Here is a 288,358-nt window from a genome sequence, read left to right as displayed (position 1 = left end):
TCAATCAAAAACGCCTGTTTTTTTGGTGAAAGAGATAACCACCCCCCCTTACGACATGCTTCAGAAATGAAAAAAATGGTCCATTTTCAAATGTTGCGTCTTTGAACGACAATTCACATTTGTACGTGGAAAATCACGTTTAAAGATAAAATGAGATGTTTAAAGTGATTTTCATGCTTCCAGGGGCCTTAAACACGAGATTTGAGGAATGGGTAAAAGTGAATGAAAATGGCCAATTTACTCACTCTGCGGCCTTAAAAAGTGTTTCTCCTTCATGGGAAGTGAATAAAATACCATTTGGAGGCATTTATAGTTCAATCAAAAACGCCTGTTTTTTGGTGAAAGAGATAACCACCCCCCCTTACGACATGCTTCAGAAACGAAAAAAATGGTCCATTTTCAAATGTTGCGTCTTTGAACGACAATTCACATTTGTACGTGGATAATCACTTTTAGAGATAAAATTAGATGTTTAAAGTGATTTTCAAGCTTCCAGGGGCCCTAAACACAAGATTTGAGAAATGGGTAAAAGTGAATGAAAATGGCCAATTAACTCACTCTGAGGCCTTAAAAAGTGTTTCTCCTCCACGGGAAGTGAATAAAATAACATTTGGAGGCCTTTATTGTTCAATCAAAAACACCAGTTTTTTGGTGAAAGAGATAACCACCCCCCCTTACGACATGCTTCAGAAACGAAAAAAATGGATTATTTTCGAATGTTGCGTCTTTGAACTACAATTCACATTTGTACATGGATAATCACTTTTAGAGATAAAATTAGATGTTTAAAGTGATTTTCAAGCTTCCAGGGGCCGTAAACACAAGATTTGAGGAATGGGTAAAAGTGAATGAAAATGGCCAATTAACTCACTCTGAGGCCTTAAAAAGTGTTTCTCCTCCACGGGAAGTGAATAAAATAACATTTGGAGGCCTTTATTGTTCAATCAAAAACACCAGTTTTTTGGTGAAAGAGATAACCACCCCCCCTTACGACATGCTTCAGAAACGAAAAAAATGGATTATTTTCGAATGTTGCGTCTTTGAACTACAATTCAGATTTGTACGTGGATAATCACTTTTAGAGATAAAATTAGATGTTTAAAGTGATTTTCAAGCTTCCAGGGGCCATAAACACAAGATTTGAGGAATGGGTAAATGTGAATGAAAATGGCCAATTTATGCACTCTGAGGCCTTAAAAAGTTTTTCTCCACCCCAGCAAGTGAATTAAATAACATTTGTAGGCCTTTATTGTTCAATCAAAAACGCCCGAGTTTTTGATGAAAGAGATAACCACCCCCCCTTACGACATGCTTCAGAAACTAAAAAAATGGTCCGTTTTCAAATGTTGCCTCTTTGAACTACAATTCACATTTGTACGTGGAAAATCACTTTTAAAGATAAAATGAGATGTTTAAAGTGATTTTCATGCTTCCAGGGGCCTTAAACACAAGATTTGAGGAATGGGTAAAAGTGACGGAAAATGGCCAATTTACTCATACTGAGGCCTTAAAAAGTGTTTCTCCTCCACGGGAAGTGAATTAAGTAATATTTGTAGGCCTTTATTGTTCAAGCGAAAACGCCCGATTTTTGACGAAAGAGATAACCACCCCCCCTTACGACATGCTTCAGAAACTAAAAAAATGGTCCGTTTTCAAATGTTGCCTCTTTGAACTACAATTCACATTTGTACGTGGAAAATCACTTTTAAAGATAAAATGAGATGTTTAAAGTGATTTTCATGCTTCCAGGGGCCTTAAACACGAGATTTGAGGAATGGGTAAAAGTGAATGAAAATGACCAATTTACTCACTCTGCGGCCTTAAAAAGTGTTTCTCCTCCACAGGAAGTGAATAAAATACCATTTGGAGGCATTTATAGTTCAATCAAAAACGCCTGTTTTTTAGTGAAAGAGATAACCACCCCCCCTTACGACATGCTTCAGAAATGAAAAAAATGTCCATTTTCAAATGTTGCGTCTTTGAACGACAATTCACATTTGTACGTGGAAAATCACGTTTAAAGATAAAATGAGATGTTTAAAGTGATTTTCATGCTTCCAGGGGCCTTAAACACGAGATTTGAGGAATGGGTAAATGTGAATGAAAATGGCCAATTTATGCACTCTGAGGCCTTAAAAAGTTTTTCTCCACCCCAGCAAGTGAATTAAATAACATTTGTAGGCCTTTATTGTTCAATCAAAAACGCCCAAGTTTTTGATGAAAGAGATAACCACCCCCCCTTACGACATGCTTCAGAAACTAAAAAAATGGTCCGTTTTCAAAAGTTGCCTCTTTGAACTACAATTCACATTTGTACGTGGAAAATCACTTTTAAAGATAAAATGAGATGTTTAAAGTGATTTTCATGCTTCCAGGGGCCTTCAACACAAGATTTGAGGAATGGGTAAAAGTGAATGAAAATGGCCAATTTACTCATTCTGAGGCCTTAAAAAGTGTTTCTCCTCCACGGGAAGTGAATTAAGTAATATTTGTAGGCCTTTATTGTTCAAGCGAAAACGCCCGATTTTTGACGAAAGAGATAACCACCCCCCCTTACGACATGCTTCAGAAACTAAAAAAATGGTCCATTTTCAAATGTTGCGTCTTTGAACTACAATTCACATTTTTACGTGGAAAATCACTTTTAAAGATAAAATGAGATGTTTAAAGTGATTTTCATGCTTCCAGGGGCCTTAAACACGAGATTTGAGGAATGGGTAAAAGTGAATGAAAATGGCCAATTTACTCACTCTGCGGCCTTAAAAAGTGTTTCTCCTCCACGGGAAGTGAATAAAATACCATTTGGAGGCATTTATAGTTCAATCAAAAACGCCTGTTTTTTTGGTGAAAGAGATAACCACCCCCCCTTACGACATGCTTCAGAAATGAAAAAAATGGTCCATTTTCAAATGTTGCGTCTTTGAACGACAATTCACATTTGTACGTGGAAAATCGCTTTTAAAGATAAAATGAGATGTTTAAAGTGATTTTCATGCTTCCAGGGGCCTTAAACACGAGATTTGAGGAATGGGTAAAAGTGAATGAAAATGGCCAATTTACTCACTCTGCGGCCTTAAAAAGTGTTTCTCCTTCATGGGAAGTGAATAAAATACCATTTGGAGGCATTTATAGTTCAATCAAAAACGCCTGTTTTTTGGTGAAAGAGATAACCACCCCCCCTTACGACATGCTTCAGAAACGAAAAAAATGGTCCATTTTCAAATGTTGCGTCTTTGAACGACAATTCACATTTGTACGTGGATAATCACTTTTAGAGATAAAATTAGATGTTTAAAGTGATTTTCAAGCTTCCAGGGGCCCTAAACACAAGATTTGAGAAATGGGTAAAAGTGAATGAAAATGGCCAATTAACTCACTCTGAGGCCTTAAAAAGTGTTTCTCCTCCACGGGAAGTGAATAAAATAACATTTGGAGGCCTTTATTGTTCAATCAAAAACACCAGTTTTTTGGTGAAAGAGATAACCACCCCCCCTTACGACATGCTTCAGAAACGAAAAAAATGGTTTATTTTCGAATGTTGCGTCTTTGAACTACAATTCACATTTGTACGTGGATAATCACTTTTAGAGATAAAATTAGATGTTTAAAGTGATTTTCAAGCTTCCAGGGGCCGTAAACACAAGATTTGAGGAATGGGTAAATGTGAATGAAAATGGCCAATTTATGCACTCTGAGGCCTTAAAAAGTTTTTCTCCACCCCAGCAAGTGAATTAAATAACATTTGTAGGCCTTTATTGTTCAATCAAAAACGCCCAAGTTTTTGATGAAAGAGATAACCACCCCCCCTTACGACATGCTTCAGAAACTAAAAAAATGGTCCGTTTTCAAAAGTTGCCTCTTTGAACTACAATTCACATTTGTACGTGGAAAATCACTTTTAAAGATAAAATGAGATGTTTAAAGTGATTTTCATGCTTCCAGGGGCCTTCAACACAAGATTTGAGGAATGGGTAAAAGTGAATGAAAATGGCCAATTTACTCATTCTGAGGCCTTAAAAAGTGTTTCTCCTCCACGGGAAGTGAATTAAGTAATATTTGTAGGCCTTTATTGTTCAAGCGAAAACGCCCGATTTTTGACGAAAGAGATAACCACCCCCCCTTACGACATGCTTCAGAAACTAAAAAAATGGTCCATTTTCAAATGTTGCGTCTTTGAACTACAATTCACATTTGTACGTGGAAAATCACTTTTAGAAATAAAATGAGATGTTTAAAGTGATTTTCATGCTTCCAGGGGCCTTAAACACGAGATTTGAGGAATGGGTAAAAGTGAATGAAAATGGCCAATTTACTCACTCTGCGGCCTTAAAAAGTGTTTCTCCTCCACGGGAAGTGAATAAAATACCATTTGGAGGCATTTATAGTTCAATCAAAAACGCCTGTTTTTTTGGTGAAAGAGATAACCACCCCCCCTTACGACATGCTTCAGAAATGAAAAAAATGGTCCATTTTCAAATGTTGCGTCTTTGAACGACAATTCACATTTGTACGTGGAAAATCACGTTTAAAGATAAAATGAGATGTTTAAAGTGATTTTCATGCTTCCAGGGGCCTTAAACACGAGATTTGAGGAATGGGTAAAAGTGAATGAAAATGGCCAATTTACTCACTCTGCGGCCTTAAAAAGTGTTTCTCCTTCATGGGAAGTGAATAAAATACCATTTGGAGGCATTTATAGTTCAATCAAAAACGCCTGTTTTTTGGTGAAAGAGATAACCACCCCCCCTTACGACATGCTTCAGAAACGAAAAAAATGGTCCATTTTCAAATGTTGCGTCTTTGAACGACAATTCACATTTGTACGTGGATAATCACTTTTAGAGATAAAATTAGATGTTTAAAGTGATTTTCAAGCTTCCAGGGGCCCTAAACACAAGATTTGAGAAATGGGTAAAAGTGAATGAAAATGGCCAATTAACTCACTCTGAGGCCTTAAAAAGTGTTTCTCCTCCACGGGAAGTGAATAAAATAACATTTGGAGGCCTTTATTGTTCAATCAAAAACACCAGTTTTTTGGTGAAAGAGATAACCACCCCCCCTTACGACATGCTTCAGAAACGAAAAAAATGGATTATTTTCGAATGTTGCGTCTTTGAACTACAATTCACATTTGTACATGGATAATCACTTTTAGAGATAAAATTAGATGTTTAAAGTGATTTTCAAGCTTCCAGGGGCCGTAAACACAAGATTTGAGGAATGGGTAAAAGTGAATGAAAATGGCCAATTAACTCACTCTGAGGCCTTAAAAAGTGTTTCTCCTCCACGGGAAGTGAATAAAATAACATTTGGAGGCCTTTATTGTTCAATCAAAAACACCAGTTTTTTGGTGAAAGAGATAACCACCCCCCCTTACGACATGCTTCAGAAACGAAAAAAATGGATTATTTTCGAATGTTGCGTCTTTGAACTACAATTCAGATTTGTACGTGGATAATCACTTTTAGAGATAAAATTAGATGTTTAAAGTGATTTTCAAGCTTCCAGGGGCCATAAACACAAGATTTGAGGAATGGGTAAATGTGAATGAAAATGGCCAATTTATGCACTCTGAGGCCTTAAAAAGTTTTTCTCCACCCCAGCAAGTGAATTAAATAACATTTGTAGGCCTTTATTGTTCAATCAAAAACGCCCGAGTTTTTGATGAAAGAGATAACCACCCCCCCTTACGACATGCTTCAGAAACTAAAAAAATGGTCCGTTTTCAAATGTTGCCTCTTTGAACTACAATTCACATTTGTACGTGGAAAATCACTTTTAAAGATAAAATGAGATGTTTAAAGTGATTTTCATGCTTCCAGGGGCCTTAAACACAAGATTTGAGGAATGGGTAAAAGTGACGGAAAATGGCCAATTTACTCATACTGAGGCCTTAAAAAGTGTTTCTCCTCCACGGGAAGTGAATTAAGTAATATTTGTAGGCCTTTATTGTTCAAGCGAAAACGCCCGATTTTTGACGAAAGAGATAACCACCCCCCCTTACGACATGCTTCAGAAACTAAAAAAATGGTCCGTTTTCAAATGTTGCCTCTTTGAACTACAATTCACATTTGTACGTGGAAAATCACTTTTAAAGATAAAATGAGATGTTTAAAGTGATTTTCATGCTTCCAGGGGCCTTAAACACGAGATTTGAGGAATGGGTAAAAGTGAATGAAAATGGCCAATTTACTCACTCTGCGGCCTTAAAAAGTGTTTCTCCTCCATGGGAAGTGAATAAAATACCATTTGGAGGCATTTATAGTTCAATCAAAAACGCCTGTTTTTTGGTGAAAGAGATAACCCACCCCCTTACGACATGCTTCAGAAACGAAAAAAATGGTCCATTTTCAAATGTTGCGTCTTTGAACGACAATTCACATTTGTACGTGGATAATCACTTTTAGAGATAAAATTAGATGTTTAAAGTGATTTTCAAGCTTCCAGGGGCCCTAAATACAAGATTTTAGAAATGGGTAAAAGTGAATGAAAATGGCCAATTTACTCACTCTGAGGCCTTAAAAAGTGTTTCTCCTCCACGGGAAGTGAATAAAATAACATTTGGAGGCCTTTATTGTTCAATCAAAAACACCAGTTTTTTGGTGAAAGAGATAACCATCCCCCCTTACGACATGCTTCAGAAACGAAAAAAATGGTTCATTTTCAAATGTTGCGTCTTTGAACTACAATTCACATTTGTACATGGATAATCAGTTTTAGAGATAAAATTAGATGTTTAAAGTGATTTTCAAGCTTCCAGGGGCCGTAAACACAAGATTTGAGGAATGGGTAAATGTGAATGAAAATGGCCAATTTATGCACTCTGAGGCCTTAAAAAGTTTTTCTCCACCCCAGCAAGTGAATTAAATAACATTTGTAGGCCTTTATTGTTCAATCAAAAACGTCCGAGTTTTTGATGAAAGAGATAACTACCCCCCCTTACGACATGCTTCAGAAACTAAAAAAATGGTCCGTTTTCAAATGTTGCCTCTTTGAACTACAATTCACATTTGTACGTGGAAAATCACTTTTAAAGATAAAATGAGATGTTTAAAGTGATTTTCATGCTTCCAGGGGCCTTAAACACAAGATTTGAGGAATGGGTAAAAGTGAATGAAAATGGCCAATTTACTCATTCTGAGGCCTTAAAAAGTGTATCTCCTCTACGGGAAGTGAATTAAGTAATATTTGTAGGCCTTTATTGTTCAAGCGAAAACTCCTGATTTTTTGGTGAAAGAGATAACCACCCCCCCTTACGACATGCTTCAGAAATGAAAAAAATGGTCCATTTTCAAATGTTGCGTCTTTGAACGACAATTCACATTTGTACGTGGAAAATCGCGTTTAAAGATAAAATGAGATGTTTAAAGTGATTTTCATGCTTCCAGGGGCCTTCAACACAAGATTTGAGGAATGGGTAAAAGTGAATGAAAATGGCCAATTTACTCATTCTGAGGCCTTAAAAAGTGTTTCTCCTCCACGGGAAGTGAATTAAGTAATATTTGTAGGCCTTTATTGTTCAAGCGAAAACGCCCGATTTTTGACGAAAGAGATAACCACCCCCCCTTACGACATGCTTCAGAAACTAAAAAAATGGTCCATTTTCAAATGTTGCGTCTTTGAACTACAATTCACATTTTTACGTGGAAAATCACTTTTAAAGATAAAATGAGATGTTTAAAGTGATTTTCATGCTTCCAGGGGCCTTAAACACGAGATTTGAGGAATGGGTAAAAGTGAATGAAAATGGCCAATTTACTCACTCTGCGGCCTTAAAAAGTGTTTCTCCTCCACGGGAAGTGAATAAAATACCATTTGGAGGCATTTATAGTTCAATCAAAAACGCCTGTTTTTTTGGTGAAAGAGATAACCACCCCCCCTTACGACATGCTTCAGAAATGAAAAAAATGGTCCATTTTCAAATGTTGCGTCTTTGAACGACAATTCACATTTGTACGTGGAAAATCACGTTTAAAGATAAAATGAGATGTTTAAAGTGATTTTCATGCTTCCAGGGGCCTTAAACACGAGATTTGAGGAATGGGTAAAAGTGAATGAAAATGGCCAATTTACTCACTCTGCGGCCTTAAAAAGTGTTTCTCCTTCATGGGAAGTGAATAAAATACCATTTGGAGGCATTTATAGTTCAATCAAAAACGCCTGTTTTTTGGTGAAAGAGATAACCACCCCCCCTTACGACATGCTTCAGAAACGAAAAAAATGGTCCATTTTCAAATGTTGCGTCTTTGAACGACAATTCACATTTGTACGTGGATAATCACTTTTAGAGATAAAATTAGATGTTTAAAGTGATTTTCAAGCTTCCAGGGGCCCTAAACACAAGATTTGAGAAATGGGTAAAAGTGAATGAAAATGGCCAATTAACTCACTCTGAGGCCTTAAAAAGTGTTTCTCCACCCCAGCAAGTGAATTAAATAACATTTGTAGGCCTTTATTGTTCAATCAAAAACGTCCGAGTTTTTGATGAAAGAGATAACTACCCCCCTTACGACATGCTTCAGAAACTAAAAAAATGGTCCGTTTTCAAATGTTGCCTCTTTGAACTACAATTCACATTTGTACGTGGAAAATCACTTTTAAAGATAAAATGAGATGTTTAAAGTGATTTTCATGCTTCCAGGGGCCTTAAACACAAGATTTGAGGAATGGGTAAAAGTGAATGAAAATGGCCAATTTACTCATTCTGAGGCCTTAAAAAGTGTATCTCCTCCACGGGAAGTGAATTAAGTAATATTTGTAGGCCTTTATTGTTCAAGCGAAAACTCCTGATTTTTGGCGAAAGAGATAACCACCCCCCCTTACGACATGCTTCAGAAACTAAAAAAATGGTCCGTTTTCAAATGTTGCCTCTTTGAACTACAATTTACAATTGTACGTGGAAAATCACTTTTAAAGATAAAATGAGATGTTTAAAGTGATTTTCATGCTTCCAGGGGCCTTAAACACGAGATTTGAGGAATGGGTAAAAGTGAATGAAAATGGCCAATTTACTCACTCTGCGGCCTTAAAAAGTGTTTCTCCTCCATGGGAAGTGAATAAAATACCATTTGGAGGCATTTATAGTTCAATCAAAAACGCCTGTTTTTTGGTGAAAGAGATAACCACCCCCCCTTACGACATGCTTCAGAAACGAAAAAAATGGTCCATTTTCAAATGTTGCGTCTTTGAACGACAATTCACATTTGTACGTGGATAATCACTTTTAGAGATAAAATTAGATGTTTAAAGTGATTTTCAAGCTTCCAGGGGCCGTAAACACAAGATTTGAGGAATGGGTAAATGTGAATGAAAATGGCCAATTTATGCACTCTGAGGCCTTAAAAAGTTTTTCTCCACCCCAGCAAGTGAATTAAATAACATTTGTAGGCCTTTATTGTTCAATCAAAAACGCCCGAGTTTTTGATGAAAGAGATAACCACCCCCCCTTACGACATGCTTCAGAAATGAAAAAAATGGTCCGTTTTCAAATGTTGCGTCTTTGAACGTCAATTCACATTTGTACGTGGAAAATCACGTTTAAAGATAAAATGAGATGTTTAAAGTGATTTTCATGCTTCCAGGGGCCTTAAACACAAGATTTGAGGAATGGGTAAAAGTGAATGAAAATGGCCAATTTAATCACTCTGCGGCCTTAAAAAGTGTTTCTCCTCCATGGGAAGTGAATAAAATACCATTTGGAGGCATTTATAGTTCAATCAAAAACGCCTGTTTTTTGATGAAAGAGATAACCACCCACCCTTACGACATGCTTCAGAAACGAAAAAAATGGTCCATTTTCAAATGTTGCGTCTTTGAACGACAATTCACATTTGTACGTGGATAATCACTTTTAGAGATAAAATTAGATGTTTAAAGTGATTTTCAAGCTTCCAGGGGCCCTAAATACAAGATTTGAGGAATGGGTAAATGTGAATGAAAATGGCCAATTTATGCACTCTGAGGCCTTAAAAAGTTTTTCTCCACCCCAGCAAGTGAATTAAATAACATTTGTAGGCCTTTATTGTTCAATCAAAAACGTCCGAGTTTTTGATGAAAGAGATAACCACCCCCCCTTACGACATGCTTCAGAAACTAAAAAAATGGTCCGTTTTCAAATGTTGCCTCTTTGAACTACAATTCACAATTGTACGTGGAAAATCACTTTTAAAGATAAAATGAGATGTTTAAAGTGATTTTCATGCTTCCAGGGGCCTTAAACACGAGATTTGAGGAATGGGTAAAAATGAATGAAAATGGCCAATTTACTCACTCTGCGGCCTTAAAAAGTGTTTCTCCTCCACAGGAAGTGAATAAAATACCATTTGGAGGCATTTATAGTTCAATCAAAAACGCCTGTTTTTTAGTGAAAGAGATAACCACCCCCCCTTACGACATGCTTCAGAAATGAAAAAAATGTCCATTTTCAAATGTTGCGTCTTTGAACGACAATTCACATTTGTACGTGGAAAATCACGTTTAAAGATAAAATGAGATGTTTAGAGTGATTTTCATGCTTCCAGGGGCCTTAAACACGAGATTTGAGGAATGGGTAAAAGTGAATGAAAATGGCCAATTTACTCACTCTGCGGCCTTAAAAAGTGTTTCTCCTCCACGGGAAGTGAATTAAATAACATTTGTAGGCCTTTATTGTTAAAGCAAAAACGCCCGATTTTTGACGAAAGAGATAACCACCCCCCCTTACGACATGCTTCAGAACCGAAAAAAATGGTCCATTTTCAAATGTTGCGTCTTTGAACGACAATTCACATTTGTACGTGGATAATCACTTTTAGAGATAAAATTAGATGTTTAAAGTGATTTTCAAGCTTCCAGGGGCCGTAAACACAAGATTTGAGGAATGGGTAAATGTGAATGAAAATGGCCAATTTATGCACTCTGAGGCCTTAAAAAGTTTTTCTCCACCCCAGCAAGTGAATTAAATAACATTTGTAGGCCTTTATTGTTCAATCAAAAACGCCCAAGTTTTTGATGAAAGAGATAACCACCCCCCATTACGACATGCTTCAGAAACTAAAAAAATGGTCCGTTTTCAAAAGTTGCCTCTTTGAACTACAATTCACATTTGTACGTGGAAAATCACTTTTAAAGATAAAATGAGATGTTTAAAGTGATTTTCCTGCTTCCAGGGGCCTTAAACACAAGATTTGAGGAATGGGTAAAAGTGAATGAAAATGGCCAATTTACTCATTCTGAGGCCTTAAAAAGTGTTTCTCCTCCACGGGAAGTGAATTAAGTAATATTTGTAGGCCTTTATTGTTCAATCAAAAACGTCCGAGTTTTTGATGAAAGAGATAACCACCCCCCCTTACGACATGCTTCAGAAACTAAAAAAATGGTCCGTTTTCAAATGTTGCCTCTTTGAACTACAATTCACATTTGTACGTGGAAAATCACTTTTAAAGATAAAATGAGATGTTTAAAGTGATTTTCATGCTTCCAGGGGCCTTAAACACGAGATTTGAGGAATGGGTAAAAGTGAATGAAAATGGCCAATTTACTCACTCTGCGGCCTTAAAAAGTGTTTCTCCTCCACGGGAAGTGAATTAAATAACATTTGTAGGCCTTTATTGTTCAATCAAAAACGCCCAAGTTTTTGATGAAAGAGATAACCACCCCCCTTACGACATGCTTCAGAAACTAAAAAAATGGTCCGTTTTCAAATGTTGCCTCTTTGAACTACAATTCACATTTGTACGTGGAAAATCACTTTTAAAGATAAAATGAGATGTTTAAAGTGATTTTCATGCTTCCAGGGGCCTTAAACACGAGATTTGAGGAATGGGTAAAAGTGAATGAAAATGGCCAATTTACTCACTCTGCTGCCTTAAAAAGTGTTTCTCCTCCACAGGAAGTGAATTAAATAACATTTGTAGGCCTTTATTGTTCAATCAAAAACGCCCAAGTTTTTGATGAAAGAGATAACCACCCCCCCTTACGACATGCTTCAGAAACTAAAAAAATGGTCCGTTTTCAAATGTTGCGTCTTTGAACGACAATTCACATTTGTACGTGGATAATCACTTTTAGAGATAAAATTAGATGTTTAAAGTGATTTTCAAGCTTCCAGGGGCCCTAAACACAAGATTTGAGAAATGGGTAAAAGTGAATGAAAATGGCCAATTTACTCACTCTGAGGCCTTAAAAAGTGTTTCTCCTCCACGGGAAGTGAATAAAATAACATTTGGAGGCCTTTATTGTTCAATCAAAAACACCAGTTTTTTGGTGAAAGAGATAACCATCCCCCCTTACGACATGCTTCAGAAACGAAAAAAATGGTTCATTTTCAAATGTTGCGTCTTTGAACTACAATTCACATTTGTACATGGATAATCAGTTTTAGAGATAAAATTAGATGTTTAAAGTGATTTTCAAGCTTCCAGGGGCCGTAAACACAAGATTTGAGGAATGGGTAAATGTGAATGAAAATGGCCAATTTATGCACTCTGAGGCCTTAAAAAGTTTTTCTCCACCCCAGCAAGTGAATTAAATAACATTTGTAGGCCTTTATTGTTCAATCAAAAACGTCCGAGTTTTTGATGAAAGAGATAACTACCCCCCCTTACGACATGCTTCAGAAACTAAAAAAATGGTCCGTTTTCAAATGTTGCCTCTTTGAACTACAATTCACATTTGTACGTGGAAAATCACTTTTAAAGATAAAATGAGATGTTTAAAGTGATTTTCATGCTTCCAGGGGCCTTAAACACAAGATTTGAGGAATGGGTAAAAGTGAATGAAAATGGCCAATTTACTCATTCTGAGGCCTTAAAAAGTGTATCTCCTCTACGGGAAGTGAATTAAGTAATATTTGTAGGCCTTTATTGTTCAAGCGAAAACTCCTGATTTTTTGGTGAAAGAGATAACCACCCCCCCTTACGACATGCTTCAGAAATGAAAAAAATGGTCCATTTTCAAATGTTGCGTCTTTGAACGACAATTCACATTTGTACGTGGAAAATCGCGTTTAAAGATAAAATGAGATGTTTAAAGTGATTTTCATGCTTCCAGGGGCCTTCAACACAAGATTTGAGGAATGGGTAAAAGTGAATGAAAATGGCCAATTTACTCATTCTGAGGCCTTAAAAAGTGTTTCTCCTCCACGGGAAGTGAATTAAGTAATATTTGTAGGCCTTTATTGTTCAAGCGAAAACGCCCGATTTTTGACGAAAGAGATAACCACCCCCCCTTACGACATGCTTCAGAAACTAAAAAAATGGTCCATTTTCAAATGTTGCGTCTTTGAACTACAATTCACATTTTTACGTGGAAAATCACTTTTAAAGATAAAATGAGATGTTTAAAGTGATTTTCATGCTTCCAGGGGCCTTAAACACGAGATTTGAGGAATGGGTAAAAGTGAATGAAAATGGCCAATTTACTCACTCTGCGGCCTTAAAAAGTGTTTCTCCTCCACGGGAAGTGAATAAAATACCATTTGGAGGCATTTATAGTTCAATCAAAAACGCCTGTTTTTTTGGTGAAAGAGATAACCACCCCCCCTTACGACATGCTTCAGAAATGAAAAAAATGGTCCATTTTCAAATGTTGCGTCTTTGAACGACAATTCACATTTGTACGTGGAAAATCACGTTTAAAGATAAAATGAGATGTTTAAAGTGATTTTCATGCTTCCAGGGGCCTTAAACACGAGATTTGAGGAATGGGTAAAAGTGAATGAAAATGGCCAATTTACTCACTCTGCGGCCTTAAAAAGTGTTTCTCCTTCATGGGAAGTGAATAAAATACCATTTGGAGGCATTTATAGTTCAATCAAAAACGCCTGTTTTTTGGTGAAAGAGATAACCACCCCCCCTTACGACATGCTTCAGAAACGAAAAAAATGGTCCATTTTCAAATGTTGCGTCTTTGAACGACAATTCACATTTGTACGTGGATAATCACTTTTAGAGATAAAATTAGATGTTTAAAGTGATTTTCAAGCTTCCAGGGGCCCTAAACACAAGATTTGAGAAATGGGTAAAAGTGAATGAAAATGGCCAATTAACTCACTCTGAGGCCTTAAAAAGTGTTTCTCCACCCCAGCAAGTGAATTAAATAACATTTGTAGGCCTTTATTGTTCAATCAAAAACGTCCGAGTTTTTGATGAAAGAGATAACTACCCCCCTTACGACATGCTTCAGAAACTAAAAAAATGGTCCGTTTTCAAATGTTGCCTCTTTGAACTACAATTCACATTTGTACGTGGAAAATCACTTTTAAAGATAAAATGAGATGTTTAAAGTGATTTTCATGCTTCCAGGGGCCTTAAACACAAGATTTGAGGAATGGGTAAAAGTGAATGAAAATGGCCAATTTACTCATTCTGAGGCCTTAAAAAGTGTATCTCCTCCACGGGAAGTGAATTAAGTAATATTTGTAGGCCTTTATTGTTCAAGCGAAAACTCCTGATTTTTGGCGAAAGAGATAACCACCCCCCCTTACGACATGCTTCAGAAACTAAAAAAATGGTCCGTTTTCAAATGTTGCCTCTTTGAACTACAATTTACAATTGTACGTGGAAAATCACTTTTAAAGATAAAATGAGATGTTTAAAGTGATTTTCATGCTTCCAGGGGCCTTAAACACGAGATTTGAGGAATGGGTAAAAGTGAATGAAAATGGCCAATTTACTCACTCTGCGGCCTTAAAAAGTGTTTCTCCTCCATGGGAAGTGAATAAAATACCATTTGGAGGCATTTATAGTTCAATCAAAAACGCCTGTTTTTTGGTGAAAGAGATAACCACCCCCCCTTACGACATGCTTCAGAAACGAAAAAAATGGTCCATTTTCAAATGTTGCGTCTTTGAACGACAATTCACATTTGTACGTGGATAATCACTTTTAGAGATAAAATTAGATGTTTAAAGTGATTTTCAAGCTTCCAGGGGCCGTAAACACAAGATTTGAGGAATGGGTAAATGTGAATGAAAATGGCCAATTTATGCACTCTGAGGCCTTAAAAAGTTTTTCTCCACCCCAGCAAGTGAATTAAATAACATTTGTAGGCCTTTATTGTTCAATCAAAAACGCCCGAGTTTTTGATGAAAGAGATAACCACCCCCCCTTACGACATGCTTCAGAAATGAAAAAAATGGTCCGTTTTCAAATGTTGCGTCTTTGAACGTCAATTCACATTTGTACGTGGAAAATCACGTTTAAAGATAAAATGAGATGTTTAAAGTGATTTTCATGCTTCCAGGGGCCTTAAACACAAGATTTGAGGAATGGGTAAAAGTGAATGAAAATGGCCAATTTAATCACTCTGCGGCCTTAAAAAGTGTTTCTCCTCCATGGGAAGTGAATAAAATACCATTTGGAGGCATTTATAGTTCAATCAAAAACGCCTGTTTTTTGATGAAAGAGATAACCACCCACCCTTACGACATGCTTCAGAAACGAAAAAAATGGTCCATTTTCAAATGTTGCGTCTTTGAACGACAATTCACATTTGTACGTGGATAATCACTTTTAGAGATAAAATTAGATGTTTAAAGTGATTTTCAAGCTTCCAGGGGCCCTAAATACAAGATTTGAGGAATGGGTAAATGTGAATGAAAATGGCCAATTTATGCACTCTGAGGCCTTAAAAAGTTTTTCTCCACCCCAGCAAGTGAATTAAATAACATTTGTAGGCCTTTATTGTTCAATCAAAAACGTCCGAGTTTTTGATGAAAGAGATAACCACCCCCCCTTACGACATGCTTCAGAAACTAAAAAAATGGTCCGTTTTCAAATGTTGCCTCTTTGAACTACAATTCACAATTGTACGTGGAAAATCACTTTTAAAGATAAAATGAGATGTTTAAAGTGATTTTCATGCTTCCAGGGGCCTTAAACACGAGATTTGAGGAATGGGTAAAAATGAATGAAAATGGCCAATTTACTCACTCTGCGGCCTTAAAAAGTGTTTCTCCTCCACAGGAAGTGAATAAAATACCATTTGGAGGCATTTATAGTTCAATCAAAAACGCCTGTTTTTTAGTGAAAGAGATAACCACCCCCCCTTACGACATGCTTCAGAAATGAAAAAAATGTCCATTTTCAAATGTTGCGTCTTTGAACGACAATTCACATTTGTACGTGGAAAATCACGTTTAAAGATAAAATGAGATGTTTAGAGTGATTTTCATGCTTCCAGGGGCCTTAAACACGAGATTTGAGGAATGGGTAAAAGTGAATGAAAATGGCCAATTTACTCACTCTGCGGCCTTAAAAAGTGTTTCTCCTCCACGGGAAGTGAATTAAATAACATTTGTAGGCCTTTATTGTTAAAGCAAAAACGCCCGATTTTTGACGAAAGAGATAACCACCCCCCCTTACGACATGCTTCAGAACCGAAAAAAATGGTCCATTTTCAAATGTTGCGTCTTTGAACGACAATTCACATTTGTACGTGGATAATCACTTTTAGAGATAAAATTAGATGTTTAAAGTGATTTTCAAGCTTCCAGGGGCCGTAAACACAAGATTTGAGGAATGGGTAAATGTGAATGAAAATGGCCAATTTATGCACTCTGAGGCCTTAAAAAGTTTTTCTCCACCCCAGCAAGTGAATTAAATAACATTTGTAGGCCTTTATTGTTCAATCAAAAACGCCCAAGTTTTTGATGAAAGAGATAACCACCCCCCATTACGACATGCTTCAGAAACTAAAAAAATGGTCCGTTTTCAAAAGTTGCCTCTTTGAACTACAATTCACATTTGTACGTGGAAAATCACTTTTAAAGATAAAATGAGATGTTTAAAGTGATTTTCATGCTTCCAGGGGCCTTAAACACAAGATTTGAGGAATGGGTAAAAGTGAATGAAAATGGCCAATTTACTCATTCTGAGGCCTTAAAAAGTGTTTCTCCTCCACGGGAAGTGAATTAAGTAATATTTGTAGGCCTTTATTGTTCAATCAAAAACGTCCGAGTTTTTGATGAAAGAGATAACCACCCCCCCTTACGACATGCTTCAGAAACTAAAAAAATGGTCCGTTTTCAAATGTTGCCTCTTTGAACTACAATTCACATTTGTACGTGGAAAATCACTTTTAAAGATAAAATGAGATGTTTAAAGTGATTTTCATGCTTCCAGGGGCCTTAAACACGAGATTTGAGGAATGGGTAAAAGTGAATGAAAATGGCCAATTTACTCACTCTGCGGCCTTAAAAAGTGTTTCTCCTCCACGGGAAGTGAATTAAATAACATTTGTAGGCCTTTATTGTTCAATCAAAAACGCCCAAGTTTTTGATGAAAGAGATAACCACCCCCCTTACGACATGCTTCAGAAACTAAAAAAATGGTCCGTTTTCAAATGTTGCCTCTTTGAACTACAATTCACATTTGTACGTGGAAAATCACTTTTAAAGATAAAATGAGATGTTTAAAGTGATTTTCATGCTTCCAGGGGCCTTAAACACGAGATTTGAGGAATGGGTAAAAGTGAATGAAAATGGCCAATTTACTCACTCTGCTGCCTTAAAAAGTGTTTCTCCTCCACAGGAAGTGAATTAAATAACATTTGTAGGCCTTTATTGTTCAATCAAAAACGCCCAAGTTTTTGATGAAAGAGATAACCACCCCCCCTTACGACATGCTTCAGAAACTAAAAAAATGGTCCGTTTTCAAATGTTGCGTCTTTGAACGACAATTCACATTTGTACGTGGATAATCACTTTTAGAGATAAAATTAGATGTTTAAAGTGATTTTCAAGCTTCCAGGGGCCCTAAACACAAGATTTGAGAAATGGGTAAAAGTGAATGAAAATGGCCAATTTACTCACTCTGAGGCCTTAAAAAGTGTTTCTCCTCCACGGGAAGTGAATAAAATAACATTTGGAGGCCTTTATTGTTCAATCAAAAACGTCCGAGTTTTTGATGAAAGAGATAACCACCCCCCCTTACGACATGCTTCAGAAACTAAAAAAATGGTCCGTTTTCAAATGTTGCCTCTTTGAACTACAATTCACATTTGTACGTGGAAAATCACTTTTAAAGATAAAATGAGATGTTTAAAGTGATTTTCATGCTTCCAGGGGCCTTAAACACAAGATTTGAGGAATGGGTAAAAGTGAATGAAAATGGCCAATTTACTCATTCTGAGGCCTTAAAAAGTGTTTCTCCTCCACGGGAAGTGAATTAAGTAATATTTGTAGGCCTTTATTGTTCAAGCGAAAACGCCCGATTTTTGACGAAAGAGATAACCACCCCCGCTTACGACATGCTTCAGAAACTAAAAAAATGGTCCGTTTTCAAATGTTGCGTCTTTGAACTACAATTCACATTTGTACGTGGAAAATCACTTTTAAAGATAAAATGAGATGTTTAAAGTGATTTTCATGCTTCCAGGGGCCTTAAACACGAGATTTGAGGAATGGGTAAAAGTGAATGAAAATGGCCAATTTACTCACTCTGCGGCCTTAAAAAGTGTTTCTACTCCACGGGAAGTGAATAAAATACCATTTGGAGGCATTTATAGTTCAATCAAAAACGCCTGTTTTTTTGGTGAAAGAGATAACCACCCCCCCCTTACGACATGCTTCAGAAATGAAAAAAATGGTCCATTTTCAAATGTTGCGTCTTTGAACGACAATTCACATTTGTACGTGGAAAATCACGTTTAAAGATAAAATGAGATGTTTAAAGTGATTTTCATGCTTCCAGGGGCCTTAAACACGAGATTTGAGGAATGGGTAAAAGTGAATGAAAATGGCCAATTTACTCACTCTGCGGCCTTAAAAAGTGTTTCTCCTCCATGGGAAGTGAATAAAATACCATTTGGAGGCATTTATAGTTCAATCAAAAACGCCTGTTTTTTGGTGAAAGAGATAACCACCCCTCCTTACGACATGCTTCAGAAACGAAAAAAATGGTCCATTTTCAAATGTTGCGTCTTTGAACGACAATTCACATTTGTACGTGGATAATCACTTTTAGAGATAAAATTAGATGTTTAAAGTGATTTTCAAGCTTCCAGGCGCCCTAAACACAAGATTTGAGAAATGGGTAAAAGTGAATGAAAATGGCCAATTAACTCACTCTGAGGCCTTAAAAAGTGTTTCTCCTCCACGGGAAGTGAATAAAATAACATTTGGAGGCCTTTATTGTTCAATCAAAAACACCAGTTTTTTGGTGAAAGAGATAACCACCCCCCCTTACGACATGCTTCAGAAACGAAAAAAATGGTTAATTTTCAAATGTTGCGTCTTTGAACTACAATTCACATTTGTACGTGGATAATCACTTTTAGAGATAAAATTAGATGTTTAAAGTGATTTTCAAGCTTCCAGGGGCCGTAAACACAAGATTTGAGGAATGGGTAAATGTGAATGAAAATGGCCAATTTATGCACTCTGAGGCCTTAAAAAGTTTTTCTCCACCCCAGCAAGTGAATTAAATAACATTTGTAGGCCTTTATTGTTCAATCAAAAACGTCTGTTTTTTAGTGAAAGAGATAACCACCGCCCCTTACGACATGCTTCAGAAATGAAAAAAATGTCCATTTTCAAATGTTGCGTCTTTGAACGACAATTCACATTTGTACGTGGAAAATCACGTTTAAAGATAAAATGAGATGTTTAAAGTGATTTTCATGCTTCCAGGGGCCTTAAACACGAGATTTGAGGAATGGGTAAAAGTGAATGAAAATGGCCAATTTACTCACTCTGCGGCCTTAAAAAGTGTTTCTCCTCCACGGGAAGTGAATTAAATAACATTTGTAGGCCTTTATTGTTCAATCAAAAACACCCAAGTTTTTGATGAAAGAGATAACCACCCCCCCTTACGACATGCTTCAGAAACTAAAAAAATGGTCCGTTTTCAAATGTTGCGTCTTTGAACGACAATTCACATTTGTACGTGGATAATCACTTTTAGAGACAAAATTAGATGTTTAAAGTGATTTTCAAGCTTCCAGGGGCCCTAAACACAAGATTTGAGAAATGGGTAAAAGTGAATGAAAATGGCCAATTTACTCACTCTGAGGCCTTAAAAAGTGTTTCTCCTCCACGGGAAGTGAATAAAATAACATTTGGAGGCCTTTATTGTTCAATCAAAAACACCAGTTTTTTGGTGAAAGAGATAACCACCCCCCCCTTACGACATGCTTCAGAAACGAAAAAAATGGTTCATTTTCAAATGTTGCGTCTTTGAACTACAATTCACATTTGTACGTGGATAATCACTTTTAGAGATAAAATTAGATGTTTAAAGTGATTTTCAAGCTTCCAGGGGCCGTAAACACAAGATTTGAGGAATGGGTAAATGTGAATGAAAATGGCCAATTTATGCACTCTGAGGCCTTAAAAAGTTTTTCTCCACCCCAGCAAGTGAATTAAATAACATTTGTAGGCCTTTATTGTTCAATCAAAAACGTCCGAGTTTTTGATGAAAGAGATAACCACCCCCCCTTACGACATGCTTCAGAAACTAAAAAAATGGTCCGTTTTCAAATGTTGCCTCTTTGAACTACAATTCACATTTGTACGTGGAAAATCACTTTTAAAGATAAAATGAGATGTTTAAAGTGATTTTCATGCTTCCAGGGGCCTTAAACACAAGATTTGAGGAATGGGTAAAAGTGAATGAAAATGGCCAATTTACTCATTCTGAGGCCTTAAAAAGTGTTTCTCTTCCACGGGAAGTGAATTAAGTAATATTTGTAGGCCTTTATTGTTCAAGCGAAAACTCCTGATTTTTGGCGAAAGAGATAACCACCCCCCCTTACGACATGCTTCAGAAACTAAAAAAATGGTCCGTTTTCAAATGTTGCCTCTTTGAACTACAATTCACAATTGTACGTGGAAAATCACTTTTAAAGATAAAATGAGATGTTTAAAGTGATTTTCATGCTTCCAGGGGCCTTAAACACGAGATTTGAGGAATGGGTAAAAGTGAATGAAAATGGCCAATTTACTCACTCTGCGGCCTTAAAAAGTGTTTCTCCTCCACAGGAAGTGAATAAAATACCATTTGGAGGCATTTATAGTTCAATCAAAAACGCCTGTTTTTTAGTGAAAGAGATAACCACCCCTCCTTACGACATGCTTCAGAAATGAAAAAAATGTCCATTTTCAAATGTTGCGTCTTTGAACGACAATTCACATTTGTACGTGGATAATCACTTTTAAAGATAAAATGAGATGTTTAAAGTGATTTTCATGCTTCCAGGGGCCTTAAACACGAGATTTGAGGAATGGGTAAAAGTGAATGAAAATGGCCAATTTACTCACTCTGCGGCCTTAAAAAGTGTTTCTCCTCCACGGGAAGTGAATAAAATACCATTTGGAGGCATTTATAGTTCAATCAAAAACGCCTGTTTTTTTGGTGAAAGAGATAACCACCCCCCCTTACGACATGCTTCAGAAATGAAAAAAATGGTCCATTTTCAAATGTTGCGTCTTTGAACGACAATTCACATTTGTACGTGGAAAATCGCGTTTAAAGATAAAATGAGATGTTTAAAGTGATTTTCATGCTTCCAGGGGCCTTAAACACGAGATTTGAGGAATGGGTAAAAGTGAATGAAAATGGCCAATTTACTCACTCTGCGGCCTTAAAAAGTGTTTCTCCTTCATGGGAAGTGAATAAAATACCATTAGGAGGCATTTATAGTTCAATCAAAAACGCCTGTTTTTTGGTGAAAGAGATAACCACCCCCCCTTACGACATGCTTCAGAAACGAAAAAAATGGTCCATTTTCAAATGTTGCGTCTTTGAACGACAATTCACATTTGTACGTGGATAATCACTTTTAGAGATAAAATTAGATGTTTAAAGTGATTTTCAAGCTTCCAGGGGCCCTAAACACAAGATTTGAGAAATGGGTAAAAGTGAATGAAAATGGCCAATTAACTCACTCTGAGGCCTTAAAAAGTGTTTCTCCTCCACGGGAAGTGAATAAAATAACATTTGGAGGCCTTTATTGTTCAATCAAAAACACCAGTTTTTTGGTGAAAGAGATAACCACCCCCCCTTACGACATGCTTCAGAAACGAAAAAAATGGTTTATTTTCGAATGTTGCGTCTTTGAACTACAATTCACATTTGTACGTGGATAATCACTTTTAGAGATAAAATTAGATGTTTAAAGTGATTTTCAAGCTTCCAGGGGCTGTAAACACAAGATTTGAGGAATGGGTAAATGTGAATGAAAATGGCCAATTTATGCACTCTGAGGCCTTAAAAAGTTTTTCTCCACCCCAGCAAGTGAATTAAATAACATTTGTAGGCCTTTATTGTTCAATCAAAAACGTCCGAGTTTTTGATGAAAGAGATAACTACCCCCCTTACGACATGCTTCAGCAACTAAAAAAATGGTCCGTTTTCAAATGTTGCCTCTTTGAACTACAATTCACATTTGTACGTGGAAAATCAATTTTAAAGATAAAATGAGATGTTTAAAGTGATTTTCATGCTTCCAGGGGCCTTAAACACAAGATTTGAGGAATGGGTAAAAGTGAATGAAAATGGCCAATTTACTCATTCTGAGGCCTTAAAAAGTGTATCTCCTCCACGGGAAGTGAATTAAGTAATATTTGTAGGCCTTTATTGTTCAAGCGAAAACTCCTGATTTTTGGCGAAAGAGATAACCACCCCCCCTTACGACATGCTTCAGAAACTAAAAAAATGGTCCGTTTTCAAATGTTGCCTCTTTGAACTACAATTTACAATTGTACGTGGAAAATCACTTTTAAAGATAAAATGAGATGTTTAAAGTGATTTTCATGCTTCCAGGGGCCTTAAACACGAGATTTGAGGAATGGGTAAAAGTGAATGAAAATGGCCAATTTACTCACTCTGCGGCCTTAAAAAGTGTTTCTCCTCCATGGGAAGTGAATAAAATACCATTTGGAGGCATTTATAGTTCAATCAAAAACGCCTGTTTTTTGGTGAAAGAGATAACCACCCCCCCTTACGACATGCTTCAGAAACGAAAAAAATGGTCCATTTTCAAATGTTGCGTCTTTGAACGACAATTCACATTTGTACGTGGATAATCACTTTTAGAGATAAAATTAGATGTTTAAAGTGATTTTCAAGCTTCCAGGGGCCGTAAACACAAGATTTGAGGAATGGGTAAATGTGAATGAAAATGGCCAATTTATGCACTCTGAGGCCTTAAAAAGTTTTTCTCCACCCCAGCAAGTGAATTAAATAACATTTGTAGGCCTTTATTGTTCAATCAAAAACGCCCGAGTTTTTGATGAAAGAGATAACCACCCCCCCTTACGACATGCTTCAGAAATGAAAAAAATGGTCCGTTTTCAAATGTTGCGTCTTTGAACGACAATTCACATTTGTACGTGGAAAATCACGTTTAAAGATAAAATGAGATGTTTAAAGTGATTTTCATGCTTCCAGGGGCCTTAAACACAAGATTTGAGGAATGGGTAAAAGTGAATGAAAATGGCCAATTTAATCACTCTGCGGCCTTAAAAAGTGTTTCTCCTCCATGGGAAGTGAATAAAATACCATTTGGAGGCATTTATAGTTCAATCAAAAACGCCTGTTTTTTGATGAAAGAGATAACCACCCACCCTTACGACATGCTTCAGAAACGAAAAAAATGGTCCATTTTCAAATGTTGCGTCTTTGAACGACAATTCACATTTGTACGTGGATAATCACTTTTAGAGATAAAATTAGATGTTTAAAGTGATTTTCAAGCTTCCAGGGGCCCTAAATACAAGATTTGAGGAATGGGTAAATGTGAATGAAAATGGCCAATTTATGCACTCTGAGGCCTTAAAAAGTTTTTCTCCACCCCAGCAAGTGAATTAAATAACATTTGTAGGCCTTTATTGTTCAATCAAAAACGTCCGAGTTTTTGATGAAAGAGATAACCACCCCCCCTTACGACATGCTTCAGAAACTAAAAAAATGGTCCGTTTTCAAATGTTGCCTCTTTGAACTACAATTCACAATTGTACGTGGAAAATCACTTTTAAAGATAAAATGAGATGTTTAAAGTGATTTTCATGCTTCCAGGGGCCTTAAACACGAGATTTGAGGAATGGGTAAAAATGAATGAAAATGGCCAATTTACTCACTCTGCGGCCTTAAAAAGTGTTTCTCCTCCACAGGAAGTGAATAAAATACCATTTGGAGGCATTTATAGTTCAATCAAAAACGCCTGTTTTTTAGTGAAAGAGATAACCACCCCCCCTTACGACATGCTTCAGAAATGAAAAAAATGTCCATTTTCAAATGTTGCGTCTTTGAACGACAATTCACATTTGTACGTGGAAAATCACGTTTAAAGATAAAATGAGATGTTTAGAGTGATTTTCATGCTTCCAGGGGCCTTAAACACGAGATTTGAGGAATGGGTAAAAGTGAATGAAAATGGCCAATTTACTCACTCTGCGGCCTTAAAAAGTGTTTCTCCTCCACGGGAAGTGAATTAAATAACATTTGTAGGCCTTTATTGTTAAAGCAAAAACGCCCGATTTTTGACGAAAGAGATAACCACCCCCCCTTACGACATGCTTCAGAACCGAAAAAAATGGTCCATTTTCAAATGTTGCGTCTTTGAACGACAATTCACATTTGTACGTGGATAATCACTTTTAGAGATAAAATTAGATGTTTAAAGTGATTTTCAAGCTTCCAGGGGCCGTAAACACAAGATTTGAGGAATGGGTAAATGTGAATGAAAATGGCCAATTTATGCACTCTGAGGCCTTAAAAAGTTTTTCTCCACCCCAGCAAGTGAATTAAATAACATTTGTAGGCCTTTATTGTTCAATCAAAAACGCCCAAGTTTTTGATGAAAGAGATAACCACCCCCCATTACGACATGCTTCAGAAACTAAGAAAATGGTCCGTTTTCAAAAGTTGCCTCTTTGAACTACAATTCACATTTGTACGTGGAAAATCACTTTTAAAGATAAAATGAGATGTTTAAAGTGATTTTCATGCTTCCAGGGGCCTTAAACACAAGATTTGAGGAATGGGTAAAAGTGAATGAAAATGGCCAATTTACTCATTCTGAGGCCTTAAAAAGTGTTTCTCCTCCACGGGAAGTGAATTAAGTAATATTTGTAGGCCTTTATTGTTCAATCAAAAACGTCCTAGTTTTTGATGAAAGAGATAACCACCCCCCCTTACGACATGCTTCAGAAACTAAAAAAATGGTCCGTTTTCAAATGTTGCCTCTTTGAACTACAATTCACATTTGTACGTGGAAAATCACTTTTAAAGATAAAATGAGATGTTTAAAGTGATTTTCATGCTTCCAGGGGCCTTAAACACGAGATTTGAGGAATGGGTAAAAGTGAATGAAAATGGCCAATTTACTCACTCTGCGGCCTTAAAAAGTGTTTCTCCTCCACGGGAAGTGAATTAAATAACATTTGTAGGCCTTTATTGTTCAATCAAAAACGCCCAAGTTTTTGATGAAAGAGATAACCACCCCCCATTACGACATGCTTCAGAAACTAAAAAAATGGTCCGTTTTCAAAAGTTGCCTCTTTGAACTACAATTCACATTTGTACGTGGAAAATCACTTTTAAAGATAAAATGAGATGTTTAAAGTGATTTTCATGCTTCCAGGGGCCTTAAACACAAGATTTGAGGAATGGGTAAAAGTGAATGAAAATGGCCAATTTACTCATTCTGAGGCCTTAAAAAGTGTTTCTCCTCCACGGGAAGTGAATTAAGTAATATTTGTAGGCCTTTATTGTTCAATCAAAAACGTCCGAGTTTTTGATGAAAGAGATAACCACCCCCCCTTACGACATGCTTCAGAAACTAAAAAAATGGTCCGTTTTCAAATGTTGCCTCTTTGAACTACAATTCACATTTGTACGTGGAAAATCACTTTTAAAGATAAAATGAGATGTTTAAAGTGATTTTCATGCTTCCAGGGGCCTTAAACACGAGATTTGAGGAATGGGTAAAAGTGAATGAAAATGGCCAATTTACTCACTCTGCGGCCTTAAAAAGTGTTTCTCCTCCATGGGAAGTGAATAAAATACCATTTGGAGGCATTTATAGTTCAATCAAAAACGCCTGTTTTTTGGTGAAAGAGATAACCACCCCTCCTTACGACATGCTTCAGAAACGAAAAAAATGGTCCATTTTCAAATGTTGCGTCTTTGAACGACAATTCACATTTGTACGTGGATAATCACTTTTAGAGATAAAATTAGATGTTTAAAGTGATTTTCAAGCTTCCAGGCGCCCTAAACACAAGATTTGAGAAATGGGTAAAAGTGAATGAAAATGGCCAATTAACTCACTCTGAGGCCTTAAAAAGTGTTTCTCCTCCACGGGAAGTGAATAAAATAACATTTGGAGGCCTTTATTGTTCAATCAAAAACACCAGTTTTTTGGTGAAAGAGATAACCACCCCCCCTTACGACATGCTTCAGAAACGAAAAAAATGGTTAATTTTCAAATGTTGCGTCTTTGAACTACAATTCACATTTGTACGTGGATAATCACTTTTAGAGATAAAATTAGATGTTTAAAGTGATTTTCAAGCTTCCAGGGGCCGTAAACACAAGATTTGAGGAATGGGTAAATGTGAATGAAAATGGCCAATTTATGCACTCTGAGGCCTTAAAAAGTTTTTCTCCACCCCAGCAAGTGAATTAAATAACATTTGTAGGCCTTTATTGTTCAATCAAAAACGTCTGTTTTTTAGTGAAAGAGATAACCACCCCCCCTTACGACATGCTTCAGAAATGAAAAAATGTCCATTTTCAAATGTTGCGTCTTTGAACGACAATTCACATTTGTACGTGGAAAATCACGTTTAAAGATAAAATGAGATGTTTAAAGTGATTTTCATGCTTCCAGGGGCCTTAAACACGAGATTTGAGGAATGGGTAAAAGTGAATGAAAATGGCCAATTTACTCACTCTGCGGGATTAAAAAGTGTTTCTCCTCCACGGGAAGTGAATTAAATAACATTTGTAGGCCTTTATTGTTCAATCAAAAACACCCAAGTTTTTGATGAAAGAGATAACCACCCCCCCTTACGACATGCTTCAGAAACTAAAAAAATGGTCCGTTTTCAAATGTTGCGTCTTTGAACGACAATTCACATTTGTACGTGGATAATCACTTTTAGAGATAAAATTAGATGTTTAAAGTGATTTTCAAGCTTCCAGGGGCCCTAAACACAAGATTTGAGAAATGGGTAAAAGTGAATGAAAATGGCCAATTTACTCACTCTGAGGCCTTAAAAAGTGTTTCTCCTCCACGGGAAGTGAATAAAATAACATTTGGAGGCCTTTATTGTTCAATCAAAAACACCAGTTTTTTGGTGAAAGAGATAACCACCCCCCCCTTACGACATGCTTCAGAAACGAAAAAAATGGTTCATTTTCAAATGTTGCGTCTTTGAACTACAATTCACATTTGTACGTGGATAATCACTTTTAGAGATAAAATTAGATGTTTAAAGTGATTTTCAAGCTTCCAGGGGCCGTAAACACAAGATTTGAGGAATGGGTAAATGTGAATGAAAATGGCCAATTTATGCACTCTGAGGCCTTAAAAAGTTTTTCTCCACCCCAGCAAGTGAATTAAATAACATTTGTAGGCCTTTATTGTTCAATCAAAAACGTCTGTTTTTTAGTGAAAGAGATAACCACCGCCCCTTACGACATGCTTCAGAAATGAAAAAAATGTCCATTTTCAAATGTTGCGTCTTTGAACGACAATTCACATTTGTACGTGGAAAATCACGTTTAAAGATAAAATGAGATGTTTAAAGTGATTTTCATGCTTCCAGGGGCCTTAAACACGAGATTTGAGGAATGGGTAAAAGTGAATGAAAATGGCCAATTTACTCACTCTGCGGCCTTAAAAAGTGTTTCTCCTCCACGGGAAGTGAATTAAATAACATTTGTAGGCCTTTATTGTTCAATCAAAAACACCCAAGTTTTTGATGAAAGAGATAACCACCCCCCCTTACGACATGCTTCAGAAACTAAAAAAATGGTCCGTTTTCAAATGTTGCGTCTTTGAACGACAATTCACATTTGTACGTGGATAATCACTTTTAGAGATAAAATTAGATGTTTAAAGTGATTTTCAAGCTTCCAGGGGCCCTAAACACAAGATTTGAGAAATGGGTAAAAGTGAATGAAAATGGCCAATTTACTCACTCTGAGGCCTTAAAAAGTGTTTCTCCTCCACGGGAAGTGAATAAAATAACATTTGGAGGCCTTTATTGTTCAATCAAAAACACCAGTTTTTTGGTGAAAGAGATAACCACCCCCCCCTTACGACATGCTTCAGAAACGAAAAAAATGGTTCATTTTCAAATGTTGCGTCTTTGAACTACAATTCACATTTGTACGTGGATAATCACTTTTAGAGATAAAATTAGATGTTTAAAGTGATTTTCAAGCTTCCAGGGGCCGTAAACACAAGATTTGAGGAATGGGTAAATGTGAATGAAAATGGCCAATTTATGCACTCTGAGGCCTTAAAAAGTTTTTCTCCACCCCAGCAAGTGAATTAAATAACATTTGTAGGCCTTTATTGTTCAATCAAAAACGTCCGAGTTTTTGATGAAAGAGATAACCACCCCCCCTTACGACATGCTTCAGAAACTAAAAAAATGGTCCGTTTTCAAATGTTGCCTCTTTGAACTACAATTCACATTTGTACGTGGAAAATCACTTTTAAAGATAAAATGAGATGTTTAAAGTGATTTTCATGCTTCCAGGGGCCTTAAACACAAGATTTGAGGAATGGGTAAAAGTGAATGAAAATGGCCAATTTACTCATTCTGAGGCCTTAAAAAGTGTTTCTCTTCCACGGGAAGTGAATTAAGTAATATTTGTAGGCCTTTATTGTTCAAGCGAAAACTCCTGATTTTTGGCGAAAGAGATAACCACCCCCCTTACGACATGCTTCAGAAACTAAAAAAATGGTCCGTTTTCAAATGTTGCCTCTTTGAACTACAATTCACAATTGTACGTGGAAAATCACTTTTAAAGATAAAATGAGATGTTTAAAGTGATTTTCATGCTTCCAGGGGCCTTAAACACGAGATTTGAGGAATGGGTAAAAGTGAATGAAAATGGCCAATTTACTCACTCTGCGGCCTTAAAAAGTGTTTCTCCTCCACAGGAAGTGAATAAAATACCATTTGGAGGCATTTATAGTTCAATCAAAAACGCCTGTTTTTTAGTGAAAGAGATAACCACCCCTCCTTACGACATGCTTCAGAAATGAAAAAAATGTCCATTTTCAAATGTTGCGTCTTTGAACGACAATTCACATTTGTACGTGGATAATCACTTTTAAAGATAAAATGAGATGTTTAAAGTGATTTTCATGCTTCCAGGGGCCTTAAACACGAGATTTGAGGAATGGGTAAAAGTGAATGAAAATGGCCAATTTACTCACTCTGCGGCCTTAAAAAGTGTTTCTCCTCCACGGGAAGTGAATAAAATACCATTTGGAGGCATTGATAGTTCAATCAAAAACGCCTGTTTTTTGGTGAAAGAGATAACCACCCCCCCTTACGACACGCTTCAGAAACGAAAAAAATAGTCCATTTTCAAATGTTGCGTCTTTGAACGACAATTCACATTTGTACGTGGATAATCACTTTTAGAGATAAAATTAGATGTTTAAAGTGATTTTCAAGCTTCCAGGGGCCCTCAACACAAGATTTGAGAAATGGGTAAAAGTGAATGAAAATGGCCAATTTACTCACTCTGAGGCCTTAAAATGTGTTTCTCCTCCAAGGGAAGTGAATAAAATAACATTTGGAGGCCTTTATTGTTCAATCAAAAACGCCAGTTTTTTGGTGAAAGAGTTAACCACCCCCCCTTACGACATGCTTCAGAAATGAAAAAAATGGTTCATTTTCAAATGTTGCGTCTTTGAACTACAATTCAGATTTGTACGTGGATAATCACTTTTAGAGATAAAATTAGATGTTTAAAGTGATTTTCAAGCTTCCAGGGGCCGCAAACACAAGATTTGAGGAATGGGTAAATGTGAATGAAAATGGCCAATTTATGCACTCTGAGGCCTTAAAAAGTTTTTCTCCACCCCAGCAAGTGAATTAAATAACATTTGTAGGCCTTTATTGTTCAATCAAAAACGCCCGAGTTTTTGATGAAAGAGATAACCACCCCCCCTTACGACATGCTTCAGAAACTAAAAAAATGGTCCATTTTCAAAAGTTGCCTCTTTGAACTACAATTCACATTTGTACGTGGAAAATCACTTTTAAAGATAAAATGAGATGTTTAAAGTGATTTTCATGCTTCCAGGGGCCTTAAACACAAGATTTGAGGAATGGGTAAAAGTGACGGAAAATGGCCAATTTACTCACTCTGCGGCCTTAAAAAGTGTTTCTCCTCCACAGGAAGTGAATAAAATACCATTTGGAGGCATTTATAGTTCAATCAAAAACGCCTGTTTTTTAGTGAAAGAGATAACCACCCCTCCTTACGACATGCTTCAGAAATGAAAAAAATGTCCATTTTCAAATGTTGCGTCTTTGAACGACAATTCACATTTGTACGTGGAAAAGCACGTTTAAAGATAAAATGAGATGTTTAAAGTGATTTTCATGCTTCCAGGGGCCTTAAACACGAGATTTGAGGAATGGGAAAAGTGAATGAAAATGGCCAATTTACTCACTCTGCGGCCTTAAAAAGTGTTTCTCCTCCACGGGAAGTGAATTAAATAATATTTGTAGGCCTTTATTGTTAAAGCAAAAACGCCCGATTTTTGACGAAAGAGATAACCACCCCCCCCTTACGACATGCTTCAGAAACTAAAAAAATGGTCCGTTTTCAAATGTTGCCTCTTTGAACTACATTTCACATTTGTACGTGGAAAATCACTTTTAAAGATAAAATGAGATGTTTAAAGTGATTTTCATGCTTCCAGGGGCCTTAAACACGAGATTTGAGGAATGGGTAAAAGTGAATGAAAATGGCCAATTTACTCACTCTGCGGCCTTAAAAAGTGTTTCTCCTCCACGGGAAGTGAATAAAATACCATTTGGAGGCATTTATAGTTCAATCAAAAACGCCTGTTTTTTGGTGAAAGAGATAACCACCCCCCCTTACGACACGCTTCAGAAACGAAAAAAATAGTCCATTTTCAAATGTTGCGTCTTTGAACGACAATTCACATTTGTACGTGGATAATCACTTTTAGAGATAAAATTAGATGTTTAAAGTGATTTTCAAGCTTCCAGGGGCCCTAAACACAAGATTTGAGAAATGGGTAAAAGTGAATGAAAATGGCCAATTTACTCACTCTGAGGCCTTAAAATGTGTTTCTCCTCCAAGGGAAGTGAATAAAATAACATTTGGAGGCCTTTATTGTTCAATCAAAAACGCCAGTTTTTTGGTGAAAGAGTTAACCACCCCCCCTTACGACATGCTTCAGAAATGAAAAAAATGGTTCATTTTCAAATGTTGCGTCTTTAAACTACAATTCAGATTTGTACGTGGATAATCACTTTTAGAGATAAAATTAGATGTTTAAAGTGATTTTCAAGCTTCCAGGGGCCGTAAACACAAGATTTGAGGAATGGGTAAATGTGAATGAAAATGGCCAATTTATGCACTCTGAGGCCTTAAAAAGTTTTTCTCCACCCCAGCAAGTGAATTAAATAACATTTGTAGGCCTTTATTGTTCAATCAAAAACGCCCGAGTTTTTGATGAAAGAGATAACCACCCCCCCTTACGACATGCTTCAGAAACTAAAAAAATGGTCCATTTTCAAAAGTTGCCTCTTTGAACTACAATTCACATTTGTACGTGGAAAATCACTTTTAAAGATAAAATGAGATGTTTAAAGTGATTTTCATGCTTCCAGGGGCCTTAAACACAAGATTTGAGGAATGGGTAAAAGTGACGGAAAATGGCCAATTTACTCACTCTGCGGCCTTAAAAAGTGTTTCTCCTCCACAGGAAGTGAATAAAATACCATTTGGAGGCATTCATAGTTCAATCAAAAACGCCTGTTTTTTAGTGAAAGAGATAACCACCCCCCCTTACGACATGCTTCAGAAATGAAAAAAATGTCCATTTTCAAATGTTGCGTCTTTGAACGACAATTCACATTTGTACGTGGAAAATCACGTTTAAAGATAAAATGAGATGTTTAGAGTGATTTTCATGCTTCCAGGGGCCTTAAACACGAGATTTGAGGAATGGGTAAAAGTGAATGAAAATGGCCAATTTACTCACTCTGCGGCCTTAAAAAGTGTTTCTCCTCCACGGGAAGTGAATTAAATAACATTTGTAGGCCTTTATTGTTAAAGCAAAAACGCCCGATTTTTGACGAAAGAGATAACCACCCCCCCTTACGACATGCTTCAGAACCGAAAAAAATGGTCCATTTTCAAATGTTGCGTCTTTGAACGACAATTCACATTTGTACGTGGATAATCACTTTTAGAGATAAAATTAGATGTTTAAAGTGATTTTCAAGCTTCCAGGGGCCGTAAACACAAGATTTGAGGAATGGGTAAATGTGAATGAAAATGGCCAATTTATGCACTCTGAGGCCTTAAAAAGTTTTTCTCCACCCCAGCAAGTGAATTAAATAACATTTTTAGGCCTTTATTGTTCAATCAAAAACGCCCAAGTTTTTGATGAAAGAGATAACCACCCCCCATTACGACATGCTTCAGAAACTAAAAAAATGGTCCGTTTTCAAAAGTTGCCTCTTTGAACTACAATTCACATTTGTACATGGAAAATCACTTTTAAAGATAAAATGAGATGTTTAAAGTGATTTTCATGCTTCCAGGGGCCTTAAACACAAGATTTGAGGAATGGGTAAAAGTGAATGAAAATGGCCAATTTACTCATTCTGAGGCCTTAAAAAGTGTTTCTCCTCCACGGGAAGTGAATTAAGTAATATTTGTAGGCCTTTATTGTTCAATCAAAAACGTCCGAGTTTTTGATGAAAGAGATAACCACCCCCCCTTACGACATGCTTCAGAAACTAAAAAAATGGTCCGTTTTCAAATGTTGCCTCTTTGAACTACAATTCACATTTGTACGTGGAAAATCACTTTTAAAGATAAAATGAGATGTTTAAAGTGATTTTCATGCTTCCAGGGGCCTTAAACACGAGATTTGAGGAATGGGTAAAAGTGAATGAAAATGGCCAATTTACTCACTCTGCGGCCTTAAAAAGTGTTTCTCCTCCACGGGAAGTGAATTAAATAACATTTGTAGGCCTTTATTGTTCAATCAAAAACGCCCAAGTTTTTGATGAAAGAGATAACCACCCCCCCTTACGACATGCTTCAGAAACTAAAAAAATGGTCCGTTTTCAAATGTTGCCTCTTTGAACTACAATTCACATTTACACGTGGAAAATCACTTTTAAAGATAAAATGAGATGTTTAAAGTGATTTTCATGCTTCCAGGGGCCTTAAACACGAGATTTGAGGAATGGGTAAAAGTGAATGAAAATGGCCAATTTACTCACTCTGCGGCCTTAAAAAGTGTTTCTCCTCCACAGGAAGTGAATTAAATAACATTTGTAGGCCTTTATTGTTCAATCAAAAACGCCCAAGTTTTTGATGAAAGAGATAACCACCCCCCCTTACGACATGCTTCAGAAACTAAAAAAATGGTCCGTTTTCAAATGTTGCGTCTTTGAACGACAATTCACATTTGTACGTGGATAATCACTTTTAGAGATAAAATTAGATGTTTAAAGTGATTTTCAAGCTTCCAGGGGCCCTAAACACAAGATTTGAGAAATGGGTAAAAGTGAATGAAAATGGCCAATTTACTCACTCTGAGGCCTTAAAAAGTGTTTCTCCTCCACGGGAAGTGAATAAAATAACATTTGGAGGCCTTTATTGTTCAATCAAAAACGTCCGAGTTTTTGATGAAAGAGATAACCACCCCCCCTTACGACATGCTTCAGAAACTAAAAAAATGGTCCGTTTTCAAATGTTGCCTCTTTGAACTACAATTCACATTTGTACGTGGAAAATCACTTTTAAAGATAAAATGAGATGTTTAAAGTGATTTTCATGCTTCCAGGGGCCTTAAACACAAGATTTGAGGAATGGGTAAAAGTGAATGAAAATGGCCAATTTACTCATTCTGAGGCCTTAAAAAGTGTTTCTCCTCCACGGGAAGTGAATTAAGTAATATTTGTAGGCCTTTATTGTTCAAGCGAAAACGCCCGATTTTTGACGAAAGAGATAACCACCCCCGCTTACGACATGCTTCAGAAACTAAAAAAATGGTCCGTTTTCAAATGTTGCGTCTTTGAACTACAATTCACATTTGTACGTGGAAAATCACTTTTAAAGATAAAATGAGATGTTTAAAGTGATTTTCATGCTTCCAGGGGCCTTAAACACGAGATTTGAGGAATGGGTAAAAGTGAATGAAAATGGCCAATTTACTCACTCTGCGGCCTTAAAAAGTGTTTCTACTCCACGGGAAGTGAATAAAATACCATTTGGAGGCATTTATAGTTCAATCAAAAACGCCTGTTTTTTTGGTGAAAGAGATAACCACCCCCCCCTTACGACATGCTTCAGAAATGAAAAAAATGGTCCATTTTCAAATGTTGCGTCTTTGAACGACAATTCACATTTGTACGTGGAAAATCACGTTTAAAGATAAAATGAGATGTTTAAAGTGATTTTCATGCTTCCAGGGGCCTTAAACACGAGATTTGAGGAATGGGTAAAAGTGAATGAAAATGGCCAATTTACTCACTCTGCGGCCTTAAAAAGTGTTTCTCCTCCATGGGAAGTGAATAAAATACCATTTGGAGGCATTTATAGTTCAATCAAAAACGCCTGTTTTTTGGTGAAAGAGATAACCACCCCTCCTTACGACATGCTTCAGAAACGAAAAAAATGGTCCATTTTCAAATGTTGCGTCTTTGAACGACAATTCACATTTGTACGTGGATAATCACTTTTAGAGATAAAATTAGATGTTTAAAGTGATTTTCAAGCTTCCAGGCGCCCTAAACACAAGATTTGAGAAATGGGTAAAAGTGAATGAAAATGGCCAATTAACTCACTCTGAGGCCTTAAAAAGTGTTTCTCCTCCACGGGAAGTGAATAAAATAACATTTGGAGGCCTTTATTGTTCAATCAAAAACACCAGTTTTTTGGTGAAAGAGATAACCACCCCCCCTTACGACATGCTTCAGAAACGAAAAAAATGGTTAATTTTCAAATGTTGCGTCTTTGAACTACAATTCACATTTGTACGTGGATAATCACTTTTAGAGATAAAATTAGATGTTTAAAGTGATTTTCAAGCTTCCAGGGGCCGTAAACACAAGATTTGAGGAATGGGTAAATGTGAATGAAAATGGCCAATTTATGCACTCTGAGGCCTTAAAAAGTTTTTCTCCACCCCAGCAAGTGAATTAAATAACATTTGTAGGCCTTTATTGTTCAATCAAAAACGTCTGTTTTTTAGTGAAAGAGATAACCACCCCCCCTTACGACATGCTTCAGAAATGAAAAAAATGTCCATTTTCAAATGTTGCGTCTTTGAACGACAATTCACATTTGTACGTGGAAAATCACGTTTAAAGATAAAATGAGATGTTTAAAGTGATTTTCATGCTTCCAGGGGCCTTAAACACGAGATTTGAGGAATGGGTAAAAGTGAATGAAAATGGCCAATTTACTCACTCTGCGGGATTAAAAAGTGTTTCTCCTCCACGGGAAGTGAATTAAATAACATTTGTAGGCCTTTATTGTTCAATCAAAAACACCCAAGTTTTTGATGAAAGAGATAACCACCCCCCCTTACGACATGCTTCAGAAACTAAAAAAATGGTCCGTTTTCAAATGTTGCGTCTTTGAACGACAATTCACATTTGTACGTGGATAATCACTTTTAGAGATAAAATTAGATGTTTAAAGTGATTTTCAAGCTTCCAGGGGCCCTAAACACAAGATTTGAGAAATGGGTAAAAGTGAATGAAAATGGCCAATTTACTCACTCTGAGGCCTTAAAAAGTGTTTCTCCTCCACGGGAAGTGAATAAAATAACATTTGGAGGCCTTTATTGTTCAATCAAAAACACCAGTTTTTTGGTGAAAGAGATAACCACCCCCCCTTACGACATGCTTCAGAAACGAAAAAAATGGTTCATTTTCAAATGTTGCGTCTTTGAACTACAATTCACATTTGTACGTGGATAATCACTTTTAGAGATAAAATTAGATGTTTAAAGTGATTTTCAAGCTTCCAGGGGCCGTAAACACAAGATTTGAGGAATGGGTAAATGTGAATGAAAATGGCCAATTTATGCACTCTGAGGCCTTAAAAAGTTTTTCTCCACCCCAGCAAGTGAATTAAATAACATTTGTAGGCCTTTATTGTTCAATCAAAAACGTCCGAGTTTTTGATGAAAGAGATAACCACCCCCCCTTACGACATGCTTCAGAAACTAAAAAAATGGTCCGTTTTCAAATGTTGCCTCTCTGAACTACAATTCACATTTGTACGTGGAAAATCACTTTTAAAGATAAAATGAGATGTTTAAAGTGATTTTCATGCTTCCAGGGGCCTTAAACACAAGATTTGAGGAATGGGTAAAAGTGAATGAAAATGGCCAATTTACTCATTCTGAGGCCTTAAAAAGTGTTTCTCTTCCACGGGAAGTGAATTAAGTAATATTTGTAGGCCTTTATTGTTCAAGCGAAAACTCCTGATTTTTGGCGAAAGAGATAACCACCCCCCCTTACGACATGCTTCAGAAACTAAAAAAATGGTCCGTTTTCAAATGTTGCCTCTTTGAACTACAATTCACAATTGTACGTGGAAAATCACTTTTAAAGATAAAATGAGATGTTTAAAGTGATTTTCATGCTTCCAGGGGCCTTAAACACGAGATTTGAGGAATGGGTAAAAGTGAATGAAAATGGCCAATTTACTCACTCTGCGGCCTTAAAAAGTGTTTCTCCTCCACAGGAAGTGAATAAAATACCATTTGGAGGCATTTATAGTTCAATCAAAAACGCCTGTTTTTTAGTGAAAGAGATAACCACCCCTCCTTACGACATGCTTCAGAAATGAAAAAAATGTCCATTTTCAAATGTTGCGTCTTTGAACGACAATTCACATTTGTACGTGGAAAAGCACGTTTAAAGATAAAATGAGATGTTTAAAGTGATTTTCATGCTTCCAGGGGCCTTAAACACGAGATTTGAGGAATGGGAAAAGTGAATGAAAATGGCCAATTTACTCACTCTGCGGCCTTAAAAAGTGTTTCTCCTCCACGGGAAGTGAATTAAATAATATTTGTAGGCCTTTATTGTTAAAGCAAAAACGCCCGATTTTTGACGAAAGAGATAACCACCCCCCCCCTTACGACATGCTTCAGAAACTAAAAAAATGGTCCGTTTTCAAATGTTGCCTCTTTGAACTACATTTCACATTTGTACGTGGAAAATCACTTTTAAAGATAAAATGAGATGTTTAAAGTGATTTTCATGCTTCCAGGGGCCTTAAACACGAGATTTGAGGAATGGGTAAAAGTGAATGAAAATGGCCAATTTACTCACTCTGCGGCCTTAAAAAGTGTTTCTCCTCCACGGGAAGTGAATAAAATACCATTTGGAGGCATTTATAGTTCAATCAAAAACGCCTGTTTTTTGGTGAAAGAGATAACCACCCCCCCTTACGACACGCTTCAGAAACGAAAAAAATAGTCCATTTTCAAATGTTGCGTCTTTGAACAACAATTCACATTTGTACGTGGATAATCACTTTTAGAGATAAAATTAGATGTTTAAAGTGATTTTCAAGCTTCCAGGGGCCCTAAACACAAGATTTGAGAAATGGGTAAAAGTGAATGAAAATGGCCAATTTACTCACTCTGAGGCCTTAAAATGTGTTTCTCCTCCAAGGGAAGTGAATAAAATAACATTTGGAGGCCTTTATTGTTCAATCAAAAACGCCAGTTTTTTGGTGAAAGAGTTAACCACCCCCCCTTACGACATGCTTCAGAAATGAAAAAAATGGTTCATTTTCAAATGTTGCGTCTTTGAACTACAATTCAGATTTGTAGGTGGATAATCACTTTTAGAGATAAAATTAGATGTTTAAAGTGATTTTCAAGCTTCCAGGGGCCGTAAACACAAGATTTGAGGAATGGGTAAATGTGAATGAAAATGGCCAATTTATGCACTCTGAGGCCTTAAAAAGTTTTTCTCCACCCCAGCAAGTGAATTAAATAACATTTGTAGGCCTTTATTGTTCAATCAAAAACGCCTGTTTTTTGGTGAAAGAGATAACCACCCCCCCTTACGACATGCTTCAGAAACGAAAAAAATGGTCCATTTTCAAATGTTGCGTCTTTGAACGACAATTCACATTTGTACGTGGATAATCACTTTTAGAGATAAAATTAGATGTTTAAAGTGATTTTCAAGCTTCCAGGGGCCCTAAATACAAGATTTTAGAAATGGGTAAAAGTGAATGAAAATGGCCAATTTACTCACTCTGAGGCCTTAAAAAGTTTTTCTCCACCCCAGCAAGTGAATTAAATAACATGTGGAGGCCTTTATTGTTCAATCAAAAACGTCCGAGTTTTTGATGAAAGAGATAACCACCCCCCCTTACGACATGCTTCAGAAACTAAAAAAATGGTCCGTTTTCAAATGTTGCCTCTTTGAACTACAATTCACAATTGTACGTGGAAAATCACTTTTAAAGATAAAATGAGATGTTTAAAGTGATTTTCATGTTTCCAGGGGCCTTAAACACGAGATTTGAGGAATGGGTAAAAGTGAATGAAAATGGCCAATTTACTCACTCTGCGGCCTTAAAAAGTGTTTCTCCTCCACAGGAAGTGAATAAAATACCATTTGGAGGCATTTATAGTTCAATCAAAAACGCCTGTTTTTCAGTGAAAGAGATAACCACCCCCCCTTACGACATGCTTCAGAAATGAAAAAAATGTCCATTTTCAAATGTTGCGTCTTTGAACGACAATTCACATTTGTACGTGGAAAATCACGTTTAAAGATAAAATGAGATGTTTAAAGTGATTTTCATGCTTCCAGGGGCCTTAAACACGAGATTTGAGGAATGGGTAAATGTGAATGAAAATGGCCAATTTATGCACTCTGAGGCCTTAAAAAGTTTTTCTCCACCCCAGCAAGTGAATTAAATAACATTTGTAGGCCTTTATTGTTCAATCAAAAACGCCCAAGTTTTTGATGAAAGAGATAACCACCCCCCCTTACGACATGCTTCAGAAACTAAAAAAATGGTCCGTTTTCAAAAGTTGCCTCTTTGAACTACAATTCACATTTGTACGTGGAAAATCACTTTTAAAGATAAAATGAGATGTTTAAAGTGATTTTCATGCTTCCAGGGGCCTTAAACACGAGATTTGAGGAATGGGTAAAAGTGAATGAAAATGGCCAATTTACTCACTCTGCGGCCTTAAAAAGTGTTTCTCCTCCACGGGAAGTGAATAAAATACCATTTGGAGGCATTTATAGTTCAATCAAAAACGCCTGTTTTTTTGGTGAAAGAGATAACCACCCCCCCTTACGACATGCTTCAGAAATGAAAAAAATGGTCCATTTTCAAATGTTGCGTCTTTGAACGACAATTCACATTTGTACGTGGAAAATCACGTTTAAAGATAAAATGAGATGTTTAAAGTGATTTTCATGCTTCCAGGGGCCTTAAACACGAGATTTGAGGAATGGGTAAAAGTGAATGAAAATGGCCAATTTACTCACTCTGCGGCCTTAAAAAGTGTTTCTCCTTCATGGGAAGTGAATAAAATACCATTTGGAGGCATTTATAGTTCAATCAAAAACGCCTGTTTTTTGGTGAAAGAGATAACCACCCCCCCTTACGACATGCTTCAGAAACGAAAAAAATGGTCCATTTTCAAATGTTGCGTCTTTGAACGACAATTCACATTTGTACGTGGATAATCACTTTTAGAGATAAAATTAGATGTTTAAAGTGATTTTCAAGCTTCCAGGGGCCGTAAACACAAGATTTGAGGAATGGGTAAATGTGAATGAAAATGGCCAATTTATGCACTCTGAGGCCTTAAAAAGTTTTTCTCCACCCCAGCAAGTGAATTAAATAACATTTGTAGGCCTTTATTGTTAAATCAAAAACGTCCGAGTTTTTGATGAAAGAGATAACTACCCCCCCTTACGACATGCTTCAGAAACTAAAAAAATGGTCCGTTTTCAAATGTTGCCTCTTTGAACTACAATTCACATTTGTACGTGGAAAATCACTTTTAAAGATAAAATGAGATGTTTAAAGTGATTTTCATGCTTCCAGGGGCCTTAAACACGAGATTTGAGGAATGGGTAAAAGTGAATGAAAATGGCCAATTTACTCACTCTGCGGCCTTAAAAAGTGTTTCTCCTCCACGGGAAGTGAATAAAATACCATTTGGAGGCATTTATAGTTCAATCAAAAACGCCTGTTTTTTTGGTGAAAGAGATAACCACCCCCCCTTACGACATGCTTCAGAAACGAAAAAAATGGTCCATTTTCAAATGTTGCGTCTTTGAACGACAATTCACATTTGTACGTGGATAATCACTTTTAGAGATAAAATTAGATGTTTAAAGTGATTTTCAAGCTTCCAGGGGCCCTAAACACAAGATTTGAGAAATGGGTAAATGTGAATGAAAATGGCCAATTTACTCATTCTGAGGCCTTAAAAAGTGTTTCTCCTCCACGGGAAGTGAATTAAGTAATATTTATAGGCCTTTATTGTTCAAGCGAAAACACTAGTTTTTTGGTGAAAGAGATAACCACCCCCCTTACGACATGCTTCAGAAACGAAAAAAATGGTTAATTTTCAAATGTTGCGTCTTTGAACTACAATTCACATTTGTACGTGGATAATCACTTTTAGAGATAAAATTAGATGTTTAAAGTGATTTTCAAGCTTCCAGGGGCCGTAAACACAAGATTTGAGGAATGGGTAAATGTGAATGAAAATGGCCAATTTATGCACTCTGAGGCCTTAAAAAGTTTTTCTCCACCCCAGCAAGTGAATTAAATAACATTTGTAGGCCTTTATTGTTCAATCAAAAACGTCCGAGTTTTTGATGAAAGAGATAACTACCCCCCCTTACGACATGCTTCAGAAACTAAAAAAATGGTCCGTTTTCAAATGTTGCCTCTTTGAACTACAATTCACATTTGTACGTGGAAAATCACTTTTAAAGATAAAATGAGATGTTTAACGTGATTTTCATGCTTCCAGGGGCCTTAAACACAAGATTTGAGGAATGGGTAAAAGTGAATGAAAATGGCCAATTTACTCATTCTGAGGCCTTAAAAAGTGTTTCTCCTCCACGGGAAGTGAATGAAGTAATATTTGTAGGCCTTTATTGTTCAAGCGAAAACGCACGATTTTTGACGAAAGAGATAACCACCCCCCCTTACGACATGCTTCAGAAACTAAAAAAATGGTCCGTTTTCAAATGTTGCGTCTTTGAACTACAATTCACATTTGTACGTGGAAAATCACTTTTAAAGATAAAATGAGATGTTTAAAGTGATTTTCATGCTTCCAGGGGCCTTAAACACGAGATTTGAGGAATGGGTAAAAGTGAATGAAAATGGCCAATTTACTCACTCTGCGGCCTTAAAAAGTGTTTCTCCTTCATGGGAAGTGAATAAAATACCATTTGGAGGCATTTATAGTTCAATCAAAAACGCCTGTTTTTTGGTGAAAGAGATAACCACCCCCCCTTACGACATGCTTCAGAAACGAAAAAAATGGTCCATTTTCAAATGTTGCGTCTTTGAACGACAATTCACATTTGTACGTGGATAATCACTTTTAGAGATAAAATTAGATGTTTAAAGTGATTTTCAAGCTTCCAGGGGCCGTAAACACAAGATTTGAGGAATGGGTAAATGTGAATGAAAATGGCCAATTTATGCACTCTGAGGCCTTAAAAAGTGTTTCTCCTCCACGGGAAGTGAATTAAGTAATATTTGTAGGCCTTTATTGTTCAAGCGAAAACTCCTGATTTTTGGCGAAAGAGATAACCACCCCCCCTTACGACATGCTTCAGAAACTAAAAAAATGGTCCGTTTTCAAATGTTGCCTCTTTGAACTACAATTCACAATTGTACGTGGAAAATCACTTTTAAAGATAAAATGAGATGTTTAAAGTGATTTTTATGCTTCCAGGGGCCTTAAACACGAGATTTGAGGAATGGGTAAAAGTGAATGAAAATGGCCAATTTACTCACTCTGCGGCCTTAAAAAGTGTTTCTCCTCCATGGGAAGTGAATAAAATACCATTTGGAGGCATTTATAGTTCAATCAAAAACGCCTGTTTTTTGGTGAAAGAGATAACCACCCCCCTTACGACATGCTTCAATAACGAAAAAAATGGTCCATTTTCAAATGTTGCGTCTTTGAACGACAATTCACATTTGTACGTGGATAATCACTTTTAGAGATAAAATTAGGTGTTTAAAGTGATTTTCAAGCTTCCAGGGGCCCTAAACACAAGATTTGAGAAATGGGTAAAAGTGAATGAAAATGGCCAATTAACTCACTCTGAGGCCTTAAAAAGTGTTTCTCCTCCACGGGAAGTGAATAAAATAACATTTGGAGGCCTTTATTGTTCAATCAAAAACACCAGTTTTTTGGTGAAAGAGATAACCACCCCCCCTTACGACATGCTTCAGAAACGAAAAAAATGGTTCATTTTCGAATGTTGCGTCTTTGAACTACAATTCACATTTGTACGTGGATAATCACTTTTAGAGATAAAATTAGATGTTTAAAGTGATTTTCAAGCTTCCAGGGGCCGTAAACACAAGATTTGAGGAATGGGTAAATGTGAATGAAAATGGCCAATTTATGCACTCTGAGGCCTTAAAAAGTTTTTCTCCACCCCAGCAAGTGAATTAAATAACATTTCTAGGCCTTTATTGTTCAATCAAAAACGTCCGAGTTTTTGATGAAAGAGATAACTACCCCCCCTTACGACATGCTTCAGAAACTAAAAAAATGGTCCGTTTTCAAATGTTGCCTCTTTGAACTACAATTCACATTTGCTCGTGGATAATCACTTTTAGAGATAAAATTAGATGTTTAAAGTGATTTTCAAGCTTCCAGGGGCCGTAAACACAAGATTTGAGGAATGGGTAAATGTGAATGAAAATGGCCAATTTACTCATTCTGAGGCCTTAAAAAGTGTTTCTCCTCCACGGGAAGCGAATTAAGTAATATTTATAGGCCTTTATTGTTCAAGCGAAAACACCAGTTTTTTGGTGAAAGAGATAACCACCCCCCCTTACGACATGCTTCAGAAACGAAAAAAATGGTTGATTTTCAAATGTTGCGTCTTTGAACTACAATTCACATTTGTACGTGGATAATCACTTTTAGAGATAAAATTAGATGTTTAAAGTGATTTTCAAGCTTCCAGGGGCCGTAAACACAAGATTTGAGGAATGGGTAAATGTGAATGAAAATGGCCAATTTACTCACTCTGCGGCCTTAAAAAGTGTTTCTCCTCCACGGGAAGTGAATAAAATACCATTTGGAGGCATTTATAGTTCAATCAAAAACGCCTGTTTTTTGGTGAAAGAGATAACCACCCCCCCTTACGACATGCTTCAGAAACGAAAAAAATGGTCCATTTTCAAATGTTGCGTCTTTGAACGACAATTCACATTTGTACGTGGAAAATCACGTTTAAAGATAAAATGAGATGTTTAAAGTGATTTTCATGCTTCCAGGGGCCTTAAACACGAGATTTGAGGAATGGGTAAAAGTGAATGAAAATGGCCAATTTACTCACTCTGCGGCCTTAAAAAGTGTTTCTCCTCCATGGGAAGTGAATAAAATACCATTTGGAGGCCTTTATTGTTCAATCAAAAACACCAGTTTTTTGGTGAAAGAGATAACCACCCCCCCTTACGACATGCTTCAGAAACGAAAAAAATGGTTCATTTTCAAATGTTGCGTCTTTGAACGACAATTCACATTTGTACGTGGATAATCACTTTTAGAGATAAAATTAGATGTTTAAAGTGATTTTCAAGCTTCCAGGGGCCGTAAGCACAAGATTTGAGGAATGGGTAAATGTGAATGAAAATGGCCAATTTATGCACTCTGAGGCCTTAAAAAGTTTTTCTCCACCCCAGCAAGTGAATTAAATAACATTTGTAGGCCTTTATTGTTCAATCAAAAACGTCCGAGTTTTTGATGAAAGAGATAACCACCCCCCCTTACGACATGCTTCAGAAACGAAAAAAATTGTTCATTTTCAAATGTTGCGTCTTTGAACTACAATTCACATTTGTACGTGGATAATCACTTTTAAAGATAAAATGAGATGTTTAAAGTGATTTTCATGCTTCCAGGGGCCTTAAACACAAGATTTGAGGAATGGGTAAAAGTGAATGAAAATGGCCAATTTACTCATTCTGAGGCCTTAAAAAGTGTTTCTCCTCCACGGGAAGTGAATTAAGTAATATTTGTAGGCCTTTATTGTTCAAGCGACAACTCCTGATTTTTGGCGAAAGAGATAACCACCCCCCCTTACGACATGCTTCAGAAACTAAAAAAATGGTCCGTTTTCAAATGTTGCCTCTTTGAACTACAATTCACATTTGTACGTGGAAAATCACGTTTAAAGATAAAATGAGATGTTTAAAGTGATTTTCATGCTTCCAGGGGCCTTAAACACGAGATTTGAGGAATGGGTAAAAGTGAATGAAAATGGCCAATTTACTCACTCTGCGGCCTTAAAAAGTGTTTCTCCTCCATGGGAAGTGAATAAAATACCATTTGGAGGCATTTATAGTTCAATCAAAAACGCCTGTTTTTTGGTGAAAGAGATAACCACCCCCCCTTACGACATGCTTCAGAAACGAAAAAAACGGTCCATTTTCAAATGTTGCGTCTTTGAACGACAATTCACATTTGTACGTGGATAATCCCTTTTAGAGATAAAATTAGATGTTTAAAGTGATTTTCAAGCTTCCAGGGGCCCTAAACACAAGATTTGAGAAATGGGTAAAAGTGAATGAAAATGGCCAATTAACTCACTCTGAGGCCTTAAAAAGTGTTTCTCCTCCACGGGAAGTGAATAAAATAACATTTGGAGGCCTTTATTGTTCAATCAAAAACACCAGTTTTTTGGTGAAAGAGATAACCACCCCCCCTTACGACATGCTTCAGAAACGAAAAAAATGGTTCATTTTCAAATGTTGCGTCTTTGAACTACAATTCACATTTGTACGTGGATAATCACTTTTAGAGATAAAATTAGATGTTTAAAGTGATTTTCAAGCTTCCAGGGGCCGTAAACACAAGATTTGAGGAATGGGTAAATGTGAATGAAAATGGCCAATTTACTCATTCTGAGGCCTTAAAAAGTGTTTCTCCTCCACGGGAAGTGAATTAAGTAATATTTGTAGGCCTTTATTGTTCAAGCGAAAACACCAGTTTTTTGGTGAAAGAGATAACCACCCCCCCTTACGACATGCTTCAGAAACGAAAAAAATGGTTCATTTTCAAATGTTGCGTCTTTGAACTACAATTCACATTTGTATGTGGATAATCACTTTTAGAGATAAAATTAGATGTTTAAAGTGATTTTCAAGCTTCCAGGGGCCGTAAACACAAGATTTGAGGAAAGGGTAAATGTGAATGAAAATGGCCAATTTATGCACTCTGAGGCCTTAAAAAGTTTTTCTCCACCCCAGCAAGTGAATTAAATAACATTTCTAGGCCTTTATTGTTCAATCAAAAACGTCCGAGTTTTTGATGAAAGAGATAACTACCCCCCTTACGACATGCTTCAGAAACTAAAAAAATGGTCCGTTTTCAAATGTTGCCTCTTTGAACTACAATTCACATTTGCTCGTGGATAATCACTTTTAGAGATAAAATTAGATGTTTAAAGTGATTTTCAAGCTTCCAGGGGCCGTAAACACAAGATTTGAGGAATGGGTAAATGTGAATGAAAATGGCCAATTTACTCATTCTGAGGCCTTAAAAAGTGTTTCTCCTCCACGGGAAGTGAATTAAGTAATATTTATAGGCCTTTATTGTTCAAGCGAAAACACCAGTTTTTTGGTGAAAGAGATAACCACCCCCCCTTACGACATGCTTCAGAAACGAAAAAAATGGTTAATTTTCAAATGTTGCGTCTTTGAACTACAATTCACATTTGTACGTGGATAATCACTTTTAGAGATAAAATTAGATGTTTAAAGTGATTTTCAAGCTTCCAGGGGCCGTAAACACAAGATTTGAGGAATGGGTAAATGTGAATGAAAATGGCCAATTTATGCACTCTGAGGCCTTAAAAAGTTTGTCTCCACCCCAGCAAGTGAATTAAATAACATTTGTAGGCCTTTATTGTTCAATCAAAAACGCCCGAGTTTTTGATGAAAGAGATAACCACCCCCCCTTACGAAATGCTTCAGAAACTAAAAAAATGGTCCGTTTTCAAATGTTGCCTCTTTGAACTACAATTCACATTTGTACGTGGAAAATCACTTTTAAAGATAAAATGAGATGTTTAAAGTGATTTTCATGCTTCCAGGGGCCTTAAACACAAGATTTGAGGAATGGGTAAAAGTGAATGAAAATGGCCAATTTACGCATTCTGAGGCCTTAAAAAGTGTTTCTCCTCCACGGGAAGTGAATTAAGTAATATTTGTAGGCCTTTATTGTTCAGGCGAAAACGCCCGATTTTTGACGAAAGAGATAACCACCCCCCCTTACGACATGCTTCAGAAACTAAAAAAATGGTCCGTTTTCAAATGTTGCGTCTTTGAACTACAATTCACATTTGTACGTGGAAAATCACTTTTAAAGATAAAATGATATGTTTAAAGTGATTTTCATGCTTCCAGGGGCCTTAAACACGAGATTTGAGGAATGGGTAAAAGTGAATGAAAATGGCCAATTTACTCACTCTGCGGCCTTAAAAAGTGTTTCTCCTCCATGGGAAGTGAATAAAATACCATTTGGAGGCATTTATAGTTCAATCAAAAACGCCTGTTTTTTGGTGAAAGAGATAACCACCCCCCCTTACGACATGCTTCAGAAACGAAAAAAATGGTCCATTTTCAAATGTTGCGTCTTTGAACGACAATTCACATTTGTACGTGGATAATCACTTTTAGAGATAAAATTAGGTGTTTAAAGTGATTTTCAAGCTTCCAGGGGCCCTAAACACAAGATTTGAGAAATGGGTAAAAGTGAATGAAAATGGCCAATTAACTCACTCTGAGGCCTTAAAAAGTGTGTCTCCTCCACGGGAAGTGAATAAAATAACATTTGGAGGCCTTTATTGTTCAATCAAAAACACCAGTTTTTTGGTGAAAGAGATAACCACCCCCCCTTACGACATGCTTCAGAAACGAAAAAAATGGTTCATTTTCGAATGTTGCGTCTTTGAACGACAATTCACATTTGTACGTGGATAATCACTTTTAGAGATAAAATTAGATGTTTAAAGTGATTTTCAAGCTTCCAGGGGCCGTAAACACAAGATTTGAGGAATGGGTAAATGTGAATGAAAATGGCCAATTTATGCACTCTGAGGCCTTAAAAAGTTTTTCTCCACCCCAGCAAGTGAATTAAATAACATTTCTAGGCCTTTATTGTTCAATCAAAAACGTCCGAGTTTTTGATGAAAGAGATAACTACCCCCCCTTACGACATGCTTCAGAAACTAAAAAAATGGTCCGTTTTCAAATGTTGCCTCTTTGAACTACAATTCACATTTGCTCGTGGATAATCACTTTTAGAGATAAAATTAGATGTTTAAAGTGATTTTCAAGCTTCCAGGGGCCGTAAACACAAGATTTGAGGAATGGGTAAATGTGAATGAAAATGGCCAATTTACTCATTCTGAGGCCTTAAAAAGTGTTTCTCCTCCACGGGAAGCGAATTAAGTAATATTTATAGGCCTTTATTGTTCAAGCGAAAACACCAGTTTTTTGGTGAAAGAGATAACCACCCCCCCTTACGACATGCTTCAGAAACGAAAAAAATGGTTGATTTTCAAATGTTGCGTCTTTGAACTACAATTCACATTTGTACGTGGATAATCACTTTTAGAGATAAAATTAGATGTTTAAAGTGATTTTCAAGCTTCCAGGGGCCGTAAACACAAGATTTGAGGAATGGGTAAATGTGAATGAAAATGGCCAATTTACTCACTCTGCGGCCTTAAAAAGTGTTTCTCCTCCACGGGAAGTGAATAAAATACCATTTGGAGGCATTTATAGTTCAATCAAAAACGCCTGTTTTTTGGTGAAAGAGATAACCACCCCCCCTTACGACATGCTTCAGAAACGAAAAAAATGGTCCATTTTCAAATGTTGCGTCTTTGAACGACAATTCACATTTGTACGTGGAAAATCACGTTTAAAGATAAAATGAGATGTTTAAAGTGATTTTCATGCTTCCAGGGGCCTTAAACACGAGATTTGAGGAATGGGTAAAAGTGAATGAAAATGGCCAATTTACTCACTCTGCGGCCTTAAAAAGTGTTTCTCCTCCACGGGAAGTGAATAAAATACCATTTGGAGGCATTTATAGTTCAATCAAAAACGCCTGTTTTTTTGGTGAAAGAGATAACCACCCCCCCTTACGACATGCTTCAGAAATGAAAAAAATGGTCCATTTTCAAATGTTGCGTCTTTGAACGACAATTCACATTTGTACGTGGATAATCACTTTTAGAGATAAAATTAGATGTTTAAAGTGATTTTCAAGCTTCCAGGGGCCGTAAACACAAGATTTGAGGAATGGGTAAATGTGAATGAAAATGGCCAATTTATGCACTCTGAGGCCTTAAAAAGTTTTTCTCCACCCCAGCAAGTGAATTAAATAACATTTGTAGGCCTTTATTGTTCAATCAAAAACGTCCGAGTTTTTGATGAAAGAGATAACCACCCCCCCTTACGACATGCTTCAGAAAATAAAAAAATGGTCCGTTTTCAATTGTTGCCTCTTTGAACTACAATTCACATTTGTACGTGGAAAATCACTTTTAAAGATAAAATGAGATGTTTAAAGTGATTTTCATGCTTCCAGGGGCCTTAAACACAAGATTTGAGGAATGGGTAAAAGTGAATGAAAATGGCCAATTTACTCATTCTGAGGCCTTAAAAAGTGTTTCTCCTCCACGGGAAGTGAATTAAGTAATATTTGTAGGCCTTTATTGTTCAAGCGACAACTCCTGATTTTTGGCGAAAGAGATAACCACCCCCCCTTACGACATGCTTCAGAAACTAAAAAAATGGTCCGTTTTCAAATGTTGCCTCTTTGAACTACAATTCACATTTGTACGTGGAAAATCACGTTTAAAGATAAAATGAGATGTTTAAAGTGATTTTCATGCTTCCAGGGGCCTTAAACACGAGATTTGAGGAATGGGTAAAAGTGAATGAAAATGGCCAATTTACTCACTCTGCGGCCTTAAAAAGTGTTTCTCCTCCATGGGAAGTGAATAAAATACCATTTGGAGGCATTTATAGTTCAATCAAAAACGCCTGTTTTTTGGTGAAAGAGATAACCACCCCCCCTTACGACATGCTTCAGAAACGAAAAAAACGGTCCATTTTCAAATGTTGCGTCTTTGAACGACAATTCACATTTGTACGTGGATAATCCCTTTTAGAGATAAAATTAGATGTTTAAAGTGATTTTCAAGCTTCCAGGGGCCCTAAACACAAGATTTGAGAAATGGGTAAAAGTGAATGAAAATGGCCAATTAACTCACTCTGAGGCCTTAAAAAGTGTTTCTCCTCCACGGGAAGTGAATAAAATAACATTTGGAGGCCTTTATTGTTCAATCAAAAACACCAGTTTTTTGGTGAAAGAGATAACCACCCCCCCTTACGACATGCTTCAGAAACGAAAAAAATGGTTCATTTTCAAATGTTGCGTCTTTGAACTACAATTCACATTTGTACGTGGATAATCACTTTTAGAGATAAAATTAGATGTTTAAAGTGATTTTCAAGCTTCCAGGGGCCGTAAACACAAGATTTGAGGAATGGGTAAATGTGAATGAAAATGGCCAATTTACTCATTCTGAGGCCTTAAAAAGTGTTTCTCCTCCACGGGAAGTGAATTAAGTAATATTTGTAGGCCTTTATTGTTCAAGCGAAAACACCAGTTTTTTGGTGAAAGAGATAACCACCCCCCCTTACGACATGCTTCAGAAACGAAAAAAATGGTTCATTTTCAAATGTTGCGTCTTTGAACTACAATTCACATTTGTATGTGGATAATCACTTTTAGAGATAAAATTAGATGTTTAAAGTGATTTTCAAGCTTCCAGGGGCCGTAAACACAAGATTTGAGGAAAGGGTAAATGTGAATGAAAATGGCCAATTTATGCACTCTGAGGCCTTAAAAAGTTTTTCTCCACCCCAGCAAGTGAATTAAATAACATTTCTAGGCCTTTATTGTTCAATCAAAAACGTCCGAGTTTTTGATGAAAGAGATAACTACCCCCCTTACGACATGCTTCAGAAACTAAAAAAATGGTCCGTTTTCAAATGTTGCCTCTTTGAACTACAATTCACATTTGCTCGTGGATAATCACTTTTAGAGATAAAATTAGATGTTTAAAGTGATTTTCAAGCTTCCAGGGGCCGTAAACACAAGATTTGAGGAATGGGTAAATGTGAATGAAAATGGCCAATTTACTCATTCTGAGGCCTTAAAAAGTGTTTCTCCTCCACGGGAAGTGAATTAAGTAATATTTATAGGCCTTTATTGTTCAAGCGAAAACACCAGTTTTTTGGTGAAAGAGATAACCACCCCCCCTTACGACATGCTTCAGAAACGAAAAAAATGGTTAATTTTCAAATGTTGCGTCTTTGAACTACAATTCACATTTGTACGTGGATAATCACTTTTAGAGATAAAATTAGATGTTTAAAGTGATTTTCAAGCTTCCAGGGGCCGTAAACACAAGATTTGAGGAATGGGTAAATGTGAATGAAAATGGCCAATTTATGCACTCTGAGGCCTTAAAAAGTTTGTCTCCACCCCAGCAAGTGAATTAAATAACATTTGTAGGCCTTTATTGTTCAATCAAAAACGCCCGAGTTTTTGATGAAAGAGATAACCACCCCCCCTTACGAAATGCTTCAGAAACTAAAAAAATGGTCCGTTTTCAAATGTTGCCTCTTTGAACTACAATTCACATTTGTACGTGGAAAATCACTTTTAAAGATAAAATGAGATGTTTAAAGTGATTTTCATGCTTCCAGGGGCCTTAAACACAAGATTTGAGGAATGGGTAAAAGTGAATGAAAATGGCCAATTTACTCATTCTGAGGCCTTAAAAAGTGTTTCTCCTCCACGGGAAGTGAATGAAGTAATATTTGTAGGCCTTTATTGTTCAAGCGAAAACGCACGATTTTTGATGAAAGAGATAACCACCCCCCCTTACGACATGCTTCAGAAACTAAAAAAATGGTCCGTTTTCAAATGTTGCGTCTTTGAACTACAATTCACATTTGTACGTGGAAAATCACTTTTAAAGATAAAATGAGATGTTTAAAGTGATTTTCATGCTTCCAGGGGCCTTAAACACGAGATTTGAGGAATGGGTAAAAGTGAATGAAAATGGCCAATTTACTCACTCTGCGGCCTTAAAAAGTGTTTCTCCTCCACGGGAAGTGAATAAAATACCATTTGGAGGCATTTATAGTTCAATCAAAAACGCCTGTTTTTTTGGTGAAAGAGATAACCACCCCCCCTTACGACATGCTTCAGAAACGAAAAAAATGGTTCATTTTCAAATGTTGCGTCTTTGAACGACAATTCACATTTGTACGTGGATAATCACTTTTAGAGATAAAATTAGATGTTTAAAGTGATTTTCAAGCTTCCAGGGGCCGTAAACACAAGATTTGAGGAATGGGTAAATGTGAATGAAAATGGCCAATTTATGCACTCTGAGGCCTTAAAAAGTTTTTCTCCACCCCAGCAAGTGAATTAAATAACATTTGTAGGCCTTTATTGTTCAATCAAAAACGTCCGAGTTTTTGATGAAAGAGATAACTACCCCCCCTTACGACATGCTTCAGAAACTAAAAAAATGGTCCGTTTTCAAATGTTGCCTCTTTGAACTACAATTCACATTTGTACGTGGAAAATCACTTTTAAAGATAAAATGAGATGTTTAAAGTGATTTTCATGCTTCCAGGGGCCTTAAACACAAGATTTGAGGAATGGGTAAAAGTGAATGAAAATGGCCAATTTACTCATTCTGAGGCCTTAAAAAGTGTTTCTCCTCCACGGGAAGTGAATTAAGTAATATTTGTAGGCCTTTATTGTTCAAGCGAAAACTCCTGATTTTTGGCGAAAGAGATAACCACCCCCCCTTACGACATGCTTCAGAAACTAAAAAAATGGTCCGTTTTCAAATGTTGCCTCTTTGAACTATAATTCACAATTGTACGTGGAAAATCACTTTTAAAGATAAAATGAGATTTTTAAAGTGATTTTCATGCTTCCAGGGGCCTTAAACACGAGATTTGAGGAATGGGTAAAAGTGAATGAAAATGGCCAATTTACTCACTCTGCGGCCTTAAAAAGTGTTTCTCCTCCATGGGAAGTGAATAAAATACCATTTGGAGGCATTTATAGTTCAATCAAAAACGCCTGTTTTTTGGTGAAAGAGATAACCACCCCCCCTTACGACATGCTTCAGAAACGAAAAAAATGGTCCATTTTCAAATGTTGCGTCTTTGAACGACAATTCACATTTGTACGTGGATAATCACTTTTAGAGATAAAATTAGGTGTTTAAAGTGATTTTCAAGCTTCCAGGGGCCCTAAACACAAGATTTGAGAAATGGGTAAAAGTGAATGAAAATGGCCAATTAACTCACTCTGAGGCCTTAAAAAGTGTTTCTCCTCCACGGGAAGTGAATAAAATAACATTTGGAGGCCTTTATTGTTCAATCAAAAACACCAGTTTTTTGGTGAAAGAGATAACCACCCCCCCTTACGACATGCTTCAGAAACGAAAAAAATGGTTCATTTTCGAATGTTGCGTCTTTGAACTACAATTCACATTTGTACGTGGATAATCACTTTTAGAGATAAAATTAGATGTTTAAAGTGATTTTCAAGCTTCCAGGGGCCGTAAACACAAGATTTGAGGAATGGGTAAATGTGAATGAAAATGGCCAATTTATGCACTCTGAGGCCTTAAAAAGTTTTTCTCCACCCCAGCAAGTGAATTAAATAACATTTCTAGGCCTTTATTGTTCAATCAAAAACGTCCGAGTTTTTGATGAAAGAGATAACTACCCCCCCTTACGACATGCTTCAGAAACTAAAAAAATGGTCCGTTTTCAAATGTTGCCTCTTTGAACTACAATTCACATTTGCTCGTGGATAATCACTTTTAGAGATAAAATTAGATGTTTAAAGTGATTTTCAAGCTTCCAGGGGCCGTAAACACAAGATTTGAGGAATGGGTAAATGTGAATGAAAATGGCCAATTTACTCATTCTGAGGCCTTAAAAAGTGTTTCTCCTCCACGGGAAGCGAATTAAGTAATATTTATAGGCCTTTATTGTTCAAGCGAAAACACCAGTTTTTTGGTGAAAGAGATAACCACCCCCCCTTACGACATGCTTCAGAAACGAAAAAAATGGTTGATTTTCAAATGTTGCGTCTTTGAACTACAATTCACATTTGTACGTGGATAATCACTTTTAGAGATAAAATTAGATGTTTAAAGTGATTTTCAAGCTTCCAGGGGCCGTAAACACAAGATTTGAGGAATGGGTAAATGTGAATGAAAATGGCCAATTTACTCACTCTGCGGCCTTAAAAAGTGTTTCTCCTCCACGGGAAGTGAATAAAATACCATTTGGAGGCCTTTATTGTTCAATCAAAAACACCAGTTTTTTGGTGAAAGAGATAACCACCCCCCCTTACGACATGCTTCAGAAACGAAAAAAATGGTTCATTTTCAAATGTTGCGTCTTTGAACGACAATTCACATTTGTACGTGGATAATCACTTTTAGAGATAAAATTAGATGTTTAAAGTGATTTTCAAGCTTCCAGGGGCCGTAAACACAAGATTTGAGGAATGGGTAAATGTGAATGAAAATGGCCAATTTATGCACTCTGAGGCCTTAAAAAGTTTTTCTCCACCCCAGCAAGTGAATTAAATAACATTTGTAGGCCTTTATTGTTCAATCAAAAACGTCCGAGTTTTTGATGAAAGAGATAACCACCCCCCCTTACGACATGCTTCAGAAAATAAAAAAATGGTCCGTTTTCAAATGTTGCCTCTTTGAACTACAATTCACATTTGTACGTGGAAAATCACTTTTAAAGATAAAATGAGATGTTTAAAGTGATTTTCATGCTTCCAGGGGCCTTAAACACAAGATTTGAGGAATGGGTAAAAGTGAATGAAAATGGCCAATTTACTCATTCTGAGGCCTTAAAAAGTGTTTCTCCTCCACGGGAAGTGAATTAAGTAATATTTGTAGGCCTTTATTGTTCAAGCGAAAACTCCTGATTTTTGGCGAAAGAGATAACCACCCCCCCTTACGACATGCTTCAGAAACTAAAAAAATGGTCCGTTTTCAAATGTTGCCTCTTTGAACTACAATTCACATTTGTACGTGGAAAATCACGTTTAAAGATAAAATGAGATGTTTAAAGTGATTTTCATGCTTCCAGGGGCCTTAAACACGAGATTTGAGGAATGGGTAAAAGTGAATGAAAATGGCCAATTTACTCACTCTGCGGCCTTAAAAAGTGTTTCTCCTCCATGGGAAGTGAATAAAATACCATTTGGAGGCATTTATAGTTCAATCAAAAACGCCTGTTTTTTGGTGAAAGAGATAACCACCCCCCCTTACGACATGCTTCAGAAACGAAAAAAACGGTCCATTTTCAAATGTTGCGTCTTTGAACGACAATTCACATTTGTACGTGGATAATCCCTTTTAGAGATAAAATTAGATGTTTAAAGTGATTTTCAAGCTTCCAGGGGCCCTAAACACAAGATTTGAGAAATGGGTAAAAGTGAATGAAAATGGCCAATTAACTCACTCTGAGGCCTTAAAAAGTGTTTCTCCTCCACGGGAAGTGAATAAAATAACATTTGGAGGCCTTTATTGTTCAATCAAAAACACCAGTTTTTTGGTGAAAGAGATAACCACCCCCCCTTACGACATGCTTCAGAAACGAAAAAAATGGTTCATTTTCAAATGTTGCGTCTTTGAACTACAATTCACATTTGTACGTGGATAATCACTTTTAGAGATAAAATTAGATGTTTAAAGTGATTTTCAAGCTTCCAGGGGCCGTAAACACAAGATTTGAGGAATGGGTAAATGTGAATGAAAATGGCCAATTTACTCATTCTGAGGCCTTAAAAAGTGTTTCTCCTCCACGGGAAGTGAATTAAGTAATATTTGTAGGCCTTTATTGTTCAAGCGAAAACACCAGTTTTTTGGTGAAAGAGATAACCACCCCCCCTTACGACATGCTTCAGAAACGAAAAAAATGGTTCATTTTCAAATGTTGCGTCTTTGAACTACAATTCACATTTGTATGTGGATAATCACTTTTAGAGATAAAATTAGATGTTTAAAGTGATTTTCAAGCTTCCAGGGGCCGTAAACACAAGATTTGAGGAAAGGGTAAATGTGAATGAAAATGGCCAATTTATGCACTCTGAGGCCTTAAAAAGTTTTTCTCCACCCCAGCAAGTGAATTAAATAACATTTCTAGGCCTTTATTGTTCAATCAAAAACGTCCGAGTTTTTGATGAAAGAGATAACTACCCCCCTTACGACATGCTTCAGAAACTAAAAAAATGGTCCGTTTTCAAATGTTGCCTCTTTGAACTACAATTCACATTTGCTCGTGGATAATCACTTTTAGAGATAAAATTAGATGTTTAAAGTGATTTTCAAGCTTCCAGGGGCCGTAAACACAAGATTTGAGGAATGGGTAAATGTGAATGAAAATGGCCAATTTACTCATTCTGAGGCCTTAAAAAGTGTTTCTCCTCCACGGGAAGTGAATTAAGTAATATTTATAGGCCTTTATTGTTCAAGCGAAAACACCAGTTTTTTGGTGAAAGAGATAACCACCCCCCCTTACGACATGCTTCAGAAACGAAAAAAATGGTTAATTTTCAAATGTTGCGTCTTTGAACTACAATTCACATTTGTACGTGGATAATCACTTTTAGAGATAAAATTAGATGTTTAAAGTGATTTTCAAGCTTCCAGGGGCCGTAAACACAAGATTTGAGGAATGGGTAAATGTGAATGAAAATGGCCAATTTATGCACTCTGAGGCCTTAAAAAGTTTGTCTCCACCCCAGCAAGTGCATTAAATAACATTTGTAGGCCTTTATTGTTCAATCAAAAACGCCCGAGTTTTTGATGAAAGAGATAACCACCCCCCCTTACGAAATGCTTCAGAAACTAAAAAAATGGTCCGTTTTCAAATGTTGCCTCTTTGAACTACAATTCACATTTGTACGTGGAAAATCACTTTTAAAGATAAAATGAGATGTTTAAAGTGATTTTCATGCTTCCAGGGGCCTTAAACACAAGATTTGAGGAATGGGTAAAAGTGAATGAAAATGGCCAATTTACTCATTCTGAGGCCTTAAAAAGTGTTTCTCCTCCACGGGAAGTGAATGAAGTAATATTTGTAGGCCTTTATTGTTCAAGCGAAAACGCACGATTTTGGCGAAAGAGATAACCACCCCCCCTTACGACATGCTTCAGAAACTAAAAAAATGGTCCGTTTTCAAATGTTGCGTCTTTGAACTACAATTCACATTTGTACGTGGAAAATCACTTTTAAAGATAAAATGAGATGTTTAAAGTGATTTTCATGCTTCCAGGGGCCTTAAACACGAGATTTGAGGAATGGGTAAAAGTGAATGAAAATGGCCAATTTACTCACTCTGCGGCCTTAAAAAGTGTTTCTCCTCCACGGGAAGTGAATAAAATACCATTTGGAGGCATTTATAGTTCAATCAAAAACGCCTGTTTTTTTGGTGAAAGAGATAACCACCCCCCCCTTACGACATGCTTCAGAAACGAAAAAAATGGTTCATTTTCAAATGTTGCGTCTTTGAACGACAATTCACATTTGTACGTGGATAATCACTTTTAGAGATAAAATTAGATGTTTAAAGTGATTTTCAAGCTTCCAGGGGCCGTAAACACAAGATTTGAGGAATGGGTAAATGTGAATGAAAATGGCCAATTTATGCACTCTGAGGCCTTAAAAAGTTTTTCTCCACCCCAGCAAGTGAATTAAATAACATTTGTAGGCCTTTATTGTTCAATCAAAAACGTCCGAGTTTTTGATGAAAGAGATAACTACCCCCCCTTACGGCATGCTTCAGAAACTAAAAAAATGGTCCGTTTTCAAATGTTGCCTCTTTGAACTACAATTCACATTTGTACGTGGAAAATCACTTTTAAAGATAAAATGAGATGTTTAAAGTGATTTTCATGCTTCCAGGGGCCTTAAACACAAGATTTGAGGAATGGGTAAAAGTGAATGAAAATGGCCAATTTACTCATTCTGAGGCCTTAAAAAGTGTTTCTCCTCCACGGGAAGTGAATTAAGTAATATTTGTAGGCCTTTATTGTTCAAGCGAAAACTCCTGATTTTTGGCGAAAGAGATAACCACCCCCCTTTACGACATGCTTCAGAAACTAAAAAAATGGTCCGTTTTCAAATGTTGCCTCTTTGAACTACAATTCACAATTGTACGTGGAAAATCACTTTTAAAGATAAAATGAGATGTTTAAAGTGATTTTCATGCTTCCAGGGGCCTTAAACACGAGATTTGAGGAATGGGTAAAAGTGAATGAAAATGGCCAATTTACTCACTCTGCGGCCTTAAAAAGTGTTTCTCCTCCATGGGAAGTGAATAAAATACCATTTGGAGGCATTTATAGTTCAATCAAAAACGCCTGTTTTTTGGTGAAAGAGATAACCACCCCCCCTTACGACATGCTTCAGAAACGAAAAAAATGGTCCATTTTCAAATGTTGCGTCTTTGAACGACAATTCACATTTGTACGTGGATAATCACTTTTAGAGATAAAATTAGGTGTTTAAAGTGATTTTCAAGCTTCCAGGGGCCCTAAACACAAGATTTGAGAAATGGGTAAAAGTGAATGAAAATGGCCAATTAACTCACTCTGAGGCCTTAAAAAGTGTTTCTCCTCCACGGGAAGTGAATAAAATAACATTTGGAGGCCTTTATTGTTCAATCAAAAACACCAGTTTTTTGGTGAAAGAGATAACCACCCCCCCTTACGACATGCTTCAGAAACGAAAAAAATGGTTCATTTTCGAATGTTGCGTCTTTGAACTACAATTCACATTTGTACGTGGATAATCACTTTTAGAGATAAAATTAGATGTTTAAAGTGATTTTCAAGCTTCCAGGGGCCGTAAACACAAGATTTGAGGAATGGGTAAATGTGAATGAAAATGGCCAATTTATGCACTCTGAGGCCTTAAAAAGTTTTTCTCCACCCCAGCAAGTGAATTAAATAACATTTCTAGGCCTTTATTGTTCAATCAAAAACGTCCGAGTTTTTGATGAAAGAGATAACTACCCCCCCTTACGACATGCTTCAGAAACTAAAAAAATGGTCCGTTTTCAAATGTTGCCTCTTTGAACTACAATTCACATTTGCTCGTGGATAATCACTTTTAGAGATAAAATTAGATGTTTAAAGTGATTTTCAAGCTTCCAGGGGCCGTAAACACAAGATTTGAGGAATGGGTAAATGTGAATGAAAATGGCCAATTTACTCATTCTGAGGCCTTAAAAAGTGTTTCTCCTCCACGGGAAGCGAATTAAGTAATATTTATAGGCCTTTATTGTTCAAGCGAAAACACCAGTTTTTTGGTGAAAGAGATAACCACCCCCCCTTACGACATGCTTCAGAAACGAAAAAAATGGTTGATTTTCAAATGTTGCGTCTTTGAACTACAATTCACATTTGTACGTGGATAATCACTTTTAGAGATAAAATTAGATGTTTAAAGTGATTTTCAAGCTTCCAGGGGCCGTAAACACAAGATTTGAGGAATGGGTAAATGTGAATGAAAATGGCCAATTTACTCACTCTGCGGCCTTAAAAAGTGTTTCTCCTCCACGGGAAGTGAATAAAATACCATTTGGAGGCATTTATAGTTCAATCAAAAACGCCTGTTTTTTGGTGAAAGAGATAACCACCCCCCCTTCCGACATGCTTCAGAAACGAAAAAAATGGTCCATTTTCAAATGTTGCGTCTTTGAACGACAATTCACATTTGTACGTGGAAAATCACGTTTAAAGATAAAATGAGATGTTTAAAGTGATTTTCATGCTTCCAGGGGCCTTAAACACGAGATTTGAGGAATGGGTAAAAGTGAATGAAAATGGCCAATTTACTCACTCTGCGGCCTTAAAAAGTGTTTCTCCTCCATGGGAAGTGAATAAAATACCATTTGGAGGCCTTTATTGTTCAATCAAAAACACCAGTTTTTTGGTGAAAGAGATAACCACCCCCCCTTACGACATGCTTCAGAAACGAAAAAAATGGTTCATTTTCAAATGTTGCGTCTTTGAACGACAATTCACATTTGTACGTGGATAATCACTTTTAGAGATAAAATTAGATGTTTAAAGTGATTTTCAAGCTTCCAGGGGCCGTAAACACAAGATTTGAGGAATGGGTAAATGTGAATGAAAATGGCCAATTTATGCACTCTGAGGCCTTAAAAAGTTTTTCTCCACCCCAGCAAGTGAATTAAATAACATTTGTAGGCCTTTATTGTTCAATCAAAAACGTCCGAGTTTTTGATGAAAGAGATAACCACCCCCCCTTACGACATGCTTCAGAAACTAAAAAAATGGTCCGTTTTCAAATGTTGCCTCTTTGAACTACAATTCACATTTGTACGTGGAAAATCACTTTTAAAGATAAAATGATATGTTTAAAGTGATTTTCATGCTTCCAGGGGCCTTAAACACAAGATTTGAGGAATGGGTAAAAGTGAATGAAAATGGCCAATTTACTCATTCTGAGGCCTTAAAAAGTGTTTCTCCTCCACGGGAAGTGAATTAAGTAATATTTGTAGGCCTTTATTGTTCAAGCGACAACTCCTGATTTTTGGCGAAAGAGATAACCACCCCCCCTTACGACATGCTTCAGAAACTAAAAAAATGGTCCGTTTTCAAATGTTGCCTCTTTGAACTACAATTCACATTTGTACGTGGAAAATCACGTTTAAAGATAAAATGAGATGTTTAAAGTGATTTTCATGCTTCCAGGGGCCTTAAACACGAGATTTGAGGAATGGGTAAAAGTGAATGAAAATGGCCAATTTACTCACTCTGCGGCCTTAAAAAGTGTTTCTCCTCCATGGGAAGTGAATAAAATACCATTTGGAGGCATTTATAGTTCAATCAAAAACGCCTGTTTTTTGGTGAAAGAGATAACCACCCCCCCTTACGACATGCTTCAGAAACGAAAAAAACGGTCCATTTTCAAATGTTGCGTCTTTGAACGACAATTCACATTTGTACGTGGATAATCCCTTTTAGAGATAAAATTAGATGTTTAAAGTGATTTTCAAGCTTCCAGGGGCCCTAAACACAAGATTTGAGAAATGGGTAAAAGTGAATGAAAATGGCCAATTAACTCACTCTGAGGCCTTAAAAAGTGTTTCTCCTCCACGGGAAGTGAATAAAATAACATTTGGAGGCCTTTATTGTTCAATCAAAAACACCAGTTTTTTGGTGAAAGAGATAACCACCCCCCCTTACGACATGCTTCAGAAACGAAAAAAATGGTTCATTTTCAAATGTTGCGTCTTTGAACTACAATTCACATTTGTACGTGGATAATCACTTTTAGAGATAAAATTAGATGTTTAAAGTGATTTTCAAGCTTCCAGGGGCCGTAAACACAAGATTTGAGGAATGGGTAAATGTGAATGAAAATGGCCAATTTACTCATTCTGAGGCCTTAAAAAGTGTTTCTCCTCCACGGGAAGTGAATGAAGTAATATTTGTAGGCCTTTATTGTTCAAGCGAAAACACCAGTTTTTTGGTGAAAGAGATAACCACCCCCCCTTACGACATGCTTCAGAAACGAAAAAAATGGTTCATTTTCAAATGTTGCGTCTTTGAACTACAATTCACATTTGTATGTGGATAATCACTTTTAGAGATAAAATTAGATGTTTAAAGTGATTTTCAAGCTTCCAGGGGCCGTAAACACAAGATTTGAGGAAAGGGTAAATGTGAATGAAAATGGCCAATTTATGCACTCTGAGGCCTTAAAAAGTTTTTCTCCACCCCAGCAAGTGAATTAAATAACATTTCTAGGCCTTTATTGTTCAATCAAAAACGTCCGAGTTTTTGATGAAAGAGATAACTACCCCCTTACGACATGCTTCAGAAACTAAAAAAATGGTCCGTTTTCAAATGTTGCCTCTTTGAACTACAATTCACATTTGCTCGTGGATAATCACTTTTAGAGATAAAATTAGATGTTTAAAGTGATTTTCAAGCTTCCAGGGGCCGTAAACACAAGATTTGAGGAATGGGTAAATGTGAATGAAAATGGCCAATTTACTCATTCTGAGGCCTTAAAAAGTGTTTCTCCTCCACGGGAAGTGAATTAAGTAATATTTATAGGCCTTTATTGTTCAAGCGAAAACACCAGTTTTTTGGTGAAAGAGATAACCACCCCCCCTTACGACATGCTTCAGAAACGAAAAAAATGGTTAATTTTCAAATGTTGCGTCTTTGAACTACAATTCACATTTGTACGTGGATAATCACTTTTAGAGATAAAATTAGATGTTTAAAGTGATTTTCAAGCTTCCAGGGGCCGTAAACACAAGATTTGAGGAATGGGTAAATGTGAATGAAAATGGCCAATTTATGCACTCTGAGGCCTTAAAAAGTTTGTCTCCACCCCAGCAAGTGAATTAAATAACATTTGTAGGCCTTTATTGTTCAATCAAAAACGCCCGAGTTTTTGATGAAAGAGATAACCACCCCCCCTTACGAAATGCTTCAGAAACTAAAAAAATGGTCCGTTTTCAAATGTTGCCTCTTTGAACTACAATTCACATTTGTACGTGGAAAATCACTTTTAAAGATAAAATGAGATGTTTAAAGTGATGTTCATGCTTCCAGGGGCCTTAAACACAAGATTTGAGGAATGGGTAAAAGTGAATGAAAATGGCCAATTTACGCATTCTGAGGCCTTAAAAAGTGTTTCTCCTCCACGGGAAGTGAATTAAGTAATATTTGTAGGCCTTTATTGTTCAGGCGAAAACGCCCGATTTTTGACGAAAGAGATAACCACCCCCCCTTACGACATGCTTCAGAAACTAAAAAAATGGTCCGTTTTCAAATGTTGCGTCTTTGAACTACAATTCACATTTGTACGTGGAAAATCACTTTTAAAGATAAAATTAGATGTTTAAAGTGATTTTCATGCTTCCAGGGGCCTTAAACACGAGATTTGAGGAATGGGTAAAAGTGAATGAAAATGGCCAATTTACTCACTCTGCGGCCTTAAAAAGTGTTTCTCCTCCACGGGAAGTGAATAAAATACCATTTGGAGGCATTTATAGTTCAATCAAAAACGCCTGTTTTTTTGGTGAAAGAGATAACCACCCCCCCTTACGACATGCTTCAGAAATGAAAAAAATGGTCCATTTTCAAATGTTGCGTCTTTGAACGACAATTCACATTTGTACGTGGAAAATCACGTTTAAAGATAAAATGAGATGTTTAAAGTGATTTTCATGCTTCCAGGGGCCTTAAACACGAGATTTGAGGAATGGGTAAAAGTGAATGAAAATGGCCAATTTACTCACTCTGCGGCCTTAAAAAGTGTTTCTCCTCCATGGGAAGTGAATAAAATACCATTTGGAGGCCTTTATTGTTCAATCAAAAACACCAGTTTTTTGGTGAAAGAGATAACCACCCCCCCTTACGACATGCTTCAGAAACGAAAAAAATGGTTCATTTTCAAATGTTGCGTCTTTGAACGACAATTCACATTTGTACGTGGATAATCACTTTTAGAGATAAAATTAGATGTTTAAAGTGATTTTCAAGCTTCCAGGGGCCGTAAACACAAGATTTGAGGAATGGGTAAATGTGAATGAAAATGGCCAATTTATGCACTCTGAGGCCTTAAAAAGTTTTTCTCCACCCCAGCAAGTGAATTAAATAACATTTGTAGGCCTTTATTGTTCAATCAAAAACGTCCGAGTTTTTGATGAAAGAGATAACCACCCCCCCTTACTACATGCTTCAGAAACTAAAAAAATGGTCCGTTTTCAAATGTTGCCTCTTTGAACTACAATTCACATTTGTACGTGGAAAATCACTTTTAAAGATAAAATGAGATGTTTAAAGTGATTTTCATGCTTCCAGGGGCCTTAAACACAAGATTTGAGGAATGGGTAAAAGTGAATGAAAATGGCCAATTTACTCATTCTGAGGCCTTAAAAAGTGTTTCTCCTCCACGGGAAGTGAATTAAGTAATATTTGTAGGCCTTTATTGTTCAAGCGACAACTCCTGATTTTTGGCGAAAGAGATAACCACCCCCCCTTACGACATGCTTCAGAAACTAAAAAAATGGTCCGTTTTCAAATGTTGCCTCTTTGAACTACAATTCACATTTGTACGTGGAAAATCACGTTTAAAGATAAAATGAGATGTTTAAAGTGATTTTCATGCTTCCAGGGGCCTTAAACACGAGATTTGAGGAATGGGTAAAAGTGAATGAAAATGGCCAATTTACTCACTCTGCGGCCTTAAAAAGTGTTTCTCCTCCATGGGAAGTGAATAAAATACCATTTGGAGGTATTTATAGTTCAATCAAAAACGCCTGTTTTTTGGTGAAAGAGATAACCACCCCCCCTTACGACATGCTTCAGAAACGAAAAAAATGGTCCATTTTCAAATGTTGCGTCTTTGAACGACAATTCACATTTGTACGTGGATAATCACTTTTAGAGATAAAATTAGATGTTTAAAGTGATTTTCAAACTTCCAGGGGCCCTAAACACAAGATTTGAGAAATGGGTAAAAGTGAATGAAAATGGCCAATTAACTCACTCTGAGGCCTTAAAAAGTTTTTCTCCTCCACGGGAAGTGAATAAAATAACATTTGGAGGCCTTTATTGTTCAATCAAAAACGTCCGAGTTTTTGATGAAAGAGATAACTACCCCCCCTTACGACATGCTTCAGAAACTAAAAAAATGGTCCATTTTCAAATGTTGCCTCTTTGGACTACAATTCACATTTGTACGTGGAAAATAACTTTTAAAGATAAAATGAGATGTTTAAAGTGATTTTCATGCTTCCAGGGGCCTTAAACACGAGATTTGAGGAATGGATAAAAGTGAATGAAAATGGCCAATTTACTCACTCTGCGGCCTTAAAAAGTGTTTCTCCTCCACAGGAAGTGAATAAAATACCATTTGGAGGCATTTATAGTTCAATCAAAAATGCCTGTTTTTTAGTGAAAGAGATAACCACCCCCCCCTTACGACATGCTTCAGAAATGAAAAAAATGTCCATTTTCAAATGTTGCGTCTTTGAACGACAATTCACATTTGTACGTGGATAATCACTTTTAGAGATAAAATTAGATGTTTAAAGTGATTTTCAAACTTCCAGGGGCCCTAAACACAAGATTTGAGAAATGGGTAAAAGTGAATGAAAATGGCCAATTAACTCACTCTGAGGCCTTAAAAAGTGTTTCTCCTCCACGGGAAGTGAATAAAATAACATTTGGAGGCCTTTATTGTTCAATCAAAAACGTCCGAGTTTTTGATGAAAGAGATAACTACCCCCCCTTACGACATGCTTCAGAAACTAAAAAAATGGTCCGTTTTCAAATGTTGCCTCTTTGAACTACAATTCACATTTGTACGTGGAAAATCACTTTTAAAGATAAAATGAGATGTTTAAAGTGATTTTCATGCTTCCAGGGGCCGTAAACACAAGATTTGAGGAATGGGTAAATGTGAATGAAAATGGCCAATTTACTCATTCTGAGGCCTTAAAAAGTGTTTCTCCTCCACGGGAAGTGAATTAAGTAATATTTGTAGGCCTTTATTGTTCAAGCGACAACTCCTGATTTTTGGCGAAAGAGATAACCACCCCCCCTTACGACATGCTTCAGAAACTAAAAAAATGGTCCGTTTTCAAATGTTGCCTCTTTGAACTACAATTCACATTTGTACGTGGAAAATCACGTTTAAAGATAAAATGAGATGTTTAAAGTGATTTTCATGCTTCCAGGGGCCTTAAACACGAGATTTGAGGAATGGGTAAAAGTGAATGAAAATGGCCAATTTACTCACTCTGCGGCCTTAAAAAGTGTTTCTCCTCCATGGGAAGTGAATAAAATACCATTTGGAGGCATTTATAGTTCAATCAAAAACGCCTGTTTTTTGGTGAAAGAGATAACCACCCCCCCTTACGACATGCTTCAGAAACGAAAAAAACGGTCCATTTTCAAATGTTGCGTCTTTGAACGACAATTCACATTTGTACGTGGATAATCCCTTTTAGAGATAAAATTAGATGTTTAAAGTGATTTTCAAGCTTCCAGGGGCCCTAAACACAAGATTTGAGAAATGGGTAAAAGTGAATGAAAATGGCCAATTAACTCACTCTGAGGCCTTAAAAAGTGTTTCTCCTCCACGGGAAGTGAATAAAATAACATTTGGAGGCCTTTATTGTTCAATCAAAAACACCAGTTTTTTGGTGAAAGAGATAACCACCCCCCCTTACGACATGCTTCAGAAACGAAAAAAATGGTTCATTTTCAAATGTTGCGTCTTTGAACTACAATTCACATTTGTACGTGGATAATCACTTTTAGAGATAAAATTAGATGTTTAAAGTGATTTTCAAGCTTCCAGGGGCCGTAAACACAAGATTTGAGGAATGGGTAAATGTGAATGAAAATGGCCAATTTACTCATTCTGAGGCCTTAAAAAGTGTTTCTCCTCCACGGGAAGTGAATTAAGTAATATTTGTAGGCCTTTATTGTTCAAGCGAAAACACCAGTTTTTTGGTGAAAGAGATAACCACCCCCCCTTACGACATGCTTCAGAAACGAAAAAAATGGTTCATTTTCAAATGTTGCGTCTTTGAACTACAATTCACATTTGTATGTGGATAATCACTTTTAGAGATAAAATTAGATGTTTAAAGTGATTTTCAAGCTTCCAGGGGCCGTAAACACAAGATTTGAGGAAAGGGTAAATGTGAATGAAAATGGCCAATTTATGCACTCTGAGGCCTTAAAAAGTTTTTCTCCACCCCAGCAAGTGAATTAAATAACATTTCTAGGCCTTTATTGTTCAATCAAAAACGTCCGAGTTTTTGATGAAAGAGATAACTACCCCCCTTACGACATGCTTCAGAAACTAAAAAAATGGTCCGTTTTCAAATGTTGCCTCTTTGAACTACAATTCACATTTGCTCGTGGATAATCACTTTTAGAGATAAAATTAGATGTTTAAAGTGATTTTCAAGCTTCCAGGGGCCGTAAACACAAGATTTGAGGAATGGGTAAATGTGAATGAAAATGGCCAATTTACTCATTCTGAGGCCTTAAAAAGTGTTTCTCCTCCACGGGAAGTGAATTAAGTAATATTTATAGGCCTTTATTGTTCAAGCGAAAACACCAGTTTTTTGGTGAAAGAGATAACCACCCCCCCTTACGACATGCTTCAGAAACGAAAAAAATGGTTAATTTTCAAATGTTGCGTCTTTGAACTACAATTCACATTTGTACGTGGATAATCACTTTTAGAGATAAAATTAGATGTTTAAAGTGATTTTCAAGCTTCCAGGGGCCGTAAACACAAGATTTGAGGAATGGGTAAATGTGAATGAAAATGGCCAATTTATGCACTCTGAGGCCTTAAAAAGTTTGTCTCCACCCCAGCAAGTGAATTAAATAACATTTGTAGGCCTTTATTGTTCAATCAAAAACGCCCGAGTTTTTGATGAAAGAGATAACCACCCCCCCTTACGAAATGCTTCAGAAACTAAAAAAATGGTCCGTTTTCAAATGTTGCCTCTTTGAACTACAATTCACATTTGTACGTGGAAAATCACTTTTAAAGATAAAATGAGATGTTTAAAGTGATTTTCATGCTTCCAGGGGCCTTAAACACAAGATTTGAGGAATGGGTAAAAGTGAATGAAAATGGCCAATTTACTCATTCTGAGGCCTTAAAAAGTGTTTCTCCTCCACGGGAAGTGAATGAAGTAATATTTGTAGGCCTTTATTGTTCAAGCGAAAACGCACGATTTTTGATGAAAGAGATAACCACCCCCCCTTACGACATGCTTCAGAAACTAAAAAAATGGTCCGTTTTCAAATGTTGCGTCTTTGAACTACAATTCACATTTGTACGTGGAAAATCACTTTTAAAGATAAAATGAGATGTTTAAAGTGATTTTCATGCTTCCAGGGGCCTTAAACACGAGATTTGAGGAATGGGTAAAAGTGAATGAAAATGGCCAATTTACTCACTCTGCGGCCTTAAAAAGTGTTTCTCCTCCACGGGAAGTGAATAAAATACCATTTGGAGGCATTTATAGTTCAATCAAAAACGCCTGTTTTTTTGGTGAAAGAGATAACCACCCCCCCTTACGACATGCTTCAGAAACGAAAAAAATGGTTCATTTTCAAATGTTGCGTCTTTGAACGACAATTCACATTTGTACGTGGATAATCACTTTTAGAGATAAAATTAGATGTTTAAAGTGATTTTCAAGCTTCCAGGGGCCGTAAACACAAGATTTGAGGAATGGGTAAATGTGAATGAAAATGGCCAATTTATGCACTCTGAGGCCTTAAAAAGTTTTTCTCCACCCCAGCAAGTGAATTAAATAACATTTGTAGGCCTTTATTGTTCAATCAAAAACGTCCGAGTTTTTGATGAAAGAGATAACTACCCCCCCTTACGACATGCTTCAGAAACTAAAAAAATGGTCCGTTTTCAAATGTTGCCTCTTTGAACTACAATTCACATTTGTACGTGGAAAATCACTTTTAAAGATAAAATGAGATGTTTAAAGTGATTTTCATGCTTCCAGGGGCCTTAAACACAAGATTTGAGGAATGGGTAAAAGTGAATGAAAATGGCCAATTTACTCATTCTGAGGCCTTAAAAAGTGTTTCTCCTCCACGGGAAGTGAATTAAGTAATATTTGTAGGCCTTTATTGTTCAAGCGAAAACTCCTGATTTTTGGCGAAAGAGATAACCACCCCCCCTTACGACATGCTTCAGAAACTAAAAAAATGGTCCGTTTTCAAATGTTGCCTCTTTGAACTATAATTCACAATTGTACGTGGAAAATCACTTTTAAAGATAAAATGAGATTTTTAAAGTGATTTTCATGCTTCCAGGGGCCTTAAACACGAGATTTGAGGAATGGGTAAAAGTGAATGAAAATGGCCAATTTACTCACTCTGCGGCCTTAAAAAGTGTTTCTCCTCCATGGGAAGTGAATAAAATACCATTTGGAGGCATTTATAGTTCAATCAAAAACGCCTGTTTTTTGGTGAAAGAGATAACCACCCCCCCTTACGACATGCTTCAGAAACGAAAAAAATGGTCCATTTTCAAATGTTGCGTCTTTGAACGACAATTCACATTTGTACGTGGATAATCACTTTTAGAGATAAAATTAGGTGTTTAAAGTGATTTTCAAGCTTCCAGGGGCCCTAAACACAAGATTTGAGAAATGGGTAAAAGTGAATGAAAATGGCCAATTAACTCACTCTGAGGCCTTAAAAAGTGTTTCTCCTCCACGGGAAGTGAATAAAATAACATTTGGAGGCCTTTATTGTTCAATCAAAAACACCAGTTTTTTGGTGAAAGAGATAACCACCCCCCCTTACGACATGCTTCAGAAACGAAAAAAATGGTTCATTTTCGAATGTTGCGTCTTTGAACTACAATTCACATTTGTACGTGGATAATCACTTTTAGAGATAAAATTAGATGTTTAAAGTGATTTTCAAGCTTCCAGGGGCCGTAAACACAAGATTTGAGGAATGGGTAAATGTGAATGAAAATGGCCAATTTATGCACTCTGAGGCCTTAAAAAGTTTTTCTCCACCCCAGCAAGTGAATTAAATAACATTTCTAGGCCTTTATTGTTCAATCAAAAACGTCCGAGTTTTTGATGAAAGAGATAACTACCCCCCCTTACGACATGCTTCAGAAACTAAAAAAATGGTCCGTTTTCAAATGTTGCCTCTTTGAACTACAATTCACATTTGCTCGTGGATAATCACTTTTAGAGATAAAATTAGATGTTTAAAGTGATTTTCAAGCTTCCAGGGGCCGTAAACACAAGATTTGAGGAATGGGTAAATGTGAATGAAAATGGCCAATTTACTCATTCTGAGGCCTTAAAAAGTGTTTCTCCTCCACGGGAAGCGAATTAAGTAATATTTATAGGCCTTTATTGTTCAAGCGAAAACACCAGTTTTTTGGTGAAAGAGATAACCACCCCCCCTTACGACATGCTTCAGAAACGAAAAAAATGGTTGATTTTCAAATGTTGCGTCTTTGAACTACAATTCACATTTGTACGTGGATAATCACTTTTAGAGATAAAATTAGATGTTTAAAGTGATTTTCAAGCTTCCAGGGGCCGTAAACACAAGATTTGAGGAATGGGTAAATGTGAATGAAAATGGCCAATTTACTCACTCTGCGGCCTTAAAAAGTGTTTCTCCTCCACGGGAAGTGAATAAAATACCATTTGGAGGCCTTTATTGTTCAATCAAAAACACCAGTTTTTTGGTGAAAGAGATAACCACCCCCCCTTACGACATGCTTCAGAAACGAAAAAAATGGTTCATTTTCAAATGTTGCGTCTTTGAACGACAATTCACATTTGTACGTGGATAATCACTTTTAGAGATAAAATTAGATGTTTAAAGTGATTTTCAAGCTTCCAGGGGCCGTAAACACAAGATTTGAGGAATGGGTAAATGTGAATGAAAATGGCCAATTTATGCACTCTGAGGCCTTAAAAAGTTTTTCTCCACCCCAGCAAGTGAATTAAATAACATTTGTAGGCCTTTATTGTTCAATCAAAAACGTCCGAGTTTTTGATGAAAGAGATAACCACCCCCCCTTACGACATGCTTCAGAAAATAAAAAAATGGTCCGTTTTCAAATGTTGCCTCTTTGAACTACAATTCACATTTGTACGTGGAAAATCACTTTTAAAGATAAAATGAGATGTTTAAAGTGATTTTCATGCTTCCAGGGGCCTTAAACACAAGATTTGAGGAATGGGTAAAAGTGAATGAAAATGGCCAATTTACTCATTCTGAGGCCTTAAAAAGTGTTTCTCCTCCACGGGAAGTGAATTAAGTAATATTTGTAGGCCTTTATTGTTCAAGCGACAACTCCTGATTTTTGGCGAAAGAGATAACCACCCCCCCTTACGACATGCTTCAGAAACTAAAAAAATGGTCCGTTTTCAAATGTTGCCTCTTTGAACTACAATTCACATTTGTACGTGGAAAATCACGTTTAAAGATAAAATGAGATGTTTAAAGTGATTTTCATGCTTCCAGGGGCCTTAAACACGAGATTTGAGGAATGGGTAAAAGTGAATGAAAATGGCCAATTTACTCACTCTGCGGCCTTAAAAAGTGTTTCTCCTCCATGGGAAGTGAATAAAATACCATTTGGAGGCATTTATAGTTCAATCAAAAACGCCTGTTTTTTGGTGAAAGAGATAACCACCCCCCCTTACGACATGCTTCAGAAACGAAAAAAACGGTCCATTTTCAAATGTTGCGTCTTTGAACGACAATTCACATTTGTACGTGGATAATCCCTTTTAGAGATAAAATTAGATGTTTAAAGTGATTTTCAAGCTTCCAGGGGCCCTAAACACAAGATTTGAGAAATGGGTAAAAGTGAATGAAAATGGCCAATTAACTCACTCTGAGGCCTTAAAAAGTGTTTCTCCTCCACGGGAAGTGAATAAAATAACATTTGGAGGCCTTTATTGTTCAATCAAAAACACCAGTTTTTTGGTGAAAGAGATAACCACCCCCCCTTACGACATGCTTCAGAAACGAAAAAAATGGTTCATTTTCAAATGTTGCGTCTTTGAACTACAATTCACATTTGTACGTGGATAATCACTTTTAGAGATAAAATTAGATGTTTAAAGTGATTTTCAAGCTTCCAGGGGCCGTAAACACAAGATTTGAGGAATGGGTAAATGTGAATGAAAATGGCCAATTTACTCATTCTGAGGCCTTAAAAAGTGTTTCTCCTCCACGGGAAGTGAATTAAGTAATATTTGTAGGCCTTTATTGTTCAAGCGAAAACACCAGTTTTTTGGTGAAAGAGATAACCACCCCCCCTTACGACATGCTTCAGAAACGAAAAAAATGGTTCATTTTCAAATGTTGCGTCTTTGAACTACAATTCACATTTGTATGTGGATAATCACTTTTAGAGATAAAATTAGATGTTTAAAGTGATTTTCAAGCTTCCAGGGGCCGTAAACACAAGATTTGAGGAAAGGGTAAATGTGAATGAAAATGGCCAATTTATGCACTCTGAGGCCTTAAAAAGTTTTTCTCCACCCCAGCAAGTGAATTAAATAACATTTCTAGGCCTTTATTGTTCAATCAAAAACGTCCGAGTTTTTGATGAAAGAGATAACTACCCCCCTTACGACATGCTTCAGAAACTAAAAAAATGGTCCGTTTTCAAATGTTGCCTCTTTGAACTACAATTCACATTTGCTCGTGGATAATCACTTTTAGAGATAAAATTAGATGTTTAAAGTGATTTTCAAGCTTCCAGGGGCCGTAAACACAAGATTTGAGGAATGGGTAAATGTGAATGAAAATGGCCAATTTACTCATTCTGAGGCCTTAAAAAGTGTTTCTCCTCCACGGGAAGTGAATTAAGTAATATTTATAGGCCTTTATTGTTCAAGCGAAAACACCAGTTTTTTGGTGAAAGAGATAACCACCCCCCCTTACGACATGCTTCAGAAACGAAAAAAATGGTTAATTTTCAAATGTTGCGTCTTTGAACTACAATTCACATTTGTACGTGGATAATCACTTTTAGAGATAAAATTAGATGTTTAAAGTGATTTTCAAGCTTCCAGGGGCCGTAAACACAAGATTTGAGGAATGGGTAAATGTGAATGAAAATGGCCAATTTATGCACTCTGAGGCCTTAAAAAGTTTGTCTCCACCCCAGCAAGTGAATTAAATAACATTTGTAGGCCTTTATTGTTCAATCAAAAACGCCCGAGTTTTTGATGAAAGAGATAACCACCCCCCCTTACGAAATGCTTCAGAAACTAAAAAAATGGTCCGTTTTCAAATGTTGCCTCTTTGAACTACAATTCACATTTGTACGTGGAAAATCACTTTTAAAGATAAAATGAGATGTTTAAAGTGATTTTCATGCTTCCAGGGGCCTTAAACACAAGATTTGAGGAATGGGTAAAAGTGAATGAAAATGGCCAATTTACTCATTCTGAGGCCTTAAAAAGTGTTTCTCCTCCACGGGAAGTGAATGAAGTAATATTTGTAGGCCTTTATTGTTCAAGCGAAAACGCACGATTTTTGATGAAAGAGATAACCACCCCCCCTTACGACATGCTTCAGAAACTAAAAAAATGGTCCGTTTTCAAATGTTGCGTCTTTGAACTACAATTCACATTTGTACGTGGAAAATCACTTTTAAAGATAAAATGAGATGTTTAAAGTGATTTTCATGCTTCCAGGGGCCTTAAACACGAGATTTGAGGAATGGGTAAAAGTGAATGAAAATGGCCAATTTACTCACTCTGCGGCCTTAAAAAGTGTTTCTCCTCCACGGGAAGTGAATAAAATACCATTTGGAGGCATTTATAGTTCAATCAAAAACGCCTGTTTTTTTGGTGAAAGAGATAACCACCCCCCCTTACGACATGCTTCAGAAACGAAAAAAATGGTTCATTTTCAAATGTTGCGTCTTTGAACGACAATTCACATTTGTACGTGGATAATCACTTTTAGAGATAAAATTAGATGTTTAAAGTGATTTTCAAGCTTCCAGGGGCCGTAAACACAAGATTTGAGGAATGGGTAAATGTGAATGAAAATGGCCAATTTATGCACTCTGAGGCCTTAAAAAGTTTTTCTCCACCCCAGCAAGTGAATTAAATAACATTTGTAGGCCTTTATTGTTCAATCAAAAACGTCCGAGTTTTTGATGAAAGAGATAACTACCCCCCCTTACGACATGCTTCAGAAACTAAAAAAATGGTCCGTTTTCAAATGTTGCCTCTTTGAACTACAATTCACATTTGTACGTGGAAAATCACTTTTAAAGATAAAATGAGATGTTTAAAGTGATTTTCATGCTTCCAGGGGCCTTAAACACAAGATTTGAGGAATGGGTAAAAGTGAATGAAAATGGCCAATTTACTCATTCTGAGGCCTTAAAAAGTGTTTCTCCTCCACGGGAAGTGAATTAAGTAATATTTGTAGGCCTTTATTGTTCAAGCGAAAACTCCTGATTTTTGGCGAAAGAGATAACCACCCCCCCTTACGACATGCTTCAGAAACTAAAAAAATGGTCCGTTTTCAAATGTTGCCTCTTTGAACTATAATTCACAATTGTACGTGGAAAATCACTTTTAAAGATAAAATGAGATTTTTAAAGTGATTTTCATGCTTCCAGGGGCCTTAAACACGAGATTTGAGGAATGGGTAAAAGTGAATGAAAATGGCCAATTTACTCACTCTGCGGCCTTAAAAAGTGTTTCTCCTCCATGGGAAGTGAATAAAATACCATTTGGAGGCATTTATAGTTCAATCAAAAACGCCTGTTTTTTGGTGAAAGAGATAACCACCCCCCCTTACGACATGCTTCAGAAACGAAAAAAATGGTCCATTTTCAAATGTTGCGTCTTTGAACGACAATTCACATTTGTACGTGGATAATCACTTTTAGAGATAAAATTAGGTGTTTAAAGTGATTTTCAAGCTTCCAGGGGCCCTAAACACAAGATTTGAGAAATGGGTAAAAGTGAATGAAAATGGCCAATTAACTCACTCTGAGGCCTTAAAAAGTGTTTCTCCTCCACGGGAAGTGAATAAAATAACATTTGGAGGCCTTTATTGTTCAATCAAAAACACCAGTTTTTTGGTGAAAGAGATAACCACCCCCCCTTACGACATGCTTCAGAAACGAAAAAAATGGTTCATTTTCGAATGTTGCGTCTTTGAACTACAATTCACATTTGTACGTGGATAATCACTTTTAGAGATAAAATTAGATGTTTAAAGTGATTTTCAAGCTTCCAGGGGCCGTAAACACAAGATTTGAGGAATGGGTAAATGTGAATGAAAATGGCCAATTTATGCACTCTGAGGCCTTAAAAAGTTTTTCTCCACCCCAGCAAGTGAATTAAATAACATTTCTAGGCCTTTATTGTTCAATCAAAAACGTCCGAGTTTTTGATGAAAGAGATAACTACCCCCCCTTACGACATGCTTCAGAAACTAAAAAAATGGTCCGTTTTCAAATGTTGCCTCTTTGAACTACAATTCACATTTGCTCGTGGATAATCACTTTTAGAGATAAAATTAGATGTTTAAAGTGATTTTCAAGCTTCCAGGGGCCGTAAACACAAGATTTGAGGAATGGGTAAATGTGAATGAAAATGGCCAATTTACTCATTCTGAGGCCTTAAAAAGTGTTTCTCCTCCACGGGAAGCGAATTAAGTAATATTTATAGGCCTTTATTGTTCAAGCGAAAACACCAGTTTTTTGGTGAAAGAGATAACCACCCCCCCTTACGACATGCTTCAGAAACGAAAAAAATGGTTGATTTTCAAATGTTGCGTCTTTGAACTACAATTCACATTTGTACGTGGATAATCACTTTTAGAGATAAAATTAGATGTTTAAAGTGATTTTCAAGCTTCCAGGGGCCGTAAACACAAGATTTGAGGAATGGGTAAATGTGAATGAAAATGGCCAATTTACTCACTCTGCGGCCTTAAAAAGTGTTTCTCCTCCACGGGAAGTGAATAAAATACCATTTGGAGGCCTTTATTGTTCAATCAAAAACACCAGTTTTTTGGTGAAAGAGATAACCACCCCCCCTTACGACATGCTTCAGAAACGAAAAAAATGGTTCATTTTCAAATGTTGCGTCTTTGAACGACAATTCACATTTGTACGTGGATAATCACTTTTAGAGATAAAATTAGATGTTTAAAGTGATTTTCAAGCTTCCAGGGGCCGTAAACACAAGATTTGAGGAATGGGTAAATGTGAATGAAAATGGCCAATTTATGCACTCTGAGGCCTTAAAAAGTTTTTCTCCACCCCAGCAAGTGAATTAAATAACATTTGTAGGCCTTTATTGTTCAATCAAAAACGTCCGAGTTTTTGATGAAAGAGATAACCACCCCCCCTTACGACATGCTTCAGAAAATAAAAAAATGGTCCGTTTTCAAATGTTGCCTCTTTGAACTACAATTCACATTTGTACGTGGAAAATCACTTTTAAAGATAAAATGAGATGTTTAAAGTGATTTTCATGCTTCCAGGGGCCTTAAACACAAGATTTGAGGAATGGGTAAAAGTGAATGAAAATGGCCAATTTACTCATTCTGAGGCCTTAAAAAGTGTTTCTCCTCCACGGGAAGTGAATTAAGTAATATTTGTAGGCCTTTATTGTTCAAGCGACAACTCCTGATTTTTGGCGAAAGAGATAACCACCCCCCCTTACGACATGCTTCAGAAACTAAAAAAATGGTCCGTTTTCAAATGTTGCCTCTTTGAACTACAATTCACATTTGTACGTGGAAAATCACGTTTAAAGATAAAATGAGATGTTTAAAGTGATTTTCATGCTTCCAGGGGCCTTAAACACGAGATTTGAGGAATGGGTAAAAGTGAATGAAAATGGCCAATTTACTCACTCTGCGGCCTTAAAAAGTGTTTCTCCTCCATGGGAAGTGAATAAAATACCATTTGGAGGCATTTATAGTTCAATCAAAAACGCCTGTTTTTTGGTGAAAGAGATAACCACCCCCCCTTACGACATGCTTCAGAAACGAAAAAAACGGTCCATTTTCAAATGTTGCGTCTTTGAACGACAATTCACATTTGTACGTGGATAATCCCTTTTAGAGATAAAATTAGATGTTTAAAGTGATTTTCAAGCTTCCAGGGGCCCTAAACACAAGATTTGAGAAATGGGTAAAAGTGAATGAAAATGGCCAATTAACTCACTCTGAGGCCTTAAAAAGTGTTTCTCCTCCACGGGAAGTGAATAAAATAACATTTGGAGGCCTTTATTGTTCAATCAAAAACACCAGTTTTTTGGTGAAAGAGATAACCACCCCCCCTTACGACATGCTTCAGAAACGAAAAAAATGGTTCATTTTCAAATGTTGCGTCTTTGAACTACAATTCACATTTGTACGTGGATAATCACTTTTAGAGATAAAATTAGATGTTTAAAGTGATTTTCAAGCTTCCAGGGGCCGTAAACACAAGATTTGAGGAATGGGTAAATGTGAATGAAAATGGCCAATTTACTCATTCTGAGGCCTTAAAAAGTGTTTCTCCTCCACGGGAAGTGAATTAAGTAATATTTGTAGGCCTTTATTGTTCAAGCGAAAACACCAGTTTTTTGGTGAAAGAGATAACCACCCCCCCTTACGACATGCTTCAGAAACGAAAAAAATGGTTCATTTTCAAATGTTGCGTCTTTGAACTACAATTCACATTTGTATGTGGATAATCACTTTTAGAGATAAAATTAGATGTTTAAAGTGATTTTCAAGCTTCCAGGGGCCGTAAACACAAGATTTGAGGAAAGGGTAAATGTGAATGAAAATGGCCAATTTATGCACTCTGAGGCCTTAAAAAGTTTTTCTCCACCCCAGCAAGTGAATTAAATAACATTTCTAGGCCTTTATTGTTCAATCAAAAACGTCCGAGTTTTTGATGAAAGAGATAACTACCCCCCTTACGACATGCTTCAGAAACTAAAAAAATGGTCCGTTTTCAAATGTTGCCTCTTTGAACTACAATTCACATTTGCTCGTGGATAATCACTTTTAGAGATAAAATTAGATGTTTAAAGTGATTTTCAAGCTTCCAGGGGCCGTAAACACAAGATTTGAGGAATGGGTAAATGTGAATGAAAATGGCCAATTTACTCATTCTGAGGCCTTAAAAAGTGTTTCTCCTCCACGGGAAGTGAATTAAGTAATATTTATAGGCCTTTATTGTTCAAGCGAAAACACCAGTTTTTTGGTGAAAGAGATAACCACCCCCCCTTACGACATGCTTCAGAAACGAAAAAAATGGTTAATTTTCAAATGTTGCGTCTTTGAACTACAATTCACATTTGTACGTGGATAATCACTTTTAGAGATAAAATGAGATGTTTAAAGTGATTTTCAAGCTTCCAGGGGCCGTAAACACAAGATTTGAGGAATGGGTAAATGTGAATGAAAATGGCCAATTTATGCACTCTGAGGCCTTAAAAAGTTTGTCTCCACCCCAGCAAGTGAATTAAATAACATTTGTAGGCCTTTATTGTTCAATCAAAAACGCCCGAGTTTTTGATGAAAGAGATAACCACCCCCCCTTACGAAATGCTTCAGAAACTAAAAAAATGGTCCGTTTTCAAATGTTGCCTCTTTGAACTACAATTCACATTTGTACGTGGAAAATCACTTTTAAAGATAAAATGAGATGTTTAAAGTGATTTTCATGCTTCCAGGGGCCTTAAACACAAGATTTGAGGAATGGGTAAAAGTGAATGAAAATGGCCAATTTACTCACTCTGAGGCCTTAAAAAGTGTTTCTCCTCCACGGGAAGTGAATAAAATAACATTTGGAGGCCTTTATTGTTCAATCAAAAACACCAGTTTTTTGGTGAAAGAGATAACCACCCCCCCTTACGACATGCTTCAGAAACGAAAAAAATGGTTCATTTTCAAATGTTGCGTCTTTGAACTACAATTCACATTTGTACGTGGATAATCACTTTTAGAGATAAAATTAGATGTTTAAAGTGATTTTCAAGCTTCCAGGGGCCGTAAACACAAGATTTGAGGAATGGGTAAATGTGAATGAAAATGGCCAATTTACTCATTCTGAGGCCTTAAAAAGTGTTTCTCCTCCACGGGAAGTGAATTAAGTAATATTTGTAGGCCTTTATTGTTCAAGCGAAAACACCAGTTTTTTGGTGAAAGAGATAACCACCCCCCCTTACGACATGCTTCAGAAACGAAAAAAATGGTTCATTTTCAAATGTTGCGTCTTTGAACTACAATTCACATTTGTATGTGGATAATCACTTTTAGAGATAAAATTAGATGTTTAAAGTGATTTTCAAGCTTCCAGGGGCCGTAAACACAAGATTTGAGGAAAGGGTAAATGTGAATGAAAATGGCCAATTTATGCACTCTGAGGCCTTAAAAAGTTTTTCTCCACCCCAGCAAGTGAATTAAATAACATTTCTAGGCCTTTATTGTTCAATCAAAAACGTCCGAGTTTTTGATGAAAGAGATAACTACCCCCCTTACGACATGCTTCAGAAACTAAAAAAATGGTCCGTTTTCAAATGTTGCCTCTTTGAACTACAATTCACATTTGCTCGTGGATAATCACTTTTAGAGATAAAATTAGATGTTTAAAGTGATTTTCAAGCTTCCAGGGGCCGTAAACACAAGATTTGAGGAATGGGTAAATGTGAATGAAAATGGCCAATTTACTCATTCTGAGGCCTTAAAAAGTGTTTCTCCTCCACGGGAAGTGAATTAAGTAATATTTATAGGCCTTTATTGTTCAAGCGAAAACACCAGTTTTTTGGTGAAAGAGATAACCACCCCCCCTTACGACATGCTTCAGAAACGAAAAAAATGGTTAATTTTCAAATGTTGCGTCTTTGAACTACAATTCACATTTGTACGTGGATAATCACTTTTAGAGATAAAATTAGATGTTTAAAGTGATTTTCAAGCTTCCAGGGGCCGTAAACACAAGATTTGAGGAATGGGTAAATGTGAATGAAAATGGCCAATTTATGCACTCTGAGGCCTTAAAAAGTTTGTCTCCACCCCAGCAAGTGAATTAAATAACATTTGTAGGCCTTTATTGTTCAATCAAAAACGCCCGAGTTTTTGATGAAAGAGATAACCACCCCCCCTTACGAAATGCTTCAGAAACTAAAAAAATGGTCCGTTTTCAAATGTTGCCTCTTTGAACTACAATTCACATTTGTACGTGGAAAATCACTTTTAAAGATAAAATGAGATGTTTAAAGTGATTTTCATGCTTCCAGGGGCCTTAAACACAAGATTTGAGGAATGGGTAAAAGTGAATGAAAATGGCCAATTTACTCATTCTGAGGCCTTAAAAAGTGTTTCTCCTCCACGGGAAGTGAATGAAGTAATATTTGTAGGCCTTTATTGTTCAAGCGAAAACGCACGATTTTTGATGAAAGAGATAACCACCCCCCCTTACGACATGCTTCAGAAACTAAAAAAATGGTCCGTTTTCAAATGTTGCGTCTTTGAACTACAATTCACATTTGTACGTGGAAAATCACTTTTAAAGATAAAATGAGATGTTTAAAGTGATTTTCATGCTTCCAGGGGCCTTAAACACGAGATTTGAGGAATGGGTAAAAGTGAATGAAAATGGCCAATTTACTCACTCTGCGGCCTTAAAAAGTGTTTCTCCTCCACGGGAAGTGAATAAAATACCATTTGGAGGCATTTATAGTTCAATCAAAAACGCCTGTTTTTTTGGTGAAAGAGATAACCACCCCCCCCTTACGACATGCTTCAGAAACGAAAAAAATGGTTCATTTTCAAATGTTGCGTCTTTGAACGACAATTCACATTTGTACGTGGATAATCACTTTTAGAGATAAAATTAGATGTTTAAAGTGATTTTCAAGCTTCCAGGGGCCGTAAACACAAGATTTGAGGAATGGGTAAATGTGAATGAAAATGGCCAATTTATGCACTCTGAGGCCTTAAAAAGTTTTTCTCCACCCCAGCAAGTGAATTAAATAACATTTGTAGGCCTTTATTGTTCAATCAAAAACGGCCGAGTTTTTGATGAAAGAGATAACTACCCCCCCTTACGGCATGCTTCAGAAACTAAAAAAATGGTCCGTTTTCAAATGTTGCCTCTTTGAACTACAATTCACATTTGTACGTGGAAAATCACTTTTAAAGATAAAATGAGATGTTTAAAGTGATTTTCATGCTTCCAGGGGCCTTAAACACAAGATTTGAGGAATGGGTAAAAGTGAATGAAAATGGCCAATTTACTCATTCTGAGGCCTTAAAAAGTGTTTCTCCTCCACGGGAAGTGAATTAAGTAATATTTGTAGGCCTTTATTGTTCAAGCGAAAACTCCTGATTTTTGGCGAAAGAGATAACCACCCCCCCTTACGACATGCTTCAGAAACTAAAAAAATGGTCCGTTTTCAAATGTTGCCTCTTTGAACTACAATTCACAATTGTACGTGGAAAATCACTTTTAAAGATAAAATGAGATGTTTAAAGTGATTTTCATGCTTCCAGGGGCCTTAAACACGAGATTTGAGGAATGGGTAAAAGTGAATGAAAATGGCCAATTTACTCACTCTGCGGCCTTAAAAAGTGTTTCTCCTCCATGGGAAGTGAATAAAATACCATTTGGAGGCATTTATAGTTCAATCAAAAACGCCTGTTTTTTGGTGAAAGAGATAACCACCCCCCCTTACGACATGCTTCAGAAACGAAAAAAATGGTCCATTTTCAAATGTTGCGTCTTTGAACGACAATTCACATTTGTACGTGGATAATCACTTTTAGAGATAAAATTAGGTGTTTAAAGTGATTTTCAAGCTTCCAGGGGCCCTAAACACAAGATTTGAGAAATGGGTAAAAGTGAATGAAAATGGCCAATTAACTCACTCTGAGGCCTTAAAAAGTGTTTCTCCTCCACGGGAAGTGAATAAAATAACATTTGGAGGCCTTTATTGTTCAATCAAAAACACCAGTTTTTTGGTGAAAGAGATAACCACCCCCCCTTACGACATGCTTCAGAAACGAAAAAAATGGTTCATTTTCGAATGTTGCGTCTTTGAACTACAATTCACATTTGTACGTGGATAATCACTTTTAGAGATAAAATTAGATGTTTAAAGTGATTTTCAAGCTTCCAGGGGCCGTAAACACAAGATTTGAGGAATGGGTAAATGTGAATGAAAATGGCCAATTTATGCACTCTGAGGCCTTAAAAAGTTTTTCTCCACCCCAGCAAGTGAATTAAATAACATTTCTAGGCCTTTATTGTTCAATCAAAAACGTCCGAGGTTTTGATGAAAGAGATAACTACCCCCCCTTACGACATGCTTCAGAAACTAAAAAAATGGTCCGTTTTCAAATGTTGCCTCTTTGAACTACAATTCACATTTGCTCGTGGATAATCACTTTTAGAGATAAAATTAGATGTTTAAAGTGATTTTCAAGCTTCCAGGGGCCGTAAACACAAGATTTGAGGAATGGGTAAATGTGAATGAAAATGGCCAATTTACTCATTCTGAGGCCTTAAAAAGTGTTTCTCCTCCACGGGAAGCGAATTAAGTAATATTTATAGGCCTTTATTGTTCAAGCGAAAACACCAGTTTTTTGGTGAAAGAGATAACCACCCCCCCTTACGACATGCTTCAGAAACGAAAAAAATGGTTGATTTTCAAATGTTGCGTCTTTGAACTACAATTCACATTTGTACGTGGATAATCACTTTTAGAGATAAAATTAGATGTTTAAAGTGATTTTCAAGCTTCCAGGGGCCGTAAACACAAGATTTGAGGAATGGGTAAATGTGAATGAAAATGGCCAATTTACTCACTCTGCGGCCTTAAAAAGTGTTTCTCCTCCACGGGAAGTGAATAAAATACCATTTGGAGGCATTTATAGTTCAATCAAAAACGCCTGTTTTTTGGTGAAAGAGATAACCACCCCCCCTTCCGACATGCTTCAGAAACGAAAAAAATGGTCCATTTTCAAATGTTGCGTCTTTGAACGACAATTCACATTTGTACGTGGAAAATCACGTTTAAAGATAAAATGAGATGTTTAAAGTGATTTTCATGCTTCCAGGGGCCTTAAACACGAGATTTGAGGAATGGGTAAAAGTGAATGAAAATGGCCAATTTACTCACTCTGCGGCCTTAAAAAGTGTTTCTCCTCCATGGGAAGTGAATAAAATACCATTTGGAGGCCTTTATTGTTCAATCAAAAACACCAGTTTTTTGGTGAAAGAGATCACCACCCCCCCTTACGACATGCTTCAGAAACGAAAAAAATGGTTCATTTTCAAATGTTGCGTCTTTGAACGACAATTCACATTTGTACGTGGATAATCACTTTTAGAGATAAAATTAGATGTTTAAAGTGATTTTCAAGCTTCCAGGGGCCGTAAACACAAGATTTGAGGAATGGGTAAATGTGAATGAAAATGGCCAATTTATGCACTCTGAGGCCTTAAAAAGTTTTTCTCCACCCCAGCAAGTGAATTAAATAACATTTGTAGGCCTTTATTGTTCAATCAAAAACGTCCGAGTTTTTGATGAAAGAGATAACCACCCCCCCTTACGACATGCTTCAGAAACTAAAAAAATGGTCCGTTTTCAAATGTTGCCTCTTTGAACTACAATTCACATTTGTACGTGGAAAATCACTTTTAAAGATAAAATGAGATGTTTAAAGTGATTTTCATGCTTCCAGGGGCCTTAAACACAAGATTTGAGGAATGGGTAAAAGTGAATGAAAATGGCCAATTTACTCATTCTGAGGCCTTAAAAAGTGTTTCTCCTCCACGGGAAGTGAATTAAGTAATATTTGTAGGCCTTTATTGTTCAAGCGACAACTCCTGATTTTTGGCGAAAGAGATAACCACCCCCCCTTACGACATGCTTCAGAAACTAAAAAAATGGTCCGTTTTCAAATGTTGCCTCTTTGAACTACAATTCACATTTGTACGTGGAAAATCACGTTTAAAGATAAAATGAGATGTTTAAAGTGATTTTCATGCTTCCAGGGGCCTTAAACACGAGATTTGAGGAATGGGTAAAAGTGAATGAAAATGGCCAATTTACTCACTCTGCGGCCTTAAAAAGTGTTTCTCCTCCATGGGAAGTGAATAAAATACCATTTGGAGGCATTTATAGTTCAATCAAAAACGCCTGTTTTTTGGTGAAAGAGATAACCACCCCCCTTTACGACATGCTTCAGAAACGAAAAAAACGGTCCATTTTCAAATGTTGCGTCTTTGAACGACAATTCACATTTGTACGTGGATAATCCCTTTTAGAGATAAAATTAGATGTTTAAAGTGATTTTCAAGCTTCCAGGGGCCCTAAACACAAGATTTGAGAAATGGGTAAAAGTGAATGAAAATGGCCAATTAACTCACTCTGAGGCCTTAAAAAGTGTTTCTCCTCCACGGGAAGTGAATAAAATAACATTTGGAGGCCTTTATTGTTCAATCAAAAACACCAGTTTTTTGGTGAAAGAGATAACCACCCCCCCTTACGACATGCTTCAGAAACGAAAAAAATGGTTCATTTTCAAATGTTGCGTCTTTGAACTACAATTCACATTTGTACGTGGATAATCACTTTTAGAGATAAAATTAGATGTTTAAAGTGATTTTCAAGCTTCCAGGGGCCGTAAACACAAGATTTGAGGAATGGGTAAATGTGAATGAAAATGGCCAATTTACTCATTCTGAGGCCTTAAAAAGTGTTTCTCCTCCACGGGAAGTGAATTAAGTAATATTTGTAGGCCTTTATTGTTCAAGCGAAAACACCAGTTTTTTGGTGAAAGAGATAACCACCCCCCCTTACGACATGCTTCAGAAACGAAAAAAATGGTTCATTTTCAAATGTTGCGTCTTTGAACTACAATTCACATTTGTATGTGGATAATCACTTTTAGAGATAAAATTAGATGTTTAAAGTGATTTTCAAGCTTCCAGGGGCCGTAAACACAAGATTTGAGGAAAGGGTAAATGTGAATGAAAATGGCCAATTTATGCACTCTGAGGCCTTAAAAAGTTTTTCTCCACCCCAGCAAGTGAATTAAATAACATTTCTAGGCCTTTATTGTTCAATCAAAAACGTCCGAGTTTTTGATGAAAGAGATAACTACCCCCTTACGACATGCTTCAGAAACTAAAAAAATGGTCCGTTTTCAAATGTTGCCTCTTTGAACTACAATTCACATTTGCTCGTGGATAATCACTTTTAGAGATAAAATTAGATGTTTAAAGTGATTTTCAAGCTTCCAGGGGCCGTAAACACAAGATTTGAGGAATGGGTAAATGTGAATGAAAATGGCCAATTTACTCATTCTGAGGCCTTAAAAAGTGTTTCTCCTCCACGGGAAGTGAATTAAGTAATATTTATAGGCCTTTATTGTTCAAGCGAAAACACCAGTTTTTTGGTGAAAGAGATAACCACCCCCCCTTACGACATGCTTCAGAAACGAAAAAAATGGTTAATTTTCAAATGTTGCGTCTTTGAACTACAATTCACATTTGTACGTGGATAATCACTTTTAGAGATAAAATTAGATGTTTAAAGTGATTTTCAAGCTTCCAGGGGCCGTAAACACAAGATTTGAGGAATGGGTAAATGTGAATGAAAATGGCTAATTTATGCACTCTGAGGCCTTAAAAAGTTTGTCTCCACCCCAGCAAGTGAATTAAATAACATTTGTAGGCCTTTATTGTTCAATCAAAAACGCCCGAGTTTTTGATGAAAGAGATAACCACCCCCCCTTACGAAATGCTTCAGAAACTAAAAAAATGGTCCGTTTTCAAATGTTGCCTCTTTGAACTACAATTCACATTTGTACGTGGAAAATCACTTTTAAAGATAAAATGAGATGTTTAAAGTGATGTTCATGCTTCCAGGGGCCTTAAACACAAGATTTGAGGAATGGGTAAAAGTGAATGAAAATGGCCAATTTACGCATTCTGAGGCCTTAAAAAGTGTTTCTCCTCCACGGGAAGTGAATTAAGTAATATTTGTAGGCCTTTATTGTTCAGGCGAAAACGCCCGATTTTTGACGAAAGAGATAACCACCCCCCCTTACGACATGCTTCAGAAACTAAAAAAATGGTCCGTTTTCAAATGTTGCGTCTTTGAACTACAATTCACATTTGTACGTGGAAAATCACTTTTAAAGATAAAATTAGATGTTTAAAGTGATTTTCATGCTTCCAGGGGCCTTAAACACGAGATTTGAGGAATGGGTAAAAGTGAATGAAAATGGCCAATTTACTCACTCTGCGGCCTTAAAAAGTGTTTCTCCTCCACGGGAAGTGAATAAAATACCATTTGGAGGCATTTATAGTTCAATCAAAAACGCCTGTTTTTTTGGTGAAAGAGATAACCACCCCCCCTTACGACATGCTTCAGAAATGAAAAAAATGGTCCATTTTCAAATGTTGCGTCTTTGAACGACAATTCACATTTGTACGTGGAAAATCACGTTTAAAGATAAAATGAGATGTTTAAAGTGATTTTCATGCTTCCAGGGGCCTTAAACACGAGATTTGAGGAATGGGTAAAAGTGAATGAAAATGGCCAATTTACTCACTCTGCGGCCTTAAAAAGTGTTTCTCCTCCATGGGAAGTGAATAAAATACCATTTGGAGGCCTTTATTGTTCAATCAAAAACACCAGTTTTTTGGTGAAAGAGATAACCACCCCCCCTTACGACATGCTTCAGAAACGAAAAAAATGGTTCATTTTCAAATGTTGCGTCTTTGAACGACAATTCACATTTGTACGTGGATAATCACTTTTAGAGATAAAATTAGATGTTTAAAGTGATTTTCAAGCTTCCAGGGGCCGTAAACACAAGATTTGAGGAATGGGTAAATGTGAATGAAAATGGCCAATTTATGCACTCTGAGGCCTTAAAAAGTTTTTCTCCACCCCAGCAAGTGAATTAAATAACATTTGTAGGCCTTTATTGTTCAATCAAAAACGTCCGAGTTTTTGATGAAAGAGATAACCACCCCCCCTTACTACATGCTTCAGAAACTAAAAAAATGGTCCGTTTTCAAATGTTGCCTCTTTGAACTACAATTCACATTTGTACGTGGAAAATCACTTTTAAAGATAAAATGAGATGTTTAAAGTGATTTTCATGCTTCCAGGGGCCTTAAACACAAGATTTGAGGAATGGGTAAAAGTGAATGAAAATGGCCAATTTACTCATTCTGAGGCCTTAAAAAGTGTTTCTCCTCCACGGGAAGTGAATTAAGTAATATTTGTAGGCCTTTATTGTTCAAGCGACAACTCCTGATTTTTGGCGAAAGAGATAACCACCCCCCCTTACGACATGCTTCAGAAACTAAAAAAATGGTCCGTTTTCAAATGTTGCCTCTTTGAACTACAATTCACATTTGTACGTGGAAAATCACGTTTAAAGATAAAATGAGATGTTTAAAGTGATTTTCATGCTTCCAGGGGCCTTAAACACGAGATTTGAGGAATGGGTAAAAGTGAATGAAAATGGCCAATTTACTCACTCTGCGGCCTTAAAAAGTGTTTCTCCTCCATGGGAAGTGAATAAAATACCATTTGGAGGTATTTATAGTTCAATCAAAAACGCCTGTTTTTTGGTGAAAGAGATAACCACCCCCCCTTACGACATGCTTCAGAAACGAAAAAAATGGTCCATTTTCAAATGTTGCGTCTTTGAACGACAATTCACATTTGTACGTGGATAATCACTTTTAGAGATAAAATTAGATGTTTAAAGTGATTTTCAAACTTCCAGGGGCCCTAAACACAAGATTTGAGAAATGGGTAAAAGTGAATGAAAATGGCCAATTAACTCACTCTGAGGCCTTAAAAAGTGTTTCTCCTCCACGGGAAGTGAATAAAATAACATTTGGAGGCCTTTATTGTTCAATCAAAAACGTCCGAGTTTTTGATGAAAGAGATAACTACCCCCCCTTACGACATGCTTCAGAAACTAAAAAAATGGTCCGTTTTCAAATGTTGCCTCTTTGAACTACAATTCACATTTGTACGTGGAAAATCACTTTTAAAGATAAAATGAGATGTTTAAAGTGATTTTCATGCTTCCAGGGGCCGTAAACACAAGATTTGAGGAATGGGTAAATGTGAATGAAAATGGCCAATTTACTCATTCTGAGGCCTTAAAAAGTGTTTCTCCTCCACGGGAAGTGAATTAAGTAATATTTGTAGGCCTTTATTGTTCAAGCGAAAACGCCCGATTTTTGACGAAAGAGATAACCACCCCCCCTTACGACATGCTTCAGAAACTAAAAAAATGGTCCGTTTTCAAATGTTGCGTCTTTGAACTACAATTCACATTTGTACGTGGAAAATCACTTTTAAAGATAAAATGAGATGTTTAAAGTGATTTTCATGCTTCCAGGGGCATTAAACACAAGATTTGAGGAATGGGTAAAAGTGAATGAAAATGGCCAATTTACTCACTCTGCGGCCTTAAAAGTGTTTCTCCTCCACGGGAAGTGAATAAAATACCATTTGGAGGCATTTATAGTTCAATCAAAAACGCCTGTTTTTTTGGTGAAAGAGATAACCACCCCCCCCCTTACGACATGCTTCAGAAATGAAAAAAATGGTCCATTTTCAAATGTTGCCTCTTTGAACGACAATTCACATTTGTACGTGGAAAATCACGTTTAAAGATAAAATGAGATGTTTAAAGTGATTTTCATGCTTCCAGGGGCCTTAAACACGAGATTTGAGGAATGGGTAAAAGTGAATGAAAATGGCCAATTTACTCACTCTGCGGCCTTAAAAAGTGTTTCTCCTCCATGGGAAGTGAATAAAATACAATTTGGAGGCATTTATAGTTCAATCAAAAACGCCTGTTTTTTGGTGAAAGAGATAACCACCCCCCCTTACGACATGCTTCAGAAACGAAAAAAATGGTCCATTTTCAAATGTTGCGTCTTTGAACGACAATTCACATTTGTACGTGGATAATCACTTTTAGAGATAAAATGAGATGTTTAAAGTGATTTTCAAGCTTCCAGGGGCCCTAAACACAAGATTTGAGAAATGGGTAAAAGTGAATGAAAATGGCCAATTAACTCACTCTGAGGCCTTAAAAAGTGTTTCTCCTCCACGGGAAGTGAATAAAATAACATTTGGAGGCCTTTATTGTTCAATCAAAAACGTCCGAGTTTTTGATGAAAGAGATAACTACCCTCCCTTACGACATGCTTCAGAAACTAAAAAAATGGTCCGTTTTCAAATGTTGCCTCTTTGAACTACAATTCACATTTGTACGTGGAAAATCACTTTTAAAGATAAAATGAGATGTTTAAAGTGATTTTCAAGCTTCCAGGGGCCTTAAACACAAGATTTGAGAAATGGGTAAAAGTGAATGAAAATGGCCAATTAACTCACTCTGAGGCCTTAAAAAGTGTTTCTCCTCCACGGGAAGTGAATAAAATAACATTTGGAGGCCTTTATTGTTCAATAAAAAACACCAGTTTTTTGGTGAAAGAGATAACCACCCCCCCTTACGACATGCTTCAGAAACGAAAAAAATGGTTCATTTTCAAATGTTGCGTCTTTGAACTACAATTCACATTTGTACGTGGATAATCACTTTTAGAGATAAAATTAGATGTTTAAAGTGATTTTCAAGCTTCCAGGGGCCGTAAACACAAGATTTGAGGAATGGGTAAATGTGAATGAAAATGGCCAATTTACTCATTCTGAGGCCTTAAAAAGTGTTTCTCCTCCACGGGAAGTGAATTAAGTAATATTTGTAGGCCTTTATTGTTCAAGCGAAAACACCAGTTTTTTGGTGAAAGAGATAACCACCCCCCCTTACGACATGCTTCAGAAACGAAAAAAATGGTTCATTTTCAAATGTTGCGTCTTTGAACTACAATTCACATTTGTACGTGGATAATCACTTTTAGAGATAAAATTAGATGTTTAAAGTGATTTTCAAGCTTCCAGGGGCCGTAAACACAAGATTTGAGGAATGGGTAAATGTGAATGAAAATGGCCAATTTATGCACTCTGAGGCCTTAAAAAGTTTTTCTCCACCCCAGCAAGTGAATTAAATAACATTTCTAGGCCTTTATTGTTCAATCAAAAACGTCCGAGTTTTTGATGAAAGAGATAACTACCCCCCCTTACGACATGCTTCAGAAACTAAAAAAATGGTCCGTTTTCAAATGTTGCCTCTTTGAACTACAATTCACATTTGCTCGTGGATAATCACTTTTAGAGATAAAATTAGATGTTTAAAGTGATTTTCAAGCTTCCAGGGGCCGTAAACACAAGATTTGAGGAATGGGTAAATGTGAATGAAAATGGCCAATTTACTCATTCTGAGGCCTTAAAAAGTGTTTCTCCTCCACGGGAAGCGAATTAAGTAATATTTATAGGCCTTTATTGTTCAAGCGAAAACACCAGTTTTTTGGTGAAAGAGATAACCACCCCCCCTTACGACATGCTTCAGAAACGAAAAAAATGGTTGATTTTCAAATGTTGCGTCTTTGAACTACAATTCACATTTGTACGTGGATAATCACTTTTAGAGATAAAATTAGATGTTTAAAGTGATTTTCAAGCTTCCAGGGGCCGTAAACACAAGATTTGAGGAATGGGTAAATGTGAATGAAAATGGCCAATTTACTCACTCTGCGGCCTTAAAAAGTGTTTCTCCTCCACGGGAAGTGAATAAAATACCATTTGGAGGCATTTATAGTTCAATCAAAAACGCCTGTTTTTTGGTGAAAGAGATAACCACCCCCCCTTACGACATGCTTCAGAAACGAAAAAAATGGTCCATTTTCAAATGTTGCGTCTTTGAACGACAATTCACATTTGTACGTGGAAAATCACGTTTAAAGATAAAATGAGATGTTTAAAGTGATTTTCATGCTTCCAGGGGCCTTAAACACGAGATTTGAGGAATGGGTAAAAGTGAATGAAAATGGCCAATTTACTCACTCTGCGGCCTTAAAAAGTGTTTCTCCTCCATGGGAAGTGAATAAAATACCATTTGGAGGCCTTTATTGTTCAATCAAAAACACCAGTTTTTTGGTGAAAGAGATAACCACCCCCCCTTACGACATGCTTCAGAAACTAAAAAAATGGTTCATTTTCAAATGTTGCGTCTTTGAACGACAATTCACATTTGTACGTGGATAATCACTTTTAGAGATAAAATTAGATGTTTAAAGTGATTTTCAAGCTTCCAGGGGCCGTAAACACAAGATTTGAGGAATGGGTAAATGTGAATGAAAATGGCCAATTTATGCACTCTGAGGCCTTAAAAAGTTTTTCTCCACCCCAGCAAGTGAATTAAATAACATTTGTAGGCCTTTATTGTTCAATCAAAAACGTCCGAGTTTTTGATGAAAGAGATAACCACCCCCCCTTACGACATGCTTCAGAAACTAAAAAAATGGTCCGTTTTCAAATGTTGCCTCTTTGAACTACAATTCACATTTGTACGTGGAAAATCACTTTTAAAGATAAAATGAGATGTTTAAAGTGATTTTCATGCTTCCAGGGGCCTTAAACACAAGATTTGAGGAATGGGTAAAAGTGAATGAAAATGGCCAATTTACTCATTCTGAGGCCTTAAAAAGTGTTTCTCCTCCACGGGAAGTGAATTAAGTAATATTTGTAGGCCTTTATTGTTCAAGCGACAACTCCTGATTTTTGGCGAAAGAGATAACCACCCCCCCTTACGACATGCTTCAGAAACTAAAAAAATGGTCCGTTTTCAAATGTTGCCTCTTTGAACTACAATTCACATTTGTACGTGGAAAATCACGTTTAAAGATAAAATGAGATGTTTAAAGTGATTTTCATGCTTCCAGGGGCCTTAAACACGAGATTTGAGGAATGGGTAAAAGTGAATGAAAATGGCCAATTTACTCACTCTGCGGCCTTAAAAAGTGTTTCTCCTCCATGGGAAGTGAATAAAATACCATTTGGAGGCATTTATAGTTCAATCAAAAACGCCTGTTTTTTGGTGAAAGAGATAACCACCCCCCCTTACGACATGCTTCAGAAACGAAAAAAACGGTCCATTTTCAAATGTTGCGTCTTTGAACGACAATTCACATTTGTACGTGGATAATCCCTTTTAGAGATAAAATTAGATGTTTAAAGTGATTTTCAAGCTTCCAGGGGCCCTAAACACAAGATTTGAGAAATGGGTAAAAGTGAATGAAAATGGCCAATTAACTCACTCTGAGGCCTTAAAAAGTGTTTCTCCTCCACGGGAAGTGAATAAAATAACATTTGGAGGCCTTTATTGTTCAATCAAAAACACCAGTTTTTTGGTGAAAGAGATAACCACCCCCCCTTACGACATGCTTCAGAAACGAAAAAAATGGTTCATTTTCAAATGTTGCGTCTTTGAACTACAATTCACATTTGTACGTGGATAATCACTTTTAGAGATAAAATTAGATGTTTAAAGTGATTTTCAAGCTTCCAGGGGCCGTAAACACAAGATTTGAGGAATGGGTAAATGTGAATGAAAATGGCCAATTTACTCATTCTGAGGCCTTAAAAAGTGTTTCTCCTCCACGGGAAGTGAATTAAGTAATATTTGTAGGCCTTTATTGTTCAAGCGAAAACACCAGTTTTTTGGTGAAAGAGATAACCACCCCACCTTACGACATGCTTCAGAAACGAAAAAAATGGTTCATTTTCAAATGTTGCGTCTTTGAACTACAATTCACATTTGTATGTGGATAATCACTTTTAGAGATAAAATTAGATGTTTAAAGTGATTTTCAAGCTTCCAGGGGCCGTAAACACAAGATTTGAGGAATGGGTAAATGTGAATGAAAATGGCCAATTTACTCATTCTGAGGCCTTAAAAAGTGTTTCTCCTCCACGGGAAGTGAATTAAATAACATTTCTAGGCCTTTATTGTTCAATCAAAAACGTCCGAGTTTTTGATGAAAGAGATAACTACCCCCTTACGACATGCTTCAGAAACTAAAAAAATGGTCCGTTTTCAAATGTTGCCTCTTTGAACTACAATTCACATTTGCTCGTGGATAATCACTTTTAGAGATAAAATTAGATGTTTAAAGTGATTTTCAAGCTTCCAGGGGCCGTAAACACAAGATTTGAGGAATGGGTAAATGTGAATGAAAATGGCCAATTTACTCATTCTGAGGCCTTAAAAAGTGTTTCTCCTCCACGGGAAGTGAATTAAGTAATATTTATAGGCCTTTATTGTTCAAGCGAAAACACCAGTTTTTTGGTGAAAGAGATAACCACCCCCCCTTACGACATGCTTCAGAAACGAAAAAAATGGTTAATTTTCAAATGTTGCGTCTTTGAACTACAATTCACATTTGTACGTGGATAATCACTTTTAGAGATAAAATTAGATGTTTAAAGTGATTTTCAAGCATCCAGGGGCCGTAAACACAAGATTTGAGGAATGGGTAAATGTGAATGAAAATGGCCAATTTATGCACTCTGAGGCCTTAAAAAGTTTGTCTCCACCCCAGCAAGTGAATTAAATAACATTTGTAGGCCTTTATTGTTCAATCAAAAACGCCCGAGTTTTTGATGAAAGAGATAACCACCCCCCCTTACGAAATGCTTCAGAAACTAAAAAAATGGTCCGTTTTCAAATGTTGCCTCTTTGAACTACAATTCACATTTGTACGTGGAAAATCACTTTTAAAGATAAAATGAGATGTTTAAAGTGATGTTCATGCTTCCAGGGGCCTTAAACACAAGATTTGAGGAATGGGTAAAAGTGAATGAAAATGGCCAATCTACGCATTCTGAGGCCTTAAAAAGTGTTTCTCCTCCACGGGAAGTGAATTAAGTAATATTTGTAGGCCTTTATTGTTCAGGCGAAAACGCCCGATTTTTGACGAAAGAGATAACCACCCCCCCTTACGACATGCTTCAGAAACTAAAAAAATGGTCCGTTTTCAAATGTTGCGTCTTTGAACTACAATTCACATTTGTACGTGGAAAATCACTTTTAAAGATAAAATTAGATGTTTAAAGTGATTTTCATGCTTCCAGGGGCCTTAAACACGAGATTTGAGGAATGGGTAAAAGTGAATGAAAATGGCCAATTTACTCACTCTGCGGCCTTAAAAAGTGTTTCTCCTCCACGGGAAGTGAATAAAATACCATTTGGAGGCATTTATAGTTCAATCAAAAACGCCTGTTTTTTTGGTGAAAGAGATAACCACCCCCCCTTACGACATGCTTCAGAAATGAAAAAAATGGTCCATTTTCAAATGTTGCGTCTTTGAACGACAATTCACATTTGTACGTGGAAAATCACGTTTAAAGATAAAATGAGATGTTTAAAGTGATTTTCATGCTTCCAGGGGCCTTAAACACGAGATTTGAGGAATGGGTAAAAGTGAATGAAAATGGCCAATTTACTCACTCTGCGGCCTTAAAAAGTGTTTCTCCTCCATGGGAAGTGAATAAAATACCATTTGGAGGCCTTTATTGTTCAATCAAAAACACCAGTTTTTTGGTGAAAGAGATAACCACCCCCCCTTACGACATGCTTCAGAAACGAAAAAAATGGTTCATTTTCAAATGTTGCGTCTTTGAACGACAATTCACATTTGTACGTGGATAATCACTTTTAGAGATAAAATTAGATGTTTAAAGTGATTTTCAAGCTTCCAGGGGCCGTAAACACAAGATTTGAGGAATGGGTAAATGTGAATGAAAATGGCCAATTAACTCACTCTGAGGCCTTAAAAAGTGTTTCTCCTCCACGGGAAGTGAATAAAATAACATTTGGAGGCCTTTATTGTTCAATCAAAAACACCAGTTTTTTGGTGAAAGAGATAACCACCCCCCCTTACGACATGCTTCAGAAACTAAAAAAATGGTCTGTTTTCAAATGTTGCGTCTTTGAACTACAATTCACATTTGTACGTGGAAAATCACTTTTAAAGATAAAATGAGATGTTTAAAGTGATTTTCATGCTTCCAGGGGCATTAAACACAAGATTTGAGGAATGGGTAAAAGTGAATGAAAATGGCCAATTTACTCACTCTGCGGCCTTAAAAGTGTTTCTCCTCCACGGGAAGTGAATAAAATACCATTTGGAGGCATTTATAGTTCAATCAAAAACGCCTGTTTTTTTGGTGAAAGAGATAACCACCCCCCCCTTACGACATGCTTCAGAAATGAAAAAAATGGTCCATTTTCAAATGTTGCGTCTTTGAATGACAATTCACATTTGTACGTGGAAAATCACTTTTAAAGATAAAATGTGATGTTTAAAGTGATTTTCATGCTTCCAGGGGCCGTAAACACAAGATTTGAGGAATGGGTAAATGTGAATGAAAATGGCCAATTTACTCATTCTGAGGCCTTAAAAAGTGTTTCTCCTCCACGGGAAGTGAATTAAGTAATATTTATAGGCCTTTATTGTTCAAGCGAAAACACCAGTTTTTTGGTGAAAGAGATAACCACCCCCCCTTACGACATGCTTCAGAAACGAAAAAAATGGTTAATTTTCAAATGTTGCGTCTTTGAACTACAATTCACATTTGTACGTGGATAATCACTTTTAGAGATAAAATTAGATGTTTAAAGTGATTTTCAAGCATCCAGGGGCCGTAAACACAAGATTTGAGGAATGGGTAAATGTGAATGAAAATGGCCAATTTATGCACTCTGAGGCCTTAAAAAGTTTGTCTCCACCCCAGCAAGTGAATTAAATAACATTTGTAGGCCTTTATTGTTCAATCAAAAACGCCCGAGTTTTTGATGAAAGAGATAACCACCCCCCCTTACGAAATGCTTCAGAAACTAAAAAAATGGTCCGTTTTCAAATGTTGCCTCTTTGAACTACAATTCACATTTGTACGTGGAAAATCACTTTTAAAGATAAAATGAGATGTTTAAAGTGATGTTCATGCTTCCAGGGGCCTTAAACACAAGATTTGAGGAATGGGTAAAAGTGAATGAAAATGGCCAATCTACGCATTCTGAGGCCTTAAAAAGTGTTTCTCCTCCACGGGAAGTGAATTAAGTAATATTTGTAGGCCTTTATTGTTCAGGCGAAAACGCCCGATTTTTGACGAAAGAGATAACCACCCCCCCTTACGACATGCTTCAGAAACTAAAAAAATGGTCCGTTTTCAAATGTTGCGTCTTTGAACTACAATTCACATTTGTACGTGGAAAATCACTTTTAAAGATAAAATTAGATGTTTAAAGTGATTTTCATGCTTCCAGGGGCCTTAAACACGAGATTTGAGGAATGGGTAAAAGTGAATGAAAATGGCCAATTTACTCACTCTGCGGCCTTAAAAAGTGTTTCTCCTCCACGGGAAGTGAATAAAATACCATTTGGAGGCATTTATAGTTCAATCAAAAACGCCTGTTTTTTTGGTGAAAGAGATAACCACCCCCCCTTACGACATGCTTCAGAAATGAAAAAAATGGTCCATTTTCAAATGTTGCGTCTTTGAACGACAATTCACATTTGTACGTGGAAAATCACGTTTAAAGATAAAATGAGATGTTTAAAGTGATTTTCATGCTTCCAGGGGCCTTAAACACGAGATTTGAGGAATGGGTAAAAGTGAATGAAAATGGCCAATTTACTCACTCTGCGGCCTTAAAAAGTGTTTCTCCTCCATGGGAAGTGAATAAAATACCATTTGGAGGCCTTTATTGTTCAATCAAAAACACCAGTTTTTTGGTGAAAGAGATAACCACCCCCCCTTACGACATGCTTCAGAAACGAAAAAAATGGTTCATTTTCAAATGTTGCGTCTTTGAACGACAATTCACATTTGTACGTGGATAATCACTTTTAGAGATAAAATTAGATGTTTAAAGTGATTTTCAAGCTTCCAGGGGCCGTAAACACAAGATTTGAGGAATGGGTAAATGTGAATGAAAATGGCCAATTAACTCACTCTGAGGCCTTAAAAAGTGTTTCTCCTCCACGGGAAGTGAATAAAATAACATTTGGAGGCCTTTATTGTTCAATCAAAAACACCAGTTTTTTGGTGAAAGAGATAACCACCCCCCCTTACGACATGCTTCAGAAACTAAAAAAATGGTCTGTTTTCAAATGTTGCGTCTTTGAACTACAATTCACATTTGTACGTGGAAAATCACTTTTAAAGATAAAATGAGATGTTTAAAGTGATTTTCATGCTTCCAGGGGCATTAAACACAAGATTTGAGGAATGGGTAAAAGTGAATGAAAATGGCCAATTTACTCACTCTGCGGCCTTAAAAGTGTTTCTCCTCCACGGGAAGTGAATAAAATACCATTTGGAGGCATTTATAGTTCAATCAAAAACGCCTGTTTTTTTGGTGAAAGAGATAACCACCCCCCCCTTACGACATGCTTCAGAAATGAAAAAAATGGTCCATTTTCAAATGTTGCGTCTTTGAATGACAATTCACATTTGTACGTGGAAAATCACTTTTAAAGATAAAATGTGATGTTTAAAGTGATTTTCATGCTTCCAGGGGCCTTAAACACGAGATTTGAGGAATGGGTAAAAGTGAATGAAAATGGCCAATTTACTCACTCTGCGGCCTTAAAAAGTGTTTCTCCTCCATGGGAAGTGAATAAAATACCATTTGGAGGCATTTATAGTTCAATCAAAAACGCCTGTTTTTTGGTGAAAGAGATAACCACCCCCCATTACGACATGCTTCAGAAACGAAAAAAATGGTCCATTTTCAAATGTTGCGTCTTTGAACGACAATTCACATTTGTACGTGGATAATCACTTTTAGAGATAAAATGAGATGTTTAAAGTGATTTTCAAGCTTCCAGGGGCCCTAAACACAAGATTTGAGAAATGGGTAAAAGTGAATGAAAATGGCCAATTAACTCACTCTGAGGCCTTAAAAAGTGTTTCTCCTCCACGGGAAGTGAATAAAATAACATTTGGAGGCCTTTATTGTTCAATCAAAAACACCAGTTTTTTGGTGAAAGAGATAACCACCCCCCCTTACGACATGCTTCAGAAACTAAAAAAATGGTCCGTTTTCAAATGTTGCCTCTTTGAACTACAATTCACATTTGTACGTGGAAAATCACTTTTAAAGATAAAATGAGATGTTTAAAGTGATTTTCATGCTTCCAGGGGCCTTAAACACAAGATTTGAGGAATGGGTAAAAGTGAATGAAAATGGCCAATTTACTCATTCTGAGGCCTTAAAAAGTGTTTCTCCTCCACGGGAAGTGAATTAAGTAATATTTGTAGGCCTTTATTGTTCAAGCGAAAACTCCTGATTTTTGGCGAAAGAGATAACCACCCCCCCTTACGACATGCTTCAGAAACTAAAAAAATGGTCCGTTTTCAAATGTTGCCTCTTTGAACTACAATTCACATTTGTACGTGGAAAATCACTTTTAAAGATAAAATGAGATGTTTAAAGTGATTTTCATGCTTCCAGGGGCCTTAAACACGAGATTTGAGGAATGGGTAAAAGTGAAAGAAAATGGCCAATTTACTCACTCTGCGGCCTTAAAAAGTGTTTCTCCTCCACGGGAAGTGAATAAAATACCATTTGGAGGCATTTATAGTTCAATCAAAAACGCCTGTTTTTTGGTGAAAGAGATAACCACCCCCCCTTACGACATGCTTCAGAAACGAAAAAAATGGTCCATTTTCAAATGTTGCGTCTTTGAACGACAATTCACATTTGTACGTGGATAATCACTTTTAGAGATAAAATTAGATGTTTAAAGTGATTTTCAAGCTTCCAGGGTCCCTAAATACAAGATTTGAGAAATGGGTAAAAGTGAATGAAAATGGCCAATTTACTCACTCTGAGGCCTTAAAATGTGTTTCTCCTCCACAGGAAGTGATTAAAATAACATTTGGAGGCCTTTATTGTTCAATCAAAAACGCCAGTTTTTTGGTGAAAGAGTTAACCACCCCCCCTTACGACATGCTTCAGAAACGAAAAAAATGGTTCATTTTCAAATGTTGCGTCTTTGAACTACAATTCAGATTTGTACGTGGATAATCACTTTTAGAGATCAAATTAGATGTTTAAAGTGATTTTCAAGCTTCCAGGGGCCGTAAACACAAGATTTGAGGAATGGGTAAATGTGAATGAAAATGGCCAATTTATGCAATCTGAGGCCTTAAAAAGTTTTTCTCCACCCCAGCAAGTGAATTAAATAACATTTGTAGGCCTTTATTGTTCAATCAAAAACGCCCGAGTTTTTGATGAAAGAGATAACCACCCCCCCTTACGACATGCTTCAGAAACTAAAAAAATGGTCCGTTTTCAAAAGTTGCCTCTTTGAACTACAATTCACATTTGTATGTGGAAAATCACTTTTAAAGATAAAATGAGATGTTTAAAGTGATTTTCATGCTTCCAGGGGCCTTAAACACAAGATTTGAGGAATGGGTAAAAGTGAATGAAAATGGCCAATTTACTCATTCTGAGGCCTTAAAAAGTGTTTCTCCTCCACGGGAAGTGAATTAAGTAATATTTGTAGGCCTTTATTGTTCAAGCGAAAACGCCCGATTTTTGACGAAAGAGATAACCACCCCCCCTTACGACATGCTTCAGAAACTAAAAAAATGGTCCGTTTTCAAATGTTGCCTCTTTGAACTACAATTCACATTTGTACATGGAAAATCACTTTTAAAGATAAAATGATATGTTTAAAGTGATTTTCATGCTTCCAGGGGCCTTAAACACGAGATTTGAGGAATGGGTAAAAGTGAATGAAAATGGCCAATTTACTCACTCTGCGGCCTTAAAAAGTGTTTCTCCTCCACGGGAAGTGAATAAAATACCATTTGGAGGCCTTTATTGTTCAATCAAAAACACCAGTTTTTTGGTGAAAGAGATAACCACCCCCCCTTACGACATGCTTCAGAAACGAAAAAAATGGTTCATTTTCAAATGTTGCGTCTTTGAACGACAATTCACATTTGTACGTGGATAATCACTTTTAGAGATAAAATTAGATGTTTAAAGTGATTTTCAAGCTTCCAGGGGCCTTAAACACAAGATTTGAGGAATGGGTAAATGTGAATGAAAATGGCCAATTTATGCACTCTGAGGCCTTAAAAAGTTTTTCTCCACCCCAGCAAGTGAATTAAATAACATTTCTAGGCCTTTATTGTTCAATCAAAAACGTCCGAGTTTTTGATGAAAGAGATAACCACCCCCCCTTACTACATGCTTCAGAAACTAAAAAAATGGTCCGTTTTCAAATGTTGCCTCTTTGAACTACAATTCACATTTGCTCGTGGATAATCACTTTTAGAGATAAAATTAGATGTTTAAAGTGATTTTCAAGCTTCCAGGGGCCGTAAACACAAGATTTGAGGAATGGGTAAATGTGAATGAAAATGGCCAATTTACTCACTCTGCGGCCTTAAAAAGTGTTTCTCCTCCACGGGAAGTGAATAAAATACCATTTGGAGGCATTTATAGTTCAATCAAAAACGCCTGTTTTTTGGTGAAAGAGATAACCACCCCCCCTTACGACATGCTTCAGAAACGAAAAAAATGGTCCATTTTCAAATGTTGCGTCTTTGAACGACAATTCACATTTGTACGTGGAAAATCACGTTTAAAGATAAAATGAGATGTTTAAAGTGATTTTCATGCTTCCAGGGGCCTTAAACACGAGATTTGAGGAATGGGTAAAAGTGAATGAAAATGGCCAATTTACTCACTCTGCGGCCTTAAAAAGTGTTTCTCCTCCATGGGAAGTGAATAAAATACCATTTGGAGGCCTTTATTGTTCAATCAAAAACACCAGTTTTTTGGTGAAAGAGATAACCACCCCCCCTTACGACATGCTTCAGAAACGAAAAAAATGGTTCATTTTCAAATGTTGCGTCTTTGAACGACAATTCACATTTGTACGTGGATAATCACTTTTAGAGATAAAATTAGATGTTTAAAGTGATTTTCAAGCTTCCAGGGGCCGTAAACACAAGATTTGAGGAATGGGTAAATGTGAATGAAAATGGCCAATTTATGCACTCTGAGGCCTTAAAAAGTTTTTCTCCACCCCAGCAAGTGAATTAAATAACATTTGTAGGCCTTTATTGTTCAATCAAAAACGTCCGAGTTTTTGATGAAAGAGATAACCACCCCCCCTTACGACATGCTTCAGAAAATAAAAAAATGGTCCGTTTTCAAATGTTGCCTCTTTGAACTACAATTCACATTTGTACGTGGAAAATCACTTTTAAAGATAAAATGAGATGTTTAAAGTGATTTTCATGCTTCCAGGGGCCTTAAACACAAGATTTGAGGAATGGGTAAAAGTGAATGAAAATGGCCAATTTACTCATTCTGAGGCCTTAAAAAGTGTTTCTCCTCCACGGGAAGTGAATTAAGTAATATTTGTAGGCCTTTATTGTTCAAGCGACAACTCCTGATTTTTGGCGAAAGAGATAACCACCCCCCCTTACGACATGCTTCAGAAACTAAAAAAATGGTCCGTTTTCAAATGTTGCCTCTTTGAACTACAATTCACATTTGTACGTGGAAAATCACGTTTAAAGATAAAATGAGATGTTTAAAGTGATTTTCATGCTTCCAGGGGCCTTAAACACGAGATTTGAGGAATGGGTAAAAGTGAATGAAAATGGCCAATTTTCTCACTCTGCGGCCTTAAAAAGTGTTTCTCCTCCATAGGAAGTGAATAAAATACCATTTGGAGGCATTTATAGTTCAATCAAAAACGCCTGTTTTTTGGTGAAAGAGATAACCACCCCCCCTTACGACATGCTTCAGAAACGAAAAAAACGGTCCATTTTCAAATGTTGCGTCTTTGAAAGACAATTCACATTTGTACGTGGATAATCCCTTTTAGAGATAAAATGAGATGTTTAAAGTGATTTTCAAGCTTCCAGGGGCCCTAAACACAAGATTTGAGAAATGGGTAAAAGTGAATGAAAATGGCCAATTAACTCACTCTGAGGCCTTAAAAAGTGTTTCTCCTCCACGGGAAGTGAATAAAATAACATTTGGAGGCCTTTATTGTTCAATCAAAAACACCAGTTTTTTGGTGAAAGAGATAACCACCCCCCCTTACGACATGCTTCAGAAACGAAAAAAATGGTTCATTTTCAAATGTTGCGTCTTTGAACTACAATTCACATTTGTACGTGGATAATCACTTTTAGAGATAAAATTAGATGTTTAAAGTGATTTTCAAGCTTCCAGGGGCCGTAAACACAAGATTTGAGGAATGGGTAAATGTGAATGAAAATGGCCAATTTACTCATTCTGAGGCCTTAAAAAGTGTTTCTCCTCCACGGGAAGTGAATTAAGTAATATTTGTAGGCCTTTATTGTTCAAGCGAAAACACCAGTTTTTTGGTGAAAGAGATAACCACCCCCCCTTACGACATGCTTCAGAAACGAAAAAAATGGTTCATTTTCAAATGTTGCGTCTTTGAACTACAATTCACATTTGTATGTGGATAATCACTTTTAGAGATAAAATTAGATGTTTAAAGTGATTTTCAAGCTTCCAGGGGCCGTAAACACAAGATTTGAGGAAAGGGTAAATGTGAATGAAAATGGCCAATTTATGCACTCTGAGGCCTTAAAAAGTTTTTCTCCACCCCAGCAAGTGAATTAAATAACATTTCTAGGCCTTTATTGTTCAATCAAAAACATCCGAGTTTTTGATGAAAGAGATAACTACCCCCCTTACGACATGCTTCAGAAACTAAAAAAATGGTCCGTTTTCAAATGTTGCCTCTTTGAACTACAATTCACATTTGCTCGTGGATAATCACTTTTAGAGATAAAATTAGATGTTTAAAGTGATTTTCAAGCTTCCAGGGGCCGTAAACACAAGATTTGAGGAATGGGTAAATGTGAATGAAAATGGCCAATTTACTCATTCTGAGGCCTTAAAAAGTGTTTCTCCTCCACGGGAAGTGAATTAAGTAATATTTATAGGCCTTTATTGTTCAAGCGAAAACACCAGTTTTTTGGTGAAAGAGATAACCACCCCCCCTTACGACATGCTTCAGAAACGAAAAAAATGGTTAATTTTCAAATGTTGCGTCTTTGAACTACAATTCACATTTGTACGTGGATAATCACTTTTAGAGATAAAATTAGATGTTTAAAGTGATTTTCAAGCTTCCAGGGGCCGTAAACACAAGATTTGAGGAATGGGTAAATGTGAATGAAAATGGCCAATTTATGCACTCTGAGGCCTTAAAAAGTTTGTCTCCACCCCAGCAAGTGAATTAAATAACATTTGTAGGCCTTTATTGTTCAATCAAAAACGTCCGAGTTTTTGATGAAAGAGATAACCACCCCCCCTTACGACATGCTTCAGAAACTAAAAAAATGGTCCGTTTTCAAATGTTGCCTCTTTGAACTACAATTCACATTTGTACGTGGAAAATCACTTTTAAAGATAAAATGAGATGTTTAAAGTGATTTTCATGCTTCCAGGGGCCTTAAACACAAGATTTGAGGAATGGGTAAAAGTGAATGAAAATGGCCAATTTACTCATTCTGAGGCCTTAAAAAGTGTTTCTCCTCCACGGGAAGTGAATTAAGTAATATTTGTAGGCCTTTATTGTTCAAGCGACAACTCCTGATTTTTGGCGAAAGAGATAACCACCCCCCCTTACGACATGCTTCAGAAACTAAAAAAATGGTCCGTTTTCAAATGTTGCCTCTTTGAACTACAATTCACATTTGTACGTGGAAAATCACTTTTAAAGATAAAATGAGATGTTTAAAGTGATTTTCATGCTTCCAGGGGCCTTAAACACGAGATTTGAGGAATGGGTAAAAGTGAATGAAAATGGCCAATTTACTCACTCTGCGGCCTTAAAAAGTGTTTCTCCTCCACGGGAAGTGAATAAAATACCATTTGGAGGCATTTATAGTTCAATCAAAAACACCTGTTTTTTGGTGAAAGAGATAACCACCCCCCCTTACGACATGCTTCAGAAACGAAAAAAACGGTCCATTTTCAAATGTTGCGTCTTTGAACGACAATTCACATTTGTACGTGGATAATCCCTTTTAGAGATAAAATTAGATGTTTAAAGTGATTTTCAAGCTTCCAGGGGCCCTAAACACAAGATTTGAGAAATGGGTAAAAGTGAATGAAAATGGCCAATTAACTCACTCTGAGGCCTTAAAAGTGTTTCTCCTCCACGGGAAGTGAATAAAATAACATTTGGAGGCCTTTATTGTTCAATCAAAAACACCAGTTTTTTGGTGAAAGAGATAACCACCCCCCCTTACGACATGCTTCAGAAACGAAAAAAATGGTTCATTTTCAAATGTTGCGTCTTTGAACTACAATTCACATTTGTACGTGGATAATCACTTTTAGAGATAAAATTAGATGTTTAAAGTGATTTTCAAGCTTCCAGGGGCCGTAAACACAAGATTTGAGGAATGGGTAAATGTGAATGAAAATGGCCAATTTACTCATTCTGAGGCCTTAAAAAGTGTTTCTCCTCCACGGGAAGTGAATTAAGTAATATTTGTAGGCCTTTATTGTTCAAGCGAAAACACCAGTTTTTTGGTGAAAGAGATAACCACCCTTACGACATGCTTCAGAAACGAAAAAAATGGTTCATTTTCAAATGTTGCGTCTTTGAACTACAATTCACATTTGTATGTGGATAATCACTTTTAGAGATAAAATTAGATGTTTAAAGTGATTTTCAAGCTTCCAGGGGCCGTAAACACAAGATTTGAGGAAAGGGTAAATGTGAATGAACATGGCCAATTTATGCACTCTGAGGCCTTAAAAAGTTTTTCTCCACCCCAGCAAGTGAATTAAATAACATTTCTAGGCCTTTATTGTTCAATCAAAAACGTCCGAGTTTTTGATGAAAGAGATAACTACCCCCTTACGACATGCTTCAGAAACTAAAAAAATGGTCCGTTTTCAAATGTTGCCTCTTTGAACTACAATTCACATTTGCTCGTGGATAATCACTTTTAGAGATAAAATTAGATGTTTAAAGTGATTTTCAAGCTTCCAGGGGCCGTAAACACAAGATTTGAGGAATGGGTAAATGTGAATGAAAATGGCCAATTTACTCATTCTGAGGCCTTAAAAAGTTTGTCTCCACCCCAGCAAGTGAATTAAATAACATTTGTAGGCCTTTATTGTTCAATCAAAAACGCCCGAGTTTTTGATGAAAGAGATAACCACCCCCCCTTACGAAATGCTTCAGAAACTAAAAAAATGGTCCGTTTTCAAATGTTGCCTCTTTGAACTACAATTCACATTTGTACGTGGAAAATCACTTTTAAAGATAAAATGAGATGTTTAAAGTGATTTTCATGCTTCCAGGGGCCTTAAACACAAGATTTGAGGAATGGGTAAAAGTGAATGAAAATGGCCAATTTACGCATTCTGAGGCCTTAAAAAGTGTTTCTCCTCCACGGGAAGTGAATTAAGTAATATTTGTAGGCCTTTATTGTTCAGGCGAAAACGCCCGATTTTTGACGAAAGAGATAACCACCCCCCCTTACGACATGCTTCAGAAACTAAAAAAATGGTCCGTTTTCAAATGTTGCGTCTTTGAACTACAATTCACATTTGTACGTGGAAAATCACTTTTAAAGATAAAATGATATGTTTAAAGTGATTTTCATGCTTCCAGGGGCCTTAAACACGAGATTTGAGGAATGGGTAAAAGTGAATGAAAATGGCCAATTTACTCACTCTGCGGCCTTAAAAAGTGTTTCTCCTCCACGGGAAGTGAATAAAATACCATTTGGAGGCATTTATAGTTCAATCAAAAACGCCTGTTTTTTTGGTGAAAGAGATAACCACCCCCCCTTACGACATGCTTCAGAAATGAAAAAAATGGTCCATTTTCAAATGTTGCGTCTTTGAACGACAATTCACATTTGTACGTGGAAAATCACGTTTAAAGATAAAATGAGATGTTTAAAGTGATTTTCATGCTTCCAGGGGCCTTAAACACGAGATTTGAGGAATGGGTAAAAGTGAATGAAAATGGCCAATTTACTCACTCTGCGGCCTTAAAAAGTGTTTCTCCTCCATGGGAAGTGAATAAAATACCATTTGGAGGCCTTTATTGTTCAATCAAAAACACCAGTTTTTTGGTGAAAGAGATAACCACCCCCCCTTACGACATGCTTCAGAAACGAAAAAAATGGTTCATTTTCAAATGTTGCGTCTTTGAACGACAATTCACATTTGTACGTGGATAATCACTTTTAGAGATAAAATTAGATGTTTAAAGTGATTTTCAAGCTTCCAGGGGCCGTAAACACAAGATTTGAGGAATGGGTAAATGTGAATGAAAATGGCCAATTTATGCACTCTGAGGCCTTAAAAAGTTTTTCTCCACCCCAGCAAGTGAATTAAATAACATTTGTAGGCCTTTATTGTTCAATCAAAAACGTCCGAGTTTTTGATGAAAGAGATAACCACCCCCCCTTACTACATGCTTCAGAAACTAAAAAAATGGTCCGTTTTCAAATGTTGCCTCTTTGAACTACAATTCACATTTGTACGTGGAAAATCACTTTTAAAGATAAAATGAGATGTTTAAAGTGATTTTCATGCTTCCAGGGGCCTTAAACACAAGATTTGAGGAATGGGTAAAAGTGAATGAAAATGGCCAATTTACTCATTCTGAGGCCTTAAAAAGTGTTTCTCCTCCACGGGAAGTGAATTAAGTAATATTTGTAGGCCTTTATTGTTCAAGCGACAACTCCTGATTTTTGGCGAAAGAGATAACCACCCCCCCTTACGACATGCTTCAGAAACTAAAAAAATGGTCCGTTTTCAAATGTTGCCTCTTTGAACTACAATTCACATTTGTACGTGGAAAATCACGTTTAAAGATAAAATGAGATGTTTAAAGTGATTTTCATGCTTCCAGGGGCCTTAAACACGAGATTTGAGGAATGGGTAAAAGTGAATGAAAATGGCCAATTTACTCACTCTGCGGCCTTAAAAAGTGTTTCTCCTCCATGGGAAGTGAATAAAATACCATTTGGAGGTATTTATAGTTCAATCAAAAACGCCTGTTTTTTGGTGAAAGAGATAACCACCCCCCCTTACGACATGCTTCAGAAACGAAAAAAATGGTCCATTTTCAAATGTTGCGTCTTTGAACGACAATTCACATTTGTACGTGGATAATCACTTTTAGAGATAAAATTAGATGTTTAAAGTGATTTTCAAACTTCCAGGGGCCCTAAACACAAGATTTGAGAAATGGGTAAAAGTGAATGAAAATGGCCAATTAACTCACTCTGAGGCCTTAAAAAGTGTTTCTCCTCCACGGGAAGTGAATAAAATAACATTTGGAGGCCTTTATTGTTCAATCAAAAACGTCCGAGTTTTTGATGAAAGAGATAACTAATTCCCCTTACGACATGCTTCAGAAACTAAAAAAATGGTCCGGTTTCAAATGTTGCCTCTTTGAACTACAATTCACATTTGTACGTGGAAAATCACTTTTAAAGATAAAATGAGATGTTTAAAGTGATTTTCATGCTTCCAGGGGCCGTAAACACAAGATTTGAGGAATGGGTAAATGTGAATGAAAATGGCCAATTTACTCATTCTGAGGCCTTAAAAAGTGTTTCTCCTCCACGGGAAGTGAATTAAGTAATATTTGTAGGCCTTTATTGTTCAAGCGAAAACGCCCGATTTTTGACGAAAGAGATAACCACCCCCCCTTACGACATGCTTCAGAAACTAAAAAAATGGTCCGTTTTCAAATGTTGCGTCTTTGAACTACAATTCACATTTGTACGTGGAAAATCACTTTTAAAGATAAAATGAGATGTTTAAAGTGATTTTCATGCTTCCAGGGGCATTAAACACAAGATTTGAGGAATGGGTAAAAGTGAATGAAAATGGCCAATTTACTCACTCTGCGGCCTTAAAAGTGTTTCTCCTCCACGGGAAGTGAATAAAATACCATTTGGAGGCATTTATAGTTCAATCAAAAACGCCTGTTTTTTTGGTGAAAGAGATAACCACCCCCCCCCCCTTACGACATGCTTCAGAAATGAAAAAAATGGTCCATTTTCAAATGTTGCGTCTTTGAACGACAATTCACATTTGTACGTGGAAAATCACGTTTAAAGATAAAATGAGATGTTTAAAGTGATTTTCATGCTTCCAGGGGCCTTAAACACGAGATTTGAGGAATGGGTAAAAGTGAATGAAAATGGCCAATTTACTCACTCTGCGGCCTTAAAAAGTGTTTCTCCTCCATGGGAAGTGAATAAAATACAATTTGGAGGCATTTATAGTTCAATCAAAAACGCCTGTTTTTTGGTGAAAGAGATAACCACCCCCCCTTACGACATGCTTCAGAAACGAAAAAAATGGTCCATTTTCAAATGTTGCGTCTTTGAACGACAATTCACATTTGTACGTGGATAATCACTTTTAGAGATAAAATGAGATGTTTAAAGTGATTTTCAAGCTTCCAGGGGCCCTAAACACAAGATTTGAGAAATGGGTAAAAGTGAATGAAAATGGCCAATTAACTCACTCTGAGGCCTTAAAAAGTGTTTCTCCTCCACGGGAAGTGAATAAAATAACATTTGGAGGCCTTTATTGTTCAATCAAAAACGTCCGAGTTTTTGATGAAAGAGATAACTACCCCCCCTTACGACATGCTTCAGAAACTAAAAAAATGGTCCGTTTTCAAATGTTGCCTCTTTGAACTACAATTCACATTTGTACGTGGAAAATCACTTTTAAAGATAAAATGAGATGTTTAAAGTGATTTTCATGCTTCCAGGGGCCTTAAACACAAGATTTGAGGAATGGGTAAAAGTGAATGAAAATGGCCAATTTACTCATTCTGAGGCCTTAAAAAGTGTTTCTCCTCCACGGGAAGTGAATTAAGTAATATTTGTAGGCCTTTATTGTTCAAGCGAAAACTCCTGATTTTTGGCGAAAGAGATAACCACCCCCCCTTACGACATGCTTCAGAAACGAAAAAAATGGTCCATTTTCAAATGTTGCGTCTTTGAACGACAATTCACATTTGTACGTGGATAATCACTTTTAGAGATAAAATTAGATGTTTAAAGTGATTTTCAAGCTTCCAGGGGCCCTAAACACAAGATTTGAGAAATGGGTAAAAGTGAATGAAAATGGCCAATTAACTCACTCTGAGGCCTTAAAAAGTGTTTCTCCGCCACGGGAAGTGAATAAAATAACATTTGGAGGCCTTTATTGTTCAATAAAAAACACCAGTTTTTTGGTGAAAGAGATAACCACCCCCCCTTACGACATGCTTCAGAAACGAAAAAAATGGTTCATTTTCAAATGTTGCGTCTTTGAACTACAATTCACATTTGTACGTGGATAATCACTTTTAGAGATAAAATTAGATGTTTAAAGTGATTTTCAAGCTTCCAGGGGCCGTAAACACAAGATTTGAGGAATGGGTAAATGTGAATGAAAATGGCCAATTTACTCATTCTGAGGCCTTAAAAAGTGTTTCTCCTCCACGGGAAGTGAATTAAGTAATATTTGTAGGCCTTTATTGTTCAAGCGAAAACACCAGTTTTTTGGTGAAAGAGATAACCACCCCCCCTTACGACATGCTTCAGAAACGAAAAAAATGGTTCATTTTCAAATGTTGCGTCTTTGAACTACAATTCACATTTGTACGTGGATAATCACTTTTAGAGATAAAATTAGATGTTTAAAGTGATTTTCAAGCTTCCAGGGGCCGTAAACACAAGATTTGAGGAATGGGTAAATGTGAATGAAAATGGCCAATTTATGCACTCTGAGGCCTTAAAAAGTTTTTCTCCACCCCAACAAGTGAATTAAATAACATTTGTAGGCCTTTATTGTTCAATCAAAAACGTCCGAGTTTTTGATGAAAGAGATAACTACCCCCCCTTACGACATGCTTCAGAAACTAAAAAAATGGTCCGTTTTCAAATGTTGCCTCTTTGAACTACAATTCACATTTGTACGTGGAAAATCACTTTTAAAGATAAAATGAGATGTTTAAAGTGATTTTCATGCTTCCAGGGGCCGTAAACACAAGATTTGAGGAATGGGTAAATGTGAATGAAAATGGCCAATTTACTCATTCTGAGGCCTTCAAAAGTGTTTCTCCTCCACGGGAAGTGAATTAAGTAATATTTGTAGGCCTTTATTGTTCAAGCGAAAACGCCCGATTTTTGACGAAAGAGATAACCACCCCCCCTTACGACATGCTTCAGAAACTAAAAAAATGGTCCGTTTTCAAATGTTGCGTCTTTGAACTACAATTCACATTTGTACATGGAAAATCACTTTTAAAGATAAAATGATATGTTTAAAGTGATTTTCATGCTTCCAGGGGCCTTAAACACGAGATTTGAGGAATGGGTAAAAGTGAATGAAAATGGCCAATTTACTCACTCTGCGGCCTTAAAAAGTGTTTCTCCTCCACGGGAAGTGAATAAAATACCATTTGGAGGCCTTTATTGTTCAATCAAAAACACCAGTTTTTTGGTGAAAGAGATAACCACCCCCCCTTACGACATGCTTCAGAAACGAAAAAAATGGTCTGTTTTCAAATGTTGCGTCTTTGAACTACAATTCACATTTGTACGTGGAAAATCACTTTTAAAGATAAAATGAGATGTTTAAAGTGATTTTCATGCTTCCAGGGGCATTAAACACAAGATTTGAGGAATGGGTAAAAGTGAATGAAAATGGCCAATTTACTCACTCTGCGGCCTTAAAAGTGTTTCTCCTCCACGGGAAGTGAATAAAATACCATTTGGAGGCATTTATAGTTCAATCAAAAACGCCTGTTTTTTTGGTGAAAGAGATAACCACCCCCCATTACGACATGCTTCAGAAACGAAAAAAATGGTCCATTTTCAAATGTTGCGTCTTTGAACGACAATTCACATTTGTACGTGGATAATCACTTTTAGAGATAAAATGAGATGTTTAAAGTGATTTTCAAGCTTCCAGGGGCCCTAAACACAAGATTTGAGAAATGGGTAAAAGTGAATGAAAATGGCCAATTAACTCACTCTGAGGCCTTAAAAAGTGTTTCTCCTCCACGGGAAGTGAATAAAATAACATTTGGAGGCCTTTATTGTTCAATCAAAAACACCAGTTTTTTGGTGAAAGAGATAACCACCCCCCCTTACGACATGCTTCAGAAACTAAAAAAATGGTCCGTTTTCAAATGTTGCCTCTTTGAACTACAATTCACATTTGTACGTGGAAAATCACTTTTAAAGATAAAATGAGATGTTTAAAGTGATTTTCATGCTTCCAGGGGCCTTAAACACAAGATTTGAGGAATGGGTAAAAGTGAATGAAAATGGCCAATTTACGCATTCTGAGGCCTTAAAAAGTGTTTCTCCTCCACGGGAAGTGAATTAAGTAATATTTGTAGGCCTTTATTGTTCAAGCGAAAACTCCTGATTTTTGGCGAAAGAGATAACCACCCCCCCTTACGACATGCTTCAGAAACTAAAAAAATGGTCCGTTTTCAAATGTTGCCTCTTTGAACTACAATTCACATTTGTACGTGGAAAATCACTTTTAAAGATAAAATGAGATGTTTAAAGTGATTTTCATGCTTCCAGGGGCCTTAAACACGAGATTTGAGGAATGGGTAAAAGTGAAAGAAAATGGCCAATTTACTCACTCTGCGGCCTTAAAAAGTGTTTCTCCTCCACGGGAAGTGAATAAAATACCATTTGGAGGCATTTATAGTTCAATCAAAAACGCCTGTTTTTTGGTGAAAGAGATAACCACCCCCCCTTACGACATGCTTCAGAAACGAAAAAAATGGTCCATTTTCAAATGTTGCGTCTTTGAACGACAATTCACATTTGTACGTGGATAATCACTTTTAGAGATAAAATTAGATGTTTAAAGTGATTTTCAAGCTTCCAGGGTCCCTAAATACAAGATTTGAGAAATGGGTAAAAGTGAATGAAAATGGCCAATTTACTCACTCTGAGGCCTTAAAATGTGTTTCTCCTCCACAGGAAGTGAATAAAATAACATTTGGAGGCCTTTATTGTTCAATCAAAAACGCCAGTTTTTTGGTGAAAGAGTTAACCACCCCCCCTTACGACATGCTTCAGAAACGAAAAAAATGGTTCATTTTCAAATGTTGCGTCTTTGAACTACAATTCAGATTTGTACGTGGATAATCACTTTTAGAGATCAAATTAGATGTTTAAAGTGATTTTCAAGCTTCCAGGGGCCGTAAACACAAGATTTGAGGAATGGGTAAATGTGAATGAAAATGGCCAATTTATGCAATCTGAGGCCTTAAAAAGTTTTTCTCCACCCCAGCAAGTGAATTAAATAACATTTGTAGGCCTTTATTGTTCAATCAAAAACGCCCGAGTTTTTGATGAAAGAGATAACCACCCCCCCTTACGACATGCTTCAGAAACTAAAAAAATGGTCCGTTTTCAAAAGTTGCCTCTTTGAACTACAATTCACATTTGTATGTGGAAAATCACTTTTAAAGATAAAATGAGATGTTTAAAGTGATTTTCATGCTTCCAGGGGCCTTAAACACAAGATTTGAGGAATGGGTAAAAGTGAATGAAAATGGCCAATTTACTCATTCTGAGGCCTTAAAAAGTGTTTCTCCTCCACGGGAAGTGAATTAAGTAATATTTGTAGGCCTTTATTGTTCAAGCGAAAACGCCCGATTTTTGACGAAAGAGATAACCACCCCCCCTTACGACATGCTTCAGAAACTAAAAAAATGGTCCGTTTTCAAATGTTGCCTCTTTGAACTACAATTCACATTTGTACATGGAAAATCACTTTTAAAGATAAAATGATATGTTTAAAGTGATTTTCATGCTTCCAGGGGCCTTAAACACGAGATTTGAGGAATGGGTAAAAGTGAATGAAAATGGCCAATTTACTCACTCTGCGGCCTTAAAAAGTGTTTCTCCTCCACGGGAAGTGAATAAAATACCATTTGGAGGCCTTTATTGTTCAATCAAAAACACCAGTTTTTTGGTGAAAGAGATAACCACCCCCCCTTACGACATGCTTCAGAAACGAAAAAAATGGTTCATTTTCAAATGTTGCGTCTTTGAACGACAATTCACATTTGTACGTGGATAATCACTTTTAGAGATAAAATTAGATGTTTAAAGTGATTTTCAAGCTTCCAGGGGCCGTAAACACAAGATTTGAGGAATGGGTAAATGTGAATGAAAATGGCCAATTTATGCACTCTGAGGCCTTAAAAAGTTTTTCTCCACCCCAGCAAGTGAATTAAATAACATTTGTAGGCCTTTATTGTTCAATCAAAAACGTCCGAGTTTTTGATGAAAGAGATAACCACCCCCCCTTACTACATGCTTCAGAAACTAAAAAAATGGTCCGTTTTCAAATGTTGCCTCTTTGAACTACAATTCACATTTGTACGTGGAAAATCACTTTTAAAGATAAAATGAGATGTTTAAAGTGATTTTCATGCTTCCAGGGGCCTTAAACACAAGATTTGAGGAATGGGTAAAAGTGAATGAAAATGGCCAATTTACTCATTCTGAGGCCTTAAAAAGTGTTTCTCCTCCACGGGAAGTGAATTAAGTAATATTTGTAGGCCTTTATTGTTCAAGCGACAACTCCTGATTTTTGGCGAAAGAGATAACCACCCCCCCTTACGACATGCTTCAGAAACTAAAAAAATGGTCCGTTTTCAAATGTTGCCTCTTTGAACTACAATTCACATTTGTACGTGGAAAATCACGTTTAAAGATAAAATGAGATGTTTAAAGTGATTTTCATGCTTCCAGGGGCCTTAAACACGAGATTTGAGGAATGGGTAAAAGTGAATGAAAATGGCCAATTTACTCACTCTGCGGCCTTAAAAAGTGTTTCTCCTCCATGGGAAGTGAATAAAATACCATTTGGAGGCATTTATAGTTCAATCAAAAACGCCTGTTTTTTGGTGAAAGAGATAACCACCCCCCCCTTACGACATGCTTCACAAACGAAAAAAATGGTCCATTTTCAAATGTTGCGTCTTTGAACGACAATTCACATTTGTACGTGGATAATCACTTTTAGAGATAAAATTAGATGTTTAAAGTGATTTTCAAGCTTCCAGGGGCCCTAAACACAAGATTTGAGAAATGGGTAAAAGTGAATGAAAATGGCCAATTAACTCACTCTGAGGCCTTAAAAAGTGTTTCTCCTCCACGGGAAGTGAATAAAATAACATTTGTAGGCCTTTATTGTTCAATCAAAAACGTCCGAGTTTTTGATGAAAGAGATAACTACCCCCCCTTACGACATGCTTCAGAAACTAAAAAAATGGTCAGTTTTCAAATGTTGCCTCTTTGAACTACAATTCACATTTGTACGTGGAAAATCACTTTTAAAGATAAAATGAGATGTTTAAAGTGATTTTCATGCTTCCAGGGGCCGTAAACACAAGATTTGAGGAATGGGTAAATGTGAATGAAAATGGCCAATTTACTCATTCTGAGGCCTTAAAAAGTGTTTCTCCTCCACGGGAAGTGAATTAAGTAATATTTGTAGGCCTTTATTGTTCAAGCGAAAACGCCCGATTTTTGACGAAAGAGATAACCACCCCCCCTTACGACATGCTTCAGAAACTAAAAAAATGGTCCGTTTTCAAATGTTGCGTCTTTGAACTACAATTCACATTTGTACGTGGAAAATCACTTTTAAAGATAAAATGAGATGTTTAAAGTGATTTTCATGCTTCCAGGGGCATTAAACACAAGATTTGAGGAATGGGTAAAAGTGAATGAAAATGGCCAATTTACTCACTCTGCGGCCTTAAAAGTGTTTCTCCTCCACGGGAAGTGAATAAAATACCATTTGGAGGCATTTATAGTTCAATCAAAAACGCCTGTTTTTTTGGTGAAAGAGATAACCACCCCCCCCCTTACGACATGCTTCAGAAATGAAAAAAATGGTCCATTTTCAAATGTTGCGTCTTTGAACGACAATTCACATTTGTACGTGGAAAATCACGTTTAAAGATAAAATGAGATGTTTAAAGTGATTTTCATGCTTCCAGGGGCCTTAAACACGAGATTTGAGGAATGGGTAAAAGTGAATGAAAATGGCCAATTTACTCACTCTGCGGCCTTAAAAAGTGTTTCTCCTCCATGGGAAGTGAATAAAATACCATTTGGAGGCATTTATAGTTCAATCAAAAACGCCTGTTTTTTGGTAAAAGAGATAACCACCCCCCCTTACGACATGCTTCAGAAACGAAAAAAATGGTCCATTTTCAAATGTTGCGTCTTTGAACGACAATTCACATTTGTACGTGGATAATCACTTTTAGAGATAAAATGAGATGTTTAAAGTGATTTTCAAGCTTCCAGGGGCCCTAAACACAAGATTTGAGAAATGGGTAAAAGTGAATGAAAATGGCCAATTAACTCACTCTGAGGCCTTAAAAAGTGTTTCTCCTCCACGGGAAGTGAATAAAATAACATTTGGAGGCCTTTATTGTTCAATCAAAAACACCAGTTTTTTGTTGAAAGAGATAACCACCCCCCCCTTACGACATGCTTCAGAAACGAAAAAAATGGTTCATTTTCAAATGTTGCGTCTTTGAACTACAATTCACATTTGTACGTGGATAATCACTTTTAGAGATAAAATTAGATGTTTAAAGTGATTTTCAAGCTTCCAGGGGCCGTAAACACAAGATTTGAGGAATGGGTAAATGTGAATGAAAATGGCCAATTTATGCACTCTGAGGCCTTAAAAAGTTTTTCTCCACCCCAGCAAGTGAATTAAATAACATTTGTAGGCCTTTATTGTTCAATCAAAAACGTCCGAGTTTTTGATGAAAGAGATAACTACCCCCCCCTTACGACATGCTTCAGAAACTAAAAAAATGGTCCGTTTTCAAATGTTGCCTCTTTGAACTACAATTCACATTTGTACGTGGAAAATCACTTTTAAAGATAAAATGAGATGTTTAAAGTGATTTTCATGCTTCCAGGGGCCTTAAACACAAGATTTGAGGAATGGGTAAAAGTGAATGAAAATGGCCAATTTACTCATTCTGAGGCCTTAAAAAGTGTTTCTCCTCCACGGGAAGTGAATTAAGTAATATTTGTAGGCCTTTATTGTTCAAGCGAAAACACCAGTTTTTTGGTGAAAGAGATAACCACCCCCCCTTACGACATGCTTCAGAAACGAAAAAAATGGTTCATTTTCAAATGTTGCGTCTTTGAACTACAATTCACATTTGTACGTGGATAATCACTTTTAGAGATAAAATTAGATGTTTAAAGTGATTTTCAAGCTTCCAGGGGCCGTAAACACAAGATTTGAGGAATGGGTAAATGTGAATGAAAATGGCCAATTTATGCACTCTGAGGCCTTAAAAAGTTTTTCTCCACCCCAACAAGTGAATTAAATAACATTTGTAGGCCTTTATTGTTCAATCAAAAACGTCCGAGTTTTTGATGAAAGAGATAACTACCCCCCCTTACGACATGCTTCAGAAACTAAAAAAATGGTCCGTTTTCAAATGTTGCCTCTTTGAACTACAATTCACATTTGTACGTGGAAAATCACTTTTAAAGATAAAATGAGATGTTTAAAGTGATTTTCATGCTTCCAGGGGCCGTAAACACAAGATTTGAGGAATGGGTAAATGTGAATGAAAATGGCCAATTTACTCATTCTGAGGCCTTAAAAAGTGTTTCTCCTCCACGGGAAGTGAATTAAGTAATATTTGTAGGCCTTTATTGTTCAAGCGAAAACGCCCGATTTTTGACGAAAGAGATAACCACCCCCCCTTACGACATGCTTCAGAAACTAAAAAAATGGTCCGTTTTCAAATGTTGCGTCTTTGAACTACAATTCACATTTATACGTGGAAAATCACTTTTAAAGATAAAATGAGATGTTTAAAGTGATTTTCATGCTTCCAGGGGCATTAAACACAAGATTTGAGGAATGGGTAAAAGTGAATGAAAATGGCCAATTTACTCACTCTGCGGCCTTAAAAGTGTTTCTCCTCCACGGGAAGTGAATAAAATACCATTTGGAGGCATTTATAGTTCAATCAAAAACGCCTGTTTTTTTGGTGAAAGAGATAACCACCCCCCCCCCTTACGACATGCTTCAGAAACGAAAAAAATGGTCCATTTTCAAATGTTGTGTCTTTGAACGACAATTCACATTTGTACGTGGATAATCACTTTTAGAGATAAAATGAGATGTTTAAAGTGATTTTCAAGCTTCCAGGGGCCCTAAACACAAGATTTGAGAAATGGGTAAAAGTGAATGAAAATGGCCAATTAACTCACTCTGAGGCCTTAAAAAGTGTTTCTCCTCCACGGGAAGTGAATAAAATAACATTTGGAGGCCTTTATTGTTCAATCAAAAACACCAGTTTTTTGGTGAAAGAGATAACCACCCCCCCTTACGACATGCTTCAGAAACTAAAAAAATGGTCCGTTTTCAAATGTTGCCTCTTTGAACTACAATTCACATTTGTACGTGGAAAATTACTTTTAGAGATAAAATGAGATGTTTAAAGTGATTTTCATGCTTCCAGGGGCCTTAAACACAAGATTTGAGGAATGGGTAAAAGTGAATGAAAATGGCCAATTTACTCATTCTGAGGCCTTAAAAAGTGTTTCTCCTCCACGGGAAGTGAATTAAGTAATATTTGTAGGCCTTTATTGTTCAAGCGAAAACTCCTGATTTTTGGCGAAAGAGATAACCACCCCCCCTTACGACATGCTTCAGAAACTAAAAAAATGGTCCGTTTTCAAATGTTGCCTCTTTGAACTACAATTCACATTTGTACGTGGAAAATCACTTTTAAAGATAAAATGAGATGTTTAAAGTGATTTTCATGCTTCCAGGGGCCTTAAACACGAGATTTGAGGAATGGGTAAAAGTGAAAGAAAATGGCCAATTTACTCACTCTGCGGCCTTAAAAAGTGTTTCTCCTCCACGGGAAGTGAATAAAATACCATTTGGAGGCATTTATAGTTCAATCAAAAACGCCTGTTTTTTGGTGAAAGAGATAACCACCCCCCCTTACGACATGCTTCAGAAACTAAAAAAATGGTCCATTTTCAAATGTTGCGTCTTTGAACGACAATTCACATTTGTACGTGGATAATCACTTTTAGAGATAAAATTAGATGTTTAAAGTGATTTTCAAGCTTCCAGGGTCCCTAAATACAAGATTTGAGAAATGGGTAAAAGTGAATGAAAATAGCCAATTTACTCACTCTGAGGCCTTAAAAAGTGTTTCTCCTCCACGGGAAGTGAATAAAATACCATTTGGAGGCCTTTATTGTTCAATCAAAAACACCAGTTTTTTGGTGAAAGAGATAACCACCCCCCCTTACGACATGCTTCAGAAACGAAAAAAATGGTTCATTTTCAAATGTTGCGTCTTTGAACGACAATTCACATTTGTACGTGGATAATCACTTTTAGAGATAAAATTAGATGTTTAAAGTGATTTTCAAGCTTCCAGGGGCCGTAAACACAAGATTTGAGAAATGGGTAAAAGTGAATGAAAATGGCCAATTAACTCACTCTGAGGCCTTAAAAAGTGTTTCTCCTCCACGGGAAGTGAATAAAATAACATTTGTAGGCCTTTATTGTTAAAGCAAAAACGCCCGATTTTTGACGAAAGAGATAACCACCCCCCCTTACGACATGCTTCAGAAACTAAAAAAATGGTCCGTTTTCAAATGTTGCCTCTTTGAACTACAATTCACATTTGTACGTGGAAAATCACTTTTAAAGATAAAATGAGATGTTTAAAGTGATTTTCATGCTTCCAGGGGCCTTAAACACGAGAATTGAGGAATGGGTAAAAGTGAATGAAAATGGCCAATTTACTCACTCTGCGGCCTTAAAAGTGTTTCTCCTCCACGGGAAGTGAATAAAATAACATTTGGAGGCCTTTATTGTTCAATCAAAAACTCCAGTTTTTTGGTGAAAGAGTTAACCACCCCCCCTTACGACATGCTTCAGAAACGAAAAAAATGGTTCATTTTCAAATGTTGCGTCTTTGAACTACAATTCAGATTTGTACGTGGATAATCACTTTTAGAGATCAAATTAGATGTTTAAAGTGATTTTCAAGCTTCCAGGGGCCGTAAACACAAGATTTGAGGAATGGGTAAATGTGAATGAAAATGGCCAATTTATGCAATCTGAGGCCTTAAAAAGTTTTTCTCCACCCCAGCAAGTGAATTAAATAACATTTGTAGGCCTTTATTGTTCAATCAAAAACGTCCGAGTTTTTGATGAAAGAGATAACTACCCCCCCTTACGACATGCTTCAGAAACTAAAAAAATGGTCCGTTTTCAAATGTTGCCTCTTTGAACTACAATTCACATTTGTACGTGGAAAATCACTTTTAAAGATAAAATGAGATGTTTAAAGTGATTTTCATGCTTCCAGGGTCCGTAAACACAAGATTTGAGGAATGGGTAAATGTGAATGAAAATGGCCAATTTACTCATTCTGAGGCCTTAAAAAGTGTTTCTCCTCCACGGGAAGTGAATTAAGTAATATTTGTAGGCCTTTATTGTTCAAGCGAAAACGCCCGATTTTTGACGAAAGAGATAACCACCCCCCCTTACGACATGCTTCAGAAACTAAAAAAATGGTCCGTTTTCAAATGTTGCGTCTTTGAACTACAATTCACATTTGTACGTGGAAAATCACTTTTAAAGATAAAATGAGATGTTTAAAGTGATTTTCATGCTTCCAGGGGCATTAAACACAAGATTTGAGGAATGGGTAAAAGTGAATGAAAATGGCCAATTTACTCACTCTGCGGCCTTAAAAGTGTTTCTCCTCCACGGGAAGTGAATAAAATACCATTTGGAGGCATTTATAGTTCAATCAAAAATGCCTGTTTTTTTGGTGAAAGAGATAACCACCCCCCCCCTTACGACATGCTTCAGAAATGAAAAAAATGGTCCATTTTCAAATGTTGCGTCTTTGAACGACAATTCACATTTGTACGTGGAAAATCACGTTTAAAGATAAAATGAGATGTTTAAAGTGATTTTCAAGCTTCCAGGGTCCCTAAATACAAGATTTGAGAAATGGGTAAAAGTGAATGAAAATGGCCAATTTACTCACTCTGAGGCCTTAAAATGTGTTTCTCCTCCACGGGAAGTGAATAAAATAACATTTGGAGGCCTTTATTGTTCAATCAAAAACGCCAGTTTTTTGGTGAAAGAGTTAACCACCCCCCCTTACGACATGCTTCAGAAACGAAAAAAATGGTTCATTTTCAAATGTTGCGTCTTTGAACTACAATTCAGATTTGTACGTGGATAATCACTTTTAGAGATCAAATTAGATGTTTAAAGTGATTTTCAAGCTTCCAGGGGCCGTAAACACAAGATTTGAGGAATGGGTAAATGTGAATGAAAATGGCCAATTTATGCAATCTGAGGCCTTAAAAAGTTTTTCTCCACCCCAGCAAGTGAATTAAATAACATTTGTAGGCCTTTATTGTTCAATCAAAAACGCCAGAGTTTTTGATGAAAGAGATAACCACCCCCCCTTACGACATGCTTCAGAAACTAAAAAAATGGTCCGTTTTCAAAAGTTGCCTCTTTGAACTACAATTCACATTTGTATGTGGAAAATCACTTTTAAAGATAAAATGAGATGTTTAAAGTGATTTTCATGCTTCCAGGGGCCTTAAACACAAGATTTGAGGAATGGGTAAAAGTGAATGAAAATGGCCAATTTACTCATTCTGAGGCCTTAAAAAGTGTTTCTCCTCCACGGGAAGTGAATTAAGTAATATTTGTAGGCCTTTATTGTTCAAGCGAAAACGCCCGATTTTTGACGAAAGAGATAACCACCCCCCCTTACGACATGCTTCAGAAACTAAAAAAATGGTCCGTTTTCAAATGTTGCCTCTTTGAACTACAATTCACATTTGTACATGGAAAATCACTTTTAAAGATAAAATGATATGTTTAAAGTGATTTTCATGCTTCCAGGGGCCTTAAACACGAGATTTGAGGAATGGGTAAAAGTGAATGAAAATGGCCAATTTACTCACTCTGCGGCCTTAAAAAGTGTTTCTCCTCCACGGGAAGTGAATAAAATACCATTTGGAGGCCTTTATTGTTCAATCAAAAACACCAGTTTTTTGGTGAAAGAGATAACCACCCCCCCTTACGACATGCTTCAGAAACGAAAAAAATGGTTCATTTTCAAATGTTGCGTCTTTGAACGACAATTCACATTTGTACGTGGATAATCACTTTTAGAGATAAAATTAGATGTTTAAAGTGATTTTCAAGCTTCCAGGGGCCGTAAACACAAGATTTGAGGAATGGGTAAATGTGAATGAAAATGGCCAATTTATGCACTCTGAGGCCTTAAAAAGTTTTTCTCCACCCCAGCAAGTGAATTAAATAACATTTGTAGGCCTTTATTGTTCAATCAAAAACGTCCGAGTTTTTGATGAAAGAGATAACCACCCCCCCTTACTACATGCTTCAGAAACTAAAAAAATGGTCCGTTTTCAAATGTTGCCTCTTTGAACTACAATTCACATTTGTACGTGGAAAATCACTTTTAAAGATAAAATGAGATGTTTAAAGTGATTTTCATGCTTCCAGGGGCCTTAAACACAAGATTTGAGGAATGGGTAAAAGTGAATGAAAATGGCCAATTTACTCATTCTGAGGCCTTAAAAAGTGTTTCTCCTCCACGGGAAGTGAATTAAGTAATATTTGTAGGCCTTTATTGTTCAAGCGACAACTCCTGATTTTTGGCGAAAGAGATAACCACCCCCCCTTACGACATGCTTCAGAAACTAAAAAAATGGTCCGTTTTCAAATGTTGCCTCTTTGAACTACAATTCACATTTGTACGTGGAAAATCACGTTTAAAGATAAAATGAGATGTTTAAAGTGATTTTCATGCTTCCAGGGGCCTTAAACACGAGATTTGAGGAATGGGTAAAAGTGAATGAAAATGGCCAATTTACTCACTCTGCGGCCTTAAAAAGTGTTTCTCCTCCATGGGAAGTGAATAAAATACCATTTGAGGCATTTATAGTTCAATCAAAAATGCCTGTTTTTTGGTGAAAGAGATAACCACCCCCCCCTTACGACATGCTTCACAAACGAAAAAAATGGTCCATTTTCAAATGTTGCGTCTTTGAACGACAATTCACATTTGTACGTGGATAATCACTTTTAGAGATAAAATTAGATGTTTAAAGTGATTTTCAAGCTTCCAGGGGCCCTAAACACAAGATTTGAGAAATGGGTAAAAGTGAATGAAAATGGCCAATTAACTCACTCTGAGGCCTTAAAAAGTGTTTCTCCTCCACGGGAAGTGAATAAAATAACATTTGTAGGCCTTTATTGTTCAATCAAAAACGTCCGAGTTTTTGATGAAAGAGATAACTACCCCCCCTTACGACATGCTTCAGAAACTAAAAAAATGGTCCGTTTTCAAATGTTGCCTCTTTGAACTACAATTCACATTTGTACGTGGAAAATCACTTTTAAAGATAAAATGAGATGTTTAAAGTGATTTTCATGCTTCCAGGGGCCGTAAACACAAGATTTGAGGAATGGGTAAATGTGAATGAAAATGGCCAATTTACTCATTCTGAGGCCTTAAAAAGTGTTTCTCCTCCACGGGAAGTGAATTAAGTAATATTTGTAGGCCTTTATTGTTCAAGCGAAAACGCCCGATTTTTGACGAAAGAGATAACCACCCCACTCCCCCTTACGACATGCTTCAGAAACTAAAAAAATGGTCCGTTTTCAAATGTTGCGTCTTTGAACTACAATTCACATTTGTACGTGGAAAATCACTTTTAAAGATAAAATGAGATGTTTAAAGTGATTTTCATGCTTCCAGGGGCATTAAACACAAGATTTGAGGAATGGGTAAAAGTGAATGAAAATGGCCAATTTACTCACTCTGCGGCCTTAAAAGTGTTTCTCCTCCACGGGAAGTGAATAAAATACCATTTGGAGGCATTATAGTTCAATCAAAAACGCCTGTTTTTTTGGTGAAAGAGATAACCACCCCCCCCCTTACGACATGCTTCAGAAATGAAAAAAATGGTCCATTTTCAAATGTTGCGTCTTTGAACGACAATTCACATTTGTACGTGGAAAATCACGTTTAAAGATAAAATGAGATGTTTAAAGTGATTTTCATGCTTCCAGGGGCCTTAAACACGAGATTTGAGGAATGGGTAAAAGTGAATGAAAATGGCCAATTTACTCACTCTGCGGCCTTAAAAAGTGTTTCTCCTCCATGGGAAGTGAATAAAATACCATTTGGAGGCATTTATAGTTCAATCAAAAACGCCTGTTTTTTGGTGAAAGAGATAACCACCCCCCCTTACGACATGCTTCAGAAACGAAAAAAATGGTCCATTTTCAAATGTTGCGTCTTTGAACGACAATTCACATTTGTACGTGGATAATCACTTTTAGAGATAAAATGAGATGTTTAAAGTGATTTTCAAGCTTCCAGGGGCCCTAAACACAAGATTTGAGAAATGGGTAAAAGTGAATGAAAATGGCCAATTAACTCACTCTGAGGCCTTAAAAAGTGTTTCTCCTCCACGGGAAGTGAATAAAATAACATTTGGAGGCCTTTATTGTTCAATCAAAAACGTCCGAGTTTTTGATGAAAGAGATAACTACCCCCCCTTACGACATGCTTCAGAAACTAAAAAAATGGTCCGTTTTCAAATGTTGCCTCTTTGAACTACAATTCACATTTGTACGTGGAAAATCACTTTTAAAGATAAAATGAGATGTTTAAAGTGATTTTCATGCTTCCAGGGGCCTTAAACACAAGATTTGAGGAATGGGTAAAAGTGAATGAAAATGGCCAATTTACTCATTCTGAGGCCTTAAAAAGTGTTTCTCCTCCACGGGAAGTGAATTAAGTAATATTTGTAGGCCTTTATTGTTCAAGCGAAAACTCCTGATTTTTGGCGAAAGAGATAACCACCCCCCCTTACGACATGCTTCAGAAACGAAAAAAATGGTCCGTTTTCAAATGTTGCGTCTTTGAACGACAATTCACATTTGTACGTGGATAATCACTTTTAGAGATAAAATTAGATGTTTAAAGTGATTTTCAAGCTTCCAGGGGCCCTAAACACAAGATTTGAGAAATGGGTAAAAGTGAATGAAAATGGCCAATTAACTCACTCTGAGGCCTTAAAAAGTGTTTCTCCTCCACGGGAAGTGAATAAAATAACATTTGGAGGCCTTTATTGTTCAATAAAAAATACCAGTTTTTTGGTGAAAGAGATAACCACCCCCCCTTACGACATGCTTCAGAAACGAAAAAAATGGTTCATTTTCAAATGTTGCGTCTTTGAACTACAATTCACATTTGTACGTGGATAATCACTTTTAGAGATAAAATTAGATGTTTAAAGTGATTTTCAAGCTTCCAGGGGCCGTAAACACAAGATTTGAGGAATGGGTAAATGTGAATGAAAATGGCCAATTTACTCATTCTGAGGCCTTAAAAAGTGTTTCTCCTCCACGGGAAGTGAATTAAGTAATATTTGTAGGCCTTTATTGTTCAAGCGAAAACACCAGTTTTTTGGTGAAAGAGATAACCACCCCCCCTTACGACATGCTTCAGAAACGAAAAAAATGGTTCATTTTCAAATGTTGCGTCTTTGAACTACAATTCACATTTGTACGTGGATAATCACTTTTAGAGATAAAATTAGATGTTTAAAGTGATTTTCAAGCTTCCAGGGGCCGTAAACACAAGATTTGAGGAATGGGTAAATGTGAATGAAAATGGCCAATTTATGCACTCTGAGGCCTTAAAAAGTTTTTCTCCACCCCAACAAGTGAATTAAATAACATTTGTAGGCCTTTATTGTTCAATCAAAAACGTCCGAGTTTTTGATGAAAGAGATAACTACCCCCCCTTACGACATGCTTCAGAAACTAAAAAAATGGTCCGTTTTCAAATGTTGCCTCTTTGAACTACAATTCACATTTGTACTTGGAAAATCACTTTTAAAGATAAAATGAGATGTTTAAAGTGATTTTCATGCTTCCAGGGGCCGTAAACACAAGATTTGAGGAATGGGTAAATGTGAATGAAAATGGCCAATTTACTCATTCTGAGGCCTTAAAAAGTGTTTCTCCTCCACGGGAAGTGAATTAAGTAATATTTGTAGGCCTTTATTGTTCAAGCGAAAACGCCCGATTTTTGACGAAAGAGATAACCACCCCCCCTTACGACATGCTTCAGAAACTAAAAAAATGGTCCGTTTTCAAATGTTGCGTCTTTGAACTACAATTCACATTTGTACGTGGAAAATCACTTTTAAAGATAAAATGAGATGTTTAAAGTGATTTTCATGCTTCCAGGGGCATTAAACACAAGATTTGAGGAATGGGTAAAAGTGAATGAAAATGGCCAATTTACTCACTCTGCGGCCTTAAAAGTGTTTCTCCTCCACGGGAAGTGAATAAAATACCATTTGGAGGCATTTATAGTTCAATCAAAAACGCCTGTTTTTTTGGTGAAAGAGATAACCACCCCCCCCCTTACGACATGCTTCAGAAATGAAAAAAATGGTCCATTTTCAAATGTTGCGTCTTTGAACGACAATTCACATTTGTACGTGGAAAATCACGTTTAAAGATAAAATGAGATGTTTAAAGTGATTTTCATGCTTCCAGGGGCCTTAAACACGAGATTTGAGGAATGGGTAAAAGTGAATGAAAATGGCCAATTTACTCACTCTGCGGCCTTAAAAAGTGTTTCTCCTCCATGGGAAGTGAATAAAATACCATTTGGAGGCATTTATAGTTCAATCAAAAACGCCTGTTTTTTGGTGAAAGAGATAACCACCCCCCCTTACGACATGCTTCAGAAACGAAAAAAATGGTCCATTTTCAAATGTTGTGTCTTTGAACGACAATTCACATTTGTACGTGGATAATCACTTTTAGAGATAAAATGAGATGTTTAAAGTGATTTTCAAGCTTCCAGGGGCCCTAAACACAAGATTTGAGAAATGGGTAAAAGTGAATGAAAATGGCCAATTAACTCACTCTGAGGCCTTAAAAAGTGTTTCTCCTCCACGGGAAGTGAATAAAATAACATTTGGAGGCCTTTATTGTTCAATCAAAAACACCAGTTTTTTGGTGAAAGAGATAACCACCCCCCCTTACGACATGCTTCAGAAACTAAAAAAATGGTCCGTTTTCAAATGTTGCCTCTTTGAACTACAATTCACATTTGTACGTGGAAAATTACTTTTAGAGATAAAATGAGATGTTTAAAGTGATTTTCATGCTTCCAGGGGCCTTAAACACAAGATTTGAGGAATGGGTAAAAGTGAATGAAAATGGCCAATTTACTCATTCTGAGGCCTTAAAAAGTGTTTCTCCTCCACGGGAAGTGAATAAAATAACATTTGGAGGCCTTTATTGTTCAATCAAAAACACCAGTTTTTTGGTGAAAGAGATAACCACCCCCCCTTACGACATGCTTCAGAAACTAAAAAAATGGTCCTTTTTCAAATGTTGCCTCTTTGAACTACAATTCACATTTGTACGTGGAAAATCACTTTTAAAGATAAAATGAGATGTTTAAAGTGATTTTCATGCTTCCAGGGGCCTTAAACACGAGATTTGAGGAATGGGTAAAAGTGAAAGAAAATGGCCAATTTACTCACTCTGCGGCCTTAAAAAGTGTTTCTCCTCCACGGGAAGTGAATAAAATACCATTTGGAGACATTTATAGTTCAATCAAAAACGCCTGTTTTTTGGTGAAAGAGATAACCACCCCCCCTTACGACATGCTTCAGAAACGAAAAAAATGGTCCATTTTCAAATGTTGCGTCTTTGAACGACAATTCACATTTGTACGTGGATAATCACTTTTAGAGATAAAATTAGATGTTTAAAGTGATTTTCAAGCTTCCAGGGTCCCTAAATACAAGATTTGAGAAATGGGTAAAAGTGAATGAAAATGGCCAATTTACTCACTCTGAGGCCTTAAAATGTGTTTCTCCTCCACGGGAAGTGAATAAAATAACATTTGGAGGCCTTTATTGTTCAATCAAAAACGCCAGTTTTTTGGTGAAAGAGTTAACCACCCCCCCTTACGACATGCTTCAGAAACGAAAAAAATGGTTCATTTTCAAATGTTGCGTCTTTGAACTACAATTCAGATTTGTACGTGGATAATCACTTTTAGAGATCAAATTAGATGTTTAAAGTGATTTTCAACCTTCCAGGGGCCGTAAACACAAGATTTGAGGAATGGGTAAATGTGAATGAAAATGGCCAATTTATGCAATCTGAGGCCTTAAAAAGTTTTTCTCCACCCCAGCAAGTGAATTAAATAACATTTGTAGGCCTTTATTGTTCAATCAAAAACGCCCGAGTTTTTGATGAAAGAGATAACCACCCCCCCTTACGACATGCTTCAGAAACTAAAAAAATGGTCCGTTTTCAAAAGTTGCCTCTTTGAACTACAATTCACATTTGTATGTGGAAAATCACTTTTAAAGATAAAATGAGATGTTTAAAGTGATTTTCATGCTTCCAGGGGCCTTAAACACAAGATTTTAGGAATGGGTAAAAGTGAATGAAAATGGCCAATTTACTCATTCTGAGGCCTTAAAAAGTGTTTCTCCTCCACGGGAAGTGAATTAAGTAATATTTGTAGGCCTTTATTGTTCAAGCGAAAACGCCAGATTTTTGACGAAAGAGATAACCACCCCCCCTTACGACATGCTTCAGAAACTAAAAAAATGGTCCGTTTTCAAATGTTGCCTCTTTGAACTACAATTCACATTTGTACATGGAAAATCACTTTTAAAGATAAAATGATATGTTTAAAGTGATTTTCATGCTTCCAGGGGCCTTAAACACGAGATTTGAGGAATGGGTAAAAGTGAATGAAAATGGCCAATTTACTCACTCTGCGGCCTTAAAAAGTGTTTCTCCTCCACGGGAAGTGAATAAAATACCATTTGGAGGCCTTTATTGTTCAATCAAAAACACCAGTTTTTTGGTGAAAGAGATAACCACCCCCCCTTACGACATGCTTCAGAAACGAAAAAAATGGTTCATTTTCAAATGTTGCGTCTTTGAACGAAAATTCACATTTGTACGTGGATAATCACTTTTAGAGATAAAATTAGATGTTTAAAGTGATTTTCAAGCTTCCAGGGGCCGTAAACACAAGATTTGAGGAATGGGTAAATGTGAATGAAAATGGCCAATTTATGCACTCTGAGGCCTTAAAAAGTTTTTCTCCACCCCAGCAAGTGAATTAAATAACATTTGTAGGCCTTTATTGTTCAATCAAAAACGTCCGAGTTTTTGATGAAAGAGATAACCACCCCCCCTTACTACATGCTTCAGAAACTAAAAAAATGGTCCGTTTTCAAATGTTGCCTCTTTGAACTACAATTCACATTTGTACGTGGAAAATCACTTTTAAAGATAAAATGAGATGTTTAAAGTGATTTTCATGCTTCCAGGGGCCTTAAACACAAGATTTGAGGAATGGGTAAAAGTGAATGAAAATGGCCAATTTACTCATTCTGAGGCCTTAAAAAGTGTTTCTCCTCCACGGGAAGTGAATTAAGTAATATTTGTAGGCCTTTATTGTTCAAGCGACAACTCCTGATTTTTGGCGAAAGAGATAACCACCCCCCCTTACGACATGCTTCAGAAACTAAAAAAATGGTCCGTTTTCAAATGTTGCCTCTTTGAACTACAATTCACATTTGTACGTGGAAAATCACGTTTAAAGATAAAATGAGATGTTTAAAGTGATTTTCATGCTTCCAGGGGCCTTAAACACGAGATTTGAGGAATGGGTAAAAGTGAATGAAAATGGCCAATTTACTCACTCTGCGGCCTTAAAAAGTGTTTCTCCTCCATGGGAAGTGAATAAAATACCATTTGGAGGCATTTATAGTTCAATCAAAAACGCCTGTTTTTTGGTGAAAGAGATAACCACCCCCCCCTTACGACATGCTTCACAAACGAAAAAAATGGTCCATTTTTAAATGTTGCGTCTTTGAACGACAATTCACATTTGTACGTGGATAATCACTTTTAGAGATAAAATTAGATGTTTAAAGTGATTTTCAAGCTTCCAGGGGCCCTAAACACAAGATTTGAGAAATGGGTAAAAGTGAATGAAAATGGCCAATTAACTCACTCTGAGTCCTTAAAAAGTGTTTCTCCTCCACGGGAAGTGAATAAAATAACATTTGTAGGCCTTTATTGTTCAATCAAAAACGTCCGAGTTTTTGATGAAAGAGATAACTACCCCCCTTACGACATGCTTCAGAAACTAAAAAAATGGTCCGTTTTCAAATGTTGCCTCTTTGAACTACAATTCACATTTGTACGTGGAAAATCACTTTTAAAGATAAAATGAGATGTTTAAAGTGATTTTCATGCTTCCAGGGGCCGTAAACACAAGATTTGAGGAATGGGTAAATGTGAATGAAAATGGCCAATTTACTCATTCTGAGGCCTTAAAAAGTGTTTCTCCTCCACGGGAAGTGAATTAAGTAATATTTGTAGGCCTTTATTGTTCAAGCGAAAACACCAGTTTTTTGGTGAAAGAGATAACCACCCCCCCTTACGACATGCTTCAGAAACGAAAAAAATGGTTCATTTTCAAATGTTGCGTCTTTGAACTACAATTCACATTTGTACGTGGATAATCACTTTTAGAGATAAAATTAGATGTTTAAAGTGATTTTCAAGCTTCCAGGGGCCGTAAACACAAGATTTGAGGAATGGGTAAATGTGAATGAAAATGGCCAATTTATGCACTCTGAGGCCTTAAAAAGTTTTTCTCCACCCCAACAAGTGAATTAAATAACATTTGTAGGCCTTTATTGTTCAATCAAAAACGTCCGAGTTTTTGATGAAAGAGATAACTACCCCCCCTTACGACATGCTTCAGAAACTAAAAAAATGGTCCGTTTTCAAATGTTGCCTCTTTGAACTACAATTCACATTTGTACGTGGAAAATCACTTTTAAAGATAAAATGAGATGTTTAAAGTGATTTTCATGCTTCCAGGGGCCGTAAACACAAGATTTGAGGAATGGGTAAATGTGAATGAAAATGGCCAATTTACTCATTCTGAGGCCTTAAAAAGTGTTTCTCCTCCACGGGAAGTGAATTAAGTAATATTTGTAGGCCTTTATTGTTCAAGCGAAAACGCCCGATTTTTGACGAAAGAGATAACCACCCCCCCTTACGACATGCTTCAGAAACGAAAAAAATGGTTCATTTTCAAATGTTGCGTCTTTGAACTACAATTCACATTTGTACGTGGATAATCACTTTTAGAGATAAAATTAGATGTTTAAAGTGATTTTCAAGCTTCCAGGGGCCGTAAACACAAGATTTGAGGAATGGGTAAAAGTGAATGAAAATGGCCAATTTACTCACTCTGCGGCCTTAAAAGTGTTTCTCCTCCACGGGAAGTGAATAAAATACCATTTGGAGGCATTTATAGTTCAATCAAAAACGCCTGTTTTTTTGGTGAAAGAGATAACCACCCCCCCCCTTACGACATGCTTCAGAAATGAAAAAAATGGTCCATTTTCAAATGTTGCGTCTTTGAACGACAATTCACATTTGTACGTGGATAATCACTTTTAGAGATAAAATGAGATGTTTAAAGTGATTTTCAAGCTTCCAGGGGCCCTAAACACAAGATTTGAGAAATGGGTAAAAGTGAATGAAAATGGCCAATTAACTCACTCTGAGGCCTTAAAAAGTGTTTCTCCTCCACGGGAAGTGAATAAAATAACATTTGGAGGCCTTTATTGTTCAATCAAAAACACCAGTTTTTTGGTGAAAGAGATAACCACCCCCCCCTTACGACATGCTTCAGAAACTAAAAAAATGGTCCGTTTTCAAATGTTGCCTCTTTGAACTACAATTCACATTTGTACGTGGAAAATTACTTTTAAAGATAAAATGAGATGTTTAAAGTGATTTTCATGCTTCCAGGGGCCTTAAACACAAGATTTGAGGAATGGGTAAAAGTGAATGAAAATGGCCAATTTACTCATTCTGAGGCCTTAAAAAGTGTTTCTCCTCCACGGGAAGTGAATTAAGTAATATTTGTAGGCCTTTATTGTTCAAGCGAAAACTCCGTATTTTTGGCGAAAGAGATAACCACCCCCCCTTACGACATGCTTCAGAAACTAAAAAAATGGTCCGTTTTCAAATGTTGCCTCTTTGAACTACAATTCACATTTGTACGTGGAAAATCACTTTTAAAGATAAAATGAGATGTTTAAAGTGATTTTCATGCTTCCAGGGGCCTTAAACACGAGATTTGAGGAATGGGTAAAAGTGAAAGAAAATGGCCAATTTACTCACTCTGCGGCCTTAAAAAGTGTTTCTCCTCCACGGGAAGTGAATAAAATACCATTTGGAGGCATTTATAGTTCAATCAAAAACGCCTGTTTTTTGGTGAAAGAGATAACCACCCCCCCTTACGACATGCTTCAGAAACGAAAAAAATGGTCCATTTTCAAATGTTGCGTCTTTGAACGACAATTCACATTTGTACGTGGATAATCACTTTTAGAGATAAAATTAGATGTTTAAAGTGATTTTCAAGCTTCCAGGGTCCCTAAATACAAGATTTGAGAAATGGGTAAAAGTGAATGAAAATGGCCAATTTACTCACTCTGAGGCCTTAAAATGTGTTTCTCCTCCACGGGAAGTGAATAAAATAACATTTGGAGGCCTTTATTGTTCAATCAAAAACGCCAGTTTTTTGGTGAAAGAGTTAACCACCCCCCCTTACGACATGCTTCAGAAACGAAAAAAATGGTTCATTTTCAAATGTTGCGTCTTTGAACTACAATTCAGATTTGTACGTGGATAATCACTTTTAGAGATCAAATTAGATGTTTAAAGTGATTTTCAAGCTTCCAGGGGCCGTAAACACAAGATTTGAGGAATGGGTAAATGTGAATGAAAATGGCCAATTTATGCAATCTGAGGCCTTAAAAAGTTTTTCTCCACCCCAGCAAGTGAATTAAATAACATTTGTAGGCCTTTATTGTTCAATCAAAAACGCCCGAGTTTTTGATGAAAGAGATAACCACCCCCCCTTACGACATGCTTCAGAAACTAAAAAAATGGTCCGTTTTCAAAAGTTGCCTCTTTGAACTACAATTCACATTTGTATGTGGAAAATCACTTTTAAAGATAAAATGAGATGTTTAAAGTGATTTTCATGCTTCCAGGGGCCTTAAACACAAGATTTGAGGAATGGGTAAAAGTGAATGAAAATGGCCAATTTACTCATTCTGAGGCCTTAAAAAGTGTTTCTCCTCCACAGGAAGTGAATTAAGTAATATTTGTAGGCCTTTATTGTTCAAGCGAAAACTCCTGATTTTTGGCGAAAGAGATAACCACCCCCCCTTACGACATGCTTCAGAAACTAAAAAAATGGTCCGTTTTCAAATGTTGCCTCTTTGAACTACAATTCACATTTGTACGTGGAAAATCACTTTTAAAGATAAAATGAGATGTTTAAAGTGATTTTCATGCTTCCAGGGGCCTTAAACACGAGATTTGAGGAATGGGTAAAAGTGAAAGAAAATGGCCAATTTACTCACTCTGCGGCCTTAAAAAGTGTTTCTCCTCCACGGGAAGTGAATAAAATACCATTTGGAGGCATTTATAGTTCAATCAAAAACGCCTGTTTTTTGGTGAAAGAGATAACCACCCCCCCTTACGACATGCTTCAGAAACGATAAAAATGGTCCATTTTCAAATGTTGCGTCTTTGAACGACAATTCACATTTGTACGTGGATAATCACTTTTAGAGATAAAATTAGATGTTTAAAGTGATTTTCAAGCTTCCAGGGTCCCTAAATACAAGATTTGAGAAATGGGTAAAAGTGAATGAAAATGGCCAATTTACTCACTCTGAGGCCTTAAAATGTGTTTCTCCTCCACGGGAAGTGAATAAAATAACATTTGGAGGCCTTTATTGTTCAATCAAAAACGCCAGTTTTTTGGTGAAAGAGTTAACCACCCCCCCTTACGACATGCTTCAGAAACGAAAAAAATGGTTCATTTTCAAATGTTGCGTCTTTGAACTACAATTCAGATTTGTACGTGGATAATCACTTTTAGAGATCAAATTAGATGTTTAAAGTGATTTTCAAGCTTCCAGGGGCCGTAAACACAAGATTTGAGGAATGGGTAAATGTGAATGAAAATGGCCAATTTATGCAATCTGAGGCCTTAAAAAGTTTTTCTCCACCCCAGCAAGTGAATTAAATAACATTTGTAGGCCTTTATTGTTCAATCAAAAACGCCCGAGTTTTTGATGAAAGAGATAACCACCCCCCCTTACGACATGCTTCAGAAACTAAAAAAATGGTCCGTTTTCAAAAGTTGCCTCTTTGAACTACAATTCACATTTGTATGTGGAAAATCACTTTTAAAGATAAAATGAGATGTTTAAAGTGATTTTCATGCCTCCAGGGACCTTAAACACAAGATTTGAGGAATGGGTAAAAGTGAATGAAAATGGCCAATTTACTCATTCTGAGGCCTTAAAAAGTGTTTCTCCTCCACGGGAAGTGAATTAAGTAATATTTGTAGGCCTTTATTGTTCAAGCGAAAACGCCCGATTTTTGACGAAAGAGATAACCACCCCCCTTACGACATGCTTCAGAAACTAAAAAAATGGTCCGTTTTCAAATGTTGCCTCTTTGAACTACAATTCACATTTGTACGTGGAAAATCACTTTTAAAGATAAAATGAGATGTTTAAAGTGATTTTCATGCTTCCAGGGGCCTTAAACACGAGATTTGAGGAATGGGTAAAAGTGAATGAAAATGGCCAATTTACTCACTCTGCGGCCTTAAAAAGTGTTTCTCCTCCACGGGAAGTGAATAAAATACCATTTGGAGGCATTTATAGTTCAATCCAAAACGCCTGTTTTTTTGGTGAAAGAGATAACCACCCCCCCCTTACGACATGCTTCAGAAATGAAAAAAATGGTCCATTTTCAAATGTTGCGTCTTTGAACGACAATTCACATTTGTACGTGGAAAATCACGTTTAAAGATAAAATGAGATGTTTAAAGTGATTTTCATGCTTCCAGGGGCCTTAAACACGAGATTTGAGGAATGGGTAAAAGTGAATGAAAATGGCCAATTTACTCACTCTGCGGCCTTAAAAAGTGTTTCTCCTCCACGGGAAGTGAATAAAATACCATTTGGAGGCATTTATAGTTCAATCAAAAACGCCTGTTTTTTGGTGAAAGAGATAACCACCCCCCCTTACGACATGCTTCAGAAATGAAAAAAATGGTCCATTTTCAAATGTTGCGTCTTTGAACGACAATTCACATTTGTACGTGGATAATCACTTTTAGAGATAAAATTAGATGTTTAAAGTGATTTTCAAGCTTCCAGGGGCCCTAAACACAAGATTTGAGAAATGGGTAAAAGTGAATGAAAATGGCCAATTTACTCACTCTGAGGCCTTAAAAAGTGTTTCTCCTCCACGGAAAGTGAATAAAATAACATTTGGAGGCCTTTATTGTTCAATCAAAAACACCAGTTTTTTGGTGAAAGAGATAACCACCCCCCCTTACGACATGCTTCAGAAACTAAAAAAATGGTCCTTTTTCAAATGTTGCCTCTTTGAACTACAATTCACATTTGTACGTGGAAAATCACTTTTAAAGATAAAATGAGATGTTTAAAGTGATTTTCATGCTTCCAGGGGCCTTAAACACGAGATTTGAGAAATGGGTAAAAGTGAATGAAAATGGCCAATTTACTCACTCTGAGGCCTTAAAATGTGTTTCTCCTCCACGGGAAGTGAATAAAATAACATTTGGAGGCCTTTATTGTTCAATCAAAAACGCCAGTTTTTTGGTGAAAGAGTTAACCACCCCCCTTACGACATGCTTCAGAAACGAAAAAAATGGTTCATTTTCAAATGTTGCGTCTTTGAACTACAATTCAGATTTGTACGTGGATAATCACGTTTAGAGATCAAATTAGATGTTTAAAGTGATTTTCAAGCTTCCAGGGGCCGTAAACACAAGATTTGAGGAATGGGTAAATGTGAATGAAAATGGCCAATTTATGCAATCTGAGGCCTTAAAAAGTTTTTCTCCACCCCAGCAAGTGAATTAAATAACATTTGTAGGCCTTTATTGTTCAATCAAAAACGCCCGAGTTTTTGATGAAAGAGATAACCACCCCCCCTTACGACATGCTTCAGAAACTAAAAAAATGGTCCGTTTTCAAAAGTTGCCTCTTTGAACTACAATTCACATTTGTATGTGGAAAATCACTTTTAAAGATAAAATGAGATGTTTAAAGTGATTTTCATGCTTCCAGGGGCCTTAAACTCAAGATTTGAGGAATGGGTAAAAGTGAATGAAAATGGCCAATTTACTCATTCTGAGGCCTTAAAAAGTGTTTCTCCTCCACAGGAAGTGAATTAAGTAATATTTGTAGGCCTTTATTGTTCAAGCGAAAACTCCTGATTTTTGGCGAAAGAGATAACCACCCCCCCTTACGACATGCTTCAGAAACTAAAAAAATGGTCCGTTTTCAAATGTTGCCTCTTTGAACTACAATTCACATTTGTACGTGGAAAATCACTTTTAAAGATAAAATGAGATGTTTAAAGTGATTTTCATGCTTCCAGGGGCCTTAAACACGAGATTTGAGGAATGGGTAAAAGTGAAAGAAAATGGCCAATTTACTCACTCTGCGGCCTTAAAAAGTGTTTCTCCTCCACGGGAAGTGAATAAAATACCATTTGGAGGCATTTATAGTTCAATCAAAAACGCCTGTTTTTTGGTGAAAGAGATAACCACCCCCCCTTACGACATGCTTCAGAAACGAAAAAAATGGTCCATTTTCAAATGTTGCGTCTTTGAACGACAATTCACATTTGTACGTGGATAATCACTTTTAGAGATAAAATTAGATGTTTAAAGTGATTTTCAAGCTTCCAGGGTCCCTAAATACAAGATTTGAGAAATGGGTAAAAGTGAATGAAAATGGCCAATTTACTCACTCTGAGGCCTTAAAATGTGTTTCTCCTCCACGGGAAGTGAATAAAATAACATTTGGAGGCCTTTATTGTTCAATCAAAAACGCCAGTTTTTTGGTGAAAGAGTTAACCACCCCCCCTTACGACATGCTTCAGAAACGAAAAAAATGGTTCATTTTCAAATGTTGCGTCTTTGAACTACAATTCAGATTTGTACGTGGATAATCACTTTTAGAGATCAAATTAGATGTTTAAAGTGATTTTCAAGCTTCCAGGGGCCGTAAACACAAGATTTGAGGAATGGGTAAATGTGAATGAAAATGGCCAATTTATGCAATCTGAGGCCTTAAAAAGTTTTTCTCCACCCCAGCAAGTGAATTAAATAACATTTGTAGGCCTTTATTGTTCAATCAAAAACGCCCGAGTTTTTGATGAAAGAGATAACCACCCCCCCTTACGACATGCTTCAGAAACTAAAAAAATGGTCCGTTTTCAAAAGTTGCCTCTTTGAACTACAATTCACATTTGTATGTGGAAAATCACTTTTAAAGATAAAATGAGATGTTTAAAGTGATTTTCATGCTTCCAGGGGCCTTAAACACAAGATTTGAGGAATGGGTAAAAGTGAATGAAAATGGCCAATTTACTCATTCTGAGGCCTTAAAAAGTGTTTCTCCTCCACGGGAAGTGAATTAAGTAATATTTGTAGGCCTTTATTGTTCAAGCGAAAACGCCCGATTTTTGACGAAAGAGATAACCACCCCCCCTTACGACATGCTTCAGAAACTAAAAAAATGGTCCGTTTTCAAATGTTGCCTCTTTGAACTACAATTCACATTTGTACGTGGAAAATCACTTTTAAAGATAAAATGAGATGTTTAAAGTGATTTTCATGCTTCCAGGGGCCTTAAACACGAGATTTGAGGAATGGGTAAAAGTGAATGAAAATGGCCAATTTACTCACTCTGCGGCCTTAAAAAGTGTTTCTCCTCCACGGGAAGTGAATAAAATACCATTTGGAGGCATTTATAGTTCAATCAAAAACGCCTGTTTTTTTGGTGAAAGAGATAACCACCCCCCCCTTACGACATGCTTCAGAAATGAAAAAAATGGTCCATTTTCAAATGTTGCGTCTTTGAATGATAATTCACATTTGTACGTGGAAAATCACGTTTAAAGATAAAATGAGATGTTTAAAGTGATTTTCATGCTTCCAGGGGCCTTAAACACGAGATTTGAGGAATGGGTAAAAGTGAATGAAAATGGCCAATTTACTCACTCTGCGGCCTTAAAAAGTGTTTCTCCTCCACGGGAAGTGAATAAAATACCATTTGGAGGCATTTATAGTTCAATCAAAAACGCCTGTTTTTTGGTGAAAGAGATAACCACCCCCCCTTACGACATGCTTCAGAAACGAAAAAAATGGTCCATTTTCAAATGTTGCGTCTTTGAACGACAATTCACATTTGTACGTGGATAATCACTTTTAGAGATAAAATTAGATGTTTAAAGTGATTTTCAAGCTTCCAGGGGCCCTAAACACAAGATTTGAGAAATGGGTAAAAGTGAATGAAAATGGCCAATTTACTCACTCTGAGGCCTTAAAAAGTGTTTCTCCTCCACGGGAAGTGAATAAAATAACATTTGGAGGCCTTTATTGTTCAATCAAAAACACCAGTTTTTTGGTGAAAGAGATAACCACCCCCCCTTACGACATGCTTCAGAAACTAAAAAAATGGTCCGTTTTCAAATGCTGCCTCTTTGAACTACAATTCACATTTGTACGTGGAAAATCACTTTTAAAGATAAAATGAGATGTTTAAAGTGATTTTCATGCTTCCAGGGGCCTTAAACACAAGATTTGAGGAATGGGTAAAAGTGAATGAAAATGGCCAATTTACTCATTCTGAGGCCTTAAAAAGTGTTTCTCCTCCACGGGAAGTGAATTAAGTAATATTTGTAGGCCTTTATTGTTCAAGCGAAAACTCCTGATTTTTGGCGAAAGAGATAACCACCCCCCCTTACGACATGCTTCAGAAACTAAAAAAATGGTCCGTTTTCAAATGTTGCCTCTTTGAACTACAATTCACAATTGTACGTGGAAAATCACTTTTAAAGATAAAATGAGATGTTTAAAGTGATTTTCATGCTTCCAGGGGCCTTAAACACGAGATTTGAGGAATGGGTAAAAGTGAATGAAAATGGCCAATTTACTCACTCTGCGGCCTTAAAAAGTGTTTCTCCTCCACAGGAAGTGAATAAAATACCATTTGGAGGCATTTATAGTTCAATCAAAAACGCCTGGTTTTTAGTGAAAGAGATAACCACCCCCCCTTACGACATGCTTCAGAAATGAAAAAAATGTCCATTTTCAAATGTTGCGTCTTTGAACGACAATTCACATTTGTACATGGAAAATCACGTTTAAAGATAAAATGAGATGTTTAAAGTGATTTTCATGCTTCCAGGGGCCTTAAACACGAGATTTGAGGAATGGGTAAAAGTGAATGAAAATGGCCAATTTACTCACTCTGCGGCCTTAAAAAGTGTTTCTCCTCCACGGGAAGTGAATAAAATACCATTTGGAGGCATTTATAGTTCAATCAAAAACGCCTGTTTTTTGGTGAAAGAGATAACCACCCCCCCCTTACGACATGCTTCAGAAACGAAAAAAATGGCCCATTTTCAAATGTTGCGTCTTTGAAGGACAATTCACATTTGTACGTGGAAAATCACTTTTAAAGATAAAATGAGATGTTTAAAGTGATTTTCATGCTTCCAGGGGCCTTAAACACAAGATTTGAGGAATGGGTAAAAGTGAATGAAAATGGCCAATTTACTCATTCTGAGGCCTTAAAAAGTGTTTCTCCTCCACGGGAAGTGAATTAAGTAATATTTGTAGGCCTTTATTGTTGAAGCGAAAACTCCTGATTTTTGGCGAAAGAGATAACCACCCCCCCTTACGACATGCTTCAGAAACTAAAAAAATGGTCCGTTTTCAAATGTTGCCTCTTTGAACTACAATTCACAATTGTACGTGGAAAATCACTTTTAAAGATAAAATTAGATGTTTAAAGTGATTTTCATGCTTCCAGGGGCCTTAAACACGAGATTTGAGGAATGGGTAAAAGTGAATGAAAATGGCCAATTTACTCACTCTGCGGCCTTAAAAAGTGTTTCTCCTCCACAGGAAGTGAATAAAATACCATTTGGAGGCATTTATAGTTCAATCAAAAACGCCTGTTTTTTAGTGAAAGAGATAACCACCCCCCCTTACGACATGCTTCAGAAATGAAAAAAATGTCCATTTTCAAATGTTGCGTCTTTGAACGACAATTCACATTTGTACGTGGAAAATCACGTTTAAAGATAAAATGAGATGTTTAAAGTGATTTTCATGCTTCCAGGGGCCTTAAACACGAGATTTGAGGAATGGGTAAAAGTGAATGAAAATGGCCAATTTACTCACTCTGCGGCCTTAAAAAGTGTTTCTCCTCCACGGGAAGTGAATTAAATAACATTTGTAGGCCTTTATTGTTAAAGCAAAAACGCCCGATTTTTGACGAAAGAGATAACCACCCCCCCTTACGACATGCTTCAGAAACTAAAAAAATGGTCCGTTTTCAAATGTTGCCTCTTTGAACTACAATTCACATTTGTACGTGGAAAATCACTTTTAAAGATAAAATGAGATGTTTAAAGTGATTTTCATGCTTCCAGGGGCCTTAAACACGAGATTTGAGGAATGGGTAAAAGTGAATGAAAATGGCCAATTTACTCACTCTGCGGCCTTAAAAAGTGTTTCTCCTCCACGGGAAGTGAATAAAATACCATTTGGAGGCATTTATAGTTCAATCAAAAATGCCTGTTTTTTGGTGAAAGAGATTACGACATGCTTCAGAAACGAAAAAAATGGTCCATTTTCAAATGTTGCGTCTTTGAACGACAATTCACATTTGTACGTGGATAATCACTTTTATAGATAAAATTAGATGTTTAAAGTGATTTTCAAGCTTCCATGGGCCGTAAACACAAGATTTGAGGAATGGGTAAATGTGAATGAAAATGGCCAATTTATGCACTCTGAGGCCTTAAAAAGTTTTTCTCCACCCCAGCAAGTGAATTAAATCACATTTGTACGCCTTTATTGTTCAATCAAAAACGCCCGAGTTTTTGATGAAAGAGATAACCACCCCCCCTTACGACATGCTTCAGAAACTAAAAAAATGGTCCGTTTTCAAAAGTTGCCTCTTTGAACTACAATTCACATTTGTATGTGGAAAATCACTTTTAAAGATAAAATGAGATGTTTAAAGTGATTTTCATGCTTCCAGGGGCCTTAAACACAAGATTTGAGGAATGGGTAAAAGTGAATGAAAATGGCCAATTTACTCATTCTGAGGCCTTAAAAAGTGTTTCTCCTCCACGGGAAGTGAATTAAGTAATATTTGTAGGCCTTTATTGTTCAAGCGAAAACGCCCGATTTTTGACAAAAGAGATAACCACTCCCCCTTACGACATGCTTCAGAAACTAAAAAAATGGTCCGTTTTCAAATGTTGCCTCTTTGAACTACAATTCACATTTGTACGTGGAAAATCACTTTTAAAAATAAAATGAGATGTTTAAAGTGATTTTCATGCTTCCAGGGGCCTTAAACACGAGATTTGAGGAATGGGTAAAAGTGAATGAAAATGGCCAATTTACTCTCTCTGAGGCCTTAAAAAGTGTTTCTCCTCCACGGGAAGTGAATTAAGTAATATTTGTAGGCCTTTATTGTTCAAGCGAAAACGCCCGATTTTTGACGAAAGAGATAACCACCCCCCCTTACGACATGCTTCAGAAACTAAAAAAATGGTCCATTTTCAAATGTTGCGTCTTTGAACGACAATTCACATTTGTACGTGGATAATCACTTTTAGGGATAAAATTAGATGTTTAAAGTGATTTTCAAGCTTCCAGGGGCCCTAAACACAAGATTTGAGAAATGGGTAAAAGTGAATGAAAATGGCCAATTTACTCACTCTGAGGCCTTAAAAAGTGTTTCTCCTCCACGGGAAGTGAATAAAATGACATTTGGAGGCCTTTATTGTTCAATCAAAAACACCCGTTTTTTGGTGAAAGAGATAACCACCCCCCCTTACGACATGCTTCAGAAACTAAAAAAATGGTCCGTTTTCAAATGCTGCCTCTTTGAACTACAATTCACATTTGTACGTGGAAAATCACTTTTAAAGATAAAATGAGATGTTTAAAGTGATTTTCATGCTTCCAGGGGCCTTAAACACAAGATTTGAGGAATGGGTAAAAGTGAATGAAAATGGCCAATTTACTCATTCTGAGGCCTTAAAAAGTGTTTCTCCTCCACGGGAAGTGAATTAAGTAATATTTGTAGGCCTTTATTGTTCAAGCGAAAACTCCTGATTTTTGGCGAAAGAGATAACCACCCCCCCTTACGACATGCTTCAGAAACTAAAAAAATGGTCCGTTTTCAAATGTTGCCTCTTTGAACTACAATTCACAATTGTACGTGGAAAATCACTTTTAAAGATAAAATGAGATGTTTAAAGTGATTTTCATTCTTCCAGGGGCCTTAAACACGAGATTTGAGGAATGGGTAAAAGTGAATGAAAATGGCCAATTTACTCACTCTGCGGCCTTAAAAAGTGTTTCTCCTCCACCGGAAGTGAATAAAATACCATTTGGAGGCATTTATAGTTCAATCAAAAACGCCTGTTTTTTTGGTGAAAGAGATAACCACCCCCCCTTACGACATGCTTCAGAAATGAAAAAAATGGTCCATTTTCAAATGTTGCGTCTGAACGACAATTCATATTTGTACGTGGAAAATCACGTTTAAAGATAAAATGAGATGTTTAAAGTGATTTTCATGCTTCCAGGGGCCTTAAACACGAGATTTGAGGAATGGGTAAAAGTGAATGAAAATGGCCAATTTACTCACTCTGCGGCCTTAAAAAGTGTTTCTCCTCCACGGGAAGTGAATAAAATACCATTTGGAGGCATTTATAGTTCAATCAAAAACGCCTGTTTTTTGGTGAAAGAGATAACCACCCCCCCTTACGACATGCTTCAGAAACGAAAAAAATGGTCCATTTTCAAATGTTGCGTCTTTGAAGGACAATTCACATTTGTACGTGGATAATCACTTTTAGAGATAAAATTAGATGTTTAAAGTGATTTTCAAGCTTCCAGGGGCCCTAAACACAAGATTTGAGAAATGGGTAAAAGTGAATGAAAATGGCCAATTTACTCACTCTGAGGCCTTAAAAAGTGTTTCTCCTCCACGGGAAGTGAATAAAATAACATTTGTAGGCCTTTATTGTTCAATCAAAAACACCAGTTTTTTGGTGAAAGAGATAACCACCCCCCCTTACGACATGCTTCAGAAACTAAAAAAATGGTCCGTTTTCAAAAGTTGCCTCTTTGAACTACAATTCACATTTGTACGTGGAAAATCACTTTTAAAGATAAAATGAGATGTTTAAAGTGATTTTCATGCTTCCAGGGGCCTTAAACACAAGATTTGAGGAATGGGTAAAAGTGAATGAAAATGGCCAATTTACTCATTCTGAGGCCTTAAAAAGTGTTTCTCCTCCACGGGAAGTGAATTAAGTAATATTTGTAGGCCTTTATTGTTCAAGCGAAAACGCCCGATTTTTGACGTAAGAGATAACCACCCCCCCTTACGACATGCTTCAGAAACTAAAAAAATGGTCCGTTTTCAAATGTTGCCTCTTTGAACTACAATTCACATTTGTACGTGGAAAATCACTTTTAAAGATAAAATGAGATGTTTAAAGTGATTTTCATGCTTCCAGGGGCCTTAAACACGAGATTTGAGGAATGGGTAAAAGTGAATGAAAATGGCCAATTTACTCACTCTGCGGCCTTAAAAAGTGTTTCTCCTCCACGGGAAGTGAATAAAATACCATTTGGAGGCATTTATAGTTCAATCAAAAACGCCTGTTTTTTTGGTGAAAGAGATAACCACCCCCCCCTTACGACATGCTTCAGAAATGAAAAAAATGGTCCATTTTCAAATGTTGCGTCTTTGAACGACAATTAACATTTGTACGTGGAAAATCACGTTTAAAGATAAAATGAGATGTTTAAAGTGATTTTCATGCTTCCAGGGGCCTTAAACACGAGATTTGAGGAATGGGTAAAAGTGAATGAAAATGGCCAATTTACTCACTCTGCGGCCTTAAAAAGTGTTTCTCCTCCACGGGAAGTGAATAAAATACCATTTGGAGGCATTTATAGTTCAATCAAAAACGCCTGTTTTTTGGTGAAAGAGATAACCACCCCCCCTTACGACATGCTTCAGAAACGAAAAAAATGGTCCATTTTCAAATGTTGCGTCTTTGAACGACAATTCACATTTGTACGTGGATAATCACTTTTAGAGATAAAATTAGATGTTTAAAGTGATTTTCAAGCTTCCAGGGGCCCTAAACACAAGATTTGAGAAATGGGTAAAAGTGAATGAAAATGGCCAATTTACTCACTCTGAGGCCTTAAAAAGTGTTTCTCCTCCACGGGAAGTGAATTAAGTAATATTTGTAGGCCTTTATTGTTCAAGCGAAAACTCCTGATTTTTGGCGAAAGAGATAACCACCCCCCCTTACGACATGCTTCAGAAACTAAAAAAATGGTCCGTTTTCAAATGTTGCCTCTTTCAACTACAATTCACAATTGTACGTGGAAAATCACTTTTAAAGATAAAATTAGATGTTTAAAGTGATTTTCATGCTTCCAGGGGCCTTAAACACGAGATTTGAGGAATGGGTAAAAGTGAATGAAAATGGCCAATTTACTCACTCTGCGGCCTTAAAAAGTGTTTCTCCTCCACAGGAAGTGAATAAAATACCATTTGGAGGCATTTATAGTTCAATCAAAAACGCCAGTTTTTTAGTGAAAGAGATAACCACCCCCCCTTACGACATGCTTCAGAAATGAAAAAAATGTCCATTTTCAAATGTTGCGTCTTTGAACGACAATTCACATTTGTACTTGGAAAATCACGTTTAAAGATAAAATGAGATGTTTAAAGTGATTTTCATGCTTCCAGGGGCCTTAAACACGAGATTTGAGGAATGGGTAAAAGTGAATGAAAATGGCCAATTTACTCACTCTGCGGCCTTAAAAAGTGTTTCTCCTCCACGGGAAGTGAATAAAATACCATTTGGAGGCATTTATAGTTCAATCAAAAACGCCTGTTTTTTTGGTGAAAGAGATAACCACCCCCCCTTACGACATGCTTCAGAAATGAAAAAAATGTCCATTTTCAAATGTTGCGTCTTTGAACGACAATTCACATTTGTACGTGGAAAATCACGTTTAAAGATAAAATGAGATGTTTAAAGTGATTTTCATGCTTCCAGGGGCCTTAAACACGAGATTTGAGGAATGGGTAAAAGTGAATGAAAATGGCCAATTTACTCACTCTGCTGCCTTAAAAAGTGTTTCTCCTCCACGGGAAGTGAATAAAATACCATTTGGAGGCATTTATAGTTCAATCAAAAACGCCTGTTTTTTGGTGAAAGAGATAACCACCCCCCCTTACGACATGCTTCAGAAACGAAAAAAATGGTCCATTTTCAAATGTTGCGTCTTTGAAGGACAATTCACATTTGTACGTGGATAATCACTTTTTGAGATAAAATTAGATGTTTAAAGTGATTTTCAAGCTTCCAGGGGCCCTAAACACAAGATTTGAGAAATGGGTAAAAGTGAATGAAAATGGCCAATTTACTCACTCTGAGGCCTTAAAAAGTGTTTCTCCTCCACGGGAAGTGAATAAAATAACATTTGTAGGCCTTTATTGTTCAATCAAAAACACCAGTTTTTTGGTGAAAGAGATAACCACCCCCCCTTACGACATGCTTCAGAAACTAAAAAAATGGTCCGTTTTCAAAAGTTGCCTCTTTGAACTACAATTCACATTTGTACGTGGAAAATTACTTTTAAAGATAAAATGAGATGTTTAAAGTGATTTTCATGCTTCCAGGGGCCTTAAACACAAGATTTGAGGAATGGGTAAAAGTGAATGAAAATGGCCAATTTACTCATTCTGAGGCCTTAAAAAGTGTTTCTCCTCCACGGGAAGTGAATTAAGTAATATTTGTAGGCCTTTATTGTTCAAGCGAAAACGCCCGATTTTTGACGTAAGAGATAACCACCCCCCTTACGACATGCTTCAGAAACTAAAAAAATGGTCCGTTTTCAAATGTTGCCTCTTTGAACTACAATTCACATTTGTACGTGGAAAATCACTTTTAAAGATAAAATGAGATGTTTAAAGTGATTTTCATGCTTCCAGGGGCCTTAAACACGAGATTTGAGGAATGGGTAAAAGTGAATGAAAATGGCCAATTTACTCACTCTGCGGCCTTAAAAAGTGTTTCTCCTCCACGGGAAGTGAATAAAATACCATTTGGAGGCATTTATAGTTCAATCAAAAACGCCTGTTTTTTTGGTGAAAGAGATAACCACCCCCCCCTTACGACATGCTTCAGAAATGAAAAAAATGGTCCATTTTCAAATGTTGCGTCTTTGAACGACAATGCACATTTGTACGTGGAAAATCACGTTTAAAGATAAAATGAGATGTTTAAAGTGATTTTCATGCTTCCAGGGGCCTTAAACACGAGATTTGAGGAATGGGTAAAAGTGAATGAAAATGGCCAATTTACTCACTCTGCGGCCTTAAAAAGTGTTTCTCCTCCACGGGAAGTGAATAAAATACCATTTGGAGGCATTTATAGTTCAATCAAAAACGCCTGTTTTTTGGTGAAAGAGATAACCACCCCCCCTTACGACATGCTTCAGAAACGAAAAAAATGGTCCATTTTCAAATGTTGCGTCTTTGAACGACAATTCACATTTGTACGTGGATAATCACTTTTAGAGATAAAATTAGATGTTTAAAGTGATTTTCAAGCTTCCAGGGGCCCTAAACACAAGATTTGAGAAATGGGTAAAAGTGAATGAAAATGGCCAATTTACTCACTCTGAGGCCTTAAAAAGTGTTTCTCCTCCACGGGAAGTGAATAAAATAACATTTGGAGGCCTTTATTGTTCAATCAAAAACACCAGTTTTTTGGTGAAAGAGATAACCACCCCCCCTTACGACATGCTTCAGAAACTAAAAAAATGGTCCGTTTTCAAATGCTGCCTCTTTGAACTACAATTCACATTTGTACGTGGAAAATCACTTTTAAAGATAAAATGAGATGTTTAAAGTGATTTTCATGCTTCCAGGGGCCTTAAACACAAGATTTGAGGAATGGGTAAAAGTGAATGAAAATGGCCAATTTACTCATTCTGAGGCCTTAAAAAGTGTTTCTCCTCCACGGGAAGTGAATTAAGTAATATTTGTAGGCCTTTATTGTTCAAGCGAAAACTCCTGATTTTTGGCGAAAGAGATAACCACCCCCCCTTACGACATGCTTCAGAAACTAAAAAAATGGTCCGTTTTCAAATGTTGCCTCTTTCAACTACAATTCACAATTGTACGTGGAAAATCACTTTTAAAGATAAAATTAGATGTTTAAAGTGATTTTCATGCTTCCAGGGGCCTTAAACACGAGATTTGAGGAATGGGTAAAAGTGAATGAAAATGGCCAATTTACTCACTCTGCGGCCTTAAAAAGTGTTTCTCCTCCACAGGAAGTGAATAAAATACCATTTGGAGGCATTTATAGTTCAATCAAAAACACCAGTTTTTTAGTGAAAGAGATAACCACCCCCCCTTACGACATGCTTCAGAAACTAAAAAAATGTCCATTTTCAAATGTTGCGTCTTTGAACGACAATTCACATTTGTACTTGGAAAATCACGTTTAAAGATAAAATGAGATGTTTAAAGTGATTTTCATGCTTCCAGTGGCCTTAAACACGAGATTTGAGGAATGGGTAAAAGTGAATGAAAATGGCCAATTTACTCACTCTGCGGCCTTAAAAAGTGTTTCTCCTCCACGGGAAGTGAATAAAATACCATTTGGAGGCATTTATAGTTCAATCAAAAACGCCTGTTTTTTTGGTGAAAGAGATAACCACCCCCCCTTACGACATGCTTCAGAAATGAAAAAAATGTCCATTTTCAAATGTTGCGTCTTTGAACGACAATTCACATTTGTACGTGGAAAATCACGTTTAAAGATAAAATGAGATGTTTAAAGTGATTTTCATGCTTCCAGGGGCCTTAAACACGAGATTTGAGGAATGGGTAAAAGTGAATGAAAATGGCCAATTTACTCACTCTGCTGCCTTAAAAAGTGTTTCTCCTCCACGGGAAGTGAATTAAATAACATTTGTAGGCCTTTATTGTTAAAGCAAAAACGCCCGATTTTTGACGAAAGAGATAACCACCCCCCCTTACGACATGCTTCAGAAACTAAAAAAATGGTCCGTTTTCAAATGTTGCCTCTTTGAACTAAAATTCACATTTGTACGTGGAAAATCACTTTTAAAGATAAAATGAGATGTTTAAAGTGATTTTCATGCTTCCAGGGGCCTTAAACACGAGATTTGAGGAATGGGTAAAAGTGAATGAAAATGGCCAATTTACTCACTCTGCGGCCTTAAAAAGTGTTTCTCCTCCACGGGAAGTGAATAAAATACCATTTGGAGGCATTTATAGTTCAATCAAAAACGCCTGTTTTTTTGGTGAAAGAGATAACCACCCCCCCCTTACGACATGCTTCAGAAATGAAAAAAATGGTCCATTTTCAAATGTTGCGTCTTTGAACGACAATTCACATTTGTACGTGGAAAATCACGTTTAAAGATAAAATGAGATGTTTAAAGTGATTTTCATGCTTCCAGGGGCCTTAAACACGAGATTTGAGGAATGGGTAAAAGTGAATGAAAATGGCCAATTTACTCACTCTGCGGCCTTAAAAAGTGTTTCTCCTCCACGGAAAGTGAATAAAATACCATTTGGAGGCATTTATAGTTCAATCAAAAACGCCTGTTTTTTGGTGAAAGAGATAACCACCCCCCCTTACGACATGCTTCAGAAACGAAAAAAATGGTCCATTTTCAAATGTTGCGTCTTTGAACGACAATTCACATTTGTACGTGGATAATCACTTTTAGAGATCAAATTAGATGTTTAAAGTGATTTTCAAGCTTCCAGGGGCCGTAAACACAAGATTTGAGGAATGGGTAAATGTGAATGAAAATGGCCAATTTATGCACTCTGAGGCCTTAAAAAGTTTTTCTCCACCCCAGCAAGTGAATTAAATAACATTTGTAGGCCTTATTGTTCAATGAAAAACGCCCGAGTTTTTGATGAAAGAGATAACCACCCCCCCTTACGACATGCTTCAGAAACTAAAAAAATGGTCCGTTTTCAAAAGTTGCCTCTTTGAACTACAATTCACATTTGTACGTGGAAAATCACTTTTAAAGATAAAATGAGATGTTTAAAGTGATTTTCATGCTTCCAGGGGCCTTAAACACAAGATTTGAGGAATGGGTAAAAGTGAATGAAAATGGCCAATTTACTCATTCTGAGGCCTTAAAAAGTGTTTCTCCTCCACGGGAAGTGAATTAAGTAATATTTGTAGGCCTTTATTGTTCAAGCGAAAACGCCCGATTTTTGACGAAAGAGATAACCACCCCCCCTTACGACATGCTTCAGAAACTAAAAAAATGGTCCGTTTTCAAATGTTGCCTCTTTGAACTACAATTCACATTTGTACGTGGAAAATCACTTTTAAAAATAAAATGAGATGTTTAAAGTGATTTTCATGCTTCCAGGGGCCTTAAACACGAGATTTGAGGAATGGGTAAAAGTGAATGAAAATGGCCAATTTACTCTCTCTGAGGCCTTAAAAAGTGTTTCTCCTCCACGGGAAGTGAATTAAGTAATATTTGTAGGCCTTTATTGTTCAAGCGAAAACGCCCGATTTTTGACGAAAGAGATAACCACCCCCCCTTACGACATGCTTCAGAAACTAAAAAAATGGTCCATTTTCAAATGTTGCGTCTTTGAACGACAATTCACATTTGTACGTGGATAATCACTTTTAGGGATAAAATTAGATGTTTAAAGTGATTTTCAAGCTTCCAGGGGCCCTAAACACAAGATTTGAGAAATGGGTAAAAGTGAATGAAAATGGCCAATTTACTCACTCTGAGGCCTTAAAAAGTGTTTCTCCTCCACGGGAAGTGAATAAAATGACATTTGGAGGCCTTTATTGTTCAATCAAAAACACCAGTTTTTTGGTGAAAGAGATAACCACCCCCCCTTACGACATGCTTCAGAAACTAAAAAAATGGTCCGTTTTCAAATGCTGCCTCTTTGAACTACAATTCACATTTGTACGTGGAAAATCACTTTTAAAGATAAAATGAGATGTTTAAAGTGATTTTCATGCTTCCAGGGGCCTTAAACACAAGATTTGAGGAATGGGTAAAAGTGAATGAAAATGGCCAATTTACTCATTCTGAGGCCTTAAAAAGTGTTTCTCCTCCACGGGAAGTGAATTAAGTAATATTTGTAGGCCTTTATTGTTCAAGCGAAAACTCCTGATTTTTGGCGAAAGAGATAACCACCCCCCCTTACGACATGCTTCAGAAACTAAAAAAATGGTCCGTTTTCAAATGTTGCCTCTTTGAACTACAATTCACAATTGTACGTGGAAAATCACTTTTAAAGATAAAATGAGATGTTTAAAGTGATTTTCATTCTTCCAGGGGCCTTAAACACGAGATTTGAGGAATGGGTAAAAGTGAATGAAAATGGCCAATTTACTCACTCTGCGGCCTTAAAAAGTGTTTCTCCTCCACCGGAAGTGAATAAAATACCATTTGGAGGCATTTATAGTTCAATCAAAAACGCCTGTTTTTTTGGTGAAAGAGATAACCACCCCCCCTTACGACATGCTTCAGAAATGAAAAAAATGGTCCATTTTCAAATGTTGCGTCTGAACGACAATTCATATTTGTACGTGGAAAATCACGTTTAAAGATAAAATGAGATGTTTAAAGTGATTTTCATGCTTCCAGGGGCCTTAAACACGAGATTTGAGGAATGGGTAAAAGTGAATGAAAATGGCCAATTTACTCACTCTGCGGCCTTAAAAAGTGTTTCTCCTCCACGGGAAGTGAATAAAATACCATTTGGAGGCATTTATAGTTCAATCAAAAACGCCTGTTTTTTGGTGAAAGAGATAACCACCCCCCCTTACGACATGCTTCAGAAACGAAAAAAATGGTCCATTTTCAAATGTTGCGTCTTTGAAGGACAATTCACATTTGTACGTGGATAATCACTTTTAGAGATAAAATTAGATGTTTAAAGTGATTTTCAAGCTTCCAGGGGCCCTAAACACAAGATTTGAGAAATGGGTAAAAGTGAATGAAAATGGCCAATTTACTCACTCTGAGGCCTTAAAAAGTGTTTCTCCTCCACGGGAAGTGAATAAAATAACATTTGTAGGCCTTTATTGTTCAATCAAAAACACCAGTTTTTTGGTGAAAGAGATAACCACCCCCCCTTACGACATGCTTCAGAAACTAAAAAAATGGTCCGTTTTCAAAAGTTGCCTCTTTGAACTACAATTCACATTTGTACGTGGAAAATCACTTTTAAAGATAAAATGAGATGTTTAAAGTGATTTTCATGCTTCCAGGGGCCTTAAACACAAGATTTGAGGAATGGGTAAAAGTGAATGAAAATGGCCAATTTACTCATTCTGAGGCCTTAAAAAGTGTTTCTCCTCCACGGGAAGTGAATTAAGTAATATTTGTAGGCCTTTATTGTTCAAGCGAAAACGCCCGATTTTTGACGTAAGAGATAACCACCCCCCCTTACGACATGCTTCAGAAACTAAAAAAATGGTCCGTTTTCAAATGTTGCCTCTTTGAACTACAATTCACATTTGTACGTGGAAAATCACTTTTAAAGATAAAATGAGATGTTTAAAGTGATTTTCATGCTTCCAGGGGCCTTAAACACGAGATTTGAGGAATGGGTAAAAGTGAATGAAAATGGCCAATTTACTCACTCTGCGGCCTTAAAAAGTGTTTCTCCTCCACGGGAAGTGAATAAAATACCATTTGGAGGCATTTATAGTTCAATCAAAAACGCCTGTTTTTTTGGTGAAAGAGATAACCACCCCCCCCTTACGACATGCTTCAGAAATGAAAAAAATGGTCCATTTTCAAATGTTGCGTCTTTGAACGACAATTCACATTTGTACGTGGAAAATCACGTTTAAAGATAAAATGAGATGTTTAAAGTGATTTTCATGCTTCCAGGGGCCTTAAACACGAGATTTGAGGAATGGGTAAAAGTGAATGAAAATGGCCAATTTACTCACTCTGCGGCCTTAAAAAGTGTTTCTCCTCCACGGGAAGTGAATAAAATACCATTTGGAGGCATTTATAGTTCAATCAAAAACGCCTGTTTTTTTGGTGAAAGAGATAACCACCCCCCCTTACGACATGCTTCAGAAACGAAAAAAATGGTCCATTTTCAAATGTTGCGTCTTTGAACGACAATTCACATTTGTACATGGATAATCACTTTTAGAGATAAAATTAGATGTTTAAAGTGATTTTCAAGCTTCCAGGGGCCCTAAACACAAGATTTGAGAAATGGGTAAAAGTGAATGAAAATGGCCAATTTACTCACTCTGAGGCCTTAAAAAGTGTTTCTCCTCCACGGGAAGTGAATTAAGTAATATTTGTAGGCCTTTATTGTTCAAGCGAAAACTCCTGATTTTTGGCGAAAGAGATAACCCCCCCTTACGACATGCTTCAGAAACTAAAAAAATGGTCCGTTTTCAAATGTTGCCTCTTTCAACTACAATTCACAATTGTACGTGGAAAATAACTTTTAAAGATAAAATTAGATGTTTAAAGTGATTTTCATGCTTCCAGGGGCCTTAAACACGAGATTTGAGGAATGGGTAAAAGTGAATGAAAATGGCCAATTTACTCACTCTGCGGCCTTAAAAAGTGTTTCTCCTCCACAGGAAGTGAATAAAATACCATTTGGAGGCATTTATAGTTCAATCAAAAACGCCAGTTTTTTAGTGAAAGAGATAACCACCCCCCCTTACGACATGCTTCAGAAATGAAAAAAATGTCCATTTTCAAATGTTGCGTCTTTGAACGACAATTCACATTTGTACTTGGAAAATCACGTTTAAAGATAAAATAAGATGTTTAAAGTGATTTTCATGCTTCCAGGGGCCTTAAACACGAGATTTGAGGAATGGGTAAAAGTGAATGAAAATGGCCAATTTACTCACTCTGCGGCCTTAAAAAGTGTTTCTCCTCCACGGGAAGTGAATAAAATACCATTTGGAGGCATTTATAGTTCAATCAAAAACGCCTGTTTTTTTGGTGAAAGAGATAACCACCCCCCCCTTACGACATGCTTCAGAAATGAAAAAAATGTCCATTTTCAAATGTTGCGTCTTTGAACGACAATTCACATTTGTACGTGGAAAATCACGTTTAAAGATAAAATGAGATGTTTAAAGTGATTTTCATGCTTCCAGGGGCCTTAAACACGAGATTTGAGGAATGGGTAAAAGTGAATGAAAATGGCCAATTTACTCACTCTGCTGCCTTAAAAAGTGTTTCTCCTCCACGGGAAGTGAATAAAATACCATTTGGAGGCATTTATAGTTCAATCAAAAACGCCTGTTTTTTGGTGAAAGAGATAACCACCCCCCCTTACGACATGCTTCAGAAACGAAAAAAATGGTCCATTTTCAAATGTTGCGTCTTTGAAGGACAATTCACATTTGTACGTGGATAATCACTTTTTGAGATAAAATTAGATGTTTAAAGTGATTTTCAAGCTTCCAGGGGCCCTAAACACAAGATTTGAGAAATGGGTAAAAGTGAATGAAAATGGCCAATTTACTCACTCTGAGGCCTTAAAAAGTGTTTCTCCTCCACGGGAAGTGAATAAAATAACATTTGTAGGCCTTTATTGTTCAATCAAAAACACCAGTTTTTTGGTGAAAGAGATAACCACCCCCCCTTACGACATGCTTCAGAAACTAAAAAAATGGTCCGTTTTCAAAAGTTGCCTCTTTGAACTACAATTCACATTTGTACGTGGAAAATCACTTTTAAAGATAAAATGAGATGTTTAAAGTGATTTTCATGCTTCCAGGGGCCTTAAACACAAGATTTGAGGAATGGGTAAAAGTGAATGAAAATGGCCAATTTACTCATTCTGAGGCCTTAAAAAGTGTTTCTCCTCCACGGGAAGTGAATTAAGTAATATTTGTAGGCCTTTATTGTTCAAGCGAAAACGCCCGATTTTTGACGTAAGAGATAACCACCCCCCCTTACGACATGCTTCAGAAACTAAAAAAATGGTCCGTTTTCAAATGTTGCCTCTTTGAACTACAATTCACATTTGTACGTGGAAAATCACTTTTAAAGATAAAATGAGATGTTTAAAGTGATTTTCATGCTTCCAGGGGCCTTAAACACGAGATTTGAGGAATGGGTAAAAGTGAATGAAAATGGCCAATTTACTCACTCTGCGGCCTTAAAAAGTGTTTCTCCTCCACAGGAAGTGAATAAAATACCATTTGGAGGCATTTATAGTTCAATCAAAAACGCCAGTTTTTTAGTGAAAGAGATAACCACCCCCCCTTACGACATGCTTCAGAAATGAAAAAAATGTCCATTTTCAAATGTTGCGTCTTTGAACGACAATTCACATTTGTACTTGGAAAATCACGTTTAAAGATAAAATGAGATGTTTAAAGTGATTTTCATGCTTCCAGGGGCCTTAAACACGAGATTTGAGGAATGGGTAAAAGTGAATGAAAATGTCCAATTTACTCACTCTGCGGCCTTAAAAAGTGTTTCTCCTCCACGGGAAGTGAATTAAATAACATTTGTAGGCCTTTATTGTTAAAGCAAAAACGCCCGATTTTTGACGAAAGAGATAACCACCCCCCCTTACGACATGCTTCAGAAACTAAAAAAAGGTCCGTTTTCAAATGTTGCCTCTTTGAACTAAAATTCACATTTGTACGTGGAAAATCACTTTTAAAGATAAAATGAGATGTTTAAAGTGATTTTCATGCTTCCAGGGGCCTTAAACACGAGATTTGAGGAATGGGTAAAAGTGAATGAAAATGGCCAATTTACTCACTCTGCGGCCTTAAAAAGTGTTTCTCCTCCACGGGAAGTGAATAAAATACCATTTGGAGGCATTTATAGTTCAATCAAAAACGCCTGTTTTTTTGGTGAGAGATAACCACCCCCCCCTTACGACATGCTTCAGAAATGAAAAAAATGGTCCATTTTCAAATGTTGCGTCTTTGAACGACAATTCACATTTGTACGTGGAAAATCACGTTTAAAGATAAAATGAGATGTTTAAAGTGATTTTCATGCTTCCAGGGGCCTTAAACACGAGATTTGAGGAATGGGTAAAAGTGAATGAAAATGGCCAATTTACTCACTCTGCGGCCTTAAAAAGTGTTTCTCCTCCACGGAAAGTGAATAAAATACCATTTGGAGGCATTTATAGTTCAATCAAAAACGCCTGTTTTTTGGTGAAAGAGATAACCACCCCCCCTTACGACATGCTTCAGTAACGAAAAAAATGGTCCATTTTCAAATGTTGCGTCTTTGAACGACAATTCACATTTGTACGTGGATAATCACTTTTAGAGATCAAATTAGATGTTTAAAGTGATTTTCAAGCTTCCAGGGGCCGTAAACACAAGATTTGAGGAATGGGTAAATGTGAATGAAAATGGCCAATTTATGCACTCTGAGGCCTTAAAAAGTTTTTCTCCACCCCAGCAAGTGAATTAAATAACATTTGTAGGCCTTATTGTTCAATGAAAAACGCCCGAGTTTTTGATGAAAGAGATAACCACCCCCCCTTACGACATGCTTCAGAAACTAAAAAAATGGTCCGTTTTCAAAAGTTGCCTCTTTGAACTACAATTCACATTTGTACGTGGAAAATCACTTTTAAAGATAAAATGAGATGTTTAAAGTGATTTTCATGCTTCCAGGGGCCTTAAACACAAGATTTGAGGAATGGGTAAAAGTGAATGAAAATGGCCAATTTACTCATTCTGAGGCCTTAAAAAGTGTTTCTCCTCCACGGGAAGTGAATTAAGTAATATTTGTAGGCCTTTATTGTTCAAGCGAAAACGCCCGATTTTTGACGAAAGAGATAACCACCCCCCCTTACGACATGCTTCAGAAACTAAAAAAATGGTCCGTTTTCAAATGTTGCCTCTTTGAACTACAATTCACATTTGTACGTGGAAAATCACTTTTAAAAATAAAATGAGATGTTTAAAGTGATTTTCATGCTTCCAGGGGCCTTAAACACGAGATTTGAGGAATGGGTAAAAGTGAATGAAAATGGCCAATTTACTCTCTCTGAGGCCTTAAAAAGTGTTTCTCCTCCACGGGAAGTGAATTAAGTAATATTTGTAGGCCTTTATTGTTCAAGCGAAAACGCCCGATTTTTGACGAAAGAGATAACCACCCCCCCTTACGACATGCTTCAGAAACTAAAAAAATGGTCCATTTTCAAATGTTGCGTCTTTGAACGACAATTCACATTTGTACGTGGATAATCACTTTTAGGGATAAAATTAGATGTTTAAAGTGATTTTCAAGCTTCCAGGGGCCCTAAACACAAGATTTGAGAAATGGGTAAAAGTGAATGAAAATGGCCAATTTACTCACTCTGAGGCCTTAAAAAGTGTTTCTCCTCCACGGGAAGTGAATAAAATGACATTTGGAGGCCTTTATTGTTCAATCAAAAACACCAGTTTTTTGGTGAAAGAGATAACCACCCCCCCTTACGACATGCTTCAGAAACTAAAAAAATGGTCCGTTTTCAAATGCTGCCTCTTTGAACTACAATTCACATTTGTACGTGGAAAATCACTTTTAAAGATAAAATGAGATGTTTAAAGTGATTTTCATGCTTCCAGGGGCCTTAAACACAAGATTTGAGGAATGGGTAAAAGTGAATGAAAATGGCCAATTTACTCATTCTGAGGCCTTAAAAAGTGTTTCTCCTCCACGGGAAGTGAATTAAGTAATATTTGTAGGCCTTTATTGTTCAAGCGAAAACTCCTGATTTTTGGCGAAAGAGATAACCACCCCCCCTTACGACATGCTTCAGAAACTAAAAAAATGGTCCGTTTTCAAATGTTGCCTCTTTGAACTACAATTCACAATTGTACGTGGAAAATCACTTTTAAAGATAAAATGAGATGTTTAAAGTGATTTTCATTCTTCCAGGGGCCTTAAACACGAGATTTGAGGAATGGGTAAAAGTGAATGAAAATGGCCAATTTACTCACTCTGCGGCCTTAAAAAGTGTTTCTCCTCCACCGGAAGTGAATAAAATACCATTTGGAGGCATTTATAGTTCAATCAAAAACGCCTGTTTTTTTGGTGAAAGAGATAACCACCCCCCCTTACGACATGCTTCAGAAATGAAAAAAATGGTCCATTTTCAAATGTTGCGTCTGAACGACAATTCATATTTGTAAGTGGAAAATCACGTTTAAAGATAAAATGAGATGTTTAAAGTGATTTTCATGCTTCCAGGGGCCTTAAACACGAGATTTGAGGAATGGGTAAAAGTGAATGAAAATGGCCAATTTACTCACTCTGCGGCCTTAAAAAGTGTTTCTCCTCCACGGGAAGTGAATAAAATACCATTTGGAGGCATTTATAGTTCAATCAAAAACGCCTGTTTTTTGGTGAAAGAGATAACCACCCCCCCTTACGACATGCTTCAGAAACGAAAAAAATGGTCCATTTTCAAATGTTGCGTCTTTGAAGGACAATTCACATTTGTACGTGGATAATCACTTTTAGAGATAAAATTAGATGTTTAAAGTGATTTTCAAGCTTCCAGGGGCCCTAAACACAAGATTTGAGAAATGGGTAAAAGTGAATGAAAATGGCCAATTTACTCACTCTGAGGCCTTAAAAAGTGTTTCTCCTCCACGGGAAGTGAATAAAATAACATTTGTAGGCCTTTATTGTTCAATCAAAAACACCAGTTTTTTGGTGAAAGAGATAACCACCCCCCCTTACGACATGCTTCAGAAACTAAAAAAATGGTCCGTTTTCAAAAGTTGCCTCTTTGAACTACAATTCACATTTGTACGTGGAAAATCACTTTTAAAGATAAAATGAGATGTTTAAAGTGATTTTCATGCTTCCAGGGGCCTTAAACACAAGATTTGAGGAATGGGTAAAAGTGAATGAAAATGGCCAATTTACTCATTCTGAGGCCTTAAAAAGTGTTTCTCCTCCACGGGAAGTGAATTAAGTAATATTTGTAGGCCTTTATTGTTCAAGCGAAAACGCCCGATTTTTGACGTAAGAGATAACCACCCCCCCTTACGACATGCTTCAGAAACTAAAAAAATGGTCCGTTTTCAAATGTTGCCTCTTTGAACTACAATTCACATTTGTACGTGGAAAATCACTTTTAAAGATAAAATGAGATGTTTAAAGTGATTTTCATGCTTCCAGGGGCCTTAAACACGAGATTTGAGGAATGGGTAAAAGTGAATGAAAATGGCCAATTTACTCACTCTGCGGCCTTAAAAAGTGTTTCTCCTCCACGGGAAGTGAATAAAATACCATTTGGAGGCATTTATAGTTCAATCAAAAACGCCTGTTTTTTTGGTGAAAGAGATAACCACCCCCCCCTTACGACATGCTTCAGAAATGAAAAAAATGGTCCATTTTCAAATGTTGCGTCTTTGAACGACAATTCACATTTGTACGTGGAAAATCACGTTTAAAGATAAAATGAGATGTTTAAAGTGATTTTCATGCTTCCAGGGGCCTTAAACACGAGATTTGAGGAATGGGTAAAAGTGAATGAAAATGGCCAATTTACTCACTCTGCGGCCTTAAAAAGTGTTTCTCCTCCACGGGAAGTGAATTAAATAACATTTGTAGGCCTTTATTGTTAAAGCAAAAACGCCCGATTTTTGACGAAAGAGATAACCACCCCCCCTTACGACATGCTTCAGAAACTAAAAAAATGGTCCGTTTTCAAATGTTGCCTCTTTGAACTACAATTCACATTTGTACGTGGAAAATCACTTTTAAAGATAAAATGAGATGTTTAAAGTGATTTTCATGCTTCCAGGGGCCTTAAACACGAGATTTGAGGAATGGGTAAAAGTGAATGAAAATGGCCAATTTACTCACTCTGCGGCCTTAAAAAGTGTTTCTCCTCCACGGGAAGTGAATAAAATACCATTTGGAGGCATTTATAGTTCAATCAAAAACGCCTGTTTTTTTGGTGAAAGAGATAACCACCCCCCCCTTACGACATGCTTCAGAAATGAAAAAAATGGTCCATTTTCAAATGTTGCGTCTTTGAACGACAATTCACATTTGTACGTGGAAAATCACGTTTAAAGATAAAATGAGATGTTTAAAGTGATTTTCATGCTTCCAGGGGCCTTAAACACGAGATTTGAGGAATGGGTAAAAGTGAATGAAAATGGCCAATTTACTCACTCTGCGGCCTTAAAAAGTGTTTCTCCTCCACGGGAAGTGAATAAAATACCATTTGGAGGCATTTATAGTTCAATCAAAAACGCCTGTTTTTTGGTGAAAGAGATAACCACCCCCCCTTACGACATGCTTCAGAAATGAAAAAAATGGTCCATTTTCAAATGTTGCGTCTTTGAACGACAATTCACATTTGTACGTGGATAATCACTTTTAGAGATAAAATTAGATGTTTAAAGTGATTTTCAAGCTTCCAGGGGCCCTAAACACAAGATTTGAGAAATGGGTAAAAGTGAATGAAAATGGCCAATTTACTCACTCTGAGGCCTTAAAAAGTGTTTCTCCTCCACGGGAAGTGAATTAAGTAATATTTGTAGGCCTTTATTGTTCAAGCGAAAACTCCTGATTTTTGGCGAAAGAGATAACCCCCCCTTACGACATGCTTCAGAAACTAAAAAAATGGTCCGTTTTCAAATGTTGCCTCTTTCAACTACAATTCACAATTGTACGTGGAAAATCACTTTTAAAGATAAAATTAGATGTTTAAAGTGATTTTCATGCTTCCAGGGGCCTTAAACACGAGATTTGAGGAATGGGTAAAAGTGAATGAAAATGGCCAATTTACTCACTCTGCGGCCTTAAAAAGTGTTTCTCCTCCACAGGAAGTGAATAAAATACCATTTGGAGGCATTTATAGTTCAATCAAAAACGCCAGTTTTTTAGTGAAAGAGATAACCACCCCCCCTTACGACATGCTTCAGAAATGAAAAAAATGTCCATTTTCAAATGTTGCGTCTTTGAACGACAATTCACATTTGTACTTGGAAAATCACGTTTAAAGATAAAATGAGATGTTTAAAGTGATTTTCATGCTTCCAGGGGCCTTAAACACGAGATTTGAGGAATGGGTAAAAGTGAATGAAAATGGCCAATTTACTCACTCTGCGGCCTTAAAAAGTGTTTCTCCTCCACGGGAAGTGAATAAAATACCATTTGGAGGCATTTATAGTTCAATCAAAAACGCCTGTTTTTTTGGTGAAAGAGATAACCACCCCCCCCTTACGACATGCTTCAGAAATGAAAAAAATGTCCATTTTCAAATGTTGCGTCTTTGAACGACAATTCACATTTGTACGTGGAAAATCACGTTTAAAGATAAAATGAGATGTTTAAAGTGATTTTCATGCTTCCAGGGGCCTTAAACACGAGATTTGAGGAATGGGTAAAAGTGAATGAAAATGGCCAATTTACTCACTCTGCTGCCTTAAAAAGTGTTTCTCCTCCACGGGAAGTGAATAAAATACCATTTGGAGGCATTTATAGTTCAATCAAAAACGCCTGTTTTTTGGTGAAAGAGATAACCACCCCCCATTACGACATGCTTCAGAAACGAAAAAAATGGTCCATTTTCAAATGTTGCGTCTTTGAAGGACAATTCACATTTGTACGTGGATAATCACTTTTTGAGATAAAATTAGATGTTTAAAGTGATTTTCAAGCTTCCAGGGGCCCTAAACACAAGATTTGAGAAATGGGTAAAAGTGAATGAAAATGGCCAATATACTCACTCTGAGGCCTTAAAAAGTGTTTCTCCTCCACGGGAAGTGAATAAAATAACATTTGTAGGCCTTTATTGTTCAATCAAAAACACCAGTTTTTTGGTGAAAGAGATAACCACCCCCCCTTACGACATGCTTCAGAAACTAAAAAAATGGTCCGTTTTCAAAAGTTGCCTCTTTGAACTACAATTCACATTTGTACGTGGAAAATCACTTTTAAAGATAAAATGAGATGTTTAAAGTGATTTTCATGCTTCCAGGGGCCTTAAACACAAGATTTGAGGAATGGGTAAAAGTGAATGAAAATGGCCAATTTACTCATTCTGAGGCCTTAAAAAGTGTTTCTCCTCCACGGGAAGTGAATTAAGTAATATTTGTAGGCCTTTATTGTTCAAGCGAAAACGCCCGATTTTTGACGTAAGAGATAACCACCCCCCCTTACGACATGCTTCAGAAACTAAAAAAATGGTCCGTTTTCAAATGTTGCCTCTTTGAACTACAATTCACATTTGTACGTGGAAAATCACTTTTAAAGATAAAATGAGATGTTTAAAGTGATTTTCATGCTTCCAGGGGCCTTAAACACGAGATTTGAGGAATGGGTAAAAGTGAATGAAAATGGCCAATTTACTCACTCTGCGGCCTTAAAAAGTGTTTCTCCTCCACGGGAAGTGAATAAAATACCATTTGGAGGCATTTATAGTTCAATCAAAAACGCCTGTTTTTTTGGTGAAAGAGATAACCACCCCCCCCTTACGACATGCTTCAGAAATGAAAAAAATGGTCCATTTTCAAATGTTGCGTCTTTGAACGACAATGCACATTTGTACGTGGAAAATCACGTTTAAAGATAAAATGAGATGTTTAAAGTGATTTTCATGCTTCCAGGGGCCTTAAACACGAGATTTGAGGAATGGGTAAAAGTGAATGAAAATGGCCAATTTACTCACTCTGCGGCCTTAAAAAGTGTTTCTCCTCCACGGGAAGTGAATAAAATACCATTTGGAGGCATTTATAGTTCAATCAAAAACGCCTGTTTTTTGGTGAAAGAGATAACCACCCCCCCTTACGACATGCTTCAGAAACGAAAAAAATGGTCCATTTTCAAATGTTGCGTCTTTGAACGACAATTCACATTTGTACGTGGATAATCACTTTTAGAGATAAAATTAGATGTTTAAAGTGATTTTCAAGCTTCCAGGGGCCCTAAACACAAGATTTGAGAAATGGGTAAAAGTGAATGAAAATGGCCAATTTACTCACTCTGAGGCCTTAAAAAGTGTTTCTCCTCCACGGGAAGTGAATTAAGTAATATTTGTAGGCCTTTATTGTTCAAGCGAAAACTCCTGATTTTTGGCGAAAGAGATAACCCCCCCTTACGACATGCTTCAGAAACTAAAAAAATGGTCCGTTTTCAAATGTTGCCTCTTTCAACTACAATTCACATTTGTACGTGGAAAATCACTTTTAAAGATAAAATTAGATGTTTAAAGTGATTTTCATGCTTCCAGGGGCCTTAAACACGAGATTTGAGGAATGGGTAAAAGTGAATGAAAATGGCCAATTTACTCACTCTGCGGCCTTAAAATGTGTTTCTCCTCCACAGGAAGTGAATAAAATACCATTTGGAGGCATTTATAGTTCAATCAAAAACGCCAGTTTTTTAGTGAAAGAGATAACCACCCCCCCTTACGACATGCTTCAGAAATGAAAAAAATGTCCATTTTCAAATGTTGCGTCTTTGAACGACAATTCACATTTGTACTTGGAAAATCACGTTTAAAGATAAAATAAGATGTTTAAAGTGATTTTCATGCTTCCAGGGGCCTTAAACACGAGATTTGAGGAATGGGTAAAAGTGAATGAAAATGGCCAATTTACTCACTCTGCGGCCTTAAAAAGTGTTTCTCCTCCACGGGAAGTGAATAAAATACCATTTGGAGGCATTTATAGTTCAATCAAAAAAGCCTGTTTTTTTGGTGAAAGAGATAACCACCCCCCCCTTACGACATGCTTCAGAAATGAAAAAAATGTCCATTTTCAAATGTTGCGTCTTTGAACGACAATTCACATTTGTACGTGTAAAATCACGTTTAAAGATAAAATGAGATGTTTAAAGTGATTTTCATGCTTCCAGGGGCCTTAAACACGAGATTTGAGGAATGGGTAAAAGTGAATGAAAATGGCCAATTTACTCACTCTGCGGCCTTAAAAAGTGTTTCTCCTCCACGGGAAGTGAATAAAATACCATTTGGAGGCATTTATAGTTCAATCAAAAACGCCTGTTTTTTGGTGAAAGAGATAACCACCCCCCCTTACGACATGCTTCAGAAACGAAAAAAATGGTCCATTTTCAAATGTTGCGTCTTTGAAGGACAATTCACATTTGTACGTGGATAATCACTTTTAGAGATAAAATTAGATGTTTAAAGTGATTTTCAAGCTTCCAGGGGCCCTAAACACAAGATTTGAGAAATGGGTAAAAGTGAATGAAAATGGCCAATTTACTCACTCTGAGGCCTTAAAAAGTGTTTCTCCTCCACGGGAAGTGAATAAAATAACATTTGTAGGCCTTTATTGTTCAATCAAAAACACCAGTTTTTTGGTGAAAGAGATAACCACCCCCCCTTACGACATGCTTCAGAAACTAAAAAAATGGTCCGTTTTCAAAAGTTGCCTCTTTGAACTACAATTCACATTTGTACGTGGAAAATCACTTTTAAAGATAAAATGAGATGTTTAAAGTGATTTTCATGCTTCCAGGGGCCTTAAACACAAGATTTGAGGAATGGGTAAAAGTGAATGAAAATGGCCAATTTACTCATTCTGAGGCCTTAAAAAGTGTTTCTCCTCCACGGGAAGTGAATTAAGTAATATTTGTAGGCCTTTATTGTTCAAGCGAAAACGCCCGATTTTTGACGTAAGAGATAACCACCCCCCCTTACGACATGCTTCAGAAACTAAAAAAATGGTCCGTTTTCAAATGTTGCCTCTTTGAACTACAATTCACATTTGTACGTGGAAAATCACTTTTAAAGATAAAATGAGATGTTTAAAGTGATTTTCATGCTTCCAGGGGCCTTAAACACGAGATTTGAGGAATGGGTAAAAGTGAATGAAAATGGCCAATTTACTCACTCTGCGGCCTTAAAAAGTGTTTCTCCTCCACGGGAAGTGAATAAAATACCATTTGGAGGCATTTATAGTTCAATCAAAAACGCCTGTTTTTTTGGTGAAAGAGATAACCACCCCCCCCTTACGACATGCTTCAGAAATGAAAAAAATGGTCCATTTTCAAATGTTGCGTCTTTGAACGACAATTCACATTTGTACGTGGAAAATCACGTTTAAAGATAAAATGAGATGTTTAAAGTGATTTTCATGCTTCCAGGGGCCTTAAACACGAGATTTGAGGAATGGGTAAAAGTGAATGAAAATGGCCAATTTACTCACTCTGCGGCCTTAAAAAGTGTTTCTCCTCCACGGGAAGTGAATAAAATACCATTTGGAGGCATTTATAGTTCAATCAAAAACGCCTGTTTTTTGGTGAAAGAGATAACCACCCCCCCTTACGACATGCTTCAGAAATGAAAAAAATGGTCCATTTTCAAATGTTGCGTCTTTGAACGACAATTCACATTTGTACGTGGATAATCACTTTTAGAGATAAAATTAGATGTTTAAAGTGATTTTCAAGCTTCCAGGGGCCCTAAACACAAGATTTGAGAAATGGGTAAAAGTGAATGAAAATGGCCAATTTACTCACTCTGAGGCCTTAAAAAGTGTTTCTCCTCCACGGGAAGTGAATTAAGTAATATTTGTAGGCCTTTATTGTTCAAGCGAAAACTCCTGATTTTTGGCGAAAGAGATAACCCCCCCTTACGACATGCTTCAGAAACTAAAAAAATGGTCCGTTTTCAAATGTTGCCTCTTTCAACTACAATTCACAATTGTACGTGGAAAATCACTTTTAAAGATAAAATTAGATGTTTAAAGTGATTTTCATGCTTCCAGGGGCCTTAAACACGAGATTTGAGGAATGGGTAAAAGTGAATGAAAATGGCCAATTTACTCACTCTGCGGCCTTAAAAAGTGTTTCTCCTCCACAGGAAGTGAATAAAATACCATTTGGAGGCATTTATAGTTCAATCAAAAACGCCAGTTTTTTAGTGAAAGAGATAACCACCCCCCCTTACGACATGCTTCAGAAATGAAAAAAATGTCCATTTTCAAATGTTGCGTCTTTGAACGACAATTCACATTTGTACTTGGAAAATCACGTTTAAAGATAAAATGAGATGTTTAAAGTGATTTTCATGCTTCCAGGGGCCTTAAACACGAGATTTGAGGAATGGGTAAAAGTGAATGAAAATGGCCAATTTACTCACTCTGCGGCCTTAAAAAGTGTTTCTCCTCCACGGGAAGTGAATAAAATACCATTTGGAGGCATTTATAGTTCAATCAAAAACGCCTGTTTTTTTGGTGAAAGAGATAACCACCCCCCCCTTACGACATGCTTCAGAAATGAAAAAAATGTCCATTTTCAAATGTTGCGTCTTTGAACGACAATTCACATTTGTACGTGGAAAATCACGTTTAAAGATAAAATGAGATGTTTAAAGTGATTTTCATGCTTCCAGGGGCCTTAAACACGAGATTTGAGGAATGGGTAAAAGTGAATGAAAATGGCCAATTTACTCACTCTGCTGCCTTAAAAAGTGTTTCTCCTCCACGGGAAGTGAATAAAATACCATTTGGAGGCATTTATAGTTCAATCAAAAACGCCTGTTTTTTGGTGAAAGAGATAACCACCCCCCCTTACGACATGCTTCAGAAACGAAAAAAATGGTCCATTTTCAAATGTTGCGTCTTTGAAGGACAATTCACATTTGTACGTGGATAATCACTTTTTGAGATAAAATTAGATGTTTAAAGTGATTTTCAAGCTTCCAGGGGCCCTAAACACAAGATTTGAGAAATGGGTAAAAGTGAATGAAAATGGCCAATTTACTCACTCTGAGGCCTTAAAAAGTGTTTCTCCTCCACGGGAAGTGAATAAAATAACATTTGTAGGCCTTTATTGTTCAATCAAAAACACCAGTTTTTTGGTGAAAGAGATAACCACCCCCCCTTACGACATGCTTCAGAAACTAAAAAAATGGTCCGTTTTCAAAAGTTGCCTCTTTGAACTACAATTCACATTTGTACGTGGAAAATCACTTTTAAAGATAAAATGAGATGTTTAAAGTGATTTTCATGCTTCCAGGGGCCTTAAACACAAGATTTGAGGAATGGGTAAAAGTGAATGAAAATGGCCAATTTACTCATTCTGAGGCCTTAAAAAGTGTTTCTCCTCCACGGGAAGTGAATTAAGTAATATTTGTAGGCCTTTATTGTTCAAGCGAAAACGCCCGATTTTTGACGTAAGAGATAACCACCCCCCCTTACGACATGCTTCAGAAACTAAAAAAATGGTCCGTTTTCAAATGTTGCCTCTTTGAACTACAATTCACATTTGTACGTGGAAAATCACTTTTAAAGATAAAATGAGATGTTTAAAGTGATTTTCATGCTTCCAGGGGCCTTAAACACGAGATTTGAGGAATGGGTAAAAGTGAATGAAAATGGCCAATTTACTCACTCTGCGGCCTTAAAAAGTGTTTCTCCTCCACGGGAAGTGAATAAAATACCATTTGGAGGCATTTATAGTTCAATCAAAAACGCCTGTTTTTTTGGTGAAAGAGATAACCACCCCCCCCTTACGACATGCTTCAGAAATGAAAAAAATGGTCCATTTTCAAATGTTGCGTCTTTGAACGACAATGCACATTTGTACGTGGAAAATCACGTTTAAAGATAAAATGAGATGTTTAAAGTGATTTTCATGCTTCCAGGGGCCTTAAACACGAGATTTGAGGAATGGGTAAAAGTGAATGAAAATGGCCAATTTACTCACTCTGCGGCCTTAAAAAGTGTTTCTCCTCCACGGGAAGTGAATAAAATACCATTTGGAGGCATTTATAGTTCAATCAAAAACGCCTGTTTTTTGGTGAAAGAGATAACCACCCCCCCTTACGACATGCTTCAGAAACGAAAAAAATGGTCCATTTTCAAATGTTGCGTCTTTGAACGACAATTCACATTTGTACGTGGATAATCACTTTTAGAGATAAAATTAGATGTTTAAAGTGATTTTCAAGCTTCCAGGGGCCCTAAACACAAGATTTGAGAAATGGGTAAAAGTGAATGAAAATGGCCAATTTACTCACTCTGAGGCCTTAAAAAGTGTTTCTCCTCCACGGGAAGTGAATTAAGTAATATTTGTAGGCCTTTATTGTTCAAGCGAAAACTCCTGATTTTTGGCGAAAGAGATAACCCCCCCTTACGACATGCTTCAGAAACTAAAAAAATGGTCCGTTTTCAAATGTTGCCTCTTTCAACTACAATTCACAATTGTACGTGGAAAATCACTTTTAAAGATAAAATTAGATGTTTAAAGTGATTTTCATGCTTCCAGGGGCCTTAAACACGAGATTTGAGGAATGGGTAAAAGTGAATGAAAATGGCCAATTTACTCACTCTGCGGCCTTAAAATGTGTTTCTCCTCCACAGGAAGTGAATAAAATACCATTTGGAGGCATTTATAGTTCAATCAAAAATGCCAGTTTTTTAGTGAAAGAGATAACCACCCCCCCTTACGACATGTTTCAGAAATGAAAAAAATGTCCATTTTCAAATGTTGCGTCTTTGAACGACAATTCACATTTGTACTTGGAAAATCACGTTTAAAGATAAAATAAGATGTTTAAAGTGATTTTCATGCTTCCAGGGGCCTTAAACACGAGATTTGAGGAATGGGTAAAAGTGAATGAAAATGGCCAATTTACTCACTCTGCGGCCTTAAAAAGTGTTTCTCCTCCACGGGAAGTGAATAAAATACCATTTGGAGGCATTTATAGTTCAATCAAAAACGCCTGTTTTTTTGGTGAAAGAGATAACCACCCCCCCCTTACGACATGCTTCAGAAATGAAAAAAATGTCCATTTTCAAATGTTGCGTCTTTGAACGACAATTCACATTTGTACGTGGAAAATCACGTTTAAAGATAAAATGAGATGTTTAAAGTGATTTTCATGCTTCCAGGGGCCTTAAACACGAGATTTGAGGAATGGGTAAAAGTGAATGAAAATGGCCAATTTACTCACTCTGCTGCCTTAAAAAGTGTTTCTCCTCCACGGGAAGTGAATAAAATACCATTTGGAGGCATTTATAGTTCAATCAAAAACGCCTGTTTTTTGGTGAAAGAGATAACCACCCCCCCTTACGACATGCTTCAGAAACGAAAAAAATGGTCCATTTTCAAATGTTGCGTCTTTGAAGGACAATTCACATTTGTACGTGGATAATCACTTTTTGAGATAAAATTAGATGTTTAAAGTGATTTTCAAGCTTCCAGGGGCCCTAAACACAAGATTTGAGAAATGGGTAAAAGTGAATGAAAATGGCCAATTTACTCACTCTGAGGCCTTAAAAAGTGTTTCTCCTCCACGGGAAGTGAATAAAATAACATTTGTAGGCCTTTATTGTTCAATCAAAAACACCAGTTTTTTGGTGAAAGAGATAACCACCCCCCCTTACGACATGCTTCAGAAACTAAAAAAATGGTCCGTTTTCAAAAGTTGCCTCTTTGAACTACAATTCACATTTGTACGTGGAAAATCACTTTTAAAGATAAAATGAGATGTTTAAAGTGATTTTCATGCTTCCAGGGGCCTTAAACACAAGATTTGAGGAATGGGTAAAAGTGAATGAAAATGGCCAATTTACTCATTCTGAGGCCTTAAAAAGTGTTTCTCCTCCACGGGAAGTGAATTAAGTAATATTTGTAGGCCTTTATTGTTCAAGCGAAAACGCCCGATTTTTGACGTAAGAGATAACCACCCCCCCTTACGACATGCTTCAGAAACTAAAAAAATGGTCCGTTTTCAAATGTTGCCTCTTTGAACTACAATTCACATTTGTACGTGGAAAATCACTTTTAAAGATAAAATGAGATGTTTAAAGTGATTTTCATGCTTCCAGGGGCCTTAAACACGAGATTTGAGGAATGGGTAAAAGTGAATGAAAATGGCCAATTTACTCACTCTGCGGCCTTAAAAAGTGTTTCTCCTCCACGGGAAGTGAATAAAATACCATTTGGAGGCATTTATAGTTCAATCAAAAACGCCTGTTTTTTTGGTGAAAGAGATAACCACCCCCCCCTTACGACATGCTTCAGAAATGAAAAAAATGGTCCATTTTCAAATGTTGCGTCTTTGAACGACAATGCACATTTGTACGTGGAAAATCACGTTTAAAGATAAAATGAGATGTTTAAAGTGATTTTCATGCTTCCAGGGGCCTTAAACACGAGATTTGAGGAATGGGTAAAAGTGAATGAAAATGGCCAATTTACTCACTCTGCGGCCTTAAAAAGTGTTTCTCCTCCACGGGAAGTGAATAAAATACCATTTGGAGGCATTTATAGTTCAATCAAAAACGCCTGTTTTTTGGTGAAAGAGATAACCACCCCCCCTTACGACATGCTTCAGAAACGAAAAAAATGGTCCATTTTCAAATGTTGCGTCTTTGAAGGACAATTCACATTTGTACGTGGATAATCACTTTTAGAGATAAAATTAGATGTTTAAAGTGATTTTCAAGCTTCCAGGGGCCCTAAACACAAGATTTGAGAAATGGGTAAAAGTGAATGAAAATGGCCAATTTACTCACTCTGAGGCCTTAAAAAGTGTTTCTCCTCCACGGGAAGTGAATAAAATAACATTTGTAGGCCTTTATTGTTCAATCAAAAACACCAGTTTTTTGGTGAAAGAGATAACCACCCCCCCTTACGACATGCTTCAGAAACTAAAAAAATGGTCCGTTTTCAAAAGTTGCCTCTTTGAACTACAATTCACATTTGTACGTGGAAAATCACTTTTAAAGATAAAATGAGATGTTTAAAGTGATTTTCATGCTTCCAGGGGCCTTAAACACAAGATTTGAGGAATGGGTAAAAGTGAATGAAAATGGCCAATTTACTCATTCTGAGGCCTTAAAAAGTGTTTCTCCTCCACGGGAAGTGAATTAAGTAATATTTGTAGGCCTTTATTGTTCAAGCGAAAACGCCCGATTTTTGACGTAAGAGATAACCACCCCCCCTTACGACATGCTTCAGAAACTAAAAAAATGGTCCGTTTTCAAATGTTGCCTCTTTGAACTACAATTCACATTTGTACGTGGAAAATCACTTTTAAAGATAAAATGAGATGTTTAAAGTGATTTTCATGCTTCCAGGGGCCTTAAACACGAGATTTGAGGAATGGGTAAAAGTGAATGAAAATGGCCAATTTACTCACTCTGCGGCCTTAAAAAGTGTTTCTCCTCCACGGGAAGTGAATAAAATACCATTTGGAGGCATTTATAGTTCAATCAAAAACGCCTGTTTTTTTGGTGAAAGAGATAACCACCCCCCCCTTACGACATGCTTCAGAAATGAAAAAAATGGTCCATTTTCAAATGTTGCGTCTTTGAACGACAATTCACATTTGTACGTGGAAAATCACGTTTAAAGATAAAATGAGATGTTTAAAGTGATTTTCATGCTTCCAGGGGCCTTAAACACGAGATTTGAGGAATGGGTAAAAGTGAATGAAAATGGCCAATTTACTCACTCTGCGGCCTTAAAAAGTGTTTCTCCTCCACGGGAAGTGAATAAAATACCATTTGGAGGCATTTATAGTTCAATCAAAAACGCCTGTTTTTTGGTGAAAGAGATAACCACCCCCCCTTACGACATGCTTCAGAAATGAAAAAAATGGTCCATTTTCAAATGTTGCGTCTTTGAACGACAATTCACATTTGTACGTGGATAATCACTTTTAGAGATAAAATTAGATGTTTAAAGTGATTTTCAAGCTTCCAGGGGCCCTAAACACAAGATTTGAGAAATGGGTAAAAGTGAATGAAAATGGCCAATTTACTCACTCTGAGGCCTTAAAAAGTGTTTCTCCTCCACGGGAAGTGAATTAAGTAATATTTGTAGGCCTTTATTGTTCAAGCGAAAACTCCTGATTTTTGGCGAAAGAGATAACCCCCCCTTACGACATGCTTCAGAAACTAAAAAAATGGTCCGTTTTCAAATGTTGCCTCTTTCAACTACAATTCACAATTGTACGTGGAAAATCACTTTTAAAGATAAAATTAGATGTTTAAAGTGATTTTCATGCTTCCAGGGGCCTTAAACACGAGATTTGAGGAATGGGTAAAAGTGAATGAAAATGGCCAATTTACTCACTCTGCGGCCTTAAAAAGTGTTTCTCCTCCACAGGAAGTGAATAAAATACCATTTGGAGGCATTTATAGTTCAATCAAAAACGCCAGTTTTTTAGTGAAAGAGATAACCACCCCCCCTTACGACATGCTTCAGAAATGAAAAAAATGTCCATTTTCAAATGTTGCGTCTTTGAACGACAATTCACATTTGTACTTGGAAAATCACGTTTAAAGATAAAATGAGATGTTTAAAGTGATTTTCATGCTTCCAGGGGCCTTAAACACGAGATTTGAGGAATGGGTAAAAGTGAATGAAAATGGCCAATTTACTCACTCTGCGGCCTTAAAAAGTGTTTCTCCTCCACGGGAAGTGAATAAAATACCATTTGGAGGCATTTATAGTTCAATCAAAAACGCCTGTTTTTTTGGTGAAAGAGATAACCACCCCCCCCTTACGACATGCTTCAGAAATGAAAAAAATGTCCATTTTCAAATGTTGCGTCTTTGAACGACAATTCACATTTGTACGTGGAAAATCACGTTTAAAGATAAAATGAGATGTTTAAAGTGATTTTCATGCTTCCAGGGGCCTTAAACACGAGATTTGAGGAATGGGTAAAAGTGAATGAAAATGGCCAATTTACTCACTCTGCTGCCTTAAAAAGTGTTTCTCCTCCACGGGAAGTGAATAAAATACCATTTGGAGGCATTTATAGTTCAATCAAAAACGCCTGTTTTTTGGTGAAAGAGATAACCACCCCCCCTTACGACATGCTTCAGAAACGAAAAAAATGGTCCATTTTCAAATGTTGCGTCTTTGAAGGACAATTCACATTTGTACGTGGATAATCACTTTTTGAGATAAAATTAGATGTTTAAAGTGATTTTCAAGCTTCCAGGGGCCCTAAACACAAGATTTGAGAAATGGGTAAAAGTGAATGAAAATGGCCAATTTACTCACTCTGAGGCCTTAAAAAGTGTTTCTCCTCCACGGGAAGTGAATAAAATAACATTTGTAGGCCTTTATTGTTCAATCAAAAACACCAGTTTTTTGGTGAAAGAGATAACCACCCCCCCTTACGACATGCTTCAGAAACTAAAAAAATGGTCCGTTTTCAAAAGTTGCCTCTTTGAACTACAATTCACATTTGTACGTGGAAAATCACTTTTAAAGATAAAATGAGATGTTTAAAGTGATTTTCATGCTTCCAGGGGCCTTAAACACAAGATTTGAGGAATGGGTAAAAGTGAATGAAAATGGCCAATTTACTCATTCTGAGGCCTTAAAAAGTGTTTCTCCTCCACGGGAAGTGAATTAAGTAATATTTGTAGGCCTTTATTGTTCAAGCGAAAACGCCCGATTTTTGACGTAAGAGATAACCACCCCCCCTTACGACATGCTTCAGAAACTAAAAAAATGGTCCGTTTTCAAATGTTGCCTCTTTGAACTACAATTCACATTTGTACGTGGAAAATCACTTTTAAAGATAAAATGAGATGTTTAAAGTGATTTTCATGCTTCCAGGGGCCTTAAACACGAGATTTGAGGAATGGGTAAAAGTGAATGAAAATGGCCAATTTACTCACTCTGCGGCCTTAAAAAGTGTTTCTCCTCCACGGGAAGTGAATAAAATACCATTTGGAGGCATTTATAGTTCAATCAAAAACGCCTGTTTTTTTGGTGAAAGAGATAACCACCCCCCCCTTACGACATGCTTCAGAAATGAAAAAAATGGTCCATTTTCAAATGTTGCGTCTTTGAACGACAATGCACATTTGTACGTGGAAAATCACGTTTAAAGATAAAATGAGATGTTTAAAGTGATTTTCATGCTTCCAGGGGCCTTAAACACGAGATTTGAGGAATGGGTAAAAGTGAATGAAAATGGCCAATTTACTCACTCTGCGGCCTTAAAAAGTGTTTCTCCTCCACGGGAAGTGAATAAAATACCATTTGGAGGCATTTATAGTTCAATCAAAAACGCCTGTTTTTTGGTGAAAGAGATAACCACCCCCCCTTACGACATGCTTCAGAAACGAAAAAAATGGTCCATTTTCAAATGTTGCGTCTTTGAACGACAATTCACATTTGTACGTGGATAATCACTTTTAGAGATAAAATTAGATGTTTAAAGTGATTTTCAAGCTTCCAGGGGCCCTAAACACAAGATTTGAGAAATGGGTAAAAGTGAATGAAAATGGCCAATTTACTCACTCTGAGGCCTTAAAAAGTGTTTCTCCTCCACGGGAAGTGAATTAAGTAATATTTGTAGGCCTTTATTGTTCAAGCGAAAACTCCTGATTTTTGGCGAAAGAGATAACCCCCCCTTACGACATGCTTCAGAAACTAAAAAAATGGTCCGTTTTCAAATGTTGCCTCTTTCAACTACAATTCACAATTGTACGTGGAAAATCACTTTTAAAGATAAAATTAGATGTTTAAAGTGATTTTCATGCTTCCAGGGGCCTTAAACACGAGATTTGAGGAATGGGTAAAAGTGAATGAAAATGGCCAATTTACTCACTCTGCGGCCTTAAAATGTGTTTCTCCTCCACAGGAAGTGAATAAAATACCATTTGGAGGCATTTATAGTTCAATCAAAAATGCCAGTTTTTTAGTGAAAGAGATAACCACCCCCCCTTACGACATGTTTCAGAAATGAAAAAAATGTCCATTTTCAAATGTTGCGTCTTTGAACGACAATTCACATTTGTACTTGGAAAATCACGTTTAAAGATAAAATAAGATGTTTAAAGTGATTTTCATGCTTCCAGGGGCCTTAAACACGAGATTTGAGGAATGGGTAAAAGTGAATGAAAATGGCCAATTTACTCACTCTGCGGCCTTAAAAAGTGTTTCTCCTCCACGGGAAGTGAATAAAATACCATTTGGAGGCATTTATAGTTCAATCAAAAACGCCTGTTTTTTTGGTGAAAGAGATAACCACCCCCCCCTTACGACATGCTTCAGAAATGAAAAAAATGTCCATTTTCAAATGTTGCGTCTTTGAACGACAATTCACATTTGTACGTGGAAAATCACGTTTAAAGATAAAATGAGATGTTTAAAGTGATTTTCATGCTTCCAGGGGCCTTAAACACGAGATTTGAGGAATGGGTAAAAGTGAATGAAAATGGCCAATTTACTCACTCTGCTGCCTTAAAAAGTGTTTCTCCTCCACGGGAAGTGAATAAAATACCATTTGGAGGCATTTATAGTTCAATCAAAAACGCCTGTTTTTTGGTGAAAGAGATAACCACCCCCCCTTACGACATGCTTCAGAAACGAAAAAAATGGTCCATTTTCAAATGTTGCGTCTTTGAAGGACAATTCACATTTGTACGTGGATAATCACTTTTTGAGATAAAATTAGATGTTTAAAGTGATTTTCAAGCTTCCAGGGGCCCTAAACACAAGATTTGAGAAATGGGTAAAAGTGAATGAAAATGGCCAATTTACTCACTCTGAGGCCTTAAAAAGTGTTTCTCCTCCACGGGAAGTGAATAAAATAACATTTGTAGGCCTTTATTGTTCAATCAAAAACACCAGTTTTTTGGTGAAAGAGATAACCACCCCCCCTTACGACATGCTTCAGAAACTAAAAAAATGGTCCGTTTTCAAAAGTTGCCTCTTTGAACTACAATTCACATTTGTACGTGGAAAATCACTTTTAAAGATAAAATGAGATGTTTAAAGTGATTTTCATGCTTCCAGGGGCCTTAAACACAAGATTTGAGGAATGGGTAAAAGTGAATGAAAATGGCCAATTTACTCATTCTGAGGCCTTAAAAAGTGTTTCTCCTCCACGGGAAGTGAATTAAGTAATATTTGTAGGCCTTTATTGTTCAAGCGAAAACGCCCGATTTTTGACGTAAGAGATAACCACCCCCCCTTACGACATGCTTCAGAAACTAAAAAAATGGTCCGTTTTCAAATGTTGCCTCTTTGAACTACAATTCACATTTGTACGTGGAAAATCACTTTTAAAGATAAAATGAGATGTTTAAAGTGATTTTCATGCTTCCAGGGGCCTTAAACACGAGATTTGAGGAATGGGTAAAAGTGAATGAAAATGGCCAATTTACTCACTCTGCGGCCTTAAAAAGTGTTTCTCCTCCACGGGAAGTGAATAAAATACCATTTGGAGGCATTTATAGTTCAATCAAAAACGCCTGTTTTTTTGGTGAAAGAGATAACCACCCCCCCCTTACGACATGCTTCAGAAATGAAAAAAATGGTCCATTTTCAAATGTTGCGTCTTTGAACGACAATGCACATTTGTACGTGGAAAATCACGTTTAAAGATAAAATGAGATGTTTAAAGTGATTTTCATGCTTCCAGGGGCCTTAAACACGAGATTTGAGGAATGGGTAAAAGTGAATGAAAATGGCCAATTTACTCACTCTGCGGCCTTAAAAAGTGTTTCTCCTCCACGGGAAGTGAATAAAATACCATTTGGAGGCATTTATAGTTCTATCAAAAACGCCTGTTTTTTGGTGAAAGAGATAACCACCCCCCCTTACGACATGCTTCAGAAACGAAAAAAATGGTCCATTTTCAAATGTTGCGTCTTTGAACGACAATTCACATTTGTACGTGGATAATCACTTTTAGAGATAAAATTAGATGTTTAAAGTGATTTTCAAGCTTCCAGGGGCCCTAAACACAAGATTTGAGAAATGGGTAAAAGTGAATGAAAATGGCCAATTTACTCACTCTGAGGCCTTAAAAAGTGTTTCTCCTCCACGGGAAGTGAATAAAATAACATTTGGAGGCCTTTATTGTTCAATCAAAAACACCAGTTTTTTGGTGAAAGAGATAACCACCCCCCCTTACGACATGCTTCAGAAACTAAAAAAATGGTCCGTTTTCAAATGCTGCCTCTTTGAACTACAATTCACATTTGTACGTGGAAAATCACTTTTAAAGATAAAATGAGATGTTTAAAGTGATTTTTATGCTTCCAGGGGCCTTAAACACAAGATTTGAGGAATGGGTAAAAGTGAATGAAAATGGCCAATTTACTCATTCTGAGGCCTTAAAAAGTGTTTCTCCTCCACGGGAAGTGAATTAAGTAATATTTGTAGGCCTTTATTGTTCAAGCGAAAACTCCTGATTTTTGGCGAAAGAGATAACCACCCCCCCTTACGACATGCTTCAGAAACTAAAAAAATGGTCCGTTTTCAAATGTTGCCTCTTTCAACTACAATTCACAATTGTACGTGGAAAATCACTTTTAAAGATAAAATTAGATGTTTAAAGTGATTTTCATGCTTCCAGGGGCCTTAAACACGAGATTTGAGGAATGGGTAAAAGTGAATGAAAATGGCCAATTTACTCACTCTGCGGCCTTAAAAAGTGTTTCTCCTCCACAGGAAGTGAATAAAATACCATTTGGAGGCATTTATAGTTCAATCAAAAACGCCAGTTTTTTAGTGAAAGAGATAACCACCCCCCCTTACGACATGCTTCAGAAATGAAAAAAATGTCCATTTTCAAATGTTGCGTCTTTGAACGACAATTCACATTTGTACTTGGAAAATCACGTTTAAAGATAAAATGAGATGTTTAAAGTGATTTTCATGCTTCCAGGGGCCTTAAACACGAGATTTGAGGAATGGGTAAAAGTGAATGAAAATGTCCAATTTACTCACTCTGCGGCCTTAAAAAGTGTTTCTCCTCCACGGGAAGTGAATAAAATACCATTTGGAGGCATTTATAGTTCAATCAAAAACGCCTGTTTTTTTGGTGAAAGAGATAACCACCCCCCCTTACGACATGCTTCAGAAATGAAAAAAATGTCCATTTTCAAATGTTGCGTCTTTGAACGACAATTCACATTTGTACGTGGAAAATCACGTTTAAAGATAAAATGAGATGTTTAAAGTGATTTTCATGCTTCCAGGGGCCTTAAACACGAGATTTGAGGAATGGGTAAAAGTGAATGAAAATGGCCAATTTACTCACTCTGCTGCCTTAAAAAGTGTTTCTCCTCCACGGGAAGTGAATTAAATAACATTTGTAGGCCTTTATTGTTAAAGCAAAAACGCCCGATTTTTGACGAAAGAGATAACCACCCCCCCTTACGACATGCTTCAGAAACTAAAAAAATGGTCCGTTTTCAAATGTTGCCTCTTTGAACTAAAATTCACATTTGTACGTGGAAAATCACTTTTAAAGATAAAATGAGATGTTTAAAGTGATTTTCATGCTTCCAGGGGCCTTAAACACGAGATTTGAGGAATGGGTAAAAGTGAATGAAAATGGCCAATTTACTCACTCTGCGGCCTTAAAAAGTGTTTCTCCTCCACGGGAAGTGAATAAAATACCATTTGGAGGCATTTATAGTTCAATCAAAAACGCCTGTTTTTTTGGTGAAAGAGATAACCACCCCCCCTTACGACATGCTTCAGAAATGAAAAAAATGGTCCATTTTCAAATGTTGCGTCTTTGAACGACAATTCACATTTGTACGTGGAAAATCACGTTTAAAGATAAAATGAGATGTTTAAAGTGATTTTCATGCTTCCAGGGGCCTTAAACACGAGATTTGAGGAATGGGTAAAAGTGAATGAAAATGGCCAATTTACTCACTCTGCGGCCTTAAAAAGTGTTTCTCCTCCACGGAAAGTGAATAAAATACCATTTGGAGGCATTTATAGTTCAATCAAAAACGCCTGTTTTTTGGTGAAAGAGATAACCACCCCCCCTTATGACATGCTTCAGTAACGAAAAAAATGGTCCATTTTCAAATGTTGCGTCTTTGAACGACAATTCACATTTGTACGTGGATAATCACTTTTAGAGATCAAATTAGATGTTTAAAGTGATTTTCAAGCTTCCAGGGGCCGTAAACACAAGATTTGAGGAATGGGTAAATGTGAATGAAAATGGCCAATTTATGCACTCTGAGGCCTTAAAAAGTTTTTCTCCACCCCAGCAAGTGAATTAAATAACATTTGTAGGCCTTATTGTTCAATGAAAAACGCCCGAGTTTTTGATGAAAGAGATAACCACCCCCCCTTACGACATGCTTCAGAAACTAAAAAAATGGTCCGTTTTCAAAAGTTGCCTCTTTGAACTACAATTCACATTTGTACGTGGAAAATCACTTTTAAAGATAAAATGAGATGTTTAAAGTGATTTTCATGCTTCCAGGGGCCTTAAACACAAGATTTGAGGAATGGGTAAAAGTGAATGAAAATGGCCAATTTACTCATTCTGAGGCCTTAAAAAGTGTTTCTCCTCCACGGGAAGTGAATTAAGTAATATTTGTAGGCCTTTATTGTTCAAGCGAAAACGCCCGATTTTTGACGAAAGAGATAACCACCCCCCCTTACGACATGCTTCAGAAACTAAAAAAATGGTCCGTTTTCAAATGTTGCCTCTTTGAACTACAATTCACATTTGTACGTGGAAAATCACTTTTAAAAATAAAATGAGATGTTTAAAGTGATTTTCATGCTTCCAGGGGCCTTAAACACGAGATTTGAGGAATGGGTAAAAGTGAATGAAAATGGCCAATTTACTCTCTCTGAGGCCTTAAAAAGTGTTTCTCCTCCACGGGAAGTGAATTAAGTAATATTTGTAGGCCTTTATTGTTCAAGCGAAAACGCCCGATTTTTGACGAAAGAGATAACCACCCCCCCTTACGACATGCTTCAGAAACTAAAAAAATGGTCCATTTTCAAATGTTGCGTCTTTGAACGACAATTCACATTTGTACGTGGATAATCACTTTTAGGGATAAAATTAGATGTTTAAAGTGATTTTCAAGCTTCCAGGGGCCCTAAACACAAGATTTGAGAAATGGGTAAAAGTGAATGAAAATGGCCAATTTACTCACTCTGAGGCCTTAAAAAGTGTTTCTCCTCCACGGGAAGTGAATAAAATGACATTTGGAGGCCTTTATTGTTCAATCAAAAACACCAGTTTTTTGGTGAAAGAGATAACCACCCCCCCTTACGACATGCTTCAGAAACTAAAAAAATGGTCCGTTTTCAAATGCTGCCTCTTTGAACTACAATTCACATTTGTACGTGGAAAATCACTTTTAAAGATAAAATGAGATGTTTAAAGTGATTTTCATGCTTCCAGGGGCCTTAAACACAAGATTTGAGGAATGGGTAAAAGTGAATGAAAATGGCCAATTTACTCATTCTGAGGCCTTAAAAAGTGTTTCTCCTCCACGGGAAGTGAATTAAGTAATATTTGTAGGCCTTTATTGTTCAAGCGAAAACTCCTGATTTTTGGCGAAAGAGATAACCACCCCCCCTTACGACATGCTTCAGAAACTAAAAAAATGGTCCGTTTTCAAATGTTGCCTCTTTGAACTACAATTCACAATTGTACGTGGAAAATCACTTTTAAAGATAAAATGAGATGTTTAAAGTGATTTTCATTCTTCCAGGGGCCTTAAACACGAGATTTGAGGAATGGGTAAAAGTGAATGAAAATGGCCAATTTACTCACTCTGCGGCCTTAAAAAGTGTTTCTCCTCCACCGGAAGTGAATAAAATACCATTTGGAGGCATTTATAGTTCAATCAAAAACGCCTGTTTTTTTGGTGAAAGAGATAACCACCCCCCCTTACGACATGCTTCAGAAATGAAAAAAATGGTCCATTTTCAAATGTTGCGTCTGAACGACAATTCATATTTGTACGTGGAAAATTACGTTTAAAGATAAAATGAGATGTTTAAAGTGATTTTCATGCTTCCAGGGGCCTTAAACACGAGATTTGAGGAATGGGTAAAAGTGAATGAAAATGGCCAATTTACTCACTCTGCGGCCTTAAAAAGTGTTTCTCCTCCACGGGAAGTGAATAAAATACCATTTGGAGGCATTTATAGTTCAATCAAAAACGCCTGTTTTTTGGTGAAAGAGATAACCACCCCCCCTTACGACATGCTTCAGAAACGAAAAAAATGGTCCATTTTCAAATGTTGCGTCTTTGAAGGACAATTCACATTTGTACGTGGATAATCACTTTTAGAGATAAAATTAGATGTTTAAAGTGATTTTCAAGCTTCCAGGGGCCCTAAACACAAGATTTGAGAAATGGGTAAAAGTGAATGAAAATGGCCAATTTACTCACTCTGAGGCCTTAAAAAGTGTTTCTCCTCCACGGGAAGTGAATAAAATAACATTTGTAGGCCTTTATTGTTCAATCAAAAACACCAGTTTTTTGGTGAAAGAGATAACCACCCCCCCTTACGACATGCTTCAGAAACTAAAAAAATGGTCCGTTTTCAAAAGTTGCCTCTTTGAACTACAATTCACATTTGTACGTGGAAAATCACTTTTAAAGATAAAATGAGATGTTTAAAGTGATTTTCATGCTTCCAGGGGCCTTAAACACAAGATTTGAGGAATGGGTAAAAGTGAATGAAAATGGCCAATTTACTCATTCTGAGGCCTTAAAAAGTGTTTCTCCTCCACGGGAAGTGAATTAAGTAATATTTGTAGGCCTTTATTGTTCAAGCGAAAACGCCCGATTTTTGACGTAAGAGATAACCACCCCCCCTTACGACATGCTTCAGAAACTAAAAAAATGGTCCGTTTTCAAATGTTGCCTCTTTGAACTACAATTCACATTTGTACGTGGAAAATCACTTTTAAAGATAAAATGAGATGTTTAAAGTGATTTTCATGCTTCCAGGGGCCTTAAACACGAGATTTGAGGAATGGGTAAAAGTGAATGAAAATGGCCAATTTACTCACTCTGCGGCCTTAAAAAGTGTTTCTCCTCCACGGGAAGTGAATAAAATACCATTTGGAGGCATTTATAGTTCAATCAAAAACGCCTGTTTTTTTGGTGAAAGAGATAACCACCCCCCCCTTACGACATGCTTCAGAAATGAAAAAAATGGTCCATTTTCAAATGTTGCGTCTTTGAACGACAATTCACATTTGTACGTGGAAAATCACGTTTAAAGATAAAATGAGATGTTTAAAGTGATTTTCATGCTTCCAGGGGCCTTAAACACGAGATTTGAGGAATGGGTAAAAGTGAATGAAAATGGCCAATTTACTCACTCTGCGGCCTTAAAAAGTGTTTCTCCTCCACGGGAAGTGAATAAAATACCATTTGGAGGCATTTATAGTTCAATCAAAAACGCCTGTTTTTTGGTGAAAGAGATAACCACCCCCCCTTACGACATGCTTCAGAAATGAAAAAAATGGTCCATTTTCAAATGTTGCGTCTTTGAACGACAATTCACATTTGTACGTGGATAATCACTTTTAGAGATAAAATTAGATGTTTAAAGTGATTTTCAAGCTTCCAGGGGCCCTAAACACAAGATTTGAGAAATGGGTAAAAGTGAATGAAAATGGCCAATTTACTCACTCTGAGGCCTTAAAAAGTGTTTCTCCTCCACGGGAAGTGAATTAAGTAATATTTGTAGGCCTTTATTGTTCAAGCGAAAACTCCTGATTTTTGGCGAAAGAGATAACCCCCCCTTACGACATGCTTCAGAAACTAAAAAAATGGTCCGTTTTCAAATGTTGCCTCTTTCAACTACAATTCACAATTGTACGTGGAAAATCACTTTTAAAGATAAAATTAGATGTTTAAAGTGATTTTCATGCTTCCAGGGGCCTTAAACACGAGATTTGAGGAATGGGTAAAAGTGAATGAAAATGGCCAATTTACTCACTCTGCGGCCTTAAAAAGTGTTTCTCCTCCACAGGAAGTGAATAAAATACCATTTGGAGGCATTTATAGTTCAATCAAAAACGCCAGTTTTTTAGTGAAAGAGATAACCACCCCCCCTTACGACATGCTTCAGAAATGAAAAAAATGTCCATTTTCAAATGTTGCGTCTTTGAACGACAATTCACATTTGTACTTGGAAAATCACGTTTAAAGATAAAATGAGATGTTTAAAGTGATTTTCATGCTTCCAGGGGCCTTAAACACGAGATTTGAGGAATGGGTAAAAGTGAATGAAAATGGCCAATTTACTCACTCTGCGGCCTTAAAAAGTGTTTCTCCTCCACGGGAAGTGAATAAAATACCATTTGGAGGCATTTATAGTTCAATCAAAAACGCCTGTTTTTTTGGTGAAAGAGATAACCACCCCCCCCTTACGACATGCTTCAGAAATGAAAAAAATGACCATTTTCAAATGTTGCGTCTTTGAACGACAATTCACATTTGTACGTGGAAAATCACGTTTAAAGATAAAATGAGATGTTTAAAGTGATTTTCATGCTTCCAGGGGCCTTAAACACGAGATTTGAGGAATGGGTAAAAGTGAATGAAAATGGCCAATTTACTCACTCTGCTGCCTTAAAAAGTGTTTCTCCTCCACGGGAAGTGAATAAAATACCATTTGGAGGCATTTATAGTTCAATCAAAAACGCCTGTTTTTTGGTGAAAGAGATAACCACCCCCCCTTACGACATGCTTCAGAAACGAAAAAAATGGTCCATTTTCAAATGTTGCGTCTTTGAAGGACAATTCACATTTGTACGTGGATAATCACTTTTTGAGATACAATTAGATGTTTAAAGTGATTTTCAAGCTTCCAGGGGCCCTAAACACAAGATTTGAGAAATGGGTAAAAGTGAATGAAAATGGCCAATTTACTCACTCTGAGGCCTTAAAAAGTGTTTCTCCTCCACGGGAAGTGAATAAAATAACATTTGTAGGCCTTTATTGTTCAATCAAAAACACCAGTTTTTTGGTGAAAGAGATAACCACCCCCCCTTACGACATGCTTCAGAAACTAAAAAAATGGTCCGTTTTCAAAAGTTGCCTCTTTGAACTACAATTCACATTTGTACGTGGAAAATCACTTTTAAAGATAAAATGAGATGTTTAAAGTGATTTTCATGCTTCCAGGGGCCTTAAACACAAGATTTGAGGAATGGGTAAAAGTGAATGAAAATGGCCAATTTACTCATTCTGAGGCCTTAAAAAGTGTTTCTCCTCCACGGGAAGTGAATTAAGTAATATTTGTAGGCCTTTATTGTTCAAGCGAAAACGCCCGATTTTTGACGTAAGAGATAACCACCCCCCCTTACGACATGCTTCAGAAACTAAAAAAATGGTCCGTTTTCAAATGTTGCCTCTTTGAACTACAATTCACATTTGTACGTGGAAAATCACTTTTAAAGATAAAATGAGATGTTTAAAGTGATTTTCATGCTTCCAGGGGCCTTAAACACGAGATTTGAGGAATGGGTAAAAGTGAATGAAAATGGCCAATTTACTCACTCTGCGGCCTTAAAAAGTGTTTCTCCTCCACGGGAAGTGAATAAAATACCATTTGGAGGCATTTATAGTTCAATCAAAAACGCCTGTTTTTTTGGTGAAAGAGATAACCACCCCCCCCTTACGACATGCTTCAAAAATGAAAAAAATGGTCCATTTTCAAATGTTGCGTCTTTGAACGACAATGCACATTTGTACGTGGAAAATCACGTTTAAAGATAAAATGAGATGTTTAAAGTGATTTTCATGCTTCCAGGGGCCTTAAACACGAGATTTGAGGAATGGGTAAAAGTGAATGAAAATGGCCAATTTACTCACTCTGCGGCCTTAAAAAGTGTTTCTCCTCCACGGGAAGTGAATAAAATACCATTTGGAGGCATTTATAGTTCAATCAAAAACGCCTGTTTTTTGGTGAAAGAGATAACCACCCCCCCTTACGACATGCTTCAGAAACGAAAAAAATGGTCCATTTTCAAATGTTGCGTCTTTGAACGACAATTCACATTTGTACGTGGATAATCACTTTTAGAGATAAAATTAGATGTTTAAAGTGATTTTCAAGCTTCCAGGGGCCCTAAACACAAGATTTGAGAAATGGGTAAAAGTGAATGAAAATGGCCAATTTATTCACTCTGAGGCCTTAAAAAGTGTTTCTCCTCCACGGGAAGTGAATAAAATAACATTTGGAGGCCTTTATTGTTCAATCAAAAACACCAGTTTTTTGGTGAAAGAGATAACCACCCCCCCTTACGACATGCTTCAGAAACTAAAAAAATGGTCCGTTTTCAAATGCTGCCTCTTTGAACTACAATTCACATTTGTACGTGGAAAATCACTTTTAAAGATAAAATGAGATGTTTAAAGTGATTTTCATGCTTCCAGGGGCCTTAAACACAAGATTTGAGGAATGGGTAAAAGTGAATGAAAATGGCCAATTTACTCATTCTGAGGCCTTAAAAAGTGTTTCTCCTCCACGGGAAGTGAATTAAGTAATATTTGTAGGCCTTTATTGTTCAAGCGAAAACTCCTGATTTTTGGCGAAAGAGATAACCACCCCCCCTTACGACATGCTTCAGAAACTAAAAAAATGGTCCGTTTTCAAATGTTGCCTCTTTCAACTACAATTCACAATTGTACGTGGAAAATCACTTTTAAAGATAAAATTAGATGTTTAAAGTGATTTTCATGCTTCCAGGGGCCTTAAACATGAGATTTGAGGAATGGGTAAAAGTGAATGAAAATGGCCAATTTACTCACTCTGCGGCCTTAAAAAGTGTTTCTCCTCCACAGGAAGTGAATAAAATACCATTTGGAGGCATTTATAGTTCAATCAAAAACGCCAGTTTTTTAGTGAAAGAGATAACCACCCCCCCTTACGACATGCTTCAGAAATGAAAAAAATGTCCATTTTCAAATGTTGCGTCTTTGAACGACAATTCACATTTGTACTTGGAAAATCACGTTTAAAGATAAAATGAGATGTTTAAAGTGATTTTCATGCTTCCAGGGGCCTTAAACACGAGATTTGAGGAATGGGTAAAAGTGAATGAAAATGTCCAATTTACTCACTCTGCGGCCTTAAAAAGTGTTTCTCCTCCACGGGAAGTGAATAAAATACCATTTGGAGGCATTTATAGTTCAATCAAAAACGCCTGTTTTTTTGGTGAAAGAGATAACCACCCCCCCTTACGACATGCTTCAGAAATGAAAAAAATGTCCATTTTCAAATGTTGCGTCTTTGAACGACAATTCACATTTGTACGTGGAAAATCACGTTTAAAGATAAAATGAGATGTTTAAAGTGATTTTCATGCTTCCAGGGGCCTTAAACACGAGATTTGAGGAATGGGTAAAAGTGAATGAAAATGGCCAATTTACTCACTCTGCTGCCTTAAAAAGTGTTTCTCCTCCACGGGAAGTGAATTAAATAACATTTGTAGGCCTTTATTGTTAAAGCAAAAACGCCCGATTTTTGACGAAAGAGATAACCACCCCCCCTTACGACATGCTTCAGAAACTAAAAAAATGGTCCGTTTTCAAATGTTGCCTCTTTGAACTAAAATTCACATTTGTACGTGGAAAATCACTTTTAAAGATAAAATGAGATGTTTAAAGTGATTTTCATGCTTCCAGGGGCCTTAAACACGAGATTTGAGGAATGGGTAAAAGTGAATGAAAATGGCCAATTTACTCACTCTGCGGCCTTAAAAAGTGTTTCTCCTCCACGGGAAGTGAATAAAATACCATTTGGAGGCATTTATAGTTCAATCAAAAACGCCTGTTTTTTTGGTGAAAGAGATAACCACCCCCCCCTTACGACATGCTTCAGAAATGAAAAAAATGGTCCATTTTCAAATGTTGCGTCTTTGAACGACAATTCACATTTGTACGTGGAAAATCACGTTTAAAGATAAAATGAGATGTTTAAAGTGATTTTCATGCTTCCAGGGGCCTTAAACACGAGATTTGAGGAATGGGTAAAAGTGAATGAAAATGGCCAATTTACTCACTCTGCGGCCTTAAAAAGTGTTTCTCCTCCACGGAAAGTGAATAAAATACCATTTGGAGGCATTTATAGTTCAATCAAAAACGCCTGTTTTTTGGTGAAAGAGATAACCACCCCCCCTTACGACATGCTTCAGTAACGAAAAAAATGGTCCATTTTCAAATGTTGCGTCTTTGAACGACAATTCACATTTGTACGTGGATAATCACTTTTAGAGATCAAATTAGATGTTTAAAGTGATTTTCAAGCTTCCAGGGGCCGTAAACACAAGATTTGAGGAATGGGTAAATGTGAATGAAAATGGCCAATTTATGCACTCTGAGGCCTTAAAAAGTTTTTCTCCACCCCAGCAAGTGAATTAAATAACATTTGTAGGCCTTATTGTTCAATGAAAAACGCCCGAGTTTTTGATGAAAGAGATAACCACCCCCCCTTACGACATGCTTCAGAAACTAAAAAAATGGTCCGTTTTCAAAAGTTGCCTCTTTGAACTACAATTCACATTTGTACGTGGAAAATCACTTTTAAAGATAAAATGAGATGTTTAAAGTGATTTTCATGCTTCCAGGGGCCTTAAACACAAGATTTGAGGAATGGGTAAAAGTGAATGAAAATGGCCAATTTACTCATTCTGAGGCCTTAAAAAGTGTTTCTCCTCCACGGGAAGTGAATTAAGTAATATTTGTAGGCCTTTATTGTTCAAGCGAAAACGCCCGATTTTTGACGAAAGAGATAACCACCCCCCCTTACGACATGCTTCAGAAACTAAAAAAATGGTCCGTTTTCAAATGTTGCCTCTTTGAACTACAATTCACATTTGTACGTGGAAAATCACTTTTAAAAATAAAATGAGATGTTTAAAGTGATTTTCATGCTTCCAGGGGCCTTAAACACGAGATTTGAGGAATGGGTAAAAGTGAATGAAAATGGCCAATTTACTCTCTCTAAGGCCTTAAAAAGTGTTTCTCCTCCACGGGAAGTGAATTAAGTAATATTTGTAGGCCTTTATTGTTCAAGCGAAAACGCCAGATTTTTGACGAAAGAGATAACCACCCCCCCTTACGACATGCTTCAGAAACTAAAAAAATGGTCCATTTTCAAATGTTGCGTCTTTGAACGACAATTCACATTTGTACGTGGATAATCACTTTTAGGGATAAAATTAGATGTTTAAAGTGATTTTCAAGCTTCCAGGGGCCCTAAACACAAGATTTGAGAAATGGGTAAAAGTGAATGAAAATGGCCAATTTACTCACTCTGAGGCCTTAAAAAGTGTTTCTCCTCCACGGGAAGTGAATAAAATGACATTTGGAGGCCTTTATTGTTCAATCAAAAACACCAGTTTTTTGGTGAAAGAGATAACCACCCCCCCTTACGACATGCTTCAGAAACTAAAAAAATGGTCCGTTTTCAAATGCTGCCTCTTTGAACTACAATTCACATTTGTACGTGGAAAATCACTTTTAAAGATAAAATGAGATGTTTAAAGTGATTTTCATGCTTCCAGGGGCCTTAAACACAAGATTTGAGGAATGGGTAAAAGTGAATGAAAATGGCCAATTTACTCATTCTGAGACCTTAAAAAGTGTTTCTCCTCCACGGGAAGTGAATTAAGTAATATTTGTAGGCCTTTATTGTTCAAGCGAAAACGCCCGATTTTTGACGAAAGAGATAACCACCCCCCTTTACGACATGCTTCAGAAACTAAAAAAATGGTCCGTTTTCAAATGTTGCCTCTTTGAACTAAAATTCACATTTGTACGTGGAAAATCACTTTTAAAGATAAAATGAGATGTTTAAAGTGATTTTCATGCTTCCAGGGGCCTTAAACACGAGATTTGAGGAATGGGTAAAAGTGAATGAAAATGGCCAATTTACTCACTCTGCGGCCTTAAAAAGTGTTTCTCCTCCACGGGAAGTGAATAAAATACCATTTGGAGGCATTTATAGTTCAATCAAAAACGCCTGTTTTTTTGGTGAAAGAGATAACCACCCCCCCCTTACGACATGCTTCAGAAATGAAAAAAATTGTCCATTTTCAAATGTTGCGTCTTTGAACGACAATTCACATTTGTACGTGGAAAATCACGTTTAAAGATAAAATGAGATGTTTAAAGTGATTTTCATGCTTCCAGGGGCCTTAAACACGAGATTTGAGGAATGGGTAAAAGTGAATGAAAATGGCCAATTTACTCACTCTGCGGCCTTAAAAAGTGTTTCTCCTCCACGGGAAGTGAATAAAATACCATTTGGAGGCATTTATAGTTCAATCAAAAACGCCTGTTTTTTGGTGAAAGAGATAACCACCCCCCCTTACGACATGCTTCAGAAACGAAAAAAATGGTCCATTTTCAAATGTTGCGTCTTTGAACGACAATTCACATTTGTACGTGGATAATCACTTTTAGAGATAAAATTAGATGTTTAAAGTGATTTTCAAGCTTCCAGGGGCCCTAAACACAAGATTTGAGAAATGGGTAAAAGTGAATGAAAATGGCCAATTTACTCACTCTGAGGCCTTAAAAAGTGTTTCTCCTCCACGGGAAGTGAATAAAATAACATTTGGAGGCCTTTATTGTTGAATCAAAAACACCAGTTTTTTGGTGAAAGAGATAACCACCCCCCCTTACGACATGCTTCAGAAACGAAAAAAATGGTCCATTTTCAAATGTTGCGTCTTTGAACGACAATTCACATTTGTACGTGGATAATCACTTTTAGAGATAAAATTAGATGTTTAAAGTGATTTTCAAGCTTCCAGGGGCCCTAAACACAAGATTTGAGAAATGGGTAAAAGTGAATGAAAATGGCCAATTTACTCACTCTGAGGCCTTAAAAAGTGTTTCTCCTCCACGGGAAGTGAATAAAATAACATTTGGAGGCCTTTATTGTTGAATCAAAAACACCAGTTTTTTGGTGAAAGAGATAACCACCCCCCCTTACGACATGCTTCAGAAACTAAAAAAATGGTCCGTTTTCAAATGTTGCCTCTTTGAACTACAATTCACATTTGTACGTGGAAAATCACGTTTAAAGATAAAATGAGATGTTTAAAGTGATTTTCATGCTTCCAGGGGCCTTAAACACGAGATTTGAGGAATGGGTAATAGTGAATGAAAATGGCCAATTTACTCACTCTGCGGCCTTAAAAAGTGTTTCTCCTCCACGGGAAGTGAATTAAATAACATTTGTAGGCCTTTATTGTTAAAGCAAAAACGCCCGATTTTTGACGAAAGAGATAACCACCCCCCCTTACGACATGCTTCAGAAACTAAAAAAATGGTCCATTTTCAAATGTTGCGTCTTTGAACGACAATTCACATTTGTACGTGGATAATCACTTTTAGAGATAAAATTAGATGTTTAAAGTGATTTTCAAGCTTCCAGGGGCCCTAAACACAAGATTTGAGAAATGGGTAAAAGTGAATGAAAAAGGCCAATTTACTCACTCTGATGCCTTAAAATGTGTTTCTCCTCCACGGGAAGTGAATAAAATAACATTTGGAGGCCTTTATTGTTCAATCAAAAACGCCAGTTTTTTGGTGAAAGAGTTAACCACCCCCCCTTACGACATGCTTCAGAAACGAAAAAAATGGTTCATTTTCAAATGTTGCGTCTTTGAACTACAATTCAGATTTGTACGTGGATAATCACTTTTAGAGATAAAATTAGATGTTTAAAGTGATTTTCAAGCTTCCAGGGGCTGTAAACACAAGATTTGAGGAATGGGTAAATGTGAATGAAAATGGCCAATTTATGCACTCTGAGGCCTTAAAAAGTTTTTCTCCACCCCAGCAAGTGAATTAAATAACATTTGTAGGCCTTTATTGTTCAATCAAAAACGCCCGAGTTTTTGATGAAAGAGATAACCACCCCCCCTTACGACATGCTTCAGAAACTAAAAAAATGGTCCGTTTTCAAAAGTTGCCTCTTTGAACTACAATTCACATTTGTACGTGGAAAATCACTTTTAAAGATAAAATGAGATGTTTAAAGTGATTTTCATGCTTCCAGGGGCCTTAAACACAAGATTTGAGGAATGGGTAAAAGTGAATGAAAATGGCCAATTTACTCATTCTGAGGCCTTAAAAAGTGTTTCTCCTCCACGGGAAGTGAATTAAGTAATATTTGTAGGCCTTTATTGTTCAAGCGAAAACGCCCGATTTTTGACGTAAGAGATAACCACCCCCCCTTACGACATGCTTCAGAAACTAAAAAAATGGTCCGTTTTCAAATGTTGCCTCTTTGAACTACAATTCACATTTGTACGTGGAAAATCACTTTTAAAGATAAAATGAGATGTTTAAAGTGATTTTCATGCTTCCAGGGGCCTTAAACACAAGATTTGAGGAATGGGTAAAAGTGAATGAAAATGGCCAATTTACTCACTCTGCGGCCTTAAAAAGTGTTTCTCCTCCACGGGAAGTGAATTAAATAACATTTGTAGGCCTTTATTGTTAAAGCAAAAACGCCCGATTTTTGACGAAAGAGATAACCACCCCCCCTTACGACATGCTTCAGAAACGAAAAAAATGGTTCATTTTCAAATGTTGCGTCTTTGAACTACAATTCACATTTGTACGTGGATAATCACTTTTAGAGATAAAATTAGATGTTTAAAGTGATTTTCAAGCTTCCAGGGGCCGTAAACACAAGATTTGAGGAATGGGTAAATGTGAATGAAAATGGCCAATTTATGCACTCTGAGGCCTTAAAAAGTTTTTCTCCACCCCAACAAGTGAATTAAATAACATTTGTAGGCCTTTATTGTTCAATCAAAAACGTCCGAGTTTTTGATGAAAGAGATAACTACCCCCCCTTACGACATGCTTCAGAAACTAAAAAAATGGTCCGTTTTCAAATGTTGCCTCTTTGAACTACAATTCACATTTGTACGTGGAAAATCACTTTTAAAGATAAAATGAGATGTTTAAAGTGATTTTCATGCTTCCAGGGGCCGTAAACACAAGATTTGAGGAATGGGTAAATGTAAATGAAAATGGCCAATTTACTCATTCTGAGGCCTTAAAAAGTGTTTCTCCTCCACGGGAAGTGAATTAAGTAATATTTGTAGGCCTTTATTGTTCAAGCGAAAACGCCCGATTTTTGACGAAAGAGATAACCACCCCCCCTTACGACATGCTTCAGAAATGAAAAAAATGGTCCATTTTCAAATGTTGCGTCTTTGAACGACAATTCACATTTGTACGTGGAAAATCACGTTTAAAGATAAAATGAGATGTTTAAAGTGATTTTCATGCTTCCAGGGGCCTTAAACACGAGATTTGAGGAATGGGTAAAAGTGAATGAAAATGGCCAATTTACTCACTCTGCGGCCTTAAAAAGTGTTTCTCCTCCACGGGAAGTGAATAAAATACCATTTGGAGGCATTTATAGTTCAATCAAAAACGCCTGTTTTTTGGTGAAAGAGATAACCACCCCCCCTTACGACATGCTTCAGAAACGAAAAAAATGGTCCATTTTCAAATGTTGCGTCTTTGATCGACAATTCACATTTGTACGTGGATAATCACTTTTAGAGATAAAATTAGATGTTTAAAGTGATTTTCAAGCTTCCAGGGGCCCTAAACACAAGATTTGAGAAATGGGTAAAAGTGAATGAAAATGGCCAATTTACTCACTCTGAGGCCTTAAAAAGTGTTTCTCCTCCACGGGAAGTGAATAAAATAACATTTGGAGGCCTTTATTGTTCAATCAAAAACACCAGTTTTTTGGTGAAAGAGATAACCACCCCCCCTTACGACATGCTTCAGAAACTAAAAAAATGGTCCGTTTTCAAATGCTGCCTCTTTGAACTACAATTCACATTTGTACGTGGAAAATCACTTTTAAAGATAAAATGAGATGTTTAAAGTGATTTTCATGCTTCCAGGGGCCTTAAACACAAGATTTGAGGAATGGGTAAAAGTGAATGAAAATGGCCAATTTACTCATTCTGAGGCCTTAAAAAGTGTTTCTCCTCCACGGGAAGTGAATTAAGTAATATTTGTAGGCCTTTATTGTTCAAGCGAAAACTCCTGATTTTTGGCGAAAGAGATAACCACCCCCCCTTACGACATGCTTCAGAAACTAAAAAAATGGTCCGTTTTCAAATGTTGCCTCTTTCAACTACAATTCACAATTGTACGTGGAAAATCACTTTTAAAGATAAAATTAGATGTTTAAAGTGATTTTCATGCTTCCAGGGGCCTTAAACACGAGATTTGAGGAATGGGTAAAAGTGAATGAAAATGGCCAATTTACTCACTCTGCGGCCTTAAAAAGTGTTTCTCCTCCACAGGAAGTGAATAAAATACCATTTGGAGGCATTTATAGTTCAATCAAAAACGCCAGTTTTTTAGTGAAAGAGATAACCACCCCCCCTTACGACATGCTTCAGAAACTAAAAAAATGGTCCGTTTTCAAATGTTGCCTCTTTGAACTACAATTCACATTTGTACGTGGAAAATCACTTTTAAAGATAAAATGAGATGTTTAAAGTGATTTTCATGCTTCCAGGGGCCTTAAACACGAGATTTGAGGAATGGGTAAAAGTGAATGAAAATGGCCAATTTACTCACTCTGCGGCCTTAAAAAGTGTTTCTCCTCCACGGAAAGTGAATAAAATACCATTTGGAGGCATTTATAGTTCAATCAAAAACGCCTGTTTTTTTGGTGAAAGAGATAACCACCCCCCCCCTTACGACATGCTTCAGAAATGAAAAAAATGGTCCATTTTCAAATGTTGCGTCTTTGAACGACAATTCACATTTGTACGTGGAAAATCACGTTTAAAGATAAAATGAGATGTTTAAAGTGATTTTCATGCTTCCAGGGGCCTTAAACACGAGATTTGAGGAATGGGTAAAAGTGAATGAAAATGGCCAATTTACTCACTCTGCGGCCTTAAAAAGTTTTTCTCCACCCCAGCAAGTGAATTAAATAACATTTGTAGGCCTTATTGTTCAATCAAAAACGCCCGAGTTTTTGATGAAAGAGATAACCACCCCCCCTTACGACATGCTTCAGAAACGAAAAAAATGGTCCATTTTCAAATGTTGCGTCTTTGAACGACAATTCACATTTGTACGTGGATAATCACTTTTAGAGATCAAATTAGATGTTTAAAGTGATTTTCAAGCTTCCAGGGGCCGTAAACACAAGATTTGAGGAATGGGTAAATGTGAATGAAAATGGCCAATTTATGCACTCTGAGGCCTTAAAAAGTTTTTCTCCACCCCAGCAAGTGAATTAAATAACATTTGTAGGCCTTATTGTTCAATCAAAAACGCCCGAGTTTTTGATGAAAGAGATAACCACCCCCCCTTACGACATGCTTCAGAAACTAAAAAAATGGTCCGTTTTCAAAAGTTGCCTCTTTGAACTACAATTCACATTTGTACGTGGAAAATCACTTTTAAAGATAAAATGAGATGTTTAAAGTGATTTTCATGCTTCCAGGGGCCTTAAACACGAGATTTGAGGAATGGGTAAAAGTGAATGAAAATGGCCAATTTACTCACTCTGCGGCCTTAAAAAGTGTTTCTCCTCCACGGGAAGTGAATAAAATACCATTTGGAGGCATTTATAGTTCAATCAAAAACGCCTGTTTTTTGGTGAAAGAGATAACCACCCCCCCTTACGACATGCTTCAGAAACGAAAAAAATGGTCCATTTTCAAATGTTGCGTCTTTGATCGACAATTCACATTTGTACGTGGATAATCACTTTTAGAGATAAAATTAGATGTTTAAAGTGATTTTCAAGCTTCCAGGGGCCCTAAACACAAGATTTGAGAAATGGGTAAAAGTGAATGAAAATGGCCAATTTACTCACTCTGAGGCCTTAAAAAGTGTTTCTCCTCCACGGGAAGTGAATAAAATAACATTTGGAGGCCTTTATTGTTCAATCAAAAACACCAGTTTTTTGGTGAAAGAGATAACCACCCCCCCTTACGACATGCTTCAGAAACTAAAAAAATGGTCCGTTTTCAAATGCTGCCTCTTTGAACTACAATTCACATTTGTACGTGGAAAATCACTTTTAAAGATAAAATGAGATGTTTAAAGTGATTTTCATGCTTCCAGGGGCCTTAAACACAAGATTTGAGGAATGGGTAAAAGTGAATGAAAATGGCCAATTTACTCATTCTGAGGCCTTAAAAAGTGTTTCTCCTCCACGGGAAGTGAATTAAGTAATATTTGTAGGCCTTTATTGTTCAAGCGAAAACTCCTGATTTTTGGCGAAAGAGATAACCACCCCCCCTTACGACATGCTTCAGAAACTAAAAAAATGGTCCGTTTTCAAATGTTGCCTCTTTCAACTACAATTCACAATTGTACGTGGAAAATCACTTTTAAAGATAAAATTAGATGTTTAAAGTGATTTTCATGCTTCCAGGGGCCTTAAACACGAGATTTGAGGAATGGGTAAAAGTGAATGAAAATGGCCAATTTACTCACTCTGCGGCCTTAAAAAGTGTTTCTCCTCCACAGGAAGTGAATAAAATACCATTTGGAGGCATTTATAGTTCAATCAAAAACGCCAGTTTTTTAGTGAAAGAGATAACCACCCCCCCTTACGACATGCTTCAGAAACTAAAAAAATGGTCCGTTTTCAAATGTTGCCTCTTTGAACTACAATTCACATTTGTACGTGGAAAATCACTTTTAAAGATAAAATGAGATGTTTAAAGTGATTTTCATGCTTCCAGGGGCCTTAAACACGAGATTTGAGGAATGGGTAAAAGTGAATGAAAATGGCCAATTTACTCACTCTGCGGCCTTAAAAAGTGTTTCTCCTCCACGGAAAGTGAATAAAATACCATTTGGAGGCATTTATAGTTCAATCAAAAACGCCTGTTTTTTTGGTGAAAGAGATAACCACCCCCCCCCTTACGACATGCTTCAGAAATGAAAAAAATGGTCCATTTTCAAATGTTGCGTCTTTGAACGACAATTCACATTTGTACGTGGAAAATCACGTTTAAAGATAAAATGAGATGTTTAAAGTGATTTTCATGCTTCCAGGGGCCTTAAACACGAGATTTGAGGAATGGGTAAAAGTGAATGAAAATGGCCAATTTACTCACTCTGCGGCCTTAAAAAGTTTTTCTCCACCCCAGCAAGTGAATTAAATAACATTTGTAGGCCTTATTGTTCAATCAAAAACGCCCGAGTTTTTGATGAAAGAGATAACCACCCCCCCTTACGACATGCTTCAGAAACGAAAAAAATGGTCCATTTTCAAATGTTGCGTCTTTGAACGACAATTCACATTTGTACGTGGATAATCACTTTTAGAGATCAAATTAGATGTTTAAAGTGATTTTCAAGCTTCCAGGGGCCGTAAACACAAGATTTGAGGAATGGGTAAATGTGAATGAAAATGGCCAATTTATGCACTCTGAGGCCTTAAAAAGTTTTTCTCCACCCCAGCAAGTGAATTAAATAACATTTGTAGGCCTTATTGTTCAATCAAAAACGCCCGAGTTTTTGATGAAAGAGATAACCACCCCCCCTTACGACATGCTTCAGAAACTAAAAAAATGGTCCGTTTTCAAAAGTTGCCTCTTTGAACTACAATTCACATTTGTACGTGGAAAATCACTTTTAAAGATAAAATGAGATGTTTAAAGTGATTTTCATGCTTCCAGGGGCCTTAAACACAAGATTTGAGGAATGGGTAAAAGTGAATGAAAATGGCCAATTTACTCATTCTGAGACCTTAAAAAGTGTTTCTCCTCCACGGGAAGTGAATTAAGTAATATTTGTAGGCCTTTATTGTTCAAGCGAAAACGCCCGATTTTTGACGAAAGAGATAACCACCCCCCTTTACGACATGCTTCAGAAACTAAAAAAATGGTCCGTTTTCAAATGTTGCCTCTTTGCACTAAAATTCACATTTGTACGTGGAAAATCACTTTTAAAGATAAAATGAGATGTTTAAAGTGATTTTCATGCTTCCAGGGGCCTTAAACACGAGATTTGAGGAATGGGTAAAAGTGAATGAAAATGGCCAATTTACTCACTCTGCGGCCTTAAAAAGTGTTTCTCCTCCACGGGAAGTGAATAAAATACCATTTGGAGGCATTTATAGTTCAATCAAAAACGCCTGTTTTTTTGGTGAAAGAGATAACCACCCCCCCCCTTACGACATGCTTCAGAAATGAAAAAAATGGTCCATTTTCAAATGTTGCGTCTTTGAACGACAATTCACATTTGTACGTGGAAAATCACGTTTAAAGATAAAATGTGATGTTTAAAGTGATTTTCATGCTTCCAGGGGCCTTAAACACGAGATTTGAGGAATGGGTAAAAGTGAATGAAAATGGCCAATTTACTCACTCTGCGGCCTTAAAAAGTGTTTCTCCTCCACGGGAAGTGAATAAAATACCATTTGGAGGCATTTATAGTTCAATCAAAAACGCCTGTTTTTTGGTGAAAGAGATAACCACCCCCCCTTACGACATGCTTCAGAAACGAAAAAAATGGTCCATTTTCAAATGTTGCGTCTTTGAACGACAATTCACATTTGTACGTGGATAATCACTTTTAGAGATAAAATTAGATGTTTAAAGTGATTTTCAAGCTTCCAGGGGCCCTAAACACAAGATTTGCGAAATGGGTAAAAGTGAATGAAAATGGCCAATTTACTCACTCTGAGGCCTTAAAAAGTGTTTCTCCTCCACGGGAAGTGAATAAAATAACATTTGGAGGCCTTTATTGTTGAATCAAAAACACCAGTTTTTTGGTGAAAGAGATAACCACCCCCCCTTACGACATGCTTCAGAAACTAAAAAAATGGTCCGTTTTCAAATGTTGCCTCTTTGAACTACAATTCACATTTGTACGTGGAAAATCACTTTTAAAGATAAAATGAGATGTTTAAAGTGATTTTCATGCTTCCAGGGGCCTTAAACACAAGATTTGAGGAATGGGTAAAAGTGAATGAAAATGGCCAATTTACTCATTCTGAGGCCTTAAAAAGTGTTTCTCCTCCACGGGAAGTGAATTAAGTAATATTTGTAGGCCTTTATTGTTCAAGCGAAAACTCCTGATTTTTGGCGAAAGAGATAACCACCCCCCCTTACGACATGCTTCAGAAACTAAAAAAATGGTCCGTTTTCAAATGTTGCCTCTTTGAACTACAATTCACAATTGTACGTGGAAAATCACTTTTAAAGATAAAATTAGATGTTTAAAGTGATTTTCATGCTTCCAGGGGCCTCAAACACGAGATTTGAGGAATGGGTAAAAGTGAATGAAAATGGCCAATTTACTCACTCTGCGGCCTTAAAAAGTGTTTCTCCTCCACAGGAAGTGAATAAAATACCATTTGGAGGCATTTATAGTTCAATCAAAAACGCCTGTTTTTTAGTGAAAGAGATAACCACCCCCCCTTACGACATGCTTCAGAAATGAAAAAAATGTCCATTTTCAAATGTTGCGTCTTTGAACGACAATTCACATTTGTACGTGGAAAATCACGTTTAAAGATAAAATGAGATGTTTAAAGTGATTTTCATGCTTCCAGGGGCCTTAAACACGAGATTTGAGGAATGGGTAATAGTGAATGAAAATGGCCAATTTACTCACTCTGCGGCCTTAAAAAGTGTTTCTCCTCCACGGGAAGTGAATTAAATAACATTTGTAGGCCTTTATTGTTCAAGCGAAAACGCCCGATTTTTGACGAAAGAGATAACCACCCCCCCTTACGACATGCTTCAGAAATGAAAAAAATGGTCCATTTTCAAATGTTGCGTCTTTGAACGACAATTCACATTTGTACGTGGAAAATCACGTTTAAAGATAAAATGAGATGTTTAAAGTGATTTTCATGCTTCCAGGGGCCTTAAACACGAGATTTGAGGAATGGGTAAAAGTGAATGAAAATGGCCAATTTACTCACTCTGCGGCCTTAAAAAGTGTTTCTCCTCCACGGGAAGTGAATAAAATACCATTTGGAGGCATTTATAGTTCAATCAAAAACGCCTGTTTTTTGGTGAAAGAGATAACCACCCCCCCTTACGACATGCTTCAGAAACGAAAAAAATGGTCCATTTTCAAATGTTGCGTCTTTGATCGACAATTCACATTTGTACGTGGATAATCACTTTTAGAGATAAAATTAGATGTTTAAAGTGATTTTCAAGCTTCCAGGGGCCCTAAACACAAGATTTGAGAAATGGGTAAAAGTGAATGAAAATGGCCAATTTACTCACTCTGAGGCCTTAAAAAGTGTTTCTCCTCCACGGGAAGTGAATAAAATAACATTTGGAGGCCTTTATTGTTCAATCAAAAACACCAGTTTTTTGGTGAAAGAGATAACCACCCCCCCTTACGACATGCTTCAGAAACTAAAAAAATGGTCCGTTTTCAAATGCTGCCTCTTTGAACTACAATTCACATTTGTACGTGGAAAATCACTTTTAAAGATAAAATGAGATGTTTAAAGTGATTTTCATGCTTCCAGGGGCCTTAAACACAAGATTTGAGGAATGGGTAAAAGTGAATGAAAATGGCCAATTTACTCATTCTGAGGCCTTAAAAAGTGTTTCTCCTCCACGGGAAGTGAATTAAGTAATATTTGTAGGCCTTTATTGTTCAAGCGAAAACTCCTGATTTTTGGCGAAAGAGATAACCACCCCCCCTTACGACATGCTTCAGAAACTAAAAAAATGGTCCGTTTTCAAATGTTGCCTCTTTCAACTACAATTCACAATTGTACGTGGAAAATCACTTTTAAAGATAAAATTAGATGTTTAAAGTGATTTTCATGCTTCCAGGGGCCTTAAACACGAGATTTGAGGAATGGGTAAAAGTGAATGAAAATGGCCAATTTACTCACTCTGCGGCCTTAAAAAGTGTTTCTCCTCCACAGGAAGTGAATAAAATACCATTTGGAGGCATTTATAGTTCAATCAAAAACGCCAGTTTTTTAGTGAAAGAGATAACCACCCCCCCTTACGACATGCTTCAGAAACTAAAAAAATGGTCCGTTTTCAAATGTTGCCTCTTTGAACTACAATTCACATTTGTACGTGGAAAATCACTTTTAAAGATAAAATGAGATGTTTAAAGTGATTTTCATGCTTCCAGGGGCCTTAAACACGAGATTTGAGGAATGGGTAAAAGTGAATGAAAATGGCCAATTTACTCACTCTGCGGCCTTAAAAAGTGTTTCTCCTCCACGGAAAGTGAATAAAATACCATTTGGAGGCATTTATAGTTCAATCAAAAACGCCTGTTTTTTTGGTGAAAGAGATAACCACCCCCCCCCTTACGACATGCTTCAGAAATGAAAAAAATGGTCCATTTTCAAATGTTGCGTCTTTGAACGACAATTCACATTTGTACGTGGAAAATCACGTTTAAAGATAAAATGAGATGTTTAAAGTGATTTTCATGCTTCCAGGGGCCTTAAACACGAGATTTGAGGAATGGGTAAAAGTGAATGAAAATGGCCAATTTACTCACTCTGCGGCCTTAAAAAGTTTTTCTCCACCCCAGCAAGTGAATTAAATAACATTTGTAGGCCTTATTGTTCAATCAAAAACGCCCGAGTTTTTGATGAAAGAGATAACCACCCCCCCTTACGACATGCTTCAGAAACGAAAAAAATGGTCCATTTTCAAATGTTGCGTCTTTGAACGACAATTCACATTTGTACGTGGATAATCACTTTTAGAGATCAAATTAGATGTTTAAAGTGATTTTCAAGCTTCCAGGGGCCGTAAACACAAGATTTGAGGAATGGGTAAATGTGAATGAAAATGGCCAATTTATGCACTCTGAGGCCTTAAAAAGTTTTTCTCCACCCCAGCAAGTGAATTAAATAACATTTGTAGGCCTTATTGTTCAATCAAAAACGCCCGAGTTTTTGATGAAAGAGATAACCACCCCCCCTTACGACATGCTTCAGAAACTAAAAAAATGGTCCGTTTTCAAAAGTTGCCTCTTTGAACTACAATTCACATTTGTACGTGGAAAATCACTTTTAAAGATAAAATGAGATGTTTAAAGTGATTTTCATGCTTCCAGGGGCCTTAAACACAAGATTTGAGGAATGGGTAAAAGTGAATGAAAATGGCCAATTTACTCATTCTGAGACCTTAAAAAGTGTTTCTCCTCCACGGGAAGTGAATTAAGTAATATTTGTAGGCCTTTATTGTTCAAGCGAAAACGCCCGATTTTTGACGAAAGAGATAACCACCCCCCTTTACGACATGCTTCAGAAACTAAAAAAATGGTCCGTTTTCAAATGTTGCCTCTTTGCACTAAAATTCACATTTGTACGTGGAAAATCACTTTTAAAGATAAAATGAGATGTTTAAAGTGATTTTCATGCTTCCAGGGGCCTTAAACACGAGATTTGAGGAATGGGTAAAAGTGAATGAAAATGGCCAATTTACTCACTCTGCGGCCTTAAAAAGTGTTTCTCCTCCACGGGAAGTGAATAAAATACCATTTGGAGGCATTTATAGTTCAATCAAAAACGCCTGTTTTTTTGGTGAAAGAGATAACCACCCCCCCCCTTACGACATGCTTCAGAAATGAAAAAAATGGTCCATTTTCAAATGTTGCGTCTTTGAACGACAATTCACATTTGTACGTGGAAAATCACGTTTAAAGATAAAATGTGATGTTTAAAGTGATTTTCATGCTTCCAGGGGCCTTAAACACGAGATTTGAGGAATGGGTAAAAGTGAATGAAAATGGCCAATTTACTCACTCTGCGGCCTTAAAAAGTGTTTCTCCTCCACGGGAAGTGAATAAAATACCATTTGGAGGCATTTATAGTTCAATCAAAAACGCCTGTTTTTTGGTGAAAGAGATAACCACCCCCCCTTACGACATGCTTCAGAAACGAAAAAAATGGTCCATTTTCAAATGTTGCGTCTTTGAACGACAATTCACATTTGTACGTGGATAATCACTTTTAGAGATAAAATTAGATGTTTAAAGTGATTTTCAAGCTTCCAGGGGCCCTAAACACAAGATTTGCGAAATGGGTAAAAGTGAATGAAAATGGCCAATTTACTCACTCTGAGGCCTTAAAAAGTGTTTCTCCTCCACGGGAAGTGAATAAAATAACATTTGGAGGCCTTTATTGTTGAATCAAAAACACCAGTTTTTTGGTGAAAGAGATAACCACCCCCCCTTACGACATGCTTCAGAAACTAAAAAAATGGTCCGTTTTCAAATGTTGCCTCTTTGAACTACAATTCACATTTGTACGTGGAAAATCACTTTTAAAGATAAAATGAGATGTTTAAAGTGATTTTCATGCTTCCAGGGGCCTTAAACACAAGATTTGAGGAATGGGTAAAAGTGAATGAAAATGGCCAATTTACTCATTCTGAGGCCTTAAAAAGTGTTTCTCCTCCACGGGAAGTGAATTAAGTAATATTTGTAGGCCTTTATTGTTCAAGCGAAAACTCCTGATTTTTGGCGAAAGAGATAACCACCCCCCCTTACGACATGCTTCAGAAACTAAAAAAATGGTCCGTTTTCAAATGTTGCCTCTTTGAACTACAATTCACAATTGTACGTGGAAAATCACTTTTAAAGATAAAATTAGATGTTTAAAGTGATTTTCATGCTTCCAGGGGCCTCAAACACGAGATTTGAGGAATGGGTAAAAGTGAATGAAAATGGCCAATTTACTCACTCTGCGGCCTTAAAAAGTGTTTCTCCTCCACAGGAAGTGAATAAAATACCATTTGGAGGCATTTATAGTTCAATCAAAAACGCCTGTTTTTTAGTGAAAGAGATAACCACCCCCCCTTACGACATGCTTCAGAAATGAAAAAAATGTCCATTTTCAAATGTTGCGTCTTTGAACGACAATTCACATTTGTACGTGGAAAATCACGTTTAAAGATAAAATGAGATGTTTAAAGTGATTTTCATGCTTCCAGGGGCCTTAAACACGAGATTTGAGGAATGGGTAATAGTGAATGAAAATGGCCAATTTACTCACTCTGCGGCCTTAAAAAGTGTTTCTCCTCCACGGGAAGTGAATTAAATAACATTTGTAGGCCTTTATTGTTAAAGCAAAAACGCCCGATTTTTGACGAAAGAGATAACCACCCCCCCTTACGACATGCTTCAGAAACTAAAAAAATGGTCCATTTTCAAATGTTGCGTCTTTGAACGACAATTCACATTTGTACGTGGATAATCACTTTTAGAGATAAAATTAGATGTTTAAAGTGATTTTCAAGCTTCCAGGGGCCCTAAACACAAGATTTGAGAAATGGGTAAAAGTGAATGAAAAAGGCCAATTTACTCACTCTGATGCCTTAAAATGTGTTTCTCCTCCACGGGAAGTGAATAAAATAACATTTGGAGGCCTTTATTGTTCAATCAAAAACGCCAGTTTTTTGGTGAAAGAGTTAACCACCCCCCCTTACGACATGCTTCAGAAACGAAAAAAATGGTTCATTTTCAAATGTTGCGTCTTTGAACTACAATTCAGATTTGTACGTGGATAATCACTTTTAGAGATAAAATTAGATGTTTAAAGTGATTTTCAAGCTTCCAGGGGCCGTAAACACAAGATTTGAGGAATGGGTAAATGTGAATGAAAATGGCCAATTTATGCACTCTGAGGCCTTAAAAAGTTTTCTCCACCCCAGCAAGTGAATTAAATAACATTTGTAGGCCTTTATTGTTCAATCAAAAACGCCCGAGTTTTTGATGAAAGAGATAACCACCCCCCCTTACGACATGCTTCAGAAACTAAAAAAATGGTCCGTTTTCAAAAGTTGCCTCTTTGAACTACAATTCACATTTGTACGTGGAAAATCACTTTTAAAGATAAAATGAGATGTTTAAAGTGATTTTCATGCTTCCAGGGGCCTTAAACACAAGATTTGAGGAATGGGTAAAAGTGAATGAAAATGGCCAATTTACTCATTCTGAGGCCTTAAAAAGTGTTTCTCCTCCACGGGAAGTGAATTAAGTAATATTTGTAGGCCTTTATTGTTCAAGCGAAAACGCCCGATTTTTGACGAAAGAGATAACCACCCCCCCTTACGACATGCTTCAGAAACTAAAAAAATGGTCCGTTTTCAAATGTTGCCTCTTTGAACTACAATTCACAATTGTACGTGGAAAATCACTTTTAAAGATAAAATGAGATGTTTAAAGTGATTTTCATGCTTCCAGGGGCCTTAAACACGAGATTTGAGGAATGGGTAAAAGTGAATGAAAATGGCCAATTTACTCACTCTGCGGCCTTAAAAAGTGTTTCTCCTCCACAGGAAGTGAATAAAATACCATTTGGAGGCATTTATAGTTCAATCAAAAACGCCTGGTTTTTAGTGAAAGAGATAACCACCCCCCCTTACGACATGCTTCAGAAATGAAAAAAATGTCCATTTTCAAATGTTGCGTCTTTGAACGACAATTCACATTTGTACATGGAAAATCACGTTTAAAGATAAAATGAGATGTTTAAAGTGATTTTCATGCTTCCAGGGGCCTTAAACACGAGATTTGAGGAATGGGCAAAAGTGAACGAAAATGGCCAATTTACTCACTCTGCGGCCTTAAAAAGTGTTTCTCCTCCACGGGAAGTGAATTAAATAACATTTGTAGGCCTTTATTGTTAAAGCAAAAACGCCCGATTTTTGACGAAAGAGATAACCACCCCCCCTTACGACATGCTTCAGAAACTAAAAAAATGGTCCGTTTTCAAATGTTGCCTCTTTGAACTACAATTCACATTTGTACGTGGAAAATCACTTTTAAAGCTAAAATGAGATGTTTAAAGTGATTTTCATGCTTCCAGGGGCCTTAAACACGAGATTTGAGGAATGGGTAAAAGTGAATGAAAATGGCCAATTTACTCACTCTGCGGCCTTAAAAAGTGTTTCTTCTCCACGGGAAGTGAATAAAATACCATTTGGAGGCATTTATAGTTCAATCAAAAACGCCTGTTTTTTGGTGAAAGAGATAACCACCCCCCTTACGACATGCTTCAGAAACGAAAAAAATGGTCCATTTTCAAATGTTGCGTCTTTGAACGACAATTCACATTTGTACGTGGAAAATCACGTTTAAAGATAAAATGAGATGTTTAAAGTGATTTTCATGCTTCCAGGGGCCTTAAACACGAGATTTGAGGAATGGGTAAAAGTGAATGAAAATGGCCAATTTACTCACTCTGCGGCCTTAAAAAGTGTTTCTCCTCCACGGGAAGTGAATAAAATACCATTTGGAGGCATTTATAGTTCAATCAAAAACGCCTGTTTTTTGGTGAAAGAGATAACCACCCCCCCTTACGACATGCTTCAGAAACGAAAAAAATGGTCCATTTTCAAATGTTGCGTCTTTGAAGGACAATTCACATTTGTACGTGGAAAATCACTTTTAAAGATAAAATGAGATGTTTAAAGTGATTTTCATGCTTCCAGGGGCCTTAAACACAAGATTTGAGGAATGGGTAAAAGTGAATGAAAATGGCCAATTTACTCATTCTGAGGCCTTAAAAAGTGTTTCTCCTCCACGGGAAGTGAATTAAGTAATATTTGTAGGCCTTTATTGTTCAAGCGAAAACTCCTGATTTTTGGCGAAAGAGATAACCACCCCCCCTTACGACATGCTTCAGAAACTAAAAAAATGGTCCGTTTTCAAATGTTGCCTCTTTGAACTACAATTCACAATTGTACGTGGAAAATCACTTTTAAAGATAAAATTAGATGTTTAAAGTGATTTTCATGCTTCCAGGGGCCTTAAACACGAGTTTGAGGAATGGGTAAAAGTGAATGAAAATGGCCAATTTACTCACTCTGCGGCCTTAAAAAGTGTTTCTCCTCCACAGGAAGTGAATAAAATACCATTTGGAGGCATTTATAGTTCAATCAAAAACGCCTGTTTTTTAGTGAAAGAGATAACCACCCCCCCTTACGACATGCTTCAGAAATGAAAAAAATGTCCATTTTCAAATGTTGCGTCTTTGAACGACAATTCACATTTGTACGTGGAAAATCACGTTTAAAGATAAAATGAGATGTTTAAAGTGATTTTCATGCTTCCAGGGGCCTTAAACACGAGATTTGAGGAATGGGTAAAAGTGAATGAAAATGGCCAATTTACTCACTCTGCGGCCTTAAAAAGTGTTTCTCCTCCACGGGAAGTGAATTAAATAACATTTGTAGGCCTTTATTGTTAAAGCAAAAACGCCCGATTTTTGACGAAAGAGATAACCACCCCCCCTTACGACATGCTTCAGAAACTAAAAAAATGGTCCGTTTTCAAATGTTGCCTCTTTGAACTACAATTCACATTTGTACGTGGAAAATCACTTTTAAAGATAAAATGAGATGTTTAAAGTGATTTTCATGCTTCCAGGGGCCTTAAACACGAGATTTGAGGAATGGGTAAAAGTGAATGAAAATGGCCAATTTACTCACTCTGCGGCCTTAAAAAGTGTTTCTCCTCCACGGGAAGTGAATAAAATACCATTTGGAGGCATTTATAGTTCAATCAAAAACGCCTGTTTTTTTGGTGAAAGAGATAACCACCCCCCCCTTACGACATGCTTCAGAAATGAAAAAAATGGTCCATTTTCAAATGTTGCGTCTTTGAACGACAATTCACATTTGTACGTGGAAAATCACGTTTAAAGATAAAATGAGATGTTTAAAGTGATTTTCATGCTTCCAGGGGCCTTAAACACGAGATTTGAGGAATGGGTAAAAGTGAATGAAAATGGCCAATTTACTCACTCTGCGGCCTTAAAAAGTGTTTCTCCTCCACGGGAAGTGAATAAAATACCATTTGGAGGCATTTATAGTTCAATCAAAAACGCCTGTTTTTTGGTGAAAGAGATAACCCCCCCCCTTACGACATGCTTCAGAAACGAAAAAAATGGTCCATTTTCAAATGTTGCGTCTTTGAACGACAATTCACATTTGTACGTGGATAATCACTTTTAGAGATAAAATTAGATGTTTAAAGTGATTTTCAAGCTTCCAGGGGCCCTAAACACAAGATTTGAGAAATGGGTAAAAGTGAATGAAAATGGCCAATTTACTCACTCTGAGGCCTTAAAAAGTGTTTCTCCTCCACGGGAAGTGAATAAAATAACATTTGGAGGCCTTTATTGTTCAATCAAAAACACCAGTTTTTTGGTGAAAGAGATAACCACCCCCCTTACGACATGCTTCAGAAACTAAAAAAATGGTCCGTTTTCAAATGCTGCCTCTTTGAACTACAATTCACATTTGTACGTGGAAAATCACTTTTAAAGATAAAATGAGATGTTTAAAGTGATTTTCATGCTTCCAGGGGCCTTAAACACAAGATTTGAGGAATGGGTAAAAGTGAATGAAAATGGCCAATTTACTCATTCTGAGGCCTTAAAAAGTGTTTCTCCTCCACGGGAAGTGAATTAAGTAATATTTGTAGGCCTTTATTGTTCAAGCGAAAACTCCTGATTTTTGGCGAAAGAGATAACCACCCCCCCTTACGACATGCTTCAGAAACTAAAAAAATGGTCCGTTTTCAAATGTTGCCTCTTTGAACTACAATTCACAATTGTACGTGGAAAATCACTTTTAAAGATAAAATTAGATGTTTAAAGTGATTTTCATGCTTCCAGGGGCCTTAAACACGAGATTTGAGGAATGGGTAAAAGTGAATGAAAATGGCCAATTTACTCACTCTGCGGCCTTAAAAAGTGTTTCTCCTCCACAGGAAGTGAATAAAATACCATTTGGAGGCATTTATAGTTCAATCAAAAACGCCTGTTTGTTAGTGAAAGAGATAACCACCCCCCCTTACGACATGCTTCAGAAATGAAAAAAATGTCCATTTTCAAATGTTGCGTCTTTGAACGACAATTCACATTTGTACGTGGAAAATCACGTTTAAAGATAAAATGAGATGTTTAAAGTGATTTTCATGCTTCCAGGGGCCTTAAACACGAGATTTGAGGAATGGGTAAAAGTGAATGAAAATGGCCAATTTACTCACTCTGCGGCCTTAAAAAGTGTTTCTCCTCCACGGGAAAAGAATTAAATAACATTTGTAGGCCTTTATTGTTAAAGCAAAAACGCCCGATTTTTGACGAAAGAGATAACCACCCCCCCTTACGACATGCTTCAGAAACTAAAAAAATGGTCCGTTTTCAAATGTTGCATCTTTGAACTACAATTCACATTTGTACGTGGAAAATCACTTTTAAAGATAAAATGAGATGTTTAAAGTGATTTTCATGCTTCCAGGGGCCTTAAACACGAGATTTGAGGAATGAGTAAAAGTGAATGAAAATGGTCAATTTACTCACTCTGCGGCCTTAAAAAGTGTTTCTCCTCCACGGGAAGTGAATAAAATACCATTTGGAGGCATTTATAGTTCAATCAAAAACGCCTGTTTTTTGGTGAAAGAGATAACCACCCCCCTTACGACATGCTTCAGAAACGAAAAAAATGGTCCATTTTCAAATGTTGCGTCTTTGAACGACAATTCACATTTGTACGTGGATAATCACTTTTAGAGATAAAATTAGATGTTTAAAGTGATTTTCCATCTTCCAGGGGCCGTAAACACAAGATTTGAGGAATGGGTAAATGTGAATGAAAATGGCCAATTTATGCACTCTGAGGCCTTAAAAAGTTTTTCTCCACCCCAGCAAGTGAATTAAATAACATTTGTAGGCCTTATTGTTCAATCAAAAACGCCCGAGTTTTTGATGAAAGAGATAACCACCCCCCCTTACGACATGCTTCAGAAACTAAAAAAATGGTTCGTTTTCAAAAGTTGCCTCTTTGAACTACAATTCACATTTGTACGTGGAAAATCACTTTTAAAGATAAAATGAGATGTTTAAAGTGATTTTCATGCTTCCAGGGGCCTTAAACACGAGATTTGAGGAATGGGTAAAAGTGAATGAAAATGGCCAATTTACTCACTCTGCGGCCTTAAAAAGTGTTTCTCCTCCACGGGAAGTGAATAAAATACCATTTGGAGGCATTTATAGTTCAATCAAAAACGCCTGTTTTTTTGGTGAAAGAGATAACCACCCCCCCCTTACGACATGCTTCAGAAATGAAAAAAATGGTCCATTTTCAAATGTTGCGTCTTTGAACGACAATTCACATTTGTACGTGGAAAATCACGTTTAAAGATAAAATGAGATGTTTAAAGTGATTTTCATGCTTCCAGGGGCCTTAAACACGAGATTTGAGGAATGGGTAAAAGTGAATGAAAATGGCCAATTTAATCACTCTGCGGCCTTAAAAAGTGTTTCTCCTCCACGGGAAGTGAATAAAATACCATTTGGAGGCATTTATAGTTCAATCAAAAACGCCTGTTTTTTGGTGAAAGAGATAACCACCCCCCCTTACGACATGCTTCAGAAACTAAAAAAATGGTCCGTTTTCAAATGCTGCCTCTTTGAACTACAATTCACATTTGTACGTGGAAAATCACTTTTAAAGATAAAATGAGATGTTTAAAGTGATTTTCATGCTTCCAGGGGCCTTAAACACAAGATTTGAGGAATGGGTAAAAGTGAATGAAAATGGCCAATTTATTCACTCTGAGGCCTTAAAAAGTTTTTCTCCACCCCAGCAAGTGAATTAAATAACATTTGGAGGCCTTTATTGTTCAATCAAAAACACCCGTTTTTTGGTGAAAGAGATAACCACCCCCCCTTACGACATGCTTCAGAAACGAAAAAAATGGTCCATTTTCAAATGTTCCGTCTTTGAACGACAATTCACATTTATACGTAGATAATCACTTTTAGAGATAAAATTAGATGTTTAAAGTGATTTTCAAGCTTCCAGGGGCCCTAAACACAAGATGTGAGAAATGGGTAAAAGTGAATGAAAATGGCCAATTTACTCACTCTGAGGCCTTTAAAAGTGTTTCTCCTCCACGGGAAGTGAATTAAATAACATTTGTAGGCCTTTATTGTTCAATCAAAAACGCCAGTTTTTTGGTGAAAGAGATAACCACCCCCCCTTACGACATGCTTCAGAAACTAAAAAAATGGTCCGTTTTCAAATGTTGCCTCTTTCAACTACAATTCAAATTTGTATGTGGAAAATCACTTTTAAAGATAAAATGAGATGTTTAAAGTGATTTTCATGCTTCCAGGGGCCTTAAACACGAGATTTGAGGAATGGGTAAAAGTGAATGAAAATGGCCAATTTACTCACTCTGCGGCCTTAAAAAGTGTTTCTCCTCCACGGGAAGTGAATAAAATACCATTTGGAGGCATTTATAGTTCAATCAAAAACGCCTGTTTTTTAGTGAAAGAGATAACCACCCCCCCTTACGACATGCTTCAGAAATGAAAAAAATGTCCATTTTCAAATGTTGCGTCTTTGAACGACAATTCACATTTGTACTTGGAAAATCACGTTTAAAGATAAACTGAGATGTTTAAAGTGATTTTCATGCTTCCAGGGGCCTTAAACACGAGATTTGAGGAATGGGTAAAAGTGAATGAAAATGGCCAATTTACTCACTCTGCGGCCTTAAAAAGTGTTTCTCCTCCACGGGAAGTGAATTAAATACCATTTGTAGGCCTTTATTGTTAAAGCAAAAACACCCGATTTTTGACGAAAGAGATAACCACCCCCCCCTTACGACATGCTTCAGAAACTAAAAAAATGGTCCGTTCTCAAATGTTGCCTCTTTGAACTACAATTCACATTTGTACGTGGAAAATCAATTTTAAAGATAAAATGAGATGTTTAAAGTGATTTTCATGCTTCCAGGGGCCTTAAACACGAGATTTGAGGAATGGGTAAAAGTGAATGAAAATGGCCAATTTACTCACTCTGCGGCCTTAAAAAGTGTTTCTCCTCCACGGAAAGTGAATAAAATACCATTTGGAGGCATTTATAGTTCAATCAAAACGCCTGTTTTTTGGTGAAAGAGATAACCACCCCCCCTTACGACATGCTTCTGAAACGAATAAAATGGTCCATTTTCAAATGTTGCGTCTTTGAACGACAATTCACATTTGTACGTGGATAATCACTTTTAGAGATAAAATTAGATGTTTAAAGTGATTTTCAAGCTTCCAGGGGCCCTAAACACAAGATTTGAGGAATGGGTAAAAGTGAATGAAAATGGCCAATTTACTCACTCTGAGGCCTTAAAATGTGTTTCTCCTCCACGGGAAGTGAATAAAATAACATTTGGAGGCCTTTATTGTTCAATCAAAAACGCCAGTTTTTTGGTGGAAGAGTTAACCACCCCCCCTTACGACATGCTTCAGAAACGAAAAAAATGGTTCATTTTCAAATGTTGCGTCTTTGAACTACAATTCAGATTTGTACGTGGATAATCACTTTTAGAGATCAAATTAGATGTTTAAAGTGATTTTCAAGCTTCCAGGGGCCGTAAACACAAGATTTGAGGAATGGGTAAATGTGAATGAAAATGGCCAATTTATGCACTCTGAGGCCTTAAAAAGTTTTTCTCCACCCCAGCAAGTGAATTAAATAACATTTGTAGGCCTTATTGTTCAATCAAAACGCCCGAGTTTTTGATGAAAGAGATAACCACCCCCCCTTACGACATGCTTCAGAAACTAAAAAAATGGTCCGTTTTCAAAAGTTGCCTCTTTGAACTACAATTCACATTTGTACGTGGAAAATCACTTTTAAAGATAAAATGAGATGTTTAAAGTGATTTTCATGCTTCCAGGGGCCTTAAACACAAGATTTGAGTAATGGGTAAAAGTGAATGAAAATGGCCAATTTACTCATTCTGAGACCTTAAAAAGTGTTTCTCCTCCACGGGAAGTGAATTAAGTAATATTTGTAGGCCTTTATTGTTCAAGCGAAAACGCCCGATTTTTGACGAAAGAGATAACCACCCCCCCTTACGACATGCTTCAGAAACAAAAAAAATGGTCCGTTTTCAAATGTTGCCTCTTTGAACTACAATTCACATTTGTACGTGTAAAATCACTTTTAAAGATAAAATGAGATGTTTAAAGTGATTTTCATGCTTCCAGGGTCCTTAAACACGAGATTTGAGGAATGGGTAAAAGTGAATGAAAATGGCCAATTTACTCACTCTGCGGCCTTAAAAAGTGTTTCTCCTCCACGGGAAGTGAATAAAATACCATTTGGAGGCATTTATAGTTCAATCAAAAACGCCTGTTTTTTTGGTGAAAGAGATAACCACCCCCCCTTACGACATGCTTCAGAAACGAAAAAAATGGTCCATTTTCAAATGTTGCGTCTTTGAACGACAATTCACATTTGTACGTGGATAATCACTTTTAGAGATAAAATTAGATGTTTAAAGTGATTTTCAAGCTTCCAGGGGCCCAAAACACAAGATTTGAGAAATGGGTAAAAGTGAATGAAAATGGCCAATTTACTCACTCTGAGGCCTTAAAAAGTGTTTCTCCTCCACGGGAAGTGAATAAAATAACATTTGGAGGCCTTTATTGTTCAATCAAAAACACCAGTTTTTTGGTGAAAGAGATAACCACCCCCCTTACGACATGCTTCAGAAACTAAAAAAATGGTCCGTTTTCAAATGCTGCCTCTTTGAACTACAATTCACATTTGTACGTGGAAAATCACTTTTAAAGATAAAATGAGATGTTTAAAGTGATTTTCATGCTTCCAGGGGCCTTAAACACAAGATTTGAGGAATGGGTAAAAGTGAATGAAAATGGCCAATTTACTCATTCTGAGGCCTTAAAAAGTGTTTCTCCTCCACGGGAAGTGAATTAAGTAATATTTGTAGGCCTTTATTGTTCAAGCGAAAACTCCTGATTTTTGGCGAAAGAGATAACCACCCCCCCTTACGACATGCTTCAGAAACTAAAAAAATGGTCCGTTTTCAAATGTTGCCTCTTTGAACTACAATTCACAATTGTACGTGGAAAATCACTTTTAAAGATAAAATTAGATGTTTAAAGTGATTTTCATGCTTCCAGGGGCCTTAAACACGAGATTTGAGGAATGGGTAAAAGTGAATGAAAATGGCCAATTTACTCACTCTGCGGCCTTAAAAAGTGTTTCTCCTCCACAGGAAGTGAATAAAATACCATTTGGAGGCATTTATAGTTCAATCAAAAACGCCTGTTTGTTAGTGAAAGAGATAACCACCCCCCCTTACGACATGCTTCAGAAATGAAAAAAATGTCCATTTTCAAATGTTGCGTCTTTGAACGACAATTCACATTTGTACGTGGAAAATCACGTTTAAAGATAAAATGAGATGTTTAAAGTGATTTTCATGCTTCCAGGGGCCTTAAACACGAGATTTGAGGAATGGGTAAAAGTGAATGAAAATGGCCAATTTACTCACTCTGCGGCCTTAAAAAGTGTTTCTCCTCCACGGGAAGTGAATTAAATAACATTTGTAGGCCTTTATTGTTAAAGCAAAAACGCCCGATTTTTGACGAAAGAGATAACCACCCCCCCTTACGACATGCTTCAGAAACTAAAAAAATGGTCCGTTTTCAAATGTTGCATCTTTGAACTACAATTCACATTTGTACGTGGAAAATCACTTTTAAAGATAAAATGAGATGTTTAAAGTGATTTTCATGCTTCCAGGGGCCTTAAACACGAGATTTGAGGAATGAGTAAAAGTGAATGAAAATGGCCAATTTACTCACTCTGCGGCCTTAAAAAGTGTTTCTCCTCCACGGGAAGTGAATAAAATACCATTTGGAGGCATTTATAGTTCAATCAAAAACGCCTGTTTTTTGGTGAAAGAGATAACCACCCCCCTTACGACATGCTTCAGAAACGAAAAAAATGGTCCATTTTCAAATGTTGCGTCTTTGAACGACAATTCACATTTGTACGTGGATAATCACTTTTAGAGATAAAATTAGATGTTTAAAGTGATTTTCAAGCTTCCAGGGGCCGTAAACACAAGATTTGAGGAATGGGTAAATGTGAATGAAAATGGCCAATTTATGCACTCTGAGGCCTTAAAAAGTTTTTCTCCACCCCAGCAAGTGAATTAAATAACATTTGTAGGCCTTATTGTTCAATCAAAAACGCCCGAGTTTTTGATGAAAGAGATAACCACCCCCCCTTACGACATGCTTCAGAAACTAAAAAAATGGTCCGTTTTCAAAAGTTGCCTCTTTGAACTACAATTCACATTTGTACGTGGAAAATCACTTTTAAAGATAAAATGAGATGTTTAAAGTGATTTTCATGCTTCCAGGGGCCTTAAACACAAGATTTGAGGAATGGGTAAATGTGAATGAAACTGGCCAATTTACTCATTCTGAGACCTTAAAAAGTTTTTCTCCTCCACGGGAAGTGAATTAAGTAATATTTGTAGGCCTTTATTGTTCAAGCGAAAACGCCCGATTTTTGACGAAAGAGATAACCACCCCCCCTTACGACATTCTTCAGAAACTAAAAAAATGGTCCGTTTTCAAATGTTGCCTCTTTGAACTACAATTCAAATTTGTATGTGGAAAATCACTTTTAAAGATAAAATGAGATGTTTAAAGTGATTTTCATGCTTCCAGGGGCCTTAAACACGAGATTTGAGGAATGGGTAAAAGTGAATGAAAATGGCCAATTTACTCACTCTGCGGCCTTAAAAAGTGTTTCTCCTCCACGGGAAGTGAATAAAATACCATTTGGAGGCATTTATAGTTCAATCAAAAACGCCTGTTTTTTTGGTGAAAGAGATAACCACCCCCCCTTACGACATGCTTCAGAAATGAAAAAAATGGTCCATTTTCAAATGTTGCGTCTTTGAACGACAATTCACATTTGTACGTGGAAAATCACGTTTAAAGATAAAATGAGATGTTTAAAGTGATTTTCATGCTTCCAGGGGCCTTAAACACGAGATTTGAGGAATGGGTAAAAGTGAATGAAAATGGCCAATTTAATCACTCTGCGGCCTTAAAAAGTGTTTCTCCTCCACGGGAAGTGAATAAAATACCATTTGGAGGCATTTATAGTTCAATCAAAAACGCCTGTTTTTTGGTGAAAGAGATAACCACCCCCCCTTACGACATGCTTCAGAAACTAAAAAAATGGTCCGTTTTCAAATGCTGCCTCTTTGAACTACAATTCACATTTGTACGTGGAAAATCACTTTTAAAGATAAAATGAGATGTTTAAAGTGATTTTCATGCTTCCAGGGGCCTTAAACACAAGATTTGAGGAATGGGTAAAAGTGAATGAAAATGGCCAATTTACTCACTCTGCGGCCTTAAAAAGTGTTTCTCCTCCACAGGAAGTGAATAAAATACCATTTGGAGGCATTTATAGTTCAATCAAAAACGCCTGTTTTTTAGTGAAAGAGATAACCACCCCCCCTTACGACATGCTTCAGAAATGAAAAAAATGTCCATTTTCAAATGTTGCGTCTTTGAACGACAATTCACATTTGTACTTGGAAAATCACGTTTAAAGATAAAATGAGATGTTTAAAGTGATTTTCATGCTTCCAGGGGCCTTAAACACGAGATTTGAGGAATGGGTAAAAGTGAATGAAAATGGCCAATTTACTCACTCTGCGGCCTTAAAAAGTGTTTCTCCTCCACGGGAAGTGAATTAAATACCATTTGTAGGCCTTTATTGTTAAAGCAAAAACACCCGATTTTTGACGAAAGAGATAACCACCCCCCCTTACGACATGCTTCAGAAACTAAAAAAATGGTCCGTTCTCAAATGTTGCCTCTTTGAACTACAATTCACATTTGTACGTGGAAAATCAATTTTAAAGATAAAATGAGATGTTTAAAGTGATTTTCATGCTTCCAGGGGCCTTAAACACGAGATTTGAGGAATGGGTAAAAGTGAATGAAAATGGCCAATTTACTCACTCTGCGGCCTTAAAAAGTGTTTCTCCTCCACGGAAAGTGAATAAAATACCATTTGGAGGCATTTATAGTTCAATCAAAACGCCTGTTTTTTGGTGAAAGAGATAACCACCCCCCCTTACGACATGCTTCTGAAACGAAAAAAATGGTCCATTTTCAAATGTTGCGTCTTTGAACGACAATTCACATTTGTACGTGGATAATCACTTTTAGAGATAAAATTAGATGTTTAAAGTGATTTTCAAGCTTCCAGGGGCCCTAAACACAAGATTTGAGGAATGGGTAAAAGTGAATGAAAATGGCCAATTTACTCACTCTGAGGCCTTAAAATGTGTTTCTCCTCCACGGGAAGTGAATAAAATAACATTTGGAGGCCTTTATTGTTCAATCAAAAACGCCAGTTTTTTGGTGGAAGAGTTAACCACCCCCCCTTACGACATGCTTCAGAAACGAAAAAAATGGTTCATTTTCAAATGTTGCGTCTTTGAACTACAATTCAGATTTGTACGTGGATAATCACTTTTAGAGATCAAATTAGATGTTTAAAGTGATTTTCAAGCTTCCAGGGGCCGTAAACACAAGATTTGAGGAATGGGTAAATGTGAATGAAAATGGCCAATTTATGCACTCTGAGGCCTTAAAAAGTTTTTCTCCACCCCAGCAAGTGAATTAAATAACATTTGTAGGCCTTATTGTTCAATCAAAACGCCCGAGTTTTTGATGAAAGAGATAACCACCCCCCCTTACGACATGCTTCAGAAACTAAAAAAATGGTCCGTTTTCAAAAGTTGCCTCTTTGAACTACAATTCACATTTGTACGTGGAAAATCACTTTTAAAGATAAAATGAGATGTTTAAAGTGATTTTCATGCTTCCAGGGGCCTTAAACACAAGATTTGAGGAATGGGTAAAAGTGAATGAAAATGGCCAATTTACTCATTCTGAGACCTTAAAAAGTGTTTCTCCTCCACGGGAAGTGAATTAAGTAATATTTGTAGGCCTTTATTGTTCAAGCGAAAACGCCCGATTTTTGACGAAAGAGATAACCACCCCCCCTTACGACATGCTTCAGAAACTAAAAAAATGGTCCGTTTTCAAATGTTGCCTCTTTGAACTACAATTCACATTTGTACGTGGAAAATCACTTTTAAAGATAAAATGAGATGTTTAAAGTGATTTTCATGCTTCCAGGGGCCTTAAACACGAGATTTGAGGAATGGGTAAAAGTGAATGAAAATGGCCAATTTACTCACTCTGCGGCCTTAAAAAGTGTTTCTCCTCCACGGGAAGTGAATAAAATACCATTTGGAGGCATTTATAGTTCAATCAAAAACGCCTGTTTTTTTGGTGAAAGAGATAACCACCCCCCCCTTACGACATGCTTCAGAAACGAAAAAAATGGTCCATTTTCAAATGTTGCGTCTTTGAACGACAATTCACATTTGTACGTGGATAATCACTTTTAGAGATAAAATTAGATGTTTAAAGTGATTTTCAAGCTTCCAGGGGCCCTAAACACAAGATTTGAGAAATGGGTAAAAGTGAATGAAAATGGCCAATTTACTCACTCTGAGGCCTTAAAAAGTGTTTCTCCTCCACGGGAAGTGAATAAAATACCATTTGGAGGCATTTATAGTTCAATCAAAAACGCCTGTTTTTTGGTGAAAGAGATAACCAACCCCCCTTACGACATGCTTCAGAAACTAAAAAAATGGTCCGTTTTCAAATGTTGCCTCTTTGAACTACAATTCACATTTGTACGTGGAAAATCACTTTTAAAGATAAAATGAGATGTTTAAAGTGATTTTCATGCTTCCAGGGGCCTTAAACACAAGATTTGAGGAATGGGTAAAAGTGAATGAAAATGGCCAATTTACTCATTCTGAGGCCTTAAAAAGTGTTTCTCCTCCACGGGAAGTGAATTAAGTAATATTTGTAGGCCTTTATTGTTCAAGCGAAAACTCCTGATTTTTGGCGAAAGAGATAACCACCCCCCCTTACGACATGCTTCAGAAACTAAAAAAATGGTCCGTTTTCAAATGTTGCCTCTTTGAACTACAATTCACAATTGTACGTGGAAAATCACTTTTAAAGATAAAATGAAATGTTTAAAGTGATTTTCATGCTTCCAGGGGCCTTAAACACGAGATTTGAGGAATGGGTAAAAGTGAATGAAAATGGCCAATTTACTCACTCTGCTGCCTTAAAAAGTGTTTCTCCTCCACAGGAAGTGAATAAAATACCATTTGGAGGCATTTATAGTTCAATCAAAAACGCCTGTTTTTTAGTGAAAGAGATAACCACCCCCCCTTACGACATGCTTCAGAAATGAAAAAAATGTCCATTTTCAAATGTTGCGTCTTTGAACGACAATTCACATTTGTACGTGGAAAATCACGTTTAAAGATAAAATGAGATGTTTAAAGTGATTTTCATGCTTCCAGGGGCCTTAAACACGAGATTTGAGGAATGGGTAAAAGTGATTGAAAATGGCCAATTTACTCACTCTGCGGCCTTAAAAAGTGTTTCTCCTCCACGGGAAGTGAATTAAATAACATTTGTAGGCCTTTATTGTTAAAGCAAAAACGCCCGATTTTTGACGAAAGAGATAACCACCCCCCCTTACGACATGCTTCAGAAACTAAAAAAATGGTCCATTTTCAAATGTTGCGTCTTTGAACGACAATTCACATTTGTACGTGGATAATCACTTTTAGAGATAAAATTAGATGTTTAAAGTGATTTTCAAGCTTCCAGGGGCCCTAAACACAAGATTTGAGAAATGGGTAAAATGAATGAAAATGGCCAATTTACTCACTCTGATGCCTTAAAATGTGTTTCTCCTCCACGGGAAGTGAATAAAATAACATTTGGAGGCCTTTATTGTTCAAGCGAAAACGCCCGATTTTTGACGTAAGAGATAACCACCCCCCCTTACGACATGCTTCAGAAACTAAAAAAATGGTCCGTTTTCAAATGTTGCCTCTTTGAACTACAATTCACATTTGTACGTGGAAAATCACTTTTAAAGATAAAATGAGATGTTTAAAGTGATTTTCATGCTTCCAGGGGCCTTAAACACAAGATTTGAGGAATGGGTAAAAGTGAATGAAAATGGCCAATTTACTCATTCTGAGGCCTTAAAAAGTGTTTCTCCTCCACGGGAAGTGAATTAAGTAATATTTGTAGGCCTTTATTGTTCAAGCGAAAACTCCTGATTTTTGGCGAAAGAGATAACCACCCCCCCTTACGACATGCTTCAGAAACGAAAAAAATGGTCCGTTTTCAAATGTTGCCTCTTTGAACTACAATTCACATTTGTACGTGGAAAATCACTTTTAAAGATAAAATGAGATGTTTAAAGTGATTTTCATGCTTCCAGGGGCCTTAAACACAAGATTTGAGGAATGGGTAAAAGTGAATGAAAATGGCCAATTTACTCACTCTGCGGCCTTAAAAAGTGTTTCTCGTCCACGGGAAGTGAATTAAATAACATTTGTAGGCCTTTATTGTTAAAGCAAAAACGCCCGATTTTTGACGAAAGAGATAACCACCCCCCCTTACGACATGCTTCAGAAACTAAAAAAATGGTCCGTTTTCAAATGTTGCCTCTTTGAACTACAATTCACATTTGTACGTGGAAAATCACTTTTAAAGATAAAATGAGATGTTTAAAGTGATTTTCATGCTTCCAGGGGCCTTAAACACGAGATTTGAGGAATGGGTAAAAGTGAATGAAAATGGCCAATTTACTCACTCTGCGGCTTTAAAAAGTGTTTCTCCTCCACGGGAAGTGAATAAAATACCATTTGGAGGCATTTATAGTTCAATCAAAAACGCCTGTTTTTTTGGTGAAAGAGATAACCACCCCCCCTTACGACATGCTTCAGAAATGAAAAAAATGGTCCATTTTCAAATGTTGCGTCTTTGAACGACAATTCACATTTGTACGTGGAAAATCACGTTTAAAGATAAAATGAGATGTTTAAAGTGATTTTCATGCTTCCAGGGGCCTTAAACACGAGATTTGAGGAATGGGTAAAAGTGAATGAAAATGGCCAATTTACTCACTCTGCGGCCTTAAAAAGTGTTTCTCCTCCACAGGAAGTGAATAAAATACCATTTGGAGGCATTTATAGTTCAATCAAAAACGCCTGATTTTTGGTGAAAGAGGTAACCCCCCCCCTTACGACATGCTTCAGAAACGAAAAAAATGGTCCATTTTCAAATGTTGCGTCTTTGAACGACAATTCACATTTGTACGTGGATAATCACTTTTAGAGATAAAATTAGATGTTTAAAGTGATTTTCAAGCTTCCAGGGGCCCTAAACACAAGATTTGAGAAATGGGTAAAAGTGAATGAAAATGGCCAATTTACTCACTCTGAGGCCTTAAAAAGTGTTTCTCCTCCACGGGAAGTGAATAAAATAACATTTGGAGGCCTTTATTGTTCAATCAAAAACACCAGTTTTTTGGTGAAAGAGATAACCACCCCCCTTACGACATGCTTCAGAAACTAAAAAAATGGTCCGTTTTCAAATGCTGCCTCTTTGAACTACAATTCACATTTGTACGTGGAAAATAACTTTTAAAGATAAAATGAGATGTTTAAAGTGATTTTCATGCTTCCAGGGGCCTTAAACACAAGATTTGAGGAATGGGTAAAAGTGAATGAAAATGGCCAATTTACTCACTCTGCGGCCTTAAAAAGTGTTTCTCCTCCACGGGAAGTGAATTAAATAACATTTGTAGGCCTTTATTGTTAAAGCAAAAACGCCCGATTTTTGACGAAAGAGATAACCACCCCCCCTTACGACATGCTTCAGAAACTAAAAAAATGGTCCGTTTTCAAATGTTGCCTCTTTGAACTACAATTCACATTTGTACGTGGAAAATCACTTTTAAAGATAAAATGAGATGTTTAAAGTGATTTTCATGCTTCCAGGGGCCTTAAACACGAGATTTGAGGAATGGGTAAAAGTGAATGAAAATGGCCAATTTACTCACTCTGCGGCTTTAAAAAGTGTTTCTCCTCCACGGGAAGTGAATAAAATACCATTTGGAGGCATTTATAGTTCAATCAAAAACGCCTGTTTTTTTGGTGAAAGAGATAACCACCCCCCCCTTACGACATGCTTCAGAAATGAAAAAAATGGTCCATTTTCAAATGTTGCGTCTTTGAACGACAATTCACATTTGTACGTGGAAAATCACGTTTAAAGATAAAATGAGATGTTTAAAGTGATTTTCATGCTTCCAGGGGCCTTAAACACGAGATTTGAGGAATGGGTAAAAGTGAATGAAAATGGCCAATTTACTCACTCTGCGGCCTTAAAAAGTGTTTCTCCTCCACAGGAAGTGAATAAAATACCATTTGGAGGCATTTATAGTTCAATCAAAAACGCCTGTTTTTTGGTGAAAGAGGTAACCCCCCCCCTTACGACATGCTTCAGAAACGAAAAAAATGGTCCATTTTCAAATGTTGCGTCTTTGAACGACAATTCACATTTGTACGTGGATAATCACTTTTAGAGATAAAATTAGATGTTTAAAGTGATTTTCAAGCTTCCAGGGGCCCTAAACACAAGATTTGAGAAATGGGTAAAAGTGAATGAAAATGGCCAATTTACTCACTCTGAGGCCTTAAAAAGTGTTTCTCCTCCACGGGAAGTGAATAAAATAACATTTGGAGGCCTTTATTGTTCAATCAAAAACACCAGTTTTTTGGTGAAAGAGATAACCACCCCCCTTACGACATGCTTCAGAAACTAAAAAAATGGTCCGTTTTCAAATGCTGCCTCTTTGAACTACAATTCACATTTGTACGTGGAAAATCACTTTTAAAGCTAAAATGAGATGTTTAAAGTGATTTTCATGCTTCCAGGGGCCTTAAACACGAGATTTGAGGAATGGGTAAAAGTGAATGAAAATGGCCAATTTACTCACTCTGCGGCCTTAAAAAGTGTTTCTCCTCCACGGGAAGTGAATAAAATACCATTTGGAGGCATTTATAGTTCAATCAAAAACGCCTGTTTTTTGGTGAAAGAGATAACCACCCCCCTTACGACATGCTTCAGAAACGAAAAAAATGGTCCATTTTCAAATGTTGCGTCTTTGAACGACAATTCACATTTGTACGTGGAAAATCACGTTTAAAGATAAAATGAGATGTTTAAAGTGATTTTCATGCTTCCAGGGGCCTTAAACACGAGATTTGAGGAATGGGTAAAAGTGAATGAAAATGGCCAATTTACTCACTCTGCGGCCTTAAAAAGTGTTTCTCCTCCACGGGAAGTGAATAAAATACCATTTGGAGGCATTTATAGTTCAATCAAAAACGCCTGTTTTTTGGTGAAAGAGATAACCACCCCCCCTTACGACATGCTTCAGAAACGAAAAAAATGGTCCATTTTCAAATGTTGCGTCTTTGAAGGACAATTCACATTTGTACGTGGAAAATCACTTTTAAAGATAAAATGAGATGTTTAAAGTGATTTTCATGCTTCCAGGGGCCTTAAACACAAGATTTGAGGAATGGGTAAAAGTGAATGAAAATGGCCAATTTACTCATTCTGAGGCCTTAAAAAGTGTTTCTCCTCCACGGGAAGTGAATTAAGTAATATTTGGAGGCATTTATAGTTCAATCAAAAACGCCCGATTTTTGACGAAAGAGATAACCACCCCCCCTTACGACATGCTTCAGAAACTAAAAAAATGGTCCGTTTTCAAATGTTGCCTCTTTGAACTACAATTCACATTTGTACGTGGAAAATCACTTTTAAAGATAAAATGAGATGTTTAAAGTGATTTTCATGCTTCCAGGGGCCTTAAACACGAGATTTGAGGAATGGGTAAAAGTGAATGAAAATGGCCATTTTACTCACTCTGCGGCCTTAAAAAGTGTTTCTCCTCCACGGGAAGTGAATAAAATACCATTTGGAGGCCTTTATAGTTCAATCAAAAACGCCTGTTTTTTTGGTGAAAGAGATAACCACCCCCCCCTTACGACATGCTTCAGAAATGAAAAAAATGGTCCATTTTCAAATGTTGCGTCTTTGAACGACAATTCACATTTGTACGTGGAAAATCACGTTTAAAGATAAAATGAGATGTTTAAAGTGATTTTCATGCTTCCAGGGGCCTTAAACACGAGATTTGAGGAATGGGTAAAAGTGAATGAAAATGGCCAATTTACTCACTCTGCGGCCTTAAAAAGTGTTTCTCCTCCACGGGAAGTGAATAAAATACCATTTGGAGGCATTTATAGTTCAATCAAAAACGCCTGTTTTTTGGTGAAAGAGATAACCCCCCCCCTTACGACATGCTTCAGCAACGAAAAAAATGGTCCATTTTCAAATGTTGCGTCTTTGAACGACAATTCACATTTGTACGTGGATAATCACTTTTAGAGATAAAATTAGATGTTTAAAGTGATTTTCAAGCTTCCAGGGGCACTAAACACAAGATTTGAGAAATGGGTAAAAGTGAATGAAAATGGCCAATTTACTCACTCTGAGGCCTTAAAAAGTGTTTCTCCTCCACGGGAAGTGAATAAAATAACATTTGGAGGCCTTTATTGTTCAATCAAAAACACCAGTTTTTTGGTGAAAGAGATAACCACCCCCCTTACGACATGCTTCAGAAACTAAAAAAATGGTCCGTTTTCAAATGCTGCCTCTTTGAACTACAATTCACATTTGTACGTGGAAAATCACTTTTAAAGATAAAATGAGATGTTTAAAGTGATTTTCATGCTTCCAGGGGCCTTAAACACAAGATTTGAGGAATGGGTAAAAGTGAATGAAAATGGCCAATTTACTCATTCTGAGGCCTTAAAAAGTGTTTCTCCTCCACGGGAAGTGAATTAAGTAATATTTGTAGGCCTTTATTGTTCAAGCGAAAACTCCTGATTTTTGGCGAAAGAGATAACCACCCCCCCTTACGACATGCTTCAGAAACTAAAAAAATGGTCCGTTTTCAAATGTTGCCTCTTTGAACTACAATTCACAATTGTACGTGGAAAATCACTTTTAAAGATAAAATTAGATGTTTAAAGTGATTTTCATGCTTCCAGGGGCCTTAAACACGAGATTTGAGGAATGGGTAAAAGTGAATGAAAATGGCCAATTTACTCACTCTGCGGCCTTAAAAAGTGTTTCTCCTCCACAGGAAGTGAATAAAATACCATTTGGAGGCATTTATAGTTCAATCAAAAACGCCTGTTTGTTAGTGAAAGAGATAACCACCCCCCCTTACGACATGCTTCAGAAATGAAAAAAATGTCCATTTTCAAATGTTGCGTCTTTGAACGACAATTCACATTTGTACGTGGAAAATCACGTTTAAAGATAAAATGAGATGTTTAAAGTGATTTTCATGCTTCCAGGGGCCTTAAACACGAGATTTGAGGAATGGGTAAAAGTGAATGAAAATGGCCAATTTACTCACTCTGCGGCCTTAAAAAGTGTTTCTCCTCCACGGGAAGTGAATTAAATAACATTTGTAGGCCTTTATTGTTAAAGCAAAAACGCCCGATTTTTGACGAAAGAGATAACCACCCCCCCTTACGACATGCTTCAGAAACTAAAAAAATGGTCCGTTTTCAAATGTTGCATCTTTGAACTACAATTCCCATTTGTACGTGGAAAATCACTTTTAAAGATAAAATGAGATGTTTAAAGTGATTTTCATGCTTCCAGGGGCCTTAAACACGAGATTTGAGGAATGAGTAAAAGTGAATGAAAATGGCCAATTTACTCACTCTGCGGCCTTAAAAAGTGTTTCTCCTCCACGGGAAGTGAATAAAATACCATTTGGAGGCATTTATAGTTCAATCAAAAACGCCTGTTTTTTGGTGAAAGAGATAACCACCCCCCCTTACGACATGCTTCAGAAACGAAAAAAATGGTCCATTTTCAAATGTTGCGTCTTTGAACGACAATTCACATTTGTACGTGGATAATCACTTTTAGAGATAAAATTAGATGTTTAAAGTGATTTTCAAGCTTCCAGGGGCCGTAAACACAAGATTTGAGGAATGGGTAAATGTGAATGAAAATGGCCAATTTATGCACTCTGAGGCCTTAAAAAGTTTTTCTCCACCCCAGCAAGTGAATTAAATAACATTTGTAGGCCTTATTGTTCAATCAAAAACGCCCGAGTTTTTGATGAAAGAGATAACCACCCCCCCTTACGACATGCTTCAGAAACTAAAAAAATGGTCCGTTATCAAAAGTTGCCTCTGAACTACAATTCACATTTGTACGTGGAAAATCACTTTTAAAGATAAAATGAGATGTTTAAAGTGATTTTCATGCTTCCAGGGGCCTTAAACACAAGATTTGAGGAATGGGTAAAAGTGAATGAAAATGGCCAATTTACTCATTCTGAGACCTTAAAAAGTTTTTCTCCTCCACGGGAAGTGAATTAAGTAATATTTGTAGGCCTTTATTGTTCAAGCGAAAACGCCCGATTTTTGACGAAAGAGATAACCACCCCCCCTTACGACATGCTTCAGAAACTAAAAAAATGGTCCGTTTTCAAATGTTGCCTCTTTGAACTACAATTCAAATTTGTATGTGGAAAATCACTTTTAAAGATAAAATGAGATGTTTAAAGTGATTTTCATGCTTCCAGGGGCCTTAAACACGAGATTTGAGGAATGGGTAAAAGTGAATGAAAATGGCCAATTTACTCACTCTGCGGCCTTAAAAAGTGTTTCTCCTCCACGGGAAGTGAATAAAATACCATTTGGAGGCATTTATAGTTCAATCAAAAACGCCTGTTTTTTTGGTGAAAGAGATAACCACCCCCCCTTACGACATGCTTCAGAAATGAAAAAAATGGTCCATTTTCAAATGTTGCGTCTTTGAACGACAATTCACATTTGTACGTGGAAAATCACGTTTAAAGATAAAATGAGATGTTTAAAGTGATTTTCATGCTTCCAGGGGCCTTAAACACGAGATTTGAGGAATGGGTAAAAGTGAATGAAAATGGCCAATTTAATCACTCTGCGGCCTTAAAAAGTGTTTCTCCTCCACGGGAAGTGAATAAAATACCATTTGGAGGCATTTATAGTTCAATCAAAAACGCCTGTTTTTTGGTGAAAGAGATAACCACCCCCCCTTACGACATGCTTCAGAAACTAAAAAAATGGTCCGTTTTCAAATGCTGCCTCTTTGAACTACAATTCACATTTGTACGTGGAAAATCACTTTTAAAGATAAAATGAGATGTTTAAAGTGATTTTCATGCTTCCAGGGGCCTTAAACACAAGATTTGAGGAATGGGTAAAAGTGAATGAAAATGGCCAATTTATTCACTCTGAGGCCTTAAAAAGTTTTTCTCCACCCCAGCAAGTGAATTAAATAACATTTGGAGGCCTTTATTGTTCAATCAAAAACACCCGTTTTTTGGTGAAAGAGATAACCACCCCCCCCTTACGACATGCTTCAGAAACGAAAAAAATGGTCCATTTTCAAATGTTCCGTCTTTGAACGACAATTCACATTTATACGTAGATAATCACTTTTAGAGATAAAATTAGATGTTTAAAGTGATTTTCAAGCTTCCAGGGGCCCTAAACACAAGATGTGAGAAATGGGTAAAAGTGAATGAAAATGGCCAATTTACTCACTCTGAGGCCTTTAAAAGTGTTTCTCCTCCACGGGAAGTGAATTAAATAACATTTGTAGGCCTTTATTGTTCAATCAAAAACGCCAGTTTTTTGGTGAAAGAGATAACCACCCCCCCTTACGACATGCTTCAGAAACTAAAAAAATGGTCCGTTTTCAAATGTTGCCTCTTTCAACTACAATTCACAATTGTACGTGGAAAATCACTTTTAAAGATAAAATTAGATGTTTAAAGTGATTTTCATGCTTCCAGGGGCCTTAAACACGAGATTTGAGGAATGGGTAAAAGTGAATGAGAATGGCCAATTTACTCACTCTGCGGCCTTAAAAAGTGTTTCTCCTCCACAGGAAGTGAATAAAATACCATTTGGAGGCATTTATAGTTCAATCAAAAACGCCTGTTTTTTAGTGAAAGAGATAACCACCCCCCCTTACGACATGCTTCAGAAATGAAAAAAATGTCCATTTTCAAATGTTGCGTCTTTGAACGACAATTCACATTTGTACGTGGATAATCACTTTTAGAGATAAAATTAGATGTTTAAAGTGATTTTCAAGCTTCCAGGGGCCCTAAACACAAGATTTGAGAAATGGGTAAAAGTGAATGAAAATGGCCAATTTACTCACTCTGAGGCCTTAAAAAGTGTTTCTCCTCCACGGGAAGTGAATAAAATAACATTTGGAGGCCTTTATTGTTCAATCAAAAACACCAGTTTTTTGGTGAAAGAGATAACCACCCCCCTTACGACATGCTTCAGAAACTAAAAAAATGGTCCGTTTTCAAATGCTGCCTCTTTGAACTACAATTCACATTTGTACGTGGAAAATAACTTTTAAAGATAAAATGAGATGTTTAAAGTGATTTTCATGCTTCCAGGGGCCTTAAACACAAGATTTGAGGAATGGGTAAAAGTGAATGAAAATGGCCAATTTACTCATTCTGAGGCCTTAAAAAGTGTTTCTCCTCCACGGGAAGTGAATTAAGTAATATTTGTAGGCCTTTATTGTTCAAGCGAAAACTCCTGATTTTTGGCGAAAGAGATCACCACCCCCCCTTACGACATGCTTCAGAAACTAAAAAAATGGTCCGTTTTCAAATGTTGCCTCTTTGAACTACAATTCACAATTGTACGTGGAAAATCACTTTTAAAGATAAAATTAGATGTTTAAAGTGATTTTCATGCTTCCAGGGGCCTTAAACACGAGATTTAAGGAATGGGTAAAAGTGAATGAAAATGGCCAATTTACTCACTCTGCGGCCTTAAAAAGTGTTTCTCCTCCACAGGAAGTGAATAAAATACCATTTGGAGGCATTTATAGTTCAATCAAAAACGCCTGGTTTTTAGTGAAAGAGATAACCACCCCCCCTTACGACATGCTTCAGAAATGAAAAAAATGTCCATTTTCAAATGTTGCGTCTTTGAACGACAATTCACATTTGTACATGGAAAATCACGTTTAAAGATAAAATGAGATGTTTAAAGTGATTTTCATGCTTCCAGGGGCCTTAAACACGAGATTTGAGGAATGGGCAAAAGTGAACGAAAATGGCCAATTTACTCACTCTGCGGCCTTAAAAAGTGTTTCTCCTCCACGGGAAGTGAATTAAATAACATTTGTAGGCCTTTATTGTTAAAGCAAAAACGCCCGATTTTTGACGAAAGAGATAACCACCCCCCCTTACGACATGCTTCAGAAACTAAAAAAATGGTCCGTTTTCAAATGTTGCCTCTTTGAACTACAATTCACATTTGTACGTGGAAAATCACTTTTAAAGCTAAAATGAGATGTTTAAAGTGATTTTCATGCTTCCAGGGGCCTTAAACACGAGATTTGAGGAATGGGTAAAAGTGAATGAAAATGGCCAATTTACTCACTCTGCGGCCTTAAAAAGTGTTTCTCCTCCACGGGAAGTGAATAAAATACCATTTGGAGGCATTTATAGTTCAATCAAAAACGCCTGTTTTTTGGTGAAAGAGATAACCACCCCCCTTACGACATGCTTCAGAAACGAAAAAAATGGTCCATTTTCAAATGTTGCGTCTTTGAACGACAATTCACATTTGTACGTGGAAAATCACGTTTAAAGATAAAATGAGATGTTTAAAGTGATTTTCATGCTTCCAGGGGCCTTAAACACGAGATTTGAGGAATGGGTAAAAGTGAATGAAAATGGCCAATTTACTCACCCTGCGGCCTTAAAAAGTGTTTCTCCTCCACGGGAAGTGAATAAAATACCATTTGGAGGCATTTATAGTTCAATCAAAAACGCCTGTTTTTTGGTGAAAGAGATAACCACCCCCCCTTACGACATGCTTCAGAAACGAAAAAAATGGTCCATTTTCAAATGTTGCGTCTTTGAAGGACAATTCACATTTGTACGTGGAAAATCACTTTTAAAGATAAAATGAGATGTTTAAAGTGATTTTCATGCTTCCAGGGGCCTTAAACACAAGATTTGAGGAATGGGTAAAAGTGAATGAAAATGGCCAATTTACTCATTCTGAGGCCTTAAAAAGTGTTTCTCCTCCACGGGAAGTGAATTAAGTAATATTTGTAGGCCTTTATTGTTCAAGCGAAAACTCCTGATTTTTGGCGAAAGAGATAACCACCCCCCCTTACGACATGCTTCAGAAACTAAAAAAATGGTCCGTTTTCAAATGTTGCCTCTTTGAACTATAATTCACAATTGTACGTGGAAAATCACTTTTAAAGATAAAATTAGATGTTTAAAGTGATTTTCATGCTTCCAGGGGCCTTAAACACGAGATTTGAGGAATGGGTAAAAGTGAATGAAAATGGCCAATTTACTCACTCTGCGGCCTTAAAAAGTGTTTCTCCTCCACAGGAAGTGAATAAAATACCATTTGGAGGCATTTATAGTTCAATCAAAAACGCCTGTTTTTTAGTGAAAGAGATAACCACCCCCCCTTATGACATGCTTCAGAAATGAAAAAAATGTCCATTTTCAAATGTTGCGTCTTTGAACGACAATTCACATTTGTACGTGGAAAATCACGTTTAAAGATAAAATGAGATGTTTAAAGTGATTTTCATGCTTCCAGGGGCCTTAAACACGAGATTTGAGGAATGGGTAAAAGTGAATGAAAATGGCCAATTTACTCACTCTGCTGCCTTAAAAAGTGTTTCTCCTCCACAGGAAGTGAATAAAATACCATTTGGAGGCAGTTATAGTTCAATCAAAAACGCCTGTTTTTTAGTGAAAGAGATAACCACCCCCCCTTACGACATGCTTCAGAAACTAAAAAAATGGTCCATTTTCAAATGTTGCGTCTTTGAACGACAATTCACATTTGTACGTGGATAATCACTTTTAGAGATAAAATTAGATGTTTAAAGTGATTTTCAAGCTTCCAGGGGCCCTAAACACAAGATTTGAGAAATGGGTAAAATGAATGAAAATGGCCAATTTACTCACTCTGATGCCTTAAAATGTGTTTCTCCTCCACGGGAAGTGAATAAAATAACATTTGGAGGCCTTTATTGTTCAAGCGAAAACGCCCGATTTTTGACGTAAGAGATAACCACCCCCCCTTACGACATGCTTCAGAAACTAAAAAAATGAACCGTTTTCAAATGTTGCCTCTTTGAACTACAATTCACATTTGTACGTGGAAAATCACTTTTAAAGATAAAATGAGATGTTTAAAGTGATTTTCATGCTTCCAGGGGCCTTAAACACAAGATTTGAGGAATGGGTAAAAGTGAATGAAAATGGCCAATTTACTCACTCTGCGGCCTTAAAAAGTGTTTCTCCTCCACGGGAAGTGAATTAAATAACATTTGTAGGCCTTTATTGTTAAAGCAAAAACGCCCGATTTTTGACGAAAGAGATAACCACCCCCCCTTACGACATGCTTCAGAAACTAAAAAAATGGTCCGTTTTCAAATGTTGCCTCTTTGAACTACAATTCACATTTGTACGTGGAAAATCACTTTTAAAGATAAAATGAGATGTTTAAAGTGATTTTCATGCTTCCAGGGGCCTTAAACACGAGATTTGAGGAATGGGTAAAAGTGAATGAAAATGGCCAATTTACTCACTCTGCGGCTTTAAAAAGTGTTTCTCCTCCACGGGAAGTGAATAAAATACCATTTGGAGGCATTTATAGTTCAATCAAAAACGCCTGTTTTTTTGGTGAAAGAGATAACCACCCCCCCCTTACGACATGCTTCAGAAATGAAAAAAATGGTCCATTTTCAAATGTTGCGTCTTTGAACGACAATTCACATTTGTACGTGGAAAATCACGTTTAAAGATAAAATGAGATGTTTAAAGTGATTTTCATGCTTCCAGGGGCCTTAAACACGAGATTTGAGGAATGGGTAAAAGTGAATGAAAATGGCCAATTTACTCACTCTGCGGCCTTAAAAAGTGTTTCTCCTCCACAGGAAGTGAATAAAATACCATTTGGAGGCATTTATAGTTCAATCAAAAACGCCTGTTTTTTGGTGAAAGAGGTAACCCCCCCCCCTTACGACATGCTTCAGAAACGAAAAAAATGGTCCATTTTCAAATGTTGCGTCTTTGAACGACAATTCACATTTGTACGTGGATAATCACTTTTAGAGATAAAATTAGATGTTTAAAGTGATTTTCAAGCTTCCAGGGGCCCTAAACACAAGATTTGAGAAATGGGTAAAAGTGAATGAAAATGGCCAATTTACTCACTCTGAGGCCTTAAAAAGTGTTTCTCCTCCACGGGAAGTGAATAAAATAACATTTGGAGGCCTTTATTGTTCAATCAAAAACACCAGTTTTTTGGTGAAAGAGATAACCACCCCCCTTACGACATGCTTCAGAAACTAAAAAAATGGTCCGTTTTCAAATGCTGCCTCTTTGAACTACAATTCACATTTGTACGTGGAAAATCACTTTTAAAGCTAAAATGAGATGTTTAAAGTGATTTTCATGCTTCCAGGGGCCTTAAACACGAGATTTGAGGAATGGGTAAAAGTGAATGAAAATGGCCAATTTACTCACTCTGCGGCCTTAAAAAGTGTTTCTCCTCCACGGGAAGTGAATAAAATACCATTTGGAGGCATTTATAGTTCAATCAAAAACGCCTGTTTTTTGGTGAAAGAGATAACCACCCCCCTTACGACATGCTTCAGAAACGAAAAAAATGGTCCATTTTCAAATGTTGCGTCTTTGAACGACAATTCACATTTGTACGTGGAAAATCACGTTTAAAGATAAAATGAGATGTTTAAAGTGATTTTCATGCTTCCAGGGGCCTTAAACACGAGATTTGAGGAATGGGTAAAAGTGAATGAAAATGGCCAATTTACTCACTCTGCGGCCTTAAAAAGTGTTTCTCCTCCACGGGAAGTGAATAAAATACCATTTGGAGGCATTTATAGTTCAATCAAAAACGCCTGTTTTTTGGTGAAAGAGATAACCACCCCCCCTTACGACATGCTTCAGAAACGAAAAAAATGGTCCATTTTCAAATGTTGCGTCTTTGAAGGACAATTCACATTTGTACGTGGAAAATCACTTTTAAAGATAAAATGAGATGTTTAAAGTGATTTTCATGCTTCCAGGGGCCTTAAACACAAGATTTGAGGAATGGGTAAAAGTGAATGAAAATGGCCAATTTACTCATTCTGAGGCCTTAAAAAGTGTTTCTCCTCCACGGGAAGTGAATTAAGTAATATTTGGAGGCATTTATAGTTCAATCAAAAACGCCCGATTTTTGACGAAAGAGATAACCACCCCCCCTTACGACATGCTTCAGAAACTAAAAAAATGGTCCGTTTTCAAATGTTGCCTCTTTGAACTACAATTCACATTTGTACGTGGAAAATCACTTTTAAAGATAAAATGAGATGTTTAAAGTGATTTTCATGCTTCCAGGGGCCTTAAACACGAGATTTGAGGAATGGGTAAAAGTGAATGAAAATGGCCATTTTACTCACTCTGCGGCCTTAAAAAGTGTTTCTCCTCCACGGGAAGTGAATAAAATACCATTTGGAGGCCTTTATAGTTCAATCAAAAACGCCTGTTTTTTTGGTGAAAGAGATAACCACCCCCCCCTTACGACATGCTTCAGAAATGAAAAAAATGGTCCATTTTCAAATGTTGCGTCTTTGAACGACAATTCACATTTGTACGTGGAAAATCACGTTTAAAGATAAAATGAGATGTTTAAAGTGATTTTCATGCTTCCAGGGGCCTTAAACACGAGATTTGAGGAATGGGTAAAAGTGAATGAAAATGGCCAATTTACTCACTCTGCGGCCTTAAAAAGTGTTTCTCCTCCACGGGAAGTGAATAAAATACCATTTGGAGGCATTTATAGTTCAATCAAAAACGCCTGTTTTTTGGTGAAAGAGATAACCCCCCCCCTTACGACATGCTTCAGCAACGAAAAAAATGGTCCATTTTCAAATGTTGCGTCTTTGAACGACAATTCACATTTGTACGTGGATAATCACTTTTAGAGATAAAATTAGATGTTTAAAGTGATTTTCAAGCTTCCAGGGGCACTAAACACAAGATTTGAGAAATGGGTAAAAGTGAATGAAAATGGCCAATTTACTCACTCTGAGGCCTTAAAAAGTGTTTCTCCTCCACGGGAAGTGAATAAAATAACATTTGGAGGCCTTTATTGTTCAATCAAAAACACCAGTTTTTTGGTGAAAGAGATAACCACCCCCCTTACGACATGCTTCAGAAACTAAAAAAATGGTCCGTTTTCAAATGCTGCCTCTTTGAACTACAATTCACATTTGTACGTGGAAAATCACTTTTAAAGATAAAATGAGATGTTTAAAGTGATTTTCATGCTTCCAGGGGCCTTAAACACAAGATTTGAGGAATGGGTAAAAGTGAATGAAAATGGCCAATTTACTCATTCTGAGGCCTTAAAAAGTGTTTCTCCTCCACGGGAAGTGAATTAAGTAATATTTGTAGGCCTTTATTGTTCAAGCGAAAACTCCTGATTTTTGGCGAAAGAGATAACCACCCCCCCTTACGACATGCTTCAGAAACTAAAAAAATGGTCCGTTTTCAAATGTTGCCTCTTTGAACTACAATTCACAATTGTACGTGGAAAATCACTTTTAAAGATAAAATTAGATGTTTAAAGTGATTTTCATGCTTCCAGGGGCCTTAAACACGAGATTTGAGGAATGGGTAAAAGTGAATGAAAATGGCCAATTTACTCACTCTGCGGCCTTAAAAAGTGTTTCTCCTCCACAGGAAGTGAATAAAATACCATTTGGAGGCATTTATAGTTCAATCAAAAACGCCTGTTTGTTAGTGAAAGAGATAACCACCCCCCCTTACGACATGCTTCAGAAATGAAAAAAATGTCCATTTTCAAATGTTGCGTCTTTGAACGACAATTCACATTTGTACGTGGAAAATCACGTTTAAAGATAAAATGAGATGTTTAAAGTGATTTTCATGCTTCCAGGGGCCTTAAACACGAGATTTGAGGAATGGGTAAAAGTGAATGAAAATGGCCAATTTACTCACTCTGCGGCCTTAAAAAGTGTTTCTCCTCCACGGGAAGTGAATTAAATAACATTTGTAGGCCTTTATTGTTAAAGCAAAAACGCCCGATTTTTGACGAAAGAGATAACCACCCCCCCTTACGACATGCTTCAGAAACTAAAAAAATGGTCCGTTTTCAAATGTTGCATCTTTGAACTACAATTCACATTTGTACGTGGAAAATCACTTTTAAAGATAAAATGAGATGTTTAAAGTGATTTTCATGCTTCCAGGGGCCTTAAACACGAGATTTGAGGAATGAGTAAAAGTGAATGAAAATGGCCAATTTACTCACTCTGCGGCCTTAAAAAGTGTTTCTCCTCCACGGGAAGTGAATAAAATACCATTTGGAGGCATTTATAGTTCAATCAAAAACGCCTGTTTTTTGGTGAAAGAGATAACCACCCCCCCTTACGACATGCTTCAGAAACGAAAAAAATGGTCCATTTTCAAATGTTGCGTCTTTGAACGACAATTCACATTTGTACGTGGATAATCACTTTTAGAGATAAAATTAGATGTTTAAAGTGATTTTCAAGCTTCCAGGGGCCGTAAACACAAGATTTGAGGAATGGGTAAATGTGAATGAAAATGGCCAATTTATGCACTCTGAGGCCTTAAAAAGTTTTTCTCCACCCCAGCAAGTGAATTAAATAACATTTGTAGGCCTTATTGTTCAATCAAAAACGCCCGAGTTTTTGATGAAAGAGATAACCACCCCCCCTTACGACATGCTTCAGAAACTAAAAAAATGGTCCGTTATCAAAAGTTGCCTCTGAACTACAATTCACATTTGTACGTGGAAAATCACTTTTAAAGATAAAATGAGATGTTTAAAGTGATTTTCATGCTTCCAGGGGCCTTAAACACAAGATTTGAGGAATGGGTAAAAGTGAATGAAAATGGCCAATTTACTCATTCTGAGACCTTAAAAAGTTTTTCTCCTCCACGGGAAGTGAATTAAGTAATATTTGTAGGCCTTTATTTTTCAAGCGAAAACGCCCGATTTTTGACGAAAGAGATAACCACCCCCCCTTACGACATGCTTCAGAAACTAAAAAAATGGTCCGTTTTCAAATGTTGCCTCTTTGAACTACAATTCAAATTTGTATGTGGAAAATCACTTTTAAAGATAAAATGAGATGTTTAAAGTGATTTTCATGCTTCCAGGGGCCTTAAACACGAGATTTGAGGAATGGGTAAAAGTGAATGAAAATGGCCAATTTACTCACTCTGCGGCCTTAAAAAGTGTTTCTCCTCCACGGGAAGTGAATAAAATACCATTTGGAGGCATTTATAGTTCAATCAAAAACGCCTGTTTTTTTGGTGAAAGAGATAACCACCCCCCCTTACGACATGCTTCAGAAATGAAAAAAATGGTCCATTTTCAAATGTTGCGTCTTTGAACGACAATTCACATTTGTACGTGGAAAATCACGTTTAAAGATAAAATGAGATGTTTAAAGTGATTTTCATGCTTCCAGGGGCCTTAAACACGAGATTTGAGGAATGGGTAAAAGTGAATGAAAATGGCCAATTTAATCACTCTGCGGCCTTAAAAAGTGTTTCTCCTCCACGGGAAGTGAATAAAATACCATTTGGAGGCATTTATAGTTCAATCAAAAACGCCTGTTTTTTGGTGAAAGAGATAACCACCCCCCCTTACGACATGCTTCAGAAACTAAAAAAATGGTCCGTTTTCAAATGCTGCCTCTTTGAACTACAATTCACATTTGTACGTGGAAAATCACTTTTAAAGATAAAATGAGATGTTTAAAGTGATTTTCATGCTTCCAGGGGCCTTAAACACAAGATTTGAGGAATGGGTAAAAGTGAATGAAAATGGCCAATTTATTCACTCTGAGGCCTTAAAAAGTTTTTCTCCACCCCAGCAAGTGAATTAAATAACATTTGGAGGCCTTTATTGTTCAATCAAAAACACCCGTTTTTTGGTGAAAGAGATAACCACCCCCCCCTTACGACATGCTTCAGAAACGAAAAAAATGGTCCATTTTCAAATGTTCCGTCTTTGAACGACAATTCACATTTATACGTAGATAATCACTTTTAGAGATAAAATTAGATGTTTAAAGTGATTTTCAAGCTTCCAGGGGCCCTAAACACAAGATGTGAGAAATGGGTAAAAGTGAATGAAAATGGCCAATTTACTCACTCTGAGGCCTTTAAAAGTGTTTCTCCTCCACGGGAAGTGAATTAAATAACATTTGTAGGCCTTTATTGTTCAATCAAAAACGCCAGTTTTTTGGTGAAAGAGATAACCACCCCCCCTTACGACATGCTTCAGAAACTAAAAAAATGGTCCGTTTTCAAATGTTGCCTCTTTCAACTACAATTCACAATTGTACGTGGAAAATCACTTTTAAAGATAAAATTAGATGTTTAAAGTGATTTTCATGCTTCCAGGGGCCTTAAACACGAGATTTGAGGAATGGGTAAAAGTGAATGAGAATGGCCAATTTACTCACTCTGCGGCCTTAAAAAGTGTTTCTCCTCCACAGGAAGTGAATAAAATACCATTTGGAGGCATTTATAGTTCAATCAAAAACGCCTGTTTTTTAGTGAAAGAGATAACCACCCCCCCTTACGACATGCTTCAGAAATGAAAAAAATGTCCATTTTCAAATGTTGCGTCTTTGAACGACAATTCACATTTGTACTTGGAAAATCACGTTTAAAGATAAAATGAGATGTTTAAAGTGATTTTCATGCTTCCAGGGGCCTTAAACACGAGATTTGAGGAATGGGTAAAAGTGAATGAAAATGGCCAATTTACTCACTCTGCTGCCTTAAAAAGTGTTTCTCCTCCACAGGAAGTGAATAAAATACCATTTGGAGGCATTTATAGTTCAATCAAAAACGCCTGTTTTTTAGTGAAAGAGATAACCACCCCCCCTTACGACATGCTTCAGAAACTAAAAAAATGGTCCATTTTCAAATGTTGCGTCTTTGAACGACAATTCACATTTGTACGTGGATAATCACTTTTAGAGATAAAATTAGATGTTTAAAGTGATTTTCAAGCTTCCAGGGGCCCTAAACACAAGATTTGAGAAATGGGTAAAATGAATGAAAATGGCCAATTTACTCACTCTGATGCCTTAAAATGTGTTTCTCCTCCACGGGAAGTGAATAAAATAACATTTGGAGGCCTTTATTGTTCAAGCGAAAACGCCCGATTTTTGACGTAAGAGATAACCACCCCCCCTTACGACATGCTTCAGAAACTAAAAAAATGGTCCGTTTTCAAATGTTGCCTCTTTGAACTACAATTCACATTTGTACGTGGAAAATCACTTTTAAAGATAAAATGAGATGTTTAAAGTGATTTTCATGCTTCCAGGGGCCTTAAACACGAGATTTGAGGAATGGGTAAAAGTGAATGAAAATGGCCAATTTACTCACTCTGCGGCCTTAAAAAGTGTTTCTCCTCCACGGGAAGTGAATAAAATACCATTTGGAGGCATTTATAGTTCAATCAAAAACGCCTGTTTTTTTGGTGAAAGAGATAACCACCCCCCCTTACGACATGCTTCAGAAACTAAAAAAATGGTCCGTTTTCAAATGTTGCCTCTTTGAACTACAATTCACAATTGTACGTGGAAAATCACTTTTAAAGATAAAATGAAATGTTTAAAGTGATTTTCATGCTTCCAGGGGCCTTAAACACGAGATTTGAGGAATGGGTAAAAGTGAATGAAAATGGCCAATTTACTCACTCTGCTGCCTTAAAAAGTGTTTCTCCTCCACAGGAAGTGAATAAAATACCATTTGGAGGCATTTATAGTTCAATCAAAAACGCCTGTTTTTTAGTGAAAGAGATAACCACCCCCCCTTACGACATGCTTCAGAAACTAAAAAAATGGTCCATTTTCAAATGTTGCGTCTTTGAACGACAATTCACATTTGTACGTGGATAATCACTTTTAGAGATAAAATTAGATGTTTAAAGTGATTTTCAAGCTTCCAGGGGCCCTAAACACAAGATTTGAGAAATGGGTAAAATGAATGAAAATGGCCAATTTACTCACTCTGATGCCTTAAAATGTGTTTCTCCTCCACGGGAAGTGAATAAAATAACATTTGGAGGCCTTTATTGTTCAAGCGAAAACGCCCGATTTTTGACGTAAGAGATAACCACCCCCCCTTACGACATGCTTCAGAAACTAAAAAAATGGTCCGTTTTCAAATGTTGCCTCTTTGAACTACAATTCACATTTGTACGTGGAAAATCACTTTTAAAGATAAAATGAGATGTTTAAAGTGATTTTCATGCTTCCAGGGGCCTTAAACACAAGATTTGAGGAATGGGTAAAAGTGAATGAAAATGGCCAATTTACTCACTCTGCGGCCTTAAAAAGTGTTTCTCCTCCACGGGAAGTGAATTAAATAACATTTGTAGGCCTTTATTGTTAAAGCAAAAACGCCCGATTTTTGACGAAAGAGATAACCACCCCCCCTTACGACATGCTTCAGAAACTAAAAAAATGGTCCGTTTTCAAATGTTGCCTCTTTGAACTACAATTCACATTTGTACGTGGAAAATCACTTTTAAAGATAAAATGAGATGTTTAAAGTGATTTTCATGCTTCCAGGGGCCTTAAACACGAGATTTGAGGAATGGGTAAAAGTGAATGAAAATGGCCAATTTACTCACTCTGCGGCCTTAAAAAGTTTTTCTCCACCCCAGCAAGTGAATTAAATAACATTTGGAGGCCTTTATTGTTCAATCAAAAACACCCGTTTTTTGGTGAAAGAGATAACCACCCCCCCTTACGACATGCTTCAGAAACGAAAAAAATGGTCCATTTTCAAATGTTCCGTCTTTGAACGACAATTCACATTTATACGTAGATAATCACTTTTAGAGATAAAATTAGATGTTTAAAGTGATTTTCAAGCTTCCAGGGGCCCTAAACACAAGATGTGAGAAATGGGTAAAAGTGAATGAAAATGGCCAATTTACTCACTCTGAGGCCTTTAAAAGTGTTTCTCCTCCACGGGAAGTGAATTAAATAACATTTGTAGGCCTTTATTGTTCAATCAAAAACGCCAGTTTTTTGGTGAAAGAGATAACCACCCCCCCTTACGACATGCTTCAGAAACTAAAAAAATGGTCCGTTTTCAAATGTTGCCTCTTTCAACTACAATTCACAATTGTACGTGGAAAATCACTTTTAAAGATAAAATTAGATGTTTAAAGTGATTTTCATGCTTCCAGGGGCCTTAAACACGAGATTTGAGGAATGGGTAAAAGTGAATGAAAATGGCCAATTTACTCACTCTGCGGCCTTAAAAAGTGTTTCTCCTCCACAGGAAGTGAATAAAATACCATTTGGAGGCATTTATAGTTCAATCAAAAACGCCTGTTTTTTAGTGAAAGAGATAACCACCCCCCCTTACGACATGCTTCAGAAATGAAAAAAATGTCCATTTTCAAATGTTGCGTCTTTGAACGACAATTCACATTTGTACTTGGAAAATCACGTTTAAAGATAAAATGAGATGTTTAAAGTGATTTTCATGCTTCCAGGGGCCTTAAACACAAGATTTGAGGAATGGGTAAAAGTGAATGAAAATGGCCAATTTACTCACTCTGCGGCCTTAAAAAGTGTTTCTCCTCCACGGGAAGTGAATTAAATACCATTTGTAGGCCTTTATTGTTAAAGCAAAAACACCCGATTTTTGACGAAAGAGATAACCACCCCCCCTTACGACATGCTTCAGAAACTAAAAAAATGGTCCGTTCTCAAATGTTGCCTCTTTGAACTACAATTCACATTTGTACGTGGAAAATCAATTTTAAAGATAAAATGAGATGTTTAAAGTGATTTTCATGCTTCCAGGGGCCTTAAACACGAGATTTGAGGAATGGGTAAAAGTGAATGAAAATGGCCAATTTACTCACTCTGCGGCCTTAAAAAGTGTTTCACCTCCACGGAAAGTGAATAAAATACCATTTGGAGGCATTTATAGTTCAATCAAAACGCCTGTTTTTTGGTGAAAGAGATAACCACCCCCCCTTACGACATGCTTCTGAAACGAAAAAAATGGTCCATTTTCAAATGTTGCGTCTTTGAACGACAATTCACATTTGTACGTGGATAATCACTTTTAGAGATAAAATTAGATGTTTAAAGTGATTTTCAAGCTTCCAGGGGCCCTAAACACAAGATTTGAGGAATGGGTAAAAGTGAATGAAAATGGCCAATTTACTCACTCTGAGGCCTTAAAATGTGTTTCTCCTCCACGGGAAGTGAATAAAATAACATTTGGAGGCCTTTATTGTTCAATCAAAAACGCCAGTTTTTTGGTGGAAGAGTTAACCACCCCCCCTTACGACATGCTTCAGAAACGAAAAAAATGGTTCATTTTCAAATGTTGCGTCTTTGAACTACAATTCAGATTTGTACGTGGATAATCACTTTTAGAGATCAAATTAGATGTTTAAAGTGATTTTCAAGCTTCCAGGGGCCGTAAACACAAGATTTGAGGAATGGGTAAATGTGAATGAAAATGGCCAATTTATGCACTCTGAGGCCTTAAAAAGTTTTTCTCCACCCCAGCAAGTGAATTAAATAACATTTGTAGGCCTTATTGTTCAATCAAAACGCCCGAGTTTTTGATGAAAGAGATAACCACCCCCCCTTACGACATGCTTCAGAAACTAAAAAAATGGTCCGTTTTCAAAAGTTGCCTCTTTGAACTACAATTCACATTTGTACGTGGAAAATCACTTTTAAAGATAAAATGAGATGTTTAAAGTGATTTTCATGCTTCCAGGGGCCTTAAACACAAGATTTGAGGAATGGGTAAAAGTGAATGAAAATGGCCAATTTACTCATTCTGAGACCTTAAAAAGTGTTTCTCCTCCACGGGAAGTGAATTAAGTAATATTTGTAGGCCTTTATTGTTCAAGCGAAAACGCCCGATTTTTGACGAAAGAGATAACCACCCCCCCTTACGACATGCTTCAGAAACTAAAAAAATGGTCCGTTTTCAAATGTTGCCTCTTTGAACTACAATTCACATTTGTACGTGGAAAATCACTTTTAAAGATAAAATGAGATGTTTAAAGTGATTTTCATGCTTCCAGGGGCCTTAAACACGAGATTTGAGGAATGGGTAAAAGTGAATGAAAATGGCCAATTTACTCACTCTGCGGCCTTAAAAAGTGTTTCTCCTCCACGGGAAGTGAATAAAATACCATTTGGAGGCATTTATAGTTCAATCAAAAACGCCTGTTTTTTTGGTGAAAGAGATAACCACCCCCCCCTTACGACATGCTTCAGAAACGAAAAAAATGGTCCATTTTCAAATGTTGCGTCTTTGAACGACAATTCACATTTGTACGTGGATAATCACTTTTAGAGATAAAATTAGATGTTTAAAGTGATTTTCAAGCTTCCAGGGGCCCTAAACACAAGATTTGAGAAATGGGTAAAAGTGAATGAAAATGGCCAATTTACTCACTCTGAGGCCTTAAAAAGTGTTTCTCCTCCACGGGAAGTGAATAAAATACCATTTGGAGGCATTTATAGTTCAATCAAAAACGCCTGTTTTTTGGTGAAAGAGATAACCAACCCCCCTTACGACATGCTTCAGAAACTAAAAAAATGGTCCGTTTTCAAATGTTGCCTCTTTGAACTACAATTCACATTTGTACGTGGAAAATCACTTTTAAAGATAAAATGAGATGTTTAAAGTGATTTTCATGCTTCCAGGGGCCTTAAACACAAGATTTGAGGAATGGGTAAAAGTGAATGAAAATGGCCAATTTACTCATTCTGAGGCCTTAAAAAGTGTTTCTCCTCCACGGGAAGTGAATTAAGTAATATTTGTAGGCCTTTATTGTTCAAGCGAAAACTCCTGATTTTTGGCGAAAGAGATAACCACCCCCCCTTACGACATGCTTCAGAAACTAAAAAAATGGTCCGTTTTCAAATGTTGCCTCTTTGAACTACAATTCACAATTGTACGTGGAAAATCACTTTTAAAGATAAAATGAAATGTTTAAAGTGATTTTCATGCTTCCAGGGGCCTTAAACACGAGATTTGAGGAATGGGTAAAAGTGAATGAAAATGGCCAATTTACTCACTCTGCTGCCTTAAAAAGTGTTTCTCCTCCACAGGAAGTGAATAAAATACCATTTGGAGGCATTTATAGTTCAATCAAAAACGCCTGTTTTTTAGTGAAAGAGATAACCACCCCCCCTTACGACATGCTTCAGAAACTAAAAAAATGGTCCATTTTCAAATGTTGCGTCTTTGAACGACAATTCACATTTGTACGTGGATAATCACTTTTAGAGATAAAATTAGATGTTTAAAGTGATTTTCAAGCTTCCAGGGGCCCTAAACACAAGATTTGAGAAATGGGTAAAATGAATGAAAATGGCCAATTTACTCACTCTGATGCCTTAAAATGTGTTTCTCCTCCACGGGAAGTGAATAAAATAACATTTGGAGGCCTTTATTGTTCAAGCGAAAACGCCCGATTTTTGACGTAAGAGATAACCACCCCCCCTTACGACATGCTTCAGAAACTAAAAAAATGGTCCGTTTTCAAATGTTGCCTCTTTGAACTACAATTCACATTTGTACGTGGAAAATCACTTTTAAAGATAAAATGAGATGTTTAAAGTGATTTTCATGCTTCCAGGGGCCTTAAACACAAGATTTGAGGAATGGGTAAAAGTGAATGAAAATGGCCAATTTACTCACTCTGCGGCCTTAAAAAGTGTTTCTCCTCCACGGGAAGTGAATTAAATAACATTTGTAGGCCTTTATTGTTAAAGCAAAAACGCCCGATTTTTGACGAAAGAGATAACCACCCCCCCTTACGACATGCTTCAGAAACTAAAAAAATGGTCCGTTTTCAAATGTTGCCTCTTTGAACTACAATTCACATTTGTACGTGGAAAATCACTTTTAAAGATAAAATGAGATGTTTAAAGTGATTTTCATGCTTCCAGGGGCCTTAAACACGAGATTTGAGGAATGGGTAAAAGTGAATGAAAATGGCCAATTTACTCACTCTGCGGCTTTAAAAAGTGTTTCTCCTCCACGGGAAGTGAATAAAATACCATTTGGAGGCATTTATAGTTCAATCAAAAACGCCTGTTTTTTTGGTGAAAGAGATAACCACCCCCCCCTTACGACATGCTTCAGAAATGAAAAAAATGGTCCATTTTCAAATGTTGCGTCTTTGAACGACAATTCACATTTGTACGTGGAAAATCACGTTTAAAGATAAAATGAGATGTTTAAAGTGATTTTCATGCTTCCAGGGGCCTTAAACACGAGATTTGAGGAATGGGTAAAAGTGAATGAAAATGGCCAATTTACTCACTCTGCGGCCTTAAAAAGTGTTTCTCCTCCACAGGAAGTGAATAAAATACCATTTGGAGGCATTTATAGTTCAATCAAAAACGCCTGTTTTTTGGTGAAAGAGGTAACCCCCCCCCTTACGACATGCTTCAGAAACGAAAAAAATGGTCCATTTTCAAATGTTGCGTCTTTGAACGACAATTCACATTTGTACGTGGATAATCACTTTTAGAGATAAAATTAGATGTTTAAAGTGATTTTCAAGCTTCCAGGGGCCCTAAACACAAGATTTGAGAAATGGGTAAAAGTGAATGAAAATGGCCAATTTACTCACTCTGAGGCCTTAAAAAGTGTTTCTCCTCCACGGGAAGTGAATAAAATAACATTTGGAGGCCTTTATTGTTCAATCAAAAACACCAGTTTTTTGGTGAAAGAGATAACCACCCCCCTTACGACATGCTTCAGAAACTAAAAAAATGGTCCGTTTTCAAATGCTGCCTCTTTGAACTACAATTCACATTTGTACGTGGAAAATCACTTTTAAAGCTAAAATGAGATGTTTAAAGTGATTTTCATGCTTCCAGGGGCCTTAAACACGAGATTTGAGGAATGGGTAAAAGTGAATGAAAATGGCCAATTTACTCACTATGCGGCCTTAAAAAGTGTTTCTCCTCCACGGGAAGTGAATAAAATACCATTTGGAGGCATTTATAGTTCAATCAAAAACGCCTGTTTTTTGGTGAAAGAGATAACCACCCCCCTTACGACATGCTTCAGAAACGAAAAAAATGGTCCATTTTCAAATGTTGCGTCTTTGAACGACAATTCACATTTGTACGTGGAAAATCACGTTTAAAGATAAAATGAGATGTTTAAAGTGATTTTCATGCTTCCAGGGGCCTTAAACACGAGATTTGAGGAATGGGTAAAAGTGAATGAAAATGGCCAATTTACTCACTCTGCGGCCTTAAAAAGTGTTTCTCCTCCACGGGAAGTGAATTAAGTAATATTTGGAGGCATTTATAGTTCAATCAAAAACGCCCGATTTTTGACGAAAGAGATAACCACCCCCCCTTACGACATGCTTCAGAAACTAAAAAAATGGTCCGTTTTCAAATGTTGCCTCTTTGAACTACAATTCACATTTGTACGTGGAAAATCACTTTTAAAGATAAAATGAGATGTTTAAAGTGATTTTCATGCTTCCAGGGGCCTTAAACACGAGATTTGAGGAATGGGTAAAAGTGAATGAAAATGGCCATTTTACTCACTCTGCGGCCTTAAAAAGTGTTTCTCCTCCACGGGAAGTGAATAAAATACCATTTGGAGGCATTTATAGTTCAATCAAAAACGCCTGTTTTTTTGGTGAAAGAGATAACCACCCCCCCCTTACTACATGCTTCAGAAATGAAAAAAATGGTCCATTTTCAAATGTTGCGTCTTTGAACGACAATTCACATTTGTACGTGGAAAATCACGTTTAAAGATAAAATGAGATGTTTAAAGTGATTTTCATGCTTCCAGGGGCCTTAAACACGAGATTTGAGGAATGGGTAAAAGTGAATGAAAATGGCCAATTTACTCACTCTGCGGCCTTAAAAAGTGTTTCTCCTCCACGGGAAGTGAATAAAATACCATTTGGAGGCATTTATAGTTCAATCAAAAACGCCTGTTTTTTGGTGAAAGAGATAACCCCCCCCCCTTACGACATGCTTCAGAAACGAAAAAAATGGTCCATTTTCAAATGTTGCGTCTTTGAACGACAATTCACATTTGTACGTGGATAATCACTTTTAGAGATAAAATTAGATGTTTAAAGTGATTTTCAAGCTTCCAGGGGCCCTAAACACAAGATTTGAGAAATGGGTAAAAGTGAATGAAAATGGCCAATTTACTCACTCTGAGGCCTTAAAAAGTGTTTCTCCTCCACGGGAAGTGAATAAAATAACATTTGGAGGCCTTTATTGTTCAATCAAAAACACCAGTTTTTTGGTGAAAGAGATAACCACCCCCCTTACGACATGCTTCAAAAACTAAAAAAATGGTCCGTTTTCAAATGCTGCCTCTTTGAACTACAATTCACATTTGTACGTGGAAAATCACTTTTAAAGATAAAATGAGATGTTTAAAGTGATTTTCATGCTTCCAGGGGCCTTAAACACAAGATTTGAGGAATGGGTAAAAGTGAATGAAAATGGCCAATTTACTCATTCTGAGGCCTTAAAAAGTGTTTCTCCTCCACGGGAAGTGAATTAAGTAATATTTGTAGGCCTTTATTGTTCAAGCGAAAACTCCTGATTTTTGGCGAAAGAGATAACCACCCCCCCTTACGACATGCTTCAGAAACTAAAAAAATGGTCCGTTTTCAAATGTTGCCTCTTTGAACTACAATTCACAATTGTACGTGGAAAATCACTTTTAAAGATAAAATTAGATGTTTAAAGTGATTTTCATGCTTCCAGGGGCCTTAAACACGAGATTTGAGGAATGGGTAAAAGTGAATGAAAATGGCCAATTTACTCACTCTGCGGCCTTAAAAAGTGTTTCTCCTCCACAGGAAGTGAATAAAATACCATTTGGAGGCATTTATAGTTCAATCAAAAACGCCTGTTTGTTAGTGAAAGAGATAACCACCCCCCCTTACGACATGCTTCAGAAATGAAAAAAATGTCCATTTTCAAATGTTGCGTCTTTGAACGACAATTCACATTTGTACGTGGAAAATCACGTTTAAAGATAAAATGAGATGTTTAAAGTGATTTTCATGCTTCCAGGGGCCTTAAACACGAGATTTGAGGAATGGGTAAAAGTGAATGAAAATGGCCAATTTACTCACTCTGCGGCCTTAAAAAGTGTTTCTCCTCCACGGGAAGTGAATTAAATAACATTTGTAGGCCTTTATTGTTAAAGCAAAAACGCCCGATTTTTGACGAAAGAGATAACCACCCCCCCTTACGACATGCTTCAGAAACTAAAAAAATGGTCCGTTTTCAAATGTTGCATCTTTGAACTACAATTCACATTTGTACGTGGAAAATCACTTTTAAAGATAAAATGAGATGTTTAAAGTGATTTTCATGCTTCCAGGGGCCTTAAACACGAGATTTGAGGAATGAGTAAAAGTGAATGAAAATGGCCAATTTACTCACTCTGCGGCCTTAAAAAGTGTTTCTCCTCCACGGGAAGTGAATAAAATACCATTTGGAGGCATTTATAGTTCAATCAAAAACGCCTGTTTTTTGGTGAAAGAGATAACCACCCCCCCTTACGACATGCTTCAGAAACGAAAAAAATGGTCCATTTTCAAATGTTGCGTCTTTGAACGACAATTCACATTTGTACGTGGATAATCACTTTTAAAGATAAAATGAGATGTTTAAAGTGATTTTCAAGCTTCCAGGGGCCGTAAACACAAGATTTGAGGAATGGGTAAATGTGAATGAAAATGGCCAATTTATGCACTCTGAGGCCTTAAAAAGTTTTTCTCCACCCCAGCAAGTGAATTAAATACCATTTGGAGGCATTTATAGTTCAATCAAAAACGCCTGTTTTTTTGGTGAAAGAGATAACCACCCCCCCCTTACGACATGCTTCAGAAATGAAAAAAATGGTCCATTTTCAAATGTTGCGTCTTTGAACGACAATTCACATTTGTACGTGGAAAATCACGTTTAAAGATAAAATGAGATGTTTAAAGTGATTTTCATGCTTCCAGGGGCCTTAAACACGAGATTTGAGGAATGGGTAAAAGTGAATGAAAATGGCCAATTTAATCACTCTGCGGCCTTAAAAAGTGTTTCTCCTCCACGGGAAGTGAATAAAATACCATTTGGAGGCATTTATAGTTCAATCAAAAACGCCTGTTTTTTGGTGAAAGAGATAACCACCCCCCCTTACGACATGCTTCAGAAACTAAAAAAATGGTCCGTTTTCAAATGCTGCCTCTTTGAACTACAATTCACATTTGTACGTGGAAAATCACTTTTAAAGATAAAATGAGATGTTTAAAGTGATTTTCATGCTTCCAGGGGCCTTAAACACAAGATTTGAGGAATGGGTAAAAGTGAATGAAAATGGCCAATTTATTCACTCTGAGGCCTTAAAAAGTTTTTCTCCACCCCAGCAAGTGAATTAAATAACATTTGGAGGCCTTTATTGTTCAATCAAAAACACCCGTTTTTTGGTGAAAGAGATAACCATCCCCCCTTACGACATGCTTCAGAAACGAAAAAAATGGTCCATTTTCAAATGTTCCGTCTTTGAACGACAATTCACATTTATACGTAGATAATCACTTTTAGAGATAAAATTAGATGTTTAAAGTGATTTTCAAGCTTCCAGGGGCCCTAAACACAAGATGTGAGAAATGGGTAAAAGTGAATGAAAATGGCCAATTTACTCACTCTGAGGCCTTTAAAAGTGTTTCTCCTCCACGGGAAGTGAATTAAATAACATTTGTAGGCCTTTATTGTTCAATCAAAAACGCCAGTTTTTTGGTGAAAGAGATAACCACCCCCCCTTACGACATGCTTCAGAAACTAAAAAAATGGTCCGTTTTCAAATGTTGCCTCTTTCAACTACAATTCACAATTGTACGTGGAAAATCACTTTTAAAGATAAAATTAGATGTTTAAAGTGATTTTCATGCTTCCAGGGGCCTTAAACACGAGATTTGAGGAATGGGTAAAAGTGAATGAAAATGGCCAATTTACTCACTCTGCGGCCTTAAAAAGTGTTTCTCCTCCACGGAAAGTGAATAAAATACCATTTGGAGGCATTTATAGTTCAATCAAAACGCCTGTTTTTTGGTGAAAGAGATAACCACCCCCCCTTACGACATGCTTCTGAAACGAAAAAAATGGTCCATTTTCAAATGTTGCGTCTTTGAACGACAATTCACATTTGTACGTGGATAATCACTTTTAGAGATAAAATTAGATGTTTAAAGTGATTTTCAAGCTTCCAGGGGCCCTAAACACAAGATTTGAGGAATGGGTAAAAGTGAATGAAAATGGCCAATTTACTCACTCTGAGGCCTTAAAATGTGTTTCTCCTCCACGGGAAGTGAATAAAATAACATTTGGAGGCCTTTATTGTTCAATCAAAAACGCCAGTTTTTTGGTGGAAGAGTTAACCACCCCCCCTTACGACATGCTTCAGAAACGAAAAAAATGGTTCATTTTCAAATGTTGCGTCTTTGAACTACAATTCAGATTTGTACGTGGATAATCACTTTTAGAGATCAAATTAGATGTTTAAAGTGATTTTCAAGCTTCCAGGGGCCGTAAACACAAGATTTGAGGAATGGGTAAATGTGAATGAAAATGGCCAATTTATGCACTCTGAGGCCTTAAAAAGTTTTTCTCCACCCCAGCAAGTGAATTAAATAACATTTGTAGGCCTTATTGTTCAATCAAAACGCCCGAGTTTTTGATGAAAGAGATAACCACCCCCCTTACGACATGCTTCAGAAACTAAAAAAATGGTCCGTTTTCAAAAGTTGCCTCTTTGAACTACAATTCACATTTGTACGTGGAAAATCACTTTTAAAGATAAAATGAGACGTTTAAAGTGATTTTCATGCTTCCAGGGGCCTTAAACACAAGATTTGAGGAATGGGTAAAAGTGAATGAAAATGGCCAATTTACTCATTCTGAGACCTTAAAAAGTGTTTCTCCTCCACGGTAAGTGAATTAAGTAATATTTGTAGGCCTTTATTGTTCAAGCGAAAACGCCCGATTTTTGACGAAAGAGATAACCACCCCCCCTTACGACATGCTTCAGAAACTAAAAAAATGGTCAGTTTTCAAATGTTGCCTCTTTGAACTACAATTCACATTTGTACGTGGAAAATCACTTTTAAAGATAAAATGAGATGTTTAAAGTGATTTTCATGCTTCCAGGGGCCTTAAACACGAGATTTGAGGAATGGGTAAAAGTGAATGAAAATGGCCAATTTACTCACTCTGCGGCCTTAAAAAGTGTTTCTCCTCCACGGGAAGTGAATAAAATACCATTTGGAGGCATTTATAGTTCAATAAAAAACGCCTGTTTTTTTGGTGAAAGAGATAACCACCCCCCCCTTACGACATGCTTCAGAAACGAAAAAAATGGTCCATTTTCAAATGTTGCGTCTTTGAACGACAATTCACATTTGTACGTGGATAATCACTTTTAGAGATAAAATTAGATGTTTAAAGTGATTTTCAAGCTTCCAGGGGCCCTAAACACAAGATTTGAGAAATGGGTAAAAGTGAAGAAAATGGCCAATTTACTCACTCTGAGGCCTTAAAAAGTGTTTCTCCTCCACGGGAAGTGAATAAAATACCATTTGGAGGCATTTATAGTTCAATCAAAAACGCCTGTTTTTTGGTGAAAGAGATAACCACCCCCCCTTACGACATGCTTCAGAAACTAAAAAAATGGTCCGTTTTCAAATGTTGCCTCTTTGAACTACAATTCACATTTGTACGTGGAAAATCACTTTTAAAGATAAAATGAGATGTTTAAAGTGATTTTCATGCTTCCAGGGGCCTTAAACACAAGATTTGAGGAATGGGTAAAAGTGAATGAAAATGGCCAATTTACTCATTCTGAGGCCTTAAAAAGTGTTTCTCCTCCACGGGAAGTGAATTAAGTAATATTTGTAGGCCTTTATTGTTCAAGCGAAAACTCCTGATTTTTGGCGAAAGAGATAACCACCCCCCCTTACGACATGCTTCAGAAACTAAAAAAATGGTCCGTTTTCAAATGTTGCCTCTTTGAACTACAATTCACAATTGTACGTGGAAAATCACTTTTAAAGATAAAATGAAATGTTTAAAGTGATTTTCATGCTTCCAGGGGCCTTAAACACGAGATTTGAGGAATGGGTAAAAGTGAATGAAAATGGCCAATTTACTCACTCTGCTGCCTTAAAAAGTGTTTCTCCTCCACAGGAAGTGAATAAAATACCATTTGGAGGCATTTATAGTTCAATCAAAAACGCCTGTTTTTTAGTGAAAGAGATAACCACCCCCCCTTACGACATGCTTCAGAAATGAAAAAAATGTCCATTTTCAAATGTTGCGTCTTTGAACGACAATTCACATTTGTACGTGGAAAATCACGTTTAAAGATAAAATGAGATGTTTAAAGTGATTTTCATGCTTCCAGGGGCCTTAAACACGAGATTTGAGGAATGGGTAAAAGTGAATGAAAATGGCCAATTTACTCACTCTGCGGCCTTAAAAAGTGTTTCTCCTCCACGGGAAGTGAATTAAATAACATTTGTAGGCCTTTATTGTTAAAGCAAAAACGCCCGATTTTTGACGAAAGAGATAACCACCCCCCCTTACGACATGCTTCAGAAACTAAAAAAATGGTCCATTTTCAAATGTTGCGTCTTTGAACGACAATTCACATTTGTACGTGGATAATCACTTTTAGAGATAAAATTAGATGTTTAAAGTGATTTTCAAGCTTCCAGGGGCCCTAAACACAAGATTTGAGAAATGGGTAAAATGAATGAAAATGGCCAATTTACTCACTCTGATGCCTTAAAATGTGTTTCTCCTCCACGGGAAGTGAATAAAATAACATTTGGAGGCCTTTATTGTTCAAGCGAAAACGCCCGATTTTTGACGTAAGAGATAACCACCCCCCCTTACGACATGCTTCAGAAACTAAAAAAATGGTCCGTTTTCAAATGTTGCCTCTTTGAACTACAATTCACATTTGTACGTGGAAAATCACTTTTAAAGATAAAATGAGATGTTTAAAGTGATTTTCATGCTTCCAGGGGCCTTAAACACAAGATTTGAGGAATGGGTAAAAGTGAATGAAAATGGCCAATTTACTCACTCTGCGGCCTTAAAAAGTGTTTCTCCTCCACGGGAAGTGAATTAAATAACATTTGTAGGCCTTTATTGTTAAAGCAAAAACGCCCGATTTTTGACGAAAGAGATAACCACCCCCCCTTACGACATGCTTCAGAAACTAAAAAAATGGTCCGTTTTCAAATGTTGCCTCTTTGAACTACAATTCACATTTGTACGTGGAAAATCACTTTTAAAGATAAAATGAGATGTTTAAAGTGATTTTCATGCTTCCAGGGGCCTTAAACACGAGATTTGAGGAATGGGTAAAAGTGAATGAAAATGGCCAATTTACTCACTCTGCGGCTTTAAAAAGTGTTTCTCCTCCACGGGAAGTGAATAAAATACCATTTGGAGGCATTTATAGTTCAATCAAAAACGCCTGTTTTTTTGGTGAAAGAGATAACCACCACCCCCTTACGACATGCTTCAGAAATGAAAAAAATGGTCCATTTTCAAATGTTGCGTCTTTGAACGACAATTCACATTTGTACGTGGAAAATCACGTTTAAAGATAAAATGAGATGTTTAAAGTGATTTTCATGCTTCCAGGGGCCTTAAACACGAGATTTGAGGAATGGGTAAAAGTGAATGAAAATGGCCAATTTACTCACTCTGCGGCCTTAAAAAGTGTTTCTCCTCCACAGGAAGTGAATAAAATACCATTTGGAGGCATTTATAGTTCAATCAAAAACGCCTGTTTTTTGGTGAAAGAGGTAACCCCCCCCCTTACGACATGCTTCAGAAACGAAAAAAATGGTCCATTTTCAAATGTTGCGTCTTTGAACGACAATTCACATTTGTACGTGGATAATCACTTTTAGAGATAAAATTAGATGTTTAAAGTGATTTTCAAGCTTCCAGGGGCCCTAAACACAAGATTTGAGAAATGGGTAAAAGTGAATGAAAATGGCCAATTTACTCACTCTGAGGCCTTAAAAAGTGTTTCTCCTCCACGGGAAGTGAATAAAATAACATTTGGAGGCCTTTATTGTTCAATCAAAAACACCAGTTTTTTGGTGAAAGAGATAACCACCCCCCTTACGACATGCTTCAGAAACTAAAAAAATGGTCCGTTTTCAAATGCTGCCTCTTTGAACTACAATTCACATTTGTACGTGGAAAATCACTTTTAAAGATAAAATGAGATGTTTAAAGTGATTTTCATGCTTCCAGGGGCCTTAAACACAAGATTTGAGGAATGGGTAAAAGTGAATGAAAATGGCCAATTTACTCATTCTGAGGCCTTAAAAAGTGTTTCTCCTCCACGGGAAGTGAATTAAGTAATATTTGTAGGCCTTTATTGTTCAAGCGAAAACTCCTGATTTTTGGCGAAAGAGATCACCACCCCCCCTTACGACATGCTTCAGAAACTAAAAAAATGGTCCGTTTTCAAATGTTGCCTCTTTGAACTACAATTCACAATTGTACGTGGAAAATCACTTTTAAAGATAAAATTAGATGTTTAAAGTGATTTTCATGCTTCCAGGGGCCTTAAACACGAGATTTAAGGAATGGGTAAAAGTGAATGAAAATGGCCAATTTACTCACTCTGCGGCCTTAAAAAGTGTTTCTCCTCCACAGGAAGTGAATAAAATACCATTTGGAGGCATTTATAGTTCAATCAAAAACGCCTGTTTTTTAGTGAAAGAGATAACCACCCCCCCCTTACGACATGCTTCAGAAATGAAAAAAATGTCAATTTTCAAATGTTGCGTCTTTGAACGACAATTCACATTTGTACGTGGAAAATCACGTTTAAAGATAAAATGAGATGTTTAAAGTGATTTTCATGCTTCCAGGGGCCTTAAACACGAGATTTGAGGAATGGGTAAAAGTGAATGAAAATGGCCAATTTACTCACTCTGCGGCCTTAAAAAGTGTTTCTCCTCCACGGGAAGTGAATTAAATAACATTTGTAGGCCTTTATTGTTAAAGCAAAAACGCCCGATTTTTGACGAAAGAGATAACCACCCCCCCTTACGACATGCTTCAGAAACTAAAAAAATGGTCCGTTTTCAAATGTTGTCTCTTTGAACTACAATTCACATTTGTACGTGGAAAATCACGTTTAAAGATAAAATGAGATGTTTAAAGTGATTTTCATGCTTCCAGGGGCCTTAAACACGAGATTGAGGAATGGGTAAAAGTGAATGAAAATGGCCAATTTACTCACTCTGCGGCCTTAAAAAGTGTTTCTCCTCCACGGGAAGTGAATAAAATACCATTTGGAGGCATTTATAGTTCAATCAAAAACGCCTGTTTTTTGGTGAAAGAGATAACCACCCCCCCTTACGACATGCTTCAGAAACGAAAAAAATGGTCCATTTTCAAATGTTGCGTCTTTGAACGACAATTCACATTTGTACGTGGATAATCACTTTTAGAGATCAAATTAGATGTTTAAAGTGATTTTCAAGCTTCCAGGGGCCGTAAACACAAGATTTGAGGAATGGGTAAATGTGAATGAAAATGGCCAATTTATGCACTCTGAGGCCTTAAAAAGTTTTTCTCCACCCCAGCAAGTGAATTAAATAACATTTGTAGGCCTTATTGTTCAATCAAAAATGCCCGAGTTTTTGATGAAAGAGATAACCACCCCCCCTTACGACATGCTTCAGAAACTAAAAAAATGGTCCGTTTTCAAAAGTTGCCTCTTTGAACTACAATTCACATTTGTACGTGGAAAATCACTTTTAAAGATAAAATGAGATGTTTAAAGTGATTTTCATGCTTCCAGGGGCCTTAAACACAAGATTTGAGGAATGGGTAAAAGTGAATGAAAATGGCCAATTTACTCATTCTGAGACCTTAAAAAGTGTTTCTCCTCAACGGGAAGTGAATTAAGTAATATTTGTAGGCCTTTATTGTTCAAGCGAAAACGCCCGATTTTTGACGAAAGAGATAACCACCCCCCCTTACGACATGCTTCAGAAACTAAAAAAATGGTCCGTTTTCAAATGTTGCCTCTTTGAACCACAATTCAAATTTGTACGTGGAAAATCACTTTTAAAGATAAAATGAGATGTTTAAAGTGATTTTCATGCTTCCAGGGGCCTTAAACACGAGATTTGAGGAATGGGTAAAAGTGAATGAAAATGGCCAATTTACTCACTCTGCGGCCTTAAAAAGTGTTTCTCCTCCACAGGAAGTGAATAAAATACCATTTGGAGGCATTTATAGTTCAATCAAAAACGCCTGTTTTTTAGTGAAAGAGATAACCACCCCCCCTTACGACATGCTTCAGAAATGAAAAAAATGTCCATTTTCAAATGTTGCGTCTTTGAACGACAATTCACATTTGTACGTGGAAAATCACGTTTAAAGATAAAATGAGATGTTTAAAGTGATTTTCATGCTTCCAGGGGCCTTAAACACGAGATTTGAGGAATGGGTAAAAGTGAATGAAAATGGCCAATTTACTCACTCTGCGGCCTTAAAAAGTGTTTCTCCTCCACGGGAAGTGAATAAAATACCATTTGGAGGCATTTATAGTTCAATCAAAAACGCCTGTTTTTTGGTGAAAGAGATAACCCCCCCCCCTTACGACATGCTTCAGAAACGAAAAAAATGGTCCATTTTCAAATGTTGCGTCTTTGAACGACAATTCACATTTGTACGTGGATAATCACTTTTAGAGATAAAATTAGATGTTTAAAGTGATTTTCAAGCTTCCAGGGGCCCTAAACACAAGATTTGAGAAATGGGTAAAAGTGAATGAAAATGGCCAATTTACTCACTCTGAGGCCTTAAAAAGTGTTTCTCCTCCACGGGAAGTGAATAAAATAACATTTGGAGGCCTTTATTGTTCAATCAAAAACACCAGTTTTTTGGTGAAAGAGATAACCACCCCCCTTACGACATGCTTCAGAAACTAAAAAAATGGTCCGTTTTCAAATGCTGCCTCTTTGAACTACAATTCACATTTGTACGTGGAAAATCACTTTTAAAGATAAAATGAGATGTTTAAAGTGATTTTCATGCTTCCAGGGGCCTTAAACACAAGATTTGAGGAATGGGTAAAAGTGAATGAAATGGCCAATTTACTCATTCTGAGGCCTTAAAAAGTGTTTCTCCTCCACGGGAAGTGAATTAAGTAATATTTGTAGGCCTTTATTGTTCAAGCGAAAACTCCTGATTTTTGGCGAAAGAGATAACCACCCCCCCTTACGACATGCTTCAGAAACTAAAAAAATGGTCCGTTTTCAAATGTTGCCTCTTTGAACTACAATTCACAATTGTACGTGGAAAATCACTTTTAAAGATAAAATTAGATGTTTAAAGTGATTTTCATGTTTCCAGGGGCCTTAAACACGAGATTTGAGGAATGGGTAAAAGTGAATGTAAATGGCCAATTTACTCACTCTGCGGCCTTAAAAAGTGTTTCTCCTCCACAGGAAGTGAATAAAATACCATTTGGAGGCATTTATAGTTCAATCAAAAACGCCCGATTTTTGACGAAAGAGATAACCACCCCCCCTTACGACATGCTTCAGAAACTAAAAAAATGGTCCGTTTTCAAATGTTGCCTCTTTGAACTACAATTCACATTTGTACGTGGAAAATCACTTTTAAAGATAAAATGAGATGTTTAAAGTGATTTTCATGCTTCCAGGGGCCTTAAACACGAGATTTGAGGAATGGGTAAAAGTGAATGAAAATGGCCAATTTACTCACTCTGCGGCCTTAAAAAGTGTTTCTCCTCCACAGGAAGTGAATAAAATACCATTTGGAGGCATTTATAGTTCAATCAAAAACGCCTGTTTTTTGGTGAAAGAGGTAACCCCCCCCCTTACGACATGCTTCAGAAACGAAAAAAATGGTCCATTTTCAAATGTTGCGTCTTTGAACGACAATTCACATTTGTACGTGGATAATCACTTTTAGAGATAAAATTAGATGTTTAAAGTGATTTTCAAGCTTCCAGGGGCCCTAAACACAAGATTTGAGAAATGGGTAAAAGTGAATGAAAATGGCCAATTTACTCACTCTGAGGCCTTAAAAAGTGTTTCTCCTCCACGGGAAGTGAATAAAATAACATTTGGAGGCCTTTATTGTTCAATCAAAAACACCAGTTTTTTGGTGAAAGAGATAACCACCCCCCTTACGACATGCTTCAGAAACTAAAAAAATGGTCCGTTTTCAAATGCTGCCTCTTTGAACTACAATTCACATTTGTACGTGGAAAATCACTTTTAAAGATAAAATGAGATGTTTAAAGTGATTTTCATGCTTCCAGGGGCCTTAAACACAAGATTTGAGGAATGGGTAAAAGTGAATGAAAATGGCCAATTTACTCATTCTGAGGCCTTAAAAAGTGTTTCTCCTCCACGGGAAGTGAATTAAGTAATATTTGTAGGCCTTTATTGTTCAAGCGAAAACTCCTGATTTTTGGCGAAAGAGATCACCACCCCCCCTTACGACATGCTTCAGAAACTAAAAAAATGGTCCGTTTTCAAATGTTGCCTCTTTGAACTACAATTCACAATTGTACGTGGAAAATCACTTTTAAAGATAAAATTAGATGTTTAAAGTGATTTTCATGCTTCCAGGGGCCTTAAACACGAGATTTAAGGAATGGGTAAAAGTGAATGAAAATGGCCAATTTACTCACTCTGCGGCCTTAAAAAGTGTTTCTCCTCCACAGGAAGTGAATAAAATACCATTTGGAGGCATTTATAGTTCAATCAAAAACGCCTGTTTTTTAGTGAAAGAGATAACCACCCCCCCCTTACGACATGCTTCAGAAATGAAAAAAATGTCAATTTTCAAATGTTGCGTCTTTGAACGACAATTCACATTTGTACGTGGAAAATCACGTTTAAAGATAAAATGAGATGTTTAAAGTGATTTTCATGCTTCCAGGGGCCTTAAACACGAGATTTGAGGAATGGGTAAAAGTGAATGAAAATGGCCAATTTACTCACTCTGCGGCCTTAAAAAGTGTTTCTCCTCCACGGGAAGTGAATTAAATAACATTTGTAGGCCTTTATTGTTAAAGCAAAAACGCCCGATTTTTGACGAAAGAGATAACCACCCCCCCTTACGACATGCTTCAGAAACTAAAAAAATGGTCCGTTTTCAAATGTTGTCTCTTTGAACTACAATTCACATTTGTACGTGGAAAATCACGTTTAAAGATAAAATGAGATGTTTAAAGTGATTTTCATGCTTCCAGGGGCCTTAAACACGAGATTGAGGAATGGGTAAAAGTGAATGAAAATGGCCAATTTACTCACTCTGCGGCCTTAAAAAGTGTTTCTCCTCCACGGGAAGTGAATAAAATACCATTTGGAGGCATTTATAGTTCAATCAAAAACGCCTGTTTTTTGGTGAAAGAGATAACCACCCCCCCTTACGACATGCTTCAGAAACGAAAAAAATGGTCCATTTTCAAATGTTGCGTCTTTGAACGACAATTCACATTTGTACGTGGATAATCACTTTTAGAGATCAAATTAGATGTTTAAAGTGATTTTCAAGCTTCCAGGGGCCGTAAACACAAGATTTGAGGAATGGGTAAATGTGAATGAAAATGGCCAATTTATGCACTCTGAGGCCTTAAAAAGTTTTTCTCCACCCCAGCAAGTGAATTAAATAACATTTGTAGGCCTTATTGTTCAATCAAAAATGCCCGAGTTTTTGATGAAAGAGATAACCACCCCCCCTTACGACATGCTTCAGAAACTAAAAAAATGGTCCGTTTTCAAAAGTTGCCTCTTTGAACTACAATTCACATTTGTACGTGGAAAATCACTTTTAAAGATAAAATGAGATGTTTAAAGTGATTTTCATGCTTCCAGGGGCCTTAAACACAAGATTTGAGGAATGGGTAAAAGTGAATGAAAATGGCCAATTTACTCATTCTGAGACCTTAAAAAGTGTTTCTCCTCAACGGGAAGTGAATTAAGTAATATTTGTAGGCCTTTATTGTTCAAGCGAAAACGCCCGATTTTTGACGAAAGAGATAACCACCCCCCCTTACGACATGCTTCAGAAACTAAAAAAATGGTCCGTTTTCAAATGTTGCCTCTTTGAACCACAATTCAAATTTGTACGTGGAAAATCACTTTTAAAGATAAAATGAGATGTTTAAAGTGATTTTCATGCTTCCAGGGGCCTTAAACACGAGATTTGAGGAATGGGTAAAAGTGAATGAAAATGGCCAATTTACTCACTCTGCGGCCTTAAAAAGTGTTTCTCCTCCACAGGAAGTGAATAAAATACCATTTGGAGGCATTTATAGTTCAATCAAAAACGCCTGTTTTTTAGTGAAAGAGATAACCACCCCCCCTTACGACATGCTTCAGAAATGAAAAAAATGTCCATTTTCAAATGTTGCGTCTTTGAACGACAATTCACATTTGTACGTGGAAAATCACGTTTAAAGATAAAATGAGATGTTTAAAGTGATTTTCATGCTTCCAGGGGCCTTAAACACGAGATTTGAGGAATGGGTAAAAGTGAATGAAAATGGCCAATTTACTCACTCTGCGGCCTTAAAAAGTGTTTCTCCTCCACGGGAAGTGAATAAAATACCATTTGGAGGCATTTATAGTTCAATCAAAAACGCCTGTTTTTTGGTGAAAGAGATAACCCCCCCCCCTTACGACATGCTTCAGAAACGAAAAAAATGGTCCATTTTCAAATGTTGCGTCTTTGAACGACAATTCACATTTGTACGTGGATAATCACTTTTAGAGATAAAATTAGATGTTTAAAGTGATTTTCAAGCTTCCAGGGGCCCTAAACACAAGATTTGAGAAATGGGTAAAAGTGAATGAAAATGGCCAATTTACTCACTCTGAGGCCTTAAAAAGTGTTTCTCCTCCACGGGAAGTGAATAAAATAACATTTGGAGGCCTTTATTGTTCAATCAAAAACACCAGTTTTTTGGTGAAAGAGATAACCACCCCCCTTACGACATGCTTCAGAAACTAAAAAAATGGTCCGTTTTCAAATGCTGCCTCTTTGAACTACAATTCACATTTGTACGTGGAAAATCACTTTTAAAGATAAAATGAGATGTTTAAAGTGATTTTCATGCTTCCAGGGGCCTTAAACACAAGATTTGAGGAATGGGTAAAAGTGAATGAAATGGCCAATTTACTCATTCTGAGGCCTTAAAAAGTGTTTCTCCTCCACGGGAAGTGAATTAAGTAATATTTGTAGGCCTTTATTGTTCAAGCGAAAACTCCTGATTTTTGGCGAAAGAGATAACCACCCCCCCTTACGACATGCTTCAGAAACTAAAAAAATGGTCCGTTTTCAAATGTTGCCTCTTTGAACTACAATTCACAATTGTACGTGGAAAATCACTTTTAAAGATAAAATTAGATGTTTAAAGTGATTTTCATGTTTCCAGGGGCCTTAAACACGAGATTTGAGGAATGGGTAAAAGTGAATGTAAATGGCCAATTTACTCACTCTGCGGCCTTAAAAAGTGTTTCTCCTCCACAGGAAGTGAATAAAATACCATTTGGAGGCATTTATAGTTCAATCAAAAACGCCCGATTTTTGACGAAAGAGATAACCACCCCCCCTTACGACATGCTTCAGAAACTAAAAAAATGGTCCGTTTTCAAATGTTGCCTCTTTGAACTACAATTCACATTTGTACGTGGAAAATCACTTTTAAAGATAAAATGAGATGTTTAAAGTGATTTTCATGCTTCCAGGGGCCTTAAACACGAGATTTGAGGAATGGGTAAAAGTGAATGAAAATGGCCAATTTACTCACTCTGCGGCCTTAAAAAGTGTTTCTCCTCCACGGGAAGTGAATAAAATACCATTTGGAGGCATTTATAGTTCAATCAAAAACGCCTGTTTTTTTGGTGAAAGAGATAACCACCCCCCCCTTACGACATGCTTCAGAAATGAAAAAAATGGTCCATTTTCAAATGTTGCGTCTTTGAACGACAATTCACATTTGTACGTGGAAAATCACGTTTAAAGATAAAATGAGATGTTTAAAGTGATTTTCATGCTTCCAGGGGCCTTAAACACGAGATTTGAGGAATGGGTAAAAGTGAATGAAAATGGCCAATTTACTCACTCTGCGGCCTTAAAAAGTGTTTCTCCTCCACGGGAAGTGAATAAAATACCATTTGGAGGCATTTATAGTTCAATCAAAAACGCCTGTTTTTTGGTGAAAGAGATAACCATCCCCCTTACGACATGCTTCAGAAACGAAAAAAATGGTCCATTTTCAAATGTTGCGTCTTTGAACGACAATTCACATTTGTACGTGGATAATCACTTTTAGAGATAAAATAAGATGTTTAAAGTGATTTTCAAGCTTCCAGGGGCCCTAAACACAAGATTTGAGAAATGGGTAAAAGTGAATGAAAATGGCCAATTTACTCACTCTGCGGCCTTAAAAAGTGTTTCTCCTCCACGGGAAGTGAATAAAATACCATTTGGAGGCATTTATAGTTCAATCAAAAACGCCTGTTTTTTTGGTGAAAGAGATAACCACCCCCCCCTTACGACATGCTTCAGAAATGAAAAAAATGGTCCATTTTCAAATGTTGCGTCTTTGAACGACAATTCACATTTGTACGTGGAAAATCACGTTTAAAGATAAAATGAGATGTTTAAAGTGATTTTCATGCTTCCAGGGGCCTTAAACACGAGATTTGAGGAATGGGTAAAAGTGAATGAAAATGGCCAATTTACTCACTCTGCGGCCTTAAAAAGTGTTTCTCCTCCACGGGAAGTGAATAAAATACCATTTGGAGGCATTTATAGTTCAATCAAAAACGCCTGTTTTTTGGTGAAAGAGATAACCACCCCCCCTTACGACATGCTTCAGAAACGAAAAAAATGGTCCATTTTCAAATGTTGCGTCTTTGAACGACAATTCACATTTGTACGTGGATAATCACTTTTAGAGATAAAATTAGATGTTTAAAGTGATTTTCAAGCTTCCAGGGGCCCTAAACACAAGATTTGAGAAATGGGTAAAAGTGAATGAAAATGGCCAATTTACTCACTCTGAGGCCTTAAAAAGTGTTTCTCCTCCACGGGAAGTGAATAAAATAACATTTGGAGGCCTTTATTGTTCAATCAAAAACACCAGTTTTTTGGTGAAAGAGATAACCACCCCCCCTTACGACATGCTTCAGAAACTAAAAAAATGGTCCATTTTCAAATGTTGCCTCTTTGAACTACAATTCACATTTGTACGTGGAAAATCACTTTTAAAGATAAAATGAGATGTTTAAAGTGATTTTCATGCTTCCAGGGGCCTTAAACACGAGATTTGAGGAATGGGTAAAAGTGAATGAAAATGGCCAATTTACTCACTCTGCGGCCTTAAAAAGTGTTTCTCCTCCACGGGAAGTGAATTAAATAACATTTGTAGGCCTTTATTGTTAAAGCAAAAACGCCCGATTTTTGACGAAAGAGATAACCACCCCCCCTTACGACATGCTTCAGAAACTAAAAAAATGGTCCGTTTTCAAATGTTGCCTCTTTGAACTACAATTCACATTTGTACGTGGAAAATCACTTTTAAAGATAAAATGAGATGTTTAAAGTGATTTTCATGCTTCCAGGGGCCTTAAACACGAGATTTGAGGAATGGGTAAAAGTGAATGAAAATGGCCAATTTACTCACTCTGCGGCCATAAAAAGTGTTTCTCCTCCACGGGAAGTGAATAAAATACCATTTGGAGGCATTTATAGTTCAATCAAAAACGCCTGTTTTTTTGGTGAAAGAGATAACCACCCCCCCCTTACGACTTGCTTCAGAAATGAAAAAAATGGTCCATTTTCAAATGTTGCGTCTTTGAACGACAATTCACATTTGTACGTGGAAAATCACGTTTAAAGATAAAATGAGATGTTTAAAGTGATTTTCATGCTTCCAGGGGACACGAGATTTGAGGAATGGGTAAAAGTGAATGAAAATGGCCAATTTACTCACTCTGAGGCCTTAAAAAGTGTTTCTCCTCCACGGGAAGTGAATAAAATAACATTTGGAGGCCTTTATTGTTCAATCAAAAACACCAGTTTTTTGGTGAAAGAGATAACCACCCCCCTTACGACATGCTTCAGAAACTAAAAAAATGGTCCGTTTTCAAATGCTGCCTCTTTGAACTACAATTCACATTTGTACGTGGAAAATCACTTTTAAAGATAAAATGAGATGTTTAAAGTGATTTTCATGCTTCCAGGGGCCTTAAACACAAGATTTGAGGAATGGGTAAAAGTGAATGAAAATGGCCAATTTACTCATTCTGAGGCCTTAAAAAGTGTTTCTCCTCCACGGGAAGTGAATTAAGTAATATTTGTAGGCCTTTATTGTTCAAGCGAAAACTCCTGATTTTTGGCGAAAGAGATAACCACCCCCCCTTACGACATGCTTCAGAAACTAAAAAAATGGTCCGTTTTCAAATGTTGCCTCTTTGAACTACAATTCACAATTGTACGTGGAAAATCACTTTTAAAGATAAAATTAGATGTTTAAAGTGATTTTCATGCTTCCAGGGGCCTTAAAGACGAGATTTGAGGAATGGGTAAAAGTGAATGAAAATGGCCAATTTACTCACTCTGCGGCCTTAAAAAGTGTTTCTCCTCCACAGGAAGTGAATAAAATACCATTTGGAGGCATTTATAGTTCAATCAAAAACGCCTGTTTTTTAGTGAAAGAGATAACCACCCCCCTTACGACATGCTTCAGAAATGAAAAAAATGTCCATTTTCAAATGTTGCGTCTTTGAACGACAATTCACATTTGTACGTGGAAAATCACGTTTAAAGATAAAATGAGATGTTTAAAGTGATTTTCATGCTTCCAGGGGCCTTAAACACGAGATTTGACTAATGGGTAAAAGTGAATGAAAATGGCCAATTTACTCACTCTGCGGCCTTAAAAAGTGTTTCTCCTCCACGGGAAATGAATTAAATAACATTTGTAGGCCTTTATTGTTAAAGCAAAAACGCCCGATTTTTGACGAAAGAGATAACCACCCCCCCTTACGACATGCTTCAGAAACTAAAAAAATGGTCCGTTTTCAAATGTTGCCTCTTTGAACTACAATTCACATTTGTACGTGGAAAATCACTTTTAAAGATAAAATGAGATGTTTAAAGTGATTTTCATGCTTCCAGGGGCCTTAAACACGAGATTTGAGGAATGGGTAAAAGTGAATGAAAATGGCCAATTTACTCACTCTGCGGCCTTAAAAAGTGTTTCTCCTCCACGGGAAGTGAATAAAATACCATTTGGAGGCATTTATAGTTCAATCAAAAACGCCTGTTTTTTGGTGAAAGAGATAACCACCCCCCCTTACGACATGCTTCAGAAACAAAAAAAATGGTCCGTTTTCAAATGTTGCCTCTTTGAACTACAATTCACATTTGTACGTGGAAAATCACTTTTAAAGATAAAATGAGATGTTTAAAGTGATTTTCATGCTTCCAGGGGCCTTAAACACAAGATTTGAGGAATGGGTAAAAGTGAATGAAAATGGCCAATTTACTCACTCTGCGGCCTTAAAAAGTGTTTCTCCTCCACGGGAAGTAAATTAAATAACATTTGTAGGCCTTATTGTTCAATCAAAAACGCCCGAGTTTTTGATGAAAGAGATAACCACCCCCCCTTACGACATGCTTCAGAAACAAAAAAAATGGTCCATTTTCAAATGTTGCGTCTTTGAACGACAATTCACATTTGTACGTGGATAATCACTTTTAGAGATAAAATTAGATGTTTAAAGTGATTTTCAAGCTTCCAGGGGCCCTAAACACAAGATTTGAGGAATGGGTAAAAGTGAAAGAAAATGGCCAATTTACTCACTCTGCGGCCTTAAAAAGTGTTTCTCCTCCACGGGAAGTGAATAAAATACCATTTGGAGGCATTTATAGTTCAATCAAAAACGCCTGTTTTTTTGGTGAAAGAGATAACCACCCCCCCCTTACGACATGCTTCAGAAATGAAAAAAATGGTCCATTTTCAAATGTTGCGTCTTTGAACGACAATTCACATTTGTACGTGGAAAATCACGTTTAAAGATAAAATGAGATGTTTAAAGTGATTTTCATGCTTCCAGGGGCCTTAAACACGAGATTTGAGGAATGGGTAAAAGTGAATGAAAATGGCCAATTTACTCACTCTGCGGCCTTAAAAAGTGTTTCTCCTCCACGGGAAGTGAATAAAATACCATTTGGAGGCATTTATAGTTCAATCAAAAACGCCTGTTTTTTGGTGAAAGAGATAACCACCCCCCCTTACGACATGCTTCAGAAACGAAAAAAATGGTCCATTTTCAAATGTTGCGTCTTTGAACGACAATTCACATTTGTACGTGGATAATCACTTTTAGAGATAAAATTAGATGTTTAAAGTGATTTTCAAGCTTCCAGGGGCCCTAAACACAAGATTTGAGAAATGGGTAAAAGTGAATGAAAATGGCCAATTTACTCACTCTGAGGCCTTAAAAAGTGTTTCTCCTCCACGGGAAGTGAATAAAATAACATTTGGAGGCCTTTATTGTTCAATCAAAAACACCAGTTTTTTGGTGAAAGAGATAACCACCCCCCTTACGACATGCTTCAGAAACAAAAAAAATGGTCCGTTTTCAAATGTTGCCTCTTTGAACTACAATTCACATTTGTACGTGGAAAATCACTTTTAAAGATAAAATGAGATGTTTAAAGTGATTTTCATGCTTCCAGGGGCCTTAAACACAAGATTTGAGGAATGGGTAAAAGTGAATGAAAATGGCCAATTTACTCATTCTGAGGCCTTAAAAAGTGTTTCTCCTCCACGGGAAGTGAATTAAGTAATATTTGTAGGCCTTTATTGTTCAAGCGAAAACTCCTGATTTTTGGCGAAAGAGATAACCACCCCCCCTTACGACATGCTTCAGAAACTAAAAAAATGGTCCGTTTTCAAATGTTGCCTCTTTGAACTACAATTCACAATTGTACATGGAAAATCACTTTTAAAGATAAAATGAGATGTTTAAAGTGATTTTCATGCTTCCAGGGGCCTTAAACACGAGATTTGAGGAATGGGTAAAAGTGAATGAAAATGGCCAATTTACTCACTCTGCGGCCTTAAAAAGTGTTTCTCCTCCACAGGAAGTGAATAAAATACCATTTGGAGGCATTTATAGTTCAATCAAAAACACCAGTTTTTTAGTGAAAGAGATAACCACCCCCCCTTACGACATGCTTCAGAAATGAAAAAAATGTCCATTTTCAAATGTTGCGTCTTTGAACGACAATTCACATTTGTACGTGGAAAATCACGTTTAAAGATAAAATGAGATGTTTAAAGTGATTTTCATGCTTCCAGGGGCCTTAAACACGAGATTTGAGGAATGGGTAAAAGTGAATGAAAATGGCCAATTTACTCACTCTGCGGCCTTAAAAAGTGTTTCTCCTCCACGGGAAGTGAATTAAATAACATTTGTAGGCCTTTATTGTTAAAGCAAAAACGCCCGATTTTTGACGAAAGAGATAACCACCCCCCCTTACGACATGCTTCAGAAACTAAAAAAATGGTCCATTTTCAAATGTTGCGTCTTTGAACTACAATTCACATTTGTACGTGGAAAATCACTTTTAAAGATAAAATTAGATGTTTAAAGTGATTTTCATGCTTCCAGGGGCCTTAAACACAAGATTTGAGGAATGGGTAAAAGTGAATGAAAATGGCCAATTTACTCATTCTGAGGCCTTAAAAAGTGTTTCTCCTCCACGGGAAGTGAATTAAGTAATATTTGTAGGCCTTTATTGTTCAAGCGAAAACTCCTGATTTTTGGCGAAAGAGATAACCACCCCCCCCTTACGACATGCTTCAGAAACTAAAAAAATGGTCCGTTTTCAAATGTTGCCTCTTTGAACTACAATTCACAATTGTACGTGGAAAATCACTTTTAAAGATAAAATTAGATGTTTAAAGTGATTTTCATGCTTCCAGGGGCCTTAAACACGAGATTTGAGGAATGGGTAAAAGTGAATGAAAATGGCCAATTTACTCACTCTGCGGCCTTAAAAAGTGTTTCTCCTCCACAGGAAGTGAATAAAATACCATTTGGAGGCATTTATAGTTCAATCAAAAACGCCTGTTTTTTAGTGAAAGAGATAACCACCCCCCCTTACGACATGCTTCAGAAATGAAAAAAATGTCCATTTTCAAATGTTGCGTCTTTGAACGACAATTCACATTTGTACTTGGAAAATCACGTTTAAAGATAAAATGAGATGTTTAAAGTGATTTTCATGCTTCCAGGGGCCTTAAACACGAGATTTGAGGAATGGGTAAAAGTGAATGAAAATGGCCAATTTACTCACTCTGCGGCCTTAAAAAGTGTTTCTCCTCCACGGGAAGTGAATTAAATAACATTTGTAGGCCTTTATTGTTAAAGCAAAAACGCCCGATTTTTGACGAAAGAGATAACCACCCCCCCTTACGACATGCTTCAGAAACTAAAAAAATGGTCCGTTTTCAAATGTTGCCTCTTTGAACTACAATTCACAATTGTACGTGGAAAATCACTTTTAAAGATAAAATTAGATGTTTAAAGTGATTTTCATGTTTCCAGGGGCCTTAAACACGAGATTTGAGGAATGGGTAAAAGTGAATGTAAATGGCCAATTTACTCACTCTGCGGCCTTAAAAAGTGTTTCTCCTCCACAGGAAGTGAATAAAATACCATTTGGAGGCATTTATAGTTCAATCAAAAACGCCCGATTTTTGACGAAAGAGATAACCACCCCCCCTTACGACATGCTTCAGAAACTAAAAAAATGGTCCGTTTTCAAATGTTGCCTCTTTGAACTACAATTCACATTTGTACGTGGAAAATCACTTTTAAAGATAAAATGAGATGTTTAAAGTGATTTTCATGCTTCCAGGGGCCTTAAACACGAGATTTGAGGAATGGGTAAAAGTGAATGAAAATGGCCAATTTACTCACTCTGCGGCCTTAAAAAGTGTTTCTCCTCCACGGGAAGTGAATAAAATACCATTTGGAGGCATTTATAGTTCAATCAAAAACGCCTGTTTTTTTGGTGAAAGAGATAACCACCCCCCCCTTACGACATGCTTCAGAAATGAAAAAAATGGTCCATTTTCAAATGTTGCGTCTTTGAACGACAATTCACATTTGTACGTGGAAAATCACGTTTAAAGATAAAATGAGATGTTTAAAATGATTTTCATGCTTCCAGGGGCCTTAAACACGAGATTTGAGGAATGGGTAAAAGTGAATGAAAATGGCCAATTTACTCACTCTGCGGCCTTAAAAAGTGTTTCTCCTCCACGGGAAGTGAATAAAATACCATTTGGAGGCATTTATAGTTCAATCAAAAACGCCTGTTTTTTGGTGAAAGAGATAACCCCCCCCCTTACGACATGCTTCAGAAACGAAAAAAATGGTCCATTTTCAAATGTTGCGTCTTTGAACGACAATTCACATTTGTACGTGGATAATCACTTTTAGAGATAAAATTAGATGTTTAAAGTGATTTTCAAGCTTCCAGGGGCCCTAAACACAAGATTTGAGAAATGGGTAAAAGTGAATGAAAATGGCCAATTTACTCACTCTGAGGCTTTAAAAAGTGTTTCTCCTCCACGGGAAGTGAATAAAATAACATTTGGAGGCCTTTATTGTTCAATCAAAAACACCAGTTTTTTGGTGAAAGAGATAACCACCCCCCTTACGACATGCTTCAGAAACTAAAAAAATGGTCCGTTTTCAAATGCTGCCTCTTTGAACTACAATTCACATTTGTACGTGGAAAATCACTTTTAAAGATAAAATGAGATGTTTAAAGTGATTTTCATGCTTCCAGGGGCCTTAAACACGAGATTTGAGGAATGGGTAAAAGTGAATGAAAATGGCCAATTTACTCACTCTGCGGCCTTAAAAAGTGTTTCTCCTCCACGGGAAGTGAATAAAATACCATTTGGAGGCATTTATAGTTCAATCAAAAACGCCTGTTTTTTGGTGAAAGAGATAACCACCCCCCCTTACGACATGCTTCAGAAACGAAAAAAATGGTCCATTTTCAAATGTTGCGTCTTTGAACGACAATTCACATTTGTACGTGGATAATCACTTTTAGAGATAAAATTAGATGTTTAAAGTGATTTTCAAGCTTCCAGGGGCCCTAAACACAAGATTTGAGAAATGGGTAAAAGTGAATGAAAATGGCCAATTTACTCACTCTGAGGCCTTAAAAAGTGTTTCTCCTCCACGGGAAGTGAATAAAATAACATTTGGAGGCCTTTATTGTTCAATCAAAAACACCAGTTTTTTGGTGAAAGAGATAACCACCCCCCCTTACGACATGCTTCAGAAACAAAAAAAATGGTCCGTTTTCAAATGTTGCCTCTTTGAACTACAATTCACATTTGTATGTGGAAAATCACTTTTAAAGATAAAATGAGATGTTTAAAGTGATTTTCATGCTTCCAGGGGCCTTAAACACGAGATTTGAGGAATGGGTAAAAGTGAATGAAAATGGCCAATTTACTCACTCTGCGGCCTTAAAAAGTGTTTCTCCTCCACGGGAAGTGAATTAAATAACATTTGTAGGCCTTTATTGTTAAAGCAAAAACGCCCGATTTTTGACGAAAGAGATAACCACCCCCCCTTACGACATGCTTCAGAAACTAAAAAAATGGTCCATTTTCAAATGTTGCGTCTTTGAACTACAATTCACATTTGTACGTGGAAAATCACTTTTAAAGATAGAATTAGATGTTTAAAGTGATTTTCATGCTTCCAGGGGCCTTAAACACAAGATTTGAGGAATGGGTAAAAGTGAATGAAAATGGCCAATTTACTCATTCTGAGGCCTTAAAAAGTGTTTCTCCTCCACGGGAAGTGAATTAAGTAATATTTGTAGGCCTTTATTGTTCAAGCGAAAACTCCTGATTTTTGGCGAAAGAGATAACCACCCCCCCCTTACGACATGCTTCAGAAACTAAAAAAATGGTCCGTTTTCAAATGTTGCCTCTTTGAACTACAATTCACAATTGTACGTGGAAAATCACTTTTAAAGATAAAATTAGATGTTTAAAGTGATTTTCATGCTTCCAGGGGCCTTAAACACGAGATTTGAGGAATGGGTAAAAGTGAATGAAAATGGCCAATTTACTCACTCTGCGGCCTTAAAAAGTGTTTCTCCTCCACAGGAAGTGAATAAAATACCATTTGGAGGCATTTATAGTTCAATCAAAAACGCCTGTTTTTTAGTGAAAGAGATAACCACCCCCCCTTACGACATGCTTCAGAAATGAAAAAAATGTCCATTTTCAAATGTTGCGTCTTTGAACGACAATTCACATTTGTACTTGGAAAATCACGTTTAAAGATAAAATGAGATGTTTAAAGTGATTTTCATGCTTCCAGGGGCCTTAAACACGAGATTTGAGGAATGGGTAAAAGTGAATGAAAATGGCCAATTTACTCACTCTGCGGCCTTAAAAAGTGTTTCTCCTCCACGGGAAGTGAATTAAATAACATTTGTAGGCCTTTATTGTTAAAGCAAAAACGCCCGATTTTTGACGAAAGAGATAACCACCCCCCCTTACGACATGCTTCAGAAACTAAAAAAATGGTCCGTTTTCAAATGTTGCCTCTTTGAACTACAATTCACATTTGTACGTGGATAATCACTTTTAGAGATAAAATTAGATGTTTAAAGTGATTTTCAAGCTTCCAGGGGCCCTAAACACAAGATTTGAGAAATGGGTAAAAGTGAATTAAAATGGCCAATTTACTCACTCTGAGGCCTTAAAAAGTGTTTCTCCTCCACGGGAAGTGAATAAAATAACATTTGGAGGCCTTTATTGTTCAATCAAAAACACCAGTTTTTTGGTGAAAGAGATAACCACCCCCCTTACGACATGCTTCAGAAACTAAAAAAATGGTCCGTTTTCAAATGCTGCCTCTTTGAACTACAATTCACATTTGTACGTGGAAAATCACTTTTAAAGATAAAATGAGATGTTTAACGTGATTTTCATGCTTCCAGGGGCCTTAAACACAAGATTTGAGGAATGGGTAAAAGTGAATGAAATGGCCAATTTACTCATTCTGAGGCCTTAAAAAGTGTTTCTCCTCCACGGGAAGTGAATTAAGTAATATTTGTAGGCCTTTATTGTTCAAGCGAAAACTCCTGATTTTTGGCGAAAGAGATAACCACCCCCCCTTACGACATGCTTCAGAAACTAAAAAAATGGTCCGTTTTCAAATGTTGCCTCTTTGAACTACAATTCACAATTGTACGTGGAAAATCACTTTTAAAGATAAAATTAGATGTTTAAAGTGATTTTCATGTTTCCAGGGGCCTTAAACACGAGATTTGAGGAATGGGTAAAAGTGAATGTAAATGGCCAATTTACTCACTCTGCGGCCTTAAAAAGTGTTTCTCCTCCACAGGAAGTGAATAAAATACCATTTGGAGGCATTTATAGTTCAATCAAAAACGCCCGATTTTTGACGAAAGAGATAACCACCCCCCCTTACGACATGCTTCAGAAACTAAAAAAATGGTCCGTTTTCAAATGTTGCCTCTTTGAACTACAATTCACATTTGTACGTGGAAAATCACTTTTAAAGATAAAATGAGATGTTTAAAGTGATTTTCATGCTTCCAGGGGCCTTAAACACGAGATTTGAGGAATGGGTAAAAGTGAATGAAAATGGCCAATTTACTCACTCTGCGGCCTTAAAAAGTGTTTCTCCTCCACGGGAAGTGAATAAAATACCATTTGGAGGCATTTATAGTTCAATCAAAAACGCCTGTTTTTTTGGTGAAAGAGATAACCACCCCCCCCTTACGACATGCTTCAGAAATGAAAAAAATGGTCCATTTTCAAATGTTGCGTCTTTGAACGACAATTCACATTTGTACGTGGAAAATCACGTTTAAAGATAAAATGAGATGTTTAAAGTGATTTTCATGCTTCCAGGGGCCTTAAACACGAGATTTGAGGAATGGGTAAAAGTGAATGAAAATGGCCAATTTACTCACTCTGCGGCCTTAAAAAGTGTTTCTCCTCCACGGGAAGTGAATAAAATACCATTTGGAGGCATTTATAGTTCAATCAAAAACGCCTGTTTTTTGGTGAAAGAGATAACCACCCCCCCTTACGACATGCTTCAGAAACGAAAAAAATGGTCCATTTTCAAATGTTGCGTCTTTGAACGACAATTCACATTTGTACGTGGATAATCACTTTTAGAGATAAAATTAGATGTTTAAAGTGATTTTCAAGCTTCCAGGGGCCCTAAACACAAGATTTGAGAAATGGGTAAAAGTGAATGAAAATGGCCAATTTACTCACTCTGCGGCCTTAAAAAGTGTTTCTCCTCCACGGGAAGTGAATAAAATACCATTTGGAGGCATTTATAGTTCAATCAAAAACGCCTGTTTTTTTGGTGAAAGAGATAACCACCCCCCCTTACGACATGCTTCAGAAATGAAAAAAATGGTCCATTTTCAAATGTTGCGTCTTTGAACGACAATTCACATTTGTACGTGGAAAATCACGTTTAAAGATAAAATGAGATGTTTAAAGTGATTTTCATGCTTCCAGGGGCCTTAAACACGAGATTTGAGGAATGGGTAAAAGTGAATGAAAATGGCCAATTTACTCACTCTGCGGCCTTAAAAAGTGTTTCTCCTCCACGGGAAGTGAATAAAATACCATTTGGAGGCATTTATAGTTCAATCAAAAACGCCTGTTTTTTGGTGAAAGAGATAACCACCCCCCCTTACGACATGCTTCAGAAACGAAAAAAATGGTCCATTTTCAAATGTTGCGTCTTTGAACGACAATTCACATTAGTACGTGGATAATCACTTTTAGAGATAAAATTAGATGTTTAAAGTGATTTTCAAGCTTCCAGGGGCCCTAAACACAAGATTTGAGAAATGGGTAAAAGTGAATGAAAATGGCCAATTTACTCACTCTGAGGCCTTAAAAAGTGTTTCTCCTCCACGGGAAGTGAATAAAATAACATTTGGAGGCCTTTATTGTTCAATCAAAAACACCAGTTTTTTGGTGAAAGAGATAACCACCCCCCCTTACGACATGCTTCAGAAACTAAAAAAATGGTCCGTTTTCAAATGTTGCCTCTTTGAACTACAATTCACATTTGTACGTGGAAAATCACTTTTAAAGATAAAATGAGATGTTTAAAGTGATTTTCATGCTTCCAGGGGCCTTAAATACGAGATTTGAGGAATGGGTAAAAGTGAATGAAAATGGCCAATTTACTCACTCTGCGGCCTTAAAAAGTGTTTCTCCTCCACGGGAAGTGAATAAAATACCATTTGGAGGCATTTATAGTTCAATCAAAAACGCCTGTTTTTTGGTGAAAGAGATAACCACCCCCCCTTACGACATGCTTCAGAAACGAAAAAAATGGTCCATTTTCAAATGTTGCGTCTTTGAACGACAATTCACATTTGTACGTGGATAATCACTTTTAGAGATAAAATTAGATGTTTAAAGTGATTTTCAAGCTTCCAGGGGCCCTAAACACAAGATTTGAGGAATGGGTAAAAGTGAATGAAAATGGCCAATTTACTCACTCTGCGGCCTTAAAAAGTGTTTCTCCTCCACGGGAAGTAAATTAAATAACATTTGTAGGCCTTATTGTTCAATCAAAAACGCCCGAGTTTTTGATGAAAGAGATAACCACCCCCCCTTACGACATGCTTCAGAAACTAAAAAAATGGTCCGTTTTCAAAAGTTGCCTCTTTGAACTACAATTCACATTTGTACGTGGAAAATCACTTTTAAAGATAAAATGAGATGTTTAAAGTGATTTTCATGCTTCCAGGGGCCTTAAACACGAGATTTGAGGAATGGGTAAAAGTGAATGAAAATGGCCAATTTACTCACTCTGCGGCCTTAAAAAGTGTTTCTCCTCCACGGGAAGTGAATAAAATACCATTTGGAGGCATTTATAGTTCAATCAAAAACGCCTGTTTTTTTGGTGAAAGAGATAACCACCCCCCCCTTACGACATGCTTCAGAAACTAAAAAAATGGTCCGTTTTCAAATGTTGCCTCTTTGAACTACAATTCACAATTGTACATGGAAAATCACTTTTAAAGATAAAATGAGATGTTTAAAGTGATTTTCATGCTTCCAGGGGCCTTAAACACGAGATTTGAGGAATGGGTAAAAGTGAATGAAAATGGCCAATTTACTCACTCTGCGGCCTTAAAAAGTGTTTCTCCTCCACAGGAAGTGAATAAAATACCATTTGGAGGCATTTATAGTTCAATCAAAAACACCTGTTTTTTAGTGAAAGAGATAACCACCCCCCCTTACGACATGCTTCAGAAATGAAAAAAATGTCCATTTTCAAATGTTGCGTCTTTGAACGACAATTCACATTTGTACGTGGAAAATCACGTTTAAAGATAAAATGAGATGTTTAAAGTGATTTTCATGCTTCCAGGGGCCTTAAACACGAGATTTGAGGAATGGGTAAAAGTGAATGAAAATGGCCAATTTACTCACTCTGCGGCCTTAAAAAGTGTTTCTCCTCCACGGGAAGTGAATTAAATAACATTTGTAGGCCTTTATTGTTAAAGCAAAAACGCCCGATTTTTTACGAAAGAGATAACCACCCCCCCTTACGACATGCTTCAGAAACTAAAAAAATGGTCCGTTTTCAAATGTTGCCTCTTTGAACTACAATTCACATTTGTACGTGGAAAATCACTTTTAAAGATAAAATGAGATGTTTAAAGTGATTTTCATGCTTCCAGGGGCCTTAAACACGAGATTTGAGGAATGGGTAAAAGTGAATGAAAATGGCCAATTTACTCACTCTGCGGCCTTAAAAAGTGTTTCTCCTCCACAGGAAGTGAATAAAATACCATTTGGAGGCATTTATAGTTCAATCAAAAACACCTGTTTTTTAGTGAAAGAGATAACCACCCCCCCTTACGACATGCTTCAGAAACAAAAAAAATGGTCCGTTTTCAAATGTTGCCTCTTTGAACTACAATTCACATTTGTACGTGGAAAATCACTTTTAAAGATAAAATGAGATGTTTAAAGTGATTTTCATGCTTCCAGGGGCCTTAAACACAAGATTTGAGGAATGGGTAAAAGTGAATGAAAATGGCCAATTTACTCATTCTGAGACCTTAAAAAGTGTTTCTCCTCCACGGGAAGTGAATTAAGTAATATTTGTAGGCCTTTATTGTTCAAGCGAAAACGCCCGATTTTTGACGAAAGAGATAACCACCCCCCCTTACGACATGCTTCAGAAACTAAAAAAATGGTCCGTTTTCAAATGTTGCCTCTTTGAACTACAATTCACATTTGTACGTGGAAAATCACTTTTAAAGATAAAATGAGATGTTTAAAGTGATTTTCATGCTTCCAGGGGCCTTAAACACGAGATTTGAGGAATGGGTAAAAGTGAATGAAAATGGCCAATTTACTCACTCTGCGGCCTTAAAAAGTGTTTCTCCTCCACGGGAAGTGAATAAAATACCATTTGGAGGCATTTATAGTTCAATCAAAAACGCCTGTTTTTTTGGTGAAAGAGATAACCACCCCCCCTTACGACATGCTTCAGAAATGAAAAAAATGGTCCATTTTCAAATGTTGCGTCTTTGAACGACAATTCACATTTGTACGTGGAAAATCACGTTTAAAGATAAAATGAGATGTTTAAAGTGATTTTCATGCTTCCAGGGGCCTTAAACACGAGATTTGAGGAATGGGTAAAAGTGAATGAAAATGGCCAATTTACTCACTCTGCGGCCTTAAAAAGTGTTTCTCCTCCACGGGAAGTGAATAAAATACCATTTGGAGGCATTTATAGTTAAATCAAAAACGCCTGTTTTTTGGTGAAAGAGATAACCACCCCCCCTCACGACATGCTTCAGAAACGAAAAAAATGGTCCATTTTCAAATGTTGCGTCTTTGAACTACAATTCACATTTGTACGTGGAAAATCACTTTTAAAGATAAAATGAGATGTTTAAAGTGATTTTCATGCTTCCAGGGGCCTTAAACACAAGATTTGAGGAATGGGTAAAAGTGAATGAAAATGGCCAATTTACTCATTCTGAGGCCTTAAAAAGTGTTTCTCCTCCACGGGAAGTGAATTAAGTAATATTTGTAGGCCTTTATTGTTCAAGCGAAAACTCCTGATTTTTGGCGAAAGAGATAACCACCCCCCCTTACGACATGCTTCAGAAACTAAAAAAATGGTCAGTTTTCAAATGTTGCCTCTTTGAACTACAATTCACAATTGTACGTGGAAAATCACTTTTAAAGATAAAATGAGATGTTTAAAGTGATTTTCATGCTTCCAGGGGCCTTAAACACGAGATTTGAGGAATGGGTAAAAGTGAATGAAAATGGCCAATTTACTCACTCTGGGGCCTTAAAAAGTGTTTCTCCTCCACAGGAAGTGAATAAAATACCATTTGGAGGCATTTATAGTTCAATCAAAAACGCCTGTTTTTTAGTGAAAGAGATAACCACCCCCCCTTACGACATGCTTCAGAAATGAAAAAAATGTCCATTTTCAAATGTTGCGTCTTTGAACGACAATTCACATTTGTACGTGGAAAATCACATTTAAAGTAGGCCTGGGCGGTAAATTCCGTTCCGCTCGCGGAATTTGCGTAATTTCGCGTTCCGCGGAGAGCGCGAAATTGCTAAAAAGTCTGCTTTCCGCGATTTCGCGAAATTTTTTATTGTTCGCGATCTCAAAATGCGTGTTCGCGAGATATTTCTCCCCGAGCACGCAAACAGCAATTGTGAACAGGAAAAAAGCATCGCGAACAAGCAATTCCGCGTGCTCGCGAAATTTCTGCGTGTTCGCGGAGATTTTTTACCGTTTCGCGGAGATTTGCGTAACGCAATTCCGCAAATTCCGCCCACCCCTAGTTTAAAGATAAAATGAGATGTTTAAAGTGATTTTCATGCTTCCAGGGGCCTTAAACACGAGATTTGAGGAATGGGTAAAAGTGAATGAAAATGGCCAATTTACTCACTCTGCGGCCTTAAAAAGTGTTTCTCCTCCACGGGAAGTGAATTAAATAACATTTGTAGGCCTTTATTGTTAAAGCAAAAATGCCCGATTTTTGACGAAAGAGATAACCACCCCCCTTACGACATGCTTCAGAAACTAAAAAAATGGTCCATTTTCAAATGTTGCGTCTTTGAACGACAATTCACATTTGTACGTGGATAATCACTTTTAGAGATAAAATTAGATGTTTAAAGTGATTTTCAAGCTTCCAGGGGCCCTAAACACAAGATTTGAGAAATGGGTAAAAGTGAATGAAAATGGCCAATTTACTCACTCTGATGCCTTAAAATGTGTTTCTCCTCCACGGGATGTGAATAAAATAACATTTGGAGGCCTTTATTGTTCAATCAAAAACGCCAGTTTTTTGGTGAAAGAGTTAACCACCCCCCCTTACGACATGCTTCAGAAACGAAAAAAAGGGCTCATTTTCAAATGTTGCGTCTTTGAACTACAATTCAGATTTGTACGTGGATAATCACTTTTAGAGATAAAATTAGATGTTTAAAGTGATTTTCAAGCTTCCAGGGGCCGTAAACACAAGATTTGAGGAATGGGTAAATGTGAATGAAAATGGCCAATTTATGCACTCTGAGGCCTTAAAAAGTTTTTCTCCACCCCAGCAAGTGAATTAAATAACATTTGTAGGCCTTTATTGTTCAATCAAAAACGCCCGAGTTTTTGATGAAAGAGATAACCACCCCCCCTTACGACATGCTTCAGAAACTAAAAAAATGGTCCGTTTTCAAAAGTTGCCTCTTTGAACTACAATTCACATTTGTACGTGGAAAATCACTTTTAAAGATAAAATGAGATGTTTAAAGTGATTTTCATGCTTCCAGGGGCCTTAAACACGAGATTTGAGGAATGGGTAAAAGTGAATGAAAATGGCCAATTTACTCACTCTGAGGCCTTAAAAAGTGTTTCTCCTCCACGGGAAGTGAATCAAATACCATTTGGAGGCATTTATAGTTCAATCAAAAACGCCTGTTTTTTTGGTGAAAGAGATAACCACCCCCCCCTTACGACATGCTTCAGAAATGAAAAAAATGGTCCATTTTCAAATGTTGCGTCTTTGAACGACAATTCACATTTGTACGTGGAAAATCACTTTTAAAGATAAAATGAGATGTTTAAAGTGATTTTCATGCTTCCAGGGGCCTTAAACACAAGATTTGAGGAATGGGTAAGAGTGAATGAAAATGGCCAATTTACTCATTCTGAGGCCTTAAAAAGTGTTTCTCCTCCACGGGAAGTGAATTAAGTAATATTTGTAGGCCTTTATTGTTCAAGCGAAAACTCCTGATTTTTGGCGAAAGAGATAACCACCCCCCCTTACGACATGCTTCAGAAACTAAAAAAATGGTCCGTTTTCAAATGTTGCCTCTTTGAACTACAATTCACAATTGTACGTGGAAAATCACTTTTAAAGATAAAATTAGATGTTTAAAGTGATTTTCATGCTTCCAGGGGCCTTAAACACGAGATTTGAGGAATGGGTAAAAGTGAATGAAAATGGCCAATTTACTCACTCTGCGGCCTTAAAAAGTGTTTCTCCTCCACAGGAAGTGAATAAAATACCATTTGGAGGCATTTATAGTTCAATCAAAAACGCCTGTTTTTTAGTGAAAGAGATAACCACCCCCCCTTACGACATGCTTCAGAAATGAAAAAAATGTCCATTTTCAAATGTTGCGTCTTTGAACGACAATTCACATTTGTACTTGGAAAATCACGTTTAAAGATAAAATGAGATGTTTAAAGTGATTTTCATGCTTCCAGGGGCCTTAAACACGAGATTTGAGGAATGGGTAAAAGTGAATGAAAATGGCCAATTTACTCACTCTGCGGCCTTAAAAAGTGTTTCTCCTCCACGGGAAGTGAATTAAGTAACATTTGTAGGCCTTTATTGTTAAAGCAAAAACGCCTGATTTTTGACGAAAGAGATAACCACCCCCCCTTACGACATGCTTCAGAAACTAAAAAAATGGTCCGTTTTCAAATGTTGCCTCTTTGAACTACAATTCACATTTGTACGTGGAAAATCACTTTTAAAGATAAAATGAGATGTTTAAAGTGATTTTCATGCTTCCAGGGGCCTTAAACACGAGATTTGAGGAATGGGTAAAAGTGAATGAAAATGGCCAATTTACTCACTCTGCGGCCTTAAAAAGTGTTTCTCCTCCACGGAAAGTGAATAAAATACCATTTGGAGGCATTTATAGTTCAATCAAAAACTCCTGTTTTTTGGTGAAAGAGATAACCACCCCCCCTTACGACATGCTTCAGAAACGAAAAAAATGGTCCATTTTCAAATGTTGCGTCTTTGAACGACAATTCACATTTGTACGTGGATAATCACTTTTAGAGATAAAATTAGATGTTTAAAGTGATTTTCAAGCTTCCAGGGGCCCTAAACACAAGATTTGAGGAGTGGGTAAAAGTGAATGAAAATGGCCAATTTACTCACTCTGAGGCCTTAAAATGTGTTTCTCCTCCACGGGAAGTGAATAAAATACCATTTGGAGGCCTTTATTGTTCAATCAAAAACGCCAGTTTTTTGGTGAAAGAGTTAACCACCCCCCCCCTTACGACATGCTTCAGAAACGAAAAAAATGGTTCATTTTCAAATGTTGCGTCTTTGAACTACAATTCAGATTTGTACGTGGATAATCACTTTTAGAGATCAAATTAGATGTTTAAAGTGATTTTCAAGCTTCCAGGGGCCGTAAACACAAGATTTGAGGAATGGGTAAATGTGAATGAAAATGGCCAATTTATGCACTCTGAGGCCTTAAAAAGTTTTTCTCCACCCCAGCAAGTGAATTAAATAACATTTGTAGGCCTTATTGTTCAATCAAAAACGCCCGAGTTTTTGATGAAAGAGATAACCACCCCCCCTTACGACATGTTTCAGAAACTAAAAAAATGGTCCGTTTTCAAAAGTTGCCTCTTTGAACTACAATTCACATTTGTATGTGGAAAATCACTTTTAAAGATAAAATGAGATGTTTAAAGTGATTTTCATGCTTCCAGGGGCCTTAAACACAAGATTTGAGGAATGGGTAAAAGTGAATGAAAATGGCCAATTTACTCATTCTGAGACCTTAAAAAGTGTTTCTCCTCCACGGGAAGTGAATTAAGTAATATTTGTAGGCCTTTATTGTTCAAGCGAAAACGCCCGAGTTTTTGATGAAAGAGATAACCACCCCCCCTTACGACATGCTTCAGAAACTAAAAAAATGGTCCGTTTTCAAATGTTGCCTCTTTGAACTACAATTCACATTTGTACGTGGAAAATCACTTTTAAAGATAAAATGAGATGTTTAAAGTGATTTTCATGCTTCCAGGGGCCTTAAACACGAGATTTGAGGAATGGGTAAAAGTGAATGAAAATGGCCAATTTACTCACTCTGCGGCCTTAAAAAGTGTTTCTCCTCCACGGGAAGTGAATAAAATACCATTTGGAGGCATTTATAGTTCAATCAAAAACGCCTGTTTTTTTGGTGAAAGAGATAACCACCCCCCCCTTACGACATGCTTCAGAAATGAAAAAAATGGTCCATTTTCAAATGTTGCGTCTTTGAACGACAATTCACATTTGTACGTGGAAAATCACGTTTAAAGATAAAATGAGATGTTTAAAGTGATTTTCATGCTTCCAGGGGCCTTAAACACGAGATTTGAGGAATGGGTAAAAGTGAATGAAAATGGCCAATTTACTCACTCTGCGGCCTTAAAAAGTGTTTCTCCTCCACGGGAAGTGAATAAAATACCATTTGGAGGCATTTATAGTTCAATCAAAAACGCCTGTTTTTTTGGTGAAAGAGATAACCACCCCCCCTTACGACATGCTTCAGAAACGAAAAAAATGGTCCATTTTCAAATGTTGCGTCTTTGAACGACAATTCACATTTGTACGTGGATAATCACTTTTAGAGATAAAATTAGATGTTTAAAGTGATTTTCAAGCTTCCAGGGGCCCTAAACACAAGATTTGAGAAATGGGTAAAAGTGAATGAAAATGGCCAATTTACTCACTCTGAGGCCTTAAAAAGTGTTTCTCCTCCACGGGAAGTGAATAAAATAACATTTGGAGGCCTTTATTGTTCAATCAAAAACACCAGTTTTTTGGTGAAAGAGATAACCACCCCCCCTCACGACATGCTTCAGAAACTAAAAAAATGGTCCGTTTTCAAATGTTGCGTCTTTGAACGACAATTCACATTTGTACGTGGATAATCACTTTTAGAGATAAAATGAGATGTTTAAAGTGATTTTCATGCTTCCAGGGGCCTTAAACACAAGATTTGAGGAATGGGTAAAAGTGAATGAAAATGGCCAATTTACTCATTCTGAGGCCTTAAAAAGTGTTTCTCCTCCACGGGAAGTGAATTAAGTAATATTTGTAGGCCTTTATTGTTCAAGCGAAAACTCCTGATTTTTGGCGAAAGAGATAACCACCCCCCCTTACGACATGCTTCAGAAACTAAAAAAATGGTCCGTTTTCAAATGTTGCCTCTTTGAACTACAATTCACAATTGTACGTGGAAAATCACTTTTAAAGATAAAATGAGATGTTTAAAGTGATTTTCATGCTTCCAGGGGCCTTAAACACGAGATTTGAGGAATGGGTAAAAGTGAATGAAAATGGCCAATTTACTCACTCTGCGGCCTTAAAAAGTGTTTCTCCTCCACAGGAAGTGAATAAAATACCATTTGGAGGCATTTATAGTTCAATCAAAAACGCCTGTTTTTTAGTGAAAGAGATAACCACCCCCCCTTACGACATGCTTCAAAAATGAAAAAAATGTCCATTTTCAAATGTTGCGTCTTTGAACGACAATTCACATTTGTACGTTGAAAATCACGTTTAAAGATAAAATGAGATGTTTAAAGTGATTTTCATGCTTCCAGGGGCCTTAAACACGAGATTTGAGGAATGGGTAAAAGTGAATGAAAATGGCCAATTTACTCACTCTGCGGCCTTAAAAAGTGTTTCTCCTCCACGGGAAGTGAATTAAATAACATTTGTAGGCCTTTATTGTTAAAGCAAAAACGCCCGATTTTTGACGAAAGAGATAACCACCCCCCCTTACGACATGCTTCAGAAACTAAAAAAATGGTCCGTTTTCAAATGTTGCCTCTTTGAACTACAATTCACATTTGTACGTGGAAAATCACTTTTAAAGATAAAATGAGATGTTTAAAGTGATTTTCATGCTTCCAGGGGCCTTAAACATGAGATTTGAGGAATGGGTAAAAGTGAATGAAAATGGCCAATTTACTCACTCTGCGGCCTTAAAAAGTGTTTCTCCTCCACGGGAAGTGAATAAAATACCATTTGGAGGCATTTATAGTTCAATCAAAAACGCCTGTTTTTTTGGTGAAAGAGATAACAACCCCCACCCTTACGACATGCTTCAGAAATGAAAAAAATGGTCCTTTTTCAAACGTTGCGTCTTTGAACGACAATTCACATTTGTACTTGGAAAATCACGTTTAAAGATAAAATGAGATGTTTAAAGTGATTTTCATGCTTCCAGGGGCCTTAAACACGAGATTTGAGGAATGGGTAAAAGTGAATGAAAATGGCCAATTTACTCACTCTGCGGCCTTAAAAAGTGTTTCTCCTCCACGGGAAGTGAATAAAATACCATTTGGAGGCATTTATAGTTCAATCAAAAACGCCTGTTTTTTGGTGAAAGAGATAACCACCCCCCTTACGACATGCTTCAGAAACGAAAAAAATGGTCCATTTTCAAATGTTGCGTCTTTGAACGACAATTCACATTTGTACGTGGATAATCACTTTTAGAGATAAAATTAGATGTTTAAAGTGATTTTCAAGCTTCCAGGGGCCCTAAACACAAGATTTGAGAAATGGGTAAAAGTGAATGAAAATGGCCAATTTACTCACTCTGAGGCCTTAAAAAGTGTTTCTCCTCCACGGGAAGTGAATAAAATAACATTTGGAGGCCTTTATTGTTCAATCAAAAACACCAGTTTTTTGGTGAAAGAGATAACCACCCCCCCTTACGACATGCTTCAGAAACTAAAAAAATGGTCCGTTTTCAAATGTTGCCTCTTTGAACTACAATTCACAATTGTACGTGGAAAATCACTTTTAAAGATAAAATGAGATGTTTAAAGTGATTTTCATGCTTCCAGGGGCCTTAAACACGAGATTTGAGGAATGGGTAAAAGTGAATGAAAATGGCCAATTTACTCACTCTGCGGCCTTAAAAAGTGTTTCTCCTCCACAGGAAGTGAATAAAATACCATTTGGAGGCATTTATAGTTCAATCAAAAACGCCTGTTTTTTAGTGAAAGAGATAACCACCCCCCCTTACGACATGCTTCAAAAATGAAAAAAATGTCCATTTTCAAATGTTGCGTCTTTCAACGACAATTCACATTTGTACGTTGAAAATCACGTTTAAAGATAAAATGAGATGTTTAAAGTGATTTTCATGCTTCCAGGGGCCTTAAACACGAGATTTGAGGAATGGGTAAAAGTGAATGAAAATGGCCAATTTACTCACTCTGCGGCCTTAAAAAGTGTTTCTCCTCCACGGGAAGTGAATTAAATAACATTTGTAGGCCTTTATTGTTAAAGCAAAAACGCCCGATTTTTGACGAAAGAGATAACCACCCCCCCTTACGACATGCTTCAGAAACTAAAAAAATGGTCCGTTTTCAAATGTTGCCTCTTTGAACTACAATTCACATTTGTACGTGGAAAATCACTTTTAAAGATAAAATGAGATGTTTAAAGTGATTTTCATGCTTCCAGGGGCCTTAAACACGAGATTTGAGGAATGGGTAAAAGTGAATGAAAATGGCCAATTTACTCACTCTGCGGCCTTAAAAAGTGTTTCTCCTCCACGGGAAGTGAATAAAATACCATTTGGAGGCATTTATAGTTCAATCAAAAACGCCTGTTTTTTTGGTGAAAGAGATAACCACCCCCCCCCTTACGACATGCTTCAGAATTGAAAAAAATGGTCCTTTTTCAAATGTTGCGTCTTTGAACGACAATTCACATTTGTACTTGGAAAATCACGTTTAAAGATAAAATGAGATGTTTAAAGTGATTTTCATGCTTCCAGGGGCCTTAAACACGAGATTTGAGGAATGGGTAAAAGTGAATGAAAATGGCCAATTTACTCACTCTGCGGCCTTAAAAAGTGTTTCTCCTCCACGGGAAGTGAATAAAATACCATTTGGAGGCATTTATAGTTCAATCAAAAACGCCTGTTTTTTGGTGAAAGAGATAACCACCCCCCTTACGACATGCTTCAGAAACGAAAAAAATGGTCCATTTTCAAATGTTGCGTCTTTGAACGACAATTCACATTTGTACGTGGATAATCACTTTTAGAGATAAAATTAGATGTTTAAAGTGATTTTCAAGCTTCCAGGGGCCCTAAACACAAGATTTGAGAAATGGGTAAAAGTGAATGAAAATGGCCAATTTACTCACTCTGAGGCCTTAAAAAGTGTTTCTCCTCCACGGGAAGTGAATAAAATAACATTTGGAGGCCTTTATTGTTCAATCAAAAACACCAGTTTTTTGGTGAAAGAGATAACCACCCCCCCTTACGACATGCTTCAGAAACTAAAAAAATGGTCCGTTTTCAAATGTTGCCTCTTTGAACTACAATTCACAATTGTACGTGGAAAATCACTTTTAAAGATAAAATTAGATGTTTAAAGTGATTTTCAAGCTTCCAGGGGCCCTAAACACAAGATTTGAGGAATGGGTAAAAGTGAATGAAAATGGCCAATTTACTCACTCTGAGGCCTTAAAATGTGTTTCTCCTCCACGGGAAGTGAATAAAATAACATTTGGAGGCCTTTATTGTTCAATCAAAAACGCCAGTTTTTTGGTGAAAGAGTTAACCACCCCCTCCTTACGACATGCTTTAGAAACGAAAAAAATGGTTCATTTTCAAATGTTGCGTCTTTGAACTACAATTCAGATTTGTACGTGGATAATCACTTTTAGAGATCAAATTAGATGTTTAAAGTGATTTTCAAGCTTCCAGGGGCCGTAAACACAAGATTTGAGGAATGGGTAAATGTGAATGAAAATGGCCAATTTATGCACTCTGAGGCCTTAAAAAGTTTTTCTCCACCCCAGCAAGTGAATTAAATAACATTTGTAGGCCTTATTGTTCAATCAAAAACGCCCGAGTTTTTGATGAAAGAGATAACCACCCCCCTTACGACATGCTTCAGAAACTAAAAAAATGGTCCGTTTTCAAAAGTTGCCTCTTTGAACTACAATTCACATTTGTACGTGGAAAATCACTTTTAAAGATAAAATGAGATGTTTAAAGTGATTTTCATGCTTCCAGGGGCCTTAAACACAAGATTTGAGGAATGGGTAAAAGTGAATGAAAATGGCCAATTTACTCATTCTGAGACCTTAAAAAGTGTTTCTCCTCCACGGGAAGTGAATTAAGTAATATTTGTAGGCCTTTATTGTTCAAGCGAAAACGCCCGAGTTTTTGATGAAAGAGATAACCACCCCCCCTTACGACATGCTTCAGAAACTAAAAAAATGGTCCGTTTTCAAATGTTGCCTCTTTGAACTACAATTCACATTTGTACGTGGAAAATCACTTTTAAAGATAAAATGAGATGTTTAAAGTGATTTTCATGCTTCCAGGGGCCTTAAACACGAGATTTGAGGAATGGGTAAAAGTGAATGAAAATGGCCAATTTACTCACTCTGCGGCCTTAAAAAGTGTTTCTCCTCCACAGGAAGTGAATAAAATACCATTTGGAGGCATTTATAGTTCAATCAAAAACGCCTGTTTTTTAGTGAAAGAGATAACCACCCCCCTTACGACATGCTTCAGAAATGAAAAAAATGTCCATTTTCAAATGTTGCGTCTTTGAACGACAATTCACATTTGTACGTTGAAAATCACGTTTAAAGATAAAATGAGATGTTTAAAGTGATTTTCATGCTTCCAGGGGCCTTAAACACGAGATTTGAGGAATGGGTAAAAGTGAATGAAAATGGCCAATTTACTCACTCTGCGGCCTTAAAAAGTGTTTCTCCTCCACGGGAAGTGAATTAAATAACATTTGTAGGCCTTTATTGTTAAAGCAAAAACGCCCGATTTTTGACGAAAGAGATAACCACCCCCCATTACGACATGCTTCAGAAACTAAAAAAATGGTCCGTTTTCAAATGTTGCCTCTTTGAACTACAATTCACATTTGTACGTGGAAAATCACTTTTAAAGATAAAATGAGATGTTTAAAGTGATTTTCATGCTTCCAGGGGCCTTAAACACGAGATTTGAGGAATGGGTAAAAGTGAATGAAAATGGCCAATTTACTCATTCTGAGGCCTTAAAAAGTGTTTCTCCTCCACGGGAAGTGAATTAAGTAATATTTGTAGGCCTTTATTGTTCAAGCGAAAACTCCTGATTTTTGGCAAAAGAGATAACCACCCCCCCTTACGACATGCTTCAGAAACTAAAAAAATGGTCCGTTTTCAAATGTTGCCTCTTTGAACTACAATTCACAATTGTACGTGGAAAATCACTTTTAAAGATAAAATTAGATGTTTACAGTGATTTTCATGCTTCCAGGGGCCTTACACACGAGATTTGAGGAATGAGTAAAAGTGAATGAAAATGGCCAATTTACTCACTCTGCGGCCTTAAAAAGTGTTTCTCCTCCACGGGAAGTGAATAAAATACCATTTGGAGGCATTTATAGTTCAATCAAAAACGCCTGTTTTTTGGTGAAAGAGATAACCACCACCCCTTACGACATGCTTCAGAAACGAAAAAAATGGTCCATTTTCAAATGTTGCGTCTTTGAACGACAATTCACATTTGTACGTGGATAATCACTTTTAGAGATAAAATTAGATGTTTAAAGTGATTTTCAAGCTTCCAGGGGCCCTAAACACAAGATTTGAGGAATGGGTAAAAGTGAATGAAAATGGCCAATTTACTCACTCTGAGGCCTTAAAATGTGTTTCTCCTCCACGGGAAGTGAATAAAATAACATTTGGAGGCCTTTATTGTTCAATCAAACACGCCATTTTTTTGGTGAAAGAGTTAACCACCCCCCCTTACGACATGCTTCAGAAACGAAAAAAATGGTTCATTTTCAAATGTTGCGTCTTTGAACTACAATTCAGATTTGTACGTGGATAATCACTTTTAGAGATCAAATTAGATGTTTAAAGTGATGTTCAAGCTTCCAGGGGCCGTAAACACAAGATTTGAGGAATGGGTAAATGTGAATGAAAATGGCCAATTTATGCACTCTGAGGCCTTAAAAAGTTTTTCTCCACCCCAGCAAGTGAATTAAATAACATTTGTAGGCCTTATTGTTCAATCAAAAACGCCCGAGTTTTTGATGAAAGAGATAACCACCCCCCCTTACGACATGCTTCAGAAACTAAAAAAATGGTCCGTTTTCAAAAGTTGCCTCTTTGAACTACAATTCACATTTGTACGTGGAAAATCACTTTTAAAGATAAAATGAGATGTTTAAAGTGATTTTCATGCTTCCAGGGGCCTTAAACACAAGATTTGAGGAATGGGTAAAAGTGAATGAAAATGGCCAATTTACTCATTCTGAGACCTTAAAAAGTGTTTCTCCTCCACGGGAAGTGAATTAAGTAATATTTGTAGGCCTTTATTGTTCAAGCGAAAACGCCCGATTTTTGACGAAAGAGATAACCACCCCCCCTTACGACATGCTTCAGAAACTAAAAAAATGGTCCGTTTTCAAATGTTGCCTCTTTGAACTACAATTCAAATTTGTACGTGGAAAATCACTTTTAAAGATAAAATGAGATGTTTAAAGTGATTTTCATGCTTCCAGGGGCCTTAAACACGAGATTTGAGGAATGGGTAAAAGTGAATGAAAATGGCCAATTTACTCACTCTGCGGCCTTAAAAAGTGTTTCTCCTCCACGGGAAGTGAATAAAATACCATTTGGAGGCATTTATAGTTCAATCAAAAACGCCTGTTTTTTTGGTGAAAGAGATAACCACCCCCCCCCTTACGACATGCTTCAGAAATGAAAAAAATGGTCCATTTTCAAATGTTGCGTCTTTGAACGACAATTCACATTTGTACGTGGAAAATCACGTTTAAAGATAAAATGAGATGTTTAAAGTGATTTTCATGCTTCCAGGGGCCTTAAACACGAGATTTGAGGAATGGGTAAAAGTGAATGAAAATGGCCAATTTACTCACTCTGCGGCCTTAAAAAGTGTTTCTCCTCCACGGGAAGTGAATAAAATACCATTTGGAGGCATTTATAGTTCAATCAAAAACGCCTGTTTTTTGGTGAAAGAGATAACCACCCCCCCTTACGACATGCTTCAGAAACGAAAAAAATGGTCCATTTTCAAATGTTGCGTCTTTGAACGACAATTCACATTTGTACGTGGATAATCACTTTTAGAGATAAAATTAGATGTTTAAAGTGATTTTCAAGCTTCCAGGGGCCCTAAACACAAGATTTGAGAAATGGGTAAAAGTGAATGAAAATGGCCAATTTACTCACTCTGAGGCCTTAAAAAGTGTTTCTCCTCCACGGGAAGTGAATAAAATAACATTTGGAGGCCTTTATTGTTCAATCAAAAACGCCTGTTTTTTGGTGAAAGAGATAACCACCCCCCCTTACGACATGCTTCAGAAACGAAAAAAATGGTCCATTTTCAAATGTTGCATCTTGGAACGACAATTCACATTTGTACGTGGATAATCACTTTTAGAGATAAAATTAGATGTTTAAAGTGATTTTCAAGCTTCCAGGGGCCCTAAACACAAGATTTGAGAAATGGGTAAAAGTGAATGAAAATGGCCAATTTATGCACTCTGAGGCCTCAAAAAGTTTTTCTCCACCCCAGCAAGTGAATTAAATAACATTTGGAGGCCTTTATTGTTCAATCAAATACACCAGTTTTTTGGTGAAAGAGATAACCACCCCCCCTTACGACATGCTTCAGAAACTAAAAAAATGGTCCGTTTTCAAATGTTGCCTCTTTGAACTACAATTCACATTTGTACGTGGAAAATCACTTTTAAAGATAAAATGAGATGTTTAAAGTGATTTTCATGCTTCCAGGGGCCTTAAACACAAGATTTGAGGAATGAGTAAAAGTGAATGAAAATGGCCAATTTACTCATTCTGAGGCCTTAAAAAGTGTTTCTCCTCCACGGGAAGTGAATTAAGTAATATTTGTAGGCCTTTATTGTTCAAGCGAAAACTCCTGATTTTTGGCGAAAGAGATAACCACCCCCACTTACGACATGCTTCAGAAACTAAAAAAATGGTCCGTTTTCAAATGTTGCCTCTTTGAACTACAATTCACAATTGTACGTGGAAAATCACTTTTAAAGATAAAATGAGATGTTTAAAGTGATTTTCATGCTTCCAGGGGCCTTAAACACGAGATTTGAGGAATGGGTAAAAGTGAATGAAAATGGCCAATTTACTCACTCTGCGGCCTTAAAAAGTGTTTGTCCTCCACAGGAAGTGAATAAAATACCATTTGGAGGCATTTATAGTTCAATCAAAAACACCTGTTTTTTAGTGAAAGAGATAACCACCCCCCCTTACGACATGCTTCAGAAACTAAAAAAATGGTCCGTTTTCAAATGTTGCCTCTTTGAACTACAATTCACATTTGTACGTGGAAAATCACTTTTAAAGATAAAATGAGATGTTTAAAGTGATTTTCATGCTTTCAGGGGCCCTAAACACAAGATTTGAGAAATGGGTAAAAGTGAATGAAAATGGCCAATTTACTCACTCTGAGGCCTTAAAATGTGTTTCTCCTCCACGGGAAGTGAATAAAATAAAATTTGGAGGCCTTTATTGTTCAATCAAAAACGCCAGTTTTTTGGTGAAAGAGTTAACCACCCCCCCTAATGACATGCTTCAAAAACGAAAAAAATGGTTCATTTTCAAATGTTGCGTCTTTGAACTACAATTCAGATTTGTACGTGGATAATCACTTTTAGAGATAAAATTAGATGTTTAAAGTGATTTTCAAGCTTCCAGGGGCCGTAAACACAAGATTTGAGGAATGGGTAAATGTGAATGAAAATGGCCAATTTATGCACTCTGAGGCCTTAAAAAGTTTTTCTCCACCCCAGCAAGTGAATGAAATAACATTTGTAGGCCTTTATTGTTCAATCAAAAACGCCCGAGTTTTTGATAAAAGAGATAACCACCCCCCCTTACGACATGCTTCAGAAACTAAAAAAATGGTCCGTTTTCAAAAGTTGCCTCTTTGAACTACAATTCACATTTGTACGTGGAAAATCACTTTTAAAGATAAAATGAGATGTTTAAAGTGATTTTCATGCTTCCAGGGGCCTTAAACACAAGATTTGAGGAATGGGTAAAAGTGAATGAAAATGGCCAATTTACTCATTCTGAGGCCTTAAAAAGTGTTTCTCCTCCACGGGAAGTGAATTAAGTAATATTTGTAGGCCTTTATTGTTCAAGCGAAAACGCCCGATTTTTGACGAAAGAGATAACCACCCCCCCCTTACGACATGCTTCAGAAACTAAAAAAATGGTCCGTTTTCAAATGTTGCCTCTTTGAACTACAATTCACATTTGTACGTGGAAAATCACTTTTAAAGATAAAATGAGATGTTTAAAGTGATTTTCATGCTTCCAGGGGCCTTAAACACGAGATTGGAGGAATGGGTAAAAGTGAATGAAAATGGCCAATTTACTCACTCTGCGGCCTTAAAAAGTGTTTCTCCTCCACGGGAAGTGAATAAAATACAATTTGGAGGCATTTATAGTTCAATCAAAAACGCCTGTTTTTTTGGTGAAAGAGATAACCACCCCCCCCCTTACGACATGCTTCAGAAATGAAAAAAATGGTCCATTTTCAAATGTTGCGTCTTTGAACGACAATTCACATTTGTACTTGGAAAATCACGTTTAAAGATAAAATGAGATGTTTAAAGTGATTTTCATGCTTCCAGGGGCCTTAAACACGAGATTTGAGGAATGGGTAAAAGTGAATGAAAATGGCCAATTTACTCACTCTGCGGCCTTAAAAAGTGTTTCTCCTCCACGGGAAGTGAATAAAATACCATTTGGAGGCATTTATAGTTCAATCAAAAACGCCTGTTTTTTGGTGAAAGTGATAACCACCCCCCCTTACGACATGCTTCAGAAATGAAAAAAATGGTCCATTTTCAAATGTTTCGTCTTTGAACGACAATTCACATTTGTACGTGGATAATCGCTTTTAGAGATAAAATTAGATGTTTAAAGTGATTTTCAAGCTTCCAGGGGCCGTAAACACAAGATTTGAGGAATGGGTAAATGTGAATGAAAATGGCCAATTTATGCACTCTGAGGCCTTAAAAAGTTTTTCTCCACCCCAGCAAGTGAATTAAATAACATTTGTAGGCCTTTATTGTTCAATCAAAAACGTCCGAGTTTTTGATGAAAGAGATAACCACCCCCCCTTACGACATGCTTCAGAAACTAAAAAAATGGTCCGTTTTCAAATGTTGCCTCTTTGAACTACAATTCACATTTGTACGTGGAAAATCACTTTTAAAGATAAAATGAGATGTTTAAAGTGATTTTCATGCTTCCAGGGGCCTTAAACACAAGATTTGAGGAATGGGTAAAAGTGAATGAAAATGGCCAATTTACTCATTCTGAGGCCTTAAAAAGTGTTTCTCCTCCACGGG

Source organism: Triturus cristatus, chromosome 9, assembly GCF_964204655.1.
Source record: "Triturus cristatus chromosome 9, aTriCri1.1, whole genome shotgun sequence".
In the NCBI taxonomy this organism is placed as follows: Eukaryota; Metazoa; Chordata; class Amphibia; order Caudata; family Salamandridae; genus Triturus; species Triturus cristatus.
Note: the sequence above shows the minus strand (reverse complement) of the source record.